At 47.5% G+C, this 258211-nt stretch overlaps 1 protein-coding gene across 10 annotated transcripts; it reads left to right on the top strand.

Annotated features, from left to right (window-relative positions):
• The first annotated feature begins 32466 nt into the window (after positions 1-32466).
• On the top strand, positions 32467-198734 carry stumps (DBB domain-containing protein stumps). Of its 10 annotated transcripts, XM_070524846.1 has the most exons (16): positions 89134-89265; positions 112286-112908; positions 160478-160677; positions 169362-169691; positions 171814-171952; positions 172510-172788; positions 174722-174912; positions 177979-178081; positions 179757-179945; positions 180845-180925; positions 181915-182060; positions 182809-182973; positions 190331-190403; positions 191998-192203; positions 194008-194110; positions 195765-198734. In XM_070524846.1, exons 1-16 carry the CDS (start codon positions 89168-89170, stop codon positions 196055-196057), a joined length of 3219 nt encoding a protein of 1072 aa, XP_070380947.1. In that variant the 5' UTR covers positions 89134-89167; the 3' UTR covers positions 196058-198734. The 10 variants fall into 10 exon arrangements, with proteins under 10 accessions (XP_070380978.1, XP_070380974.1, XP_070380979.1 ...); XM_070524877.1 differs by lacking the exons at positions 89134-89265; positions 112286-112908 and adding an exon at positions 32467-32763; XM_070524873.1 differs by lacking the exons at positions 89134-89265; positions 112286-112908 and adding an exon at positions 77597-77766.
• The last annotated feature ends 59477 nt before the right edge of the window (positions 198735-258211 follow it).

Below are 258211 nucleotides of genomic sequence, written 5' to 3'. Positions count from 1 at the left end.
ACAGCGCGAGTGCATTCAATCCCAAGTCATGGAGCGCAATTAATGTGCGCAAATGAATTCATTAATTCATTTTCTAATTATATATTCTCAAAATTAGCTTTCTGAATGCCCCAGAAAAAGTTATGTGTTCAGATAAAAAAGACAAAGAAGGGTACGTCAGCATACATATGTTACACCAGCCTGCTAAGAACAGTAGCGCTAACGTTAAAATTCAATTTCTTTTTTAGTCGTGCTTCTCTTCACTGATTAAGACCTTGAACGTAAATGTGCAGCCTTGTTGACCTCACGGAACTTAGGACGTACTGACTTCACAACAACGCCTGGCTCGCGCCAACTACCTGCATGGATAAACCAAACAAACTGCAGTTGAACGTTAGTGATAAAATGGATATTGTTTTTCTAGCAAAGAAAAATGAATTCACATGCCCTTCAAACTGTAATACGATGACAGCCCTCTAGAGCCCGTTTCGTCTCAGAAGTTTCTTGCAGCTGTTTTTTATAAGAATGTCAGCTGCAATACACACGTGGTGGCCCTACGCCCATTCATCTCAATATCATCAGGATAAATTTTACAAATATAAAAATTATGCCTGCCCCTAGAGCTTGTAGTAATGTAGTACTGTCCTGTTTGCAATATTACCTCTTTGTGTGACGCTCTATTTCACAGCGGAACCTCCATATATGTATATATATATATATATATATATATATATATATATATATATATATATATATATATATATATATATATATATATACTGCAGAAACCATGAATTAGAAGTACTTATGAGCTGCAACGAACTGGTCACACTATACCTTATTTTGCTAGAGCTAAAATACTGTCTCTAATCGATCTTACGCAGTATAAACTTGCATGAACTGTTCATAAACCAGTTCGTTTTAACCCTGTCGCATTTAACAATCGGGTTGTAAAACAACACGTTTATAACTCAAGAGCATTGCATTTTGTTACTCCTCGTATTAGATCGCAGCATGTATCACGGCTGACACAGTATGCCATCGCAGTGTTTTCGAGCAAGTTATTATTTATTTTTCCCTAGCCCATGATGTCAAGACTGTCCAAATGTTTAAATTTTCTTTGTGATAACGTACTTACTGTTATGTATGCGAACTTTTCTAGTGTAACTTGTTATTATGCTCACATTTTTGTACTTTTGTCTCTGTTTCTGCGTGCATCTTAGCAACAACATGATTTTCTCTTCTATAGCTACGTTATTGCTGTCTATGTCAGTGTTAAGGTATGTCGCTTTGACTGTTATTATGTTCACATTTGTTAGCGCAGCCTTTGCCTGTCTACTTGCATACTCTTAGGAAAAACATATTGTGCAGATGAACGTCACTTTGAGAATTTCTTGCTCGGTATGTCATTCGTGCTGACAGGTGCCCGGGACCACGTGAAGTAGATATGATAATTTTAGTCCCAGGTTCCTGGACAGTAGCTGTGCGAAAAAAAAAGTGCATTAAATTGTATATTGGCACTATTACATCGTTTTACGCGATAAATTCGTCCTATTTTCCAACAGCCATTTTCTAATGCGAAGCTGGTTTCATTAATTCAGTAAGTGCGGTGACAAAGGTAACAAAATTACTTCAATCACACTCTACGCCACCAACACACTCGAATAAAATGCGCTTACGTTTTATATTATTCCTTCTTTTCTTTGATTTGCCCCGTATCTACCTGCAGTCAGTGGTCTGTAACACAGAGAAATTGAGATATCTTTTGTTGTCTGCTTCTGCTGCTACTTGTAAGGCCTGGAAAACATGAGGCAATAATATTTGAAACGTTTAACATTGCTTTGAGTTTTATATACTCACGCAATAAGAAAGGTTGACAGCTGAGTGTTGCAAAGGAGTCGCAAAGCAAAATCACTGGCGCGGCGGCCCTTGAAACCGCGGCCACACGAGAGCGTTTAGTAAGTAAGTAAGTAAGTGGTCCTGATCCCTTTTGACTCAGGGCAGGCGTTTGTCAACGCCACAGGAGATGTTCAGAGGACAAGAAGGAAAGAAAGAAAGGAGGGAAAGAACATAAAACACAGGTTTGTCACTGTCACTGTCTGCGAGTCCGTCTGGCTGGTCCGGTTTGTTGTATTCTAGGCTCCAGTCGCCTCGGATTTCACCAAAGCCACAACAATCCAATCCGCCAGCCATACCGGTTCAAGTCAGTGCGTCCCAGCTGCGTCGCTACCTGGTTGCTACCGGTACCTTGTAGCTGAGGTGGTCGGCATCAGCGGCCACTCGCTGTGACTGGGCGGCTCTAGCCGGGCGATGTCTGTCTGGGGATTTCCTTCACCTATTCGGCTCACCTGCTCAGTCGTTCCCACTGTTCTAGCCGGATCTTCGTAGTCTCGACGCGTGCAGTTCGATCCTCCTCGGTGAGACCAGTCAGCGCCAGGCTCTCAGCCAGGGGGCACGGCCGGGTAACTGCGGGAAGTCTAGGACATTGTTGTAGCACGTTGGTATTGCAACGTGTAACGTGTAGCACGTTGTAGCACGGCTGGTATTTCCTAGATGGCAGCACAGTGCCACTTTGCATAGGCTCGTTAAGTTTGAAGAGCATTCGCAGAGTTCGCAGGATTCTCCCTTCGCTTTCCTACTGATGTTGTTCCTGCAACAAGTATCACACTGAGCTGTCAACACGGGCTCGGAAAGGGGATCAGCGAGGGCGTGTGCCCAGTTTCCAGTGCAGGGTATCAGGGCCCGCCATGAGGTCTGATCCCACTCATATACAGTAAGTTAAGCTGGGGTCTCACAATAACTAAAAAAAAAATGTATGCCATGGTGAAATGAATACGGCTCATGCCCCCACACTCAAAATACACTTCCTGAACCTCTGGCTGTCAAAACGGTGCCGCATACTTCAATATCGACGCGGGCATCACTGATTTCGCTCATTGGGAGTCAGGTGCTCCTCGTACAGTACTAGTGTATGATATACTTACAGTCGTACCTTCTTGCATTTTATTTTAAAATAAGGAAGCGAGAGTCGGGTGCTCTTCTTACAGTAGAAAATCTAGAATAAATCAATTCTTTTTATTCATAGCCAATGCCAGTATTTTGGTTTCTCTGGGTTGCACAAACACGCACACAAACAGAAACACAAACACAGACACACACACACACACACACACACACACACACACACACACACACAAATGCTTTCTAAGCTCTTGTGTCTTGTTTTGTTTATTTGTTTCTTTATGTTTTGTTTTTCAGTGTTTCTCATTAAATTTTCTTCATATATACATGGTCCCGGTCGCAAAGTGTTTACAGCCTTACAAGGCCCTGTGGCTCGTCTGAAGTGGGTGCAAGGTAGCTGCTAACTTTTATAAATCAGACACCATATTCTTGGTGGTAGGCACCCTGTGATATTGTTACGTGGTAGTGACTGTGACGAACAGAGTAGCAAAACTGTAAATAGCTAAACCTTTGTTGGGTGAACTTGTGCCCTCAAAAGCAAGTTAGACTTAAAGCACAATGATAGCGGTGATCACAGTTAGCGATCGTTGGAAATCTTATCAGCGGGTCAAGCGCGTTGGCTTTTATACATCAGTCATCGAAGGTTCCAGAGTAGTCACTCGTGCCCGCGTGTTTTCCAGAAAGTTCTACACCATTCGCGTCGCGCGTACAAGAAATCAGACTACACAAGGTACGGCGACAACAGACAGCGGATAGAACCATCGATAACCATCGAGAAACTTCCGATACATACAGGCGCGTCCTGCGCTGTGCGATAACATTTGTTAGGCGGTGACAAGCGGTCACCCGGAAAAGATAAACAAGCACACGTGTCAATATTGCACCGCGTCACTAAGATCAGGCTATTAGAAACTCCTGAGGGGAAATCTATTGCTTGCATGGCGATTCTCGGCCGCACGACGAGACAGCCATGGCTTGCTTTTCCTTACAGCGTTATCGCTGGGAGCTGGTCGCTCGCTCTCTGCAGCTCAACATCGACATGGCGATTCAGTGCTTTCATAGCCTGCTTTACTGCGCCTGTCGGGGGCTACGTTTTTTACAAGATCACTTTTCAAGAACAAACCGGATCCAAACCGAGTTTAATCAGTTCATTTACGGGAAAATCTAGCGAAATCTGGTCTTATATACGGGAAAATGAAAGGTCCTCATATTTATTGAAACCTTATTGAACTAACGCGGAAGAGCGGCAACGGTCCAGGAGCAGAAAGGCAACTATATTGCTAAGAACGGCTTGTTCTTATACAGAAAACGCTATGACGTCACAGGGTCGTGTGGCGTCACTATATCAGAGCATAGTTAGATATCACAAGACGTCACACACAAAGCTTGCGCTACGACACTTATAGCTCGCGGCATTCTATCCACTGGGAACTGTAAGGCACTAGCAACTGCAAAGTACCGAAAGAGAAAAAAAAATTTTAATTGCACTCCATTGTAGGCGAAAAGTGCGCAAACGAGTACATTGAGGCCCCAGTCTCAAAGTTTGTGGCTCGAGTTTCCTTACTTGGGCCGTCCGTGAGGACCCTTCAGCTATGGAAAAGAAAGAGGCGCATGACGTGACCCTTATTTTCATGGTCGCTATATCAAAGCAGCGACGAAATAAACTGCTACTTGCCTCGGTCTGACTCGGCAACTATATTTACGCTTTTTCTCGCGTAATCGTACGATCGCTGAGTAATACAGCTAATTATGTACGCGAGGAATGTCGCTGCCATACTGCGCTTGGATAGCGCAGCGCGCAGTGAACCGCACAAGTGCCAGTCGTGCAACACTGTTCGCTTCATTATAAAGCGCGAATCGATGAGCACTACGCTCCAAGCGATGCGCTATAGTTTCGTGCGTGTTTTAGCTTCGATCCACAAGCGGAGCACACACACGCACGATACCTACCATTAGTGCCTACACCACTAGCGGTGGTCTTTCCCCGGCTTTGCGCATGAACTGTCAAAATTGTCTGGCATGCCAGCCTCATCTTTCGCGTCACCAAAGGGGTCTTGCGTCATTACTCTGATAGCTAGTACCACAAAACGAAACGAGCGCGGTAGGCTCGACGCCACGCCGCTCGGCAGCGCTGCTGGTTGGCTTGTACGCACTTCCATAAAACGGTCATTCCCTCTCCGATCAATACGCTTCTCTGGCCGAGTGCCTTAATCACCGCGCATCCGAGGGGGAACGGGCGTTACGGCAGCTGTACGAGTGGTATTTATTCAATTAGAGAAGAAGGAAAGAAAAAAAAAAACGAGACGTGGTTTATAAGTTCGTCACCGTTTGCGGAACGGTTAGAGGTTACGGGGGGAGACAACCGGGGTCATTTGGTTCGGTACCAAAGTATTCCTGAAATGCAGTACAATAGGGCCCGACGTTTGCGTCACACTAATCGCAGCCTGACACTGCATTGCGCTCCTTGCGGGGTTGTCATGTTTCCCAGCGTAGCCTCGCTCGTTGCTGCTCCCTGAGCTGTCTTCAACTTCGCACGGGATGGCTGCTGGCATCTGAAGCGGCGCTTAAGGATCATTCTACGCCAACTGCCCCAACCGTGGCGCTCGAACAATATGTGCTTCTCTCAGAAAAATACAAAACGATATTTCACTTATATAAGCATTACTTGCGCAGCATTCTCCCGAACTATCTTGAGCGAAAAAAACGTTTTTGCGCGCGTGAGGGCCATTTGAATTTCACGAAACGCCGGAAAAGCAGGTGCGAAACCGAAATTTTCGAAAAATAGACTATTTCGCGCATTCCTTCAAGCTTTGCGCTCTTGCGTTGGCTGAACATTATGTTTTCATTATGAAACAGTTTGACACAATACCTGTATGTTCGTTAACCCTTAATAAAAATTCGTGAATTATAGCGTTTTGGGGAAATTTTCACAAAATAATGGTCACGGAAGAAAACCTGAAATAATTTCATTGAATTATCCCAAAAACTCAATCTTCAAACATTTTTTTTTCGCCTCCGTGCTGCGCACAACATCTAAACTATTTCTGTGTTATTTTCGCCTATGTTTAGACGTTCGTAACACGCTACAGTGGCCTAAGAAAAAACACGTTAGAAAAGCGGATATTAAGTAATTTGCGTTTTGAGTGAGAAAAAACATTTAATGCGAGTCTCACCATTGCAATATTTTGGTTCGCGCTTCGACTTCACCTCACAGCTTATCGGCGGGAAATACAAACTATGGTGGTGCAGATGGTGGTGTGTGCGGAGAGGAATAAAAGCCATAATCACCAGAAGTTCGTAAAAATTTAAATCCTCAAGGTATGCCTACTTAAGGTAGATCGACATTATGCACTGTCGTGTTACTGGAAGTATACATATGCGGCCGTTTACGCGGGAAGTGGTAGAGCGGGCTACAAATTGCGTTCGTGAGCGTGAACTGGGGAGACAGAGTGAGATAAGTCATAAGGGAAAGGCAGGGAGGTTAACCAGGCAGAACCCGGGGGGCTACCCTGCAGTGGGGAAGCGGGAAGGTGGATTGAAAGAGGAGAAGGAAGAAAGAAGGTCGCAGACTCCACTGTTACACACTCAAGCGTGCACCACTAAGTCAGTCACAGGTGGTCATACAGGCTGATGCATTTCAAGAAATGCGCCAGCGCCTTTGTGGCCCTGCACATTGCAGACGCACGAGGCCATGTGCCCAAGGTTTTGTCCTCCGTGAAAGGACGGTCGTCTAAGTGCTCCAAAGCTGTACGAAGGGCACTGCTCTCGTCTTCGCAAGCAGGGCAATCACACAGGAGATGTTTGGTCGTTTCTTCGACGCCACACCTGCTGCAATTGGGACTGTCCGCCATTCCAATTAGGAATGAGTAGGCTTTTGTGAAAGAAACACCTACTCGCAAGGGGCACAGTAGCGTTTCTTCCCATCGGTTACAACCAGGTAAAAATTGCAATGCCATATGCGGGTCCATGGCATATAGGCGCCGGTTGGTGAACTCCGGTACGTTCCATTTTCTTACAGTAATTATATGGGCAAGACCGGTGAGGTGCCAAGCTGCATCCGTTCTCGACAATGGTATTGAGGTGCTTTCACATACGTCATGTGCGTCACGGGCAGCTTTGTCCGCACTTTTGTTGCCAACAATAAAAGTGCCCGGGTAGCCACTGAAATACAATGTCGTGGCCTGCATCCACCGCTTGATGGTAGACTAATCGTATCTCTGCTACCAATTGTTCATATAGGCAGTGGCGCAGAGATGGTAAGTGTGATTGCAGGGCTACCTTTGAATCACAGACCCAATGATTTGGTGCACGGTTGTTGCTGTACATATAGCACTGCGCTACGGAGGGCGGGAAGTTCGGACCCAGCATCGGGAAGCACTTATCCAGCCACTTGAAAGTTATGCCTGGTGTATGATATTGTGAAAAACAAAGAAGTGAACCGTTACATACAACATACTCATACAGAGTAAGAACACCCAACCATTTGCCTTCCCACTCATTTTGCTACAACATTCAGCACGTTATTCACAATTGCACCACAATTTCAATAAGAAGTGTGTAAAGATGTATGCAACACACTTTAAATATCATTACTTTCATCAGTGCTTCTGCTGTTGATGCACTTTCTTGCTGTACACCGCTGTGTAGACAGCGTCTGAAAGGGTTAAGCACTGTGGAAGGAATACCATCAGCACCACAAGAAAGGGAAGGTTTGAGGCGCTTCATACATTTGAAAACAAGGTCTTCATTGACTGATAGCGTACACACCACGCCAGACTGAGGAAGAAGGTTACTTGAAGCATCTTTTACACAATATACAGAACATAAATGTTCTGCAAAGCAATCAGCAGTGTTCGAGACATCACCATTTTCATCAAGAAGGCGTACATCATTGGCGCTCTCTTTAGAAGAGTGAGAGCGCACGAAGCTCCAGAAATATTTGAAATTACGTGTCGCGCTGGCTTCAATGCATTCAATGTGGTCGTAGTAATGACTGTAATAATAATAATTATTATTAATATTATTGTTGTTGTTGTTGTTGTTGTTGTTGTTGTTGTTGTTGTTGTTGTTGTTGTTGTTGTTGTTGTTGTTGTTGTTGTTGTTGTTGTTGTTGTTGTTGTTGTTGTTGTTGTTGTTGTGCACCACAAGAACAAATACATAGTAGGCGGGCCTGTCGAAGCCTAAATGACTTGTGTGACTAGGCCCGGCAGCGCCGGCAACAGCGGTGAGGTCAGCGTATGTACATACAGGCGTTACCTTAGTGCCGACAAAACATTGCGCAAACAAAAGAAAATTAAATACATATTATTACAGTGTAGCGTGAACATATTTTCACGCTTATATAGAACAAGAACAGAATTAAATGCATGTTATTCCAACGTACCGAAGATTTTTTGTGCTTATATAGAACAAAAAACAAAAATTAAAAACATGTTATGCCAATGTATTGAACTTTTTTTCGTGCTTATATAGATATACAGGTTAGGACAACGAAATTACATCAATAATAATAATAAGAAGAAGAAGAAGAATCTTAGTGGTAACATGGCACTCTAGAGAGCTCGTAAGACTGAAGGAAAGGCTGATGCCTGTACGCTAGAACCATCTAGAGCAGGAATTTTCAGGTTGCAGAAGAAACAACCCCCCCCCCGCCCCACGTTCACAAACACACACACACACGCGCGCATGCGCCCAATTGGTTCAATTGCAGAGCACTGCACACCCGCACGTAGTCGACGGGTGCACGACACGCAGGAGTGCCAGTTCCGTCTGGTCGCAAAGAAGGGGATTCCGAATGGCCGGTGGGGTCCCTCTATATGCCACATGTGAGTATGGAGTAGCGATGTCGGGCTGTACGGGCGCGATGGGGCTCAGGCTGTGCTGACCGCTTGTTCAGAGGGACTGAAGAAAGATGACTGCTGTCCAGAGAGCCACCAAGCAACCTGCGCAATAGACAGACTAGTGCAGCGTGGCGCTGGTATTGTAGGGTGTGCCACTTGAGGGCTTTGAGGCAATCCTCGTGGCTGGCATGAGCTTGCGACGACCGAAAAGACGGGAGTAGAGGGTGCGTGTTGCCCAGCGCTGAACAAAATCAATTTTGTCGCGACGTGAGTTCGGTACAGGGACTATACTGATGAGCAGTACTCAAGCCGTGGCAGAGTTATAGAAGTGTAGAGTGCTCAGAAAACCTCAGGTCCACAGGGAAGGGAGACATGGGACACAAACCCAAGAATGCGAGGATCCTTAGATACAGTGCTGGTGACATATGCAGAAAAGTCGAGAAGGGCTGAATGTTACACCCTGAATGGGAAGGGCCCGAAGAGTCTTTATAGGGCTGCCTCCAAAGAAGTAGGTTGGACACGCATCAGTTTTGTTGTGGCTGATACTTACAGCAGCAATTTTTGCAGTGCTACTACAAAGTATGTTATTGTAGGCCCAGTCATTCACCTTTACGGAATGTATTTATTTCAAGCGTGTATGCTGTACACCGGCTAATGTTGCAGTGGAAGTGTTAACTTGTTAATCAAACACATTCTGCAAAGATGCATAAGGAACTTAGTTTTGAGTTGATATTTTTGCTGACTACAGTTTACAGTATCGTAGCGAGAAACATTTTAGTGGAAGCTGAAGAGATTTGGGCAGTTTAAGCATACCGAGTGCACATGCACTGGTGACACCTTTTCACCTTTCCCGCATTGCACTCACACTATCTGCTCTCTCCATAAACAAAAAAAGGGTTCGAAAGCCAATTACACTTTCATTGACTCAGTATGTGCTGCTTCTCAAGCAGCCATCGAAGCAATCCTGGTATACGCGGCTGCATGCATAGATCTTGCATGATGCAGGTCCTCCTATGCATTGCACACGGTGCACATATTTCAACCAGATCATTTCTTCTTGCAGAGCTCAAGTATAAGGACACACCGACTCAAACATGACTGCGCTGTGTAATGTTTCCTTCAGTTCGTCAGCGTTCTTGAGTGCTGCACGAGCGATTTATCCCCAACTATAGTCCATGCACTTGAAAAAAGTGAGTGAGGGAGTACTGTGAATTTATACCGAACTGGATTCACGTGCCGAATTGAACGACGCACTGTCAACTGCAGCAGACGGCGTGGCTGATGACGTACGTACTTCCCATTGTTCGGCTACAAGTATTTTTCGCTTTCGAAAGTTATCTTTGCAACTGGAAACAGCGCAGAGTTCGCCCGTTAAACCTGAGTCACCTGAGACCACACAAAACACGCCGCGGTTGACCACCCAAAGTTCCACATCGTTCATTCACCACATCACACACCACACGAAGTCAGGAGTGTCATATTTTAGATCGCTGCAGCGCCAAACGAAACTGAAAATTCATTTCCTTCGACAGAGTTTTTCACCTGGGCTCGTCACTCGCCATCAGTTACGAAGCCGATGGACGCGTTAAGCCTACGCGCGACGTAAACAACATCGGCGGTAGGCGAGTGCTGATTATACAGACTGCGGAGTTCGGAAGCATGTTTCCATTCGTTTCGAGCACGAGAAAATATGCCTACACCAAGCACAGACGTTGCGGCAATAGTGATTCGGTTGAATGTTTTAGCAGATGATCGCACTGAGACCGGCGGACCCCAGTGGGCAGGTTGGATTTGTCGGCATCGTTCGAAGTCGATTCGGATTCACGTCGCGCTGCCACAACTCACGGTCGTCGGTCATGTCGTTGTCACGACCACTGCCACGCGCGTCGTGCGTCCAAAGAACTCGGACGATCGTTAGTGTCGGCGTCTTCGCACCCACGGTCATCATAGGCATAGCAGCCGGAGGCCTCGCAGCCTCCGATTGGTAGACGCCGGCCACGCATCCCAGTATCTGGCGCACGCCGGCGAAGCGTCGCCACGCGTCGGCGAACTTCTAGCATCGACAGTCGACAAAACCTCTGCGTGTCGACACGCTTCGCCCAGTTCCCGACCGACGCTTTTGACGCTTTTGACGCATTGGCGCGCGCGCCGAAGCTTGCCGACGCGTGTCAGTGGTTGGGGCATTCCTTACGATCCTGGTATCAACGTTGTGCGCACGCCACTATAAGCACGCTAGCCCTCCTAACTGCTGAGTGCGGAAGCACTGCTCTGGTCGGAACGGTCAGTAAACGTCAAGCTAACGTTATTTGATATGTCACTGGGCCCTGGCTAGCGCCAACGATTTCCCGTCGGTGTCATCACTGGAACCACAGCGGTGCAACGCCTGCAACGCCACATGTCAGCACTCCACGCCAGCGTACCAGAGTTGTTAGACGCTCATGGTAACAGACGTGGCGCTGTTCCCTCTGCACAACAGGAGTAATTTCGCAGTAATATGTTGAATATTAGAAGAAAAAATGAACGTCAAAGCTTCATTTCTTTTTTTAATTTCGCGCGGGAACCCCAGCACCGGTGGGACGTCACGGATTTCAAAGAATGTTTTCGTATTGCGCTCACATTGGCTCAATAAAACTTCCCGAAGCTTGTCATAGTCTATATTTTGCTCCCCCACAGGGGCGTCTGCATCAGCGGGCGTTTGGTGTATTGCGACACCACGTACCCGAGCACACGAAGGTTGGCCCCTCCCGCGTGTAGCCGTGCGCGGCTTAGCCGTGTCTGGGGAAAGGGGGATCCTGGGGGTTGAGCCGATGCTGGGTGTTTGGGCCTTTATGGCCCCCCGGCGGAGGCAACAGACCTCTTTGGCCTCTGCTTCACATAGACGGCCACTCCAGACTGACCCACCTGGCGGAAATCGGCAGTCGCCTTTTCCTGTCTCTCTCTCCTCAAATCTTCGTCTTTCTCTCTCACTTTTCACCTTTCCTGTATTCTTCTCTCTTCCATTTACTTCCTTTCTCCTTGGCGGCAAGGGTTAACCTTGTGTGGGTATCCTACCTTGGGTCCACCATATTTGGTTATAGTGACGGCGTACGACTGGCGTCGTGCAGACTTGCACACAAGCTCTGCCGCGTCCCCGCGTTGGCTCCGTGGTGGGCGGTCGGCGCTGTTGCCGAACATACACATTTTTTTCATGGCAGCGCAAGCCTCTGTTCTTCATGATCGGCGTCTGAAAAGATGCCGCACCGAAGCAATGTTCCAGTTCTCTTTTCGGAGCAACGCTCCATCATTTCCTAAGTTCTATGTGCTGCACAGCGAAAACAACGTACCAGTAAGAAAGCTCTCGCAATTCCTAGTAGCCAAGTGTCTAAAAGAAAAAATCGGACCTACATACAAAGCCTCAAAAATGTCTAGGGGGGACCTCCTCCTAGAATTAAATGACAAGGATCAAGCGCAAAAGCTCTCGGAACTTACCAGTATTGGCAACGCGACAGTAACAATTTCACCACACAGAGCACTAAATACAAGCAGGGGTGTGATATCACAGGAAGACTTTATTGGCTTGAGCGATGAACAACTGCTGGAAGGTTTCCAGGAACAAAATGTTACCAAAGTCCAAAGAATTGTCATCCGCAGGAACGACCAAGAGATCCCAACCAAACATGTTATACTGACTTTCGGAACAAGCGTAATGCCTACTTCGCTCGATGCAGGTTATGTTAAAGTCAATGTGAGACCATATATCCCGAACCCCAGACGATGTTTCAAGTGCCAAAGGTTTGGGCATGCTTCACATGCATGCCGAGGCCAAACAGCCTGTGCTAAATGCAGCTCCAATGATCACCAATCTGTCAACTGCACCTCTTCGCCACATTGTGTTAACTGCAAAGGAGACCATCTGTATCAGTCGGGGTGGCCAGCGACCAAATGCTCTTTATTGCTGAACGTACAGTGCTTTTATAGCCGCAAGGGGTGTGGCAACCAAGGCGCATATCTAATCTAGGCGAGCACGATGAATCGCCGCACCAGGCATGGCACGTGCGTCATTCCCGATACATCTTCCCTCCTGTGGAGAATAGATGCCAAGTACTTGGTTGAAATTGCGGTCGTACCGCAGGCGCTGCGGTGGTCTCCTATCTCTGGTAGATCGGCGCAATGTAAGAGCCTGCGGAGCCGTTGAGCTCACAGTCGGTCCAGTCGTAGTCACGGGCGGCGGCGCCTGCGGAATGTTCTCGGAGCTCACAGGCGAGTCTCCAGTTGCAGCAGGTGCCGTGGGTTGCAGTGCTTCACACGCTCGTTCGCTCTCCCGGTCGTCACATTCGAGGGCTTCTTGCTGGAACAGCTCACCAGTTGGAAGCAGATGCTGTCGGTTGCGACGTAGCACTCTGTTGTCCTCGGTAACTACTCGATAAGACCTCGGTGCAACTGCTTCGGTAACTTGAGCTCGGCGATTCCATGTCTTTTCCTGTACTCTCACGACATCGCCGGTATTGAGAGGTGGTAACGTTCTCCCCCGAGTGTCTGCCTGGGCTCGCTTGAATACTGGTATGCTTGGCTGCTGCCTGAAGTCTGGGAGTAGAGTACGAAGCCTCCTGCCCTGCAAGAGTTCACCATGGGAGCGGCCATCTTCGATCGGAGTGGATCTGTAGTTTAGCAACCCGAGCCAGAAGTCTTGTTTTGTTTCTTCCGTTTTCTTTAGGATTCTTTTCACAATCTGAACCCCCTTCTCAGCGAGTCCATTCGATCGCGGGAACTCGGGGCTCGACGTGACGTGGCTGAAGTCGTACCTGGATGCAAAGAGAGCAAATTCATAAGACGAAAACTGCGGCCCATTGTCCGTGTGGACTTCCATTGGAATGCCGTATCTTGAAAAGATGGCGCTCAACTTCTCAATTACGGCACTGGATGTTGTACGAGTCAGCTTCTCCACTTCCGGGAAGTTCGAATGGGCATCAAAAACGGACAGGTACGAGCTGCCTCCGTACTGAAAAATGTCAACGCCCACGCGGTACCATGCATGGGCCGGTGTAGGTCTGATCATAAAAGGCTCACTTTGCTGTTTGTACGTATATTTGCGGCAAACTGCACAACTCTGCAACAGGTTTTTGATATCAGAGTTCAGCCCCGGCCAGAACACTAGGCCCCTGGCTCTTGCTTGGCACTTGTTCAAGCCCATGTGTCCCTCATGAATACGTTCGAGAACTTCCTTTCGCATTGACTTCGGGACTACAACTTTGCTGCCTTTAAATACAATTCCTTTAATCAATGAGAGCTCGGACGCGAATGGCTTCATTATACCCACAATGTCACCGTGGCCATTAATGTAGCGCATCACTGACTGCAAGTCCTGATCATTCGCCGTTGCTTTGGCCAGACGGGCCAGTGTTCTAGCGCTTACCAAGGTTGACATGACTGCAACCGCGTGGACCTCCACATCTTCCGTGTCGTCGGAGTAGTCCTTTGTCGCTTTCCCTGGAGCCCTTGATAGCATGTCTGCGAGAAAGAATTTCTTTCCTGGTACATACTGCAGTTCAAAATCATAAGCCATTAGCCTCAAGAAAAAACGTTGAAGCCTGGGTGGCATATCACTGATTCCTTTCGCTGCAACAGCAAGCAGTGGACGGTGGTCAGTCTCGATAACAGTTCTACGTCCGTATACGAAGTGATGAAATTTTTCACAGCCGAACGTTATTCCCAATGCTTCCTTTTCAATCTGCGAGTACCTCTGCTCCGAGTTGGCCATTACACGCGAGGCATAAGCGACTGGCCGCCAGTTTTCACCGTGGCGCTGTAAAAGTGCAGCCCCCAAACCATTCTTTGATGCATCTGCCACGATTTTAGTTTCTCTGGCTGGGTTGAAAATAGCTAGGAGAGGCGCACTGCTAAGCATGTCGCAGATCATCCTCCACTCACTAGCGTGGTTTTCGGTCCACTCGAAGACAGAGTCCTTTTTGATGAGGCTGCGAAGAAGCGTAGTACGTTCTGCGAGATTAGGCAAGTACTTGCTGAAATAATTTGCTACTCCTAGTATTCTGTGGACAGCGGCTTTATCCGTTGGGCATGGAGTCTCCCTTAACGACTGCGTCAACGCCGGGTTAGGCTTTATTCCATCGTGGCTAATGATGTCACCCAAGAATTTAATTTCAGTCACTCCAACCTTGCACTTTTCAGCGTTGAAAGTTAAGCCTGCTTTTTCTGCCACTTGCAGCACTTTCCGCAGGCGCGCATCGTGTTCTTCCTTAGACGAGCCCCATATTATAATATCATCAATGTACACTCACACCTTGACAGCCGTCAAATATTTCGCTCAGGATTTTCTGGAAAACTTCCGGGGCTGATGAAATTCCGAACGGGAGCCTCAAAAACCGGTAACGCCCGAACGGAGTACCGAACGTGCATATAGTTGCTGTGGAGTCATCCAAAGGTACCTGATGAAAACCCGCCCTTGCATCGAGGAGCGTGAAGTACTTAGCGCCGGCGAGCTCAGCTTCTATGTCCTCGCGTCTTGGCATCTGATATGCTCTCGCTGTATCCACTCGTTGATACTTCTAGGGTCCATGCAAACCCGTATTTTTCCGTCTTTCTTCCGCACGATAACCAAAGGGCTCACCCAGTCTGTCGGCTTCTGGACCCTCTCAATGATGCCATTTCGCTGCATGCGCTCCAGCTCCTCCCTCAGAGGTTCCCTCAGCGCCAAGGGCACCCGCCGAGCTGGCTGGACAACTGGCGTCGCATCCTTGCGTAGGACCATTTTATACTGGCGACTCACGCAGCCTGTTCCCTGAAAAAGCTGGCGGAATTCGGTTAGAACGTCCTCACTGCCGCCCGCTGTGGTGCTTCCTTCTTTTACAGCATCCACTGCACGTGACACCAGACCAAGCGACTCGCATGCTAGTAGTCCCAGTATAGCTTGGTTGCCCTTTTTGACGACATAGAAGTTAACGTCCTTCGACCGGCCGTTCATGGTCACTGGTAGCCTTGCCATACCGAAATGTCGAATGACACCACCGCTGTATGATCGAAGCACCGAAGAGCTCGGTTTCAAATCTGCTGCCGTCTTGCATCGTCGGTAGATAGAGTAGGGCAGCAAGTTGGCCTGAGATCCCGTGTCCACTTTGAAGTTAACCATCTGGTCAGCCACGTTCACATGTACTACCCAGTCCGCTCTCGCGTCGATGCTCGAGACTGTCACATCGAGAATGTCGAAGCTGTCTTGCTCCTCGCCAACTTCTCGGATTTGCGGGCCCTTGTTGCAGCAAGCTGCGAAATGGTTAACACATCGCCATATGAAACACGTTTTGCCGAACGCAGGGCATCTGCCAGGTATGGCGTGTAAACGATTGCATCTGGTGCATTTCCGAGATTGCTGCATGTCTTGCATCACTTGCTTATCGGGCTGTACCGACGGTTCTTTTTGTACCGCATGCTCCGCTTTGCGAACCTGCCCAGACCGCTTCATGACCAGCGCCACGTGCTTATCGGGCTGCGCCCAGGCATTGTTTTGCAGCGATGCTGCTTCCTCCGCTTTGCAAATCTGCTCAGCCTTAGCAAGTGTCAAGTCTTTTTCTTTGAGGAGCTTTTCACGCAGTCGTGGGCTGCTGGTGCCAAACACTATTTGGTCGCGGATTAAGGAATCAGCTATTTCCGAAAAATTGCAGCTTCTTGCTTGTTTTCTGAGGTCCCGCAAGAAATGCTCGAATGACTCCCCTTCGCCTTGCACTCTGGATCGGAATATGTACCGCTCAGACTTCATTCTGTTGTTCTTGGCAGTATTCCTTGAATTTCTTAACAACGGTAGCATAATCTTGCTTGTTCTCGTCCCCAAGAAAAAGGAAGTTGTTAAATACCTCCAATGCATCGTCTCCGGCAGTGCTGAGCAGCAGTGCTGTTTTGGCGGCCGTGGTTCGGGGCTCTTTTGGCGATTCCGTTGCGTCCAGAAAAAGCTCGAATTTCTGCTGGAACAATTCCCAGTTCTTGGCGACATTCCCAGACAACAGTAGTGGTTCAGGAAGCTTCAGCAGTTGCTCCATTGTGTTTCCATCGACGTGAGCTATCCCACTTCTGACACCATGTATCAGTCGGGGTGGCCAGCGACCAAATGCTCTTTATTGCTGAACGTACAGTGCTTTAGAGCCGCAAGGGGTGTGGCAACCAAGGCGCATATCTAATCTAGGCGAGCACGATGAATCGCCGCACCAGGCATGGCACGTGCGTCATTCCCGATACACCATCCAGCTTACTCGCGGTCTTGCCCTTGCTGGAACAAAGAAAAAGAAATAATTGCACTAACTGTTAAGAAAAAATCTAGTTCTATGAAGCCAGAAAGCGACTATCGTACCTTCCACGAAGAAGTTATGCCGATGTCACGCAGGCAGGGGCAGCGTCACAGAGGCCTCCTGAGTCATCCGAGCCCACGCGCAGTGGTCCCGCAGTGACCCCTCCCGCCCCCGTGGTGGAAGCAGCCGACGCTGTTCCATCCTCTTAGAGGCCCTGCAGACACTGCAGCCCCCAGAGACCTAAGATCAAGCGAACTCCAAGGTCCGAGACACGTGTCTCGGCGGCAAACTCTCGGTCCTCCAGCGCCTCAGAGAGAGCGTTGGAGGTCGACTCAGAAACTCCCCGGTGTCACCGACACCGAAGGACAAGCGCTCTATCAAGCGCGGAAAGAGGGACAAAATCCCAATAACCACTTTAAATAAGAAAGCGATAACCTAAACGTTATCGCTCCTTTGTATCAGTTTTTTTATATCCATGTCACCTAACATCTTTCTCATTTAATTTTTATGCCATTTTTTACCTTTCAATTTAATAATGGCTTTTCTTATTCATTGGAATTGTAGAGGTCTCTTACATAACTTAGGTGACATCAAAGACCTGTTATTTAACTTCGCTCCTGTGGCCTTGCGCTTACCGGAAACAAACTTAGGCGAAAAGCACAAAAACATTTTTAAAGGCTTCACTGTTGTACGGCGCGACCGTACTCACGCGAACCGGCTTTCGGGTGGTGTAGCTATTCTGCAGAGCGCCATTGCAGCTAGAGAAGTTGCCATTATTACTCACTTAGAAGCCGTTGCTGTCACGGTTTTATCACACAAAACCATTACCATTTGTTCAATGTACATTCCACCACATACATATTTTACTGTAAGAGATCTGGAGTTAATTTTAAACCAGCTACCTAAACCTTTTTAATAGCGGGTGATTTTAACGCTCATAACATATTATGGGGTAGCAAAACAACTGACACCAGGGGACCAACACCTGAAGATTTTATCCTGACGAACGAAATATGCCGTTTAAACACCGGTGCGGCAAGCTACTGCTCCCCAAGCACAGGAAGTATGAGCTATCTAGACCTGGCGCTGTGCACTCCATCTCTATTTATCGATTTTAAATGGAGCGTTATTAACAATCCTTATGGTGGTGATCATATGCCCGGCATTATTAAAAGCACATCTCCTCTACCTACAGTACCATTAAGAACATCCCGTTAGAAACTCCATCTAGCAGACTGGCCTCTCTTCAGCGAAAAGGCCAGTCTGGATGACATATCAGAGGATCAAACGATAGACGGAATGAATGAAAGGATTACTGCCTCCATACTTGCTGCAGCAGAACAGACGATTCCGCAATCCTCCGGATTCTTAAGGAAAAAACTAATACCCTGGTGGACGAATGAATGTACACAAACTAAAAAAGCACAAAACAAAGCGTGGGGCATCTTTCGGCGATACCCAACACAAGCTAACCTCCTGCATTTCACAAAAGCAAAGGCGAAAGCCAGGTACACGCGTAGGCAAGTCGAAATACAGTCTTGGCAAACGTATGTATCCTCCATAAATAGCTCACTGACATCCAAAAGAATGTGGGATCAGCTTCGTAAGTTTAGAAGCGACTACGCTCCTTACACGATCCCCATACTATCACCCCCAGGTACGCTAACGAATTTCAAAGAACAAGCAGACATGTTAGGGCAGCATTTCCATAACATATCAAGCTCAATAAACTATTCCACTGCATTTCAAAAATATAAACACTCAGCAGAAAAACAAAAGCTTCCGACAACAGGAGAGAGAGAGAGAGAGAGAGAGAAGAATACAGGAAGGCAGGGATGTTAACCAGTCAATAGTCTGGTTGGCTACCCTACGCTGGGGGAAGGGAGAAGGGGAAGAGAAAGAAGGGAGAAAGAAGGTGTAGGTACGTGTACGGAAAGCACTTCATTTAAAGTCGCTCGAGCAAACCAGAAGTTCTGAGAAAACACAAAAGTGCCTTCACTGCCTTCTGAGCCGATGATCGGTCGGGACGGTGCTCTAATATTGTCTGTTCACTCAGAGGACGATCGTCTAGTTTCCTCAATGTGTCGGACAAATACTGTCTTTGTGCTTGAAATTGAGGACAATGGCACAATATGTGGTCAATGTTCTCCTCGCATGCGCAAACATCACATGCAGGACTATCAGCCATTCCAATTAGTGCTGAGTAGGCATTCGTGAAGGCCACTCCAAGCCATAACCGACACAGAAGAGATGCTTCACGGCGGTGCACACCGGCTGGAGGTCTGAGTTGAAGTGAAGGGTTTAGTCGGTGCAGTCTTGTGCGCCTTGTATGTACGGTATTCCACTCTGCTAAGGAGATAGTGCTTGCCAGAATGCCAAATTGTCTCGCGGCATCGGTCCTTGAGAGCGGAATGGGGACGCAGCGGTCTTCTTGGTTTGACGTCCGAGCTGCCTTATTGGCGTCATCATTACCAAAGATACCGCAATGACCTGGTATCCACTGAAAAGAGATATCATGGCCTTTTTCTCTTAAGTGATGGACAAGTTCCGCGATTTCGCAAGTGAGCTGATCGTGAGTTCCATGTCGGAGAAACGAATGCACACATTGCAAGGCCGGCCTTGAATCGCAGAAGACTGCCCATTTTCTAGGACTTTCAGTATTTATCACTTGAAGCGCGTCGCGCAGAGCCGCGAGCTCTGCAGCTATAGACGTAGTGACATGGGAAGCCCTGAACCGCTTGGTTATTCTCATTGCTGGTATAACTACAGCGCCGCCGGAACTGGTTGATGTAGTTGATCCATCAGTGTACACGTGTGTGCAGTCGCTGTATTTCTCGCACAAGAGAAGTAAAGTTAGTTGCTTGAGCGCTGATGAGGGCAAGTCCGACTTTTTCTGAAGTCCTGGGACTGTAAGGTTCACTTGAGTACGGCGCATACACCATGGAGGAATAGAAGGCCTTGCCGCAGGTGTGTAACCTGACCTGAAAGAGGCACGGTGCACCAAGACAGTCGCACTGAATGTCGTGTTGAGCCTATCTACCGGGAGACTTGCAAGGTGGTTGGTAGGGGTCCGGGCGAAGTGTCTTATGTGCACACGCATTGTTTCAATGCTAATGTGCGTTCTAAAAGAGAAATCTTGAGCGACTGCAATAACTTCAGTCGTTGACGCACTCCGCGGTAGACCGAGACATATCTTGAGTGCTTGGGCTTGGATGCTTTGGATTATGTTCAGGTTAGTTCTGCAGCTGTTGGACATGACAGGTAGGCTGTACCGCAGGAATCCAATAAAGAGGACCCTGTACAGTTGCAGCATAGAGTGTATTGGCACTCCCCAGGTCTTTCCTGCGAGGAACTTAAACATATGGCAAATTCTGTCAGGCGTTTTTTTACATAATTCACATGAGGGGTCCAGGAAAGATTTTTGTCAAGGACCACCCCCAAAAATCTGTGACTCGTGCTGTACGAGATCATGTGTCTGTCGACGGATATCACGTATGGAGACATTGATTTCCTGGTAAATGCCACCGCTGCGCACTTCTCGTATGATATACGAAGTCCTTGTTCTCGAAGGTAGGATGATGTTAAAGTAGCTGACTTTTGAAGCCGCGCGCGAAGCTGCAGTCGCGTCACAGCCGACGTCCAAATGCAAATGTCGCCGGCATAGATGGAGAGCCTAACGGTGCCTGGCAGGATGTCGGTGAGTCCAATGAGTGTTAGACTGAAGAGCGTTGGGCTGAGTACTCCGCCCTGAGGCACCCCACGGTTACTGTAATGCTGGGAGGTCGGGCCATTCTCGGTAAGTACGAAAAAGGATCTCTTATGTAAATAGCTACTTATCCAAAAATATACTTTGCCGCCAAGTCCTACTGCCTCTAACGCGTTGAAAATCGCTTCGTGCGTTACGTTATCGTACGCTCCTTTAACATCCAGAAAAAGGGCAGCAGATAATCTTTTGCAGGACTTATGGTGCTCGACGTACGTCACCAAGTCGATAACGTTGTCTACGGAAGAACGGCCACGCCTGAAACCGACAACAGGAAGTTCCGAGAGATCATATAATGCCCCTTTAACACTTCCGGAAATCAACAGAGCACTCACCACTGGCAAAAGCAGCGCCCGGTCCGGACAGAGTACATTACACAATGCTCGCAGACCTATCCCTAAAAGCAGTTAAGGCCTTGCTCCGCTTTTTCAACATAATCTGGGAAACAGAAAAAATGCCGAATGAGTGAAAAAAAAAGCCATTATAATCCCTTTCTTGAAAGTTGGAAAGCATCCTACAACAGCTGCCAGCTACCGACCATATAGCACTCACAAGCTGTCTTGCCAAGTCCTATGAATCCATTATAAACATAAGATTGGCATACGTCCTTGAAAAGTGAGAACCTACTCGATAATCATCAGTGTGGGTACAAGAAAGGCTGCTCTACAACAGATCATCTAGTTCGGCTAGAACACGAGAAGCGTGCGGCCTTTCTACACAAGCAATACTGTCTCATGGTTTTCTTTGATCTGGAAAACGCGTACGACACAACATGGAGGTTAGGTATTTTAAGGGACTTAGCGGATTTAGGGTACCGCGATAGAATGCTTAAATTTCTAGCTGATTTCATGTCCGATTGAACATAACAAGTGCGTTTAGGAACGGTGTACCTCAGGGATGCGTATTAAGCACAACATTGTGGCGAAAATGAACTCGCTCAATAATGTAATTCTATCCTCTGTAATGCATTCACTATATGTGGGTAATCTACAAATTGCGTGTCGTGCATCGAACCTGGCAACCTGCGAACGACAAATTCAAATTACGTTAAACAAACTCATGCAGTGGGCATCTGAAAACGGCTTTCGCTTCTCAAGTGAAAAAACTATTAGCGTTGTCTCTACACAAAAAAAGAGGCCTACAACCAGATCTAATCCTTAAACTACAGGAAGCCACACTACCGGCAAAACAATAACACAAGTTTCTGAGTGTTCTGTTTCATAAAAAGTTGAACTTTCTCGAGCACATAGATAGTATTAAAATCAAAGCGAACAACGCACTTAACATTCTCAAAATCCTCTCCTGGAAACGCTGGGGTTCTGACCGTCAATGCCTGCTACGCATCTACCGCACTTTGGTGCCTATCATATTAGACTACTTTAGCATCGCATATAGTTCAGCCAGACTATCTTACGTCCGACGACTTGATCCAGTTCGTAATATATAGGACTGCGACTGGCAAGCGGTGCTTACAGGACATCACCTACCCAGAGCTTACATGTTGAATGTAATGAGCCTCCTTTACAGCAGCGCAGAGTGCTACTAACTTTTTCTTATGTACTCAGAATTCAGTCCTCACCACAGCACATATGTTTTAACATTGTCACACAGTGCAACTCACGCTTACACTATACAACCAAACCGAACATGATTAAGCCGCTTCTCCTGTGATATGAGGAATATGTTCGGGATCATGACATGCCTCGCGAAGTACTCCAGGTTGCCTGAAAGCAACAGCGTTTGGCCCCGTGGTACGATTTTGAACCGTTATGTGACTGGACATTGAAACATTTAAAGAAGGAAGACACCCCACACTAACACATTATACAAGAATTCCGCGCTCTTCAGGACAAATACCAAAATTACATGGAATTTTACACCGATGGCTCTAAAACAAAAAATCGCGTGGGTGTGGGGGCCGTAACGGAACATTGGGAAATAAGTATTCGATTCCCACAACATGCCTCTGTCTACACAGCCGAAGTATACGCAGTATGGACTGTAGTTCAAAAGAGCATTATTATTATTATTTGTTTTGAACACATATACACATATACACACGTATTAGGAAAGGGAAAGCGAGGGGCAGGCTGGCAACTGCCACCGGAAGGGGCACAACGCCTGCCTACTCTTCTGAAGGGAGGTGACAGCAACACAGAAAGAGAGGATAGTAAGGAGGGGAGGAAAACGGAAAGAGGAAAGGAGAGCAACAGGACACTGCAACAGGACAAATCTAAAGACTAAAGTAGAACTCAGCATCCGGAATTAAAGTGACGCTGCGTCGAACAGCCTCCACAATTATCAACCACATCCATGGCTAGTTCGCTATGCGGCTAATTGTGTTCTCCACGATGAGACGCCAAGTAAAGTTGCACGTAATCACCGTTTCACCGTTAGTCGGTTCACAATATACACTATAAGGTGTTTGAACCCGCCACCTCCCATCTTCGAAGGAAGAAGCCTCAGAACACAGTACAGATCACACACAGTAGGGCCGGTCACTGAAGGTCACGCTACTACAGAATGTTCAATGTTCATGCTACAAACGTGAACCTAAGTTAGTTACTTCTATAAAGGTTAGTAGGGCGCGATGGGCCTGATCACGTTTAGATGCACAGCCACTGGGGTATAAACATTCCTCGAGTGTCGCACACCGCAGGCCAAGGAGATGATAGTTTCTCACTAGCGACATGCGCTGCGCACTGAAAGCGGGACACTCAAGTATAAGGTGCTGAAGTGTCTCGTAGCAGCCACAAGACGTACACAATGGGCTTTCCGCACGCCCTTGTCTGTATAAACGTTCGTGCACGTTCACGCAACCAACCCTTAGCTTGAGCAGTTGTGCTTTAGCGCGACGAGGCAAGCCTCGACCACGAACACGGGGCGGGAACGTTCCATTTGCGACGCGCTGATCTGGATGCTGCTTGAGTAGGTGGCGACGAATCAGCAGACGAGCGGTCATCAAGCTTGCACAAAATTTCTGGGCAGTCACAGTTGTTATGAACGCAACTTGAAGCGAGCCGATCAGCCTCTTCATTTCCGGTTATTCCTACGTGTGAAGGTATCCATTGAGCAACGAGAGATACCCCACGTGATGTAATTTTGCTCGCAGATTCATTAATACTGCGCACAAGTGGACAATCAAGCTCACTGCGTTGTAACCTGCTAAGGGCAGCACGGGAGTCCGTAAAGATGACGACCTTCGATGTATTTAACTCCTCTAGCACGTATTTCAATGCAACATTAATCGCTGCTAGTTCCGCAGTTGTTGACGAAGTTAGATGAGGTATCTGAAAGATACGTCGTACTTGAGTTGAAGGGCAGTAAAAAGCTGCAGAGGCGCCTTGACCGTCGTTGTGTACAGATGCATCTATGAAAACTTGAAGATGATCTGGAAACTTTTCGAACAAGTGTGATTGAGCCAATTGGAATATTGCCGAAACAGCCATATCAGACTTTTTGTACATGCCAGGGATTGTGAGGAAAATGGGGAATACATGTGTCGTGATACCTTTTGGAGGCGGAGACGTATCTGAAGCAGCATGATCAGAAATGGTAGTGATATCCATAAATAATGCCGCCATTTTTCCCATGCGAGATAATGGGCGGTGAATCAGACGATCAAGGAGCGCTTGACCATTCGATGCGCGGTGCAGACGCTCAATATGATATAGAGCTCTCTGATCTGCTTGCAGCCTCAGGGGTAACTGATGCGCTTCAGTAAGTAATGCAATAGACTGCGCCTCACGAGGTAAGCCAAGCATTAGTCGAAGGGCAACGCGATGATCTCGCTCCAGTTGGGCCATCAAACTAGGTGGTATGTTCAAAAGTGGTAATGCGTACAGTATGCCTGAGAGTACAGATGACTGGTACACCTGAAGAGCCGTTGTTTGGTCGCAACCAGCACCTCGAGCAGTCAATGCGGCCACATACTTAAGAAGGGAGTGCGATTTGCGTCGTACAGATTTAACGGCAGGACGCCAAGAGATGCGATCATCCAGAATTAACCCCAAATAACGGTGTTGTCGCACCCAGTTTATAGGCGTTTCGTCAAGATACAGTCGGCTCATTGTTCGACGAGCGCGTTGTTTAGGGTGATATGCTATTGCAGCCGACTTAGTAGGTGATATGAGCAGGCCAACTTCACCCAAGTACTCCGAAGTAGCGTTGAGAGCTCTTTGCAAGCTTGCACGAAGCCGCGGACCAAGGTGTGAAGGGCCGCTTATCCACAGAGCAATGTCATCTGCGTAGACAGCTATGCTCACAGGGAAGTCAGTGTCTCGAGGCAAACGACTTGGAAGCGCGGCGAGTACCGCGTTAAACAAAAGCGGCGATAATACGCTGCCCTGTGGAACACCGCACTTCACATTTCGGTATTCACTGGTTACTCCTCCGACACGCACTTTCATGCGGCGCTCCGATAGAAAATTATGCACAAACTGGAGTAGACGAGCCGAAATTCCCGCGGTTGCAAGTGCGAAAATAATCGCCTTATGCGGAACTGAATCGAAAGCTTGCTGTATGTCTAGGAAGAGCATGTAGGCGGAATGCTTGTTTTCTTTAGCAAATTCGAGTGCTGAGACAAGGTCTGATATGCTGTCCAGAGCCGAACGGCGGCGACGAAAGCCACTCATGACATCAGGGAAAAAATTCAGCTCCTCTAGCCTGACATCTAAGTGAAACAAGACCATTCGCTCCATTAACTTGACGATGTTTGAAGTTAGGGATATTGGTCGGTAGGACTTGAGGTGTCTTGCCGGACGCCCGGGCTTTAAAATTGGTATTACAACGGACGATTTCCACTCAGCAGGGATTACACCGGTTCTCCATACTTCATTGTACTCGTCCAATATACGGTCATGGAAACTCTTATCAACGTTCCGCAATGCTTGGTACGTCACACCATCTGCGCCTGGAGCAGTGCGGCGTTTGGAGAGGCTCAGCGCGTGTCGCAGCTCCTCAAGAGTGAAATCTGCCTCGTCCATCTGGCAAGCTGGACCATAGGAAGCGGTTACGGTGCTGTGAGTTGTCAAAGAAGGAATATCGCTAATTGTGGTGTCTCTGGATGCAGGAGAGACGAAAATGTCTGCAAATGCCTCTGCTATTACCTTTGGTGACTGGCCAGTCGCTATGCTCAATGTAGCCGTTGGATTCTTGCAGATTTCAGGAGTGCGGAGAGCCTTCAGTATGCGCCATACATTTCCAAAACCACTTCCAGTATGCAACGAACTACACAAAGCTTCCCAGCTCTTGCGACGAAGCTGTTTTGTATGCCGCCGTATGGCTGCATCAAGGCGATTGTATATAGTCCAGTCGGTGCGTCGTTTAGAGCGCTGTGCCCGTCTATAAGCGCGCCGTCGACATGCGCGGAGCCGCAAAAGCTTGAGATCGGGGTTTGGTTTGCCGATATTCCGTCTTCGTTGTGCTGGAGCTTTTTGTAAGCACTCACTCATATATTTAAATAGGCTGTCTTGAGATGGTGCCTCTGAGATGAGCTGTCGGAACTTGTCCCAGTTAGTAACCGTATAAACGACATCCTGGCGACCCGCAGTATGTGTTGGTGTTAACCAAATGGGTAGGTGATCTGAGCCCCACGGGTCGGGTTCACATGACCAGGCTAAGCACACATCTCTCGTTGTTATCGCAAGGTCTATAGTGGAATGCTCCTTTCCTCTACCAATAAATGTAGGTGAACCGTCATTCAGTATTTGGAGATCGTTCTTGATAATGAACTCGTTAATCTCTTCCCCACGATTGTCTTGGGGACGGCTACACCATCGTGGATGGTGGGCATTAAAGTCTCCGCATAAAACAAAGGATGCACCACACCGAGACACTAAGCCCTCAAGTAGCGAGGTATCGGAAGAACGTGTAGGCCTGTTGTATATGCTTGCCAACGTCGTACACACACCTCTGAGGCTCACAGTAACAGCTACACACTCAAACTCATCGTCACAGAGGCCGTCTGTGTCTATAACCGCGAAGTCCAAGTCAGCACGAACGTACACTGATGCTTTTGAAGCATTGCGCGTATGCGCCGCCTCCACACACTGGAAAGAGCCACAAGCTGGTTCCGCGCATCGAGTGTTACTGTGGACACCCACGAAGCCTGGCAATCGATATTCGTCTTTCCTTACGTTAGTTTCCTGAAGCGCTATAACGTCCGGAGGAGTCTTCATAGCGACTAGTCGAAGGGCTAAATCAGCGTGCCGTGGTCGCATCGACCTGACATTCCATTGCAGCACAAAGGGGCGAGGCTGCTGACAACTGTTAGAATTATTTCTGGTAAAACGTCTAGCGAAGGCCGTCGAGGACAGGAACGAGTGCCTCCAAAAGTTGCTCTGCTGCTGACGCTGCTGGTGTCTGGCGACCGGAGATTAGAGATCTGATGACGTTGACAAGCATCTTTAGAAGATTGACAAGCTGTACATCGTCGTTGGCTGATACCGGTTTAGGTACTGTGTTTGCAGTGCTTTCCACTATGGTCGAAGTCTTTGTAGATACTTGTTCCGGCGGTTTCGATGGAAGCGCTGGCCACGATGTGTCTGAGAGGCAAAAGGTCCGCCCCCCTACTTTCTGATGTGTTGTTTCTTTGTCACTCTTTGAACGCGCTGCTTTTCCAGTTGCTGGGGCAGCACTACGGCGACGGGAGCTCTCATCTCCTGCTGCCTTCTTTATGGCTTTCTCTTTTAGTGCCTTTAGTTCATTCTTCAATGATGGACATCCTTTATCCGTTGCCAAATGTTCACCATTACAGTTAGGGCACCGATATGCCTGACTTTCACAGGAATCTACATGGTGATTCCCACCGCATTTGGCACAGACCAGATCTCTGGTGCAAAAGCCCTGAACATGACCAATCTTGAAACATTTATGGCATTGCAAAGGCCGTGGTATGAAAGGTCGAACAGGGTAGCGCACAAGTCCAGCCTTTATATGACTAGGCAGCTTTCCAGAGGCGAAAAGTATCTTCACGCACTTTGACGTGCCCAGCCTTCGGACGCTAATTATTTTGCATGGTGGCGTGCAAACGATCATGTTCTTAAAAACGTCGTCCTTTAGATCCAAGTCCACATCAGATACGACACCAGCCACTATATTTGTACCCTGTGGTATGTAGGGACGCGTGTGGACCCCACAGATTTCAGACAAACCAAGTAGTGTTTGCACCATCTTATCATCAGTCGTGTCAACGGCAATGACATTTTTCCATGGGTTCACGCGAACCTCTTGGATTAGTCCAGGGGCAAGTTTGAAGAAGAAATCATTAAGTTTCTGTCGAGAGATAGCATTCAGGCTTACCATCGCGTCGATGGGAATGAAAGCTACGGTCGTAGTCTTGATGGTGCTGTATATGATAGTCCCTTCACTTGAGGACGACGCCGGATACGTCCGTCGTGGGCGGCGGTGTTTGACAGGTATGAAACCATCCGAATCTTCCGATCTTGAGTCAGAAAGCTCGGAATCAGTAGCGTCGGATCCTACTGCCGAACTGAGCCGCTTCCGAGCCGCAGGCGGTCTATGCTGACCGCCAGACGCGTCCAAGACCATATCTTCCATGGCAAGCTCCGCGGGGAGGATCTCCCAGCAGAGTAGAAGACTTCCGGGTTCAGCACAAACGTCGTTGCCTGCTACTGACGCACGAAAATAATGTGAACAGAGAAAACTGCAGCACCAGAGGAAAACCAGCAACCGAGCACAGTAACTTCGTCGTCGTCTTTCAAAGAGCATCGCTGACAAACACGAAAACACAGAAATATACACTGATTAATTAGGCACACTGAAGGCTCTACACGCGAAACCCGAATGTGAACCCCTGATAGGGGATATTTTAAACATGGTAGCATTAAACAAATACGGCTGGTCAATTAGGTTTTGCTGGGCACCAAGCCATGTTGGTATACCGGGTAATGAAGCAGCGGATAGGTGTGCATCAACGGCAGCGCGCAAATACATAACAAACACGGCGCTTCAATATCGGCATAATATCGAGACACTGTAAACGTTTACGTGGTGACTACGAAGTTCACTGACCACTCATCTCAGGTATTCTAACAGCCCAACTTGTTGCTACGAGTGCAGTCCGTCGTTTTCGAAATCGCAAGACAACAATGAATTTTGGCGCTGAGAACTATTGGCCAGCCGCAAAGTTCATTTTACCAGTCACACCTCAGCTTTTTCAGACACAACTTTACACGTATGACTGGGCCCAATATTGATTACAATGTTCATGCGTAACTACACTTGTATAAAAAACGCAAACATATAAATATCGTCTTCTTTCTCCCCAAACCGCGGCAATTTCGCGCTTCTCAAATTTTTCTGTTACAGCTTCGACGCCAATGATACTTAATTCACTGTAACCACATAAAGCAAACCTTTAGACATGGTAGTCCTTAGCTGCAACCGTAATGGCTGCACCGATTACTTCCGCGGTACATCCCTCAAGGAAGCACGGTACAGTCTTGAACGCTAGCGCTCTGGATAGAGCCGGCCGACAAAGTCACAGAGTTTTCGGGGAAAGTCCGCCTACTCTGACCAAGCACAGAGCAGCATAGGTGACCATCGGGAGACTTCTATTATACCACGGGGGCCGTTTCTGGGAAAGGGCGCGAAGGCAGGGCTCGACACGCGCGCCTTTGTTCGAGTGACGTAAGGTTTAGCACACCTGGGAAGCTAAACATTTTGCCAGAATTTCTCTTTGACTTTCCTCTAATAAATATTGTCTACATATACTGCCAGGTTTATTAAAACCAATGTTTAGGGTCAACTGCGCTGCTTCTTCAGTTGTAAAACAACGGATGGCCATGAAGTGCAGGTTTATAGAACATCTTGATAATGAGAATGAATGGATTCCACTCAGGCTGGTAAGCTTGTTTTCCTGGTATTGTATGCGGACTTGGATAGATAAGAGAGGAGCGGTTAGTGGATGCATGGACTAGGGATTGCAAATCGACGCTAAACACTGAAGCCTATTATAACTGTGCGTCACCTCTTTGTTTTCTCTTGGTCGTGGTGCTTGCGCACCACGACCAAGAGCACACATTTGAAACTCTCCCGAATTTCACCTGTGTGCTGGGCGTGCGGCGAAAATTCGGGAATTGTCACACTTCCTTAATGGAACTGGTAGCTTCGTTCTAAAGATTTTTTTTTTTTTACAGCTAAGCTTTTATGGGCTACTTTCCCCACTAGAGTGTCCGCGTGTAGAAAAAAAATGCCGAAAATAGTGCAATGCCGGGCCGACCCGTGGCGGAAGTGAAGCAGGTGTTAAACACTCCTCATATTTGAGCCGATCCCAAAGGTAGTGCAATGCCGGGCCAACCCGCGGCGGAAGGGCAGTTCGCTATTAAGGGGCCCACACTCACAGCTTCGCTGGTCATCCTTCTTCACAGAGTGGAAGGGCACTGAGAATGTTTTTTTTTTATGGTATATTCGCGTAGAACGGAGAAGGAACTCTTCCGTGCGGAACAGTGAGACAAAGATGTCGATTTAGTCACGAGAAACTGTTACATTACACAAACTTTATTCATCTGTAGTTTTCCCCTTCCCTTTATTTCAGTGATGTAGATAATTTTGGCGCCACTGCAGACGTACTTGGGGACCGATTTCTTTGGTACCGATGGTATGGGTGCAAGGCCGTCTGGACTGTTATGGACTACTTCGTCACCTTAAAAAGGCACAAGCATGCGACATCTTTCCATAACCGTATTAAAGAAACGAAAAGAAAGTCTTATTCTAAGCGCGTTTTGATTCTAAGTGCTATCCCGTAGTTTAGAGTGTAAGGAGGAGAACGGATGCTTAAATTAGTGTCAGCACGTTATAAATTTGCATCGTTAAAGATTGAGAGAGGGAGTGGAATGCAGGTTCGTCACTAAAGAAGTTCTGTTTGAGTCTGCAAGTGTTATCAACTTGCTGTTTCCGCTAAACATTCATCACGCACAAATTCTCCAAAGGAGCAAAAAACAAGCTCGAGCCACGTTTATACAAGAGAGGGTAATGGCCATGCCATTCAGTCGGTGTTCAATTATCCCTAGAATGTCGCGCCTTTCACAGTTCACCATTGAAAGCAGCGCTAGGGATTTCACGATCGAACGACTAACTGTAGGGAAGTGGCTGCATGGGAGAGGCTGAAAATGAACTTGGCGATCAACACACGCACAGCACACCACAGCCAAACACAGGAGATTAGGCTTTTCAAGAAAGACGAAATGAATGAAGACCACGTGCGCCTCGCTTACAAGGACCCTCGTTGCCGACTCTAGCCACCGCGTTCGGGTGCCCCTTGAATGAGGCTACAAGCAACCCAGCGTGTGGCCTCGAATGCGTGAATGGTGCGTGTTCAAGCCAATTTCAAAAAGCGCAAACGTGTTTGACGGGCCACGGACTGAATGTTTACCCGCCCCTCCAGCGACAGAGTAAATGAGAGAGGAACACGGCGGCATGGTCTTGTGCGTTGAAGCTCGGCAGCTTTGATGTCGAGGAACTTTCTTGGGGATACTGTCTTAACAACATAATACGTATAAAATCAGCTGTTTTGGCCTTTTTTCTGCGCTGTGCAAAAGAGCGAGCGAGACCACGTCTCAAATCGTGCGCCGAGTCGGCATTACGCATGATTTGTATAGATTTGCAACTTTATGTCAAGTTATTTGCATGTCTGTAAGCGTATGTAGTATTTTTTTTTTATTCGGACCGATTGGGACAGTTGTCGATTATTTTTTGCTATCTACCTTGTCCTTTCATCGAGTGTTTTCTTTATACATGTGTGTGTAGCTGCGATTTTGGGATAGCCGGATTTTTAATAGACAAGCTCTTCATGCTGCCGCAGTTAATAAACCGCAAAAAAAGAACGTCCGTACGGGAAACTGTGGAACTAAATAAGTACATATTTACTTTCAGTTTTAAAAGCCTCGGCTTTATTCAGCATGAAGCCCTTGTTAGTACAATGGCTTCATGGTTGCAACATGGTTAAACGTGGTTGCAACAGCAAGCACATTCGAGTAGTTTGGACAAGTTTGAGCCTCAGCGGGGAAGTCTTAATAAGGTGTTGCCTTGAGCTGATTGGTTAGGTTCCATTGTGTTCCATACTGAAAGCGGCTCAAAGGGCCCGGACGAGGGAGAATACGAGACAATTGTGGTCGGAGCTTCAGACTTGGCCTTGTCTTTCGAGCTCTGCACTTCCACACCTCAACATAATAATAATAATAATAATAATAATAATAATAATAATAAGAAGAAGAAGAAGAAGAAGAAGAAGAAGAAGAAGAAGAAGAAGAATGTATCCAGGAACAACATGGTGGTCTTGTTACTGGCGCACGTGAGGAATGGTATAACATACGTATACAGAGTTATGCATACATCAACAAACCGCAACAAAAAGTGCGAATTCCTTACAATTGAGGTTTAGAATACATAACATACAAAAAAATTGACGTTTCTGGAAAAAAAGTGGCAGTTTCGCCCGAAAGGCAAAGCATTGATTGCGATAGCAAATTACTGAACAGCTATAGGCACGAGGGTTGCAATGTGGGCTTGTTGGTAATGCATCTTCAAGCGGAGTACGGTAGTGCGATTAAAAGACGGAACAAAAGAAGACACAAAAGGGGCACCGCAAAAGGGGCACCGCACCGCTACGAGCATGGTCACAGGAATGCCTTTCTTCTTGCTGCAGGCTTTTTTGCTGTCGCAAATCTCGCCGATGTTATCCTGCCTTGGCTGCAACGTCACCACCGGCGCAGGAATTTGCGAAGAGCCGGGCTGGAACCAGCGTGAAAACATCGTCCAACCGTCATCGCCTTTTCCAACCCTCGACCGGATCTTCGCCTGGCAACCCCATGCCACTATCTGCGCGGAAGCATTGCCTTGGCTACAAAGGCACCCAACCTTCACGGACCACTTGGGGCACCACACCGCTACGAGCCTGGTCACAGGAATGCCTTTCTTCTTGCTGCAGGTTGGTTATTTGCCGGGCGCATCATGTACTCGCTCTAGCGATCCATGCTTACTTGCGGTGTCGAGCCCCTCAGACACATTCAAACGTTGCCAAGTGTTTTTGTATCGGTGCATGTGTTCTTTCGCCGTCAATGCTTACTTTGACTCCTTGCTTCTTGTTCTGTCAGGCGACATCCAGTTAAATCCTGGTCCTCCCCCGTCCCTTGACTCTATTGCTGAGTGTTTGTCACGCTTAGAACTTGCACAAAATTCCGTTCTGTCTGAACTTGCAATGATTCGCGCTTCCCAGTCGAATTTCCAAAGCTTGGTCAGTAGCCTTTCATCGCGCGTTGATGCTCTGGAAAAAATTGTCGCAACGAGTCAGTGCAATAATGTCAGTCTAACGCCTAATTCAAACTCGGATATTCACAGCCTTTCATCCGAAATTCGAATCCTCAAGGAAAAATGTGACAATTCTGAAAACCGACTTCGGCGAAATAACCTGCTGTTTTTCGGACTGCCCGATGCGGCGGATGTAACATGGGAGCAATCTGAAATGGCCGTAATTTCTTTCTGCTCAGGTAAGTTAAGCATATCAATCGATTCCGCCAACATTGAAAGAGCGCATCGCTTAGGCCGCTTTGAGCAAAGGAAGAAACGGCCAATAATAGTCAAATTCTCGCATTTTAAAGATAAATGAAAAATCCTTTCTGCTGGCCCTAAGCTCAAGGAAACTGACTTTTCAATCCGTGAAGATTTTTCAGCGCGTGTGCGTACAGCTCAAAAGAAACTTCGTGCGTTCGGTAAAGAAAGTGGCTTAAAATACAAAATACGGTATGATAAGTTAACCATGGGTAACAAGCAGTTTGTCTACAATGCTGATACAGATTCCATGCTAGAGCATGGAATCTGTATGGGTCAGAATCTAGAGCATGGGTCATAGCGGTCACTATCTGCTTCAAGGCTCCCCTCCCACCGTCAGCCACTCTTGCCGCCGTTACGCCCACATGTTTGTGAAACTATGGCGTTTGTTTTAGCAAACATTCGTAGCTATCTTCCCAAGAGAGAGTCAGTGGAAACTTTTCTTGATGACAACGGCACCGATATCGCTATATTTACAGAATCGTGGCTCTCCGAAAATATCCTAGACGAGGAACTGCTTGACAACAATAAACCGTTTTTCATCTATAGACGTGATAGGGTTTCGCACAGGGGTGGGGGTGTTTTAGCCTTTATTAAAACCAGCCTTAATTCTTCTCTTCTTACGACTCATTCCTGCCATGAAATTCTTTGTATCAGAATTACCCTTTCCACAACCACATTCATAGTTATTGCATGTTATCACCCTCCTGACAGCGTCAGTTCCTTTACTACTGATATTTACTCGGTTCTGCTCGATCTTAATACTCGTTTTCCTAAAGCCAATAACATCCTCTGCGGTGACTTTAATTTCCCTGACATCGACTGGGGAAACTTGTGCGCATTTTCTCGTCAATCGAAAGATTTCCTTGACGTTGTCATGACATTCAACCTCAGCCAAACAGTAAACTTTCCCACACTTGGCAGTAACACCCTTGATTTAGTCTTTACGTCCAGCTTTGAACTCATCCAATCCATGTCGAGCACTGACGGTTTCAGTCACCACAAAACAGTTATTTTCAACCTATCACTTCCGTTTCCCCAACGGCAGCGCTCTGTTAAGTTCATTCGCGATTATAAAAAGGGAGACTTCGCCCGTATCAACTCACAGCTTGAGAACTTTTTTTTTTCATTTCAGGCTATCCGCATCTAATAGGTCTGTCGAGGAAAACTGGCTAGCTTTCAAAAATAAACTTTCAGAACTGGTCGAAACCTATGTTCCGCTGATAAGCATTCGCGGCGACTCCAACAAGCCCTGGTATTCTAACTCCTTAAGGAGGCTTTCTCAAAAGAAAAAGCGTCTTTTTCGTGAAGCTAAAGGAACTGCGCTGGCTTTTAAATAGAAGAAATATTTTGCGTGCCTACAGGATTACACGCGTCTCCTTAGGTGTACAAAAAGAAAGTTTTTTTTTTCACAATGATCTGTATGGCATTCTACTAACAAACCCAAATAAATTCTGGCGGATGTTATCACCCACATCAAGCAACACTCATTGCATTACCCTTTTATATCCTGATGGTTCACAGGTGCCTCCAGAACTGCGATCTGACGTCATGAACTCTTATTTTACATTAGTCTTCCCACATGAGCCTGCCTGGAATACACCACACCAAACATTTTTTTAACTTTCCTGCGATGGCCCCCTATCAACATCACTACTGCTGGCATTTGTGCTCTAATAGACAAACTAAACATGTCCAGTGCCGCCGGGCCAGACAACATCACTGCGAAGATATTAAAACACACAAAAAATGTATCTTCTCATTTTCTAAGGATAATTTTTGATCAATCTCTTGCGAACAGTTCTATACCTAGTGACTGGAAAATTAACAAAGTTGTTCCTCTATTCAAGGCTGGCAGCCGGAGCGATCCGTCGAACTATCGTCCTATTTCATTAACTTGCATACCATGTAAATTTCTTGAGCATATTATATCTTCGCATATTGCATCCCGCCTGAATTCCAACTCCTTCTTCTTCAAAAATCAGCATGGCTTTCGTCATGGCTAATCATGTGAATCACAGTTATTCGAGTTTACCATGGACCTTCACCTAAACCTTGATTCTTTGTTCCAAACCGATGTCATCTATCTTGATTTTTCCAAAGCATTCGACCGTGTTCCACATCAACGTCTTATGTACAAACTTTCAGGTCTTCACCTTCACCCACTTGTTTTAGACTGGATTCACAACTTTCTCATATCTCGCTCTCAGTTCACCGTAATCGGCGGACTTCCTTCAAGTTCTACTTGTGTCACCTCCGGAGTACCACAGGGGTCTGTGTTGGGCCCACTTCTCTTCTTAATTTTTATTAACGACCTCCCACTCAACATCTCATCCACCATCCGCCTGTTCGCAGATGATTGCGTTATCTACCGGCGTATAAATACTAAAGACGATCAAGCTGCCCTCCAGAACGATCTGAAGCTTATTGAAGATTAGTGCACATCGTGGATGATGGAATTAAACACTAGGAAGTGCAGTTTTATGCAAATTTCGCGGAAACGGTCTAATTTAATTTATCCTTACTCTTTATTTTCTGAGGACCTATTGCAGGTAGAATCTTATCGTTACCTTGACATCACAATCAATAGCAAATTAACTTGGGTTGATCATATCACAAAAATCACGGCCGACGCTTCACGCACACTTGGTTTTATCAGAAGATCACTTCCCACTTCCCCCGCTAACATACGAAAACTGGCATATCAAACTTTTGTCCGCAGTAGGCTTGAATATGCATCCGCGATCTGGAGTCCTCATCAGTCCTACATAATTAACATGCTTGAATCCGTTCATAACCGTGCAGCACGCTTCATATCGTCGACATACGACTTTCATTCCAGCGTAAGCTCCATTAAACTATCACTTGGCCTCACTTCCTTAGCTCTCACACGAAAAGTTGCACGCCTGTGTTTATTGCATAAGTTATATTTCAATTTCCCCTATCTGCGTGGTTCCCTTATATCTCCTCCCATTCGTACATCGCGTCGCCTATTCAATTCAAATAGCGTCCAACGACTTCATGGCTCCACTAATGCTTTTAACAAGTCCTTCTTTCCGACCGCAATTGAAGAATGGAACCTGCTGCCCGATTCAACAACTAATGAGCACGACGCGACAAGGTTTAAGGCGATGTTAAATCATCTGGGTTGACATGTTTCTTTTTGCTCCGATTTGTGTTCATGAAATTTTATCCCTTTTCCTCTATTGAGTTTTTTTTTTCTTCCCTGCATGTAACCATTGTGTACTCGCCCTGCTGCCCTAACCTTTCGCCGACATGTGTGGCGCTTGTGGCTTCAAGGCAATATTGGCAAGCACCGAGTTAACTATTGCGTTCCTTGCTTCTCTTTATGTCCCTGTGTTTATTGTTATGTTTTTTATCTTTGTTCTTTTCTACCTTGTATACGCTCCCCCCTTATGTAATACCCCGACAGGGGCCTTTAAGGGACGAGGTAGTGACGGCGAAGAAAGAAGCAGTACGGTGGAATACAAAACTAGCTTTTATTGGGCGAACCTGTGCCCACAAAACAGGCTACACTTATAGCACAACGAAAGCGGCGAACACAGTCGGCGATCGTCGAAAATCTGATCAGCGGGTCAAGCGCGTCGGCTTTTATACAGCAGTCATCGAATGTTCCAGACTAAACGTTGGGACCCGCATGCCTTCTACAAAGTTCTACACCATTCGCGTCAAGCGATGAAATCAGATAACACAAGGTTCGGCGACAACAGACAGCGGATAGAAGCATCGATAACTTTCCAGAAAGTTCGGATACATGCAAGCGCGTCCCGCGCTGTGCGATAACATTTGTTAGGCGGCTAAACGTGGTCGCCCGATAGAGACAAGTACACGTGTCATTACCCCCCTCTTAAAAAGCATCGACCCGATGCTGCAAACAAACGAAAGTAACAAATAAGCACTCGTAGCAATGAAAACAACAAAATAAGGGAAGTTCGTTAGCGTCCGTAAAACGGTTTAAGACGCACCACGTGGACCACTTCAGGTCGTGCGCGGCGCCGCTGTGAATGCGAGATGCCGTCTGGCACGACCTCATAGTCCAGTGCGCCAACACGTCGAATGACCTTGTAAGGTCCGAAATAGCGGCGCAATAGTTTCTCACTCAGTCCTCGTCGGCGTATCGGGGTCCATACCCAAACACGGTCGCCGGGCTGGTACTCGACGAAGCGTCGTCGGAGGTTGTAGTGTCGGCTGTCCGTACGCTGCTGGTTTTTGATCCGTAGGCGGGCGAGTTGTCGGGCTTCTTCGGCGCGCTGGAGATAGCTAGCGACGGCAACATTCTCTTCGTCGTCTTCGTCGGCGGCGGAGGATCTTCGTCAGTTCGACGAACAGCAACCGCACCTCCATCGGTTGCTGCTTTTAGTTTTCCGGGTATGGGCTCGCAGATCGGCCCCGGGCTGGGCCAGTGTATGGACGGCGCTGCGGCGACAGGTAGCGGCCTGGTGACGGCGAACGGGACGGTCGTCGAGAGTTCCACTGAGTGGCGGCTAGGTAATCGGCAATGTCACGTGGGCGCTCCCCAAGCTGTGGACGCGGCGCGTTGACGGCGAACCCTCTCAGTCCCATGTCGCGGTATGGGCATCGGCGGTACACATGGCCGGCTTCTCCGCAGTGATAACAGAGCGGGCGGTGGTCGGGGGCTCGCCAAATTTCCGTCTTCCTCGTTGTTACGAACTCCCAACCGGTGCCACCAGTGTTACGACATCCAACCGGTGCCAGCAGTGTTACGAACTTTCACCGCTGCACCACGATTACGGCTTTGTGGTCCCGTAGCGCTCGTCACCCGTTTCGTGACAGAGCGTTGGTAGCGAAGACTCCGAGCCTGGCGTCGATGAGAATAACAAAAGGGACTTTATACATTATATACAGGTTATCATACAGGACATGAACGGGTCGGCACTGGGGCCGAGTGCTCACAACAAACGCGACTGTTCTCGCACGACGACGTCCGGCGAAAACGCGTGACACATCTCCCCCCAGTCGGGAGCGACACTCTCTCCCGGTGGGTCGGCGGATCCTGTTTTTCAGGCAGCGCGACGCTGCTTTTATAATCCCCGAGGAACCATTGTCACTCAAACGGCCCAATACAAAGTCAGCACACGACGGTCGTCCGAGGGGTCCAACCAGCGACCGCGCTGGCCACCCGGTTCAAAGTTCGCGCGCGCGGAGACCTCCAGGCAAAGGGAGGTGCGGCGCCGGGCTGTCTGGCACACGCCGACACGTCCAAACATGCGGCTAGCCGAAACTTCTCCCGCAGGACCCCGCTGCCTGACGGCTCAGCATCTTGACTTGTGAAGGGAGAATCAGGGCGCTCGCAGGATAGATTCTGCATCTTGCAGATTCGGAATCCGGGCTTGTGGTAATGGCACAACAGCATCCCCGCCCTCAGATGAGGCGCCGGGAAGACGAGCTGCCTCCACGTGGCTCGGATGCCAGGCGCGCACGTTCGTCAGGCTCGTCCAAGTTCACGTCCAGTGTCGGGACGCCAGGTAACTTCACGTGCCCAGGTCCGACTCGCCAGGACAGGAGCTCTGCTCACCGCGTCGTCGCCAAGGCACCTTGACCAGCTCCGCTCGGGTCGTTCCTAAGACCTTGCTTCTCGCCACTGGTCCCGCTTGGTCGTTCTGCAGCTTGCAAAACCGACCGGCAAAAGGCAACACCTAACACGAACAAGTGCCCTCTGTCTCCCGTCAAACACCAGACAAGGCCATAATTCAAATCAACCTAGCTAAATCGCTATCCCCTTTTGCTCCCGCTGCAACAAGAGGCAGGTGTACGATCTAGCACACAAGGCTCAAACAATCAGTTTTCAAATTAACAACACACCAAAATAGAAACAATTAATAATCAGCAATAATAATGACAAATAGAACGGTCCCCTTGAAATCACTTGGACCGAAAACATACTTCTGAGGAAGCAAATGAGGTCATTCATTTTTCCCGGCGATATTTTCGCGGAATCCGAAGCTGCTTATATTTGCGACCCTGCTTATCCGTGTAGCGGCGGTACAATAAGCCAGATTCCTTGCCAAATGAAACCCCCTTTTTTTTCACTCCCCGTTTGACGCTCTTCCTCAGATCGCCTAGTGAACAATCTTCCTGTTGTTCGCGAATCCGAGTTTCCCTTTCAACTGCAGCCTGCTCCTGCCAGCTGGCGGAAACCGGAGCGAGTGTGGAGCCCGCGTCGCCTAATTGCGGCGTCGCGTCTCTATCGCGGCTAGCACTGCACGCGTCACTCCCACTCACTTCCAGGACCCGCTCGTCTAGGCCTGCGTCCGAGCTCTGCCTCTCCCGTGACTGCTCGCCACTCAAGTTACCTTGATCAGTCCGTGTGCCACACCGCCTTTCGCTCACCGACGCTAAGTCAAGTTCCCTCGGCAGCGGGCGCGCTTTGGATCGCGTGGGGGCCATGTACGCCACGTCGGCAAAGAATGATTTGCCTTGATCCCTCAGCAGCTGCTCCGAGCTATTTGAGAAGAGGTAGGAAAATTGCTCCGGGAGGGCGGCTGACACAGCGGCTTCGGTGTTAAGTTTCCCAAACTCTCCTTCAATGATAACCGTTGCGATCGGTAAACAGACACTCTCCTTCTCGGCCACTTGCCGTATCCTAACGCACTCTCCCGTAAAATCACTCGAGGAGACGAAAGACGGGTGAACAACGTCCATAGTTGCTGCAGAGTCCCGCAGTGCTCGGCACTTCTTGCCGTTTACCTTAATTTCCTGCACATAGGGCTCCAATAGACGTATGTTTTTGTGGGTTTCCTGTATCGTTGCAAAAGCAATTCTCTCTGGGCAGCTTGCAGCGATGTGCCCTTGCTTTTTGCAATTGTAGCAGGTTAACGGTTTCCGTTTTTCAAAAGAACGCGTCATTTCGTTTCGCTGTTTCGGACCATCGTCATCATTCTGAGATGCATTCTGTCCTTCCCTTACAGTTTCTTTGGTAAGGGACTCGTCGTCCCGAAACTCGCGACGCGTGATTTCCTTCCGTTCGTCGGGCTTCCCGTAAAACCCATCTCTTCTATCTGCTTTTTCTACACGCACTGCCTTGCTGTGTAAGCTGCGGCGGGTGTAATACTCTTCCGCTAACTCTGCTGCCTTGTTTAGCTTAACCTCCTTTAGCCTATCTTGCAGCCAGAGCCGGACATCCTCATCAATGCAACGGTAGAACTGCTCCAACGCGATGCATTCGACAATTTTGTCGCGGTCGTCGTAAACCTCTTCACCCTTCAGCCATTCCACCAGGTCGGCTTTTAGACGAAACGCGAAGTCAACATTCGACTCCTTACCCTTTTTTGCATACCGGAACCTCTGCCGGAAAGCTTCGGGCGACAATTTGTACTTCCGCAGTAGCGCTTCCTTCACATCACTGTAGCTCTCAAACGCCTCTTTCGATAAGCAAGTTATTACGTCTGATGCCTCCCCAGGAAGCAAGGCTAACAGATTCTGTGCCCAAAGGGATCGCTCAATGCTATTCCGTTCGCAGACGTGCTCAAATTTCACGAGGTATTTGGCCATATCCTCTCCGACGACAAAGGGTGGAAGTTGATCGCGTATTCTTGGAACGTTAGAAGTGAGACTAGGCGCCGGCGAGTTATTTCGGATCTCCAACTCTTTCATTTTAAGCTCGTGCTCACGTCGCTCCCTCTCTCTCCTTTCCTCCTTTTCCTCCTCGCGAAGTTCCTTTTCTCTCCTTTCCTCCCGACGTTCATTGATATCCGCCCAGGCCTCAGCGGCTTCCTCAGCCGTTACGTCCCCAGTCCTCATGACCTCAAGGATCGCATTCTTTCTTTTGGTCGAGCCCAACTCAATGCCCAACTCCTCACAAATTTCGAGAAGTTCCTTCACCTTGTACTTCTCCATCGTTCACACTGTCCTCCTGCTGTTTACCCTTTTTGAATATACCTGCCGTACGCTACTATAACACTACTAGTAAGACATATGCAAGTATTTCACACACTGCCCTGTTTACCCCCTCAGCATCCCCTGGTTTTCAAAACACTCTTACTAGGCTTGAAACACACAAGGTTATCACAATGCAACACCAAATCCTTCCCTAAGCTACTATAACCTGTGTCAGAGAAAGTCTGGTGTTTGAGGTAAACTTCAGGCACTCACCGCGCCGAGGTAGCTGATGCCGGTCAATCCCACCGCTGCCACCAGTGTTACGAACTCCCAACCGGTGCCACCAGTGTTACGACATCCAACCGGTGCCAGCAGTGTTACGAACTTTCACCGCTGCACCACGATTACGGCTTTGTGGTCCCGTAGCGCTCGTCACCCGTTTCGTGACAGAGCGTTGGTAGCGAAGACTCCGAGCCTGGCGTCGATGAGAATAACAAAAGGGACTTTATACATTATATACAGGTTATCATACAGGACATGAACGGGTCGGCACTGGGGCCGAGTGCTCACAACAAACGCGACTGTTCTCGCACGACGACGTCCGGCGAAAACGCGTGACACATCTCCCCCCAGTCGGGAGCGACACTGTCTCCCGGTGGGTCGGCGGATCCTGTTTTTCAGGCAGCGCGACGCTGCTTTTATAATCCCCGAGGAACCATTGTCACTCAAACGGCCCAATACAAAGTCAGCACACGACGGTCGTCCGAGGGGTCCAACCAGCGACCGCGCTGGCCACCCGGTTCAAAGTTCGCGCGCGCGGAGACCTCCAGGCAAAGGGAGGTGCGGCGCCGGGCTGTCTGGCACACGCCGACACGTCCAAACATGCGGCTAGCCGAAACTTCTCCCGCAGGACCCCGCTGCCTGACGGCTCAGCATCTTGACTTGTGAAGGGAGAATTAGGGCGCTCGCAGGATAGATTCTGCATCTTGCAGATTCGGAATCCGGGCTTGTGGTAATGGCACAACATCGTATAGGTGCGCTGGGCGACGGGTGGGCGCGCTGGCGGCGGCGGCGGTGGACGACGGAATTGCGGTGTTGCAGGACCTTGGCGCGGTCGCGCAGGGGGGCCTTGACGGCGGGCGACGGCGGCGGCGTAGGTCATTGCTTCCGGCTGCGGTGGTTCTGGTTGCATCTCAGGAACTCCAAGGGATCGGTGCACCTCTTCCTTCACGATGTCGGCGATAGAGGCCACTTGAGGCTGAGACGAAGGCAGGACCTTGCGCAGCTCTTCGCGCACAATGGCCCTGATGGTCTCCTGAAGGTCGCCGGAATCCAGTCCTTGGATGGCGTACTGCGGCGTGAGCCCCTGGCGGTTATATTGCCGGGTGCGCATCTCCAGAGTTTTCTCGATGGTCGATGCCTCTGCAGAAAACTCTGCTACGGTCTTCGGCGGGTGACGAATAAGTCCTGCGAAAAGTTCTTGCTTGACGCCCCGCATCAGGAAGCGGACTTTTTTCTCCTCTGACATTTCCGGGTCGGCGTGCCGGAAAAGACGGGCCATCTCCTCCGTGAAGATCGCGATCGTCTCGTTTGGCAGCTGCACTCTGGTTTCTAGTAGAGCTTGGGCTCGCTCTTTTCGCACGACGCTTGTAAACGTGTGCAAGAAGCCGCTTCGGAAAAGGTCCCACGTCGTTAAGGTGGCTTCCCGATTCTCGAACCACGTCATGGCGGCGTCTTCCAATGCGAAATAGACATGCCGCAGCTTGTCGTCGCTGTCCCAACTGTTAAACTTAGCGACCCTCTCATACGTTTCGAGCCAGGTTTCCGGGTCCTCGAATGTTGATCCGCGGAACGTCGGAGGTTCCCTGGGCTGCTGCAGCACGATGGGGGATGCTGGGGCTGCCATTGGGGTTGCCTTGTCCACAATCTTCTTGGTCTTCTCAGGTAGAAGTCCGTGCTCCGGGGGCAGCTGTTGAAGACGGCGGCTTGCTCGATGTTCCGGGACGGCGCTGGTGTTGTCTTTGCGGTCCGGGCTTGTATTACGGCTTGTCGGGGGCGTCCGGTACATGGACGTAAAGCACCTCCACCAGATGTCACGAGGTAGTGACGGCGAAGAAAGAAGCAGTACGGTGGAATACAAAACTAGCTTTTATTGGGCGAACCTGTGCCCACAAAACAGGCTACACTTATAGCACAACGAAAGCGGCGAACACAGTCGGCGATCGTCGAAAATCTGATCAGCGGGTCAAGCGCGTCGGCTTTTATACAGCAGTCATCGAATGTTCCAGACTAAACGTTGGGACCCGCATGCCTTCTGCAAAGTTCTACACCATTCGCGTCAAGCGATGAAATCAGATAACACAAGGTTCGGCGACAACAGACAGCGGATAGAAGCATCGATAACTTTCCAGAAAGTTCGGATACATGCAAGCGCGTCCCGCGCTGTGCGATAACATTTGTTAGGCGGCTAAACGTGGTCGCCCGATAGAGACAAGTACACGTGTCAATACGCTCCCCCCTTATGTAATACCCCGACAGGGGCCTTTAAGGGACAATAAATGATGATGATGATGACATAGGGACACACACAGCGCTAACTTCCAACAATGTTTATGATCGAAAACCAGGTCGTACGTGTACACTCAGCCAACATGAGTCACAGCCACGTGAACAGATTAACAATCAGCGCGATACATTTTGTGATGTATTAAGCCATGCGCAAAAATTTCATTAGACTTATAATAGAAGCTGAGCAGATTGATGCCCTAGGGTATTCATGTATCAGCAAACCACCGTTGGCTCTCTCTGAAAAAGAACTGAAATTTTTGCGCATGGCTTAACATATCACAAAATGTATCGCTCTGATTGTTAATCTGTTCACGTGGTTGTGACTTATGTTGGCTGAGTGTATAAGTACGACTTGGTTTTCGATAATAAACATTGTTGGAAGTTAGCGCTTTGTGTGTCCCTATGTGTCTTCTTTTGTCCCGTCTTTTAATCGCGCTACCGTACTCCCCTAGAAGCTATAGGCAGTAAGGTTAGTAGTTTTATCAGCTGTAAAACTGCTGTGAACATTCGCTTACTAACTTAATTGGCAAGCACGGTGTCAGGCGCGCACAAGCAAACACGAACACATGTCACTCGATGACTGCAGATACTCGCTGTTAGAACGCTGGCGTGATGAAGAGCGGCAGCAGCGGCGAGCGAATTCCCGCTCCTGCAGCTTAGGAAAAGTAAACAGCACATTAATATATGACACACATAATAAAAGTATTCTCATCATGACATAAGTCTGCAGTGGATCTCGGGACACTGCGAAATTATATAGGGAACGCCAATGCTAATAGCATGGCACGTGCGGCGCGCGCCACACAGATGAATTGTCAGATGAGGGTTGTTTCTCGAACAAATTCCCCGCGGTCGATTGTCCAAGGAGACTCGGTTCGCAAATGGCGCAGAAAACTCCCGGTTATATTACATAGACCCCGGCATACAATTCAATATACCGATTAAAACCAGCCGTGCTGTGGAAACTACAATTCGTAGACTTCGGCTAGGCACAGCCTATATTAAAAGTTTCTTGTGTAAGATAAACGAGAGGAGAAGGCGAACTGAAGGGCTCGGTTTTGTTAATCAGGACCACATAATGCTGTTGCCTTTATGTGGTCATGTATAAGATAAGGAAGAACTGACAGCGTTATATGCTCCTGTGAAAAAGCTGAAGAAGGCATAGAGCACCTTCACCTACAATGCAAAAAAATATGACGCTCCCCGTAAGACGCACTTGGCACAGCTGCAGACTTTGGGTAGACGACCACTGTCACTATAGGAAAAGTGTTCGGTCAATGACCATCAGAAAAATTGCAGCAAGTCGCTGCACGTGCAATAGTTCCATTCTTAGAGGAACCAGAACTATCAAAATATTACTAAATCGGATAACGATTCCTTTCATCCGTTCGTTCTTTTTTCTTGATCTTATGGTTGATTTTTTTTTCTCTTGAAAAAAATAATAATAAATTATGGGGTTTTACGTGCCAGAACCACGATCTGATTATGAGGACGAGCTGAAAACAGAACGAAGAGACAGACACAGACCACAGTGCTGTTTCTGTTCGTAAGCACTGTTTTCTGCTCGGAATCATGCACCAACCAGCCCAAACGCGTTCTCTTCTTATTATGATGCACGCCTTAGTGGGTAATACGAAAATTTGGATCACCAGGGCTTCATTAACGTGAACGTTCGCCCCCTTCGAAATACGGCTTCCATAGCCGGGATTCGATGCCGCGACCTCGTGGTTAGCAGCCCGTCACCTTAGCCACTAAGCAACCACAGTGAGTTATTTTCAAGTAGCATACATTTTTGTTTAAAAGTTTAGTCGTATTTTCGTGTTTCTGTGGCTTTTTTGTCCGAGTAGGTTAGTGTTGTGCTACGAACACTGCCCTCGAGGGCGTATAAGTGGGCAAACTCAGACTCAAAGTGGGCCGTGAGTGTGAGTCCAAGTGAGCCCGGCTGAGAAGAATTCTGGTTAATACAAGGGCGAGTGAGCTTTAAAAAGATATTGTGAGTGAGACTTAGTGAGTTCAAATTTTTTTGTGGACCTATGGTCAACTTAAAAAAAAATGTTACCGTTAAAATTGCGGCGATGGCGGTCACGTGAAAAAAAAAAACAATCATCGTGCTAGAAATTTAAAAAAAAAGGTAACCGCACGGCCGCCGCGTTATCGGCAGCCCACCGCTCGGATCTACGCTGCAGGTCACTGCACCTTATCCCCTTCCCTTATGTACACCCCCTGAAGCGTCACTCCGGAGCCGTCGCAGCGCTAGCAACACAAATATCGTCTCCTCTTCGTCTAGACGCATGGCGCCATGTTTCGACTCCCTGTGTCTTTCTGCTTTTTCATCTAAAACTTTGTCCACTCTTCGCGTCTCCGCGGCATGATGGAAGGGGTTGGGAAGGGGAGCCTGAGAAGGCTCACCGGCGTGCCCGAAGGATTGGGTGTCGTGCATGTGAGCGTAGCTTTCGCCTTCGTCCTTGTGGCAAATATCAGACGAGGCCAGGCACTGGTGAAGTTGCGAAAAGCGAGCGATAACAGCGCCGGGCTGCGAGTTTGGTCGGTTCTGTTACCGCTCCTTTTCCGCGCTCGTTCGACTTCCTATGTAATGCTATGTTCACACTACGGTCGTAACGCGCGTAACAGCTCTTTTGGCGTATCGAACGTAACGGCTGTAAAAAACGTTACGGCAGTTAAGCCGGCACCTTTGTTCACATTTACTGCTGCTTAAATTACGGCTTTTACAACAGGCCAATCAAATTTGGAGCTGCAGAATGGACGTCACCAGCGGTCCAATATGGCTCCTGCCAACATGCGAGCGCTGGCCGAGATCGAAGAAATTCACGCTCAAAACAAACTTATAGTCATGTATTGAATCGCCCAAAGACGACGAAGGCGACGCAGAAGGGTTTGGGTGCGGCAAGTATTTCTCGACAGGGCCACGGACGGCGATTTTCACAACCTTTCCGCCAAGCTCCGAGTTGGTGACGCTGCGATGTTTCATAACATCATGCGCATGTCGCCCCAGCAGTTCCGCTTCCTTGAAAACCTAATGAGACCACTCATCGAAGTTCGGAGCACGCATCTGCGGCCATCGATTTCCTCGGCGGATAAACCAGATGAACTGAAAACAGTCTCGCAAGGCGCACTGCAAAAATTTTCACGAACACAGCCAATCGTGCGCACGGAATGGCGGAATGGCACTTCCCGCGCCCGGAGCTGTCTGCAGACGGGAGGACGGAAGTGTCGTCACCGGTTGTTGAAAGCCGAAAGCTTATCGGTCATTGGCTGTGTCGCAACGGTCGTAACATAACAGTCGTAAATGTTGCCGACCCTTCAACACTCTCACCCACGATTTTTGCGAGAATTGTGCACGTTGGTACCTTTACGTTCGCAGTCTGAACTAGACGCATACGCTTGTTGCGCTTCCGCTTACGTATGTTACGAAAAATCGGCGCCTTACGAACGTAGTCTGAACATAGCATAACGCTCGCGCATGCGCCTTAAACTGCGCGTTGGCGCTGTTGTCTTGTGAGATGTGGCGGTGGCGTTCAGCGCGACTGATAGCAAACGTCGATGTCACGACCGTGCACTGGCTGTGCAACGTGAACATCTTGCAATTTTTGTCATGATTGGTACTCCTGTTGCGTCTGCGAAGCAACCGCGGACCTTTGAAATTCTCAGTGTCCGACACTATTTTCTAGATCACTGAGGTTAGACACACTTTCAGCGGTCCTCTCATGTCCTCCTATATCATTTAGAGTGGAAACCTGATAAATGAAACTCGCTTAAAAGGAAATTCCGGATAGAAGAGACAATGATATCAAAGTTGGGTGGCCACCCATAAGCACAATCTTTACAAACTTCGGTTGAACGAAACGTTAACCAAAGCTGCCAGCTATCTCATCGGCGTTTGTAAATGGAAATGTTCGAAAAACATGTAAAACGGTGATGTTATAAATATTAAAGAATATTGTCGCAAAATGACACTCGAAGATGTGCACTGCGTCGGGAGATCGGCTATGAATTGGGCGATGAAAAAATTGTTATGATTTAAAAAAAAATAATTTAAGGTGAAATAAGTATCTTGCAAATGGGATTTAAAGTGTCTAGGGTTACGGATATGAATAATCGGTTATCTAAGTATTACATAAAAGAAAATTATGTGAGCATAATAAGTATTAAGATAAATTCTAGCGTGCACTTCTTTTTGTCTCACACACAAAGATACAGAGGGCTTCACAAACTCTCCTTTGGCTGTAACCCAGTACGGTAGCCACAAAGGAAAGAATTTCAGGAAGAACCAAATTCAAGCCAAACTTTCGGAAGGGTTCTTCTAAAAATCTTTTCTGTTGAATAATGAAACAACGGCATGTCAAAAATAAGTGTTTGATTGTTTGAATGAGATTCACTCTCATTGCATAAAGGACACGAAGATGATATAGCCAGACCAGAACTGTGGCGGTAAAAGGGGACTTGGCACCGTAGTCGCGTAATCGTAATTTCAGTTTTTCAAGTGGACCACCATTTGTTGTTCCAAGGAAAATTCAGATACCGGAAATCAGATGTTGACAACGACGATTGCGCGAAGTTATTTGCAGTAGTATATTTTCTGAATCGCGCCGCAGTGATGAAACCTGACGTAGGTAAAATGGGGATTATATAGGACCTTCGAGGATACTCTCAAGGCGAAAAAGACGACTTCTTGGTCAGCTGCTATTCCTGATTCGCTCTGGTTTTTCAGTTAAATTTGCGCGTACCAACGCCTCCTTAGCGGGTACAGTATCAAAAGCAATGACGGACGTTCCGCCCCCTCTGCCGCCAAGGTTGGGGGCTGCCCTCCAAGCTGCAAGTCGGTCTGCTGCGCTTGACCACCTGAACGTGACCCTGCCAAGTTCATCGAATTGCTCTGACCTGGATGACATGAAATCCAATGGTGGATATACCGAACCCACAAATCTCCGGTTAAAGAGGAAACCTTGTAGGACTTCAAGCGTGAGAGAGCTTAACTATAATAAGCCGCCCTCACAGCAAGCGTACACAATCGCCTACATCCCCGTCTCTGCTACAGGCAACCGCAATTCCCTCAATAGGCAAACTCTCACTGCCTATTTCAAGAATCTGGCTCCAGGGCAAATCAGAGAGGTCCGAATTAATCCCAGAAGAAATAGACTTACTGTTGATGTGACTACACACACCATATCCGACACTTTGAAAGCTGTAACTCAGCTAGGAAATATACTTGCACGCTCATTCATCGTACATGTAGGCAGCACCACCGCTGGTGTGATCTACGATGGGGATACAAATATCGATAATAGCGGTCTACCAATGCTAATCGCCTTAACTGTCCATGTCACAGACATACTGATTTTTGAGGGAGAGTTTACCAACACATGAGAAAGTGGCATATGTGAGGCAACCTATCCGTCCACATGTCCCTGGGCCATTACATTGCCGTAAACGCCAGAAAATCGGGCATGTGAGTGCTGTGCGCGCGAACAAGACGGCATTTTCCCGCTGTGGTGTTGATCATGATGAGTCGACGTGTGCTGGCTCTGACTTGAAGTGGCCCAACTGCAGCCCTAACTCAGGAAGAGGACCTTAGTGTTGAAGATATGAACGACAATTTTATGGGCATCTTTAAGGAGTGTGCAATAGAAGTCGGTGGTAACTCCGTTAGACAGGATACCAGTAAGCTATCGCAGGAGACGAAAGATCTGATCAAGAAACGCCAATGTATGAAAGCCTCTAACCCTACAGCTAGAATAGAACTGGCAGAACTTTCGAAGTTAATCAACAAGCGTAAGACAGTTGACATAAGGAAGTATAATATGGATAGAATTGAACATGCTCTCCGGAAAGGAGGAAGCCTAAAAGCAATGAAGACGAAACTAGGAATTGGCAAGAATCATGTGACAGATTTATGCGTTAAGAGACAAAGCCAGTGATATCATTACTATTATGGATGAGATAGTTCAAGTGGCTGAGGAGTTCTATAGAGATTTATACAGTACCAATGGCACCAACGACGATAATGGAAGAGAGAATAGTCTAGAGGAATTCGAAATCCCACAGGTAACGCCGGAAGAAGTAAAGAAAGCCTTGGGAGCTATGCAAAGGGGGAAGGCAGCTGGGGGGATCAGGTAACAGCAGATTTGGGGAAGGATTGTGGGCAGATTGTTCTGGAGAAACTGGCCACCCTGTATACGCAATGCCTCATGACCTCGAGCGTACCGGAATCTTGGAAGAACGCTAACATAATCCTAATCCATAAGCCAAAGACTTGAAAAAATTATAGACCGATCAGCTTACTGTCCGTTGCCTACAAAGCATTTACTAAGGTAATCGCAAATAGAATCAGGAACACCTTAGACTTCTGTCAAGCAAAGGACCAGGCAGGATTCCGTAAAGGCTACTCAACAATTGACCATATTCACAATATCAATCAGGTGATAGAGAAATGTGTGGAATATAACCAGCAGAGGTAGGAGTGGGTGGTAGGATGTTTCAATGGATACGGAGCTATCTATCCATGCGATCCTTCTTTGTAAGCACCGAGGAAGGCCATACTTCTCTACATTATAACTACCGTGGCGTCCCCCAGGGCGGTGTACTTAGCCCTGTGTTATTCAATCTAACACTAATTGCTCTCTTTGAGGACGTGCCAACCACAGTCAGGCTATCAATGTACGCGGATGACATCTGCATATGGACATCTGCAGTAACACGCCTACAGCTGCGAGCGAGAATTCAGAAAGCCGCGACACAAACTGCTATCTACCTCCGTAATCGAGGCCTGGAAATTTCCTCCGAGAAATGCGCATTAGTGCCATTTACGCGCAAACCCATGGCAAACTACAGTGTAACGATAAATGGCCAAATAATACGACGGGTCCGATCGTACAAGTTTCTAGGTGTCATAATCGACAGGGACTTGTCATGGAGCCCACACATATCTTACGTGAAAAAACGGTTGACAGGCATCTGCCACCTGTTCAAGTTTTTCGCTGGCAAGACCTGGGGAATGTCGCCTAGTGCCATGTTACAACTGTACAGGGTGCTTATTGCTGGGATTTCTGCGATACAGCTTGCCAGCAATAAACAACACAGGCAAAACGAATCTACGCACAATACAAAGTCTTCAGGGTCAAGTGCTCCGGATCTGTCTAGGCCTGCCTCAGAGCGCTTCAACAGTGGCTACGATAGCAATCGCTAGAGACCACCTTGTCAAGACCCACATTGAAATTGAAGTACTCAGGACCCATATAAGGCATCTAGCCAGGACTCCTCGTCACCATTTAGCCTCTCTACCAGCGGACAGGCCACACACATCTTTCAGCCAAACGATAACTGCATATGATGAATCATTGCCAGCTTGTTTCACTCCGGCTGCGAGACCTTCGATCCCTCCATGGTGCCTCGCTCAGCCAAAAATCAACCTCGCAATACCTGGTATCTCGAAAAAAGCTGATCTGTCATCACCAGCCCTTAGACAGCTCACGCTACTACATTTGTACGAGAACTACCTTGACTCTACGCATATTTACACTGATGGATCTGTCCTTCCAAGCAGCTCCACGGCGGCAATCTTCATACCAGCGAAAGCTACAACAATCAAATTTAAGACGACCCACGCGACAACATCGACGGCAGCAGAGCTCGCAGCGCTCTTTACTGCTCTTCATCACATTGGTGATGAACCGCCACACAAATGGACAATATTCTGCGATTCGAAGGCGGCACTGCAGTCTCTACTGTCACCTTTAGGACGCGGACCACACGAACAACTAATATTCCATATTACAGAGACATTACACCATATAAGTGATGCAGGCCACGAAATAGCCTTTCCGTGGCTTCGGGATTGTCGGGAAGTCACTGCGGGATTGTCGGCAATGAACGGGCGGATCACGCTGCCCGCTCAGCCCATACACTCTAAGCCGAAAACGGGGAAAAGGGGACTAACGGCAGCCGTTGGACCTTTGGATCAACGGTTAATCCACCGTGCGTGCCGTGTGCAGAGGCAAAGTGTCGTGCGCAAATTAGTGGGACTAAATGTTCGTCCTTGCAAGGTAACGGTCGACGGTAGGGATCAACGGCACAATTTAGTCCTCTGACTTTAGTCCCTTTAGAGAGGGGGGCTCCGTGTCCCTCTCCTCCCTGCCTGGACGGGGTGGCAGCGAGTCATAAAACACTGTCGCTCTGCTGTCATCCCGCCCACACGAAGGTCAACAGGCTTTCGCCATTGGCTAACATTTTGGCGGGAATCGGGCCCTGCTTGCGTGCACTCCGGGTAAGCGCGCGCAAGTCGGGTCCCGGGGAGACCACATCGGGGCGTCTGAAGGTGCGTACGTGTTCCTCTCTTGCCGGCGGCGGCCCCCTTTGTCCGCCGCCGGCCGATGGCTACTTCGGCTCGTCGGGGTCCCGGCGGGCGCGCGCGCACTCTTCCGTCGTCTCGATGTCCTGAGGCAGCGTCTGCCGATCATGCCCCCGTCTGTTCGTCTGTCATTTCTTTCTCGGCTTTTGTGCTCGATTGCCGCAAGGCGTTCATGCGCCGTCTGGGCCGGCAACCGGATACAAGAGGCCGAGACGAGGCAGAAAAAGCCAACCTATTCGAACGCGCTAGGCCGGAGTCACAAACAAGAAAAAAAACTGCAACATGTGCTGTGAACAAAGAGTACCGAGCGCCGTTGAGTCCCCTGCCCGGACCCATATGGGTGACAACACCCGATAGAAAACAAAATAAATAAATAAAATGACACGTGCAAACGATTTGCCTGCTTCGCATGGAGGGTTTGTCGAGAACAACGAGAGGGAGAGTGCGGCACCGTCGTAGGCATCGCAAATTGGCAGTGCGTGTCGTCTGCTAGGAAAGTGTCGTCTGTTAGGAAAACAAGTTGTGGGGCTCGCGCGACGGCCGCGCGCCGCATTTGGTACGAAATTTCTGTTCTGTCAACAGGCTTTGACGCTGAAATGTCGCACTCACGTACGGTCTCCTCCCAAGAGAATGCACCGCAACGCAACACGGCAGCCCGTTTTAAAGAAGACGAAAGGAGCCTGCCGACGACACTCCTGAACGGCTACAAGCATATTGTGGAATGCAAGAAAACTTACGTCGCGTCATTGACCAAGAAGAATCAGACATGGAAAGAAATAGCAAAATATTTGAATGCCAACCACGGGATTACGCGGCGCGATCACCTGCAACTGAAAAAATGCTGGACCAACCTGAAGCAAAAGCGGAAAGAGGAAGCTGCGGAAGAAAAGGGAAAGCGCCACAAAACTGGTAAGCGCACATGTTCTGCATGACTGACTTATTTGGGCTACTTTTTATTATGTGTAGTCATAGCAGATGAGAAAATACGCTCGCAATCAATCTTTCCGCGACTGCGGGAAGCGCACCAGCATCGGGCGCGGGTGCTTCGCGATGAGCAGAGTCACCTTTCCAACTGCGCGGCACACTGTTGACTGAGGAATGCGGACCGGACCTCCGGTGACTGTTTGAAACGTGCCAGCGCCGTAAAACATCACAGCCATCAGCAACTGCAGCATAGGAGGCACACAGTCGGTCCTCTATTGTCCCAGCTTACCCGGATAGGCAACGTAGCGAGAAGTCGCACGGCGTTCTTCGTGAATCTGTAGCGACCGAAGAATTGTTCGTCGTCGTACAGCTCCATCGAATTCCCTCGGTCACGTAGGGTGGGTCGCGGAATTTTCGGCAAGGGCTGCGCCTCTGAAAATGCTGTATCCATGGCGTAGCAAGCAAACTCGAAAGCAGCTAACCTCCGCGCGACGTCCGTTCGGGAGGCTGCAATGTTGGAATAACACACGAAGTCAGTTTCAAGCTAGCCCGGGAGCAGACTTCAAATTTGAGCGGACTTCGATGCAGCCAAGTCGTTCCCAAGTCGTCGGCAAGATCAAGCACGATTTACGACGCGCGGCGAAGGTGTCTTGAGACTGCCAGAAGTCAAGTTCGAGCCAAGTTAGATCTCTGCATTCGGGGGTTGTAGAGTGCTTCTAACTTATATTTGACTGTGACTGCTCCTGACTTAATTTCATTTTCATGATTTTACTCTGGCTATGACACGTTTCATCTGCTGTATACTTTGGAGTTTTTATTTTGTTTGAACTGCTGCATATTTTCAGTCAATTTTTTTATCTTCTGTATCTATATGTCATTACTGTATACCAAGGACTTGGCATTTGTATGCTAGTATTCCTTTTTTTGTTTTGTTAATTGTGGCTCAAGATGATGGTGGCAATATGTAATCAAAAATAAACATGGGTTACTTGAGTTCGATCATTGTTTTTGCTTGAAAAGCTATTGCAACCTGGAATCATTGGAAAAGTGATTTCGGACTAACTGGGAAGGACTAAAAGTTGCTCCTGTAGTTACTCCCTGTGGACTAACCTTAACAGACTAATTGTTGGTCCTCTAGGGGCTAACTGGGAAGGACTAAAAGTTGCTCCTGCAGTTACTCCCTGTGGACTAACCTTAACAGACTAACCGTTGATCCTCTAGGGACTAACTGGGAGGGTCTAAAAGTTGCCCTCACTTTTAGTCTGCAGTAGTTGCTCCCCCAGTTAGGCCGCTGCATTTGCTCCCGCAGTTAGTCCAAAATTGGTTCAAAATCTGTGGCAGGTCATTTAGTCCCCCAAGAGACTAACAACCATACCCGTTTTAGTCCTTTTTGGCTTAGAGTGTACTGAGGAGCGCCACGTCCCAATTCCTCTTTCTAGAACTGACGCTGCACGGAAGCTCCGCCTACTTGCTCGGCAGTGCACCGCGTCGCAATGGAATGAGCCACATTTAAGAAATCCGCGACTGTATTCACTTGACCCAACATTAAGTCTTCGAGCGCCATCACAGCTTCGCCGTAGAGACGCCACGCTTTTATATCGACTTTGGTTGGGCGTTGCCTTTACTAAAGCCTATGCCTTCCGCATAGGGATGACCGACACCCCAACCTGTGACCACTGCGGCCATGAAGAATCAATTGGCCATATTTTGTGCACCTGCCCGCAGTACAGTCCACAGAGGGCATGCCTCAGCCAGGAACTTGACCAACTGGACGACCAACCGCTATCAGAAAAAAGAATCCTGCAACATCGAAAGGATCTGCCGTCACAGAAGAAGGCCGTGCAAGCGCTTTTGCGCTTCTTGCGATCTACCGGCCTGTGTGAACGACTTTAACTGGAACGCCTTTTGTGTGTGTGTCTCCATGTGTGCGCGTTCGTTTTTTTTTCGTTTTTTTTGCGTTTTCCTCTCTGTCATCTTTCTAACCCCTATCCCCCATTCCCAGTGTAGGGTAGCAAACCGGAGACTCATATCTGGTTAACCTCCCTGCCTTTCCTCTTCATTCTCTCTCTCTCTCTCATAACCAACCCTTATATATAGCTTTCATTGATTACGAGAAAGCGTTTGATTCAGTCGAAACCTCAGCAGTCGTGGAGGCATTACGGAATCACTGTGTAGACGAGCCGTATGTAAAAATACTGAAAGATATCTATAGCGGCTCCACAGCCACCGTAGTCCTCCACAAGGAAAGCAACAAAATCCCAATAAAGAAAGTCGTCAAGCAGGGAGATACGATCTCTCCAATGCTATTCACAGCGTGTTTACTGGAGGTATTGAGAGATCTGGATTGGAAAGAATTGGGGATAAAAGTTAATGGAGAATACCTTAGTAACTTGCGATTCGCTGATGATATCGCCTTGGTTAGTAACTCAGGGGACCAATTGCAATGCATGCTCACTGACCTGGAGAGGCGAAACAGATGGGTGGGTCTAAAATTAATCTGCAGAAAACTAATGTAATGTTTAACAGCCTCGGAAGAGAACAGCAGTTTACGATAGGTAGCGAGGCACTGAAAGTGGTAAGGGAATACATCTACTTAGGACAGGTAGTGACCGCGGATCCGGATCATGAGGCTGAAATACTCAGAAGAATAAGAATGGGCTGGGGTGCGTTTGGCAGGCATTCTCAGATCATGAACAGCAGGTTGCCATTATCCCTCAAGAGAAAAGTGTATAATAGCTGTGTCTTACCAGTACTCACCTACGGGGCAGAAACCTGGAGGCTTACGAAAAGGGTTCTACTTAAATTGAGGACGACGCAACGAGCTATGGAAAGAAGAATGATAAGTTTAATGTTAAGGGAAAAGAAAAGAGCAGATTGGGTGAGGGAACAAACGCGAGTTAATGACATCTTAGTTGAAATCAAGAAAAATAAATGGGCATGGGCAGGACATGTAATGAGGAGGGCAGATAACCGATGCTGGTTACAGACTGAATTCCAAGGGAAGGGAAGCGTAGCAGGGGGTGGCAGAAAGTTAAGCGGGCGGATGAGATTATGAAGTTTGCAGGGACAACATGGCCACAATTAGTACATGACCGGGGTAGTTGGAGAAGTATGGGAGAAGCCTTTGCCCTGCAGTGGGCGCAACCAGGCTGATGATGATGAACTGCAATGGGCCGCAAGAGGCCACGTCGAAGGACTGTCCGAAGTTAAAAACTGAAATGTCAGCCATCGAAACCGACGACCTGTGTGCCGATGCATAGCGTGAGCTGGGCAATGCAGTAGAGGGCAGTTCGCAGGAGTGCGAGTTGCATAGCTCGAGTGAAGACTGCTGCATTGTTCCAGAGTCGGTTGAGCTGTCCGCCAGTCGAGGCAGAGAGAGAGTAGATTTAAATGAAAATCACTCAGACTGTGCGGGTAGAAGAGCGATCCGGGCCGACGAGATGTGTACCGGCCGGCACGAGGCGCGAGAAGGCGGCATGAAATGGTATTCAAAGAGAAGGCGCTGTAGAAAGAACAGCCGTAAAGATCGGAATTTGGTGAATAATGTAGCGCAGCCAAAGACGGCGACAGAGGCAAAAAGGCAGGGCGCGAAGAAAGATGCGGTCGCCGTTGACGACGTGTGTGCATCAAGCACGTTGGAGCCACCGGTGAAAAACAGACCGAGAAGCATGTTCTGCGCGGACAAAGAGCACGGGGCAGTTATGTTCCTCGTCGTTTCGTCGTTCTTTTCGGAATGCAGCATGTAGTGCGAAGGAGCGCAAGGTGGCAAGACGAGAGGAGGTGATAAGGAGTCCCGACGCGGTCAATCGAGTTCGTGATGAAATGCTGGCGCCAGGACGCAACTTGGCCAGAGACTGTAACGTCTTGAAGGAACTGATAGTGTGTCAGCCCTCTTGTTTTTCCTGGGTAGCCAGAATAGCTTTCGAACCGCGACCACCTCGAGTACGGCTCAGAAGTATGAGTCATACGTAAACGGTTGTAACGGGAGGCCAAGACAGCTTCCGTAGAAGTGAAACGTCTTGTGCTGTTTTATTTTAGCATTTGAAAATTGGCGCAATTTCAGACTAGAGCTTTTTTTTTTCAATGTGTAAAGTATGAGCTTTGTATATGTTTTGTTTGGGAAGCTCCGGATTGGAAAGATGTGTTTTAGGTAAAACTTTAGTTTGGTGAGGTGCTAATTAATGAGTGGATTGAGTTTCTTTTTCTTGTGAGTAACCTGAAGTGTCAAGGTTATCGGTGAGATGCCTATGGTAACGCGCATGTGTACTAGATAGAGAGAGTGAACTTTAATAAGCACCAGCAGTTTAGTCCGCTGGGCCTAGGCCTCCCACGATGGGACGTCGAGGTCTTGCCTCTTCGCCGCTTCGTAGGCCTGCTGGGTCGCCCAGAGTTGGTCGTCGAGGTGGGAGCTGCGCAGGGCGGCGTGCCATCTCGACGAGAGGGTCACGGGATTAAGGTCTTGGTATTGGTGTTTGCACTCCCATAGCATGTGGAGGAGTTAACTTTCTTTTTTTATATGTGTTTGAATTTTCTAATGTTAAGCGCGTAGGTTTTCAGTTAGTGCACAATTTGCACGGAAAAGCGTCCTCAGTTCCATTAGCGCGTGTCCTGTGTGGACGGAAGGAAGCAGAAGGTTTATGACTGGGTTTCTCGTGTGTGTTGAAGGCGGCCGCGTTCTGACTTCTCTAGTACGCGTGCGTAGAACTAGTTATTAGAAGACACCTTTGTTTAAGTGTTCTTCGGAGTCCGTAAGTTACGCAAGTTTAGTTGTTCTTTTAAGGTACGTGTCCTGCACGGACTAAAACCCCTCCATCCACGCGCCACCACCGCTTTCTTAAGTAGCGACAACCTTTATTGTGCGCCGCCTTTTCCCCTCACACCAAATCCGGTACCGGCGTTTCCGCTTCCTGGAGTTGCGCTGCGGGAATTTCTGCTTTGACTGCTGTTAGACGATGTTGAGACGCCCGCGCGTGCTTAGCAGAGCTGTGGCAGTCGCCATAAAAAGAATGCAAAGTGGACAAGCTGTTCGCGGTCGATGTTTTCCAAATGCACGAAAAACGGCAGTGGTCTCCAAGCGCCCAGGCACTACATTGCACTGTACGCTGTCTCTCGTGGCACAACCCGTCGCAGGTTGGCGCGAACCAACGAACACGACCAGATCGCTGATTACAATAGGTGGTGGTTCTTGGATGGTATCGCATTCACAGTTTAAACCGCAACTGGTGCAATTAAAGCCTCTCCACAGGAAGCTGCTACTACGTAAGTTCCGCTTGACGCCGGAAGCTAAGGGGATGATGGGGGAAAGGAGCGTGGAGGAGGAGGGTAGGTTGGCGGTACTTAACTTGGGGCGCGATCGGAGATCTTTGTTCGATTCGATAAGCGTTCTGTTCGGTTGCTGCAACGTCACCAAGTGGCAGTATGCAAAATTTCTGAGAACTGGGTGGAGAGAGCAGCCAATCGGCAAGCGGTGAACTCCCCGGAAGTTCACTTCCCTCGTTTGTCGTCTGCTTGTAGATAGTATACTACAAAACGAAACGTTTGTCGTCTTCCAATGAATGAAATCTGTGTCTAAATTTTGTCTTCTCAAGCTTAAACACGTTTTCAAATAATAGTAAGTGTGAATACTACAATTTATAACTATTAGTTTCTCTGCGTCGTCCCTAGGTGGTGTCGCGCACAGCGAGAACAAAGAAAGAAAGAAGAAACGACGGGAGCAGTGGCGCACTTTTCAAGAGGCAGCATCAACATTCCAGTGGCTCTCTGGCACCGATGATGCGGTCAACTTCGCCGTACAATCAACGCATTATTTGTTTCGAGAAACGAAAGCGACGCCGGAATTCGCTTTCTGCCATTTCTTCAAACGCGTTTCGCAATGCCCCCCGCTCTCCTTCCTCCTCGAACAATGCTAGCGCAAACACCGAAGTTCCCAACGCAAGCGCCATTTTTCTCGAATTAAACTATGGATTGGAATCGAACGTGCTAATCAACTGCCAAGCCACCGTTTGTATCCAATCCAATCCAGCAGACGCGCCATGCGAAGCCGGTCTCGTAACGAGCGATGATCGCTCCAAACTTCCAAACTCCCGCCGGGTTCGGCGCCTAGCAGACGAAATGCTCGGTGGGAGGATGATTGACAGGAGCGTGTCGTCATTTTGACGTCACCAAAAACGTGGTCACGCCGTGCGGCTGGCGACGTCGGCGCGGAGTAGGCCAATCGCGCGCACCGAACAACCATCTCCGATCGCACCCCTGGTGGCGGTGGCGCGTGGATGGAGAGGCTTTAGTACGGACTAGAGAAAGAAACGAGAGTAAGCGTGATGAAACGTTTGCGTTCGACGCAAGTACGCGTTCGGAATAGGAACCACAAAGCTAGCGCTATTGTGATTACGTACCTGTGGAGTTGACCAGACTGTTCAGTGGCAACAGTACGTGCGATAAGTACGCCACTGCGATAGGGTAAGAACAGGCTGTTCGTGAAGTTAGGCTGCTTAAGTTATGTTCGGGCATTGGTGGTTGAGAGCCTTCGGTTTAGTTCTGCGTACACCTTTACTTTGGTGCAGCGCGACGGTCAGGTTTGGTTAAGCTCATGGGGAACGTGAACGCTCGCTTTGGCGGCACAAAAGTTAGGGGTCAAAATTTGGGGTTCCCAGTTGAGCGGCTTGCATTGAAATTTTTATAGGAAGCCCGGTGGGTTAACAGCTGATTCCGGGCGTTTGCACGCTGAATGGCATTGTGTTGCCAGGATCGACTCTTCTGTGCCGGTTGTTGTGAGATATTTTAAGGCATTCCAAGGGCGCAGTTGTTGCGGAGAGCTAAGCCGTATTCTTGCTCGCCAGCCATTCTCTTCCTGCCAAGCGGTTGTCAGCACTGGCCAGTCGAGATCTTCCGGGCCATGGAGAAGCTGTTACGATCGGCCTGCAGGGGTACTGCTCTGCAAAGCTATCTCAGCCCCCTGCAGGTGCTTCGATCCACCCGTGGGCGTGGCGTCCTTCAGAGAACCGGCGAAGACAACAGCGCTAACCGACCATGAGCTTCATTCGGAGAACTGGAGACTACGGCAACGTTAATCCACCATGCGCCTTCTTCGGAGAGTCGGCGACGGCAGCAGGGCTGGCCACGTTTGGCGGACCGTGTTTTGTTGGTTGATTTGCCGTGGCCTTCATGGTCTATTTGCAGCAAGAGAGCTTCTCTTACAAAAGGGTGTTTTGCGCTGAGTTTCCTCGGGCCTCAGGATTCGTCATAGTCTGCTGACACTCGTGGCGACTACCGGAGAAAGCCAGCTCTGGAATTAAGAGGCGCCGGCTGGGGCAAGCGTGACCATCTGGCTACGAGGACCCGCTCAACTTGGGTTCTGGGAATCCAAAGTGCGTATGGGGGTGTGTGAGCTCTCCCCCTCAAAGGTGGGTCGACTACGCCCCAATGACTGTGGGCGGTCCAATTGGAAGAATGTTGGGCAACAGTTTTCCCTCCCCTAGGGATCTAGGTATGACAGAGGCTTTTGAAGCAGCAGTTTGTCGGCTGCTAGAGTGTGCTCGTGCTCGACAAGCAGTGTGCTTGGAGCTGTGTGCTGGTGGGCTGTATGCTTCGTCTTGCGTGCTCCATTTGGGACTCACGCTAGGTTGTCGAATGTATCTCTTGTTTTAATGTAAATATGTAAATCAATCCTGTACTCCTAGTTCTCGATGAGAGCAAGTTCCGTCCTACAACCACGTCCCAAGCGTGAGTGAGTTAGACGACGGCATGGGCCCGCTGCCACATAGTTCATGCCCGACTACAAACCTTACAACTGGATGCCAGCGGTGAGATTGTCCTACAACTCCGACACTACCAAGGTACACCGCCGCCAGAGGCGCTCACGTAATCGCAGGAGGAGATCAGCCTCGACAACAGGACAACCTGTACTCCCTGAAAAGTCGTCGCGCGCTCCTGCTATTCCTCAATCGCCAGACTCACCTCTAGCCACGCCTACTCTTTTGAACACCAAGGAACGCCAGCGTGAACGTGCACCGTCATCATCGGATGGGCAAATCAAGGCAATGCTTGCACAGTTGGTTCGTTCCTTGCGAATGCTGCTTGTAGGAGTTAAGACGCCCGTTGTCAAGGCTGCGGTGCAAATTCTCGACCCATTAAAACCGGTGATTGCTGCTATATAAAAAGCTAGCAAACACCATGGAATCAACATAAATATCATTGCTGGAAAGGATCAGCCGTTCCGTAATATTCCAGTGGAACGCACGAGGTCTACGGGGTTGCCTCGGAGATTTTAAACAGATAGTGCTCAAGCATTGATTTCCAGTTATAGTGATTTGCGAGCCCAATATGGCATCGACATTTAGACTCTCTGGATACGAACAATCCGGGCCTGAGACAATGCGGAAATCCTAGCAAAGTTTTACTGTACGTGCGATGTGACCTCACGTATTCTCTAAACCAAGTACCGGTGCACAACAGCAACGAGTATGTTTCTATGACATTCAAGCTAAAGTGCCGAGCAATCTCGATCATCGGTCGCTATATTTCTCCCAGGGGAAAATTTTACTCTGGGCACCTTAAACTTGTCCTTGACTCCAGCCAAGGACCTCATGTTATCGTAGGTGACTTCAACGCGAACCACTATCTTTGGGGTAGCAGGGTCATAAACATTCGCGGAAGACAACTTCTTGACTGCACAAGCAGTAATGGTCTTGATATCCTGAATGATGGCTCCCCAACATTCTTGCGTGGCGCAACGTAGAACAGCTGTCTCGATTTAGCTATCGCTACACGATGCCTTTCTTCTGCTGCCTGGTGCACAGATGCTGAAACGTATGGCAGTGATCACCTACCTACTTATGTACAACTGAGAGGGTTTACAAAACGCCCAAGTTCTCATGCGTGACGCACTGACTGGGATGCTTTTCAAAACAAACTAGAAGAGTCCCGCAACTGTATAATTTCTCCGAAAGAGATTGAAGAGCGTGTTGTAGCAGCAATGCACGCAACACGCGTCATCCCAACATCAAATTCAAGAACATTCGTTGACATTATGTATGAAGAGCTACGGGTAGTCCGACGTCGCGCCGAGAGGAAATACAGGCGAAATAAATTGATATCAGACTTAAGGACGTCACGCCGTGGGCAAAAGAAAACTCAAAGATACTTAGACAAGCTCGACAGGCAACGTTGGGGGGCTTTTTCGCCCAAGAAAACCGTTGTCCACGATATGGCATGTTGTACGAGCCCTACCATTTTCTTCACAACTACGTCGCTTCCAAGCTTTAGCTATCATCCAGACGCGTAGTGAGAAGGAGATCGCGGAAGATTTCTGCATGCACCTCTCCAACTCTGCGACAACACTAGCTTCACTACTCATGTGCGCTCCTCCAACAATGGACGATCCTCTCGACTTCCTATTCGCGCTGCAACAGCTACGTGCAGCGATTTCTCCTTCAAGACACTCAAATGCGCCTGGACCTGATGGCATTGCGTATTCTACCTTGCGCCATATAGGCCCTCGATCGACTGAAGAGCTCCTGGCTTTATACAATCTCCCTTGGCCCTCGGGAACTGTGCCTGCACACTGGAAGACAAGCGAGATCGTGGAATTATTGAAACCAGGCGAGACACCCCATGCTATGCTTTCCAACCGAACGGTAGTGTTTGCCAAGAACATAAGAAAAACCATGGAACGCATGGTTTTGACGCGCCCGGAGTGGTTTTTGTAGAAGCGTAATATATATTCGGACGCGATGACAGGTTTCCGAAAGGGCAGGCTGTCAATCGACAGCATTATTGATGTAGTAACGACTGTTGTACATCAGAAAAGTCGCTGCCGATTGACGGCGGCTGTTTTTCTCGAATAAAGGGTGCTCTTGACAATGTTCTACATGATGCAATTTAAATTCCCTTGAATAGTATGGTATCGGTGGCCGTATGCATCAGTGGATAGCCAGTTATATTCAAGACAGAACGATATTCATGACAACTCTAGACGGTGATACAAGAAACCATCCCCTCTATCGTGGCTGCCTCAAGGCGGTGTACTGAGTCCAACTTTATTTAATGTCGTTCTCGTTGGACTCGTCAAAAAACTCGCAGACACAGTCTCGGTCTCTAGGTACGCAGATGACATCTGCATGAACCACGAGCTTAACGCGCTTGCAACTACAAACGGAGCTACAGCGTGTGGTGTCAATAACGTCGACATACCTAAACATTCGTGGTCTACAGCTCTCACCAACAAAGAGTGTAGTCATGGCATTTACACGGAAGTCAATGGCCTGCTACCCCGTTATGATTGATGGGAAGATTATACCTTCGGTAATCCACTACAAGTTTCTCGGAGTCACATTGACCGTCACTTATCTTGGTCGAAGCACATCTCTGCATTAAGAAAAACGCCGGAAAGCTTTACTCAAGTCATCGACATACGTCTGGAAAATCGTGGGGGCCATCCAAATTAACTATTCTGCAGTTCTACCGGGCACTTTTTTTTTGGCTACTTCCGCTACAGTGCGCCTGTACTTTCGCGGATCAGTACATCTACCGTACGCACACTTTAGAGTGCTCAGGCTGGCGCGCTAAGAATTAGCCTAGGACAACCACGATGTGCTTCTACTTGGGGCACTATTGCAGAGGCACGCGCGTGCCCAGCTCGATGCAACATGAGCCATTGCGAGCGCATCTAAGGCGACTGGCTAGACACAGGAATCATTCACTGACGAACGTCACAAGCATACGGCCTGTCGCCGCCTACTCGGAAGCATGTTGTCACAGCAAGATTTACTGCCGTCGGACTTGGAATCGCATGACATACGGGAAGTTCCACCCTGGACGACGGAAAAGGCAATGGTGAGACTCTCAATTCTTGGAATAACGAAGTCGAAAATGCTGCTTGCTGGGCTCAAGCATTTCGTGTTATCCTACAATGCTTACATGTATGGTTATACCGATCATGTTTTTGCAGATTGTTCTGTAACACAGACCTCTTCCGCGGCAGCTTACACGGTACCTGGAATGGGGACCGCGCGATGGTTCAAGATAGGACACAGAACGTCGTCTACAGCAGCTGAGTTGACCGGTGTCCAAAAAGCAGTCCGCTGCATACTGCAAACAAAGCCTCCATGAATGAGCAGTCAAAACCAGCACAGCAACTCATCAGCAATTATATGAATCACAGAACCACATATATTCATCTGGTTTATGATATCATGTCTCTGCTTGCTGAGGCGTCTCAATCCGGGCTTACCATCGCTCTGCAGTGGATTCCTATCCATTGTGGAATAGTTGGAAATGAACAGGATGACGCGGAGGGAAAAACAAGAAGGCACACACTGACGGGAAGGTTACCAAACTTAATTTTTCCCGATATGACATAACGCATTGCTCCATAACTCCATCAAAACCTCTATGGCGCGACAGTGGGACAACCCTGAACATCGGCAAGAGCGCCTCCTCAGATTTGACGCTGGTTTGCGATTCCAACTTCCACTTCCGTTGCCAAGAGGCCATAAAATGCTCATCCATCGATTACGGCTCGGTGTGGCGTACACTCACCGATACCTTCACAAGATCGGACAAGAACGGGACCGTGACTATAGCGCATGTCACACTCCCGAGACAACAGTTCGCGTACTTTGCGTGTGCCCTCAATATGCGGCCGGGCGAAGAACACTTAAGTCTAGTGGTGACTGCTTGGATTCCCGCCCCTTTTCGGAAGAAAATATTTTAGGCACGTGGAGAAGAGTTGACCATGCCCAACGCACCATAAAGTCACTCTTGAATTTACTACGTGAGACTGGCTTAGACGATCGCTTCTAGAACCTGTGAGACGTGCACACGGTGCGAAATGTTCTTACGCGATAACATTTTGTGTAGACAACATTACTCCTGCGTGTGTTATGTCTACAGCGCGCATCCACGTATTGGACAACGTGTATATAATGCCTCATTGTACTGTAACATGATCACCTGCCACCTACCTTTCCCTGTATCTCCCACTTCCCCTTACCCCAGTGAGGAGTAGCAGATTAGAGACACACTCTCCAGGTCGACCTCTCCTCCTTTCTCTTCATTCAAATCTTCTCCTCCTGCTCTCAAACCTGCGTCCTCAGTCTCAGTCCTGATTGTTTCAGCGCCCGCATCTTGCAGAACGCGCATCCCAGGCGTAACTTCTTTCTTAGTGCTTGCTCGTGATCGACACCCAGTGGCAATATCCAATACATCAGGGAGCTGCGGGAAATGTAATGCAAATTAAGGATGTCGAAGTTCCATTTGTGTTTCCCTCACGAAGACTGCTTCGCTAGGCAAGTAAGTAAGGATCTTTTAGGAGGAAGGGAGCATCACAGAGTAGGCAGAATCTTGGCGTCTGCTTTATGCATACCGCCAGGAATAGGAGACCTCAGACACTGCCCTTGTTAAATGGTCTGAGGAAACAGTTGAAAATATCGGTGAAGTTGGGGTCGATAACATGTCCATGTGTCAGTGCGCGTTATTGTTTTTGACCAGGCAGAAAAAGTTGCAGTTGAAAGTCTGGAGCAGTATTATGAACGCGGCAATTGCGCAGAATTTTGGGGAGTCCTTTCGCACATGATCACAACCTTGCACAAAGAAATCTACAATACTCGAAGCAGGGCGCTGCAAAGACTCATTTTTTTATCACAGTAATATCAAAACACTCGGACGCATTTCGGATAAACAATTGTTTGTGATTTTTGGGTCATTCGCTTAACTGAAGCTTCGGATAAACGGAGAACATTTCTCTATCCCTTCGAGTCTATTGTGAGTATATCGTACATATTGTACCTACTGTGAAGAAGACGCGCCTCGCGGCACAGCCGCATCGCCAACGCGCGGCTCGTCTCGGCTCGCGCTGTTGATTGCTGGCGTCCGTTTGGACAGTGCTTCGGGCTGCTTCGCCGTTCCCGGTTGCTGTGCCGTTACATTAGGAGCCGCCAATAAACCTTTTCTCAATTGGTGGAGGTGCTGGGACTCAAACCCCGTCGCTTGAAACCCTGGAGCTGAGATCACGAACGCTACCGCCCGCCATGACCGACGGCTCCTCGCAAACGGCACCGACGCCACAGTCCGTCACCTGCACCGGCGTTCCACGACATCGGGACCCCAAGGTCTTCAGCGGTGCAGACGACGAAGACGTAGAAGACTGGTTTGCGTCGTATAAACGGGTGAGCGCACACAACAAGTGGGATGATCCCGCAAAGTTAACTCACGTCATCTTTTATCTGGCTGGTGTTGCCCAACTGTGGTTTCACAACCACGAAAGTGACGTGCCCACATGGTCAGTCTTCGAGACTACCTTTACGGAAGTGTTCGGCCGCCCGCTGTTCGCAAGCTGCGTGCCGCACAGCGCTTGCGCGCCCGAGCACAGCAGACGGCGGAAACGTTCACAAGCTACATAGAAGACGTCGTGGACCTTTGTAAACGAGTCAACGCCGCAATGCCCGAAGCTGAGCGAATTCGCCATATACTGAAAGGCATCGATGACGGCGCATTCCAGATGCTCCTCGCCAGGAATCCGCGCACTGTGTCTGAAGTTGTCTGCCTGTGCCAAAGTTACGATGAGTTAAGGAAGCAACGCGCTTCGACTCGGCGTCCTTTGGGAAGCGACGACTTCTTGGCGAGCCTTGACACCATGTACGACCCATCCTCATTCTTTCAGCGGGTCAAGGACTTTGTGCGTGAGGAAGTTGCCCGCCAACTTTCTTTAGTCCCCTTCACTCAGGAGCCCACCTCCCGTCTTCCAAACACGCTCCGCACCCTCATTTCCGAAGAGGTCGCCCAAGTTGTCCCTTCCGCACCACATCAGCCGCCTGCAGCCGTGAATCTCAACTCTACGCGGGCAGTGCAGCCTGTCGCCACGCCTCTCACTTATACGCAGCCAGTCCTGCCTGTGGCCGCGCCTCTTACGTACGCCCAGGCAGTACGCAGGCCTCCACCGGCGTCTTTCACGACCCAGTCCCAACCGCTGCCACCGGAAGCCCATGCTACATCTTGGACCGCACCGCGAGCTAATCCTTGGCGGACACCTGACAATCGACCCATCTGTTATTCTTGCTGCACTCCCGGACACGTCGCCCGATATTGCCGCCGTCGTCCTCAAGCGTTCGGCGACGCCTCGCGGCCCTTCCAGTACGGCAGCCAGCCATTTCGCCAATACGCCGCTCCTTCCCCCCAACCGTATGCTCGTGCTGACATCCCAGAATTTCCTTCGCGTCGCCCGCCATCCCCTCGCCGACGCTCGCTCTCCCCAATGCGTCGGCGACCCGCACCACCTGACCAGGAAAACTGAACGTCGCAGTTCAAGAGGCAAGAACTGCGCCCCATTCGAACTGTCAAAGTCCTCGCGCCTCTCCTGCTAACGTGGTCGAAATTTGTGTAGAAGGTGTTCCTGCATTCGCTCTTGTGGATACCGGCGCAGCCGTTTCTGTGATAGCCGCGAAACTGTGCCGTTCGCTGCGCAAGGTGACCACGCCGCTTTCTGGACTGTCGCTTCGTACGGCAAGCGCGCAGCCCGTCACTCCGCACGCAGCCTGTACTGTACGTGTGCTTATTCACGGCATTGTTTACATCGTCGAGTGTATTGTTCTTCCCACCTGCTCGCATGACGTCATCCTCGGATGGGACTTCTTATCCAGTCATAAAGCCGTGATCGACTGCGCACGCGCCGAAGTTGAATTTTCCCCTTGTGACGCACCCTTGGACGAAGATTGCGACCGCCCTTCTAAACTTACCGTGCGCGAGGACACAGATATTCCACCTGGCTCCTTCGCCCTCGTCCCCGTCTTTTGCGATGCCATCGCTGATGCAACGGTCCTCTTCACGCCGTCCGACGTCTTCATGAGCCGTAAATCTCTCCCACTACCCTTCGCGACGCTTGACATGGCTGGCGGCTGCAGCAATATCTACTTTTACAATCCCCTCTGTGCGCCTATTACGTTGCTCGTTGGTGAATGCCTTGGCTTCGTGGAACTCCTCGCCTCTTCGTCTTTGGTTGACGTCCCTGGAGACTCTTTTGACGTCGACCCCGGCCAAGCATCTTCGATGTCCGCGCTTGAGGAAACGTCCGGGGTTGCGTTCTCGCATGCCATCGCCGATACCCTCACACCTGCCGAACGCGCCGACCTTGTTGATCTCCTGCACAAATTTCGAAGTTCATTCGACGTTTCACAACCTCACCTGGGCCGCACGTCGGAAGTGCAGCACTACATTGACACCGGTTCACATCAGCCGTTACGTCAACGACCATATCGCGTCTCTGCCGAAGAGCGTCGTGTCATTACCACCCAAGTCGAAGATATGCTGCGCCGTGATGTTATTCAACCTTCGCACAGTCCCTGGGCATCTCCTGTCGTTCTCGTTCGCAAGAAGGACGGGTCTATTCGCTTTTGTGTCGACTACCGTCGGTTAAATAAGGTAACGCGCAAAGACGTCTATCCTTTGCCGCGCATCAATGACGCCCTCGACAGTCTTCAGGGCGCAGAATTTTTCTCGTCCCTTGACTTGCGTTCAGGGTACTGGCAGGTCCCCTTGGCTGCGGCCGATCGCCCTAAAACCGCATTCATTACGCCTGACGGTTTATATGAATTTAAGGTGATGCCTTTCGGGCTTTGTAACGCCCCTGCCACCTTTGAACGACTCGTGGACAACACGCTGCGTGGCCTCAAGTGGTCTATATGTCTGTGTTACCTCGACGATGTCGTGGTTTTCTCGCCTGATTTTCCTACTCACCTGCTCCGCCTTAGACAAGTTTTGACCTGTCTAACGAACGCTGGCCTTCAACTCAACCTCAAGAAGTGCCGCTTCGCCGCGCGAGAGCTCACCATTTTAGGCCACGTTGTGTCCAAGCACGGCGTTCTACCCGATCCTGCAAAACTTCGAGCAGTCGCTGAGTTTCCGAAGCCTCAGACCATCAAAGAACTTCGAAGCTTCGTGGGCATATGCTCATATTTCCGGCGCTTTGTTCGAAATTTCGCATCGATCATGGCGCCATTGACTCAGCTTCTACGCGGTGACGCCGCCCTCTCCTGCTGGTCCCCTGCATGTGACTCCGCCTTTGCTACGCTGCGTCGTCTTCTCATCTCCCCACCTATTCTTCGCCATTTCGACCCGTCAGCTGCAACTGAAGTACATACAGATGCCAGCGGGCTCGGTCTCGGCGCCGTACTCGCCCAACGAAAGGCGGGCTACCCCGAATATGTAGTCGCCTATGCGAGTCGCACACTGACGAAGCCTGAGGCCAATTACAGCGTGACCGAAAAAGAGTACTTGGCTTTAGTATGGGCACTTGGCAAGTTCCGACCATATCTGTACGGGCGCCCATTCGACTTGGTCACAGATCACCGTGCGCTTTGTTGGCTCGCCAACTTGACAGATCCCACTGGCCGCCTAGCCCGTTGGGCACTACGGATCCAGGAGTACGATATTCGCGTCGTATACCGCAGTGGACGCACACACTCCGACGCCGATGCCTTGTCTCGTTCACCTTTACCTCCAGACTCGGCCTGCGCAACAACTTCCGCACATTCCGTGTCATCTCTCGACATGGACTCCTTTGCAACCGCACAACGTCGTGACCCGTGGGTCGCTTCTCTTTTCGACTATCTTTCTGGATCGTCGACCATCCCTGTATCCCGAACCCTCCGACGCCGAGCAGTTCATTTTGCCATTCGTGACCAGCTGCTGCACCGACGCAATTACACTCCTGAAGGTCGTCGGTGGCTTCTGGTGGTTCCCCGCAGCTTAAGGTCTCAAATATGTGTCGCTTTCCACAACGATCCGCAGTGTGGCCATGCCGGAGTCTTCAAGACGTACGAACGAATTCGCCACCGCTACTACTGGCGCGGCATGTACAATTTTGCACACAAGTTTGTTCGGTGCTGTCTTGACTGCCAACGCCGCAAATCGCCGCCTTTACGCCCATCTGGTGCCTTGCAGCCGCTCCCGTGCCCTGCCACACCCTTCGATCGCGTCGGCATCGACCTATACGGCCCGCTTCCTATGACACCAGACGGCAATCGGTGGATCGTCGTTGCTATTGATCATTTGACACGCTACGCCGAAACTGCTGCTTTACCAAGTGCTACAGCGCGGGATGTAGCCTCTTTCGTCCTACATCGCTTCGTGCTTCGACACGGCGCACCTCGGGAACTCCTCAGCGATCGAGGTCGCGCCTTCCTCTCCGAAGTCGTCGAAAGTTTGCTTTCGGAATGCCATATTATTCATCGGACAAGCACGGCATACCATCCACAGCCTAACGGGCTCACAGAGCGATTTAACCGCACACTTGGTGATATGCTCTCTATGTACGTGGCATCTGATCATGGTAACTGGGACCGCATCCTTCCATTCATCACGTTCGCGTGCAACACCGCGATCCAGGCCACTACGGGATTTTCACCTTTCTTCCTCCTGTATGGCCGCGAGCCTACGCATACCATCGACACGCTCCTTCCATACCGTCCTGACGCCTCCGAGTGTCTACCTGTTTCCGACGTCGCCCGACAAGCCGAAGAATGCCGCCAGCTAGCGCGCTCCTTTACGGAAGAGCAACAGCAGCGCCAGAAAGAAAACCGCCTCGACACGCATCCAAACACGACCTACGCTCCAGGCGTTCTTGTGTGGTTGTCGGTCCCTTTCCAAACGCCGGGGCTTTCCTCGAAACTCGTCCCAAAATTCGAAGGGCCCTACCGAGTCTTGGAGCAAACATCCCCGGTAAATTTTCTCATTGAGCCCCTGTCACCACCTGAAGACTTGCGCCGGCGTGGACGTGACATTGTCCACGTCTCGCGTCTCAAGCCCTACCACGACCCTCTTCCTCCCGATTCTTAAGGCGCCAGGATGGCTCTTTTTGTCCGGGGGGAGATTGTGAAGAAGAAGACGCGCCTCGCGGCACAGCCGCATCGCCAACGCGCGGCTCGTCTCGGCTCGCGCTGTTGATTGCTGGCGTCCGTTTGGACAGTGCTTCGGGCTGCTTCGCCGTTCCCGGTTGCTGTGCCGTTACATTAGGAGCCGCCAATAAACCTTTTCTCACTACGCTTGATATTTTGCATTCCCTTCACCGCTATTTAATGCCCTAATGGGCCCTTAGTGTACTCAAACCTAAACAAATATCGCAGTTATATTAGATATCATGTTACTTTACGCTTTTATAGCGCTGCTCTTAGGCGCCCGTTCCTGCGGCGAGCGGCGGCGGCGTAGCCGAGCGATTGAGCACAGCGAACGATGAAAGAGGGAACGCAGAGCGGGACATGAAAGACGCGAGCCGCGTACGGCGAAGACCAACGAGAGAGGCCCCTTCAGTGACTTGCGCGCGGATAACTGGTCTCAGCCGGACTGCTCGTTTAGCTGTATCGTTTGCTCGCGTCAGCTGTCGCTGGTTTGGTTTGCTTGGTTTAGTCTCGTTCGCGTTTGTTTCGATTGTCATGGTTTGCGATTGTTTTGTAAGCTGATTGTATGCGCAACACCAAGTGCGTAGTACTTTCTGGAAGGCACGCGGCACCAGCCATTACACTGGAACCTTCGACGGGTCATATATAAAAGCCGACGCGCTTGACCCACAGATCAGATTTTCGACGATCGACGACTCTGCTACATGTCTCGCTCAAATTGTTTGCCTCAATATATAGTGAAATAAGAACATGTATAGAGCTGCACTCAAATTTCGTGTTAGGGAGTATCGTAATTGTAGGTGATTTTTTTTATCGCTCCTTAACGTGTTCTCACGCTTCTTTGTTAACATCCAAGTTTGTGCTCCATATGTTAGTACTTGTAGAATGCATTGATTGTACCTTTTTTTTTCTTTTCAACGAAAGCGGTTAGCTCACGGTCATGAACTGGTAATGCCGGCGGTATGCATTCCGACCCATTTTCATTGTTCTGTAAATTTTCTTCTCGTGATCAGGGTACCCTGTGAGTAAGTGAGCTATATTAACATACTCCTGCGCGGATTCTAGAGGCTGAACAGCGCCCTCAGGCGCCGTACGCCGTGTGTGAAAGTGAAAACGTGCGACGGTGAGCCGACGATGTTGGCTCAGTCTCGCGTGCGCAAGGGGAGGAAGCGCGCCATATTCCGTCGTGCGCATTGCACCATTGCCCCGGGGAAGGGGATGAAGGGGAGGCGTGGTACTTCGGCTGCGCACGGTCGCGCGTGTTTTATCTTGAAAGCGATCGGCTCTGGGGACACAGTCTAGGTGCACCGACGGCTCGTAGCTTTGCGTGCGCTGTGTTCTCATCGTTGAGTTTGCGTTGAAGCGACAGAAGCGCGAAGGTCACTTCGCTCACTGCTGCTGCCGCAGTTCCTCACGCCAGAGTGTCTTTTGACAGCGAGTGTCCGCGGTCAATGTTTACAACGGGGCGTTCTACTCCGGCGGCTGCTGCGTGTGGCGCGGCCGCCCGAGCCCCGTCTTGTATACGATATGTGATGCCGACAGTATAGGCGTCAAGGCGCCCCGAGGGCCGATATAGCGTCGTGTGCGCTATAGCACCCGCGCGCTTGGGCGTGCACCCGCGTCCGCGAAGTGAAACGTCACTGTAACTTTTTTCTTTCTTTGTTGATGAGGCCGCAATCTCACATATACTTCTGTCGTGCCAATGCCAACCAGCTCCTTGAGATGATCGCCGCGTGTGTCACTCAGAGCACATGCGGGCGCGCCAGTGTCCTTGGCTCCAAGAGACCTCGAGAATGAAATGGGCAAATTTATAGAATTTCATTAACCGCTTCACGAAAGCTTCGCTTCAGGTAGATTCCAAGATTCGCGTTGGACCTGCATAATTTTATTTTCTTTAAAAGACCGTGAGCACCCATGCGTTTTACTACCACATGATGCAGTAAAAGGACTTACCAACGAAATGCAATAAGACGGTCGAATAAAAGAAAAATTAATCGTTATCGATCAAGCTCAGAAGCACTCTAATATTTAAGCATTTAAGTAAGTGTTTTATGGCGATGGCAATTATATGGACACTCCATGCGCATTTCTGCCGTCGGCGTCACCTCGAGGTTACGTATAAAGTCCAAGCGCGATAAAATCGTTGCCGCGTGCTGTATGCTGTATATGCGAGTGAAAGCGTGCGAGGGGGAGCCGGCGATCGCGGCTCAATCTCGCGCACGCAACGGAGGAAAGCGGGGACGAAGCGCGTCGCCTTCCGTCGCGCGCAAGGCTTCGGGAGGAAGGAGGGGGGCGCGTTCTACTCGTGGCAACCCGAGCGGCCGCGCGCGGGCCGCTATATCTTGAAAGTGAACTCCTTGAAAGTGAAGTTCGCGTTGATGCAGGCGCCACAGCACGTAGATCAATTCGCTCACTGATGCTGCCACGTTTTCTCGCTGCAGCGTTTTGACAGCGAGTTTCGGCGGTCATCGAGCGAGATGTCTTCATGTTTGCTCGTGCACGCGTGACAGCATGCTTGCTAATTAAGTTAATATGCCTACGTTTACAAGTTTATACTGGCGGTAAAGCTATTATCGTTACTTCGTATAGCTGCCCCCCTAATTTGCTAACGCAATGGATGCTTCGCCTTTCGGGCGAAACAGCTACTTTCTTATTGCGATATCAATTATACGGACATTTCAGACGCATTTTTGGCGTCGCTGTCGTCGTCGCCGTGATGTTCCGCATAAAGTCCAAGAGGAATAACACCGTCGCTGCGCTTCGTATGCTATGTGTGCGAGCGAAACCACGTAAGGGAAGCCGACAATCGCGGCTCAATCTGGCGTGCACGAAAAAAGCAAGTGGAGAACAAGTGCGCATTTAGTGACCGCCCGATGGGGGAACTGACAATCGCGGCTCAATCTCGCGCACCATATACGGAGAAAAGCGGGGAGGCAGCGCTGAGGGATGGGGGAGGGGAGGGGTGATTTCGACTCCGCCAACAAGTGCGCACTTTGCACGGCCGCTCGCGTCTTATCTTGAAAGGGACCTGCAGGCAGCTTATGCCTTTGTGCGTACTGTGTTCTCGCCGCTCTTGCGTTGAAGCGATAGACTGCACGAAGGTCACTTCGCCCGCTGCTGCTGCCGCGCTTGCTCACACCAGCTTTTTGACAGTGAGTGTCCACGCGCTTCGAGTGTGGTGGGTTCACATTTGCTTGTCCGCGCTGACGCAACGCTTAATTCAGTTAATAAGCGAATTTTTCCAGGTTTACATGGCCGTTAAAGCTACTGTCCTTACTTCGTGTAGCTGTGTATTAATTTGCTGTCGCAGTCGATGTATCGCCTTTCGAGCGAAACTTCGACTTTTTTGTTATATACAATAACTTCCGCGGTTGGTTGCGAAGGCCTCCTTAGATCCCAAACGTGTACAGTCGCTTTAAATACGAGGTGCAACACGGTACCCGTGGTCGAAAGGGCTCCAAGGGTACCGTGGTCTAAGGGAAAGGGTACCGCTGCGCCGACATAGGTAAAAATGGAGTAAATACAATTCCAATTGCTGGTATTAAAGCGATTAGCTTTACTTTTTTTCCCCCTCTTTCACCCATTTTAGTGGTTGGCGGCTTGGTGGTCGCACTTGAGATAAGAAGGCCCTGGGGGAAAGGGTACGTGCATTCGCGCAACCTATAGTTGCTGGAAGGGGCTGGAAAATGGGGAGGATGGAGAGGAAAGGCTGTCCCCTTGCTCGCTGGTTCGTTCTTTCAGGGTATTCGCGTACATTGACAATCGTCGTTGGTTCTAAGCTTACCTTTCGTATGTCGGGGCCGCTGCGCAGTCTTGGAGCCCTTTCGACCACGGGCACCATGTTGCAGCCCATATTGAACGTGACTGCACCTTCCTGCACTAAGCTCTGCCCGTGATCTGCGTCATTGTTAATTTTCATCGAGATTTAATGTTTGTTCATAACTGCAGTTGCATTATATTGTTTCGAGAAAAGGTAAACGATAAGCTGACTTGAGGAAACCACATCCGGGAGATTAATTTCCTAGCAAAGGGGGCGTCTGATGATAATACGTGTTTACTTGTGGCACGACGTTGCATTTACTGAATGCAACACGGAAATGGAAAGAGAAAGCGCAGCTGCCGCAAGCTTAACGTTGACGATAATGAAGGGAAGCAGTAATATCACTCGCCGCACTTGCTTAGTGGCTTGGGCACTGCGCTGCTCAGCACGAGGTCGCGGGATGAAAATCCGTGCGGCCGCGGCGGCGGCATTTCAATGGGGCTGAAGTGCAAAAACGCCCGTGTGCCGCGCATTGGGTGCACGTTAAAGAACACCAGGTGGTCAAAAGAATCCGTAGTCCCCCACTACAGCGTGCCTCATAATCACATCGTGGTTTTGGCGCTGTTAAAATCCAGCGTATCCCATCGACGTCACCAATTGTTGCTACGCCGGTTACTTCAGCTTCGACCGGTGTTACAACTGGATAGCATGGCGTTGTCGGCAGGTCGAAGGCGCCCTGGAGACCATCGAGGCCGAGTAGGGGCCAGCCTAGTGCGAAACTTGCACTGTTTATTCCATGGTAACGAAGCAGGAAGGAAAGAAGAGAATACAAAAAAGCTACATTGCGGGGCCGCTTAAATAGGCCCGCTGAAATTGTAGGCAGGATTTTGCTCACGCCAACGTCACATGGTATCTGTTGAGTCCGATCGGTGATTGGCGGCTGCTCGCTGCTTCCTAGGCGATGTTGCACGTTCTTGCCCCTGCTGGCGATAATCTGCATGTCCCTTTTGGGATCGACGAAGAAGGGCCTCCCTTTGACTCGCACAGCTCGCGGTAGGCACCCCCCCCCCCCATCTCCACCTGTGTCCCGACCACACACAGAGGGGCCCGTAATCGCTGCGAGGCGGCCAGTAAGACCAGGAACCACCTTAAACACCCACAGGAATTTGGGATTTACCCTGCGCTTTCCAATTAGGCATGGTTTTTCGATAATCTTATTTGCATTGTGTGCTTCACGCGAATCCCCAGCACGTAAACGGGAGAAATTAATTACTTTCTTGAAAATAATTTTAATCTATTAATTAAGCAGTAACATCCGGACGCTGTAGCACTACACAAACAAGCGAGAATATATCTCCGTTCTTTATTGGGAGGCAGTATATATAGTACGGTCATTCTTACTGTCTTATCAAAGTAAAACGCAGGGAGTCTCAAGAGGTGCACTGTAGTCATTGCATGTCTGGTAAACCACCCCAAGAAATATCTATTAGCTTTACACAGGGTAAAACTTACGGGTTTTATTATAACAAGCTTCGTATGTAGAGGCGGGGGAATATCAACATTTTCGTCGTATACGAATAGCATGCAGCGAATATCGAATCGGATAGACAAGCCCAGACACATATATTTGTAGCAAAAATATTTATTCCGGCATTATTAGGCACCACGCTTTCACTGACTCGTGCAATAAGGACAGCTATCTATCAGGAACAAAGGGTCAGTTTTCAACACATTGACTAATTGTCGTTAAAGCAAACTGCACAAACAGCCTCTCAACAACTTTAAAACCTGGTCGCAAACAGGTTCTCAAACAAAGTGCGGCGGTATGACTAGCTTTGGTCGTTGAAAAAAGATCAGGAAAAAAAAAAGAAAACGAAAGCAGCTGCTGAAGCAATAGTGTGCAGCAGACACATGTAGTAGGGCCCGCTGCAAGGAAAACATCACAAGATGCAGCGTGAAAGATTAAACTGCTACAAGGCTAGACTGCCAAAAATCCTAAATGACAGTCTATAAAGCAAAAACCACCGGTTGTCATGTAGGCTTCCGACGTGAAGCCAAACACAAAGCTTGCAGTACCTACCTGTTTCTACCTTTGCTTCGAAAACTTTTGTCGGTGTCTCACTCCAGGTTATTTGCGATACATTGTTCAGCGGACTAAGAACGTAAGCATCCTTTAGCATTCGGTTGTTGCCGATTATTTGGTTAGTTTCCGATATTCGAAAACGCCAAGTAGTTCCTTTTCGAATACGAATAATTAGTCTATAGCATTCGATACGCGTGGCACGACTCTTTGCTCAAGACAAGAAGAAAAGGATGGTGAAGTGCTATCTTGCTGGTTTTTCTCTGCTATTCCTTTTAATTTTGCTCATCGTCCCAAACAAACACTTTGATGAGGCTCCAGTAATGTTAGGTCGGCGCTAGGACGCAGGTTTTCGGTCTAGGCACCGCTAACGGTCCCTCCTCTGTTAAAGCGACCTCGGGGAAAGAAGGCGATTTAGAAGGCGTGGGTCATCTAACTGACGTCCAGGGGAGCCCATAAAAGGGGTCCAAAGTGCGCGGTCAGAGGACAGAGCCGGCACACGTGATGGCCGCTCGTCGACGTCACTCATCGCGCGGCGCCCCAGCGGCAGCGCGCGCGCCCGTCCCGTCGAGTTGGCGCTAATGGGCGGGCGGTGTAATAATAGCGTACTCGGCGGCGCCGGATCGGTCGTGAGACCACAACGCCCTCTGACTTTTGACGACCTTAACGCGACCGTCGCTTGCCGCGCCGCAGACGCCCTCTAGTTTCCGCCTCGGGCTCTTCCGCCCCAGCTGTCATTTCTGTGTTTTTTGCATCGTTTTTGGCGCATCCGGCGCGGCCGCACGCAGCTGCACGCGCGTCGGCCTGGTGACAGCGGCCGCCGGCGAAGAACAACACCACGCCCGAGGGCCCTCCCCGGCGCCCTTCCCACCCGTGCCGCCGCTAACGGCACACGCGCGCGGGCCATGGCGCCCTAGGTCGGCACCGAGGGACGCCACCGGGTAAGCCACGTGCTTTTGTCACGCTTCTGCCGCGCGCTATTCGTGTCGTGTGTCTCGTGCGGGCCCTGCTCGAAGTAAGGGGTCTCCTAGCAGGGCATACTGTAAATCTGTGCAACGCGCGCTCGACGCGACGCTGACCAATGCTTTCGGTTGCGCGCGCACCTCAGACGGCCCGCCGACAGTCATCGCCTTTCACTCCCGGTATCGTGGCGCGCAATTGTGAGCATCGTTAACAGTGAGTTAGGAGAAAATATGTGGCAGCTTTTGTTCGCTTAGCGTGCCACTAGGAATCGGGGGGCCGTATTCATAAAGTATTTCGTACGAAAGAGGTTTACAAGAAAACGTGTGGGCCAATCGTGATGAAGGACATAAAATTAGTGAAGGTGGCTGGCCGCGCAGGGAAAACCAGTGGTCGCCAACGGAAAGCGTTGTAAATTCGGTCGCGTGGGCCGGAGATATTGTAGGGTCTTTTGTTTTTAAGAAATGGGGTCGCATTTACAGTTTCTTGGTTTGAATTCACAAAGTTTTTCATTCGTCAGTGCTAGTTGTCATTGGCCGGTCGCCTTCGCTAATAATATGACCAGCAACATGATTGACTGAAATTCCTACTTAAGAACGATTTTAGTGTAGGAGGTTTTTGTGAACCCGGACCCTGTTTTTCATAAGCCAACCGCTTTCTCTATTACTATATTCGGTATCACGATTAACCGGAGCTTCCACTTTCCCGTACAAATTGGCTGCCACCTATACTTACTAACCGGCCTATAGGGCACCAAATACTTTGTGAATACGGGCTCTAACGCACGAGCCCGTAGTTACTTGATTTGGTGAGAAGCAGAGACGGATGTGTAGGCATTTTCTTGTTACGCAGGCAACTCTTGATAAAGAAAATAACCAAATTATGAAGTCAATCGCTTACGCCGCCTCTTCCACGGTCGTGTTATTTCAGCTACAGATTAACTTATGGGCTCTGAAACCAAAACTGGTACGACGTTCTCTTCTTTACACGTTCGTGATTCTTGCGGATGCGCCTCTCCGTGATAACATAGAACATGTGGTGTGACCGCAATTGACTCTCCCAGGCGCAGTGCGCTTGCAGTGCGTGACCTGAAAAGGATGAGGGGAAATTCACCGGTGAACATCACGTACAAGGGAACAAGGAATCGCAAGGCGGAGGAGTAGGGAGAAAATTTGTGCGCTGTTATTGCTGGTACTTTATTTTTTTGAGTTCGGTACCAACCGCAAGTAATCAACAAGTAATCGTCGCGGTGACTATAGTTTATCAACCTGACGGTAAAATAACACACTCACTCACTCGCACAGTAATTTTCCGCAGACGAGAAAATAAGGTTGGCGCACAATACATGCAAAGCATGAAACAACATTGTCTATGCTTCGAACACTCTTGATGGCATTGTCGTCGCTAATAGCAGTTCGTACACTTAATTTTCCTAGTTAAGGTTCTGTCACGTATTCCAACCGACGAGAAAAACAGGCACAAGTGCCACGCAAAATACACATTTAAATTTCAACAACAAATGCTCAGTAATACAGAACGTCTCTAGAAAACGAACACGGCGCGCGCGTTACGAACTCGCAAAGAATAGAAGCAAACTACAAGTTCTAACAAGTGTTGTTATTATTATTATTATTATTATTATTATTATTATTATTATTATTATTATTATTATTATTATTTTAAGACTATACAGAATTTTTTTTAATCGCCCGTGTCACCTAGATACTACAATTGCAATTCTGAGCTGTATTGCTTGTGACCTTTTCAAGAGTGATTAGCGCGCATCAAGAGTGCATCTTTTTCACCGGCGGCGAAGCCTTCATCTCCCTTGTGGTGCCTGCGACAGCCTCAAGTGAATTTTGCTATTCTCGGAATCACAAAGAAGGCCAATCATCCATCACTGGCTCTGAAGCAACTGACGCTCCTATTACTGCACCAGACGTATCATGACCGCGTACATATATATACCGATGATTCGACCTCACCTACCACCTCAACTGCTGCATTCGTCGGTCCAGTTATGTAGGTTACAGTTAAATTAAATTGTTACAGATGACTACATCTACGTCGGCAGAACATGCAGCTCTCCATGCCGCTATGACTTACGTCACCGAAGAGCCGACAGAGAAATGGGTTGTATTTTGTGACTCTAAGGCAGCTCTTCACAGCATCAAGTCTGCATTACATCTCAGAACTTACGAGCATATGATAGCCGACATCAGGGAAGTACACCACCATGCTCTGGAAATAGGGCACAACATTATATTTCGATGGATTTTCACTCATTGTGTCATCGTCAGCAACGACTTGGCTGACAAGGCTACCCGGTCTGCCCACGAAGATACCCAGACGCGTCCAATAGCTTTGGCGAGGTCGGACGTTGCCAGGGAACTTCGCCTACATGCACGCAAAAAGTCGCAAGATTTCCGGAGTTCAAGTGCCTTCACTTGCCGATTGCATAAACTAGACCCCGTGCTACGGTTACAACTGCCAACTAGCCTTTCCCGCGACGAAACAACCTTGTTCAGCCGCTTGTGGCTACTAGTGGCGTTCACGAACGCTTACTCTTATCGTATAGGAATGGCCGAGAGACCGATGTGCGAGGAAACCATCGAGCACCTACTGTGTACCTGCCCTCGCTACGACGTACAACGCCTCTCTCTGAGGACAATTATAAACCGACTGGACTCAAGACCGTTCTCCGAGTCAAAGATACTGGGACCGTGGCCACATCCGTCACTGGCACGAAAAGCGATTGGTGCACTGGTAAAATACTTAAAGTGCACCGGCTTAAGAGACCGTTTATAGTGTCCCTGTGCATCCTCCCACGCGCACTTAGTGCTTGCTCTCTCCATCTTTTCCTCCATCTATTTCCCTTTCCCTCACTCCTAGGGTAGGGTAGCAAACCGGGTGATCGTCTTGTTGACCACCTCCTTGCCTTTCCTGTCCTTGCTCTCTCTCTCTCTCCCTCTCTCTCTCTCTCTCTGTAACTGTATTACTTGAAGAGGCAAAGATTACTAGCACGAGAAATCGAAATGCATAATCAACTAACTGCCAAAATGCCACTAATTACTTTTTAACTAATTACTTCACGGCACGTATTGCAGTTTGCGAATTGTAGCCGGTGAGTTCGCAAGGCGTAGCAAGTTGTAACGAATTATTGTGATGACGCCATTTTCGAGATATTGATTCCAAAAGTCTGCTACGAAATACATTGGCGTACCGTAAAACGGCGTTTTTGATAAGGGAGTTGAACGACGGCGCATTTTTTGCCTCAAGTTTGACGGCGGATATCTCGAAACCGGTGCCTCCTGAATATTCGTTCCAAATGTATATGCCTGGCAAAATAACTTAATTGGTGCACTTCGTAAATTGCAATATATGCCGTAATTTATTAGTTGAAACGCAATGAGTGAAATCTTGTTAATTTGTTAATTACACATTTAGATTTGTTCTGCAAGTAATGTCCACCACGTCGAACAATCCAGTTCGAGGATTATAAGTGTTGTTTGCGCCACAGACGATTTTTTTTTAAATTCTGAATTGTCTCAAGAAAGAAAACAAAAACACCTGGTATATACTGTTATTATGTGCCACGGGCAATCTTTAAGGATTCGGTACAGACTCCAGGAAAAGAACACTTCGTTTAGTATACAGTTCCGCTCGTATAGGAAGTCCTGCCCGCTGGGACGTCGGCGCTGGCCTAATTATCGCGGTAGCAGGGCAGCTACCGTGGCACATGACGGCGCGGGGTTGGTAGACGGCCGTAGTCGAAGATGTATTCACTGATCCCAACAATGTATTCATTAGATCCCAACCAACTCGCCCAGCAACAAGTTCTACTCAAGAGGACGAGCTCGGGATTGGCAGCAGGAATGAAGCCGCAAACCGCTACGTGCTGTCGCAGTAATATACGGGGTGATCATGTTTGAGTTTTGCGAAATTAAAAAAAAAATGCCTGTTGCGGATAACATAACTCTAGTGCTTTAGCTGTTTTATTCAGAGAGGCGTACATTACTTGCACGAGTAATGAAAACACATATTCACCTAATTAACAAAAGCCACGAATTAATTTCTTAAATAATTACTTTACGGCACATGTTGCAATTTACTCATTGTAGCCAGCGAGTTTGCGAGGGGTACCCACTTGGAATAAAATTCCGGAGTGACGCCACTTTGAAGATATGCGCCATCAAACTCGCCGTAAAAATGCACTGTTGTTCCACTTTTTTAACAAAATGCTATTTTCTGCATTGAAGCACAAAAGTAACTGGAACGCGCATGTATTTCGTCCCACACTTTGGTAAGTAATATCACGAAAGCAAGTGTCCCCCTTTAAATTCATTTGAAGCGGATGCTTCTTACATAATCACCAGCTACAATTCTTAAATTGAAATTCAAGCCGTAAAGTAATTATCTAAGAAGTAAATTAGTGAACTTTTGTTAATTAGTCGCATATATGCATCGACGTATCTGGCTGGTAATGTCCGCCTCTTCGAATAATGCAGCTCAAGGACAATAATTATGCCATCTACCACAGGCGACCTTTGAAAATTCCGTAAAACTGAGAAATGATCACCCCGCACAGCAGGGGAATAACAGTCCACTGCTCTACCAGTGGGTCGGTAGCTTTTGCTCTTGCATACATAATATAACCTCGTACAGAGAGGCGTGTCAACTTGCATGTTGACAGGAACGCTGCTGACATACTTTAGCCAGAGCATGACTATTATGCCACATGACGGACGACTAGCTTGCCACATGTTCTTCCCCTCGTTTGTCATTCGAGTTGCTGAGAAACTTCCGGACGTAAAATAGAACCAGAATTATCGAAGGAATCTGATAGTACTGACGCTCTCTTTTATTCACGCATGACCTGAATTACGTCTTTCTGAATCAGTTACCTGGACAAAATGGAAGTACTGCTCCATCATCTTCTATCTATCCATCCACCAGCATGTCTTTACAATGGTTGCGCGCCCTTAGATCAACTCCCTTTCTGAACATCTAAGAGAGAGAGAGAGACAAAGAGGAGGAAAGACAGGGAGGTTAGCCAGTGTAAGTACTGGCTGGCTACCCTGTGCTGGGGAAAGGGGTAAAGGGAATAAAAGGAGAAAGAAGAAGAAGAGGAGAAAAAAAATTAAGGAAATTCACGCAGTACCGCGATACTACGCGATACAACACTCAAAGGCGATCGCACAATTCGCAAGTCCTTAGATACTTCAGCAAAGCCTTTAAGGCCTTGATTGCCGAAGCCCGTCTGGACCAGTGTCCTAGAGCCTTCTCCTCTGTAAAGGGGCGATTGTCCAGTTTTTCGAGCGCGGTTACGAGCACTGTTCTTGGCACTTTGTAGCTGGGACAGTCACAAAGGAGGTGCTGAATCGTCTCCTCGCAGTCGCAGGTGCCGCAAGTAGGGCTGTCGGCCATTCCGATGCGGAATGAATAGGAGTTCGTGAAAGCGACGCCGAGCCACAGGCGGCACAGAAGTGTTGCTTCCGCTCGTGGTAACCCTGGTGGTAGCCGGAGTTGCAGACATGGATCCAATCTGTGGAGACGTTCGTTCGTGAACTCACTGGTGTTCCACAGATTCTGCGTAAGCTCGCGGGCGAGGGAGCGAAGACTTGTGGCTGCGTCTGTTCGTGACAGTGGTAGTGGTACAACGCGGGCACCGTCGTGGGCCGATCGGGCGGTATCATCCGCATGATGATTGCCCGCAATTCCGCAATGACCCGGTATCCACTGGTAGATGACGTTGTGCCCTTTGTTTATTGCTTGATGGTGGAGTAGTCGGATGTCTGCCACTAGTTGCATATTTGGTCCGTGGTTGAAAGGGGCCATCAGACACTGGAGAGCTGCCTTCGAGTCACATAAGAGGGACCATGACTGTGACGATTTGTGACAAATAAACTCTAAAGCAGCACGGATAGCTGCGAGTTCTGCAGCCGTCGATGATGTTACGTGAGACGTCTTGAACTGAACATCTAAGCCTCACAATGCCACAGTATACAGCTAAATATTTCGCGACGCCTTCGTGGATTTTTGTAAATTTGTAGTTTCCCTCTATTCCTAGCGTATTTTCGCTTCCTGTAAAGCGTTGGAGCTCTTGTTCACTTGCAGCTTTGTTCTATTTTCCTTTGCCAGACATAGCTTCCAAACCACATGCTTCTTGCTGGGCCATCTGGCTCTCTGCATCCTCTTCGCCTTCCTGCTGCGTTTTCGAGATGTGTGCCTTCTTGAGTGATTAATGTAGCCGTTAGGCTTTTGCCTTGCTCTTGGACTTGAGATTTGTTTTTAATGTGGACATGCTCACGATCTACAGTGAAACATCCGCTCTAATATTTCTTCATACATTAGTAACTATGTCGACGTTATGACTGCTCGTTCTTAGTATTCGTACATTGAAAGTGCTGTGAAGCACCGCCCAACTATACTGCCTTCGTCAAATTTTTTTGAATGGTGGTTTTTCAACATTCTACTTTTCAGAGTATTTCTTTTATTCTTTCGTTCTTTCGCGCGTTTTATTTCCATCTTCCTCTTTCATCCGAGAGGTCCAAATTTCCGTCTGTAGCCGTTGTTTGTTCTGGTCCACGTCTTTCGCGCCACTCTCGCAACTTGCGAACTCCTGGTCCTGGTCGTGCTTTGCTTGTCGCAAAGTTCTGCTCACAGAGCTAGACGCTCATCACCTCTTCGATGAATTGCGGTCAGGGGCTCCCTCTTTCTGCGTGAGATATCCATTCTCTCGTTTTTGAACAGGCGTGCCCTAAGCTCTCTTTCTCCGATGTCCTCGTCGTTTTATCTTGTCCGGACACCATGTTCATTTGCTCTTCCTTCACGGACGATAGCTTCCTTGTAACTTCGTTCTGAACTCTGGTCATGTCAGGTCGACCGATGCTGTGAATCACAGTGTTACTCCATAAACATCCTTTCTTCACCATAGCTCGCAAGGCAATGACTCCTCTTTAGGTGCGTCACGACAGCTATCTTGATTACTCCTTAATTTCCTTTCATAGGCTTTGCAAAGTGCTGTGCATTCTCTCGCATCGTGGACGCGTTTCCTCTCACTATAAGTTTTATGCCCAGCTCATTTATCAGCTTGAGCTCACGAATCGTAGTTATTATTCTGGCCCAATCCATCTCCAGTGCTCAGGAATCCTTGACTGCGCCAGAATAACAACAGAGTCTTCTTAGAGGAAGAGTTACTCTCTTGCTGTACAGGTTATCCCAGAAGAATGAAGCAAGATTGAGGCAAGTCCAAGTTGTGTCTGGCACTGAGACGAGTATATACGGAAACCTTTGCACATGGAAAGCCTTACAGGCACTGCGGACGCAGCGGCAGAGAAGGCGCTCTGTTCCTCTGACTAACAAGCCTTGAAAGACTTCTGGGCACGCAGAAAATAAAGCGAAAAGCGCGATAGTCTGGCGCCTCGTTCCCAGCCGGGACATTCGTTCCTCGTTGACTTCCTCCCGCCCCGGTTCGCCGTTCATAACGCTCCTTCTCCGCACGTCGCCGAGTTTTCCCATCGCGTCTAATTCCGGTCGGTCGAAGCCGCTGGCGCCTATTCTGGCCGCGGCTCCCACGTCAACCGCGCCAGCCATATGACGAGCGGAATTCAGCCGGATCTTGACTATACGACGGCAAGTTAGTATACCGCATCTCGTTTGTGCTGTGCGGCCATTGAGCTCCCGTGTAATCACTGCATATCAGCTTCACGACCTACTGTACCCTGCGATCCCTGCATACTCATCCGACTTTGAAACAGTGAGCCTTGCCTTCAGTCTGTTCACCACTTCAGTTTTCTTCACCTGTGTCTTTGTTTGCCTTTCTTCCTCGCTGATCGCCTTAGGAGCACGCTTTCAGTTCTGGACGTGCTGTGGCATAGCGCACTTTTTCGCTCGAATGTTCAATAATTACTCGACACAATTGTCCGTCACTGCGTGCGCATTGAATGAATTGCTTTCGTATTGCATAGAATGCTGTCACACCCCAAGCACTCGCTTGGTTCTGCCCGAACCCCGTGCGTGCCAAGTAGCTTCCTTTATTGTCCCGCCACAACTACGTTTTTAAGGATGAAAAACTATCTTGTACTCTATCTTGTACTCACTTGTACCCTAAGAGCCCGGTAGGCATTGCATAAGTGGAGTAAAAAAATTAATAAGACAAGATAACACAACTTCTTAGCCATACGCAGCTAAACACGAAAACAAACTAAACAAGTACAGGAAAAAAACTGTATTGCAACGCCACTGCGATGTGTAAAAAAAGATCATGAAAATTCTTACAAGTAATACTAATAACCACCAGTGTATAGATTTAGAGAGCACTTTAAACTGTTTACAAATGCGTCGTGGTACATGTATCGTCAGCCGGGAGCTGATTTTGTTGACGGATTGCAAGGAGGAGCGGTGATAAAAAAGCGCACTTAAAAATAAATGTAGTAAATACCTAGAAAATGCATGCGTTTAGTAGCTTAATATATATTTTACTACCTTCTTACCAGCTCTGTACTAACCAGGAGCTAGTGAAACTATTAAGTGCTGCCGTTACTACTACTAAACTACTAAGAAGCCAGAAAGGCTTCTTAGTCGTTTTTACTGAGTAATCTCCTACGTCTTCTGACCGTGGTATATTATGGTGTGATTGTGACAGTCTCAAAGAAATTTTAAATAAGCTGTAGTTTCGTTCACTATGTTTGCATTAACAGTTATGTGCGACGTCTTAGCACACATATATAGAGACAGTGGGTGATAGAAATTTGTGTACAAAACTTTGATTATTTATCCAATTGCGTAGGTGCTCACCGGTGTAACATGTGCTCCCCCAAACTGGGGTATAAATACTCGTGAAGTTGCTCTTCGTAGGTGCTGCGTAGCACATTTCTCGTTTTTCTGTATGTGTTCTTGTTTATTGTTGCTTGATGTCTTTATGTAGTGCATGTTTATCCAGAGTCATTATGCCGTAACGTCCCTGGTAAGCATTACGTATACCAATAATTTATTAGTAATATATAGCGAAATTTCCAGAACACTGAAAATAGCACGGAGTACTGCCTACAGCAGGTATTACCAAATCCAGACTAGGCGTTTTCCACAGTCGTTGAAAAAAAAGCAGTGTAAAATCATTGCACTCTACCGGTGCTAACACGTGTAGAAACGTGGGAGGTTAACAAAGAAGCTTGAGAACAAGTAAAGGACCGCGCAAACAGCGATGGAACGAAAAGTGTTTGGCTTAACGGTAAGAGACGGGAAGAGAGCAGTTGCAGATCACAGAGAGAGCAAACGCAGATATATCCGATATCGTATAAGTTGACATTAACAGAAAAAAAAAAGAATGTAGCTGGGCAGGTGGTGTAATGCGTAGGGCAGATAACGAGTGGAGCATTAGAGTTACCGAATAGGTGCCAATGGAAGGAAGGTGTAGTTGAGGACGGCAGAAAGCTAGGTTAGGCGATGAAATTAGGAAATTTTGCAGGCGCAAGTTGGAATCAGCTACTGCAAGACAGGGGTAATTTGAGATCCCAGGGAGAGGCTTCGTTCTGCAGTGGACATAAAACTAGGCTGATGATGATTAGCGAAATGATGCGGTTCTCTTATTTCATATGCATTGTTTGACTGTTTTATGTTTTTACAGTACCATCGACATACTATGCCAATGCAAGCGGCACTTATGGCTCCCACTGTATTGTTATTAATTATATCTCAGTTACGTTAATAACTAGACTACAGACGTAGTGAATATGATTAATCATGATTACTGATAATTACTGGTGAATGATTACTAACATACAGTCAGTACTTACAACGACCTTTTTACTAAGAGTTAGCCTTTCAGTTGGTGATATTTTATAGCTTCAGCAGGTTTCGAATAGTGCTATCATTTTACTACCTTCACTTACTAAAAAAGTAGTGCTTTTTGTAACAAGTAACGTGCTAGTATTTAGTTGGTGAACATGACGAACTTTCTTTTTTTTTCGTACGGATAAAGATATAGGTCCTACTGTGAGTTGCTGATCGAGTCACGAGGGCACGATAGGCGGATTTGATGTAACGTATAGCGCGTGGCGCGGAATTGTGGTAAATCTTTTGAAAAAGAACGGATATAAGTGTGATTTGTTGACGTTTCTCTATCAGAGATAAATTAATTGGCGATCTTATTCGCGGTACGCTTGATAGTATAGTGTTGAGTGGTTCATTTATGTGGTAGGCCTGATGTGAGTTCCAAATGAGAGATGTGTACACAATTTTAGAGCGTACTAAGGCGTTGTGAGAAAGAAGTTTAGTGGCGGAGTTAGCCGCTTGCAAATTGCGCCTTAAAAAGGCAAGTGTTTAGATTCCTTGCTAACTACTGTGTCTATGTGAGTATTCCGTGACAGACCAGAATAATGGACACCCAGATCATTCACAGTGCATACTGAAGGTATAGGCACGCGATTTAATGGGTAGTTATACAATACTGTTGTCAGTAAGCCTAATGACTTTTGTTTTGCTGACGTTAACTTACGTTTCCCACTCGTTACACCATTTACTAAATTTATCTAAATCAGCCTTTAAGTAGTTAGTGTCCACAGGGCTGCTAATTTGTCTAGAAATCACGCCGTCATCAGGAAATTGTCTCACCGTAGAACACAGACCACTACTTATATCAATAATATAAGTAACAAAAGCAAAGCTCGCCCATTATTGATAGAACGGTATGTCTGCGTGTGCAATACTTTGAAAACGCGATCATTTTTAGGTGGCTTGTATGTGGTACGGCGATCAGGAAATCATTTTGAACCTGCCCAGCGCAGTCCCCCAAGGCTATAGGGAAACAATATCTTAGTTGTCGTCTTGTTAAATGACGCGTTTACCTTATACTCTCTCGCGCTTTTTTTTTTATCCATGATTGTGAAAGTTCAGTGTCTATGTGTTCGGTCAAGTGCCCTTTCAAGTGCCCTTTCAAATGGCCAGTGCAAGCTGGCAGCCGACTCCCGAAACAGCCATTCCGTTATCATGTGTTCTTTCTTTTTCCTGTTGAACGTGTTCGTCGTCTCCCCCCCCCCCCCCCCCCTTCCCCCGACCCATGGACACGAGACGAGGGTGAAAAAGGGGCGAACTCTGCCTTCCGGTCTACAGCACCATCCGCGTGGACGGACAAACGTGCTGTCAGCATCACCGCTTGATGTCACTTTGCCACTGATTCACTCACACGGTGGTTAATCACTCCGCCGGCCTTCCAATTTCCGGCAGCAGCCTGATAACGCGTTGCGTTCGCCGGCCACACCGCCCACTATTGGCCAGCGACAGGATTGCGTCATTGCGTCGCCTTCCCGCTTTGGTAAACAGATCATTTTGTTCGATAACACGGGACCGCGCTGTCGATTGCATTGTGCAATAGCCATTTGAATGCCAGGTCTGCATCTGTCCTGTGTAAAAATTATTAGGTTTTCCATTCGTCGAATTTTGTTTTCACGAAGTTATCGTGCCTGCGGAGGAAACAAGAGGTAAGGCCTACGTTTTAACAAATATTACTCAATGAAGCCGTGAAAGCCTTCCAATACTTCGCTTCCGGGTGCATAGGTTTAGGCTTTCAAAGTGCTCAGTGTTCTCGCGTGGATGCGTGTAAAAGTCATTGAACGGGATTCAAAGCAACCAAATAAGTGCAGGTATAGATGAAGCAAAGGGGGGAGAAGACCAACCTGAAATTTTATGTATATAATAATTCATGTGTTTCAGCTTTTAAGTAGATGGAGACGTTTGTGTCCTCGCAATCTCTGCTGTTCATGTTTACCTCTTACGTTGGTCTATTTCTACTTTTCCGTAACTTCTTTCAAGAAAGTAGTCAGTTTCGAAAGTTTAATGGAGGTAGGGAGGAGAGAGCTGTGCTTCCGCAAAAAAAAAAGAAAGAAAGCAGATCCGAACGATTTCTGCGTGCAGCGGGCAAAAGCGTTCAACAACGTGCAGGTCGCAAATACCAGTCATTACAGACTGGAAATCCGAGTGCCAGGATGGAGTGAGGGCCCAGGGCACTGAAATGTTCACCTTTTTTACAGATACCGCGCCTCGTAAGCTCTTGACGGCCACAGTGCCGTCATTATGCATCAGAATCACCAACTAGCCTAAGCCTGTTAGTGGAAGTCGTTCTCATCGCACACCTGACTGATGTTTCTTCCAGCTTTTATTGCAATAGCAATTGTATGGACACTCCAGGCGCATTTTTTTCCGTCGCCGTGATTTTCCGTATCTAAAGTCCAAGGGGGCGATAACACCGTCGCCGCGCGTCGTATGCTGTATGTGCGAGTGAAAGCATGGGAGGGGAGCCGACTGCGCGGTTCAATCCGGCACGCGCGAAGGAGGAAAGCGGAGAGCAAATACGCCGTCTTCCGTCGCGCGAAAGGCTGTGGGAAGATGGGAGGGGGGGGGGGGGGGGCGGCGTTGTCCGTAAACTGCGTATTTCGCGACCGGGCGGAAGGGGAACTGACGATCGCGGCTCAGTCTCGCGCGCGATAGGGAAGAACGAGCGGAGGCAGCGCGGGAAGGATGGGGGCGGCTTCGACTCCGCCAACAACTGCGTAGTTGGCACCGCCGCGCGCGGTCGCGCGCGCCTAAGTGATCTGCAGACGGATCATATACCTTTGTGCGCGCTGTGCTCTCGCCATTATTGCGTTGAAGCGATGGGCAGCACGAAGGTGACTTAATTCGCGCGCTGCTGCTGCCGCGCTTGCTCACACCAGCATTTTGACAGCGAGTGTCCGCGCTCAAAGAATGTGATGCGTTCATGCTTGCTTGTGCCCGCTGACACTGTGCTTGTTAATTCAGTTATACTCGCAGACAACTTTCTGTGGCTATGCAGGGAAAGCTACGGAGGAAAAGCGCGCACAAGTGGGAGCGCTTCTGAAAAGACTCCCGCGTTTTCATTCACGTTAGTTTAGGCTGGGGAAGAGAGAACACACAAACCTTATTAGCAACAGTTAAATAGGGCAAAACACACCACTGAATATAAAGGTTTACTTATTTTGCGTCTTTTCCCTTCCGCGTCAGGCCAAACGCGAAACCGTCGCACGTGGAAGCTGCGCCGATTCACCTCTCTTCCGAGCTACCAAAAGCACTGTCAAATGCTGGCAGACTACTTGGCGCGGTAACGCATGTGCAGAAGCTCCGCCCTCGTAGCTTTCCCTTCGTAGCCACAGAAAGTTGTCCGCAATTATACTAAGCGAATGTTTCCAAGTTCCTACGGCCGATAAAACTACTGTCCTTACTTCGTATGTCTACTAATTTGCCATGGCAATCGATGCATCGCCGGCGAAACTGCGACTTTTTTTCATTACGCATCGTGTTTCAGAATATCCGATCTAAAAATAGCGCGAGCACAGAGCGTCGCTCTCCTGCGCGTCCTGCACCGCCCTTGCTCTCTTATCTCCAGTTAAGATATAGCCACATGGGCCATCGTTTTTTCGTTTCCTCGCCCGGTCTTTCTTGGTGCGATAGTGGCACACGTAGCCAGCCAATTTCGCCCGCTGCCCCCCTCCGCAAAACGCTCAGCAAAAGAGCACCACCACCGTCACCGCACGACTTCCACTCCCTTCTTATTTTGCGTATGGAACGATTCGTCCCCATCTGTGCTTGTACCTCCCCGCCCAGACCGCGACTATGCTCCGTTTGACGACGCTCTTTGGTGCTGCCGGCGGACCGAGCGTGGTCGCGAGTGGCCCACGTGGCGCTGTTTAAGAGGGGCGGCACGCGGGAACACTTCCGCTGGCGTGGTGGGCGCACCGGTCGGCCTCGACTGCCTCGTATTTCCTCTAAAGAAAAAAAGTTACATCTCCGCGCCACCCGCGCACTCCTATACCGCATATAGCACCGCCCCAGTGCCGGCACTCGTTCTTGCCCGTCGAACGACGTACGGTATTTCGCAACGTGCGGCAACAACGTGTGGTGGAATCGCAGGATTCGGTTGGCCGATTTGAGACAAACGCCGCACTGGAAAGAAAAAGAAAAACGGTCACTACATTATACGGGACGCTCCGCAGTACTTGACCTTGGTCCCGTCTTGGCCTCACGAAAACCGTGCAGCGCTATGGAAGCTAGAGAGCTTCAAAAACGAGTAGCGCACAAAACACACGGACAAGCAGGGGCGCCAGATGGGGCAGGCGCAACCGGCGCAGTGGAGCGCCCTGTCCCATCCGTTCTGCCTCTTTTTGTCTGTGTGTTTGTTCGCCCTACCCGTTTTAGACGCTGCGTAAGGTAACCCAACCACGCTGTGTAAGCTAGCGCAACCACATGGTGTTACAAAGCTAGAGTTACTGGTTCATAAGATGGTCCGAATCAATTGTTCGAAGCGCGGACATCGCATACCGTTACCTAACTTCACCGATTTTATACAACAGGCACGATCACCCATACACATCGTCTACATGCTTTGAGCCGCAACGTAGCAGAAGTAGACAGACACATTTCGATTGCCGAGCCTGGCGTGAGAGAAGCATGGCGGCGATAAGCTCCGCTGCTCCCTTCTCGGCATCTCCGCTTGACTATGTGTGTCGTCGGCCCGGTATATAAAGTCACGGTTCAGAGCGCGAATGTATCGGTGTTATGAAGGCGTTGTTGCGACAGTTTCCCATCCACAGTCGGTCAACACCACCTATAGATAGCACTGGGCGCCGTACACCGAGACGACCACACAAGCATGCGTCGTCTTCTCGCTCGTCCTCGCTTTCCGTGCTGTTCACGTTGTGGAACCTGTCCAACTCTGGCAAGTCAACACGTTACTTAACATAAGGACCCACCGTATTTGCTTAGTGGCTTTGGCATATAGCGCTGCTAAGCATGAGATCTCGGCATCAAAGCCTGGCCGCGGCAGCCGCCTTTTAATAGGGGCAAAATGCAAAAACGCCCCTGTACCGTGCACTGGCTGCACGTTAAACAACTCCTGGTCGTCAAAATTATTCCGGAGTCCCCCAACACAGCATGCCTCATAATGATATTGTGGTTTTAGCTCGTAAAACCCCAGAATTTAATTTAATGTTAACTTAACATAAGGGCATTGTCGTTTTGGACGTCGCATAGTGCACCCGACCATCCGCAAGCGGGGACGGCGAGTAATGCCACCAACCGCGTTTTCGGTTGGTAATGGATATGCCGGTCTAGTTGCGTGGCGCTGGGGTCCCAAGCGCATGCATGCTGTGTATACAGGTGACGCTCGGTCGGCGCGAGCTTATCAGAGTATCCGGTGGTCCGTTGAACAGACGCATGCAAATGTTACAAATGGGAGAATCGAATCCCAGTTACGATGGTCAGGGGCCCTATAATGTAAAAGTATTCCAATATGGTTTATTCCAATCTCCTGACGTCGAATTTACGTAACCGCTGACGCAAGCATCGGGCGGTCGCCCGCAGGGTTGTCTGAACAGATCAAATGCTCTCCTCGTTCATAGGAGGTCACTTTTGTTTGCTTGAAAAACGAATAACATTGCCTACACTGAGCGGCTTGTCTTATCTAATAAGCTCTCAAGAGGCGAGGAGCACGCTCAGGGGGAGAGGGATTCGGTGGGGCCGAGCCACTGCACTGAAAATCGATAACCGGATGAAAAGGGTTGTACCGGCGTATGCGATTGGTCCGCTTCCCCTTACTTAGCTTGCAGTGTCTCGTCGACAATCGCGGCGTCATGCAATGGAACCTTAAGAATGACACTAAAGCGGATCCCCAGCAAATAAGAGTTGGCAGAACGAGGTCGTAAACGTGCCGACAGTGCTCGAAAACGTTACACTGCCACGCAAGAAGTTTTATTACACGCAAATAAACCCATGCTCTCCGGCAGGTGCGGGTAGCCAGTGCCTGAGCGACCGGCGGCAGCCATCCTTTACTTCTTTCGGAACGGGGCAGCCTGCGCCTATTCAGAAGAAAATTCAGTTTTGTTCGGCATATTAATGCATCTCTAACGCGTACACGTCACTTTGACGCGGTGAGTTTTTGCGGTTTTGTGACGTCGCGTGACAGGCAGGTGAAGAGGGTGCAGCCCGAAAACTTTTTACCAATAGCCGAGGGCTAATGGCGAAGAGGCGTCGAATCAGAAATAACTATTTTTCTTTTGTTCGGTCAAATCACGCATAATCCGTGTGTACACATCATATCAGATGGGGAGCTATCGCGGTTTTCGTGATGTCGCGTGACAGACCGGTGAAGTAGGGGTGTGGTCCAAAATAGTTTTTGACCAATCGCGGAGGGCTGATTGCAGAATTGGAAAAGAAAAGTTTGGAATAGTTTTACGTTATAGCGCCCCAGGTTGAATATACTCGGATAGCATGTCGCACAGCGTGTGATGAAATCGCTTTGTTAGGCCATTGGTTTGGAGGTGGTAGCTAGACGTTGTCTTGTGCACGGTGTTGGACGCTTGCAGAACTTGATTAAGAGTGCTTGAAAGAAATGTGTTGCCTCGGTTGCTCAAAAAACGTGAGGCGTCCCCGCCGTATGTAGATAGCCTGCAAGAAGACGGCCGCTACTTCTGAGGCAGCTCCTGAACGCACTGAGGCTGTTTCAGCGTACCGGGTCAAGCGGTCAACAGCAGTGACGATCCATCTGTTGCCGTCTGGAGTAGGTTGGAGTGGCCCGAAAAGGTCAATGCCGACGACAGAGAAGGGTTCTGCTGGACAAGGAAGTGGTTGTAGCGTCCCGACCGGAGCAGTAGTAGGCCGCTTACGGTGTTGGCAAAGCGTGCACGAGGCAACATATCTAGCTATGCTCGTGGAAAGACCTGGCCAAAAAATCGGCTGAGTATGCGCTCGTGTGTTTTGTGGTAACCCAAGTGGTCTGACGTAGGGTCATCGTGTGAGGCCTGCGGAACTGCAGCGCGAAGAGAGCGCGGTATAACGGGAAACCATCGATGGCTTTCCTGGTGAAAATGTAACGGTAAAGCACGTCGTCTTCGAATTTGAGCAGTTTGAGCTGTTTCCGTAGCCTGGAATTGGGTAGAGATGAAACACCGCTAAGGCAATTGATGATACCATGGCAATAAGAATCGGTGCGCTGGGGAGTGGAAAGCACTGAAGAGCGGTTTGATGGAGTCAAGGAGGAAATCGGTGTAATAGACGATGCATCCTCCGTGCGGCCAATTTGACAAGGTGATGTGATGTGCTCCGATGATGGCGGTAATGGACATCGTGAAAAAGCACGGGCGTCTTGGTGCTTCCTTCCGGACTTGTATATGACATCGAAATCATATGCTTGTAATCGAAGTATCCAGTGGCCAAGGCCTCCAGACAAGTTTTTGATTGTCGACAACAAACATAGAGCATGGTGGTCGGTCACAACCGTGAAATGTCGACCGTGGAGGTATGGACGAAATTTCTGAATGGTCCAGACAATAGCCAAACACTCTTGTTCGGTTATCGAGTACTTCTTTTCCACGAAGTCAGAACGCGGCTTGCATATGCAAAAACGTTTTCGCAAAATTCGTGGTCGTGCTGCAGCAGTACGGCACCAATTACTTGACCACTAGCGTCAGTAGGCAGTAATGTGGGCGCCTTGTCATCAAAATGACAAATAACAGGTGGGGATGTTAGTGCGCGCTTGAGTTCTCGGAACGCGGCTTCACAGTGATCGTCCCAATCGAAGGAACTGGAACTAGCAAGGAGCTTGTGTAGGGGCGAGGCAATGCTGGCGAAGTTCCGGATAAAACGTCGAAAGTATGAGACGAGTCTAAGGAAGCTGCGCAGTTCTTTTGCACGAAGTGGGCGTGGAAAGTTGAGCACTGCGGAAATTTTGTCCGGATCGGGCTGGATGCCGTCATTGCTAACGAGATGACCCAGGACTTTATTCGTTGTGCTAGCGAAACGGCACTTCCTCGTGTTTAGTTGAAGTTCGGCAGTAGAAAGGCATGTGAGCACTTCATCTAAGCGTTGCAGAGGGTCAGTGAAAGTCGAGGAAAACAGGACGATGTCGTTGAGGTAACATATAAAGGTTTCCCACTTGAGACCGTGAAGAACAGTCTCGATCATTCTTTCAAATGTGGCAGGAGCATAGCATAGGCCGAAAGGCATTACGTTAAACTCGTAAAGACCGTCCGGAGTAGAAAAGGCGCTTTTTTCTTTGTCCGCTTCGTGCATTGGAATGAGCCAATATCCTGAGCGAAGATCAAGGCTGGAAAAGTATTGCGCGCCTTGCAAAGAATCAAGGGCGTCATCGATACGGGGCATCGGATATACATCCTTACAGGTGATCTTGTTTAGAGCGCAGTAGTCAACACAATATCGTACTGATCCATCCTTCTTCTGCACTAAAACGACGGGACGTATGATGTTTCTTTTCAGCATATCGGCGACGTTCTCCTCGATGATTTCATGTTCGCCCAAAGAGACTCGCTAGGGACGACGGCCTACAATAGTCAGGCCATCGGTGTCGATACGATGGGAGGCAACGGAGGTCTGTCCGAGGGACGAAGTATTCATATTAAAGGAGGCCTGATGCTTCGTAAACAATTTTAGCAACGCTTCACTCTGAGCAGCAGTAAGGTCAGGACTTATCACGGAAGCAAGGTTAGATGAAGCAGATTTGCTCTGTTGAGGAAGAGCTTTCGAAGCGGCAAGATGAAGCAGGGAGACTGGTTGGGTGTCCACATAACAGGTCACTGCAGAGCCTTGAGGTAGGAAGATTGTGTCAGTGGTGGTGTTTAAATCGGTTATTAATGCAGAGCTTTTTTTGAACCGCGCCAGGCAGGAAGCGAAGACAATCCCACAGGCAAGACAGCGGCCGTAAGGACTTATGAACACGTCGCCATTGGTGATGTTCGTAGAAGAGAGAGTTATGATTTACTCGTGGCCGGGAGGCAGTACAGAATCGGCAGCAGCGAGAAAACGCAGTCGTGGCTCATCGGCACTTCCGCTGCAATGAACTGTCTCGGTCATCTGGACTACACGTTGACGGCAAGAGATTAAAGCGGTTTTCCCTCCAAGAGTTTAAAGCTTTAGTTAAAGTTTAAAGATTAAAATTTTCCCTTCAAAAACTGCACTGGTTAGTTGTCCGGTCGCTGGACATGGAGTTGGGAGACAAGCCGAAGTGGCGGAACAGAACGTCGTTGTGGCGATGGGGAGCGACGTCTCGAGGCACGTGTGTTGTGTGCGGTATTGGAGAAGTCGGCCGGAGATGGAGATCGGCGAACGGGAGGATTATCGTCATAAGTGCGGCAGACTCGAGGAGCTGGCTCATCGCGTTCAAAGGCAGCGTAACCACGACGTTCGTCTTGCTGGCGGCGTCGGCAAAACCGGGAAATATGTCCTCGAAAGCCGCAGTAATAGCAGATAGGCCTCGACGAACGCCAGGCAGAGTAGTAAGGCGGGTTCGGAGCTCGGGGGACTAAAGGTGCCAGGCGATCGGGAACAGGCGCAGGTTGTGTGATTGGAGACGGCGTGGCTGGCATTGCAGCAACCTGGGCGTAAGAAGCCGATTGAGGGCAAGAAGAAGCGTTGGTATGGTGGGCGTTCTGCGGGGAGGCCAATTCCACCTTAATAATGCCGCGCAGGTCAGTAGAAGCAGGTTGAACGTGAACGCTGCTGCAAGGGTTTGAGCCATGCTCTTGCAATTCCTCACGAATTATGGCTCGAATGATAGACCAGAGCACAATACTGTTTGCCAGGGGGTTGTCGGAAAAGTCCGGTTACAAGCGGATTGAACGCAGGGCGTCGAGGCGCTGACATACGGAGACAACGTCTGACACCGTCGAAGGGTTTTGAGCGGCGAGTGCGTTAAAGGCAGTAAATCCTATACCCTTAAGAAGGTGTCGCATGCGGTCAATTTCTGTCGGCATTGTCGACACGGCGGCAAAGCGCGAGGCTGAATGTACGAGGTATACTACTCGCCATAATGCTGGACGCGATCAAACAGCCTCTTTTTCGCAGCTTCCGAATGAACCGTGGGTGTGCCGAAAATCCGCCTTAGTTGCTCCCTGAAAGACGACCAATCACGGAAGTCTCTCTCGTGTTTCAGGAACCATGTCTTGGCTACTTGAGAGACGTAAAATGGTACGTTGTTTAACCTCGATGTCTCATTCCATTTGTTGCACTCGCTGACACGATCGTAGTTGTCGAGCCAGTCTTCAGCGTCCTCATCAGGCAAGCCGGAGAAGATTTCAGGATCGCGATACCGGTTGTTGGCAGGGCTGGGAGTGGTGGCAGGGCTGGTGGCAGGGCTGGCACTTGAACCAAGCAGGTGTAAGCTGCGGGCTGGTCTTGCGACATGGCGGCCTCTTGGCGTAAGCAGCGTCCCGAACGTAGCTCCAGGAGGGATCTTGAAGAGGATTGAGGTCGAAGGGATCTTAAAGCGCCTCCACCACTTGAAATACCATGGTCGAGGCTACGCTTTATTCCAAGAAAGAAAAGTGGCACCGACGCAAAAACGAACACGAGCCGATGATTGCTGCTGACTTTGTAAAGATGAAGATGAAGTTAAATTTCACAGCCCGAGTACTCTCGGTGGTGTAATGTTCCTTCGTCTAATTGCTGCATACTTGGCTATCACTAATAATGCTTCACCTTTCCGGCGAAACTGCAGCCTCTCTTTCTCTTTCCTTTTGTGTGTGTGTGTGTGTGTGTGTGTGTGTGTGTGTGTGTGTGTGTGTGTGTGTGAGAGAGAGAGAGAGAGAAAGAGAGAGAGAGACCGAGTGTAAGCACTGCCGCGCATGACTGCTGTTGATTCTGATTTCGAGTGAATCTGGCTTGGCCTCATTTCGGTTACTGAGTGAATTATACATTGTTCCCCAAATATCATGTACCAAGACTTAACAAAAGAGCGGTTGCGTTACTGGAAGAAAACCTAGTGCATATTGTTTCCAGTACAGTGGAGTAGCCGCGAGTCTTTCGTTATTGAGATTTAATTCAGTAATTGCAATTAATTGTTTAACACGAGAAGTACTATCCTAATTATCAAAGTGTCAATGAGGCATTTGAAGGCACAGCCAAGGGACATCTAAGTGCGGTATTTTCAGCGACGTACTAATTGTGTACTATTTTTTTTCCGACTGACAAATTAAACCCGCGAAATATGGAGAATACCGCGTGACTGCGCTCCCACCCGAATCATAAAGCAGCCAGTTTCGTGCTCGGCTGCTGCTGTGTGCTGGCGCCCCAACCTTGATGATACCGCAGAAATGGAAGACGTGACAGCTAGACTTCGCTGGGAAGCTCATCCATCACTCCTTCAAGGAATTCGTTCACGTAACGCTGTCTAGTCAGTTTGTGATCGAAGAAGATGGGACCGATTATAGCACCGGCGTAAATTCCGAACCACGCATTGAGCGACCACTGTTACTGGTGCCGAGTCTGCTTTACCCAGTGTAGATTAGAGTCCCTCCAACAGCGTGCATTCTGCAAATTTACCTAGGCGTTTCTCTGAAAATTGGCTTCATCTGTGCACATGATGTTGCTCAAAAAAGTCCAGTGACTCATCGGCTTTTGTGGGGACCCAATTCGAGCAATCTAGACGTTTCTACAGGTCCCTATCATTTAAGCATTGGTGCTGGTTAAGGTGGTACGGGTGAAACGCCCGTCATTTAGAATCCTTCAAACTGATAACTAGGATATTGGTACCTGGGCGGACACATCCCGCACGCTAGCATGAGGGTTTGAGGCTATAAATGCTAGAACATCCGTGCGTAGGCTAAGACTCAAAGATGGAGTCCTCCTCCGCTGTTTCTCGAAGCTGCCGGTTTCTCTCGCGTTTTCATAATTTCTGGTGATATTCGATGCGTTTTGTCTATCGCCACACTTCCATGACTGATATATGTGTTTGCGGCCTTCATCTTGTTGCCATTTGCAGCTTCCAAGGCAAGGATCATGTTTAACTTCTACTCATTAGAGAAACACGTGGTGACTGGAACGACCTTTAAACCTTTGCAGTGACGTTGTCAACTCGCTTTTGTGGGGATAGGTTTAAAAAAAAGAACATGCTTGTTTTCAATAAACACCAAACGCGACGTGTTACTTCGGCCGGCGCGCGGCAGATAAGGCTCGAGCGCAATTTTTTTCTTTATTTCTTTTATTTCATTCTGGGTAACTCAGAGGGAGCCTGTTCGAGGGCGCTGCTTTAGATGCGGGTGGGAACGCATATTTTTCATATTTCGCGCAGTTTATTTCTCAGTCGGAAAAAAATTTGTACGCAATTAGTACGTCGCTGAATATAGCGCAGTTAGATGTCCCTTGGTTGTGCTTTCAAATGCCTGATTGACACTTTCGTAATTAGGATAGTACGTCTCGAGTTAGGTAGTTAATTACGATTACGTAATTAAATCTCAGTAACTAAAAAATTACTGGCAGCTCCTCTACTGTACTGTAAACAATATGCACTGGGTTTTCTTCAAGTAACGCATTGCTCTTCTTTTTAAATGTTGGTGCATTATAGTTAACTGGGACACCTTTTATATATTTATGACCTTTGCATGCAACTGACGATGTTTCCATCCCTAATAAAGGCTGTAAATTATTAGAAATTTTATTGTGTGAGTCGTTGGCATTGTTTACTGGAAAGAGAAGCAATACTGAGACACACAACATTCACATGCATTTCACACACCTTAGATAAAAGACTGCTGAAGGGGTCACTGAAGTCTATAGATTTATTTCATGGTCAAAAAAGCACGCAAAGCAATTTGAATCGTGGTGAACATACAGCAACATATTCATTCTCTAGGCATAGGCTATCCATACCTTTAGAAGAAGAACAAGAAGAAGAAGAAACTTTAGTAAAGAATAGTCCGGCAGTTCTTGATGTGGTGGCCTCATACCTTTAGAAATAATTTTTAATTGGCAACCTCCATCTCTTTCAAAAGTGTAATAAACTTTATCCTGTGTGTATATTTAAATATATTGTGTGTGTGCATGCTGATTACAGTGGAAATTTAAAACAATGTTAAAGTGAGAAAATACGCATGAGGCAGCCGCCGCTAATGCTTATAATGTGCGTGTTCTCGTTTTGTCGGGATTTGCGGAAATAAAGCGAAAGTATGAATTAAAAGCCGTGCGCGTTCGCGCCAACAATGGGGTAGTAAGCTATTAACCCCAATAAAACTTCAAGTGAAGAGGTTGAGGAAAGTCAAAAGAAACCTCAAACGATGTGGATGTCAAAGCTCTGGTAATGGCACTTTAGGTGTGTGCGTGCGTGTGTGTGCGTGTGTGTGTGTGTGTGTGTGTGTGTGTGTGTGTGTGTGTGTGTGTGTGTGTGGCGGGGGGGGGGGGTAGGCTTCCACATCGCCCGGGAGGGGGGGAGCTCAGCCCTCCCCCTCCCCCGGAAAACTCAGAAGGGGGCTAGGGCCCCGGAGCACCCCCGTAGTCGGCGCCTATGAGCCCACGTCAATTAAAAATTCCAAGAGGACCCAGAACATTCTGCATTAATGTTCAGGGGTGTATAGATGTGCGCGTCGTATTGTCCGTCCGTCTCACGCGGCGCTTTGCATGATGATACACTGTGTGACATGCCTAAAGAGTTTAGGTTTCTTAAACTCAGCTGAAAGGCGGCTCTGTATAGCGGATCGATTTCCGACATTTCCAACAAGTCAACATGCTTCTCCATTTCCTCCTGGAAAAATATTCCTGCCATGGTTATAGGAATTCTGGTGAGTGAGTGAGTGAGTGAGTGAGTGAGTGAGTGAGTGAGTGAGTGAGTGAGTGAGTGAGTGAGTGAGTGAGTGAGTGAGTGAGTGAGTGAGTGAGTGAGTGAGTGAGTGAGTGAGTGAGTGAGTGAGTGAGTGAGTGAGTGAGTGAGTGAGTGAGTGAGTGAGTGAGTGAGTGAGTGAGTGAGTGAGTGAGTGAGTGAGTGAGTGAGTGAGTGAGTGAGTGAGTGAGTGAGTGAGTGAGTGAGTGAGTGAGTGAGTGAGTGAGTGAGTGAGTGAGTGAGTGAGTGAGTGAGTGAGTGAGTGAGTGAGTGAGTGAGTGAGTGAGTGAAACAACTTTATTTGGTCCACTATAGACGTAAGCAAACTCAACGTCACCTGGCTAGGCCCACTCGGGGACCATCAGGTGAAACCTGACGGAGCCCTCTGGACTGCCAGGATTTGAGAGGTCTGATCCAGGGCCCTAATTAGCTTCATCATTTCCTCTTGGGTGAAAGGGGGACCAGCAGAGTTGCAGCCCCACAGGACATTCTGGTGACAAAATGTTGAGCTTGTACGAGTTACACGATGCACAGAATGGAAAGCTTATTCTCTTTGCTTGCGAGAGCGTTGAAAACCTTTTAGCGCAGTAAACGTGTTGCACTTCACTATATATAGAAAGCAGAATTCCTTGTATACCTCTAACTTTTATTTTATTTTCTCATTGTCTGATAATGTAGAGCTTGTGCTGAGTGATTTGGGATGGACAGTCGCTTTCGCTCTCGTATATAGGTATAGACCGTTTCATCGGGCGAGGAGGATAGGGCGCGCGAAGAGCCTTTCCTCATCTCTGGCTTGGGCGATCCGGCGCGGCGCTGCTTGAAAGTATTGCTGTCGCGTGCCGCGGAACGATTTCGAGATGTTTTAGATGGTACTTTGTGAAATTTGCGCCGTGTCCGTTCATATAAGGTCGTCAGGGAAGCCTTTCGGTGCATCGGTAACTACAGTAGGCGGAAATATCTTTTGGGGGCGCAAAAATGTGACGCGTTTTATCAGCCGCGGTGTACGCACATTATCAGTCGCGGTGTGTGTATGTGTTGTGAACTATTTTGCTTATATCGGTTTTAATTCAACAAAGAAAACCGGTGTCTGTGTATTAGCAGCACGAAAAGGTAAATCTGCTCAATATCTGATCGCTCGGCGTAGGGAGTAAAGCATAAAGCATAAGAGCGCATGCTCGTGCACGGCCAACCTAAGACAACCACGAAACATCTAAGCGGCAGGCGCAATCAGATATTTGTGATGCACCGGCATCGTTCTCGCGCATTTCAAGTCTAGTAGGCTTCAAATTACCATATGTCTACGCTAGCCTTTCTGCATGAGGCCGATGGCGCTGCTCAACACAGCGATCACTGCGGTTGGTGAACCAGCACGGTACATATGCCTTTTTGGCCTGCATACAGCCATAATATATGAGGGATCGCGTAAAAAGAATGCGATGCCTATTTTTGAGGACAAAATTTCCGTAATGCGTGTGAGTACGTCGTAGAGAACGGAACGAACACAACCGAAAAATAAATTCGGTTATCATCCTCTTTCTCGAAAAAGCAAGAGAAAACGGACTAACGCCGCAATAGGGCCTCGCATAGTCACGCCGCACAACGTTTATAAATATATAACCGCTGATACGGTATGTTTGGACCATGCGGTATATAGAACAAAGATATATGTAATCCAGCACCTACCACTGCTTAGGACGCACGCGCAGTTCGTAAACAGTCCCTTTGCTGGACAAGCGTAATTCAGACTGTGAGGTATGCTGCTATCACTTGCCAAAACTATATTATTCAGGGGCGGAAACCTCGTCCATCGAACCAAGTAGTCACGCAATGTAACCTGCAGCGAACAGTTTGAACGCTTGTCAATGTATAACATCACAGCTCCTATCGTAGCAGAATGGTACCCACGCTCACGCTGTTACGATCGTCGCGTATGTTTCATGGCTCCTAAACCACAGCTTAAAAATAGAGGATAATACTGCAATAAGGTCACATTAGTGACAACATTCAGAAATACACAATTCATCTCCTAGGCTGATTGTAGACTCGAATATGCGCGCACACATCGCGCTGCGTGTTCCGTCCACCTCAACGCCAGCAGAAATTCCGGCCATGACGCCTTAAACCACTTCAGCACGTCTCACAGAATCGTTTACCACGTAGAAGACGCACGTCATACTAAACAGACCGCACGACCGCGAAAACAAACCCCAGAACCTGCCGCCGAGCGTATACCTGCCATGCAAAAGACCGCTTTCACCCAAGCCAGTATGGGGCTGCTCATAGGCGGCGCCACTGCGTTCACAATATGGCGGCGCCTACGAAAAAACGGTCTATACCACGGTGACACTTTCGTGCGCTTCATGCAAGATGAATTGCGCATTGCAAGGCCTGTTAAACGCTCCAATGGCTTGTCATTTCGGCGCTGCCGTCTTTGTTATCCTTTGAAGACGAACATGCCAATGAACAAATTGAACTATATTTTCATTTGGATGCTTATTTACAATAAGGTGCCAGTAAATCTATGTCCGCGACATTCTGCTTTACAAATCTGAAGGCTTCGTTTTTCTTTTTTTTCTGAACTTAACTGCGGGGATTGAACACGTTGTCACCAGACAACGTGTTCCTGCTTGTAATCCCTTTAGATAACGGAGTCAATCTCCATTAGCATGAATCGTCCCCTTTTCTTTTCTGTCATCACCTGGAGCTTCCGGCAACTTTTTTTTAGTTAATCATTTATTTCTGTGTACGTAATCTTTAGTAAGTCCGTAAAATGAACACTGCAGATATATGAGGCTGTGCGCGATGCTCTTCTCAACTATTTAGCCTAAAACGGCGAAAGACGGGGACAGAAAAAACACGCATACACACGGGACTTTGTGCATGTGTGTCGTCGTTTTAGCGCTAAAATAACACGAGTCTCGAGCAGCAACTGGTCCAAGCCAAGATGCCGTTGCACCAGTCCCGAGTTTCTCAGTCTTCTCCTTTAACTGCAAATGATGAATCGCATATATAGGTCAGTTCAGCCCAGCAGCTTGTGCAGCCACCGGTCGCAGCGCCCTATAATGCGATGCCGTTTACATGCATGGTGGCGAAGCATCCAGAAAGGCTCCGTGATAGCGGCTCGGCGCCGCATCTAAGCCGCTGAGCTTCTGAGCTTCCTGGGCTCCCAGAAGGAGACCCTGCCGACCGTTAAAGAATTCCTGCTCGCTGCAGTGCAGTGCTGGAGTCGCGTACATAGGCATTTTACCTCTAGCCACAGCAGCGCCTCGACATAAACCGGAAGGCGCAGTGACTGTGCTGCGTGCGTGCGTGCGTGCGTGCGTGCGTGCGTGCGTGCGTGCGTGCGTGCGTGCGTGCGTGCGTGTGCGTGTTAAGAAGCATGATTGTATAAACTCTTTATCAACCAAGAACAGGAAAACACCCAATCCACTTACGGAGCAATGGCAAGTGCCGAAAAGCTCCCGATGTTCTCGTCAGAAACATGCAGAGCCACGGAACGCGGAGCTATTATTATATCCCCTTCTATCACGATGTCTTCGTATACGGAGTGAACTTATTCTTGCTGGTTCCGCACTTTGACGGTAAACAAGATATTTCCCAAATTGTGGAACAAAATACGTGGCCGTTCCAGTTGCTTTTGTGTTTCAATGCATAAAGGAGCGTTTTGTTAGAAGAGTAGAACAGTGCATCTTTACGGCAAATTTGATGGCGCCTATCTGCAAACCGGGCGTCATTCTGGAAACTCATTTCGAGTGGATTCGCCTTGCAAGCTCGCCGGTTACAGTTCGTAAATTGCAATATGTGCCGTAAAGTAATTAATTAAAGTCATAATTAGTGGATGTTCGTTATTTTTAATGTGTTTTTTTATTTCTCGGGCAAGTAATGTCCGCCTCTCTGAATAATACAGCTCAAGGACTACAATTACGTTATCTGCAACAGGCATAATTTTTTTAAATTCCATAAAACCTACAAAATGACCCGCATGTAGAATTGCTGCGCTGCCCTTATTATCAACATGCCCCCGCAACTGCGGATGATGTTCTGCTTTTCTTTGATTGCACATATCTTTTTTCTACCAGTGTCGAGTCTCCTTCTTCACGATTCCACACATTGCCCGTCTGTTACTGCTTCCTCAATTTTTCCAGCGTTGATTTTGGTTATCACTTCCTCTCGTTGAACAATTTTGACAGTTCAGGTAATTCTACCTGGTCGATGTATCTCACCGGCGCACCCGTTTGTAAAGCTTGCAGGTAAAGGGCATCGCCGCATAATTCTTGTTATATTGCTTGTAAGTAATCGATTGGCGTGCGTGAACGTTGTTGTGAAACCGAATTTTCCGGGGTGCATGCGCCGCATCTTTGACGCTTAATTTTTACAGACACCTACATGTTTTACTCACAGATGACGCATACGTGTTTACTGAAGAGAGCCCCAGTCGTATTGCAAACAAGGCGAAACTGAAGACACGAAGAATCGAGGTGGCCGGAAACACCGATAGCACTTTGACTCCGCTCGCCTACGACCGAGCCAAATTTCTGGGAATACTTGGTCGCGCACATAGGTTAAAAGACTGCGCGTTCGCTTTACTTCGTCTTTAAAAAATTCTTCAGTAGGCTTCTTTCTGCGCTGATATTTCTTCTATTTATTAGTTTTTAAGCTTTCGCGTTACTTTTATTATTATTTTGCGCAAAACCTTTCGCGAGAAGAATTGCGAAAACAAGGTGGGCAGTGGGAACCTCGAAACCGAATGTGCGAGGTGTCCAGGGCGAACGGGCTGACTCGTACCGCGCGACCTTCGGCTGGATTGATAGCGTCTTACGCATCTGGTGGGGAAGCGTGAAGAGCTGCGAGGTTGGGGGTGGAATTGGAGAGGTGTCGGAACAACGACAGTCGAACGGGCGGCAAAGTGAGAGCAGCAAGGTCGTCGCCGCCGCTTCCGACGTCGCTGCGCCCACGCCCTCCCGCAGAGACCGTGACCTGAACACGCAATGCCCCGGGGCAAAGTTAGGGGGGGGGGGGGGGGGAGCAAGCGTGTACGAGGCTACTTTGGGAGCGCGGGCTCTGTATTGCGAACGTCTTTTTTCTTTCTTTTTTTTTATTGTGCAAGCCAGAGGGCCGTTTTCACAAAGTAGTTCAGCACGCGAGAGTGTTTCATAACAATGAACGCCATTCAACTGCGGCAGCGAGCACATATGTAATTGTTACCAAAGGCGGCCGACCAATGACAAACAAGTCTTACTAACGAAAGGCTTCGTGAATTCAACCGCTGGTTTGTGGTCGTAGTGAAACAATTCATGAACTCGAGAGGCGCCTTGAAAGTCAGAGGGGAGGGGGGTAGTAATACCTGAAGCATTTTTTTTTTTCATCCAGAAACAATACCACTGACAGAGAGACGCGTGAATTTGTTTTGTTAGGCTCTACCTATAGCGCAACCTCAGTTATAGCGTTCGCACTTTTTAAAGCGAAGCTCTCTTTACGAACACTCCCAGACTTTCCTGAACATGGCTGCTGTGTTGCCGAATATATTTGTGGATATGTATATACAAAAGGTACCAACGAAGTTGCTCATATAAACCTTATATGCTGGCTTCGTGTCTTCAGCTCTGTTCTACGCAACAAAACAATAACTTTCTACCTAAAACCTGTACATATAATATTGGCTTACAAGCATCTCTAAAGCACTCCAAACGTTTAATGGAATGGCGAATTATATTTAACGGATTCTTTTATTTATTTTATATTCTTTGATTTAACCACTCACTGGGTTTTCGGCCACTCCTCGCGAATAGTTATGTTCCACTGAGTGCGATTCCTACATAAACCATCGAGACGTAATGTCGATTCACATCTATCTCTAAAGGACACCGATCTGTCAGCGGAATGGTTAAGTATTTTTCACGAATCATTTTATTTACTTTACTTTTTCTTATTTACCAATTCGGTACGCACTCCGATTTGTTAATGGAATGGCAAAGTATTTAGCGGATTCTCCAATCCTCCGTATATAATGGGTGTGCCCCGCGGGCTGTGACACAATAAGTACAGAATCCCTAAGAGCAGCCGTCAGCCACCTGCTCGACTGCTCGAGACAAGTCTGATTCCGACTGTACAAGTAGCATTTAGAAACAAATCGCATTCGTTCTTAGTCGAGCCATTTTGTGCCGCTCTAAAGTTGTGCGTACGTAGGCATTAAATTTCTTTGTCCTTTTATCGGGCCCAGCATCTCTTCCTTTCTTACGCGCGTGCATGTGTCAAGCGCCACTTGTTGCATGCGCTGTACCAGCCGCGAAATGGGCGGCGATTGTGCGGCTGCGATCACCCCCGGTCCCACTTGAGACGTCGTTAGGCGAAATTGAAAAGGAGGGCGCAAAGACCGCTGCGCCCAATTTAATGCGCGGGAGGTTGCTAACCTTTATGTCGCCCCCATATGGGAGCACCAGGGAAAGTGCACGAAGCATTCTCTATGTTCATCCGCATCGTTCATGATGAAGGATCTTGGCCTGCAGTGCAGGGGCGGTCATGCATACCAGCTCGCGAGCTCATTTTTTTCTCCTTGTTTTTCTTTTTTTCCTATTTGAATCTTTATTGGCCCTTTTCGCGGAGCAGTTTCTTCCAGAGAAACGAGATGGCGCTTTCGGCGGCGCGCCGCGCGTGGCCTCAGCGACAGCGCACGAATACTAAACCATTACCACCTTGCTTCTGTGCGATCAGCTGTCGGAAACGCAACTGTGTTTTCGCTAACGCACTGTGCTATAATCATGCTGGATTGAATCGTGTGGATTGAAGACTTGTACAGTAGTTGGCTGCAAAGGGACTGGTATATCAAGAACTTGAATGAATCTGTGTGGCCAAGTACGCGGATCGCTGCTGCAACTGTCCGTACGCCTTTCCTCGAGGATACAGAAATTTGCTCATCCGCCACCGCTGTATCGCTAACCTTCAAAGAAAGGCCTTCAACACTGGAACGTCGGCAAGAGTGAGTACCGCTCGTTAAACAATGACAAAACGAGTAGCGCCGCTTCCTGTCGTAGTAAGTTTCGCGCACAGTATCTCCGCACGTCTGCCCCCACTGGCGCGGAAGCCCGCTCTTTCGCCAACGTGTCAAGAAGTGAACGGGCGCACACTTGAATATATACGCAGAGTAAATGACGGACTGCACCGGCGCAGCGCACAAATGGTCGAGCTGATGTTTCGTGACGGTCCACAAGAGTCAGTAGCGATAATACATATATGCTACGCGGTATTGCAATGTACAAGATAGCTACGTTTAAAGCCTTTAATTGTGCGTAGCAAGAACAAATATATCGCAACTAAGCACACCGGTGAGTGATTATGCAGAAAATAATCGGATAGTGACCGCACCGAGGAACTTTACTGAGTCAGAAACGTGACAAGCTGCTGCTTCAGAATACTTGCCAAAAAGAAAAAAAGAACGAAGAGCAAAACACACTAATCCTGATTCAATTCATGACCGCAAAGTTTGGATAGCTTGGAATACATATTTAGCCCCGCTTTTTGAACAATGATTATATACGCTGCGCACGCTGTTTGGAGATATTTTGATCAGATCCCAAAGCTCCTTTGCATGTTCTCTGAAAGTGTGCCCATAGCTTTGTGTCCTCCACGCAGTTACCGTCTACGATAGGTCCCGACACAGAGGTTTGCTAAGCCGCGCCGGCGTCATGATATACACATCCATCGTAAACGCGGAGGCAACGGAGGCAGTTGAGGCAAGCAATGAACGCGTCACCACGGGATCAAACATGTCAGAGCCCCCGGGATTGCTGCGAAAAAGTCAATAGCGGTGAGCGAAGTTATCTTTACCGTTGAATCGCACGCTGCCCACCTCACTTATTTCGTATAAAAACGGCGCATTAACAACTATGGTTTACTTTCCTGGCTGACATAGTTTGGATGGTAATGAGGGAGCAACTAAAGAGTTTTCACTTTTGGTCATGATCGCATTCCACGTGCAAAACGACGATGTTTTTCGTGATGCGTTTGCGCTGACGATGCAAAATTATTGTACGTTAGCTTGGCATCTATGGCGCGCGACAGCGCTGCGGCACTGGATTGTGTATAGAGTAGTTCCTATAAAACCCTTCAGACGCTGCTGGTAGAACATAAAGTGCGCCAAGGACCCTAGGACTGCTGCGTCAGCGTGGGGGACCTTGGTGCTCGTATAGATTATTTCCCCTCGAGCAACAAAGCGTTCACGTCTTTTCCAATGGGAAGCTGGATGCATAAACAACGCCGACAGGTTTTGTTGTTTCAGCCAGATTCTCAGTGAAAGCACCGTATGTCTAAGTGCAATACGGGGTATTCTTGTGTCTCGTTGTTGTTGACAGTCGCCCGCCTTGTCCTGTCTGTTTTTCTTCTTGTGTGCTGTCACTTTTTGGCGCTTATTCTATAGAAAGCTATGCACCAACTAGCCCCACAACGTGTTTTACTGCAGTGCCCTTACTGAACCACCGGCAAAAATAAAAATAAAAATCTTCGATGTAGGAAGAAAAACCAAGAGGAAGAAGTGGAAAGCCCTTCGCACTAGCCATGTCTGAAATCGTACAATGAATGAATAAGCCTTTATTATTAGAGAGTGCTGGCCTGTGGCCTAATTGGGGAGCGGTGTTCATAGGCGGGGGGGGGGGGGGGGGGGGAGCAGGATTGAGGTTTCCCTTAGATTCTTTTTATGACGCCGGAAATCGTGCAAGAAAGACCTCTGAAGTATTATAAAGGAGGAGGAAAGAAAATAAAGGTAGGAAGGTCAATCAGATGTGCGTCCGGTTTGCTACCCTACGCAGGGTTTTAAGAAATGAAAAGAAGGAAAGGAGAGGAAAGGAGGTAGGAGCTAGCACTACGAACTTGAGCGGCGGTCCATCACACCTACAACATCGGTCACTGAGGCCGGTTGATTTCATATCAACCGGCCTCAGAGGCCGGTTGATATGAAAGAGGTACGTGGGCCCTTAGGTATTTTCAAGTGGTGTTACTACCGCTTTTCGCCTAAGGGACTCCCAACTGTCGTTGGAAATAAAGATTGATTGATTGATTGATTGATTGATTGATTGATTGATTGATTGATTGATTGATTGATTGATTGATTGATTGATTGATTGATTGATTGATTTAGTGAAATAACACCTCCATTGCTTTATAAGCCGGCGACGCGTGAGACCACGTGGTCCAAGAATGTTTGTCACTGAATATGGTCTACCATTCAGCTTGTCTGACACGGTTTGAAAAACGTCACGTTCGACTGTCATAACGACGACAAAAACATAATACGTGTTCTCTTCGTAGTTGTATGATCGAGTCACTCATGGGTGTGTCTGACATTTCAAAACGGAATGAGTAGGCTTTCGTAAACGCCAACCCTAACCAGTGGCACCACTGTAAACCTGCATCAGAGCGGGAAAAGTGATATCGCATTTGCAGCTTCAGCGAAGTCAGGTCTGTGGAAAAGATAGATCGAGACACTCGGTGGGAAAAGGCGCTTGGTGAACGAAGATCAACTGATAAAAATACTAGGGTTCAAACGCTTCTCGCACAGCAAGCCCCACGGAAGTGCTGGCCAGCACCGGACTGAAGTGCTTCCTCCCCTTGAACGTAATCCCCAAGAACTTTCGTTCTCAACGGTACTGCGGTGGCTTGGGTGTTAAGCGTAGATAAGAGGTGCATATAGGCCAAGAAAAGAAACAGCTCGAGTGGACGATTTTAGGCATTCATATATACACATCTGGGAAATACGACGCGTTTGCGAAAGCGGTGCGCGCGCGTAGTCTATACATTATGCAGTATGTACTGCTTCAATATTAATACTAAAACGTTGAGTACTAGCGATAAGAAGTGGTGCGTTAATTTCAACATGTTTTCTGAATACTCTTACAAGCCACGCAGATTCCCCTCGCTAGTTGCACAGATCTGGAAATGTTATTTCAAATATATCCGTCTATACTTTTCCTTTTAAAATCACACCCTGTGGGGTTCATCTTATCCAACAACAATAATCGTCATCTCTCTTGCACTCCTTTGTTTAACGCGCAGCGTTAAATAAGAAGGGCAACTGTCAGGAAGGCCAACTGCGTGTCAAATAATGGAAGCCTCACGCAAGATTGAGGACGAATGCGATACACCGTAAGTGTTCTTGTATTTGTCTGTCTGTCTGTCTGTCTGTCTGTCTGTCTGTCTGTCTGTCTGTCTGTCTGTTTATCTGTTTCTCTCTCTCCCTCTCTCTGCCTGCGCGCGCGCGCGTGTGTGTGTGTGTGTGGGGGGGGGGAGCTCTAACTTCCATGGAAAAAATTGTAATAATTGAAAGCACTACAGCCAATAAACGAGTAATCGTGACCCACGAATTGGACTCCTTGCTGCTAACTTTATGGCGCCTGTCCAGAGGCGTTGTATTACTGAGAAAATTGGTCACGCTTCTAGGTTGAACGCTTCGTTTGTCTCCTACCCTTGGTGATTAAGAAGTTCGCTATGGAATTACGCCAAGTTTCAGCATTTTAACTTTGCAGCTCTTTACACATGCTTAAATTAGTTTCCGCCTCGAAAAATGAACGACGACCTTGATGCGTGTAATACCGGATGAGCACTGTGCAAGCGAAGGAGCCTACTCAATGCCATAGTTTCCACGTGGCTTGTACAAAGAGCTACGTTATCAAACAATTGCTCCAGCCCTCAAGTGGCTGTGTGAGTTTATTTGCGACTGGAAAACAATTAGAGAGGGGGGCTAAATGTCGCTGATCTGTGCGGTCCACGTCTTTGCACGTAGCCACGCGTAATAAACGCTGCCCGCTGCTTATCAGCGACCCATAATTGGGACTGACCGGAAACGCCGTCGTCGCCTGATTTGCATTCCGTCCAGCGTTCGCTGAGATATTGTTTTGTAGCGTAGCGCGCGCCTTTGGGAAGAGGCGACGCCGCCGAGTCGCGACAACTCGGACGCCCCTGGTCGGAGCCGAGGAGCGACACGACGACGGCTGCGGAGGCCGCGGAAGGGGTTCTCAAAGACTCGTGGCTGAGTCACCCCGGGGGCTTTTCCCGCCCATCGTCGCATCCCGAGAGCGCCGGCGAGAGATGACGACAGCAGACGACGCTGTCCGATCCGGCGGCAGCGGCGGGCGTTGCGATCCGATGCATCCGGCGAGCATCGCGGCCGCCTGGCTTGCTCAGCTCGCCGATCGATGTCGCGAGCTGAGGCACTGCGCGCGGACGCTCCTCGTTCTGCCGCCGTGTTTCGACTGCTACGCCCGGAGTCCCGACGTGTGCGCGAAGTTCGCCCGAGGTTCGGCGCCGGCGGACCTATCTTCGCCCGGTCGGGAGCAAAGTTGCGTAGCCGATAGTGTCGGCTCCTGGACCGCGTTGGAGTCGCCGGCGTCAGCGCTGGCGGGCGAAGTTCAGGGCTCACGACAAGCTGTCATCGTCGAGCCCGTGGCCGGCCTTCGACGTTGCTCCGCGAGTCGTGAGACACAGACAGCGCTGGGAACGGTGTGCACCTCTTGCAAGGCCCGCAGTGAGTATATAACGACGTGACTGACGTTTGGTCGACGTTCCTTTCTGCGCGAGTGAGTGCGTGCTTCCTACTGCATGCTCTTCTGGCTGCCATCGGATCAAGGAGCAGTTGTGACACAAGTGTCTGTTTTTCTCCTGAGGCGAGATGATGTCCTTATTCTTTTTGTTGCCATTCATTTGTTCTTATCCCTCGTCGCGCTAAATGGTCGCTGCGTGCCAATAACGGCTGCTAGTGATGGCTAGATTGATCTCTTGGCACGAACGGGAGTTGTCTAATATCTAAGACTCGCGTTCTTTCTCCACACTATCTATGAGGCTGGTTTTCTATTGCGCATTGTGTTAAAGGGGTATAGTAAGGTGAGGCTACCTCATTTGTTCTCTTTTCTGTTTTTTTTTGTTGTTGTTGTTTTGCTCCACCTGGGATCTTGCGTCGTTTCAATTTGATTTTGTTTTTTTTTCAATTGCGGGAAAAATAATCGACATGGAGAAACATTTCGCAAGTTTCTCCATGATTGTGCCCCTTGCATTAGTAATATTTTACACATTTTAACTCTTCCGCATTGTTGTAAATATAGGAAAATTATGCACCAGTTAAACAAAATATTTTCTTCATTCCGAATGAGCGGTGCAGACAGCTTCAACTCTGTGTAACGAACTTTCAAGCAATCTACGTACACTTGTAAACGAAAGTATGAACTTTAATAATGTCTTACAGAGAGATCTGGCACGGCTGCGGATTATTGCATGATGATCGCCTGTTATCCAGTGTACAACAAACTCCGGGGTATGTTCACCAGTAATAGACGTAGAGGCGTCGTACATTAATTTTTGTTTTGTTTTTTTTTTTAGGAGAGAGAAAGTTACGATACCTATGCGCACTCTGTTCTTATACAGTTAAACGCGGTGACGAGCGCAGGGACACATAGGAACAGTGGAAGCGTAAGTGGACGCGTTTTGGTACGATTTTTTTTTCTTTTTTGCCTGATTCGACACTTCACATTTGAAGCTCGTCAATACGCAAAGCTGCGTGACTACGTGGTCACTTCTTTCTTTCTTTTCTTTATTTTTCTTTTTCCGCGCCCAGCGTGTGCCTCGATATGCACGGAGCCTCCAAGTTTCGATTCGGATGCATGTGTCATATCAGCCCGAGCAAGCGCTGCCTCGCCCCCCGCCCCTGACGGAAGAGGGTTGGTTGCATTTGCTCGGCATTATACCGAAATGATGCAACCAAGCGCGACGCGACCTCCGACGTAGCGTATATAGAAGCGCTGCAAGCTGCATGCTAATCACCGGCGCGCGATAACGCATGACGGCGTGTTGAAACTGATGGTTGTTTACCTGCCGTGCTCGAGAAGAAAACGCAGAGGAATGGATATCACTGGTCGTAATCAAAGAACGCGGCTCCGGTCATTGCGTTTCAGTGACCGAATTCGCAGAAACTTTCGTTCGTGACAGCTGTTTGCTTATGGCCAACCGCCTGAGATAACACAGCCAACGTCACACGATTGGCTGCACCGCCTGCTCTTACGAACAATTCTATCGTGAGGTACTAAATGAGATATTGTGCTTAATGCATGCCGAAGCAATGCCTCATTCCAAAAATTTAAGGAGACCGCTGCTTCTTCAATATCTGCACAATTTCTGTCGAGACAGCAGGTCGGGCAAGTCGGGACGGATTCATTATAACTGATGCGCAGAAGAAACGAGGACAAAATCAAGCACTGCGTCCTTGTCGTTTCTTTACTTGCGTCCTCGTTCCTTTAGCGCATCGTTTAAGATGTTTCTGTGGAGAGTCACCTGCATATAAAATAACATTTTGGCAAGGGAGCTCCTGCGCGAAACCGGCAACTGGCGTCTTGGTCGATATCTGCGCAAAGTGCATCGGGCTTCACGGAACGAAGCGTCTGACGGTATGTGCGCAGGTATCGTCCAGAAGCGCGGCTTGTGGCTTAGGAAGTGCGACCAGCGTTCCTCTTCCTGCTTGATTCGCTGAGATGGCTTATAATTTGATAGAGGAGGAAAGCCTTCGTACATGCGAGGGTCAACCTTGCCAGTTATACACCGCGTTTCTGAGATGGCTGTCTCGGATTATTGCTAAGCTTATTGGATTCGAGAGCACATTAGAATTTTTTGCTGACTAAACTTCATAGCTAGCTACGACGGACATTAATATTTCTGCGATGATGGTCAGTGCGATTAGTAATCAAATTTGACTAAGTAACTTTCTAATCAATGACATTGCGTGTTATAATTGCAGAATTGAAGCCCACCAGTACTGAAAATCGTAAGCTTCAGCGAGAAAGTTGGTGTCTTGCACCAGTTTCAAGGAATAAGCACTCGAAATGTCCAGTGAAATGCATTCCTGTCTGAGTTAATATATTTCCACACTGTGAAAAAACATGTGTACGAAAGAAATGTTAACTGCAACAGCAATGTATTTCATGGCACATTCTGTGTCCGTATTCCTGGAAGCAGCTGACACAAGGTTTCCAGCGAAAGGTATATACATACATGCACTTTGAGTGCTGGCCAACTTCAGTTATTCAGTTACAACTTGTCACCTTGAGTCAATTATAAAAAAAGTTAATCAGTGAAAACTTTTTAAATTCATAATTGTTTTTGTGATTACAGCGCCAATTTCGATCTTTTTAATTGCCCATGGCAAATTATCTACCGCGGGAGCACATACAGTCAATGTCGATCTAACTAAATTTGTGGTGTAACGAAGTTCCTTTTACAGCGAAGTTTTTAGCCTCTAGGTGGTCGACATTATTTGTGTTCATCCATAAACAAAAATTGTCATCATCAGGAATGGCTCATACCTCCCTAAGCAAGCAAAAAGGCAATGGCTCATACCCCTCGTAATGCAGAGGCTACAAGCACTGAGCGAAGTGAAGCGAACAGTGCATACATTCATTGGAATCACGCATACAACGTGCAGAACAGCGTGCGTTTAAATAAAAAACAAGCTCAGAACAAGCATCTATCATCATCAGCGATGGCTCTTAACCCCGTAAGCAATCAAAAATGCAACCCCCGGAAGCTATGGCTCATACCCCCGCAAGCAAACAAGTAATGCAATGGCTCATATCCTCGTAAAGTAGATGCTACAAGTGCTCATCGAAGTGAAGCGAACAGTGCACACATTCATTGAAATAACGCATAACACACAGAACAGCATACGTTTCAATAAAGAACAAGTTCAAAACAACCATCCGAATCATCAATGAAGCATTGCCTACCCCCCTCAGCAGTTGTAGTGATGGTTTTGCAACAGCTTCACTGGACATCCACTTTGCAGAGCCAGGATGGCGAGTCAATTTTTTAAAGCTTTTTTTTTAATGTGATCGAGGTATTCTTTTCCGAGTCAAACCAGTTTCTGTGGTGTATCTTGCGATTATATCCCAGCGCATTCGTGGGCCGATGCCGGAAATAGAGCTGTCTAAAATTATGTACCTCTGGGTATGTGCCCCTGGGGCCATCTCGGACCACGTCGCGGTCTCGCGTACTTGTTTGGAGCTCAGTTTAAGTGTATATGTCGAGACGCAGTATAATGTAAGGTGTAACCTGTCCTCGGCCTTTTATACCTGTATGTGCAGTGTGTCCAGGAGTATAAGCGTACTTCAGTTAACTTCTGCTTTACATGTTTTTAACTCGTGATGTTTCTTCTTACAATAATTTTTCACGATATATTTTACTGTTACGTGAAAGGGAGTAGCCGTCACCGTTATAGGTCTATAAATATATTTGCTTAATGTATTACTGTATTAATGTTAATGTATTAATGCATGTCGTTCATTTTCGCTTCAACAAGGAAAGCAGTTGGAAGAAAAAGCTTCGGGAACTAGGCCCCGGTTTGTGCACCGAGTCGATCGCTTCTCTGCGCGTCAGCCAATTCAATCGACCGGCGTTTGTCTACAGACAAAATGCTGGAACACCCACTCCGCCGTTCATCGGTGCACAATGCTTTGCTCTCAGCGCTGTGCAGAGCGTGCAGAACGCACATTGACACCGATGGATCGGTCTCCTCAGCCATCTCTACGTGTGCCACTGTTATGCCGGTCATACATGTCGCACTAAAGTTGCACGTTCGGCTTGTTGGTATATCATGATGGAGGCAAAAGCCGTAGCGCATCAGAAACAGGACATAAGAAGGACACACACGACACGCCAACCGTGCGCCAATTGTGTGTGTCGTCTGTTTTGCCCTGCTTCCGATGCGCTACGGCTTTTGCCTCCATGCATGTCACAATCAAGTTCGATAGGTCCCATATGACGATGTCTACGCAAACAGCGCTTGCCTCTCGGCCTGCTGCTGTTAATTACAGTCTGCAAGCACAACCTCGAAAATGGGTCGTGTTTTGTGACTGCAAAGCAGCATTAATTGAGCCACTTCAGAGTCAGCGCCACAGTGCAGGAATCGTGCGCAATTGCTATCCGAGATAAATAGCCATCCGGTTATAGAGATATAGATATAGATAGCCAGCCGGTACTTACATTGCTAATCTCCCTGTCTTTCCTCCCCTTTTATCGCTCTCTCTCTCTCTCTCTTGGAAACTTCTCCGAACGTCCCGAGTGTCTCGAACTGTCGTCTCCGCCTTTCCCGCTGCGATTAACTTGACCGCGCCACCTCTGGCTAGGGGCGGCTGTTATGAAAGCTTACTTGCAGAGGGCCAAAGTGACGACAGTTGCTGAACAATGCCACAGTGGTGTTCAAGCGAAGGCCAAGCTTGAGTATTGCTTGTGTAAACAGTATAGGGGTGTGCGAATATTCGAAGTTTTGAATAAGGAATTGAATAGTGTCCTATTTGATTCGAATACCGAATCGAATAGTCACCACGCATTTGTATATACGAATATTTTTCGAACGCTTTCCGAATGTTTCCAAAAGTCAACTGTGCACAATTAAACATAACATTGCATCCCCGCGTGCGAGGTAGACAGGAATAAAACATGAGAACTCGCGCTGTGGAGCAGGTCACGTCGCTCAGGAAGCCGTACATTGCAGGCTACATACACAGTGATCATCCGCGCTCTCCGAAGAGTTCTGTGCATACGAACAATCCTGCTTAGTTGTTGTTAATGCTGTATGTGTGATTTTAACAAAAAATGCTTCGTAACGGGCAATGTAATGACTCAAACTTGCTTGCGTTATAAATACTAGGATGTGAACATCGCTTTAGAAGAATTATGAACACAATGGTTCATTATTCGAAAACTACTCGAAAAGTATTCGATTCGACTCGATTCCGGCACTGCTTGATGTCTATTAGAGTTGGTCTCAAAAATCACTATTGGTGCACCCCTAGTAAACAATGTGCGATTGATCGCATGACTGAGGTTGCGAGGTCATTCCAGGGAGGACATGACATCGGAGTTGCTTATAGCGCAGTCATTGGCTCGCTTCTACTTCGTTTTTGTCCTCGTTACGGCGCTAAGCGCGGAATCTTCTTCGGAGTGTATCAAACCGGCTGCATCTATACCACGGTAGAAGACAATGGGAGCGTCGTTGCAACCAGGCCCACAAAGCAACGCAGGCACTCCTGCAGTTGCCGAAATCGAGTGTCCTCAGCACCCGATTGCATGCTGGTGTAACGAGGAGCACCGCGGAGCTGCACATGCTCGTTCCTCTTCTGCCGTTTTCTTTTGCTCGCCTCAGCATCCTTACCCTTGAAGAGGAACCTATATATCCTTTCTTTCTTTTCTATTGTTAGTATTATTACTTATGGCTTCCCTGCGGTGCGGTGCGCCCACATTTCTGCCGAAAATGATTGTCACGGCATTTTGTACACAATGCGCGGGTTTATACGGGACGTGTGTTATTGATAGGGATGGTTAGCGCGTCACCCTTTAGCAGTCGGACTTTGCCTATGTTCTAGTGGCGCAGTTGAAAAAACATGAAATAGCGCACACGACACAACGCTGCGGCCTGTCCGCTTTTTCATGTCTCAGTAGCTCGTGCCTATTTTATTTATTTTCGATAAAGTCTTGCTGACTTACTCACTCTTGCCCTGTTATTCAAACGCGAAGGCGTATACGAACTCAAGCTCAAGTTCAGACTCTACGGAGGGTTCCATGGTGTATCCCACTGACAAATCCGCGCGGTGCATCAGGGGCCGAACTCGCAAAACTTTTCGTTCGTACGGGATTTATGCTACTGGTTAGCCTCCTTTGTGAATAATATGTTCACCATCCGGATTTATTGGAATTTGCTCTCACGAACAAATCTAGCGTAAGAGATTTTTGTGAATATGGTTCCATGGGGCCGAATCCACGAATTGACCGATGTTTTTGTTCGTAAGTGCTGCTGGACATTGGCCATCGACCTTCGCTAATACAGTCGGCTACCGTTAATTCGACCCTTGCGGAACCGCAAGATTTGGTAGAATTAACACACGGCAGCAAAATGGATTAACAAGTGGCAGAAAAATGAACTAATTCATCTTTTTATTGCTTGAAGTAGCCTGTAACGTCTTCCTGTTTCTTGCTCTTGAAGCGTCACTGAATCAGTGTGAGGTGAAGAGCTGCGATAAAACACACTCAGCGTGACACGACACAAATTAAGTGGCAAGGGATTGCTTCACGGGTGCAAGGAGCGTCGGCCACTAAAAGATAAAAATAAATTTACATAAAACACCTTCACGCCTATGGATTCAGCAGCATCGTCTGCTGAATTTCTTGCGTTTTCAAGCTTGTAGTGAACGCTGCACGCCTGAGGGGTGCCATTGCGGGTTGGTGGGGATCGAATGAACCTAAGCAGCGCGCTTTCGAGTTCGGCGCTAAACGAGTTTTCCTCTCATAGCAATGTATAGCTTCTCGCCGGGACTCTTCATTGCTTTCAAGTTAAGCGAAGTCGAATTAACGGCAGTCGACTATAGCTGTCATATACCCGGCATCAAGATTGGCCAGCATTTGCTCTTACGGACAACGCTGTTGCAAGAGCTTTTTTGTGAGTGCCGGCCGAGGAACGATGCATGCTTAAATGTGTTGATTTAGGTCGCGAATTCAACGCGAGATCACGTTCGCAGAGCACAAGTAAACATAACTCGGGAGTGTCACTATCGTAAAACAGGTTCGCCTCATGCGTAGCCGTCTGACTGCGTTCATATGTAAGAAAGTACCTGCATTTTTCTTTGTAAGTGGAAGTTTTTAGTTATTTGATTAATAAGACGTAGGGGAGAGGACGAAATGGAATAGAGGGAGGGGAGACAGCGTGATAAAAGTGTTTTCCTTTGAAGCATTATTATATATTAAAAAAGAAATTCAGAAGGCACGTCCTTGTACGCATAATTCTGTTTGCGGGCACAACATTCCGCTGGCCATTACCTTGTTTTATCACGAGCGATGACGTTGAGCTTTCTTTATTTTTTATCTGTTTCTTGTAACAATTTTGCTTCTTTGTAGCGATGTGGGAGAGTTGGTTGATATTTATTTCTAACGTGGAAGTCAGCGCAAGCAGACAAGGACAGGCAGAAAAAAACTGCGACAAAGCGCGTTGCGTTATCGTTTTTTTCTACTTTAATCTTCGCTTATTCGCGATGTTTTCCGCCTTCCTTCTCCAGCACTGTCGTCGACGTAGTAATGTGACACTGAACTCAAAAAGTGTGTCCACGTTGCGTTCGCTAAATGTTACGCTGGCTGCTGAACGCGAGCGAGCTGCACGGACTGGTCTAACTGGGTGGCAGCAACGCTTCAAACACTGGTCTGGGCCTCCGGCAAGGGGCACGGGCGCGGAAGGCATCGGTGCAGCTGTGCAGTTGCGTAAAAGCGCGAGCCAACGGGATGATACAGGTGGCAGGGGTCGGGAGCAGATCGTTGCCCAAAAGCAGCCCCGCTGCACAATATGTGGTTGACCACGTGGTCGATTGCCGATCCTGCGTTTTGTTTTGCACGACCGCTCGCTCGTGCGCGCGTGACGGCGAGACAAATAATAACAGTAGTAATAAAAAAAATTTTTTTAAAGAAAGACAGCCCGATACAGTTCGTGTTTTGACCTGGCCCTCGTCTTGCCTGCATCGATGTGACGTGGGCGTCTGATAAGTGCATCGCTGGCTGGGCCAACAACTCGAGGCGGGGGAAACGCCCCGGGTTTCCGCCGCGACGCTCATCTGCAGTCGGAGCAGATCGACCGAGTCGATCGCGCCCCGCGACACCCCCGGCCATCACTCTCTCTCGTTTCCTTTGGCTGGTCGCGTGCGCAGGAAAAAGAGAAACGATGCGTTTCCTTCGGTGCCGGGGCGTGTGTGCAAGGCTACAACGTAGTCGGGAGTGCCTGTTTGCGGGCGCTTGTTTTTCTGCGGGTGGGTGGGAGGGGTGGGTGCCTGGCCGTTATTATTTTTATAGCGCGCGGAACGAGGGATTTGCACGCGCGCATTCGGAGATCTATGGGGGCGCGTACCGATCACACCGACGGAAAGGTGGCTAATGCCCTCGCTTTTAGTTTTTTTTTTGTTTGTGTTTTTTTTTTTGTTTCGAGAATCGTATTCCAGCGCGACGTTTGCTTCGAGTTAAATGCTAGTCAACAGGCGCTAACTCGCCGGAGTCGATTCCCAATGCGATCAGGACGGTCAATAAACCTGCGCATCGTCCAACTATCGAAACCGATTTCCCCTTAGTGGCAGGCATCAAGTTAGCTTTACGGATGTGGTAGTTGTATCTTGCAATCTAGCTTCTGATTAACCCAGTGAAGGCAAAGGAGCCGTTTTTCTGGGTGAAATATATGTCGTAGTCGTAACCGAACGTTATTGAATTTCTAGTACAGTCTTTTTAGCGTCGACGTAACAACGTAGCTAGTTCAGGTCAGGCATGGCTCCCTTTCATTCAGCCGCCACTTGCAAATGCTCGGCACATGAGTTAAACTGAAGGATACCTTACTTGATCTTGCGAGACGAAAACTTGTGACCACTTAGAAGACTTCTTTGTAAAGCATTTATATGGTCAACTTCATCTTAATATGTTGATCGCCAAGTAATGCTGTCCCTAAATGCGACGAGTGCATTTTCCTCGGGAACTATGAATAAATATATATGTATATATATAGGTATCCCATGCTCTCAACGAACCGGGCCCCGGGAATGGCTATATTTTGTCCATAGTTGGCAGCTTCCTCCAAGCAGTATTTCGGAAGCCTTTTTGTTTGTTTTTTCGTCACTCTTAAAGGAGTACTGACACAAAAACCTACCTTCTTCTTGTTGTTTTTTTCTCCTTCGATCAGTAGCTATTGACCAGGCAATCATGGCAATAAATCTGTCCTCTTCCTGCGCACAACGAACAAATAACTGCATCGTCATTTTGTGTGACCAGTTTCGGTTTCCGAGAACGCCGTGACGTCGGCCGCTGACACGCACGGTACGCGTCCACAATGGAACCATGAATATGCATATTAAAGGTTTGTTTGATTCAGAAAAGGTGCATGGCATCACAAACGAAAATGTGCAGGTGGTGCAGATTGCGATGCGCCGGCCTGCGCCCACTCGCTGCAAAGTTCACTGGTGCAGTGCACTTACTGCACCTCGGCTTGCACTCCGTGCAATCGAGAACGTGGGTGCAAGGAAGCGCCGCTCTACCTCGGGGAATCGAGGGCCTATAGGTGCAGCGCACCGGGAATATCTGCTGAAAGTGCAGGAGGAAGGAAGCACACTTTATTGCATATCATGTCTCTTTATAGTACGAGTCATCCAGCTTGGGGAGATGGAGCTCAGCGGTGGAGAAACTTAGTCAGTATCTAGTGACTCCTAAGCTTCTCCAGTCAGTAGAAAACCCAAGTTTTCAGAGTAGCGCAAAGGTGCCCCTTCAACTATCAACGGGGAGCGGCGGCTTCCATAGGGCTTCCAAGCCGCCGCTGCCGCCTCTGTGGTTTATCGCCACTTCTTTTTCGCTCGTTCTTTGCAATACTATGTCATCGTGCCAACAAGTCCGGCTAATCACTAATCACTATATTTAATCTCTTTTGGCAATTTAGTCCGTGCGGGTGGCTCGCAGTTTTCGAAGTTCCCAAACGCGCCAAGTGAACCATCAGTATATAGGACTATGTTGAGTTGCTCCATGGCACAAGTAAGCTAGCGAGTCGCTGTCCGAACTTGGTGACTATTTGTCCGACGTTCTATGTATCAAGAGCTTGGCAAACAACGCGCTAGTGAAAACGAATGAATATAAAACGTTAATTTGCCACTACATCTAAATTGGCTTATAACCACGTGAAGACATGACTGCCGCATGTACATCTGAAACTCTTGCCATGGTCGAGCACTGGTAATGAATTTGTTGCCACCCGCCGCGTTGGCTTAGCCGCGGTGGCATAGCGGCTATGCTGCCGCCCTTCTAAGTACAAGGTCTTGGGTTCTAATCCGGGCCGCGGTAGCCGCATTTCGATTTCGGCGAAATACAAAAAACGCCCGTGTCCCGTGCATTGAGGGCATGTGAAATATTCCCTGGTGGTCGAAATTTATCCGGAGTCCCCTACTACGGCGTGCCTCATAATCAAGTCGTGGTTTTGGCACGTTAAACCCCATGACCGAATTCAATCCAATCCAATTTGTTGCCGAAGTTTCACTATATACTAAACGAGTGCGATGTCGCAAGTTTGATTCTCAGCCCCTGCGGCGGTCCGATTGCAATGCGGACTGACATTGTGGAATAACGCCTGTGCGCTGCATCACAGTATACCTGCCAAGCTGTGAACTCTACAGCGCGTATAAATATCCTGCGAACACAACATTTCGCGTTGCGGAACGGAGGGGAGCCAGTGATTGCAGTGCACTTTACCTTCACCCCATAGATCATTGCATCACACACGCTTCAGTAAAGCATATTTACCTTTCGACGCTCCACACAAGCAGCAGTAAACTTGGAACAGCACAAATTGATAACATATTGTTTTTAGATCACAGTGAGCTTTTTTCAGCGATTTTGCTGTTGGCGATGTTTCCTGCTTCAGGGACCTGAAGAAACTTGCTGGGAGCAAGTGCCTTTCTAGTATATGGCATTTTGAGTATCACAATTTATTTTTTATGCAATCCTGCGTCGCCTCATTTTGTAATATCTTTAAAACACATTCACGAACAGAATGTTCTTTTTTTGTAAAACTTGATGCAACATGTAAAATTGCAGAATGAGCCAAAGTTTTGTAAGCTTTACGACAATCTTGAGATTGGAGGTGGAGGGGGGGAGGAGGGGGGGGGAGGCGGTTGAGTGGCCGTGTATGTCAGAGGAAATAAACTAATGGTTATTCTCCACTTAGTTTAGGTCATTGTCTGCCAGTGTCGACTAGATCACAAAGAACTATACCACACGTCACGTTTTTAAGTGCTTTGGCGCAGGGTCACTTAGTTAACGTGATTTCTTTTAAACCGTCCAGTCACTTCAATTAGCCTATTGCTGCGTCTACCACTTTTCACAGCTTCGACACCGCTGTCATGCAGCCTTTTTTTTTTATATATTAGCACGCATGAAGACGACGTTCGACGGCATTCCCAAGTAGTTGCGAAGCCAAGCGCGCCTTTCCGAGCGCGCGCCCCGCGGCAATTTTGCCCACAGCCTATTAAGAGTGCGTTGCGCAAACATCACCTAAACAGTTCAGGCTAAACCTAGCCAAGGAAGCAGCAAACGGCAACAAAAAGTTTACCTCTCTCGCGTGTGGGTGTTTCGAGTTGGGGACGAAGTTCTTTTGCCGAAATCAATGGAGCCACAAGTAAGGCACGATTACCGTGTCCGGTAATCTTTCCCTGCCGCGATGCAAAAATAGAAAGAAAAAGATTGTTTTTCTGGTTTCGGTCAGGTGGCTGCAGCCGCCGGGCATGAATACAGGGAGGCCTAAACAATGGGAGTTGCATCCAATGGTCGAGTAAGCTCGCCAACAAAACAACGAACACGGCATTCGCGCCCCCACAGCATGCACTGCAGCGCCTGCGCACCGGCGCTTGCTATGCCGGTGACAAGCCATGTGTTTGGCGCGAGCCATTGGGAGGGCAGGCAGCGCCGAGAAAAGGAATGCGGTACTCTGAAACTTGTTTTTCTATAGTGACTCTAGAGAAACTTGGTTGAATCGAATAGACCTACAGAGGCGCTTATGTTCGCAAAGCCATGGCTTGTATCTCCAAACTAGTTCTCCACCCCACCCTCCTTTCCCCCACCCCGAAAATACATAGACACACACACACACACACACACCTTCCGCTTCACTGAAGTTCTTTCTCAGAAATTCTACACTTAGCCCTAAAAAATCGAAATTCTACAAAGAAATCCACGTTCAAAGTGACATGGCAGATTCAGCATAAAGGCTTACATTGAGGCCTGTTGGATGAGGGAGCAAATGTATTGTTCCGGTATTACGGGGTGGGCGTGAAGGGGCTCACGCCAGCCATTCTGCGTCCCATGCTTCAGCGTGCATTCGCTGAACGTAAACAAAAGCGCCTTGGTGTCTATGTTGTCGTGTGGTTAGAAGCCATCAGGCCGCATGTTCTAAACATTGCTCGCCATTAATACTACGCCAAGCGTGTCCACGTGTGCAAGTCAATTTCAATTTCGAAATATTGTGTCAGCACTTCTTTTGGTGTTTGTTTATAGGTTAAGGATCACCCGCTTCTGTGGCTCAGTGCATGACTATGCGATTGCGCTGCAGGTCACAAGGTTGCGAGTTCGATTGCCGCCCGCATTCTAATGAAGGCGGAATGCAAAAACGTTCGTGTACCGTGTTTTGGGTTCGCGTTAAAGAACTCCAGGTGGGGAAAAATTAATCCAGATCCCCCCACTACGCGTCCCTCGGCCATCACCGACTGAGCAGTTTTTGGACAGTAAACACCACAACCTTAAGGTTTAAGTATTTTACTCAGCGCATAAAAGCTTCGTGAGCTCTCTTTAAACTAAGCATGTTCTGCCTCTAGTTTCCGTATTACAAAACAGATGGGGTCAATGCACGGGCGCAGAGACAAGGCTGACGCCTGCAAAGTTCGTCTTGAGCGTAAACAGCTGTCGCTCACTCACTTGTATCCGGGCGAACGTGTCCACTGGTGTCATTCTTATGATGTATTTCACCTCGGACGGAGAGACGACGCTGCACTGCTGAACTTTGCAAGATGCCTCGGCAACAGCGCACAAATGCAGCCGACCTGAACTTGACAGTGAAGAAGGCGGCAAGCACTCCGCTGGCACACTTCGCTTACGCATCCGACGAAGTCGCCTTCGTCAGCCGCCAAGTCCAGCTATTCGTAGGAATTGCTTACAAGTTGCTCGCTTGGCGTCCCTCCCCGAAGTCCTGCCTCGGTGTTGCCGCAGCACGTGCTACCTTTGTTTACGTCTCCCGCTTTCCCACACTTATCTTTTTGTTTGTCTCGCTTTCTTGCTTTCTTTTTGTTCCCTTCCTTCGCGCGGCTCTGGAGCTAAAAATACGTTCGAGGGACCGGAGCGCGCAGCCCGCGGTTTTGAGCGAGCGCCACCGCGCGTGCACATTAGTCCGAGGCCCGCTAGCGAGGCTCCCATAGTCTACAGACGGCCGAGTGTGCACGACTCGCCGCCCGGCGTCGCCCGTGCGTGGAGAAGGCATGATCGGCGAGTGAGTCGGCTCGCAACATGGCACCCACGCCGCTGACGCACCCGGCAGACTCGGCGGAAAGCGGAGCTCACCATGCGCCGAACCACGGTACGCTGGTCACCCTCCCCACCCCCCTCGAGCATGTGCAGATTTCGACGCGCGCCCTCCATATTTCGCAATGGCTGCTGTCTCGCGTGCACGCACATCACCATAGATTTGTTTGCCTTTGCCCGCGACGTCACAGCGTGTGCGCTTTAGGTGCTGCTTGGCTTTCCCGTTCCGGGGTTTAACTATGGGGTAGCTGGCATCAAAGGGAGGTGCAGTGAAGACGGCGGCAAACGCTGCGGGCCACATGCACGCGGTCCGCGATGCTTGTCGTGTCGTGGCACGAACGCATGCAGTGCCACGCGCGTAAGGTGCGACGCCAGATTGCTCGTGATTGTGACATAGCCTCGAGAACTTCGCGCACTGCTTGCGTCTGTCAAAACAAGCCCGTGCATTGGAGCTCCGAATACGCCTAATATTTCAGGTTCTCTCGTTTTGACGCTTAATTATGCAGCCTCTGAGCAAGAAACAACACTGGACGTTGATCATGTTACCATGGCTACGCTTAGTCCAATTCAAGATTTTGCCCTCGATGTCTTCTTACCTTGTGTATACGTTCGGCTGTTTGTCAACGCCTCCCCCGAGCCGATTTTTCTTTCTATTTTTTTTTCGGTGCCCGTCATCTCATTTTTTGTAACAAGAAAAAAAGGAATTGTGCGGTTTCACGTGCCTACGCCATTATCTAGTTATTAGTCTAGGGGGCTCCGGATTGATTCTGACCCCCTGGGGTTCTGTAACGTGCACCCAGTGCACGGTACACGAGCGTTTTTGCATTCCATCCCCAGCGGCCGTTATCGAACCCTCGAGTTCAGCAGTGCGATGCCATAGCTACTGGGCTGCCGCGGCGGGCTATTCATAATAACAGTCGTCCATAAACAGTGTTGACACGTTACGACGAAACATGTAGTACTGGTAAAAACGAAACGTCTACCTGCACGTATATCGCTTCTGGGCTGTCGGAGAAGAACTTGAAGTCCCGCGTACAGGCACGGTAGAGGAACCTGATCGCATAAAGTGCACGTTAATTTCTCTATTTCGTGGTCCGAGCGTCTTGAGAGATTTTCTTAGTGTGTGAAATGCATCTGTTCAGTCCTGCCTGCGCATTTTCAATAGCGGGCAAGTTGAGGCTTTTGCACCGTTCTTGTGTCGTGGGTGGATGCAGGGCAGGGTCCTTCAATACTTTTCATCTGGTCGTGAAACGTTGTTCCGCGTAATGCTACTGGAGGGCTTCATGCTGCGCCCACCGCTGACGCACCGCGGCGCTGGCGAAAGTCGAAGGCGGACTGGAGCGCCCGCCGAACGAACGCCACGGGCGGTCTCTGCATACGCTCGCTATTGCGCAAGGGCCGGCGTGGGAATATTGACGAGGTGCGCATTGCTGCCATGTTTCTGCACAGTGTCCAGAAGCGCGAACAATTTCGAAACAACTGCGACGCCTTGTTTCATTTCCAGATTTAAACTGCGTTCGCAACAGCGGCTTAATTCGTAAATCAGAATGTACACTGGGACTACTACATCGTTAGAAACCGACTACAGAGCAAGGTGAAATCGCCCTTTTATGTAATTGCGCGTAAAAAAGCCTGCGTATCAAACTAGCAAAGCTAGCTAACTGATTAACTAACCAAATAAATAGGCAATTACTAAACTGACAAAAATAACCACCTGAATTTAAACTGATTACTAAACTAATTGCCAACTGATTACTAATTACCGACCAATTACTAAACTAATAAAGCTAACCAACCGATTAACCAACCAAACGAATGGGTAAATACTAAAGTAATTATCAAACTAGTAACTAATCTAACACATTACTATCTAAACTAACACATAAGTAACGTAACAAACTATAATAACAAGACCAATTCAACCAATAAACTAATTACATAGTAATAACTAAGTAATACGTCAACTAAACTAACTAAATAAATAAGGTAACTAACAAATCTAACCAACTGATCAACTAAGTTATCGAACTGAAATAACAAAATCATTCACTAATAACCTATCTAACTATAATAACGAAGCAAATACGATTGACTTACTAACTAATCAACTAATAACTAACACGCTAAAATATCTAACCAAGTATAACTGACTTGCCCAACTAACTAGACAAAGTGCAAATAGAGACAGGCGAACGAAACAGTTGGTCCAAGGAAGGCTACTAGGCGGGAGTGGGGCGAGGTCAGTCATAAAGCGGTGACGGTGTATAATTGAAACACAGACGCACCGCACATGAAAAATTATTTTGCCAAAAGTTCTCGTTGCATGTGGACTCTACAAACATGCTGAAATAAATGTGGAAGAGGCGCCGTTCCTCGCGAAAGATTTCCATGATCGCGCAGCCCGGCCATCTGGCGCGACAGATTGTTCACATGATGATGATTATGATTATGATGATGATTTAATGGCATTCCCTTTGAAACAGGGTGGTGACACATAGTCACCTAGCCTGCTTGATTTAATGAAGTATGCTATACACGTTTTTTTTATATATCTAGCCTTTTTGTATACATCTTCTTAATCATTTCTTTTTTACTACAATATATACCTTGTACCGCTAGTTATGGTTGTAAGAGACCCGGTCGTCTCTTCACTGCTCTTCCCTGCTTTTTTTTCCACCAATACTCTAAACGTCTCCTGCTTATCTCGACTGCCAACTGGCTGACGCTTCCGTCCACTTTAAACCCAAGCGCTTCTGGAAGGTGTATGTTACCTGGGTCTCACTGGATGAATCCCTTCCCATTGCACTAGGACGTGCTGAGTGGTCTTTAGATTTTTGCTGCAGCATACGCATGCTTCATCTAGTTCTGGATATTTGCACCGGTGTGTTTTTGTCCTTAGGCAACCGGCTCAAACCTCAAATAGCAAGGCACTGCCCTTTGTGTTATCGTACAAATTTTTCTTATTAATTTCTTTCTTCTCATTCTTGTAAATCTCCGTGGCCCTTTTTGATTCCATTCTTTGCATCCAATTAACCGTCTCTGTCTCTCTCACTTTCTTTCTGATGACTCCTGGTTGTCTACCTACAGTTTCAAATATCCTGTACTTGGTTACCAACTTTCCTTACTTCTTCGTCCATTCTGTGTCTACGCTTTTTAGTTAGATATTTGTGCACTTTAGCGCCCCATTTATTTTCATCCATGTTCCTGAGTCATCATTCAACACCAACTTTGCTCTGTGCTTCTCTGACTTCAAAAGGGGCCCAAACCATGTCACGCTGCACCGCCTCTTTTGTGCGTTTACAGTGGGCTCCCAAAGCCAGCCAGCGTAGCGATCTTTGGTTAGCTTCCAACCCCGACAAGATATACGACTTTAAGCATAGAATGACATTTGCGAACGTTAGCGTTGGTATACCATTACTCATTTTCAGGTTCCACGCACCACCTCATACTTATTGTGGCGCCACAGCGCTTTGTGTTTCATAATTGCAGCATTCCGCTTCCATTTATTCTCATATTCCCTTGGTGGGTGCTTCAGTAAGTATTTCCCTTCGTTTATGTACGTATACGCCGAGGTACTTCTATTGCTTGACTGTGGGTATGCTGTTGAATTGACACCACGTAATTACTTCTCTTCATTGAACGTCATAATTCCCGATTTCTCTGTGCTAAATTTGAGGCCTAGATTTGTCGTTGCGTTGCCACAGATATTCGCAAGTATCTGTAAATCTCTTTTATAGTTCGCTAGTATACACTATGTCGTCTGCATACATCAGTCCATGGAGCTTCTTTTGCGCCAATGAAGACAGAGGACATCCTTGCTTCAGTCATTGGTGAATTCCCGCCATTTAATTACCTTTTCGACCTTTCCATACAACCTGTACTAGTTTGTCTCTATATATCTCCCTCAGCATCTCCACGAAATCGCCCTCTATGCCTTCGTGCCTAAGAATACTCCATAATGATTCCCTGTCTACGTTGTCATAGACTCCTATAATATCTAGGAATACTGCCGATAAAAGTCCATTCTGAGCTACTGAAATCTCCACGCACTAAGTTAATGCAGACATATTATCCTTTAAGCGTCTGCCTGGCCTAAACCCCATTCTGCGATTCCCCCGTTACATCATTTTTCTCCACCCACTTCGACAGTTCCAATTTTATGGCTTGCATGCCATTCTATATATCACCGACGTTACTGTAACTGGCCTGTACGAGCCCGTCTTATCCTTATCACTTGGTCCGTCTTGCTTTCCCGCCATCCAACCGGAATTTTCTTCGTTCTAATCACTTGCTCTACGGCATTAGTCACCAGGGATTTGCTCTTTGCACCCAGCTATTTGTTTAGTTGTATTGGGATTTCATCGGGTACGGTGGGCGTGTTATTAGGGACATCATCTTCTGCTTTCTTCCAATGAAAGTTTTCTATGCTAAATTTTGATCTCTCAGGCTTCTATGTTGTTGCAGGATCGGTTTGATTCTGAACTACGCTTTCTTTCGTGCCAATGTTATCCCTAATAACCTCTGTAATGTACCGCAGCGCATTGTCTACTTCGGAGATGTTACCATCTTCATCCCTTACAGCCGTTTGTGAATTTTGTGTTGTAGCTCCGAATACTCTTATATGTTTCCAGGATCTTTTTGTGGTGCCTTTGTCTCTTTTGCGAATGTTGCGCACCCAACGTTCACTTGCGCATCTAATGTTCTCTTGCACGAGCTCACTCGCCACCTTTTTCTCGGTATTTGTTCCATCTAAGGAACATCTCTTCTTCGTGTAATCCAAACTTTTTTCTTCTCGATGATCCCTAGACGCCTGCTTACACTCTTCTATAGCTTACTTAATTTCCTTGTTCCCCCACTTACGTGATTTTCTCTTTCAAATCCAACAATTCTTGTGCCGTGTCTGTCTTATTTCCTGCTGCATAGCGTCTACCAGTTCCTTATATTCCCAGACTGCTGTAGGAAATTCTCCCATTTTCTTCTCTATGTTATTTTTTGCGATCTCTTCTATTTGCTCTTCATTCATTTTTAGATGTGCTGATGCTATTAGTTCGTGTTTTGCGTTAGTATCTCTCTCAATCATTAAAATGACCATGATCGCTACTCAGGCTGTTTTTTTCCATGTTCGTCTATTATCATTTGGTATAGTTGTTCGTAGACCATTTTCGAGACTAAGGCGTAGTTGGTACATGACTGCCTGTTTCCGCATTGCCACGTTACCTGTCCATGACACTTATTCTACCTGTTTACTACTATAAGGTCCGATTCATCACACTAGATCCAGCACTAGAGAACCGTTGTAATCAATATATCCGTCTAAATCACCCACGTGCGCGTTCACTTGTCCCACTAATTTCATCTAGCTGGCCCGATTTCTGGAACTCGTTAATGTCGCTTCTAATGCAATCAATCAATTCCTTATTTTTATCTCTGCTATCGCTACCTTTCCATACGTAAGCTACTCCCAGCCACGGCTTTCTGCCTTAAGTGCGCTAACCTGGACTCGTTCGCCTGCACCAACCCTTCTGTTATCGCCGGTTTTACTTTACGCATGTTGGAATCCCCAACAATGACAACTCGACGATTTTCCTCCTCCTCGCCGCCGAAACCTGCACCTGATGCAGCGATGCCCTCCCCTCCTGTCCTTCTCTTGCCCTTTGCCTTGTTGTCTTCTTCCGCGGCCGGCACGTCAGTAGTGACCCCTCGGTGACTTCCACTGTCGTTTCCGCCACTGCTTTCCGGCATGGTGGTTTCGGCTTGCTTAGCTGTTTTCACTTCGGAGCCATCACCATTCGCGCTGCTCGCATTGAGGCGTTCACCATTGCTTAGCGGAATGGTGGCCCTCAGCTTCACTTCTACGTTGACTAGCTTTTCTTCTACTTCCTTCCTCTTCTACTTACGCCAGCGCCTCTGGTGCCACCTTCTGTTCCTATATGAGACTTTCGGGGAAGTTTCATGACCAGATGAAAAGTATTGACGGAACATCTAGGGAAGGCGGAAGGGAGAGAGAGCTCATCGAAACAAATATTAAACGACAAAGGGGGGGGAAGGTGTTTGTACTTTTGCCGTCTGAGCCAAAAGAAAGAAAGCTCATGCTTTTTATGCGAAGCATATTACGAGGGCTCAACCCAGCTCCTCAGGCGCGGCGGTGACCATGAAATCACGTGACACCGTGACGTCACGACAGAGGAGAAGTGGCTTTGGCTCAACTCTTGCAAGACGGGCTGGGTGGGAATCGAACCAGGGTCTCCGGAGTGTGGGACGGAGACGCTACCACTGAGCCACGAGTACAACGCTTCAAAGCGGTACAAAAGCGCCTCTAGTGAATGCGGTGTTGCCTTAGAAACGCGCTGTTTCTAAGGCGTGCGTCTCTTGCTCAGGCGCACATTTCGTTGCCGCGCCGAACGCTGCTTTGCTCGACGCTCACCGCGTCCAATGCGGGGCGCGTAGTCGCTGCCCTGTAGCCCATTGTCTTACACCCCTTGGCGGGTCGACGGGAACGCTGTCGCGTTCCACTCTTGAAGGCGAAGAAGTAATGCATGAGTTGTTTCTTCGTCTAGCCGAACCAAATATAGCCAAGCAACAGCAGTTCACCAGGCTAAACAGTGGTTCAACAACTAAAATAAAGGCTAGTATGCTTCGCATCCTGGGCTTAACCTTACCTAAGCCACAGCCATTTTTTTTTTACCAAGAGAGCTTGTATAGCTCATTGTGTCGCGGCCGCCCTGGCATTTTGTCTTTTGTGCGCTCCAAGATAAATCTCGTTGACACAGACCACCTGTCTTCAAAGGTTTTGTATCCAACTTTGCTCACCATCGCTCTTTCTCAGAAACCAGACTGTAGACGTTTACTATTTTTTCTACATCCTCCTCCTTTTCTCTTACGTACATACAAGCATTAATTAAGGTACAATCAATGGTTTAACTACGGCTTTATAATTCCTATAAATGCTTATTTTGGAGGTTAGTACCTAAGAGTTAGGCTTATTTTGGTCACTGGAGCCAAAACAGCATGTACGTACCTATTAAGGATATTATCACTGCTCGTTTTTCATTCAGCACTTTGGGACGTAAGCAAATAGCCGCCATGTTACGATGTTACCAGCTATTTGCACCAACTGCCTTATGCAATCTCGCCACATTTTTCACAACAGAAATCAGTATTCTGTCAACACGTTCGCTCACATATAGGTTGCGCACTTTTCGGCTTAAAATTATCGCCATTTCTTGCAACATTTGTAGCGTGTATTTTCGCTCTTTCACCGCCTAAAAGGCTGCTTCAGATGCTCCGTCTGTGGTGCCTAAAACGCCTGCTGGTGCTTGGAGGGCTGGTTTCTGGTCACAAGAATATGAAGTCGTGTTAAACATTATTTGGATTCTGGGCTTGGGGTGTCTCTCTAGGTGTAAAAATGATTAAATAAACCGACAACCGGCCAGAATGTGTTGACATGTTGATGGAAATGGAATGAACATGATTTAAAGTGATAGACTCCATCGCGCTGTTCGTATTTTAAGTAGGAATTATAATTTTAAATTGTCAAAGAAAGTCTCAAAAACCAGTTAGTAGCGACACCTGGCGGTGAAATCTTGGTACTTAGGATGTATTCTATGCGATTACTGTACGTAAGTCGACTGTTATAAAGTGCAGCATAATTATTGCTTAAAATGTCAGTTGGTATATTATTAGACACTCGCGCATTATTCCATGCCTCGGAAATCAAAAACGCACGCGTGGCTACGGCAGCACGCTGAACTCCGTATCACGTGTAAATGCGTCGTTTCGTTTCGATCCGATTGGTTTCGTTTTGACTGGTTAAACACCAAAGCAGTTGGGCAGTAAACCACGAAAACATGTAGCTGTTATCGCAGAAATCATTTAACAATTCGAAATGCATGAATCGCAGGAAAACGGATTTGATAAACAAAACTATACTTTGTTACAGCACGGCCACACTTGTCGTCTGCCTCCCACTAATGCCGGCGTATAATCGCTATCGCTCTTACCTACCACCGTTTTCAGCGGGAGACGGTTTTCGGCGCACACTTGAGGTCGAGAGAGGTGGTGGAGCGGGGAGCAAAATAAAGTAAAAATAAAGAAAAAGAAACTACCACAATCTTACGTCGAAACATCGCGGCAACTCGGTCGACGCGTATTAGAAGCTTCGTCGGCATCGTTGAACTTCGTTTTTTCAATTGATCGAGCACGTAGTGCTGGCTCTGTGTGTTCCATATGACTTTACCGTCGCTACGGTAGCCCATTTTCGTGTGTGCGTACTCCTAAACAGTGGATACAAATGTTCGTAGTGTACAGACAGACGTTTCCTATCGTGCAGTGGTGCTGCTTGTGCAAAGCCTGCTCATGCTACCGACTCCAGTGAACATCTCGTTAGGACATTCTTATTTGCGCGGTTTACCATGTTAATGAAGCGATAAAGTGTATCCGGTGTTCCGTGTTCTAAGTCAGTGTGTCTGAACCATGCCTACTTTTCTGCGGTCCTTCTTGATTTCCCGTTTTTGCGCCTACATGTTCTTACTGATATATGACGATACAGATTAATAATTCGCAGCCGAGTAACATTAGGAGCCTGCTGCTTCTAGTTATTCTGTTATGTTAGTATTTTCGTCCAAGAATTGCCTGGTTATGCAGAACAACATTGAAACTACTTCAGCTACCATTTCTAGATTAATGGAATTTTTCTTGTTACATATAGCATCTAAGAACTGCAGACTGCATAATTATATTAGTACTTGCCGCAAAAATCAAATGCAATTGCTCTGCTTGCTTTATGTAAATCTTGACATGCTCGGCACTTATCGAGAAGTCTGGCCGAAAGCATTTCTACGATTTTGATGTGCATTCTGGCTATACAACTTTGTTTTTTTCCTAATTGGAGCTCTGCTTTATTTTTGGTAAATGTATAGCTACATCCCAGTCACCATTAGTGCTTGTCTGTGCATGGGAGATACACGACAACAGCCTGCTTCTGTCACAACTTAAATATAATTTTGTTTTACATACTTAATCATCATTTAATCGTTGCAGCCATTACACAAACACAGTACATAGTTCGGCTTTTTAAATTGCACAAATCGGTTTTAAACACCAGAAGAACTGTATCGTTTTATTAACATGATTGCCTGCGCGAATAAGAAAGTCCTAACGACATGTTCACTATACTCAGAAGCACGAGCAGTCTTTGCACCAGGAGCATCACTGCATGAAGTTAGCTTCGCCACAGTACAAGTTGTGATGCGGTGAAGCGTATTAAAAATGGGAAGGCTCAATTATAAAAAAAAAAGATATCTGTGACAGACGGAGCTGTACACTCAACCAAACCAGCTAAACCATTTGCTCCAGCTAATACAATAGCAACCAGAACAGCTAACACTCAACGCTCTTGGTTCTCCAGCCAACCATGTGCAACGTCAAATCTGCAGAGCATGAGTGCGTGGACTTCGATGCAAAGCGGCTTCTCAAGAAGCGAATTGATGTCATGGTTGCTAATGCAGTTATACGCAAGCGAGTTCGTGAGGTAATACTCTGAGTTCTATGGTCTCTATGTGACATATAAAATGACATCGACTGACGTATATGGGTGCCGGCATGACATGATTAGCTTAGCTAACCTGGCTCGATCGCGATCGAAAGTGCGCCGTGTGGCACCGTGTAAGACTCTTGCCCTTAGTTGTACTCATTTTTTTTTCAATATGTGTCGACACATTAGACACGTTGATTAACGCAAAGTCTCGCTCAAATCAATGGAGAGTGTCCTCAAATCCAGGTATCCTATCCACTGTCCATTATATATATATATATATATATATATATATATATATATATATATATATATATATATATATATATATATATATATATAATATAACACACACACACATATATATATATATATATATGTGTGTGTGTGTGTGTGTGTGTGTGTGTGTGTGTGTGTGTGTGTGTGTGTGTGTGTGTGTAAACGACACTCCGTGCGCACGACTATCCATGTCAGTGACTCAGTTTCAACTCACCGAATTCGTCGGTAGAGAGAGAGAGAGAATGAAGAGGAAAGGCAGGGAGGTTAACCAGATTTGAGTCTCCGGTTTGCTACCCTACACTGGGGATGGGGGATAGGGGTAGAAAGATGACAGTGAGGAAAACGCAAAAAAAAAAGAAAAAGGAACGCGCACACATGGAGACACACACACCTACCGGCCTGTGTGAACGACTTTAATTCATCGGTAGGATGAGGAAAGAGAAAAGAAGAAGGCAGGGAGGTTAACCAGAATGACGTCCGGTTGGCTACCCTACACCGGGGGAATGGGAAAGGGGAAAGCAAAGATCACAGGGAGACAGAGGAGGGAAGGAAAGAATGAAATTGCGGCAATTCATCGGTAGAATTTACGTACCTGATATGGGGTGGAGTACGCATAAAAGCATGAAGATGGACGCTCGAAAAGTGGACCGCCAAAGGGTAGTCGACCTCTGCCGAGAGCGAATCTGTGTAGAATGTGCTAAAATCGGGCTCGGCCTCTCTCTTATCTGGTTAATCTTTCCCGAACGCTTCCTTCCGAGCGTCCGAAGCTAGCAACATCGCCATAGACTGTGCGCTAATTTCACGACGGACAATGAGCTTTTGCTAACGGAACAAGTAAGAGGTCAGAACAGTTCACAATGCATTCAATGAATTAAAAGGTGCAAAAGCGATATATGTGCCGTTGTAAATTAACTTTCACATTATAAGCTGAAATAAAAATCCTCGTTTTCTGTCCAAACTATAGAGATGGATGACCTGCAATGAACTCACTCCGGGCAGACCTTTCCTACTCTTTATTTTGCAATCTCACTGACAAAGCCATTGAGATACTGTCATGGCGCCATGTAAACACAACACTGATGTAACCGAATGCATCTACAGTAACGGCTTCCCTGCCCATCTGTGTTGCCTCTCTACGCTAAGGGCAATCCGTTCTGTGCTACACTGAGCCACCGGGGTCGGGTAATGAAAAATGTAGCGCGTAAACTGTGGCGATCTGTTTGCACCTGTATAGACAGTTTCACAAGAAATAGCTCCGCATTTGTCGTTTGCGTTCCTTTGTCGTACGACTTTGTTTCTTTCCGTTGCAGAATGGGCGGCTTTTCTTTAAACCGCTCCCAGTCTTCGTAGTACTCCACTTCTGCTTTTCATTGAACTACCGTACGAGAACAAAAAAAAAAAAGAGTCATCTAAAAGAGAGCGCGACAGCAAGTCTCCAGCGGCATCACTGGCTCGGTATCCGTTTTTTCGTTTTCGTTCGCTGTTGTGTTGCTTTATTTCACAAGGGAGGGGCTTCTTTTCCCTTTTTCCCATTATCTTTTTTCTCTCTTCGTCGTTCTTGAACTTCTCCTGCCTCGCTTTTTCTCTGGGCGCCCGCGCGCGCTTCTGCGTGCCGGACGACGGCCCTCCGCCCCGGTGTCAACAACGAGCAGGCCCCGCGCGACACGGTCCCGCTTCTTTGCGCAGGCTCGGATGCGCTGCCGAAGCCCAGGGGCGGTGTCCGCCGCGCGAAAGAACCTCCTGGGAGGGGGGAGGGAGTATAGCTGAGCAGAGGCGTTCGCCCAGAGGGGGCCGCCAAAAGAGGGGGAGGTTGGGGGGCTCGGTCTGGGGCTCTCGGCGGCAGCGGATATGGGACCACTTCCGAACGCCCCCTCCTCGCCGCTTCCGGTGCTCGCAATGAAGCGGCGCATCTGGAAGACGGCCTCCTCCTCTCCCCAGTGAGGACGGGAGGCCTCGAAGAGAGAGAAAGCAGCAGCCCTTTCGAATCTCGGTGGCGCCGCGAGACGAACGCCTCCAGCCGAGCTCGCCAGTGACCAGCTGGAGTCTCGGGCACCGTCCTCTCGATAGCCGCGACACTCCAACTGCGCGCACGTGGCGCCCGAGAAGCCGCGCGACGCCGCACGAGCGCGTCCTGTCGCCGACTCGCCTGGCATGTGTGTGCTCCACGGGGGCCGCATTCAGCATCGCCATGCGGGAGCCTCGTAGAATGACCTGGTCGCAGTTCAAAGGATGGGCCGCCTGTCTCCGAAAAGGTCTGTGCAAAAACGTTTGCTTTCGAGAACTAGGCTTCGGCGCAATAACCGCGCCGAAACAAAGCTGGCGAAGCTATTTCGAATTGCTGACACGCGCAGGAGGAGGCTGACTGCAATGCCCCGATTGCTGCCATACGCGTGCATGCTCGCGCAGTGTCGCAGAGAACTCGCGGATGTGCACTACGCGTCAGATAAGACTTGATCGCTCGTGGGGGACTTGGTCGCTCTTCAGCCGTGAGGTAGCACGTAAATTTGTCCATTGTGAGCTTCGAATGGTGCTGGCGTATGTAGGCTGTACGAGGCTGACGATTGCGATGGGCGCTCAGGAGTCGGACGGGCAGCCTTGGTAAAGCCATGTTTCAGGCTCACCGAGTGTACACCCGCGACCCGCTCATTTCTGGTCGCCTATCTGTGACCCGAGGGAGGAAAAAAATCGCGCATTATTTCCCTCCATTCTGTTCCAGAAGAGACCGCGCTGTCTGCAAAGTTCAAATATGTCCCTGCACGTGATTTTCAAGAGCGCTTCTGTTAACTGATGATACTTTGATGCCAAATACGGAAACTCACTCATGAGTCGATTAGTTCCGGCTCAGTTAGATAGACCCGTGAGTGAGTTTCAGTGAGTCTGGCTGAATAGAATTTTGGTGAGTCTGAGTCCGAGTGAGTCCGACTCAACAAAATTTGGTCAGTGTGAGTCCGAGCGATCCCTAAGCAAAAAAATGCATTTTGTGAGTGAGTGCGAGTGAATTCTGTGTATCTTGCTGACCTATGCTGTCAGTCGTTTGTGCAGTCAAGAACATTACAGTGAGGGTGCTTTGCTTACTGGAAGTTCTTGTGGTGTGAAGTACTGTGGTGGTGTGAATTGTGGCGTGAAGTACTGTGTCGTTCAAAGGTTGTCAATCAGCGGCGCACAAACTCCATCAAAATCTTATGTTTGACCGCCACTGTAACTAAGTGGGTGCCCTTGCACGAAGTCTGCGCGTATAATGAGGCACTCATCATCCAATATTTTTTCAGGCTAGTCTGGAAATTCACGACACTAATTTATCGCTGAGAGGGAGGTTGGTTCACTATCTGTGGCTCGCCTCAGTGTCTTTCCTTACCTCCTTTACCACGCAATCTCTGTAATTCATCATCTCGTATCAGGCCTCGGTACAGCTTAGGTGGCTTTAGGTTTGATCAGGCTCTCAAAAATGATAACGCCAAATATTTCGTAAAAGGATTGAGTAAGTTATTCAGCGAGGTGCAAAAAAAAAAATATGATAGCTTCACTTGATGGCAGAAACATCATGTGGGGGATAGAAAAATGATCAGGTTGTGGTATACGAAAACAGAAGAGACAAAAAAATATGTTAAGGAAACAAATCGTAAGTGAAGAAAAGCAATTTGCAAAGCGAGCATCCCCATTGAAACGGGTTGTGACGCATGCCACTGAGGTCGCTATATATATATAGTTGCCAAGTGGCAAGATGTATAGAATTTGAGCATAGGGAATACTCGTAAAAGGGGTGTTTGTGTGGCGATGCCCTACTCACGCTGCATAAACAATAACCAAGATCGGAGCTGTGTCATACTTGACTGATTATGGTGCATTTGTTCTATGATATTCAGGCAACCTTAAGTGTGCCTAAGCAGGCGCGAAAGTTTGTGTCCGTGCTCTCGCGAGATGGAGTTTTCAGTGAACGCGCTCTTACGGAGGTACACGCAACCTCCCAAGTCGTTTCACTTGGGCTGACTCGAATGTTGAGTTGAAATATTACCCGCAGGCCAAGCTCATTAGTTGCACTAATGAGCTTGGCATGCGAACGATTAGAAAAATACATTATTCTACGAAAGTTCGTGCACCTGTCGGGGCGGTGCGCGCGAGGCGGCGAAAGTGCGGGCTGACTCTGTACGCCCTTTATACCGTGTCACGTGCAGCAATAAATGCTCAAGTTTCGCTGACGTTGAAGCTAGCGGTGCCGTCGCAGCCGATCTCACCACGTGGCTTAATCTCCTGGATTAGGAAGTTGAGAAGACGTCGCAACTCCTCGCGAGGCCAGAACGTCCGCGGCCCGGGCGACAGCGCGTCGCAGCGGTGGCCAATTGGTGCCAATCGCGGCAGATTCCGCGCTACTTTTTCGGCAGCCCTGGCACCGTTTGCTGCTCGTTCGGTCCATTCGTGGCTGACTCTATTGGCCGTGTGGTTGGCGCGGGAATCTTTGCTGGCGACCTCCTTGCGCGTTTAGGGCTCCTTTATTACGCTGGCGGTCGGCCCAACACGCTTCAATGGGCGTCAAAGAGGCGGGCCTCGGTGTGCACGCGACCGCTCAGCGGACTGTTCTATTGTGCATCACGACTTGTCTGCATGGCGTCGTGGCATAGGACGCTCTCGGTGACCGGAGCCATTCACCAGCCACTGAAAATTTAATTTTGGGGAAGCTCTGAAACTATCGCCATGGGCATAAGCCCGGTGTTTCAGCTCAAGTCTGTACCCCTAAAAGCGACATTAAAAAAGTAAGAGAGATGAAAAAACAACTGACAACTACAAAACCTTCCGTCTGATTTATTTATTTATGTATTTATTTATCAAACAGATGCCCACTTTATGTTCGCGATATGAGGCTGCGATTCCTGAAACACGCAACAAATCATAAACTAGACTATCTTTCGATACAGCGAATTTAAAACGCACATTCAAAGGCGCATCCAGAAGACGTAGCGCGGCTTCGGGAGTGTTGGACGGGGCTTCTGCACTCGTCACGAAAAACGCAGGTGCTTGTCACGTGGTATCATTGTCGCGCGGGTCGGTCAGTCATCCCGGTAGGGTGGATAGAGCGATCCCGGCTTGCAGTGGTCGCAAGGGGCACTCTCCGAAAGCTAAACGTGGGGAGAGAAAGGCCGCCACATTCCGCGAAAAGCGACAGCAGGGGACGGCGTTCATCCAACACCCTCTAGAGAACTTAAGGCCTTCTGGCTGACCCTCTCCCCTTGAGCGACGTCACGCACAAGAGGCCAACATAGAAGTTCCGTGCAGCGTGCTACGAAGCTACGAGCGGCGCACCAGTTTTGAAAATGAAGCGCGGAAGATATACAATGGTTAATCCCGCCTATTCGGAGAAGACCGAGGGGACGAAAGCGGCGACAACAATTCAATTAGTTCCAGGAGCCCTGCCACTCCTTGAATAGCTTCGGGGTTAAACAAGTCCCGGCATGCTCGGCCATGCTATTGCATGCTTCCGAACGCACATTTTTTTCTAGACGTGACCAGTGAATGTAGTCTCAACACTTGTGCTGTGCTTGCGATTGTGTGTACCGCGAGTCTTCATTGCCCCGGAATGTGGAGTGCCATGCCAAGATATGCCTATTAAGTGCTGCGTGCCCAATTGCCGGAGCAATTACATGTACAAATCAAGGCAGAAAAATAATTTCTTCAAGTTTCCGCAATATGAAGAAGCCCAGAGTGCCTGGATTAGGGTGGTACCACGTGCAGACTTCATTGTATTAGCGCACTCCAGGGTAAGATGTTCAGAACTTCTTTAAATAGTTACCTTTGAAAAATACGGAAAGTTAATAGCTCAATTACAGCAAGTGCATTTACAGAAAGTGATGATTCCTCAGAGTTCGACGCCTGCGAGGATAGACATAAATCTGAATTTGTGTTAAGGCACCTTTTGTGGTGTAGGGCGAATATTTTATTGAAAACTACTGCTGCAAGATGAATGACAAAATATTGGATGCCAATGTTAAGGCAAGGAAGAGAAAAGCTGAAACTCTGCGCAATAGGGCAGCTGTTTTCGTGTAAATAGCTGGACAAATGTTTTATATCCCATTTCTAAACTCATTTGAGTTGTTGTAAATTAGTGGACTGCGGTAATTAGTGCGTCGAAAGCAAGATTATTCGTTTGACGATAATCTAGATTGTAATAAATACATGTGTCCCCAATAGGATTGTTCATACGCAATTGTGAAGCTAATCGAGTGCATTACATTCGTCATTGCCGTGCCGTAAAAACCACAAGTACAAAATACGGAAGGAGAGGTTTTTATGGATTCAATTTACTTGAAGTAATAGGTATGAAGTATGGGGTATAATAAATAATAATTCACAAAAAACGTACATTACAAAGACGACAAAGCGCGATGCTACAAAAGCTTCTGGCATCAATACATGCACAAGCTTTACAAAGCTGCTTTGTATCTGTGCCTCTAAATAAATGGTTTGTTAGGTGCCTGCTGCTCATCCCGCAGTTTCGACTGAAGAAAACGTGTGGAGTGGTCAATAAAAGCATACGGCTGCTAGGTGAACCAAGCCGCGATCCCTTCACTGAACCCGTATCCCCGAGCGTACCGATGGCCTCTTGCCCGTGACGTCACTCGCCGAGCACTCCGGCCTTCTAGTCTAGGAGGTGTTGGTTCATCCCGTGTCCAGAAAGCGCTCCGTGAAGGAGAGTGAGTGAGTGAGTGTCAACTTTATTATTAGAAGGGGTAAGGGATAAGGGAGGCTAAGCTACGTAGGCTTCCAGGTTGTGCTTCACGATGGAGTCTTCAGCTCGTGCCAGGACCCGTGTTTGGATGTCTCGGTCGGTGCTGGAGAGAAGAGCCTCCCATTGTTCGTCGGTGGGGGGTGGCGAGACGAGGTCGGCGGGCGGGGGATCTTCCGGGCAGCCCCAGAGGATGTGGTTCAAGGAGGCAACGTCGCCGCACAGGCAGCAGCGTGGATCAATGACACCAGGGTGGATGTGCGAATACACTAGGGGGCACGGAAAGGTGCGGGTCTGGAGGCGACGCCAGGCGATCTCGGACCGCTTGGGAAGACTGCCATGTGGAGGTGGGTAGGCGTACCGTTCGAGGCGATAGTGCTGGGTAATGTCGTGGTAGGTGACCAGGGGCTCCGGCACCGGGGCGTCCAACGCGGAGGGGCCCACCGCTCGGTCGACGAATCCTCGAGCGTGTTGGTGAGCCGACTCGTTGCCAGGGTGACCCGAGTGGGCGGGGACCCAGACCAGTTCAATGTGACACGGCTCGTCCTCCAGTAGAAGTGGGCGAAGGAGCCGTAAGGTGGAAGGCGAGACGAGACCTCGGGCGAAATTGGAGATGGCGTGCTTGGAGTCGGAGAGTATGACGCTGGCGTTGGTCGAGGTGGCGGCTAAAGCGATGGCTGCCTCCTCAGCCTCGACGACGTAGGGCGTTCGAACGGTGGCGGCCGTGATTGTCGGCCCCGAGGGTGCCGAGGGTACCGAGGAGGGCGAGATGGAGACGACTGCGAAGGCGTCCCCGGGCGAGGCGTATCTGGCCGCATCCACGTAGGCGATGGCCGGGTGGTCGGCGTACTTGGCGTGAAGCATGGCCGCACGGGCTTGGCGACGGGCGTCGTGGTGTCCCGGGAGCATATTCTTGGGTAGCGGCTTGATAGAAAAGGCTGCCCGAAGAGCATGCGGTAGTGAGACCAGGTCTGGCGGGTGAGAAGAGGTGTCATGACCGATGGAAGAGAGGATGTAGCGACCGGTCGGCGAACGATGAAGGCGTTGCACCTGAGCGGTGCGGTGAGCTTCGATCAGTTCGTCGAGCGTGTTGTGGACTCCCAGGCGGAGGAGACGTGCCGTGGACGCGTTGGGGGGAAGGCCGAGAGCAGTCTTGTATGCACGGCGGATGAGGACGTCGACCTTGTCGCGTTCCGATTTGAGAAGACGAGTATAAGGAAGGCCGTACGTGAGACGGGAAACGACGAAAGTGTCCACTAGGCGGAGGAGATCGTGTTCGCGCATGCCCATGCGCCGCGCTCGGACACGAGCAAGCATGCGCGCGGTTTGCTGAACCGAAAGCGAGAGCTGGTCGATGGTGTGAGCATTATGGCGGTTTGACTGTACTATCAGCCCGAGCACCCGGAGATGCGAGACGACGGGAACGGGAGTGGAATTGGCGTGAATCGTGATGGTGGGGTGAGGCGTCTTGTGGCGACGCCGGTCGGGGGGCCGCATGAGGAGGAGGGCCGATTTGGCCGCCGAGCAAGCGAGACCGGCCGCGTGCACGTGACTTGTGACGACGTCAGTTGCGCGTTGCAACGTCTGCTCAATGTGCCCGTCGGAGCCAGACGTGACCCAAAGAGTTACGTCGTCCGCGTACAGGGTGTGTTTCAGATCGGGGATACGGTCGAGCCTGTCGGGAAGTGAGCGAAGGGCGAGATTAAAAAGGAAAGGCGACAAGACAGCGCCCTGAGGGGTGCCACGAGATCCAAGCGCATACGTGGGAGACGAGAGATCTCCCACGATGATTTCGGCCGTGCGGGCCGTGAGGAAGGAGCGAATGTAGTGGTAGGTGCGAGAGCCGGGGTTGATGGTGGCGAGTTCGGTAAGAATAGCCGAATGGGAGACGTTGTCGAACGCCTTGTGAAGGTCGAGGCTAAGGAGAGCCTTAGTGTCCGAGAAGGTGGGCGGATCGAGAAGGTCGTGGTGGAGTTGCAAGAGGACGTCTTGTGTGGAGAGGTGGGGGCGGAAACCAATCATGGTGTGGGGAAGGAGGTGGTGAGCGTCGGTGTACGTTTGCAAGCGAGCTAGGACGACGTGCTCCATGAGCTTGCCGACGCACGATGTGAGTGAGATGGGCCGGAGGTTCTCGATTGTGAGTTTCTTGCCCGGCTTCGGGATGAAAGCCACGCGAGCGTGTTTCCACGACTGGGGGAGGTTGCCGGAGCGCCAGCACTCATTCAGGAACGAAGTGAGGGCAAGGACCGAAGGGGCATCAAGATTTCGGAGTAGTTTGTTGGGAATGCGATCTGGACCGGGGGCAGAGGTGGTGCGGAGCTTGTGTAGCGCCGCGTAGACTTCAGCTTCCGTGATATCGGCATCTAGTTCGGGGTTGGGGGCCCCGGAGTAGGACGCGAGAGGGGGAGAAGAGGTGCCAGGGGGTGTCAGCTGGAGGTATTTGGCGGCCAGGTCTGCTATCAGCGACGGTGTGTCGCCGGGGTAGGCCCGGACAATGCGTTGTAATTGTTGCCGAGCGACTGACTTGGCGGAAGCAGGGTCGAGGAGGTGGCGGAGGAGATGCCACGATTGCTTGCAGCCCAACTGACCGGAGATCCCTGAGCAAAGCTGCTCCCACTGTTGGCGGGCGAGCACAGTTGTGTGATGCTCGATCTCGCGATCGAGGTATGCGATGCGGCGGCGCAGGCGACGGTTGTGACGTTGCTTATGCCAACGGTTGGTGAGGCTCGTGCGAGCGGCTAAGAGGTGGGCGAGGCGGCCGTGAAGGAGAGAAGAATGGCCGCCGCGACGCGCGCCCACCTTTCGGAGGTGGCTGTTTCAGTGGTTTGCAGTAACACGTGACCACCACCTCCCATCTTCGGGACATGTGAAGGAGCCGTGCTCGACCATGGAGGAAAAAAACACCATACGCTAGCGTTGCTACCTACGCCATGAGGCCACGCTACGTTTGGCGCGCGTTTTTAACGCGAAACTTCTAAACCGAAGCTTTTTTTGCCTCTTCCTTCGACTTTTGCGCTGCTGCTGCTGTTTCCTTGCACGCCGTGTCGGGGGTTGTTCAGAGCGTGTACATACATGGCAGGAGCGTGGAAGACAGGAAATTCGACGCGAGCAACTCGTTTTGATCTGTCCATCGCTTGGCATGTGCACAATGCCCTCTGCAGCTCCCTGGTATCGCCACATTAGACTCTTGACAGCTATATTATCCATGAACCCCATCGAAAGCATTGCAGAAACTGCAGCACTTACCTTTCTATAACGTGCAAGTCCAGAGGGGACGTGGATAGAACTGTAGAGAGAAAGGGGAAAGGAGGCAGGGAATGGGTAGAACTGACGCACTCGCGAAACAAGTGAACAAGCCTTGCCACTCACGCAGCTCCCGTACAGGGAAAGAGAGCGGGAGAGGGAGGGAGAGGGAAAAGATGACGTGATAAGAGAAGGAAACAGCGGTTGCGGACAAACTGAAGGTATGGTAAGTTACGCTTCTGCTACGTCGTAAAAATAAACGCCATGCAAATATGTCAATTGGGCAACTGACGCAATGCGTGCGCACTCAAAGCCGCATTAAAACACTGCAGGGTTCAGGCGACACTGCGGAAGCGGTTGCACGTCAAATCGACACTTGTGTGCGCGGTGCGGTAGCTTGATCGATATGGCATTGCTCGAGGTTGCGGGTACAATCGCGACATTGGCAGCGAAAAACAAAAACACTGGTGCACTTAGATTTTCGCGCACGTTAAAAAACGCCAAGGTCTCAAAATTAATCCGGGGTCCGCCACTATGGCGTGCCTCATAATCCGATCGTCGTTTTGGCACGTACAACCCCATAATGCATCTAAAGTTTAACCCTTCTGCCACGATGTGATGTGCCATGTGACGCAATGGTAATGCTCAACACGCTCAGAGATCATGAACAATGGCGCACAAGAACGCATCAAGCGAACACGTCTCCCAGGGCGTTTTGTGTACTGCACAAACAAACAGCATTGGTGCACGCGATGTATCGTTTAACATCAACTCACCACTCTCGTATAGGACTAAACGCTTAAAAAATTATACATTCACAGTCAACACCACCTCTAATCATCGTCAATCAAAACAAACAGCATAGAAAGCTTCACCTGCATAGATTCCCACAGTGCGTGGGATCGTCTGGTTTTTTTTTTCTTTTTTTTTGAAACTGTTCTGAAAGCGTAAGTCACATGAGGATCGCATTGATGAGCAAAATATCAATTTCTTACGGCAGCAGGGAATAATACATTCATCCGTATCTTGTCGCTTGTTTCCACGTGCTTCTATAAGAAAGAGCAAGCAGCCAGAATCCCTAAAAAATATGCCCGCATTTCAAACCAGCCTGTTCTCTTTTTTTTTTTCTGTCGCCCTCACTGTCCGACAGTGACGGCGTATTAGCTGTTGACGCCACCAGTTACAAAGCAAACGACACAAAACCTGATTGTAGCAGATAGCGGCAACAAGGCTGCTGTTCATATATTTTATAGCCGTTAGTTACATTTTATCACCGACAAAAACTCTGGTGACTTTTGACCGTGTAAATGTGGTGGCTGTCTTGCGCATCTCTGCGCTTCCTGTAGCGCGTGAAGTAGTTCAGCGTGCTAAAGAACGCAGGAATAATTATTTCAATAAGCAAAATCACCGTAACTGGATGTTTCTATTTACGTCAGATGTCACGTTAGTTAAAATAAAAATAAAATTATTGTGTTTTATGCACCAAAACCGTAATCTAATTGACTAAGTGGATGACTCCGGAATAATTTTGACAACTTTGGGTTCTTTGTGCGTGCACCTAAATACACATGAGCGTTTTTGTATTCTACCCCCATGAAAATGCGGTCGAATGAACCAGCGACCTCGAGCTTAGCAGCGCAAAGCCATAGTCGCTTAGCTATCGAGGTGGGTAGTTGCGACGTTAGAGCAGGTGAGCACAGCGAACAATGGCTTTAGTAGCGACATCTTGAGGCACTGTGTGCAACTGCAACGAACTGTAAACGGTCTTTTAAGGACAAAAACTGTTACGAAGGTTATGTTGCGGCCGAAACCATTGTGGAAGCAGATAAGTTGCACACAGTCACTCTTGGCAACAAGAGTTCTGGGCCTATAGATGATGTAACGAATCTATTCCAATGCTACATTGTAAAAATATTTGAGTGAAAAAAAAGTAAAAAAAAGAACTGAGTTCGGCAATTTTAGTCACGTACGCTTTCTGTTTTCTTCGGTTTTCTGTTGCTTAGTTTTTCTGTAGTTTTCCTGAAATTTTCTGTGGCTGGCTGCTTCGCTGACTCATATCAGATCTGTCTGTGTACACGTACGTGGGCGATGAAGCTGCACGCATATATTAATTCAGGATTATAAAGAAACGAACAAAAGTTGCTGCGCTCAAGCTATTTATGACAGAAATTTGTATTTACCCTATTGGGACCAATTCTGTTAATATCAAGGAAAATTATGTCTTTCACGGTTAATAGAAAAAAATTCCGTCGTTTAAGTGACAGAATCTTTGTGGTTTCCATTCAAATAAATTTTCAGTTTATTTAATGTCTGTTTCGCGTTATTTCCTACAGGTATTCCATTTCGCGCTTGTTCAGTGGTCTGAGCGGCACTCCGTCAATGTCATCTTCGAGATGAACGGTTGATGACAAAACAAGGATATAATCGAGTGAAAGGAATCCTTACGTTATACAGGCCGTGCACACGTTGTTTAAAAGACAGCTTCAGGGGCCAGAGAGAGAGAGAGAGAGAGAAAGACGAAGAAAAGACAGGGAGGTTAACCAGAGATTAACTCCGGTTGGCTACCCTGTTGGCTACCCTGTACTGGGGGAGGGGCAAAGGGATGTGATAAATGAGAGAGAAAAAAGGATTAGGAAAACGAAGAATTCAGGGGCCAGCGGTGCTGCAACGATAGGCTACTTCGATGCTTACGTCACGAACGGCATGCTGAGGGTGGCTAGACACCAGTCATTGTCGCTGCCTCTCTGACTTCATTGAATGCGCGAGGATTAAAGCCGATTCACTCCTCGTGATGAGCAGTTATTAGCACGCAGGCGTTCGTGGTCTGTTGCACCGTCGCTGCCGAAAATGCCTCGCCTTTTTTGAATCGTGCCGAAGCCTGTCGCGTTCGGAGCAGATGTTGGCGGCGTGTACTATTTTTGGGTCCGGCGTGAGTGGTGCGCACGGCCAGGGACCTTGATCTCGGCAGCCTTGCGCGAACGCGTTTCCCGTAGGAAGGGAGCGTATTCGAGGAACGCCGAGCGCTCACTTCGGCTGCCTTCGCTGCTAACTAGAGTTACTGTATATGTTACCAAAGGTAGCCTTTGGTAGCATATGCACTAACTATACTGCTAACCTCCTCGTAACGCTTGCTCCACCAATGCACCGTGCAAGCGCCGTTATCCACGGCGATATTTGATGCTCCTTGATTATAGGAATATTTTGGCTGCTTGCGCGGCTGGCTTGGTTCTATTAACTTGGAAGCACTTCAGATGCTTTCTTGACGTTCACAAAAGCTTGAAATGCGGAAGGTGAGCTTGAAAAATCGGAAAATGAGCGCTTTACTCCAAATTCTATTGACATTTTGTGAGAGAAGCTAATTAAAGAAAAGTTTCACTTCGTGGGCGCCATGCTGCGTCGGCTGAAACCGTGTTTCAGCCTGGTGAAAGATCTCATCTGGCTGAAATAGTTGACTGAACTTTTGGCAGGCGTCTGCGGTTAAAGCGCGGTCGCCAGGTCGTTCAAGAGGCTTGGACCGAGCGCGCAGGTTCGCGTTGTAACAAAAGGACCGGAGTCCTTTGGTTACAGCGTATAGACCGTTTCATCGGGCGAGGAGGATAGGGCGCGCGGAGAGCCTTTCCTCCTCTCTGGCTTGGGCGATCCGGCGCGGCGCTGCTTGAAAGTATTGCTGTCGCGTGCTGCGGAACGAGTTCGAAATGTTTTAGATGGTACTTTGTCAAATTTAAGCCATGTTCGTTCATATGAGGTCGTCAAGGAAGCCCTTCGGTGCATCAGTAATTATACTGTAGGCAGAAATATGTCTTGGGGGCGCAATAATGTGACGCGCATAATCAGCCGCGGTGTACGCACATTATCAGTCGCGGTGCGTGTATGTGTTGTTTACTATTTTGCTTATATCGATTTTAATTCAACAAAGAAAACCGGCGTCTCTGCATTACCAGCATTAAATGCTAAATCAGCTCACTGTCTGATCGATTGGCGTACGGAGTAAAACGTAAAACATAAGAGCGCATCCTCGTGCATGGCCAACCTAAGGCAACCATGAAACATCTGAGCGACAGGCGCTATCAAATATTTGTGATACACTGGCATAGGTCTCGCGCATTGCAAGTCTAGTATGCATGAAATTACCATATGTCTACACTAGCCTTGCTGTATGAGGCCCATGGCGCTGCTCAACCCAGCGATCACATGCGGTTGGTGAGCCAGCACGATACACATGTAAGCTGTGTGCTTCGGCATTACCTTTTTGCCCTGTATACAGTCATAATATATGAGAGGGTTCGCATAAAAAGAATGCGATGACAATTTTTCAGCGCAATATTTCTGTAATACGTGTGATTGCGTCGTAGAGAAATGAATGAACACAACCGAAAAAGAAATCGGTTATCATCCTCTTACTCTAAAAAGCAAGAGGAAACTGGCTAACGCCGCACAACGTTTATAAATATGTAACCGCTGATGCCGTATGCTTGGACCATGCGGTATATAGAACAAAGATATCTGTAATCCAGCACCTACTACTGCTTAGGACGCTCGCACAGTTCGTAAACGATCGCTTTGCTGCACAAGCTTAATTCAGACTGTAAGGTATGCTGCTATTACTAGCCGAAACTATTTTATCCATGGTTGGAAAGCTCATCCATCCAACCAAGTAGTCACGCAATGTAACCTGCAGCGAACAGTTTGAACGCTTGTCAAAGTATAACAGCATAGCTCCTATCGTAGCAGAACTCTACCCACGCTGTTACGATCGTCGCGCATGTTTAATGGCTCATAAACCGCAGCTTAGAAACAGAGGATAATACTGCAATAAGGTCACACTAGTGATTGGAACATTCAGAAATACACAACTGATCTGCGACGCTCATTGTAGGCTCAAATATGCGCGCACACATCGCGCTGCGTGTTCCGTCCACCTCAACGCCAGCAGAAATTCCGGCCATGACGCCTTAAACCACTTCAGCACGTCTCACAGAACCGTTTACCACGTGGAAGACGCACGTCATACTAAACAGACCGCACGACCGCGAAAACAAACGCGAGAACCTAACTCCGAGCGTATACCTGCCATGCAAAAGACCGCTTTCACCCAAGCCAGTATGGCGCTGCCCATAGGCGGCGCCACTGCGTTCGCAATATGGCGGCGCCTACGAAAAAACGGTCTATAGCAACGTGCGACTTCTGGCCACCGACACGCACCGAGGAAAGGCGAAACGCGAGATCGCGCGAGAACAGGATACGACGCTCTTCCCTGTCGTGTCTGGAAGGCCGCGGCGCCCGTTGGACTGTCGAATGTTGCACGGCGTTCTGCGCAGCGGGGGACTGCAGGCAGGAGCAGCGCCACAACGCCCAGGTGCGTTACGTTCTCCCAAGAGAGCTAAGCTTCGGCGTGTTGTGACTCCTTCGCGTGGCGAGTAGGCTGCGCAACATCGTTTCACGCCCGGTGCGGTATTGATACTTGCGAGAGCGCGGCGCGTCCGGTGCAGCGTTATGGCGTATCGTAGTAGTACTCTCGCCAAGGTTTGCGGCTCTCTTTTCGGAACTATCGAGAAGTAATGCTGGGCAGGTCCTCTCCCACGACATTGGGATATGATCAGAACTGAAAACGACGGACCATGCTGAAACGCATTCGCGGCGTTACTGTGTAACGGAGAACATGCTACACATGCGTGCTCACAGTAATGCAATGTGCCAAAACTTACAGCCTTCTCCCGCCCCAATTTCCACTCGTGACGCATGCGATTAGCCGTGCAGCTAAAATTCTATTTTGTAATAGAGGGGCAGAGAGAGAGAGAAAGAGATGAAGGAGTGGTTGCTATGTTAACAAAGGACGTGCCCGGTTAACGACCCTACACTTGAGAAGGGAGAAATGGGAAAAATAGATGAGAAAGAAAGAGAAGAAAAATAACGAAGAGTCAGTCATTGGTGAACAATATTCGCAGAGGAATGTCCGCTGTCACAAGCGTTCGTATACAGTCCACTCACCTTCAAGAATGCAGAAGGGCTTTTGTGGCCTTGTGGATGCAAGAATGCATCGGATCTGCGTGGTGCCAGGATCTTTTCCTCCGAGAGCTGAGAGCATATCGTTGAGCGTCAAAGGATGGGCAGTGGCACAAGAGGCGCTGTAGTGTCTCATCACGCCTGCACAAATTGCACGCCACACTGTTGGCCATTTCTATTAGAAAGGAATAGGCATTTGTAGATGCAACGCCCAACCATGCGCATGCGACACAGTTAAGTTGTTTCGCGGCAGGAGAGTCCGGGGTGCAGGCGAAGGGCCGCAAGTTAGGGTCGAGAGAGTGCAAGTGTGAGTTACTGAAACTCGGTTAATTGCATCGTAGAAGTGTGAAGTGGCGAGCAAGTGATTTAAGTTGCCACGCAGCACCCGTTCCCGACAGTACTACATGCACCCTCTGATGTTTTGATGATCCGAGCGCGCCGCTTCATCTGCGCTGTCGTTGCCGAGAATTCCGCAGTGCCTCGGCGCCCATTGAAATACAACGCGGTGTCCTTTCTCGTGCACTTGGTGATGAGCGTGCCTTACTTTGAACGCGAGCTGCTCGTGTAACCAATGACGTAGGGTTAACTGCAGAGGTTGTAGGGCTGCTTTCGTATCGCAGAAAATGGACGAACGATTAGATAGCTGCCGGAGCACGTAATTGAGTGCAACTTGAAGAGCTTCAAGTTCTGCTGCTGTCGACGTGGTATTGTGAGAATATTTAAACCGCAAGGAAACGGCGTCCGATGGGACAACTACTGCTCCGGTAGAGCTGTTGGCATTGGTGAGACCGTCCATGCAAATGTGTATGTGGTCAAAATAGGACACTTTAGGAGAAGAAGACAACTGCTTCAGGGCTAGCGGTGGCAAGTGTGCCTTCTTAACAATGCCAGGAACTGATAGGCGCATGTGAGATTGCCGGAGACACCACAGCGGCGATGTAGGGCGTTTCGCAGGCTGCAGCCAAATGTTATCGAGTCATGATGTCTCGTCATGTCTCGAAGCCTGTAGTCTTCGTGCTGGCAAACCGGCTAAGTAGCGAGATGGTAGCCGTGAAAAGTGTCGAATATGCACTGTTAGCGTCTCAACGATGAAGTGAAAGTAATTGTTATTTATAAAGGTGGTCGTAAAAACGTACCCAGCAATTACAGGCAAATGTCGATCCATCTGATCTTTTCCAAAGGGCTGGAGGAGATATTTTTTATTCACCTCAATTGGTTTTTTCCAAAAGTACAATGTTATATGAACTAAACAGTTCGGCTTTAAAGAAAGCTTATCAACAGAAATAGCGCTACTTAAAGAGAAGGAACTAATATCAAATAACATTGAACGCAGAGTACTTACCCTTGTTGTATTTGTAGACTTCTCGAAAGCCTTCGACCGGATACATCACATAACTCTGATTAAGAAACTCAATATATGGTATCTGTGATGTAACGCTTAATCTACTTTCCAGCTACTTGACTGATCGCACTGAATCGGTTCACCTAGGAAAGTTTCGCTCACCGTGGAAATCAATTAGCCACGGGGTCCCACAGGGAAGCATACTGGTGCCCTTACGGTTTAATATCTACATAAATGATTTGGTGCAAATAGGTAATGAGGTTGATTATATATATATATATATATATATATATATATATATATATATATATATATATATATATATATATATATATATATATATATATATATATATATATATATATATATATATATATATATATATATATATATATTTGCTGAAGACACAAGCATATTTTTTTCAGGAACGAATCCAGATTATTTAATACGTGGGGGAAATGATGTACTCGCAAAACTTCACGCGTGATCCAGAAGAAATGCTTTGGCAATTAACACAGACAAGTCTAAAACAGTTATACTAAGGCCGAAAAATGTGCACTTTATTACCGACCTCTGCTTAACCCTTGGTGAAAACACTGTAGCAATGGTGACTACTGTGAAAACACTAGGTGTTTACTTTAATGAATTCATGTTCTGGAACAATCATGGTGATATGATAACCACCAAACTAGCTCGAGTTGTAGGACTAATAAGAAAATTTCAATACACATTACCAACTAAAGCTAATATGTTAATATATCACGCTCTTTTCGCATCGCATATCAAATTCTGCTATTTAGTGTGGGGAAGCACTACCATTACTTGGAGAAATAAACCTCTAATATTGCAGAAAGCTGCGATGAGAGCTATAATGAACGTTCCTTTTACACCACAGGTTAGTTTCCCTTTCTCAAAATACCATGTCATGGAAGTAGAAAAAATATGAATTTCGCATTCTTAAGTCCTATAAAATTCAGGTAAAACAAAACAATACGCTGCTTAGAGACATCGCAAACTTACATAAACATCCCGCAAATTACCCAACACGATTCCATGAACACTGGCACGTTCCACGCCCGCACACAAATTATGGATTTCAAACACTTAGTTACGCGTTACCATATATTTTTAATAAGTTTAAAATCTTTCTTTTAAAAGCATACAACTTTTTTCTCTGATGCAATATTGCTTGAGAGAGTGCCGTTTTAGCAGAGCTAAAGTGTACCAATAATAAATGCCTCGTATTGTTGTATTATCACTTTTGTTATCGCACTGTACTGCTTATTGCTATTTTTGCTGACGTCACTGTAATTATCTGTTTTCGAATCCGCCTGCACTGCCAAGTACAAAAGGGATGTGGGAGCTTTGTCAAGCTGCTTTTAAGCGGCTTTTACTCCCATATGCCTCAAACATGTATGTATACATGCTTGTTCAAAATAAGTTCAAATTAAAAAAAATCAATTCAATAAGTGGTGATCGGGTACTTCTGTGCAATGACAATCGTTGCGGCTGTAAAAAAAAATAAATGTCGGGAGGCGAGGACATGTCTGAAGCAGTTGGATTTGTACGCTCTACATAGTGAGATCACATGGCGCACATGGATGGTCCCCACGATTTTCCAGCTACAAACATAAACAAATTTATTTATTTATTTACAAATACTTTTTTACAAATTCTCGAAAGATGCGACTTTTTCCTTCAGGTAGAAGACATGGGGAGTCCAGGTGAAATTACGATACACAATCACGCCTAATAATGTCTGAGTTTTCTTATACGCAACTGACTGACCCTCGATGCGCACCGGGTAGGAAGACGTGGGTTTTCGCATAAATGCAACTGGCGCACATTTTTCCTGCTGATATCGTCAGACTTTGTCGGCGAAGGTATGCCACTGTCAGGGTTGAAGCTTTTGGTATTCTTGCGCGCACTTGTGCCCGCTGGAATAAGTAATTACCATAAATTTAATATAACCCTTGCGTGCCGTTATTTCTGACTCTTCAATTCACACAAATATATGGTTCAAGGCTTTGATGTTTGTGTCTTGCGACCCTATGGCACACCTGACGCTATGAAACATTCCATATGTCGCCCTTTAGCTAGCTGTAGGGGCGGCCATTGGAGTCTCGTGTTGACAAAAATCTTACCTGTGGTTACAAAAATAGATTCAAGACCAACAATCTCTCACGTTTCTTTTTTCTTTTTTTTTCATGTCGAAATAAGAGCTCATCTCGGCATTACTCATTCTGGTAGAGTTGAGGATCGACAGCCCGTATTACTCCAGGACATTCCGGACAACGGTATACAACGTGTCGCATATACGTTTTACAGCCAAAAGGACATAGAAGGGGGGGAGCCGAAATGTCATTCCATCTTTCCTTTTTTTGGTCGGTGCCATCTAATTTTTGTCACAGCCAAAGGAATATACGACATTATGTTGCAAGTAAGAATGTTTTAGAGTTCACGAAAATGTGCTGTTTTTCTTCGCGATACACCCAACTCCTGTGCAATGTGTGCCACGTTTACACACGCACACACACAGACACGCGCGCGCGTGTGGAAGTGTGTGTGTGTGTGTGTGTGTGTGTGTGTGTGTGTGTGTGTGTGTGTGTGTGTGTGTGTGTGTGTGTGTGTGTGTGTGTGTGTGTGTGTGTGTGTGTGTGTGTGTGTGTGTGTGTTTAGTGGGGTTGGAAGGGTGAGCTTGATGTGGAGTACGATGTGTGATAAAAAAAGTGGATCAAATGTTAAAATCCTAGAGGAATCGGGTGGAATAGCTGGTATTGTGAGAATATTTGTGAAACCGTGAAACCGTCCGTGTAGATTTGTATGCGGTCAAAATGGGACTTTTTAGGAGAAGCATGCAGACCACTGCGCTTAAGGGCCAGCGGAGACAAGTCTGCCTTCTTAACGATGCCAGGAACTGAGATCAGTCACCTCTCCTGGATCGACGCTTGCGTTGTGCAGCTTGTCGAGCTCGGTAGCACACGTAGTCCTCTAGAACCTAAGCGAGTACTGTGTAGCCTCAGCAGGCACGGTCCATGTTGCTGCGAACTGGGAGCCTTCGGGAGTAGCGAAACTCCGTGCTTGCGGAACCGTGGTTATCTTCACGGCACCCCTGGTGCGCCGACAGTGGCCGAGAACAGGAAGGCGAATCGTGCCAACCGTGTCTCATCGAGGGCGCAATGCTTGGGGTTCCCTGACGCAATCACATCTCGTGCCAAGAGCCCCGCTCCAGGCACCGGAAACTGCGAGCGGCGCCGTTGGAAACTGCTCTCAGCTCGGGCTTTCATTCCGGCCACAGTGCACGCTAAGATGTGGTCGTGACGAACGGTTCGCGCTCCTCGCCGATATACCGCCGCATCGCTCACTGTGCGCCGCAGCAACATGATCGGATGCGGTACGTGCTTGATCCCCGGTTTTGTGGTGAGCGCTTTTGTTGTGCATGCGGAACGTGGCGTTTCCTCACTTACTCTGCACGCTGCTCGCAGATAGAAACGCGAAAGACGGAAGCTGTGGAACGAGATGCAAGCTCCGGTTTCGGAATTCATAGTTTAGAAATCATTGCTCTTCCGTCTGCGTTGCCTTCGGTGTCGGGGTAATGCTGCAGGCAGGTTACCGCTATGAAAGCGAAGAAACAAAAAGCCTAACGCGCACTGAATGGACGTGAAAATCGCAGCAAGACAGCAACGTTCTCGGCGTGTTAAAAATGCTGAACTGTTTGCGGAATGCGAATGCAGTTGTATATGACTGACGTTATAGCATTAAGAGAGCACGGAAGCTTTGCAATGCTATACAACATGACTTGGATTACTAGTGATGTTATATTGATAGCGTCGGTACTTTTAACAGCGTTTGCATCCGACCTCCGCACAACACTAAACTGTTACACGATGATATTTAAAAAGCGATTTCTAAAGCAGAACCTAGCTATAACAATATCTAAATCGGAAAAGCGGTTGTTATAAGTTTTTGCCCTTATGTATGGGTCGATATGAATATTGACAATCTGGAAGTATTTTGCATATGGTCGGCTTTTTTTTTTTTTGCTATTATGGCAGAGCACATTTGGGAGTGATTTACAAGTATTGCTATCTGCTCAAATACATATTCCACTCTTGAAGAAACCACATTGTGGAAATTCAACTGTGAAATATGACATACTGCTATTGGGCGTTTTAACAAAGACTGAATGAAATTATGTGTAACACTTGACGTAATAAGGCACCACAGTAGCCAACATACGATGGAAACCTTACCCTACATTAATTATTCGCTAACTAGTGCGTTTAAGTCTTCTGTTTATTTGAGTGTGCAATTTTATTCTCGTTACCAAATTCCATTTTCTTTTGGCCTTTTCTGTTCTTTTTTTTTTACTTCAAATTGTAAGTTTCGTATCGATTAACGATGAGACAGCCTTCTCTTCGGTAGACCATTTTCCCCTGTTTTTATGACCTTCAAACATTGATGTTTAGAGGAAGGTAGCTGTGACATTTCCTGTTTATATGCCCACATGTGTGCCCTCTTGAACTCATTTGTAATTGTAACCCATAACTCATTCCCTTAACGAAATAACCATTACGTCCTATAACCCCCTTATCAAATAATCATATATAGAGAATCCGCAGAATATGGGAAGATATGCGGATGCAGTAGGTATGAGGCCTATGGTTTTTTTTCCCCGCTTTAGACGCAAATGTATTGCCGAATAGAGCTCGCTTACCCACTCATGCTGGCCTCCATATTTGCGTTTCCATTATTCTCTGTCATGCATGTTGTCTGATGGGCAGAGATAAGTAAACTGTACGTGGGAAAGCCTGCTACTGATGTTCTCAAGCGCGTCGTGTATGTTGAAGTTCAACAGTGGGGAGATAGCCTTTGCTGCAAGGATGTTTGTTTCTCATCGTCTTGAGAAGGCGCTATGTTTGGTCACTGTGCTAAGCGCAACTGATAAAGCAGAAAAAGCAAATCCATGAATTTGGACGCGAAACCGATAATCCCACCCGCTTACGTTTTTTTTTTTTTTTTTTCTATCCAAGCTGCTGTCGCCTGAAGAGAGAGAGAAATCACTTTATTTGCACCCGTCAGGGAGTAGGGGGGATCTGGGTGAGATGCAGCCCCCCACCCCTTTCACCGTCTACCACCCCCCTAGACATCGGCCGGAATTAGTGGGCTTCCGGCGGCGACCTGGGCTTGACCGATGACTTGTTTTTGGGCTTGTTCCTTCTGGCTACGAAGGGAGGATTCCCATGACTCTTTGTTCTCATGTAGACCGTTTAGCGCTGGGCAAGCCCAGAGCATGTGATTTAGGGTCGCTATGCCTTCACAGCTTTTGCATTTGGGAGAGTGTACTTCAGGATGCCAGTTGCGTAGGATATACGGGTTTGGGAAGGTACCGGTCTGCAGTTTTCGCCAGATTACTTCTTCCTTCTTTGTGAGAGATCTATGGGAGGAGGGGGGTGGGGTCCTCCTGCCCATTCTATAGTGTTCTAGAATTTCTCCGTATGTGGTTAAGTCTCTCTTTGTGGAGAGGGAGTAGTCTGCCTGCGCTGGGGCCCGGTGTGAGTCCTCGGGTGACCTCGTTGGCGATCTCGTTCCCTGTGAGTCCACTATGCGTGGGTGCCCATATTATTCTAATTAGGTCGTTGGGTACATTCTCTTTGCCTGCCTGCAGAATTTTGCCGGCCTTTTTGGACACCTTGCCATAGGCTTTGATTGCAGTTTTATAATCGGTGATAATTATTCTGGTTGATGGGTTTGTGATTGCCAGGGCGATCGCCGCCATCTCTGCTTCCTCTGGTGAAGAGTGTCTCACGCTACAGCTCTAGATTAGCTCGCCTTTGTGGCTCACTACTACTGCAGCGTAGGGCCCTTCTGGGTACTCTGCCGCATCGGTGTACACTACCCCTTGTTTTTGGAGGAGGGAGCTTTGGAGTCTTTAAACTGTGCTTCTCCTGCGTTCCTCGTTGTGTATGGGGTGCATGTTTCTTGGGAGGGGGGGTCATCTTAACCTGTTGGTAATTTCTTTGGGGCTGGCGGTTGTCCCCTCTCGCGATTCTGGGCTCTGGTAGCCCTGTTTCCTAAGGATGGATCTGCCCGTTTTGCTTCCAGTTAGTCTGACATATTGCGCCGTGAGTTTCGCCTCACACATTTCCTCTAGGGTGTTTGACACTCCTAGGTTTAGGATCGTTTCGGTTGATGTGCATGGTGGTAAACCTAGGGCTGTTTTGACACCTTTCCTGATGAGGATGTCTACCTTGTCTCTCTGCTTTAGTTGTCTTTAAGTACGGGATAGCGTAGGTGATTCGGCTAATGATGAAAGAATGAACAAGCTTAAGTGGGTTCGTTCTCTCATCATTAGCCTGAAAAAAATGGTGGTGCGATCACTGTGCTCGCTGAATTTTTTTTTTTAGTAGAATCATATTTTTTTCGAGCATTTAGTTACTGCTCCCGGTCGCCACTCACGTGGGAAGACTTTACATTTTGTAGTACCGATTTACTAATAAACTTTCGCGCCCGAAGCTGCATCTGCGCTGTGCGGCACGCGTAGCGGAGAGCTACGCAGTAGTTCTGAATTTCTTTTTGCCTTTTTTCTTTCTTCTTTTTATTTTCTTCTTTTTTTCTCATCTGAGCTGAAACATCGGGACCCGGGCACTTTCGCATTCCGCGCCCATAGAAAGTGACCGCAGCTTAGCCACGAACCATCGACCGCGTGAGTTACAGCAGAAGGTATCATGCCTGGAGCAGCGCGACTAAAGACAAGAACTAAGAAATCGCGTTGTTGCAGCCACGAACCAAGCTGCCCAATTATCAGTCCTCCTGAGCAGTTTCTTTCTGTCAAGCCGTTGCGGTCTGTATAGCGTCGTGTCCGTGCATCGCAGGGCCCGCAGACGGCCCCCTGCAGCTGCGCCTGGGCATGGCGGCCGACGTGAGCACGCTGTTCTGCAGCGACGGCCGTGAGTGGGGCAGCTACCTGACCGACTGCTTCCGGCAACAGGCGCTCACCGTCACCCAGGAGGCGCTGGACGCCATCTCTCTGCCCTTGCCTCAGGATAGGGCCAAGGCTTTGGGCGCTGCTAAGGTAAGCGTGCTGTTGGGCTCACTGCGACAGCTGTGTGTAACAGTTCGCCGCCTCATTAAACGCGTGCAGTGTTCTGGAACTTGAAGCCGCGGTGCCAGCCAGACACCCGATTCAGTGTGGTACCCCAACGGTATGATTACGGCCACAGAATAAGGAATGTTACTGCTGCTCGTGACTGGCCCGCTGCGTAGTTATTGCAACTGGCTAGCGAACAAGTGCTGGCCACCCACACGCGGGTTTCGCGTACTTGCGTATATAAAAGAGGACGAATTCACGAAGCTTTTTGCTCGTAAGTCCTCTTTACCATTGGTCGGCTGCCTTCTCCAGTGACATGTCCAACGTCACCATTGGCTGGCATCCTCTCTTACGCACAAATCTAGCGTAAGAATCTTTTTGTGAAAATGGGCCTAGGTTTTTTAACACTTTTGCTTTTGCGATTTCTCTGAACCATTGGCCAAACTCTTTCGCTAATAATATGCCCAGATTTCGGATTTTCGCTTACTAATAATTCTAGCGTGTGTGTGTGTGTGTGTGTGTGTGTGTGTGTGTGTGTGTGTGTGTGTGTGTGTGTGTGTGTGTGTGTGTGTGTGTGTGTGTGTGTGTGTGTGTGTGTGTGTGTGTGTGTGTGAATACGGGGCATAGGGTCGAATTCACAAAGCTTTTCGTTCGTAAGTTCTGTTTTTCATTGACTGACCGCCTTCGCTAATAATATGTACTGCATCACTATTGGCTGACACGAACGCATTTAGCGTAAGAACGTTTTGTGAATACGGGACCATGGTCTGGAACTCGCAAACCATGAAATATCTCTAATTAGTCAGCTATGCATTCCCTAATAATATGTACCGTATCACATTTGGCCGGCGCCTGTTCCTGCGAACCGATGCGACCTACGAACTACATTGTCAATTCACGCCCTCTATGGAGCCGCACTCACAGGCTTTCCGTTTGTAATAATTGTTTGTTATTGCATGTCGTTTGGTGAATGGCTCTGGGGGCCGAATTCACCAAGTTTTTCTTCCATGAAAGAGGTGTTTATGATTGACTGGTCGCCTTCGCATATAATATGCTTCTCATTAACATTGCTGGGCGCCTGTGTTTTACGAACCGTTATGACGTACGAAGTGCTTCATGATTATAAGTATACCGTGGGCTGAGTTCACGAAGAATTTTGTTCGTAAGAGTTGTTTGCCACTTTCCGGCCGCCTTCTTTAATGATGCGCCAGTCATCAAGACTGGCAAGAACCTAGTCTTACGAACAATTTCGGCGTAAGAACTTTTTTCTGTGTGTCTGTGTGTGAATTCGGTGCCTGGTTCGCCGACGTCTATACTAACTCCTATAACGCCCGCCGCTCACAGATTTAGTGAGACCTAGTAAGCTGAGGTGGCGAGTCGCTCTGACGCATGAATTAGCTGCGGTACAGAGGAGCGTATGTGAGGATTGATCCCGAAGCACTTTTCTGCCAGTTTTGCATTTGAGTACGTTTGCCTCGTATATTTTCGAAGGCCGGTATCCATTAAAAAAAAAAAAACTCTTACGCTAGAACTATTCGCAACACCGAATGCCAGGCAATGCGATTTCGGACATACCGAAGACGGTCGGCCAATGGCAAGCAGCACTTACGAACCGAAAACGGGGAATTTGGCCCGAGGGGCTCACTCGGTTCAATTTAATGCTGAGACTTGCGTCCGCCATTTTTTCTATTCCCTTATGTTTCCGCAGTGCATTTTTAACTTCGACAACGAATTTCCTGTCTGCGAAAAATTATACGAGGGAGCCCACCGTGATGAATAAAGGGCTAGCCTTCCTTTATATTATGTTATGGCGAACATAAAGGTGCAGCCATTTTTTATAACCATGGTACGTGTTCATAAAAGCCTCTTGTGCTAGGATTGGTCGTAAGAGAAAATTCGACCCACTCCTGATGCTGGACAAATCAGCGAAGGCGGCCGGCCAATTGGCAAAGGGCACTCGCGAATGAAAGCGTTGTAAATACGAGGCATATACCTTCTCGTGCCTGAGCAGTAGAGAGAGAAAGAAATAGTCAAGTATGTGAACCGTGGCCGCGCCCAGTTGGCTACCCTACACTTGGGAAAAGGGGTTGAAAGAGGGTAAGAAAAAGGAAGGAGAGTCCGTGTGCCCACGCCCGCTGATGCATGTTCAATCTCGTATAGTCACAAGCACTCGTATAGTAAAACTGTTGAAGTCCGCTCGGGTGCTGGTCGGTTGTCTACAGCAGTGGTTCTCATATATCTAGCTGCCGCTGAAAATAGTTTGGTCGCCTTCTTCAGCACCGTTTTCTTCTCTCACCCTCTCGTACACAAAAACTCATACAGAGGAGTCCAATCTGGGGTCACTGCTACTATGTTATTGTATGTCAGGCTGCGGGCATTATTGTTTAGCTGATGTATATTTAGCAGTCTATTTCAGATGCAAGGAAAACGTTACTGCACGCAAAAAATCTGGGTGCCTACATCATGCTTTATTGAACGCAGTGATCGAGATCTGAACTCCAGTCCAACATTAACCCTGCTACTTGCTTATAATTTAACATTTATAAACTTGGAGAACTGGATAAAGGTGCAGTTCTGAGGTATTTTTAGAACGGTCGCCGTGGGCCCCCCTTGAACCTTGTCAAGTACCCTTGCGGTCGGCGGACCACAGTTTCAGAAACGCTGGTCTAGGTAGCCTCCGAGCGCTTACGAGGCGCTCCCAGTCCCGAGGGACCATCCACCGGTGGAACTGGCGCGCGCCTCCCATCGCAGCTATATACTCCTTTCTTATCTTTGTAAAGTCCATGTGCTTAAACGATAACCTCCTTTATCTGAGCCATTCGAGGATCATCGAAGTTAGGCACGTTTCTTCACAGCGCCTCTCTGTTTCGGAAATAAGCAAATTACACAGTAAATAAAAAAAAACAAAGAAACAAAGGGTTGCTAAAGATCGAGCATTACGCTTATTGTGCTTTCTTTTTTTTCCTTTCTTTTTCTCCTTTTTTCCCCTTTTTTATGCTCTCATGGGCGCAAAGCTCGCAAGCGAAATTGCCAAGATTTTCAGTCAACTTGAGATTCTCGTGTAACGTGGTCAGTCCTGTAGGTGCGTAGGGTAGCTTTTGTGCAACGTAAGCAGTGCGGTGTGGTGAGCTGGTTTTCCCGAGTAGTTATTTGCGCGCCCTTCACATAATCATCGCCGCAAAATTGAATCACGCTGGCCAACTAAAAAGAGATCAATAAATTAAGAATCGTCTAATGTTTAACGGTGGTTTACTGGCCAGTGGGCCGCTCCTATAAGCTCACGTAGTGTATGTGACACGTCTGCGGTTGACAAGGATGTTGCGTATCGCCGTGCACGGTCCACCGGCGCCGTGGCCGTCAATGACGATGCTTAACGCTGAGGGACAGATCTTGTACGCGTACGCGAATCGCCAGTAAAGTGGAAGAAGCCGTCACGGCAACACAACTGGGCGGAGCATCGCGCACGCATTGGGTGCTAGATGCAGACTCGGCTCCCACCGGCTACACGTCGTCTTTCCGGCCACTTTCAGTTGTCTATTCCACAGCGTTTCTACATTGCAATTGAAAAAGATCAGTTTGCAATCAATTAAAACAGATCATCAAAAAGAATACTTTTCTTGGCTTCATCCAGCATACTATAGAATATGTACACACTGTCAGGATTGGGGGCTCAATCCCATCGTCCGTGGTCCTTTGCCGAGATTGGAGTACGGCATGAATTCGAAGGTAGCTGGCCCATGCCGTCGTCCAACTTATTTACGCTGAGATCGTTGATGAAGTGAAGAACTGTTTCTCATCGAGAACGAGGAAAAAGGTTTATTTACAGAAATTAAATCAGTCTAACATGACTGCTCGAGAAAAAGAGTATCAGTCCAACATGACTGCATGAGAGAAGTGAATCAGTCTAACATGACTGCTCAAGAGAAGTGTGTTCAGCATTCGCACAACCACAGTTTTTATACACTCGATCCGCCGGCCATACGAGGCGGCGACTGTTCGTTTACTCATCACCAACTCGCCGCTGCTCTGCAGATCAGTTTACAGACACAAAGACACACACATTCCGAAGCCTGAAAGACGGCGTTGGAGGGGTGCCGTTCCGGAAACTATCGGCGCCGATCGAGGGTCGCTCGTTGTTTTGCGTCATGCCGAAGCGTGAGAAGCCCCAAAATACGGCTTTCCCACAGCAGCTTGTCCATGCGTGTCAAATCAGGTCCACGTTGGGGAACTCCGAAACCATTGTTCACACACCGAACTCGTCCCGTCACAATGTCGATGGGGCGGGTGGAAGGCGGCGGATTCCAGCACAAAGGCCGCTTCTTCGAACGCCTCCCAGCTGCAGCGACGGTGAGGGGGAGATGCGCGTCGTGTCGCCCTGTCGTAACTGTGTGGCAATCTTGTTTTGCAGTCCGCCATTCTTAACAACACTTATTTTTATTTATTTACTCTTCGCGGTAATCCCCATCCAACTGAGTCATGAACCGTAACGTATGCGCGTTTAAAGAACTCTTCGAGCGTCCAGCTTAATAATTTATTCCATTGTGGCCTTCTGGCCCCTTGCCCGAGGGCACCCGGTTAGTGTTTGTTTGCTGTGAGCGAAAAAAAAAAGAAAAGATAAAGTACAGTTTGCATTCGGGGAGGTTATCGGCGCCTCCATGTTACAAGTGGAGTGTGGGTGCCCGAGGAATGCGGGCATCTTGAGAGTCGGCGCTCTCTGTGAATGACAGCGGCGGCGGGCGTCGTCGCGTTTACGGTCACCTGCGCCCACGGAATGCCCGAGGGGCGCCACTCGCTCCGTGACTCAGTTTTCATTCGCCCCGTGCGCTGCCACGCTTGCGCGCAGTGAGGCACGGAGCAGTGTTCCGAGATCTTGGTGCATGTCGGAGGAGTTTCGCTATGCGCATATATTATCTTCACTGCTGATCTTACCCGACAACGCTGCGTTGGGGAAGCACTTTCGCGAACGCATTTATCCATTTTATGGCAGAGCGAATGCGATCGTTACTGAGAATATTGAAAATGCATGCGTTCCAACTGACTAAACCTAATTGGGCACTCGACACGCTGTTATTGGGAACGTGCAAGATATTACAATTATTTATTGATTTGTTTATTTATTGTTTGTTTGTTTCTTTCTTTGTTTGTCAAGTAAGCACTACATTCTATCGCCATTAAGTTATACTTTCTGACACTACACGGGGGTTCGATTGTAAGATGCTGGAAGGATCCACAATAGCAAAAAGATGTTTTTATAGGGCCCGCTAATCTTGCTTCGAACACTGGAGCCCTCCCCCTTGAATTAGCATCAAGGTTTGGCCTTCGGATTTCATTTTTTGCTGCTTCGTGTAGTTCCACGCCCGGCTTCCTTTACATGGCTTTACATGGCTTTACATGTAACATGTAAGCCACCATGGCGCATATCGCAAGTGGGCTACCTCGCGGCTGCATTCGTATATCGCCGGCGCGCAAAGAGGAAGCGCGGAAACATGCACGCTTGCAGTATCGGAGGGACGCGCATGCATGCAGGCGTCGGTCTCGACACCAGCAGGGGTTCACCGCTAGAAGGGGAGGAGGGTCGCTTTGCCACGCGCTCGCACATCCCGCAAACTTTTGCTGTTGACTGTACATAGTGTTTACAGTGGAAACTTAAAACAATGTTGAAGTGAGAAAATACGATGAAGCAGCCGCTGTTAGTGCTTCCAATGCGCTTGCCCTCCTATTTTCAGGATTTACAAAAGTAAAGCGAAAGTATGAATTGAGAAAGCCGCGCACGTAGTCATGCTGTAAGATATTAGCCCTAATAAAATTTCAACTGAGAGGGTCGAGGCAAGTCAAAAGAAACCTCAAATGATGTGGGTGACACTCTGGTAATGACACTTTAGATGTGTGTCGGGGGGGGGGGGGGGCTCCCCCCCCCCCTTGGTAAACGCTGCAGGGGGCTCGGGCCCCGGAGCCCCCAGAGTCGGCGCCTATGCCTCCGTCTTTCGGCCTCTTAACGTTGCCACTATCATTTCCTGTTCCATCGCTCGTTGCGGGGCTCATACCTTCTTCTTTCGAGTTTTTTTTTTTCTTTTTTGTAACAGCGAACGCCAGTCGCGACGAGCAGTTCGTTTCCATCAGCTAGAGCGTACTCCAGCCTCCCCTCTCACGCCGTGTCTCGTGTTCCAGAATGTTCCAGAATGTCTCGTGCGCCGCCATCTCGGATTCCGAGATGGCGGCGCCATCTTTGAGAGTTTCGGTGAACTGAATCAGTTTCACGCGCCGAAATCGTTTGACAGGACGAAAGAAAAGGCAAGGGTGGGAATTTTGTGGTGCTGGAGTTACGCATCGTGTAAATAATTAGCTGAGGCAATATGGCGTATTCTTTTTTTCCTCGAATATCCGTTACACGAGAACACCAGCATAATAGACCATGTCTACTACTAGGAACTATACTGCTAGACGAACCCTACGTACGGAAGAGTTTTGTTCTGCAGGAGAGACAAGGTTGAACTCTCTTAAATGAACATCATTGCCAGATGTTATTTAGTTCCTTAATCATGAATGGAATCGTGTCCCTGTTTTCCCACAGAACCGAATTAAACACTCTAGCGTCCGTTCTCACGGGTAATCTCGTTTGTCTGGCTGCTAGATATGCATATACGTATATACCAGAGATCTGGGCCCATTGCTTTTCTTCTGTTGATCTCAACAATCCCTCCCCCTCTCTCTCTCTCTCTCTCTCTCTCTCTCTCTCTCTCTCTCTGATTTTTTGAATTATTTTCATTTGAAAAGCGGCTGTCAGGATTTAACGCTTTATGCATGTTGCTCTTTGTATGCCCCTGCTGGGCTGTTTTATTGCGGGCACTCCAGCAGGGGCCTCAACCTGAAGTTAAACACCAGGCCACATTCACGACGCGCTGCTCCCAGTGGTCTGCACCGTGAGCGTTTCTGTATAGGGAGGCACTTGTGTGAGGTTTGGACAGCATGGGGAAGACAGTTAGGGAGGGGGTGGAGGGATTTAAGTAATGGCCACGTAAACGTACAATTCGCTTGTTTAAGACCTCTGTGTTACAAAGTATTTGAGGACCCGGCCTTTACTGAGTTGGAGCCGAATTCACAAAGATTTCTGCTCGTAGTAGTAGTAGTAGTAGTAGTAGTAGTAGTAGTAGTAGTAGTAGTAGTAGTAGTAGTAGTAGTAGTTGTAAAAAAACGCCTTTATTGAGGGGATGGGGTAAAAATATCGCCACGCTCATCTGTCACAAAAGAGGAGTGTGTGACACGAAGCGCCGTTTTTCATTGGCCGTCCGCCTTCACTAATATGTCAACCTTCAGGATTGGCTGGAATTTTCTCTTACGAACAATTCTAATTTAAGAGCTCTCTGTGAATACTACCAGTGTTGTTCCTTAATTCGTTGTCCTCCGTTTGCCTACTGCCTTCTGCTATCTACCCAAATTCTTTTGGTTCACTTTGCCGGCGGCATAGTTTAGTACCTCAGTGGACGCGCCAAAGAAGAACGAGAAGAAAGTGTCAGCTGTATCTTCCAGCTGCAGTTTCGCACTCGCGGTGCGAAGTATCAGCAGCTGATGTCTGGCTGAGGCGGCAACAGTAAAGAGGTATAGAGTCGCAGTGGCTATACTAAAAACACTTGAGGGTTTCGATGCACGCGATACAATCATATTTCCGCTACGTGATTATGATGTGACGACGACGCAGCATACTGTTTAGTTTTCGAAATGTCGGGAAAGTATCGAAGTCGGCTGGCACCTTTGCAGTGGCTCGCAGACGGTGTTTTCGGGCTGTTTCTCTTTTACTGCGTTGTCTAAATCCCGCTTGGTTTCGATCTCGCCTTTAGGAAGGCGTCCTTCTTGTTGACAGCATGAAATGAACTTTAAAGTTAAATTTACAGTTGTTTTCTTATCCTGTAGAGAGAGAATTAAATCATACTTTATTTAAATAGCAACCTTAATAAGCGCTTCTACGATGAGTGCAAATACTTGTCGTCCATATTTTTCGACTGCTGGTCCTACAACATCCAAAGCTGTGATATTAATTTGATTAGTCCTCATAACGACAGTGGTGAATTCCACAGCGTCTTCACACTGCAAGTTTCCGTTGTCAAGCCTAGGAGCGTTAACCTGTCACTGTTGAGGTTGCCTTGCGCTGATCGTGAGCTGCTTGTCTGTCGCGTGGCGATCGCTGCCTACGCAATGACCTGGCGGTAGCCGAGTCGGGCAGGGAGCGGAGCCAGTTCCATCGGATCACTTCTGGGACCTCTACGCAGGCGCGTCATCACGCGGCACTTTTCCTATTTCGCGCGATACGAGTAAAGCCCGTCAAAAAAAATTAATAAAGAAGTCAAGTCTGTCAAACGTGGTCACATAGCGTGTCTAACGGTTTCCCAGAGTCAATCAAGCGGCGCAGAAGCATAGTTAAACGGCGCGCCATCTGCGTGGTGGTGGTGGTGGTGAAAAACTTTTATTGATCAGAAGGCCAAAAGTAAAAACAAATTAAAAAATTAAAAAGCAGCGTTGTGGGCGGCCTTCAGGCTGCCGGTTGTGGCATCCAGGCCATGCCTAGTCGCGACGTCCTCCGACCATTTCACCAGCCGGAGTTGGATATCCGGCTCGGTGCTGGACAAAGCAGCCTCCCATCTGCGTGCACTCATCCCGATGTCTGGCTACTGCAGGTCTCTCTGCTGATCGTGTCTCCGGACCTGCTGGAGCTGCTGGAGCGGCGTGGCGCCGAGCTCTTCTCAGTGGGCCGACTGCTGGAAGCGGACCGGGGCTTGGCCATGCTGTGCGGCGTTGAGCCGCACGAGCTGGGTTCGTCACTCCGCGCCGCTTTCCCCAATTTCTCGTCGTGGCCGCTGCTGGAGGCGCGCAACCAGGACCGCGAGTTCGTCATACGGCTCGTCGAGACGGCCCGCGAAATTGTGGAGCGTGCCGATCACAGCATGGGGCGGGGCGCGGGAGCTGGAACGCCCCAGTTTCGCCTCTGTCCGCGGAAAGTGCACCAGGTGAGATTCGCGACCGCGGCTCGTTGTTCTCAGAGCAGGCAGTCAGCGTCTCTTAGCTCTCCCTGCGACTATTGTAAAGCCTCCTGTGCATCTCTAATGGCGGCATTTTATGTGCACTTTTTTTTTCGCGTGAATTCATTTTTCCTGCGCTATTGTCACTCTGCTATGAGTGGCATGCTGCATTCTGCTCTATGTATAGCCAATATTCGTGTTCTCGCGCACGCGCGACCTAAGGTATACTTTACGAACTTACGTGGTGTCATTTTAATTTTGGTTGACGCTTACGTTTTGAAGAATATAGGCGCTACGACGCTTTCTGTACTCCTTTAACGACTCCTTCAATTATGCTGCTCTTTGGCTTCGGGCATGCCGCAAGTTGAGTACCGTGCATTGATGTCGTGTCGTAGCTGCGTTGTAGGGATGGTGTTCGTTCACAGAAGGAATTGTGCAAAAAAGGCTCTTTGCTCCGTTTTCTTTCTTTTTTTTCTACTTTGGCGCCACCGGCCAGCGCCGGCGGATCCTCCGAGCGAGAGCTAGCACCTACGTCATAATCCGGAGACAGCATGCCTTGCGGCTCACATGTAGAAATTTGGTCATCACATAGTATGTATACACGATGGGAAAAGCCTGATCACCTCGGCTTCATGTGAGCCGTATAAGTTATCTGCGTGTTTGATCTTTCCGATTGAAAAGGTCAAACGATGCAGCCACTTCCACGCAGTTGAAGACAAACAAATGCGTCTCGTTAGCCGTGGCGACTTCGATCTCTGCGAGTTGATTCACTATTAGGAGTGTTCAACGTCTGTGTCCCCCTTCACTGGTCAATCTGGCAATAAAGATGGCACACGGGCACTGAAGAAATATACAGAACACAGGTGCGTGAGTACACCATCATCTCGCGAAAGCTAAGTTCTGATCGAGGTCAAATAGCGGCCAAGTTTTATTTGGCGCTTTGCATAAGACTAAGCTTTAGCTCGCGTACACTTGCGGGTCTAGTGACCGGAACTGATGCTCATGAACGAAAAAAAAAGATACTGCGCCCACAGGAGTAACTGAAGCTCAGGCATGCTTTGCGGGCGCTATTTTTTACCTGCTAGAACCCGGGAGTAAGCCTTACGACACATCCTTCATGTCATTCAATTATTCAAGTCTTTAGAACATTGGTCGCCTGGAAGTAATTCTAAGCACTGGATCGGGTCATGCGTAGTCCTAGCGATAAGCGTAAAATTAATACAGTGAACTATCATTATTAATTGAGCTCCTGCGCCACTTTTCCTGTGCAGAATTAGAAGACTTTCTGGATAAATCAGTACGAACCTAGCCTTCGTACCCAGTAAACGAGGACATCAAAGAAACATCTGCACAACTAAATAATGGCGACGAACGTCGTTAAGAACCATCTTTATCCGAGCATTTATTACTGTTTCGGTGTACTGTTTGTGAATATGACGAAGTGATTTCCCCCTGATACTCGCACATTCTTTCACGCTGACATAGGAGCTCACCTACAGTAGTTATAATTACCATTAACTGCTGTAATAATTATGTTGTCGGCATACTAATAATTGCCGAATTCTTGTGGATGCTGAACCACTATAATGTAACAGTTCCTTTTACTCGATTCTATTCCTACCTTATAATCCACCGCTCAAGACCAGCCGATCCTGGGGATGGCGAAAGCGGAGCGCCTTTCGGACCACGCACTTACGGAGCGGCAAAAGGAAAATAAGAGGAATAGCATCGTTTCATTATCCCAGATCTGATCCCCGTTCGCCAAAAAGTCCAATATTTGCTGCTGATTTGTCTGAAATTGTATAAATTGCAACAAGGTTGTTGGGGACTGAAAATTAGCAGAGTATAGCCGTTTAGCTGTGATCAACTTCTTCAGAAAACCCGCTGCGCGGAGTTTATGCCAAAGTGAGGAAGTTCTCGCGTGGGGAACCATGTTTCACATAGTTATGCCAGCTAGTAGAGTTGTTCGCATTTGCGTTTCCTTTGTGTTGAATAAACGCATCTGAGCCTATAGCCACTGCTCCGGCAGCGAGAATGTGTTGACATTTTTCATATGAAGAAGCTTATTTATGAACGCGGTCTGAAACTAAAGGGTGTCGTTCATATGCAGGGAAACACAAAAGTATTTGCCATGCTGAACGAGCCAGTGGAACAAACTCAGAAGTTCCAGGTGCTATTCGAGTGTTCGGGAATGCATGAGCTACCCGTAAAATGGAGGAATCCCTACGTTCTGCAGTTTACAGTTCCAGGTGAGCCTGTACCCTGATATCGAACGAGTATTGTATATGTCTGTACTGTTGGTTCGAAAATGTACCATTTCTCCTTCCTAGTTGTAATCATGTTGCTAAAGTTTGTAAAAATTTCGTAAAGTATTTCGTTCGCGAGAATGACTCATGAGAACCGTCGTGGACTAATGCCGAACGATTCCTATATGAATGAAAATATTTGTGAACCTGGTAGCATATTAGTTGTATTATAAAGATAGTTCCCATCGTGTTCGTACCTAACCTTCGTTTAATAAATTGGTAAGGATGAGTCAACGTGCAAAGCTTGTTTCACACGCTCTCTATCTCTCTCCGTGGGTAATGCCGGGACCGAATGCGTTAGACGTTAGACAGAACTGTTAGACATTGGTCGACTTTATTCGCTAGTGACATACGTGCATCTATTCCGTGTCGCGATTGGGCGGTGCCATTTTTTTACGAACTGCCCTCGCATGCAATCCGCCCTGAACTGGAGAGTGCATTGTCATATATTAAATGGCAAAGCTACAAAGCTGACAGGCTGCCGCCGCGCCTTGGCGCAGAGACCTTCCTGCAGGTCTCGAAAGTGGTCAACGTGCAGCTACGCTGCGATGGCGCGCTGCTGGGTGTGCGCCAGCTCAAGTGCGAGTCGCAGATGTCGCAGCTGCACGTTCTGCTCCAGTCGGCCACGTCGCCGTACGAGATGCTCAGCCTCACGCTCGGCCTGGCCACGCTGCACGACGTGGACACGGCGCTGGCGACCAACCTGCACCGCAACCTGCCCGCGCGGGGCTTCCACCTGCTCGCGCCGCAGCAACAGGTCGCCCCGGAAAAGAAGCGCAGTCAGTCTCTCTCCTTCTTCGTCTTTCGGGTGCAGCTGCGCACGGTGTTCCGGAAGTGAATTGGTTGTTTAGTCTCTAAAGTATGCTTAGTATGCCGCTGGGTTATTACCAGAGTTGCGTGCTACGCTGTACGTTTGGATAGGAAGCGCAATTTCACGACATAATTAAGCGCGTATTTGAGGAGGTGCCATGACATAATAAAGGGTGCGCACACGCTCGATAATCGGATTGCCTATCTGAGCGTTACACAAGCAGCACTGACTGCGCAGCGTGCTTATCACAACAGCGGGCGTCCTTCCGAGAAAACACGAGGTGTGACCTACCAGCAAGGTAGGCCTTTTCCCGTAGTCTGCACCACTTGTCAAGCTATCAGTTGCCGGCTGGCTGAGCCTGCTTATCTTGATTTCGTTGGAGCACCGCCATGCTGGTCTGATCTGGATTGGTGCTGCGCAGCCGTAGGTTGCAAAGAAGCGTGTGTGAGGGGATAAACGCGTACTTCATGAATGGTTGGCGAAGACTGCCGAATTTAGCTTTTGCTAAAGCACAAGCTCAATTGCGTATATGTCAGCAACCCCCCCCCCCCCCTTTTTCTCCTGCCATACGTTTTAGAAAGTGCGGCAGCCGGACTCATAGGGTGGCAGCAGGCAAAAAATATTACCTACTCTAAAGTAACAGATGCACAGTGTTGCTGCCTGTTCTAGCTAGGAGCAGCAGCGGTGACGTATGCGCTGGCATCGTGGTGGCCATATGTAAGAAGGGGCACGCTCTGAAGGCTGACGCTGTCGCTGAAAATCAGGCTTTGGTAAAGGCTCATTCACACTAGGGCCGACACGACACCGATGGCGTTCTGCCGACTGTCGGCGACAGCGTTTTTTCCTTCGTGTCGGCGCCTCTGTCCCACTGTACCGACGCCGAGCTCCCCGCCGACCTTCGGCAGATTGCCGGCGTCAGTACAGTGGGACAGAGGCGCCGACACGAAGGAAAAAACGCTGTCGCCGACAGTCGGCAGAACGCCATCGGTGTCGTGTCGGCCCTAGTGTGAAAAGCACTATTTATAGTAATGGCAGAACAAGATGGATTAGATTCGTGCTAAAGTTGCGGCACATGTCTTTTTACGAGTGGAACAACCGACAGCGCCAAATCTAGCTGTTTCCTCTTAACCCAATATATGTGATTTCCATCTGATAAGATGAATGATGCGTAATAAACGATCTGAAATTATTTGACAATAGGTACGTTCACGAGGCTCCTGTCAGAATGAAACTCCATGGATCCTAACAATATAAGGCGTAGATTAAAGACATTAAAGCTTAATCAAACAGTAAGAGTTACGCGAAAATTGATTAATCATATCCGTAAACGTGCGTCATAATAAAGAATTTGGAAGCGAGGGGCAGCACAAAGGCTTTTGGTTAAAACAATTGTTGACTGGAGCAAACTTAATTCCGAGGTTTTTGAAAATGTTGACTCTGTGGTTTCCTTTTAAAGAAATTTAGAAATGTTGTTTTACTAATCGTTAGTGTATACATGCCTTAATTGTACCTATATATGCCTTGTATATAATTACTGATTAATCATTTTTGCGCATGCCACTGTTATAAGATTGTATTTCCCACCATGTAACAGCCCGAAAAGGGCTCACAGTATGGACAAATAAAAAAATAAAAAATAAAAAGAAAAGGGCTATGACTTAACGTAGCCGTCAAGGATAGTAGGCTCATTGATTCTAATGATCTCTATTTTTTCTCGACATGCCCTTGCGGTGACTGAGCGTACTCTCTATATACGCCCTCGAAAGTAGAAGTTTTCCTTGTTGTCGGAGCTCACAACACATTTTATCCCTTAGAAGTGCGCGAAGACCTTTTTGTATCTCTCCTTAAAATGTGCACGTGGCTCACTCACCCCCCGGTGGCTCACTCGCGCCCTGGTGCAGGTGAAGAACTCTTGCCAACCCTGCTTCACTTTGCTGCCCACTACGGACTTCACGAACTCAGCTTGGCACTCCTGCAGTGCCCAGGTGCCAGCGCTTGCTGTCAGATGCTGAATTGCAAAGGTCACTCGCCCGCTCAGCTGGCATCAAATGCGGGACACCATCGGCTTGCTACCACCATCAACGAATTCCAAGTAAGCTAAAAAGGAGCCGCGTGCTTGCACAAGTCGCGTCGTAGTCTCTACAGGCACCGCTTAAGGCTTTGTGCAGCGCGAAACGTACCGTGAGGAGCGTATCGATGGCTCGACATCATTGCATGCGACAGTTCACTGTGTTTTGGCACACGACTGTACGCATGGCGAACGTTACCGATTCTGAGCTCGCTGTGCCAGTGTCTTCTTTAATTTAATATATATCAGTTGTTAAGGGGTAGGAGACATCTTCCACCCGAAGCTGTCTCACTCAAGGTGACACTTATTCCGGAACACTTATTCCGCACAACAAGGGTAGACCTCACAACTCGGTGGTCACCAGAGCATCGCCATACCGAATCCCGAATGCCTACCAAGCACAACGCCGTTTAGCTTCGGTGGTATTTATCTATTTAAACTGCCCTTACAAACCTCCTATGAGGCATTTGGTAAGGGGGGCGTTACAGAAGGATTAAAAGAGTTTATAGGGCATATAACAAAACATAATAGAGATAGATTATTAATAGACAGTGGAAAAATGTATACACATGTTATATAAGCATTAAAGCATTGCACAAAAATAACAGGGTCGGTAATGTACATATTAGAAAAAAGACAAACGATACAGTTCTTTCGTTAAACAATATAAAAAAATGTAGCCACACCAGTACAAATACTAAACAATACTAAAAAATGCAATATTAAGCGAAATAATGAGCTCATAAACAAGAAAGCACATAACTGGAAAACAGAAGAAAATGCATCATGCACTTTATTGAAGTTAGGCGTGTCAGGATTGGGGGCTCAATCCTGTCGCTCGTGATCCGTTGTCAAGATTGGAGTCCGGCATGAATTAGAAGGTAGCTGGCCCATGCCGTCGTCCAACTTATCCACGCTGAGGACGTTGATGAAGGGAAGGACTGCTTCTCATCGTTAACGAGGAATATGGGTTTATTTACAATATTTATATCAGTCTAACATGACTGTTTGAGAAAGTACATCAGTCTAACATGACTGCTTGAGAGTGAGTGTCAGTCCAACATGACTGCTCAAGAGAAGTGTGTCGAGCATCCGCACAACAGCAGTTTTTAAACACTCGGTCCACCGGCGATACAAGGCGGCGAACGTTCGTTTTGTCATCGCAAAACTAGCCGCCTCCCGCAGGACGGCCTACGCACACAAAGGCACACACGTTCCAATGTCCGGAGCCGACGTCAGAGGGGCCCCGTAGAACTCGGAGCCGTTCCGGGTAGCGCGTTGGGGAGTTTGGGAACAATAGTTGGCCCGCCGAACTCATTCCGTCACAAAGTCGATTTAGTCACGCTGTGGCTAGAAGTTGGCGGCGAAGCTCCCGGTATGTTGCCCTCATAGTCGTAAGCGGGTGGCAATCTTGCAGTGCAGCTGACCATTCTTAACAGCGCCGGGAGGTTGCCTTCATAGTCGTAAGCGGGTGGCAATCCTGCACTGCAGGTGGCCATTCTTAACAGGCGGTGGAAAATGGACTGATGAGCTGGCTGAATTTATCGGGATTATATTCGGAGACGATGTAATCACGAAGAGCGTTCCACAATCGAATGGCACGAGAACTGGCCCATATGACGAGAACCGGACCATGTCATGCTGAAGAGGACATTTCTCGTCAGTTCATTAAAGCTAATTAGCGTAACCTTCAACTTTCGGATGTTGCCGTTTGACGACATTGATTTTACGAAATAATGACATAAGAGTACACACACACACACACAAACACACACACACACACACACACACACATATATATATATATATATATATATATATATATACACACACACACACACACACACACACTCGGAGGCCCCCTACGTTGGACGAACCGAAAAAATTCCGCACACCACGTAATGCCCTCTTTGAAAAGTCTGGAGTAGGTCACGGTCCAAGAATAGTCGCTAAGGGTAGCAGAACCTCTCATGGTCATAAACTTGAAGCACAATTCTCGCTTCTGCGGATCATAAAGCGGACATGTTAGCGTCAGAAGTGAGATGTAATCACATCTATAGTTCGCCAGGCGCACATAATGCTAATTCTGAAGTTTACTTTTTATTGCGATAGCAATTATGTGAACACTGCAGGCGAATTTTCGCCGTCGTCGGCATTGCCGTGAGGCTCCGCCTCTATTTACGTATGCTATATGCTTAACCATGCCGTAAATGCACGTTATATTGCTACACTATTCAATCACTAAAGTTGTTCATACCAGATCAGACGTTCTTTACTAAATTATTCCTCAGAATTTTGAGAATGACAGCCCGCAAACAAATGTCGTGAAATATAACATTCACAGCGCATGCTTTTTATCTTATATTTTCTCAAATTATTAAATATTAAAAGTGCAAATCAATATTAGTGCTCAAACCGGAAAGTGATCTAATTCTTCCAGCGCAGCTCTTTACGGGCAGCGTGGTGGTGACTGTGTGATGTCATTACAGGCCCTATACGGCGTGTTAAAGCTTCTAAATGTACCAGAAATTTCGCCGCACACGCGTATGTCAAGTCCGCTTTAGTCTAACCCGCGTGTAGTTAGACAACCGTCAAAGAAGTTCAAGCGCAACGATAAACCTGGCTATCACAGTCAGATGCAGCAGCAGGAAGTTCATGCTTCCAACCTCTCCACCTAATTACCAAGCTAAATCTGAGCATACACGCAATGCTTAGACGCCAAAACGTGTGAAAGCTCTTTAGTAAAAAAAGTTGCGTCGTTTCACAGATTGACTGCGCAGAGAAATAGACGTGAAAGAGCGACATATAAGAAAAGAGGGAATATGGGGGATATTAGCCAGAAAAGCGTCTGGTTGGTTACCCTAAATAAATTTCCCAGGTAGGATGTTTCAAATAGCTTTGCAGCGACAACGTCTGACGTTCCACCGTCTGCCGTTGTTTTTTCTGAAAAGTCTCGCCATCCCGACTTTGAGACCCAAGAGCACCATGTTCATGTGCAACTCGTGTTCCTCCTCCTATTTCGTTCTTTCGCGTTATGACTTGCGGAAGTGTAACATGGGTCAATGTTAACTGAAACAAAAAAACCTGCAGTTAAGAGCGTCTACACCTGCGGTGGAAGAGGACGCTCCTGTTCTCCCTCCAGCGCGAGTCCAATCCAACCCGGGCAGAGGCAGTCCGCCTCGGATGCACTACGGTAAGCAAGAAGTCGCATTAAAATCCAAAGGCGGAAACCTTTTTCATTTTGTTTTTTTATTTTACGAGTCGGTGATTCATCGATTATAAACTTGAACTTAACGAATGAACGCTTTTGTTGAGGCCAATTTTTAAGCCGATTAACCGGTAGAAGAAAAGTGCGGCAAATGAGCCGGTGTGGGGCCGCGTGAAGTGCTGCGCGCACTTTTCTGTACACAGTTCCTGCTTTTTATTGCATCACGATATCAAGTTCACTTACCTTTGTTTGCTGACCGCACTCTTGGAGAATGTAGGCTGACGATGGAAACTACTGCGCCGAAATTTTAGTAAACGAAGGGCCAATAAGACGGTAGCCACTTTTTGAACGCCATACTTTCCGTAATGTCGATTTCAACTTTACGTGCAAAATGTGAGGTTTGTTTCGTCTCCTTTCTTTCCCCTCCGTAAATTTATGCGTGTAGATGAATGCGCAACCAATTATTGGATCAAGTAATGGCTGGGGATTGGTCGTGCCTATATCGGCCCGCCCCGTTTGACATAGATTTACCAGTCTTTCAATAATTACTTTTTTCTTTAGCTTGACCGTGAACGGCATTGACGTTTGCGGTAAACCGGTTTACCGGAGAGGTGTATGGCAGCGACAACGGTGGCAGCTACTTCTTGTGATGCAGAGTTTAGGCCGAGAGCATAAAAAGCTACTATACAACTGTGACCGATACCATACTGCTTAACTGCTGGTGTACAGCGCCGGTAGCGACATGATCCTTAACGTTCAGTCGTTTTTATCATTTTCCGTCGACAAAAACACTTACACAACGCAGAAAATTCTACCGACGATTACGATTCCCCCTAATGCGAAATTATAGTGCAGCTCTGTGTTTTCATTTTGCGATATATTGGCTGGCGCGGACATTCTGTCTGGTGCTGCACGTTGCAAACGGAGCGAAGTGTGGCACGACATGCCTCGCTAATCGTGAGATCGCCAGAGGCAGTGTGTGGGTGACGCGTGGGCGCGATTCACAGCAGCCGCCGCAGACAGACCTCCGCTCATGCAGCGCTTTGTTTCCATATATGGTTCCCGTGCATTGGGGATGCGTTAAGGATCCCCTGGTGGTCAAAATTAATCCGGAGTCCCCCAATACGGCGTGCCTCGTGGTTTTTGCACGTAAAACCCCAGAATTCCATTTATGATATCGGTGGTGTCATCGGTGAACATACGACGCGCGCGACTCAGGGGCCATCTCGTAGCCGTCGTCGCTGCAGAGCCACCAGTCTAGGTGGTGTTGGCATAGCCCGTCTCGTGCGCCACTACGCTTTTCTTCTCACGCTTTCGCCATACCCTCCTCCTCCGCTTTCCTGCTCGCGCTCTCTTCGCTATCGCGGTCTTTCGTCCCCGCTGCGCTCCGCGTTCGCTCTTTCATAATTGGCTGTGCTCGCTCACTCGGTTACCAGGGGCGCCGACGTTCGCCGAAGAAACGGTCGCCTAAGGGCTGCGCTCTAAAACATTCCAAACGCATTGTAGTTGGACAAGCGTCACAAAGTGTCGCTACCAGCTTTGCTACTGCCACGCACACCCACTGGCAGCCCGTTAATCCGTAAACGGGAAGAAATTTGCCGCTCAGCTAAATCTCTAAAATATATACGTATCTGAAACGCGGCGGCGCTTTCTCGCGCAGAGAACGTGACCGTGGGCGGCGGCCACTACGCAAGTCCCGGCGCCGCGCGAGGCGCCCCCGTGTGCAACCCGTCGTACGGACTTGCACCGCCACTGCCTCCGCCACCGGCCCCGGAGCCGCCGTCCGCTGACGACGACCAGGAGGCCGAGTACCTGAGCATGCTGCCGCAGGTCGAGGCGCCGCCCAAAGGTGCGACCGCCACTGCCAGTGCACAGTGATTGATTGATTCATCTATTTTTGGACTTGGGAAGATGATTTTTCAGTTATGGAGAAAGCTGAACACAGGCAACGTGAGCAGCAATTATTGTTATTTGTTTTCAAGACATATATATATATATATACACACTAGACAGGAAAGGGAAGGCGACGAGCAGGCTGGCAAAAGAGGAGCAAATAGAAAGCGTGCATCACTCATGAGGCAAGCTTTTTCTTTATTTAACAGAAATCGGTAAAAAATAAGCAAACCGAATTACAAATCGAGCTTTCATAAAGTGCCACGATATGTCATTTGCTTATGGATGATAGAAATGAACGAACTGCAACCGAAAATATTACGCATTCATATTTATGAACAAACGAGATTGAAGCAATTTGGAAATATATAAGGAAGAAAATAATGCGTATCAAATAGAGGCACGAAGAAAATGTGAGAAAGCATTGATTTGTGACCGTTTCTCGTTCAATGTTGTGTCTTACCTGAATAAAATAAAGAGGACTGCACTGCCTTTTCCTGGTTTTCGCTTTCGCCCTGAATGGGATGTAGGAGGACTTGACTAGTTAACTTTGCTTCTGCGATAGGTGATTGCTCGCTGTGTTAATTATTTTTGTTCGTGCATAACGCTCAAACGTGTGCTCATTAAAAAGGTGCGCCTGCGAGATAATTTAGCTGCAAAAGTAAACTACTTTTCGCATTGACCACCCTGAATCTTCCTATAGATGCGTGCCGTACGTGAGGCTACCACGAAATTAAGCGTCCTGTTGGTTGGCTTCACAATCGGGCATTAAATTTTAAGAAGCCCTGTTTTATTGAATTAAGTAGGTTAGCCATATTGACTTAGGGTTTTCTTTCCGTTCGTCGTGGCAATTAGGACAAAGCTCGGCAACAAACCAAGGTGATCCAGACGAAGAAAAAAAAGAAACGAGTTCCACAAGTGGACAAACTGACCAAGGTATTTTCTTTTATGCTAATCATATATTGACTAAATAAATGCATGTCTGCTACTCACGTTGCTACCACCACTACCTATATTAAGTTGCGATATGCTTGTCTGTTATGTTCGCTTATAAAGCACAATATAATCAGTTCGGACGTATTTAATTATAATATTAATGCCTGCTGCGTTCCTTAAACTATATAGCACTGCAGGCATATTCTTCGCTCCTGGGACATGTTGACAATAACCACGATTTGTGAACTTCCCGCAAGTAACTTTCTAGCTCGTAGCGATGGTCTAAATATGAATGACTTTTGGTACTAAATATTGTGAAGTTATGAATGAACTAATTAAAAGTTGGGAGATCATGACCTGGTGCAAAGGGGTCTAACAGATTCTTTGAATGTTTGAGAATAAAACGTAACAAAATGTATGAAGATAGTAGAATCATGAAGCAGCGAGGGCGCCTGTAATGATGGAACCGGGTTCGATGCTACAGGAATGTCATGTGTGTTTTCTGAACTATGTAAACCATGCCATTCGAGCAAAAATATTTTAGTTTTATCAGAGGTATAATATTAGGTAACTATTATTTCGAATTATTTACAGACTTGCAGGCTGAATTTTACTTGAACGTTTGGTGCTTTGTTGTCGCCTTAGAATAGACGATATGCCATACCTGCAAGTGCGCTTCTCCACGCACCTTGCTTAAGCTAACCAATATGGCGGACCTTGAGTTAGAATCGTAGTTAAAAGGGTCAGCATGCGGACTGGTTACGCCATTTCTGCGCTCTCCGTTCACCGCACCGTCAAAGTTTTCAAAACGCGTGTCTTATCGACAGTGCTACTAGCGGGAACACGGCCGTCATGGTTTAGGGCAAGTGAAATGTTTGTGGGAAAGCCTGCTTACGGAATTTTGCGTATAGTCCACGGTTTTGGCGTAGACACGAGCAAGTTATTGAGAAATGCCTTAAACTGGGTACCTTCTGTTTCATTTTATCCAGGTACACCGGACATGGTCTTCTCAAATACGCAGGAGGACCTAGTTCGCATAATAGAAATGTACAAGAAGGGCGTGCCCTTCTCGCAGATTGAGAAGCTGTTTGATGACTGGAAGAAGAACAATGAAAATGCCAAGAACATTGATGATGTAAGTGTGCAGACCCAGCTTTGTGTTCCATTTGTTTTCCAGCTGCTTTAGGAGGTAGACCTTTTCGAGAAGTGAACAAAGGTTCAAGTCCCAATTACTGGCGCGCCTCTGCTTCCACGCATCGCGTCGCGTCCGACTTTGGAAGAGGGCACTCATCCAGAGAAAGCGCGTGCTGCTGTGCGCTCGTCGGCGGTAGCTCTCTGTGATGCATTAGAGAAAGTCCCTAGAATCGTAGCTAGCACGCACGGCCGGACTGGCCTCGCACCAAACTGCGTGAAAACCAGTTCCGGTAGCCCTGTGAGTCGCAACCTCCAATTGGTTCGCGCCGGCAAACTATTTCCTCCGCGTCTCTGAACGCCTCACGTGGACGCATCTCTGCACGTCGCAAGCGTCTCCCTGTGCCCGTCCGCCTCCGACAGACGCAGTAGACGCTTGCGTGTCTGGGGCCTTATTCATCATCAGGACAATGATTTCAAAGCAAAAGTGAGCTCTTAACTGTCCGGGCCACGTTGTTCGTGGACAGTCGTGAAAGCTGCGTAATATTTACATATAACTCAACGCATACCTTCCATAGCTACTGGGACAATGTTAGCCGGAAAGTCAGTTTTTCCGCAATCGTAGTATGTGTACACTCCCGGGCTCACGGTGTCACGTTACCTCGTCGTTTATTGTCATAAACGTGCGTGCATTTTTCTCTGTGCAACCTCACATCCATTGATTCAGCTGTCTCTTACTTCCTTTTCCACAGAGCAATCTACAGGCGCTTCGTGAGCTTTACAAGCAGAAGCAACGTGCAGTGCAAGCAGCCAAGCAGTCATTCAGTCTCAGTGACCTCAGGCAAATTATCACCGGCAAGGGAAACAGGCGCGGAAGCCGGAGCCGTGACATCCAGCACACGACACTCCCCAACATGGCAAGTCAACTTCCCATGCATTTTTATAAAATTACCCCTATACATATGACACAGCCGGCCCTGCTGATGTGGCAGCTCTTCATCAGTCCTGATTATGTTATTCTTTCTGAGGTTTTATTTCTGCAACTCCCTCTTGTTTTCTTTTTTTCGCCTTAGTGACACTAAGCATTTTGCGCACAGGTGTTCATTCTTACAACAGGATCGCCAAGCAGCAAAGCATACCAAAACAAGCTGTGAATGGTCTTCTAGTGTATTTGTGTTCACGCCACAGTCTTGTCGTGAGAAAACAAAACGTAGGGTGCCAAACAAAATGTGTGGTTTACATTAAGACGTTCCAGCTTCCATCCGGAAATCTTGCTCATTAACGGTTTGAAAACTATTAATACTATACCATTAGACGCCAAGTGCAACGAAATTTCATCTTCGCTATATTGGTTATGAATGAGTTGTACTATATACTGTTTGAACCGCACCGATGGCACCGGCTGTTGGAACCTCAGTGCTGACGCCCGTTATTGCAACTGGGTCGCAAGCCCCAAGGGTAGCGTAGGCCTGGCGGCCTGGGGCACACTGGAAGCATCCGAAGGTCCCAGCAAAGCATGAGGCGACTGCTAACAGAACAACTTGTTTATTCTAGCATCGCAAAGAGCGGGCGGTCAGGTCGACCGAAGTAGAGAGACGGGAGAGCACGTTACTCAACAGCAGAAATCGGAGCCCCTCTCCTGGCGTCCGGGGGCAGCTGCTCTTATACTCTCGGAGTTGAGAGCAAGAGGGAAGGTCATGGGACGACACCACGTGACAGCGGCGACGGACGGACTGATAGACACGTTGGGACAAGGAGGTGACGCATCAGCCGGGCCGGCGCCGGACAGACCTCCTCGCTTCACACTGGGGGAGCTCCTCTCCCCGGCTGCCGCGCTTTGACAAGCGTGGGCACACACACACACACGCACACACAAAGACACGTGGCACTGAACATGCCGGGACGCGCTCGGCGGGGATGCGTCGCGGCCGCTCCGAACGGGCCAAAATGTCCGCCGCTTTGAACGAAGCCCCGGCGTCCGTTGAATCCGCGCCGGCTACAGCGCGCGTCATAGGCGAAACGTAACAGACCGCCCCGCCGGGGGAAGGAGATCCCGATGGTCAGGGGACTGCATCCGCTGTCCGGAGGGATGTCGCTCGATGATGCTCATTACCGAAGTCGGTCGTCCCTCGGCGTTTCTTGAGCGCAGCGCACCGAGAAGGCCTCGTTCTCACGTTCAGGTTCACAGAGGACACTGCAAAGTGACTTCGGGAGAGTTCTCATTTTTCTCTCATTCCCAGCAAGCGTTAGAACTACGCCGAAACTCAGCCGCTCAGTCAGCAAGCACGGCACAATCCTCACTAAGCCATGCCAGGCTCTTTCCCCATTTATACTACTGCCTAGTTCCTTACAGTAGTCTAGCAGCACTCAGAACGCGTCCACAAATTGGAAAATTGCACTAGAAAGCACATCATCACTTTGAAACACTACACAAAAGCAATATGTTAAAAATCCTGCCTCAGGAAGAAAAACATCAATAACAAACAATTTTGAGGCTGATTCCCACGTTAGGGGCTTCGACTTAAGCCATCGGCGTTACCGTTGAGACTCCCCTTTTTGTAACGCACCTCAAAGGAATATTGTTGCAAAGCGAGGCTCCAGCGCAGGAGGCGGCCATTTGTGGAACAGATGGTCTGCAGCCATTGGAGAGGGCAGTGATCCGTTTCGAAGCATGCGAAGCGGAGATCGCAGCGAGCGACCGTACACTAGCTCACCTGGCGAAAACCCTGTAGCCGCATGCGGCGCGGTCCTCAATGCAAACATCACCCCAGGCAGAAACAGCTCCCAGTCTGTTTGTTGTTCAAACCACAATGCTCTCCACACGCGCTTCATGACGGAGTGGAGCTTCTCAACGGAATTCGACTGGGGGTGGTTCACTGAGCTGTGTAACAGCTCTACCCCGCACCTTTCGAGAAAGGCTGTCGTCAAAGCGCTAGTAAACACTGTGCCCTGATCTGATTGGATTTCCGCAGGAAAACCAACTCGCGCAAATATGGACAGCAGTGCATTGACTATCTCAACTGAGCTGAGTTCTTTAAGCGGCACTGCTTCAGGGAACTTTGTCGCTGGGCAGATCACAGTCAAAATGTGTCTGTACCCCGTGGCTGTTACCGGCAGAGGTCCCACTGTATCAATAACGAGCCGTCTAAAAGGCTCCGTAATGATAGGTACCAACTTCAACGGCGCCCTCGATTTGTCCCCTGGTTTGCCCACCCGCTGACAGGTGTCGCATGTCTTCACAAAGTGGTCTGCGTCCCGAAAACACCCTGGCCAATAGTACTCTTGCAAGAGACGGTCCTTAGTTTTCTTAACTCCTAGGTGTCCGGACCACGAACCCCCATGCGACAAGCGCAACAGATCCTGACGGTAGCACTGAGGCACGATCAGCTGATCGAACTCCACTCCCCTGCGGTCTATATACTTCCGGTACAGGACCCCACCTCTTTCCACAAAGCGAGCATTTTTCTTGGCGACACCTTCCTTGACAATGCAGCGTATGTTTTCTAGGCTGCCATCCTTCTTTTGCTCGGCTATCAAAGCCGACCGGCTGACTTTTAGCAACCTATTAAGTCCGTCTGACGTAGGCGCGATGAGCAAATCTGCAGATAGCTCTTCTAACTTTCCCGCGTCGGGAATTTCCTCTCCAGTATCTGGTGCCTTTAACGCTACAGGCTCAATTTTATTCAGTTCGGGCGTGCTCTGAATATCACCTTGCTGCGCCTCTGACCCTTTCTCATCGTTCGACAACGTCGGCCCCGCAACCACCGCCTTTGCAGCGAGCTCCCGAACCTTCGATCTGGTTAAGGCCTGAACGCTAGCCTCACCAAACAAAAGCCCCTTCTCGCGCAGGAGGTGATCGGACCTGTTCGAAAATAGGTACGGGTACTGGGGGGGCAGCATAGATGACACTGCCGCCTCCGTCTCAAGTGCTCCGAAAGGACCTTCAATGAGCACTTTTGCTACGGGCAGACACACGCTGTGAGCTTCCACGGCTTGCTTGATCCATGCGCACTCGCCCGTGAACATATCGGGTTCTACGTAAGAGGGGTGAACCACATCCATCGTAGCTGCGGAATCGCGAAGCACTCGGCACTCTTTCCCGTTCACGAGGAGGTCTCGCATGTAAGGCTCGAGAAGCTTCATGTTCTCGTCAGTGCTGCATAATGACAAAAACACGACTTTTGTTTTTGTTTCTGGACACTGCGCCGAAAAATGACCCGGCTTCTGACACGTATAACAAACGCGTGCTTGCCTCGTCTCGAACCGCTTTCTGCGTTCGGCTTCGGCTGCCGCCGTCTCCTTACGTTCAGTCGGACTGCTTTCACTCGCGTCCGCACTACGTGTGTCCCCCTTTGCTCTCATGGGCGTGAACTTCGGCCTCTCAAACTTGGAGCCAAATTCACCCTTTTGACCGTCCTTAGCTCCGCGAGCCCGACGCGTCACAAACTCTTCGGCTAGCTCAGCGGCTCTAGCCACCGTACTAACGTCTGGCCTATCCAAGACCCAGTACCGCACGTTCTCAGGTAACCGACTATAAAACTGCTCTAGCCCGAAACACTGCAGAACTTTCTCGTGGTCACCAAACGCTTTCTCTTCTTTGAGCCACTCCTGCATGTTTGACATAAGCCTGTAGGCAAACTCTGTATACGACTCACTTTTGCCTTTCTCATTTTCTCGAAACTTCCGACGGAACGCCTCCGCCGACAGCCTGTACTTTTTTAGCAGACTCGATTTCACTTTGTCGAAATCCTCTGCCTCCTCTCTCTCCAAGCGAGCGACTACGTCGGCCGCCTCGCCGGGTAACAAAGTGAGCAAGCGCTGTGGCCACGTTTCCCGAGAGAACCCCTGCTTCTCGCACGTTCGCTCAAAGTTAACCAGGAACAAACCAATGTCCTCTCCAAGCTTAAACGGCCGCATCAGGTCAGTCATTTTAAACAATACTCGTTCTCCTGCACCGTGTGCCTGACTTCCATTACGAGCGCGTTCCATCTCCACCTCGAGACGCTTCATTTCCAAAGCGTGATCGCGCTCTTCTTTTTCTTTCTCTTTTCGTTCTTTTCGTTCAAGCTCCTGTCTTTTTGCCGTCTCCCTCTCCTCAATGGTCTCAAGGCATTCCGACATCTCGTCATCCTCAGCTCCTAACTCAAGAATAACCCTTAGCAGTTCTGGTTTTCTGAGTTTGTCTGAGACATCCAGACCCAACTCTCTTGCAAGCTCCAACAATTTCGGTTTGCGCAACGACTTCAAATCCATGGCTGCTCTGAATGCTGCTTTCTCTACTGCCTACTATTGTCTTGCCGCAAATAACCCGGCAGCAACGACAACCACAATTACCAGCTCTGTTTCTAACACTAACAAAAGCCTGGCAAAACTCAGAAGAAGAAAGTCCCGCACTCACCAAACCTCGCAGCCAAGATTTCAGCGCAGTCGTTCCGCTGCAGGCAACCAGTCATCACACAGGGCTCGTTGCACTGCTCCCGGATGGTCGTTGTGCTGCTCAGCATACAGTCAACCGCATTTCTTCGCTGCTGGCCTCCGTTGTCGCGATCCCACCGCTGGCAACCAGCTGTTTGATCCGCACCGATGGCACCGGCTGTTGGAACCTCAGTGCTGACGCCCGTTATTGCAACTGGGTCGCAAGCCCCAAGGGTAGCGTAGGCCTGGCGGCCTGGGGCACACTGGAAGCATCCGAAGGTCCCAGCAAAGCATGAGGCGACTGCTAACAGAACAACTTGTTTATTCTAGCATCGCAAAGAGCGGGCGGTCAGGTCGACCGAAGTAGAGAGACGGGAGAGCACGTTACTCAACAGCAGAAATCGGAGCCCCTCTCCTGGCGTCCGGGGGCAGCTGCTCTTATACTCTCGGAGTTGAGAGCAAGAGGGAAGGTCATGGGACGACACCACGTGACAGCGGCGACGGACGGACTGATAGACACGTTGGGACAAGGAGGTGACGCATCAGCCGGGCCGGCGCCGGACAGACCTCCTCGCTTCACACTGGGGGAGCTCCTCTCCCCGGCTGCCGCGCTTTGACAAGCGTGGGCACACACACACACACGCACACACAAAGACACGTGGCACTGAACATGCCGGGACGCGCTCGGCGGGGATGCGTCGCGGCCGCTCCGAACGGGCCAAAATGTCCGCCGCTTTGAACGAAGCCCCGGCGTCCGTTGAATCCGCGCCGGCTACAGCGCGCGTCATAGGCGAAACGTAACAATACTATTGAAGCAATCTTGGCAAAGCTGCACGGCTAACAAGTGCGTCGTTTTCTTGTTAATAGCCTAACCAGACGTTGCGTGTACTTGATACTTAGCGGATATGACGCCGCAGGCGCTATTGCGGAAGCGTTCTTTCAGAGTACAATTTAATACTCCTCTTTTGCGTCGCTTTAATGCGAAAAATGGATCACATAACGGCGCCCAAAGTCCTCCAGTGTTGCATGTGTGTGACTCCTCTATTCGTCAACAAAGAACTAAACGAATCGGCATTTCCGCCTTTCCAACTGCTGAAAATATCAGCAGCTACAGCTGTATGAGCTGTTGGCAAGCTGTTATCCTTTTGTTCTCAGTTGGCTGCTATCTCGCGACAGGAAAGCGGCGCAATTCGTAATATATGTATATGCCGTGTCGTTATTTTCATCATTCTAGTGTCCATATTGGAATACTCCAGATAAGGAGTAATTTGCATAGCTATCTGCGTACATGAAGAAATTACGTTAATTAGTTCTTTAATTATTTATCATAAGTGGCTATGCCAAGTTAGCAGTTCGAAGTTGGTCCTAGATATTATCGAGCTGCGCTTAAAAAAATCTTCAAGCAAATTTCTGTAAGAGCTACACAAACAAATATTTTACGTAGGCTTACGTTAGCTGGTACACCCTGTATATACTGAATATCCGAAAAGCAACTGTACAGTGGAAACGGTGGTCTTAAAATTTGAAGTTTTACTTGAGGCAGTGCAGTGATCAAGGAGACGATGAGAAACGTCCACCTGGTGGACGTGTTTGCAGACGACGTTGCATATTGTTAGCCACTCGGTGGATGGCTGCTGTAGTACACCCGTCCTTTGAGTGCACCCCGCAGCCTTTATCAGGTGAACTACACGTTTTGCGCTATCGTATCCCACTGCGATATCTGCGCAATCAACTGCGCTATCATTCACGATTGTCGTCATGGGTTTGTTTATTTTTCTCACAGCACAATTACCTTTCGGACGTTCAGTGCATGAGCCACGTGCTTAATATGGGGTTTTCTGTCACCTACGAGAGACACCGCAGTGAGGAGGGGGGAGCTCTGAGTTGATTTTGACCGCATTAACGTCTACCTGAAGCACTGCACACTATACCCACCTCTTGTATTCTACCCTCTCACAACGCTGCCGCTGCGGCCTGGTCGAGCACGCTACTTCGTGCTCAAAGTATAGAACGCCTTACATCCACTGATCCAACGCGACAGGCAACAATGTTTAGCGATTTGCGTCTTCTTCATGCGGGCCATTGAAAGGCGGCGAAAACTTGCGTGTCTCGCAAAGACGCCACTGGTTCCGATACAAGAATGCGCTTCGCATTTCTTGGGCTCGTCGTGTGCAGTTGCAAGGAGAGCTGCCGTTGCCACACGGCGATTCCTTTATGCCGTTGCGCGGGATTTCGTCCGCAAAAGAATACGAAAGCAACGGGGTGGCAGCGCGTCACAAGTCTCTGAGTTAATCTAAACGATGTGTTACTTTTTAAATCCGTGCTGCTGGCTACGTGCTATAGTATAACACTTATCCTTGCGCACCGACTGTTACAAGATCACGCCTTGGTTGGTGCCCTATAGTGCCGGGTTATTTATTACGGCAGGGCGAGTTATAACATCGATACTATCCTTAGTTTCTGCTTTCACAGTTCTTTTTCGTGTGCACTTCGCATTGTATTGAGCTGCTTAGATTCAGGCTACGTTAATCGTGTCTGTGTATTTTTTCAAATTCTAAACAGAAGTTGTTTTAGCACCGACCCTGACTGCGACACTCGTCGTAGACAAGTAAGCACGCTGTCGGAAGCCGAGGGCCAGTCTCCTGAGAGCATCCAGATGCTAAAGAGGCCTTGTAACACTCGCATGAGCTGTAATGTGCAGTGTCGTGAACGATGGCGAAGCGGCTACGTCGCTCAGTATACGTTCAGGTTCTGTGTGAGCTCGCGAACCAGTTCACGGGAGTAGCTCCTGGCACGTGCATACAGGCGCATATTGTCTTCCATTAGCTCATGTTCGACGTTCCGTTCCATTTCTTACAGAAGCAAGACGACTCCACTGACGGCTGCCGACGTGTCAGCACCCTTAGTGCCGTCTCAACATCCAGCAGTGGCAGTAAGTCAAGCACCGAGATATTCAACCATTACTTCAATGCACTCTTCCTTGTTCGCCATAAATCCTGCTTCTTTTGCATTCTTGTATGCTGCGAGCCAAACTATACATGGGTACTATCTGTAGTAGCATCCAGTAATAGATATAGTACCCACTCTTCGTTTATGCAAAAGTGTGCTGTACAATAAGCATATCGATCCGACATCTGCTGCTCCTTTTCCCTTTCACTACACAAAGATACAGCAGCAGAAAGACAATAGCACCTTGCACATAATGAACGGGAAACGATACACTTATGGCATGTTCGAGTGGGCGTTTCAGAGCATTCTGGCAGCTTTACGAGACTCTTGAAAGACAGCTTGCGTTATCTCAAACGTGCCCTTGGGGCAAGGGAACGACAAAACAGCAGTGTAAACAATCAAAAGGGCATTTATTGCGCCTTTTATGCACCAATCTAGCCAGCCAACTTAAAATCAGTAAAACATGCCGATGAGCGGTAACGAATCGAGAAAGTCCGACTCACCGCGACAGGATATCGAGCGAATATGTTCGCCTTATGCCAGACACGAACACCTAATTGTTCGCGCACCCACCGTGGTTGCTTAGTGGCTTTGGTGTTGCGCTGCTAAGCACGAGGTCGCGGGTTCAAATCCAGGCCATGGCGTCCGTATTTCGATGAGGCTGAAAAGCAAAAACACCCGTGTACTGAGATTTAGGTGCATGTTAAAGAACCCCAGCTGGTCAAAATTAATCCGCAGTCTCCCACTACGGCGTGCCTCATAATCAGATCGCGGTTTTGGCACGTAAAATCCGCATTTTTTTTAATAGTTCGCGCCAAAAGTCACGCGAACGGCGGCGCGTTTGGACGATCGTGTTCGTCCATCCCGGTGCCCCTCTCCGAAGCATCACGCGAGACGGTCCAGCAGACAGGCGCGCGACAAGTCCGCGCGCAGTGTGACCGCAAGCCAAAAAGGAAGAGCCATTTTGCGCCCGAGTAAGCCCACCATTAGGAGACGTTAGCAGCACAACACCTCGTGTCATCTCTCGTACTTTGCTGCAACTACACCGACCGCCGGCGGCTTTTAGCCGGATTACAGGGGATGCGAGAGCCGTGCGCAGAAAACGACACAAGGGGCGCAATAGAGTCGAGTGTCCCCACAAGCTTTTAAGCGGTATTACAGGAACAATGATGCTTTGTAGCGATAATCTGCCGTCATTATTATCATTGGGAACTGCTTATGCCCGGAGTAAGCCTTAGTTGTCTTACGCAGCATTTGCGATGTTTCCAGAGTGTTCTGAAACGAGCAGTCGAATGTGCCATTATACTATTCTCATTAAAGCTTATTGTTATTATTATCATTAGTAGGTCGTAATAGTAGCAGTTGCAGTAGTTGCAGATAAGCCCTTGTTTAGTATCAAAGGAAAGATTTCTGTTTAGGAAAGCGCGAAAGGGACAGATACAAGTGAAGAACACAGGATGAGCGCTTTCCCGAGCGTGACCCCTGAGCAACTCGCTCAGTTCGCCATTTCTGCGACGACCGTTCGGCTGAAGGCGGAAAGCAGCCGGCCCGCGGCTCATTCCCTTCTCTCTGCGCAGGCTCCACTTCGAGCGACCGACTGAGCACCCTGAGCTCCATGAGCGCGTACGACAGCGGGGCGCACTCGGACTCGTGCGAGGAAGGACGGCCGCCGCCGCGGCCCCCGCGGCTGCCGGCGCCGCGCAACCCCAAGGCGGCGACGCACCAGTACTACGCCTTTGCGCCGGGCAGCGCCGACCGGAGCGCGCCTCACCACCACTCGCCGGTGAGGAAGCCACACGTGTCCACGCTTCGTCAATTAAGTCACCCGATTGGACGGCAGGGAATCGTGTTTCCCCGGGAAGGCCTTCTGCTCAGAGCAGCCGAATGTGTCCGTCATGCCGCACCAGAGCCAATGGCAGAATACCAATTCTCGTTACCAGCTTTTAAACAGCGCCTAAGCAGACGGCGCGTGCACCTGGTGGTTGTCGCTACGACGTAAATCCCGGCACGCTGCATCCGAGATTTTTCGGCGCAACTTGGGCAGCCGTGGGTGTCGCCTTATCTCGCAGGTCGTGCGTCACTGCCGGCGAGCTGCAATGGCGCCGTTTTTTTTTCTCACTTTCCGTATCAAGAACGACTGTTTTTTGCGAGCTTTTCTTGACGCTTCCGCTCGTATCTCAAACGTCAATTTTGCATGGAGGCCCTCCTCAATATCTACACCATCTCAAACTAGGCTTTTTGCGCGGTCAAACATTTTGTCGCAGTTAGTCGAGGAAGCGGTGAGCGGATATAGGGAGAATGTGTGTGTCCCGTCTTGCTGCGCACACATTTTCAGAAGCGATGTTGCTCGCCCTATAGTCTCGCTCGGGGCTACTGCTGTCTGTTGTGCGCTGCAGGCGCTGCGCGTGTTACGCGCAAGTGCCGCGCGTATCTCTGCCTAAATGTGCCTCCGTGTGATTTAACCTTTCAGCTCGCGAAGCCCGCCAAAAAGCCAAAAGGGCCCGATCACTGTGAACAAACAGCCTTTTCATAGCACTCCCTGGGGCTGCGTAGTTATTGAACTTGGGCTAGTAGGCTGCAGGTTATTTTGATTCATTATAATAATTCGCCGACGCGAATGATGCACCGCACATGAAGGGTGTTCACGCGACAAGCGTTGGACCTCCAACAACTCTTTACTACAGAAACTGGAATCTTTAGTAAAGATTAGTCGAACTCTGGAATTTGTTTCTGGCGAATCGTCCTGGTGCTCTGTCAGATTTTAACGACGGTAAATCATAAAGGACAAGAATGCATGATTACTCGCAAGATGCGCGTTAAACTGTATACCGTCTCACAGAGCGATTTTATTGAATCGCCTCCTGTCAGTTTGAAAGCAGAAGAGAGGTCGATACCGAGCGTTGAGAACCACAGAAAAAGAAAAGAACCAGTAAATATCTGCTCGCAAGCCATTTGAAGAGCAGCCATTGAGACTGGACATGTCATGCCAGTCAGCTCTCAAATGAGAATATATAGAAGCTCTGGCTGACATGGTCGTTTCAGCAAAAAGCTTCTCGCAGAAAGCTTTTTGTGGGAAATCTACCCTGGTACATACTTGCGCAAGTGGGGGGCGACAGATAACATTGCACAAGAAACGCTTATCTCGTTGATTACCTGATGGCTGATGAATAATAACAAAGTAATATATTGGCCGTGCTATTTTGTAAATTAAAGGGGCAGGTTTTATGTTCCCCAGGTTCGAACGTTTTGCACTCATAGATGCATTGGATCCCAAGTATACTTCCGGACTGCACATACATTTTCCCGTCTGGCATGATAAGAAACATACTGTGAACTTTGGGCGGTCTAGATTAACTTCATTGCTTTTCATTTCACTGCGTGCGATACTTCACCGGGGACCTATTGAAAGTTTAGCACCAAATTACAACCGCCGCGACGAAGGCAGGAAAAACCGCTCCGCGAAACATTTCGCGGTTCTTTTGGGGTATTGATAAAAAAATAATACCTTCACTGTCAGCACCTTGATAGAATCTGTTGAGAAATATTTGCAGTTCAAAAACAATAAATAACTGACCAATTTCTTGCAGGCTTCCCCACAGGCCGGAAACGTTACAACATCCACTGCCTCAGAAGTCAGGGCGAACAGCATACCGTCAAGCATCTCGCTGCATGGCAATATGAGCACATCAGGTAGGTTCGCGGTTGAAAAAATTACGAACACTGTGAGAGGCTCTCGCACACTTTCGCATGCCGATTAGCAAATTCCTCAGCACACTGTCGTATCCCTAAATATAACTGGTGGTATCATGTGATCTGTTTACTCCAGTCTTTAGCGGGGAGAATCCAACTGGTTCGTTTCGCTGTCCAGCAGTGCATACACCTCGCAAGACTCAGCTTGGCACCTTTGAGGCGTTTATATTAAGGTGCAGAGGCTCGTTATTTCCCACGCCACAAGCGGCTAATAAAAACCGCCGTTTGCACTCCTATACAAGTTATGTTGTTCTCATGGCAATCAGTATCATCAGCCTTCCCCATGCCAGGGTACCGCATTACTACATGACTGTTTTAGCATAACATCGCGAGCTATAGGACATTCAACGACAAGGAACGATGCAAGACTACAGTGACCGTATCGCGTCATTCCTTATCAACTGTATCTCTCCGGTTGTTTTCCTTGCTTCTATATAATTAATGGCCCGCTCACCTTCAAGTTCTGTTTGCAGAGCTTTGGTAGAAACATCCGCTCACTTCCTTTCGTAGCAAAAGTATGAGCTAGGCATTTGAGGGCGCTTGCGTTATGCTAAGTTATGCTACCAGAATAAGCAACAGCAATTCGTACTTCATCGTTATTATGTCTGTTTAGTTAAACTATACTTGCTGCTTCTGGAACCTACGCGTCTTCTGTAGGGAAAGCACCATTTTTGTTTATCATGTATGCTCATCTAATGAACCTAAGGCGCTGTTGCAGTGCGGTACAACTTGGTCGACATCTTATACAAACAAGTTGTCGTTGTTGGCCCTGTCACACCGCCTTGTGCTTTGCCACCAAACGCCCGCGATTCGCACATTTGGTGCTAAACATTTAGGGAACTTGCCGATGTCACCGACGTGGCTCCGCAATGTCCCAAAATTGTGATGGCGCTGCAACTACCCTCCGCCACCGTACAGTTCAGGTGTGGGCCTTGGGTGAGTCGGTTACAGCGACCGCGAGGGGATTACCTTCCAATGCCCAAGATTTTTTGGGCATTAAGGCTTGTGGTACATCGACTGCCAGCGCCACCTGTCGGTAGCGGGCGCGGCGCAATCGTGTCACACAATGGGGAACGTTCTTCAAAAATAAAAATACTCATAAAAGGCGAGTTTTGGAGATAGTGTCGCAAAAATTCCTGGCTATACACCTCAGCAGCCACTTCCTCATTCTTGTGCAACCAGAAGTCTTGCGAGGCGGATGTGTTGCTCTGCATAGCACACTTTGCTTTAGTTGATATCAGCATTATTATCGGCGCGACACACAACTGGATTGTCATCAAGCTACTATCTGAGGATCACCAAAGTTTTCATCCATGCATGTTCGTTGAATTTCTTGGTAGCGTGCTTACCAGTGGGTCCCATCTACGCCACTCGGCTATGGAGGGCATGAATCGGGCATTCCCCGTCTTCCTCCACACCCTTATTTATTTTATTTTATTTTATTTCTTGGGGCGGAAAGGGGGGTGCAGGAGAGGGAGGTTCTCGATATATCTATGTATATATCTGTACATACCGTAGCTTAGACTAAAAGGACAGACAGGCGTGAACAGACCTGAAAACGCCCGCGTGCTCAAACTCTCTTGGTTTCCCGCAGCCAAGCCAGCAGTGGCGAACCCATCGGCGGGCGTGTACTACGACATTCCGCAAGTGCCGCGGCCCGTCATCGACCATCGGCACAACCCGCTGCTCGACTACGACTTCCCGATGGCCGCGCTCCGGCGAGTCGCGCCGCCTCCCTGCCCCCCGGAGCCCGACGACGGCCGGCACTACTACGACATCCCAAAGTGGGGCGCAGGCGGCGCCCCGCTTCCCGCGACCCCGTCCAGCAAGCAGCAGGTGCGGCTCAGCATCCCCGACATACCCGCACCTCCCGTGCCCGACGACTGAGCGTCCTGCTGGTCAGGAGCGCGCTTCGGGCCACCGCTGGGGACGCAGGCTGCAGCTCAGATGAGCAGCTTGAATGGGGGAACGCCACGAATGTCACGAAGTTCTGCGCCACATCTGCGATGCTGTGTTTGACTGTCGCCGGTGACGCTGGGAAACGAGCAGGAGCCATGGCATTGAGTGTTTAGCTGTCGGTGGTTTGCTGCCACATTTCGGGCGGTTTCACCAGATTAGGCAAGCTTCCGAGCAGATTGGAAAGTCTGTGCATGTTCCTTGCTTGAGCTTGTATGTGAAAAAAAGAAATTTACCTTCACGATACTCATTCATATATATATGAGAATTTTCAAAGAAAGAAAAGGTGAGAAAAAAATCGAGCCTGTCAATTGGCTTGCAACAATTTTTTTTATTTCCTAAAAGCCATTCACTTGCAAGAAAGGTGGATGTACCCTGAAGTCACTGTGCTTTCCCTATCACGCAGCTCGGTTATGCACGGCGTCTCGGATTAATGGCGCCCGTTCGTGTGTTAAAGCATACGTCACGAAAGTGCATGTTCTCTCTTCGAGGAAGAGATTGTATTGTATGAGTCAGTCAGTGTTGTTTCTTTTTCTTGGGGGGGGATCGCCGCCAATCGCTGATCTTTCTTCTTTTGTTTAAAGAAGGAAGCCATGGCTTGTTTGCTATAATTTGCTTTCTGCCCTCGTACCTTTGTGCCATTTTCGCACCTGTTAATAGGCAGCACTGTCACAATTCTGTCCACTTCGGTTGACTGCTTGTCTGATGCTCGACATGATCGTTGACGTCAACTGGAAATACCCACTCGTCAACCTGTGTCTTTGTTCCCGAGTTCCTGTTGCCTTCAGCGCTGGACTCCACCTGTACCTAAAAGCAAACGAGCTAACGAAGTGTGCGTACTCTTATTAAGTGAACAAACTAAAACTTTTTCGCTGTGTACAACGCAGATTACCTGCCTTTTTCGATACAGTGTTTAGTGAAACGACTGGACAGCGTGCCATATAGCCAGAACGCCGCTACAAGTGAAAAAAACGGCTTTGTAATTATTTTTATACGTTGTTTGTTTGAAGTTGAGTGGAATTGCGATCGTTAGTTTAACCCGAACTTTTCCGACTGAACACTTTGCATAAGGACCCACTGCGGTCTGAAATCGGATCACTGCTCTTGTTACGTTCTGCACAGGGAATGTTCCAAATCAATTTATGCACCACATTGTCCAGGCACATTCATCTGTCGGGTAGGTTTCTGCGAAGATAGTGAATACTATACTCCATAATATTCATATGTGCGCTTACTCGAAAGTAAGTTACAAAACACTAGGTAGCAGTCTATCCCATAGTAGTCTTTGTCGTTATTATTATTAATGCGTGTGAGCCGACCGATGACGTGACCTTGAAGTTGTATTCTTTCTAGTTACGTCTGTTTAAAATATATATATATTGTAACCCACTTGTACTACGTGTCCACGAAATTAGTCGGATATCTGATCACAGCTGCGCAGCCTTCGCTTTACCGTTTGAGTGCGATAAATGCATCTTCATAAACAGCCGTCGGCAGAAAGGCGCAGTTATTTTCCTGGTACCAGCGTCATTGTTGTTGAATCTGTGCAACGCGCATGTTACCTCGGATGTTTCTTGTCAGCGGTCTTCCTTACCGCTTTGCCGGGATGTAATACCTCGATAAACATCTAGTCCACAGAGAAACCAAAACGCTGAGAATCGTGTGCGCTGTTAAAGTGATTGAATGGCTGCGAGCGGAAGTAAGTTATTGTGATGTCCATTTCGTGTGTATGTTTTTTTTTTCACCTTATTCAAATTTTTTAAATTTGGGCCAGCAAGCTTCGATTTGCACTTGCAGTCTGTCACAACAGTCATATTTTGGGATGGATGCGACCTTTTGCTCACACTTTGTTAGTGGGCTTGGAGCGTGCGAATCTTCTTTAGCGGCTGTTACAGTTTGTGCGAGTTGCCGCATGCATGCGGAAAAAGGCTGAACGTAGTGTCAGCACCTTCAACAGCTCGAGAGTAGCCAAGTGGCTCTATTAACCAAACACTTTGCCACGGTAACAGTCACCAAGAATATCCCTTGAAATCTAGTTCTGCTTTCCGTTCAGGAAGCAACAAGCTCCTGCCAAAGAAAACTGCAACCTCGTGTGAAGTTAACGAAGCTGCGCTGCAAATCGATATGTTTTTGTAGCTGTGCAAGCTAGAGTTGCGTTACCTCTGCCTCAATGCTCCATAGCAATCGAAATGCCGCGCGCTATGTGCCTTTTTTGCAACTCGGCTGCAAATGCAACATTGTTGTCCCCGCCTCTGTGAGTGCTTCACGCGCGCGCTTTTGGCATCCACCGCGTGCTTTACACGCGTAAGCGAGACAAAACGTGCGCTGTAGCCTTGCCTACGTGATTCACGAGCGCAGTGAATATATATATATATATATATATATATATATAAGTAAGCAGCTGGTGCACGTTTACGCAGGCTTTCATTGCGACGTGTACACTAGTTGTCTGCGCCGTATAGTCTTTCTTGTTTTGTCGCGCGACTTTATGGGCATTGTGCACCACAATTTACAATTTTTTACAGCTGCGCGTGATCAAGTCTCTTGCAAGTGCAGAATATAAATATGTCTGATGAAGTTTCTCTAGCTCTTGAATAAATATATTAATACCCAGTCATTGCTTCTGTGTTTTTCACTACTGTTGGAATCCCACCGATGGCACCGGCTGTTGGAACCTCAGTGCTGACACCCGTTATTGCAATCGGACCGCTGGCGCCCGTTGTTGCAAATGGGTCGCAAGCCCCAAGGGTAGCGTTGGCCTGGCGGCCTGGGGCACACTGAAAGCATCCGAAGGTCCCGGCAAAGCATGAGTCGACTGCTAACAGAACAACTTGTTTATTCTAGCATCGCAAAGAGCGGGCGGTCAGGTCGACCGAAGTGGAGAGACGGGAGAGCACGTTACTCAACAGAAGAAATCGGAGCCTCTCTCTTGGCGTCCGGGGGCAGCTGCTTTTACACTCTTGGCGTCGCGGGCAAGAAGGAAGGTCACGGGACGACACCACGTGATAGCGAGGCACGGACGAGCTGAGAGACATGTTGAGACGAGTGTAGTGACGCATCAGCCGGGCCGGCGCCGGTCAGACCTCCTCGCTTCACACTTGGGGAGCTCCTCTCCCCGGCTGCCGCGCTTTGACAAGCGTGGGCACACACACACACACGCACGCACACACAAAGACACGTGGCACTGAACATGCCGGGACGCGCTTGGCGGGGATGCGTTGCGGCCGCTCCGAACGGGCCAAAATGTCCGCCGCTTTGAACGAAGCGCCGGCGTCCGTTGCATCCGCGCCGGCTATACCGCGCGTCGTAGGCGAAACGTAACACTACACTACGGATATGCAGTAGTGTATATATCTACAAATGCGCGTAAATCCACTTGGCGCATATAGAAGTCTGTATTTACTCTAGGTTGTGTGCGTTCTAAACTCGAAAAAGGTTTAGTTTATTTAACGCGCAACTAAGTACAGTTGAACCAGGCTCGTATGCAATTTAAATGCTCTACTCAAAATACGCTATCCTAAATGTTTTCCAAAGTAACTTGGTATCCTTCATATTATGGTATTATGGATACCAAATTGAGAGGGTAAATTGACTACAGCATAAGTTTTGCATGCTTACGAAGTACGCTTTCACGAAGTATGACTGACAGCAGACGGCTAAAAGGTAATTTATCTAAATTTTCGAATTCTAGAAATGAAAACTGCATACTCTCCCGTCTCCTGACTCGTCGCGATAGCCATCACGAAACCGTCGCTGTTGAGAGCAAAATAGTGTGGCGTAACGACTCTGGTGGCGACGAATGTTCAGAGTGGCTGCACGTGTGTAAATCGAAACGCGGCCGGCAGACGCCAGTGTGCGGCTCCCGTCCTGCGTCGACGAACGTGGGCGCATGTGAAAAATTGAGCAGACGACGGATGAGTTCGTTGTCGTCAACGCATTGGTGGTTCATGCACGTGAACTCCGTGACCTCGGGTGCTCATTATTTAGGTATCTAACGTTATCCACCCCTTCTGGTGAAAATTTTGAAAGGAAATCGTTTTATATTAAATTGATGGGGACACGATCGCGCATATTTTGACCGTTAATATAGTCCCATAGATGGCTGTGTATTACCCAATAGTAAAAAAAAAAAGCATCACCCGAGAATCTGGTATCTACTCTCCTTTAAATAATTTGGCAACTCAGTATTTTTTCTACGACTTCAATACTTTTCAGAGTATCTTGTGCTCAGTACTTGAGATACGCCCTTCGTCACTGTCAGGTGCGGTATCGGCGCGCAGCGAGCTCGTCGCGGCTGACGCGCAGTGCGCACATGGCCGGTCCCGCCCGTTTCGTCTGTCGCACATACACTGTCCGGGGCGGCGGGCTTACCGAGTTAAACATTAACAAGAAAGAAAGCATGCTTCCATGGCTGACGGTTCACGCATACGTATGGTGAACGGTATATGGTTACTGCTAGGTACCTTAGAAGTAACGAAATACTTTTTTGAGTATTTCTCTATCTCAAATACATTTTTGAATTTTAAAAAATATAAATCATGGAGTTTTACGTGCCAAAACCACGACCTGATCATGAGGCACGCCGTAGTGGGGGACTCGGGAAATTTTGACCACCTGGGGTTCTTTAACGTCCACCTAAATCTAAGAACCACGGGTGTTTTCGCATTTCTCCCGTATTGAAATGCGGCTGCCGTGGCCGGAATTCGATCCCGCGACCTCGTGCTTAGCAACCAAACACCATAGCCACTAAGCGACCGCACAAGGTATTTCCGAGTTCGGTATATAATACTCTACCTATTTTTTTTTTCGCGTGGTCTTTAGTAACTCCTTTTAAATGAATTTCTTCAGTATCTTATAAAACCCTAAGCTCAACTTCGAAACAGCGAACACAGATATATGTGAGCGTGTTCGCCCCTAAAAGATGCCAAGTGTGTTACAATGACCTTGAAACACGTAACTTGAGCTCTGGAAAATTGTTTTAAGTTCAGGCAGTTTTAGAAGTACCAAAGTTTGAACGTCGTGGAAGGTGGGTATTCAAGTGTTACTTTTCTTTTTACATTATGTCTTTTATTGTACTCAACTAAAGACGTTGATGTTAACGCCTGTCCCCAGCAATTGGCTGTACTCACTCGTCACCCGTGTTAGATATGGAGCTGTTTCCTGCGATTACTTCGAGTTCCCCAAACCACTTCGAGTCGCAGCACAGCTAATTGAGGAATGCCGAAGCAGGAAAGCACATTCCAGAGGAGCGGCCGAGCAAACAAGTTTAAGGCAACAAGTTCACGTGCCAACAAGGTCGTGCGCCGCCGGGATTAGCAGGTGGGCCTCCGACAATGGAGCATGAGCAGCCCTCCCCTTCTCCTCGTTCGAAGTGCATTGCCAGTCTGCGAGGCAAGACCACAGAGAGCCGCCAGGTGTGACACCGCGACACGGGCGCCTACCATTGGCTGAAAGTGGCGTCATCGGAGCGGACTCTCCTATTGGTCGAACATGACGTGACTTACAGTGCTCGAAGGGTTTATAAGAAGCCTTCCAGAGAGACCTGAGCATTCTGGGACATGCCCTGATTCCCTGATTCACCTCTCTCGAACTTCTTGCCGCGGGCCGCAGCGTCCGAGTTGCTGCCGGCCCGTAATGACTGTACGAATGTTCATTGACGTCTCACCTTCCTGTACATAATATGTAAATAAACCCTCCCAAGTTTGGGTTTTCATCCCGAAGTCCGTCCTCCAACCCCTACATCTGGTGGCAGTGGTGGGATCGCCTCCGAATGCATCAGCTGGTGGCAGCGCTACGGATAAACCTTCGTCGAGAGAGATCCTAAGGAACCAGGAAGAGCGAAGAAGAGAGAGCCTTCGTCGAAAGAGGTCCGAAGAAACTGGGAGTAGCGAAGAAGGAGTGAGCCTTCGACCCAGGGAGTCCGGAGGAACCGGGAACAGCGGACGAATGAACCGGATGGCAGGGTGCTGCAACCGTAAGTGAGCGCGTGGTTTTTTTCCTTATGATTCGCCAGACTCAAAGGTTGTGTGTTCAATTTTGATAGTTCTGGGAATCGGGAATTTGTTGCATTGTGTGTTTGCACAAATTAATTAAGGAAAACAGTTTTAACCACCTGTCGGGGCAGCTGCCATGGATCTTAGAAGGTTGACGAGGTTAGACTTGTTGTTGGTGTGCGACGATTTGGGAGTTGAGGCGGACGAACGGATGGAAACGCCAGCTATCATAAAGGCGATTCAAGATAGTGGCAATGATGACAAAAGCATTGAGCTTGCTTGGGAGGTGATACAGGAGCCACGGGAGCGCGAGCGTCGTGTACGTTTGCGAGAGCGTCGTGAACTTAGGAGTGAGCGTATGCGTGAAGAACGCGAGAATGAACGGAAGCATGACCTTCAAGAACTTACTCTTAGGTATGAGCGTCACGAACGTGAGAATGAACGCAAACGTGAGTATCAGGAACGGAAGCATGAGCGTGAGCAAAAATATGAGAGAGAGAAGGCAGCACTGATCAAAGAGATACAGTATTGTGATCAGTTAATGGCACAGAGACAACGGCTGTCTGAGAATTCTGTAGGAAGTACAGAGCGAAAGAATGAGGAAGCATCTAGCAGATTTTCGCCAGAAGCCGACGAAAAGAGTAGTGGCTGTGAGATTGGCTGCAGATTCATCGGAAAAGGGAAAAGGCTAGCTGCTAACGATGCCTTAGTGGCAACAGAGGCCGTTAAAGGCCGCAGTGAGAGCGACGAGGTGCTGTGCCAACAGATGACTGTGGAGACAGCTAGGCCAGCTGCGAACAAATTGGCACAGTTACCGCGTGTGTGCGTCGCTGGTAATGTTAGCGAGGTTGCTAGCGAAGAAAAGGGTACTGCTGACCAGACAGAAGCGAGCACCCATGTAGAGCCAGATGTGCGTGCAGAAATGAAGTGCGAGCTGGACGATGCAGTTGAGAATAGTTCTCGGGGTGGCGAGCTCCGTAGCTCACGAGAAAACAACTGCATTGTTCAGGGATCGGTGCGGCTCTCCGCCAGTCTAGATGGCCTAGATAGGGATGATTCAGTTAATCATTCGGACTGTGCGCGTGAGACAGCGATCGATACCGACGGGCTGTGTGCCGATGCACAGCGTGAGCTGGGCAATGTAGTAGAGGGCAGTTCGCAAGAGTGCGAGTTGTCTTACTCGAGTAAAGCCTGCTGCATTGTGCCAGAGTCGGTTGAGCTGTCCGCCAGTCGAGGCAGAGAGAGAGTAGATTTAAATGTAAATCACTCAGACTGTGCGGGTAAGAGACCGATCCGGGCCGACGAAATGTGTACCGGCCAGCACGAGGCACGTGAAGGCGACATGAAAGCAAGTGCAAAGAGAAAGCGCCGTAAAAAGAAGCGCGGTAAAGACCGAAAGTCGGTAATTAATGTAGCGCCGCCAAAGATGGCGAGAACCCCAAATGGGCAGGGCGCGAGGAGAAGAAAGGTGCGGTCGTCTAGGACGATGTTGCCGCATCCTAAACGTTCGAGCCACAGGTCGAAGGGGGACCGCGAAGAATGTTCTGCACGGACGCGGACAAAGGGCACGAGGCAGTTAATCTCCTCGTCGTTCCGTAGTTCTTTTCACAGCTCAGCGTGCAGTTCGAAGAAACGCAAGGTGGCAGGACGAGACCAGGTGGGGAGTAGCGACGCGGTCAATCGAGTTTGTGTTGAAAGCGGGGCGCGAGGACGCAAATTGGCAGGAGACCGTAACGTCTTGGGGGAGCTGATAGTTAGTCAGCCCTTTTGTTGTCTCTCGGCAGCCAGAGTAGCTTTCAAGCCGCGACCACCGCGAGGACGGCTCAGAGTATGAGTCAGACATAAGCGTTTGGAAAGGGAGGCCAAGAGAGCGTCCGTAGAAGTAAAACGTGTTATTTTGTTTTATTTTTGAGCATCGGAAAATTTCGCGATTTGAGACTAGAGTTTCTTTCAATATGTAAGGTATGAGCTCTGTTTGTGTTTTGTTAGAAAAGCTCCGAGATTTGAAAGACGCGTTAATGTAAACATGTAGTGTCGCGAGATGCTCATTAATAAGTACATAGGCTTTCTTTTTTTTGTGTGTGAGTAACCTGAAGGTCAAGGTTATCGTTGAGAGGCCTATCGTAACGCGCGTGTGTTTTATTTAACCTTCTTTCTTTTTAAGTGTTGAATTTTCTAAGGTTAAGCGCGTAGATTTTCAGTGAGTGCATGATTTGCACGGAGAAGCGTTCTTAGTTCCATTAGCGCGTGTCCTGTGTGGACGGAAGGAAGCAGACTTTATGACTGGGTTGCTAGTGTGTGTTGAGGGCAGCCGTATTCTGACTTCTTTAGTGAGCGTGCGTGGAAAGATTTAGTAGAAGACGCATCATTTTAAGGATTCTGCGGAGTGTGTAAGTCCCGCAAGTTTAATTGTTTGTTTAAGTCACGTGTCCTGTAGGACTTTCAGGGAAGAAACGTGAGTAAGCGTAAATGAAAAGTTTGCCTACAACGCAAGTACGCGTTTTGTTTAGTGACCACAAGGCTAGTGCGCTTGTGATTACGTACTTGTAAGGTTGACCAGATTGTTCAGTGGCACCAATACATGCGATAAGTACGCCACTGCGATAGATTGGAAACATGCTGTTCGTGTAGTTAGGCCACTTGAGTTATGTACGGCTGTTTTCATTTGTTGTTTGCATCGTCAACGACCCTTTTGTTTTGCAACAACAATAGTAGTCTGGTCTTGTCGGCAATCGAGGAGAAATGGATAGCTGTTTGGAAGGGTGGTTGGAACTGCTTTGTCAAAATTGGGGAACTAAAAGATCAGGGTTGATTTTGACTCAGTAATAGCCTGGCGAGTCAGGGGTGAAGAGCCTGCGCTTACGCGTGGTGCAGCGCTGTGTTGTTTGGTTTGTTTGACGTATGTTCTCCAGGGCCCAGGATCCCGAGGGTTGTCAAACGAGGCTCGACCCCAGTACCCTGCAGCTTCTTTCAGCGTTCCTCATGGCCAGCGAATTGAGTTCACCGGCCATTCAGAACAACCGGGGCGAGGACGAGCTGTTAGATATGGAGCTGTTTCCTGCGATTACTTCGAGTTCCCCAAACCACTTCGAGTCGCAGCACAGCTAATTGAGGAATGCCGAAGCAGGAAAGCACATTCCAGAGGAGCGGCCGAGCAAACAAGTTTAAGGCAACAAGTTCACGTGCCAACAAGGTCGTGCGCCGCCGGGATTAGCAGGTGGGCCTCCGACAATGGAGCATGAGCAGCCCTCCCCTTCTCCTCGTTCGAAGTGCATTGCCAGTCTGCGAGGCAAGACCACAGAGAGCCGCCAGGTGTGACACCGCGACACGGGCGCCTACCATTGGCTGAAAGTGGCGTCATCGGAGCGGACTCTCCCATTGGTCAAACATGACGTGACTTACAGTGCTCGAAGGGTTTATAAGAAGCCTTCCAGAGAGACCTGAGCATTCTGGGACATGCCCTGATTCCCTGATTCACCTCTCTCGAACTTCTTGCCGCGGGCCGCAGCGTCCGAGTTGCTGCCGGCCCGTAATGACTGTACGAATGTTCATTGACGTCTCACCTCCCTGTACATAATATGTAAATAAACCCTCCCAAGTTTGGGTTTTCATCCCGAAGTCCGTCCTCCAACCCCTACACCCGGAAGAACGTCACCAGGGAACGTCACCAGGGAACGGAAGAAACTGGTACATAAGAAGCCGATCAATGAGTTAGCAGTAAGAGGGAAAATAGATTAATTCCAGATCGAGCTACAGAACAGGTATTCGGCTTTAACTCGGGAAGAGGACCTTAGCGTTGAAGGTATGAACGACAATCTTATGGGCATCATTAAGGAGTGTGCAATAGAAGTCGGTGGTAACTCCGTTAGACGGGATGCCAGTAAGCTATCGCAGGAGACGAAAGATCTGGTCAAGAAACGCCAATGTATCAAAGCCTCTAACCCTACAGCTAGAATAGAACTGGCAGAACTTTCCAAACTAATCAACAAGCGTAAGACAGCTGACATAAGGAAGTATAATACGGAGAGAATTCAACATGCCCTCAGGAACGGAGGAAGCCTAAAAGCAGTGAAGAAGAAACTAGGAATAGGCAAGAATCAGGTGTATGCGTTAAGAGACAAAGCCGGCAATATCATCGCTTGTATTAACTGATCCTGGCCCCCTTGAAATTTCCCTGCTCACTGTTGGAGAGTAGCGTTTGTTTCGGTTCTTGTGATAGAGGGGCCCGAAAGACTTCGTAGGATGTTCGAAGTTTTTTTCATGCCTAATGTACCTCTTAAGGAGTCATAGAATGTGCGCCAAATGTTGTGGTAGAGTTCTTTCGCGTATGCGTTCGCTTCCTCTGTGATTTCCGCTATTCGACGTCTGAATTTTCCGTTTGGCGAGACCCTGATGATTTCCCAAAGGTGTGTCAAGTGGTTGTCAATGGCGGGGCCGGATGTCTGCCATAGTCTGATATGTTTTAGTGTTTTCGTCATAGAGGCCCTTGATGTAGGGAGTCTATTCCGCTATGGTTTCCGGTTTGGGCCTATTCCCAACATTTTGTTGCTCTGGGTATTTAGTCCAGTTAGTGAGTTTGGCTTTTCCGAGCGGGCGTCGTAGTTGGGCTGTTTCATAGGTTACTTCCACTATACAGGGTGTTTTTTTTAGCTGCAGCAATTTTTTAATATTATTTATTTATTTATTTATTTATTTATTTATTTATTTATTTATTTATTTATTTATTTATTTATTTATTTATTTGAACATACTGCTAGCCTCACATATGAGGCTGTTGCAGGAAAGGGGTAAGATACATCTTCAAGAGAACACAGTTCAAGTATAGGCGCAGACATAGATAAGTTTGGGTGTACAAGGCAGTACATATGCACTCTATAATTATTACACAATTTTTATAACAGGAGCGGGGAAAAATGGTAGTTAACGCCATGATGGAAGGTTTAGCACACAGAAGAACAAGGAAAGAAAATAATTTTTTTTTTGATGTGCAATGCGCAAAAGACAAGATTCGGCAGTGTTTATGTCCCGGCAGAATACAAGACACTGCTAAGTGAATTAGAATGCCATTGCACGACGCAGCGCACCTGTGTGCAGGTCGTAGCTACAGAACATAGTTTGATAACTTGGCGATAAAAGTTTCGAGTGATGTACAGGTGACAACGTCATCGGGCAACATATTCCATTCACGGATTGCATGTGGAAAAAATGAGTACCTAAATATGTCATTGTAAAATCTGTATTCTGTTAAGTGCTTGGTGTGTTTTGTTCGAGAACTACGTGTATCTGTCTGTAGCAAGTAGTCACTCGTATTGACTTTCGTGCTACCATTAAGGAGAAGGAAAAGAAACTTAAGACGAAGTAGTCGAGCTCGATTTTGTATAGTGGGAAGTTCAGCTCGCCTTAATAGTTCTGTGGGGGAGTCAAGACGGCGATACTTATTAAAAATAAATCTAATCGCTTTCCTTTGTACGCTCTCCAATTTTGCTATGCACTGCTTACGGAAGGGAAACCAACAGACTATTTCATATTCCAGTATAGAGCGAACTAGTGACACGTATGCTAAGCGTTTAGTATCTATTGATGCGGATCTGAGCGAGCGTTTTAAAGAGTATAGAACTGCCAGTGATTTATTAACAATATATGTTACCTGCTTGTCCCATTTAAGATCTGATGAAATTATAACGCCTAAATATTTATACTCTTCTACTTTCTTTAACATCTGTCCTTGTAAATAATACGGGTAGTTCATGGGCGCTCTTTTATTCGTTACAGTCATACAAACTGTTTTCTCTGTGTTTATCACCATCTGCCACGTTTGGCACCATTGTGTTATATTTTCAAGTGCACTGTTTAAGGTTATCTGATCATCACGACAGGTTATTTCCTTGTAGATAACACAGTCATCTGCAAACATTCTTACTGTGGCGTTAGTATTAATGTGTAAATAATTGATAAAAAGAAGAAAGAGGATAGGAGCTAAAACGGCTCCTTGTGGGACGCCAGATAGCACATCGCCGAAATCCGAAGAGTAGTTCTTGAAACATACATATTGACGTCGACCTGTAAGATAACTTTTTATCCACTTGGTGATGTTGTTGTCACCGAGGTAGTGGATAAGTTTTTGAAGCAACTTTGGATGGGAAACTCGATCGAATGCTTTAGATAGATCTAGGAATATCATGTCGGTTTGACTGCATTTGTCCAATGTAATCGCTAAGTCGTGGATTGTCTCAATCAATTGAGTAGTCGTAGATAATCCTTTTCTAAAACCATGCTGATTAGGGAGAATTAAATTATTTTTTTCTATGAATGACATTATGTGCTTTAGGATTATCTGTGGTATTATCTGTATTATCTGTATATTGGTATTATCTGTGGCAGATAGCATAATCCTAGCCGTTGATCTAAATTACTCCATGAGGCAGCCATTACTTCTACGAGAAATCAAAATGCTTAACTGAATCATTAATATAGTTACGCCAATCAACATCGCAATTTCTAATTTTACGGCACATATTTTAATCTACGAATTGCAACTCGTGAGTTCGCAAGGCGTATCTACTTGGAACGAATTCTCAGAACTGCACGAGTTTCAAGATATAGCTATATTTTCAAAGTGTCCCATGAAATGCATTGGTGTTCCAATTACTTTTGTGCGTCAATGCATCAATCGGTGTTTTCTTTTAAAAAGTAAGGGAAACGCCAATGCATTTCGTCGGACACTGTGAAAATTAATACCTCGAAAATGGTGCGGTCCTAAGAATTCGTTGTAAGTGGATATGCCTTGCGAACTCATCGTATATTACTTAGTGGCTATAGGGTTGGGCTGCTAAGCACGAGGTGACGGGATCGAATCCCGGCCACGGTGGCCGCATTTGGATGGGGGCGAAATGCGAAAACACCCGTCTACTTGGATTTAGGTGCACGTTAAGGAGCCCCAGGTGGTCCAAATTTCCAGAGTCACAATTTCCGGAGTCCCCCACTATAGCGTGCCTCACTATCAGATCGTGGTTCTGGCACGTAAAACCTCATAAAGAAATTAATTCTAAGATAGAAATATGTGCCGTAATGTAATTATTTACACAGTTAATAAGCGTAAGTATGTTAATTATTCATCAGGCACTTTGATTTCACATAGAAGTAATGACCGAATCATCAAATAATTTAGATCAGGGGTTATAACTGTGCTATTTGGCACAGGCATTTTTTTTTTAATTTAGTGCAACTAAAAAAAACGACCTATATATTACGATCGCTCCCCAGAATGTTGTCCAACACGCTCCAGCGCACGTTTGTGGCATTCTTGGTGGTGGTAAGGTCGGGTGTGGTGCCCCAGTGTTTACGCTGTATCCCATACGAGTAGACCTGCCCGGTGTCTTGAGGAGTACGTATATAGTCATATTGCTGTATCGCCTCTGGGAGTCTCATACCTTCGGGTCTGTCTTTAGCGTAGCCCCATATCATGCGTTGAAGTCCCCTGTGATGATTAGGCGGTTGTGTGGTTGAAGCGTGGTGTTCATATGTTGGGAGATGTGGTCAAAGTCCGCTTTCCGGTCTTGCGGGGGACTATGTACGTTGCATATTACCTGCTTCGGTCGTCCCTTTTTGGTTGGCCAGATCGTGACGATGTGGTGTGGAGTGTCTTCGTGCGGTACCGTTGTGAGTGTCGCTACTAATTCCTTCCAGACGAGTGTGGCCACCTTCGGGTGGTTTGCCTCTATGTGCAATCTGTAACCCGTAATCACCTTGCGACCTGGTACCCACTTCTTACAGGCGGATTACGTCAAGAGGTATCAGCGCCGATTGCATGCATAGTGTGAGTGTCGCGTGCTTGTCGCGCAAGGAACGACAGTTACAGGACCATAGTGTGAGATTATCTTGTGTTCTTGGCCGCCTATCTGCCATGATACGAGGTAGTGGTTGTGCTTTCAGCGTCCGAGGTTAGACTTCTTTTGTCATCGGACTCCTGGGATCGCTGTTTGTTAAGCTTATTTCTACGCTTCGATTCATTTTTTGAGGGTTTCATGAACGTATCACTTTAGTTCCTGAAATTCTGACAAGAACATCTGCATTTGTATTTTCGTTTGCTGCTGTATTTGTTGTTGCATTAGTTGCAGTTGTTTGCTTCTGGTAGTTGTATCCCTCTGCGAACTACAGGATATCGTGGTCGTGTCGTTTGAGGTTATGTGTGCCAGTTCTCTTGTGGTTTTCGTTTAGGCTGCTTATACGTTACTGTGTGGCCTGTACTCTGGGTCTTATGGTTTCCATAAGTTGGGCCAGCTGATTCTTGAGCCATGCTATTTTTCCCTGATATCTCTGTAGCATTGTTTGAACGAGAAGAAAAGGGGGTTAGCCGAGGGGCCCGATTTTCATCATACCATGAGAAGCCAACAAGACACCAAGGACAACATAGAGGAAATTATTTGTACTTACTAATTGAATTAAAGAAATAATAAATTAATGCAAATGAAAATGGATGAAAAACAACCTGCCACAGTTGGGGAACGACCCCACGTCTTCGCATTACGCGTGCGGTGCTCGTACCACTTGAGCTACCGCGGCGCCGTTTTCCCATCCACTTTCTGGGGTATTTATGTTTTACTCCTAGAACTAACCTTAGCCAGCGCCACCACTCACAAACCACTCCACCGCCAAGGTTTGGAAGTGGTGGCGCTGGCTAACACTCCGGGTTAGTTTTATTTGAAAACTAAATTAGATCAACAGTGCATTTTTATGGCAAGTTTGATGGCGCACATGTCCAAACTTTCATCATTCTGAAAATTCATTTCAAGTGGATACGCCTTGCCAACTCACCGGCTACAATTCTTAAATTGCAATATGTGTAGTAAGGTAATAAAGAATGTAATTAGTGAATTTTTATTCAGTCGAATATGTTTCGATTGCTCGTGCAAGTAATGTGCCCTTGTCTGAATAGTCCAGCTCAAGCACTATAATTGTGTTATCTGCAAGAAACGATCTTTAAGTATTCCAGTAATCTTTAAAATAAAAAATTAAATTATGGGGTTTTACGTGCCAAAACCACTTTCTGATTATGACGCACGCCGTAGTGGAGGACTCCGGAAATTTCGACCAGCTGGGGTAACGTGCACCTAAATCTAAGTACACGGGTGTTTTCGCCCCCATCGAAAGGCGGCCGCCGTGGCTGGGATTCGATCGCGCGTCCTCGTGCTCAGCAGCCCAACACCATAGCCACTGAGCAACCACGGCGGGTTTAAAAATTGTCACCCGTATAATTCAATATACAGACTTTTTTTTTGCACCAAGTTATTGGAATTAGCCTGTGGAACATAGCTCAAGTATAACCCTTGATATAAATTGCTCCATGAGTGCGGCTATTACTTCCTCGAGAAACAAAATTCATAATTGAATAAACAGCATAATTACGCTAATTAACTTTTAATTAATCATTTTACGGCACGAATTGCAGTGGATGAGCATGCAAGGCATATCGACACAGAACGAATTCTCAGGACTACACCAGTTTCGATATATTAACTTTCAAAGTGTGCGACGAAATGCATTGGCGTTTCCGTTACCTCCATGCTCCAATGCATAAAACAGCGTTTTCATAAAAAGGTAAGTGGAAAAATAGTGCACGTTTACTGCAAGTCTGACGGCGCATATCTTGAAACCCGTTCCATCCTCAGAATCTGTACGAAGTCGATATGCCTTGCATACTCACTAGCTGCAATTCGTAGATTGAAATATGTGCCGTAATGTAGTTAAGTAAAAATAAGTAAAGTAGTTATGTTATTTATTTAATTAAACACTTTGGTTCTGGTAGAAGTAATGGCTGCGTCATGGAGTAATTCAGATCAAGGGTTAAAATTGCGCTATCTGCCAAAGGTAATTTTTAAAAACTTGGTGCAGCTAAAGAAAAATGCAGCCTCTCCGGTAATCGAGAATAGATGTAAGCATGAAATGGCAACCGGCAAAGCAGATTTGTTGCAGATGACACTAGCCGCAATCTTAAAATGGGTGCAGTGGATGTTGCGCAACGGCACGGCACACCCCACCATGGCACCACGCCGTACTGTACACCAGGGGCGTAGCCAGGTGGGGGGGGGGGGGGGGGGAAGGGCTTATGGGCCTTCACCCCCCCCCCCGAAATCGTTTCGTGTTATCATGCATCGCCGACCAAAACAACCCCCAGCGTTAGAAATCATTCTGGATTTTGTCTAGAATGTATTTTTCACGCTCGAAAAGGCATTCCAACGCGAACATTTCAAACTAGGGCTGGATTTCGCGGCAACGCCCATGCATGCACCGGAAGTCACATAACGCAAAGAGCCCGTCCGAGCACACAGGTTCAAGGGCGTTTCGATGACGAGCGGGCTCGTCGCGGCATCTAGCGGAGGCCGCGTAATCTACGGAGCGCATGGATTTCAATTCCGAAACTTTATGGGTATAAAGTGTTCATAAACTATTCATGTGAAAGGGGCATTGACATTTTCAAAGTCGTGCTTGAGATTTTCAATTCCTGAACTCTTTGGGTTTAATGTTGTTGTAAACATTTGACGCCAAAGGAGCATTAACTTTCGAAGAAGAAGCCGTACGTCAGACCATACAACGAGACATGGCAAATCAACACACTCTCAGACAAGTTGACAAAGCACGCAGCGAGGTCCGATGAGACGAAGCGTTGTGGTGGTTCATTTGTGCCGTCATGTCACAGAAAAGAGTATCAACATCTTTTTCATCTGCGCATAAGCATCCATGTCAAGACACTAAAGCCAGCAAAAGTAACTACGTTCTTATTTATTTTTCTAATTTGACTTTCATTCGCGAGGACACATTGAGCATCTTCAATTATCTTGTTCTCGCTACCCGCGGGCTGCCGGAACCATCCAGAGCGCATGCGTTTTTCTCGTGTTGCCCCGACCACAGCGCGGCGCAATTCGGTGCGCGTTCGTTTTTCTCTGGCCGAATGGCTTTTCGCGTGGCAGAGTTTTAGACGCTTTCTGGTTAGCAGACGAGTAAAAGAAACAATGGTTGCTTGCCACCATCACTGTGGGGACTCAACGGATTGCAACGCGTTCGCTTGAGCGCAACATCTCTGGAAAGTCTTGTCTCGATAGTGTAGGACACCGAGCAGTATGCGTATGGTTCTGTGGGCCAAGCGTCTTACGTTTTCTTCGATATTCCTTCGGTAGCCTCATTAGTTGCCCAAAGTAGGCATTCGATTGTGGTCAACATGCTTTCCTCTGCGTTTTTTTTTTTTTCTCGGTGCTCCGGCCCCACAAAAAAAAAAGACAATGTTACGGCGCAGCGAATTGCCGCATGGTGAAAGTTCGATTTCGTTACTTCATTTGCGGAAAGTAAAAGCCTACGGGACGCTTCAGTTGCCGGATACTCTTATTATAAAAACAGCGCAAAAGAACCAAATTCGTGTCCGACGATGGCGTGAATGAATCAATTACAGACCTTTTGAAGCAGCAACCCAACGAGCTTTATGAGACGGGAATCACGCGACTCTTTAGTCAGTAGGACAAATGTCTGAATGCTCATGGAGACTACTTTTCAGTAAAGTAGCCCGCTTGTCATATATTCGCATTGGCTCACTTTTATTTGACTCGCCCTAGTATATTTTGCAGAACTCCTGCTTTTTATATGTGCTCTCTGTTGGGACTACAATTTCGGTGCAATTACAATGCACGACCGGTGACAACTGCTCCTGCGCAATACATTGGAACAAAGGACAGCGTCATTGTGATTTTTGCCAGGCCGTTGCATATGTAAAAAACGTAAACGAGGTTCTTGAATGGACAAAGTTTCATTAAAATATTTGTCCTCAACTTGTTCATTTCACGGCCTTTACTTATTTCATATACGCGGCATGCACTGCTTTGCTGGTTTCGAACTGATATAGTTCTAAAGTATATAGTTCTTGCTACGAACAGGTGGATGTCTGATTTTCCCTTTATTCATTACTTCTCTCCACCTTGCGGGTTTCCGCAGAACTACTACGTCAGTTCTAAAGTTCGTGTGATATTTTCTGTACTTACTAAATAGAGAAAAAACACGGAAACATTGATATCAGTTATTTCGGGCGCAATTTTTGGGACATACGAATATATTTTTTTAATAAAAAAAAACATATTTTACTTGTCTTGACAGTGCTTAGCGTTCAAAAATTTGTTTGCAGCATGTTTGGCAATTGCAATGCAGTTATCATTCATGTATTTGATCCCTCGACAAATGTTATAAGGAGGAGGCCGAGCTGCACCGTGACTGGCGATGAAGAAACGGCAGGGCGTTCTTTATCTCGTCGGCAGCGCTCGGCCAGCATCATGCATTTTCGCAGTCATGCGACGGGAGCCGAACTTGTTCATCGAACGCACGCTTGAGAGCAGCGCGATGCCACTGCGCAAGCGCTATGTCACGTGGCTTTCTTCGTATTTCGCGGGCTTTCTTTGCAACCCGAAAAAAAAAAGGACTACGTGAGACGTATCGTAAAGGAAACAAGTCGATCGGTGGTTTCTGAAGTTGCTCTACAAATCTGCGTATCATGCTTAGGGTCCTCAGCCAATAATTAAAAATTTGAGTAATTAAGCTTCATCAGTGAGTTATGGGGAAAACAAAAATTGTCTGAGTTACCATAATAGTAATATTTGGGGTTTTACGTGCCAAAAACACTTTCTGATTATGAGGCACGCCGTAGTGGAGGACTCCGGAAATTTTGACCACCTGGGGTTCTTTAACGTGCACCTAAATCTAAGCACGCTGGTGTTTTCGCCTCCATCGAAATGCGGCCGCCGTGGCCGGGATTCGATCCCGCGACCTCGTGCTCAGCAGCCCAACACCATAGCCACTGAGCAACCACGGCGGGTTGAGTTACCATAGGTTATTGCGAATAGTATGCGTTCGGCTCAATTCACTTCCAATGCGCCTTTCATTTCTTTAATTCTTGGCTCAAGTTATGTGGCACATCCTGTATATATTTATACACACATGCAAGACCGAGAAAACGATATCGAGGGGGAGGGATTGTCACTGCTGTGGTTACTCTCCCCCCGAATTTCTGGCTACGCCACTGCTGGTTTATTGTGATTGCGCTTGTGCTGTTGCTGAGCATGAGCATCTTTGGGCAACAAGACGTACGACGTCGATCTCAAAGAGGATATTGTTCGGGTAGCTTGGTCGATTTCAAGCGTCGCTTTCTTTCTTTGCTTCGGCATCGCAATTGTGGAAGATTGCACGCGCTCTCCATCAGCCAGTGGTCCGATTGAGGCCACTTCAGACTTGAGCTTTGCCTCGTGAATTTTGCGAGCCAGAGATGGCTGAAGAATTCTGTGGTTTGATCACGCGAACCGGAGCAGCCTCCCAAACTAGCGAATACCAGGCGTCAGCACAGTCGGCTTCACTGGACTTTGCCAATACATCTTTGTTGTCTTTATCTGCTCTGGAAGGCAATTTCTCACCCGAATAGTTTCAATGTGTACTGCGGTCAGTGAAGAAAAAATAAGTGCACTATAGTCCAGATGGAGTGGGTTTATTACGCCACACTTGTGAATTTATGAAGAAATGCAGATGGGCCTTGCTGGACATTTGCAACACATGTTGACAATAGGAAAGGTCCCGGAAAGTTGGAAAATGTACAAGGTAGCTCCCTTGCCCAAATCAGGCAAGAACTCGACGAGTTTGGAGCCTTACCGATTAGAAAGCCTGACCAGCTGTTTGTGTCTCAGAAGTAATAGAAAAAAATTGCAGGTCCCATGCGATGTGGGAATCGGTGCAAGCGAAGTTTATGAGCTGACGAAACAAAACGGCGCATAATGATAAGAAACGCGCAGTTAATTTCGGCGACGAACACGTCCTGTACACTGCCCGTACTGGCCATCAGCCGCGGTGGCGCCCCTTACAGAGCCAATAATCAATTTTGCTGTGAGCTTCCCTCACTTCTCCAGCCCGTATCATCCTGCACAGCTTCATTTGTAGTCTCCCCGTGAGCGCCCAATTGGTTGCCATCGAGTCCTGATTGTACCCCTGATTTCAAGCAAACAACCGCATTTCCAAAAGTAAGTCCTGGAACCATTACACCTTTCCACATACCTCGGAGCCCCTCGTACCTATTGTATCCCCACAGCGTTCTGTGCATCATTATGGCTGCATTTCTCTTCCCCTTTACTGTTATTGTTTTTTCCTGTGTTTCCATATATCTATTGTCTTCGTTTATCCATATACCGAGATATTTATGATCTTTTACCCGAGGTATTTCTTGGCCTTGTATTTTCACTGCCTGTTCACTGTTTTCATTTAATACCATAACACCTGATTTTCTAACGCTAAATTTCAAACCTATATTCTCACCTTCCTGTCCACAGATATTAGCCATACATTGCAAATCATTTTGCTGGTTGTCCACATAAAATAAACCTGGAAACTGCTGATCTAGTACTGTACCCGCCTGTTTGTGTGAGAGATTAAACCCGATATTACTTCCTTCCAGCGACCTCTCCATCCTCACCATGTACATCATAAACATCAGTGGGGATAAAGGACAGCACTAACTCAGTCCCTTGTTGATATCAACTTTCTCTTCGCTTCTCATCTCTTCCCATTCAACCCAAACGGTATATTCTAGGTAAATATCTCTCAAAAGCTGTACACAAATGTCACCTAAGCCTTCCCCTTCCAGAATATCCTACAAGATGTTGCGGTCTACGTTGTCATACGCTGCTGTAATGTCTAAAAATGGCACAAATAATGGACTGCTTTCGACTCTTGATATTTCAATACACTGAGTAAGAACAAATAAGTTATCATCCAAACGCCTACCTATTCTGAAGCCATTCTGAAGTTCTCCCAAAACGCCATTATTCTCTTCCCACGCTTGCAGCATTAATTTGATTGCCTGCATTGTTAGCCACTGTATTACGGATGTAATGGTCAACGGTCTATACGAGTGAATTCTATCTCCCCCCCCCCTAACCTTTATATATTAAATTCATTCTACTTTGTCGCCAACTGTCTGGTATTCGTCTATTTTTTTAAGTTTATTCCACTGCTTTCACCAGAGCTTCCTTACTTTCTGGTCCTAGTTCATTATTCAGCCTAATGGGAACCTCGTCTAGCCCTGTGGCTGTGCGCTTAGAAATTTTCTATTCAGCTTTCTTGCAGTTGAAATTTGTCAGCACCAGCTCCTTTTCCACTTGGGTCTCTTTCATGCTCTTTTTTCTTCGAATACAACCTCGTCATTGCCTTGGAAAGATTCGGTTGTTATTTTTCGGTTGTAATTTAATGCCGCTTACCCTCCCAGTGTGTTTTCATTTTCGTCTAGGATATGTTGTTGTATTGTTGTTGACTTCCTGGCTAATAATTTTATGTGGTTCCAAAATATTCTAGGTGCGGCCTTCTCTTTCTCACGTATCTCTGACAACTACCGTCCACCATGCAATATTCAGGTTAGCGGGCGAGTCGGTTCACTTGTACTTGTTATGAATAAACCTAACGGCCTTCCTTTGTACCCGTTCAATTTTGACCAAATTAGTGACAGTATGCGGAAACCATACAATGTTAGCATACTCCAAGATTGGGCGCACGAATGTTGCGTAGGTTAAGCACTTAGTACGTGTCGGTGCGAATGGTAGGCACCTTCGAAAGAGAAACAGTTTACGCGCAGCCGCTACTGTGACGCTGTTAATATGCTTGGCCCATCTGAGATACGTGATGCGCGGGGGGCAACGCCATCTGTTGTTTGTGCAGGCAACCGGGCTTTGCATCACGTGATTTAACTATCCCCTCTCATTAGTGGAGCACGCGCGGCAACGCGACACGAACCGTTCTTGTAGATAGAGCAACAACAGCTTCTACTCGCATAGACAACCAGCGACGACCACGACGACGACACGTCAAATAGTGAAGTAGTTCAAAAGAAAGCCTTGCACTAAAAGTTATTCATTACCAACTTTATTGCGGCAATATAGGAATGATGTATTACCGGAAAGTATCGCCGGCTTCAGACGGGGACGATGCACAGTGGACTATGTTTTGATTTCGTCACCACTGTAGAGGACCAAACAAAGCGCGGCAACTTCACTCTCGCTATATTATTATTATTATTATTATTATTAGCAGTAGTAGTAGTAGTAGTAGTAGTAGCAGTAGTCACAATATTGCCAGTCTCTTACGAGACGAATGTACAAGGGCATCAGCACTACAATTCGATGAACACTACGTAGGTATATTTTTACAGGTGGCATGATAAACAGTACCTATTTTGAAACAGAAAATAACAACGCTAGCTACAGTCAAACAGGACAGGGGACCAATTTATGCATCATGAAAGATACGCACACCTAGAAAGCAGCCAACAGGCTCTTTGCTACGGCAGAGAACACTGAAAAAAAAAGGAAACCGAAGAGTAGTTAATAATAATAATAATAATAATAATAATAATAATAATGAGGAGAAGTTAGTGAATCATACTTTCAATTTTCGAGATGAAATCCTGCAAGGATTCTGTGTTAGTAAGTCTAAATTATTACATTCAGCGATTGTCAGGGGAAAAAAATTATGTTCGATTGTTGTTGTAAGCGTATTCTCTTAGAGTGTATGCATGTTTGTTTCTTACTGTTCGAGATTCTGCAAGTGAGATGTATTTGCAATCATTGATCTGGCTGTGCTTATGCAGGAGTTGGTGCGGAAACCTCAGACGTGCCAGTTTTGCTCTTGTCTCGAGCGCAGGTAGTCCGGAGGATGCTAGAAGATTATTGGGCGAGTCGGTTCACTTGTACTTGTTATGAATAAACGTAACGGCCTTCCTTTGTACCAGTTCAATTTTGACCAAATTAGTGACAGTATGCGGAAACCATACAGTGTTAGCATACTCTATGATTGGGCGCACGAATGTTGCGTAGGTTAAGAGCTTAACACGTGTCGGTGCGAATGGTAGAGGCCTTCGAGGGAGAAGCAGTTTACGCACAGCCGCTGCTGTGACGCTGTTAATATGCTTGTCCCATCTCAGATCCGAGGTCAAGGTGACACCGAGATATTTCAGCTGCGTAACTCTTTCCAATGGTGTGTTGTTAATTATGCAAGTAAATTCGGATGGTTCCTTTTTACTTGTTATCGTCATACACAATATTTTGATATGTTGATAGACATCTGCCACTGCTCGCGCCAGTGAGCTAGCTTGTCTAGCGAAATATTTAATGCCGAGTGATCATCACAATTGTTAATTTACCTGTAGATGATGCAATCGTCAGCGAAAAGTTTAATTTTGTAGTATATGTCGTCCGTGATGTCATTTATAAACATAAGGAATAATAATGGCCCCAGGACGGATCTTTGCGGGACGCCTGAGTTAACTGAAGCTGTCCTTTATGATGCGCCTGAACTATCCTGAAGTATATCCCAGAAGAACAACGAGCGCATGATACTGTCAAGTCATATCGACGTTTTAAGGAGAAAGATGATTCGTTGGGTTGCCGCGGCTTCCTGCAAAACAGTCGTACTTTTTTTTTTTCGTGCTCACGCAAGTTGGTTCGAGATCAGAACAGGTTTTAGTGCGAAATCATGACTTGGCTCATTGGGCATTTTGCCAGTGTCCGGCGGTGGTGGTACATTTAATGGTACGAATGCTAAAATGCAAGTATACTATGTACGAGGTCGATGTAGAGTATAGAAAAAGGTCATAATGGTATGGGAAGTAGTTATATAGACATATCCAGGTATAATAAACTAAGAGATTTGAAAATTCGGAATGTATTTGCCCGTAGGCGGATTCGAACCCACGCCACCCCGAGGAAGCTTTGTACAGGTGTCATTAGCGAGACGAAGCAGCGCCTAGTTCATGCAGCGCTCCTAGCGGTTCGTGACGTCACGGGAAAGGGGGGTGCTCGGTGCACCTGTGGCACGGCGGGCGCCACCTGTAGATCAAAGAACGCGCGCATTGGCTTGTCTCTATTGCATGTTGCAAAAATTGGGGAGCCCGCAACACTTTCGGGGGCTACTGCGAAAGCACTAAAGGGGGACGACATGGGGGACTACTTTGGGAAACTGCATTAGGCATCAAAAGGGAATCATAATAGTTTCCCAATGTAGTCCCCCATGTAGGCCCCAATGTATTCCCTTTAGTCGTTTTTTAATCAAGAAGTTCTACAAGATAGCGTACAACCACAGATGAAGCCATGACGCAGCTTCCGTATATAGCACCTTCCACCGAACATCAGGCGTTAAGCATATGCAGCTTATATTTGCATATTGTCAAGCGCAGCGCAACTCGGTACTTGAGTGATATAGCAGTCGCGGGCTCTTCAAAGGAGCTTTATTGGGGCGAACTTGTGCCCTGTGCCAGGTAAAGAGGAAACTTGACTCGTAGCCTATAAGTAACGTTTTTGATTCACTGGGGCGACGTTTCAATTGCGGATAGCTCAGGAAAGGAATTACTAAGCTTTTACTCGAATAACTTTTTACAAACGTAGATGGCTAGAAATAAACGTGAGCAAATTGTACTCGTTTTTTTTTTTTTGACGTAGATTAGTGCACGGACCCGGACGTTACAGGGTTAAAACCATATTTGATGCTGCAGCATCACACTTCTCTCGATCAAAAAACAACACTACGTGCATGTGGCTACGTGCTATTTTCTTCATTCATTGTTGCGCCAGCTAACTGCAAGCAGTCGTTTCCTCCTCAGTTGACTGCACTTCCGGTTGCGAACGGCATTACATGTTTTTATCAAATAACTTAAACAAGCCTCATTTTTTTATTAGCAGAACTCCATACAAACTACATTTCACTTTGTTTAGAAGTGAGAAAATACTCGATATTCGAAGACTATTTTTCTCGAATTCGTATTCGATTCGATTCGGAAATTTCACTTTTCAGGCACCTGTATCATTTATTTATTTCCATTTTTAGTGTTTTGCTTTGATAATTCTTTTTCATGGCATTGTTTCCTTGCATTCTTTTATAGAGGTAAAAATGTTCTCATTAGTCCTCATTAACCCTCACCGCATCCCAATCTAACCAAAGAAGAGACAGTCGCTCTGCGGCGTCTCCAAACAAATACCTATGTACACAGCATTATAATGAATAAGATGCATCCAACCCATGCATTCCCATAACTTTGCAGGTCCTGCGGGGCACCGGACACCCTTCGCTACATGGTGAGACCTAGGTGTCCTAACCTTTCAGAACCCAACAATCAAGAAAATGAAGACGGAAAAAGAAGAACCGAAGACAGAAGCACATAAGAGGACCGTGAAGGATCGTCGGCGGCCATGCACGTGGCCCCGGACTTGGAGGGCCAGCGCAAGCTGGTGAACCAGGCCAGGGAAGCAACAAATTCTGATGGTTGTTCCTGGACTGAGGAGGCCACCCGCCTTGGGTGAAGAAAGAAGCATTCTTTCTCACTGGTTCAGATCACTGAACGTTTACTCTCTCTCTCTCTCTCTTCCGTAAATCTACAATTCTGACGCAGAGAGGCACTCTAGTCGCAGATTGTTTCCAGCGCTCGTCTTCAGCCATGATACCAACAGGTTATTTGCAGCTGACTCTCGACCATGACTGTCTAAAAGTCAATGCGATGCAAAGGACTAGGCTCGTTGCTGCTATTGTGATCATGCGCTGGCCCCACTGTACTAGTCACTGACTCACGTTACGGGGCTCGAATATGCAGCCCCTTTGTTAGCCGAAGTTGGTATCGTGGTCATGTAGAAGCTGCTGATTGAACGGAAGGGTTATAAGACGAGACGGTCACTTTGTTGAAAGAACGGCAGCTTGAACTCGAACGGAACTTCTTATCGTCATTTCTATGTTCTTGTAAATAATGTAAAAATAAACGTCTTTTAAAACGTCCTGGTTGTCGGGCCAATGCCTACGATCCTTACTTCACCACGGTGCATGAACTTCCCACGTCTACGAAACCCTGGTCGCAACACTGCGAATACAGTCATCGACTATGGGACCTCCTTCTCTATATTATTGTTCTTTATAACCTATAATCTATTCAATTCAAATAAATCAATTCAATTCAGTTCAATACAAGCACTGCCATTGCAGTATACCGAAAACTTGGCATCGGATATCACGGCCGCATTCTTCAAGTTTATTCAAATTTGCACATCCAAAGTTTTGTTGCAGTTGGAAAGCACTTTCGTTGCTGTTGGAAAGCACTTAATAAAAACATACATATCCGTTCCTGACCTGTTTGACCATCATGTGCGAGCCACAGCGCAACACACAGTTTATTTCTTTATACTGCGTTCCATCAGCTTTCATTACTTACCACCAACTACGCCCACACTTTTATAATATTAGTGAATATTAGGCTCGAAAATGTGCGTCAAAGCCCTAAGTTAAACTATAATTTCCATAGCTTTAAGTTTTTCCTAGCATTCACATGAAGTTGTCAGCTGCTTGAAACTCAGGTAAGTCTTTTTTTTTATAAGTGTCATTGTTTATAGGTGTCATTTTATAAGTGTCCGCTATCATACCAACTACAAATGCAATCGATACTGCAAATCTCATTACACCGTTCATTAGACACGTTTTACAGTTGTTAGCACCAGTTTATGCTGGAAACGCAAGCTTCCACAGCGTACGTGCGTGCACATCAACAAAGTGATAGCTATATCGGTACTGTACAAAATATTTACTAAACGAATATGCCAGGTGGAAATGCGATTTGAAGCAGCGGGCGCCGGCAGTAAGTCTGCTGAGATAATAGTGCCCAAAACTTTAACAACCTGAAGAAGAACAGCAATTCTAAAAGCAAAAAACACTTGAGCACGGTGCCTCGATGCGCTGATACAAAGGCACGCAGAACGCCACGCCCAAGGAGGCTTTTAAAGAAAATATTTTTAAATCTCCTTGGCCACAACGGCCACGCCACCGCACCTGAAAGCAGCTGAAAACCTCAGAACCATCGACGGGAAGTGATGTGTTCCCTGCAATCACAAGCTATTCAGTTTCATTGCAAGGCTCGAACACTACGCAAATTTTCACTGTCAACTGTTGTCACTTTTACCAGAGTCCTTTAACCCGCTTGCATCGTGTTCGGTGAGCTAAAATCGTAGGCTGGTAGCGGAGGGGCAACAGATATAAGCGAGGCGCCACCATAGCATTCGGTAAAACAGAGAGGTACCGCTTACAGCGCCGCATCATGTCTCACTAAAACTTTTTAGGCCAAATATTCACTCGATTGCTGCACGGTTGCTGCACCATTGTTGGGTTAGGACTGCTCTCGCGCATAATGCGGTCAGTTATTCTTGAAAGTGGCAGAACGCGACTACAGCGTCACTTTTTGTAATAAATGAAAGCACTTGAACAAACGTTAAATTCTAATAAAATGCACTAGGTCCAGGAGCGCTGGGATCGCTTAAAGGAAGTTGTTGCTCCATCTGTACGAATGCTCGCAGGTGACGTGGGTTACGACCGTTACGACCGAACGCAGCTAAAAGCGATTAAAAAGCCACATTTTGTAACAAACGAAATAATTTGTGACGATAAAGATAAAGATTTTTTTATGAATGAATAAAGCGCTGGCATCAATCTTTTGAAATTTTTACCATGCTTGATCACCAGTTCGAGTTTGCGAAAAGACTCGCGGGAAATGAGCGCGGCGCTAGCGTAGTATTCGGGCCACTTGAGCCGCGACTGCAGCGCCAAAACAAATCCTAGTGAAGAAAATGAAAACTAAAAATGTGTTCACTTTATACACTCAAACTGTTCCGTTGTTACACTAGGAGCGTTCTTGCACTGAGTGTGATCAGTTAGCACTGGAAGTGCCCAATCTTCAGCGTGGCCACCACTATTTCTAATAAATGACTGCACTCATGAGAACGGGAACCCATTAGAATGCACTGGTGCTTAAGCGCTGCAATCGCTTTAGGTAAATATTTGCTCTGTTCTCTAGCAAAAGTGCAAGAGGCTCACTAGAGCTGATTTTATTACTTTAATAGATTGCACGCGCACCTATTTTACAACAAGCGTCATGAATGTACGATTATAAACTTCCTTACCTGTCACTAACTGTTTACTTTCCCGCACCTGGAAGAGTTGCGAAGACCGCGTAAGTAGAGATGTATCAGAAGTAAGACGTTAGAATTATAAAATGTTCAAACCGAATACGCATATTCAATAAATACGCGTTTCGAATACAGAACCTCACACAGAACATATTTCCGCTTTTAAACGTTGAAAACATGGAGCAAAAATTGTTGTCAATTTCTTACTTAGAGTATACATAATGCTACCTAGACGTACGTTTAACTGACCGGCTTGTAAATGAGGTAGAAGTGAGAGGTCACCACAGTTATCTTGACAACGAGCATCTGGATCGGCCAGCAGACCGCATGCATGGGCCTCTGTCCATGGTAGCAAGGCCCAAACAAACGCAAGAACATTTTAAGACCATATATCCCGCCATAGTCAAATACTCCAGGAAATCAAACACCGAGTTGTCGTACCGAATACTTCATTCGGAAAAGAAGTATTCAATTCGTATTGAAACATTCAAGCAGTCGCACGCCCTTATTAAATCGTTATCGCTTAGCATACAGAACATATTAATGTTTTCATTGCTACTAAAATTATCTTTACCATCATCGTATCTTTATCCAAATCTGCCTTTGTGGTCTAACACAGGAGGACCTGTTTATGGCCCAGTATAGGTTCTAGCAGTAAATCGGTGCCAGTGCTTTGAGCATTACAGTCGAAAGATTTCAATTATGCGAAATTCTCTTAGCAAGCTACGATTTTATGGTAAAACATGCTCACAATTACCATAGTATAACGTATCTGTACCTCCCTGCATTATCGCGCACGTTAGAAATAACCCATTCGACAGACATTACAAGTAGGCTTCCACGTTTCCAAACATGCGAAACGTTTCCTAATATCTTCAACGAAAAGTGAAGCCGAAACATGCGAGTAAGCATTTATGACCATCTACATCACAACGAAAGTTACGTTAGAAATAATAGAGTCCGATACAAAAGTACAAGCTACTCCAAACCCTGCACCATTATTCTGGCGTTACTTGTGTTACATACGTATCCTAAAAGAACGAAAAAGACGTATTTGAGCAAAATACAAAAGTATAACGCACGAATGCCTTGTGCTCGATTCGATTCCGTTAGCCGTACAGGTGGAGCGCCGCTCGAACGATTTGCGAAGCACAAAAACAGTTCCGGCCCAACCCCACGCGTGCTCCTTAGAGCAGAGTACTATCGGAACACACTTAAAAGCGCGTCATATCACGCTGGCTTTTTGCGCATACACGCATGTGATGCTGTTTGGGCATGGGTCACGTTGAGTGTCATCTTTTCAGACGAAGACGGATGAAAACACACAAAATATTTTCAACGCCAATCATATATACATTTAATAATTGCTACAGCACTAAAGACGAAGGGGAGACACGAAAGGATAGGACTATGCGCTGTTTTGTCTCCCTCCTCCTTTTGCGCTGTAGCAATTATGGATCAATACTAACCCAATTCACCTTTCTGTACTTACCTACTCACCCTCCGTTTGCTGCAAATCGTAGTACGTCCTCTTGTTGCAGAAGTCAGACATTGCACTGTTTGAGTGTAGAAATCTTTTATTGGTATTCTTAGACGTGTCATACACCCGTTACTTACCATAGCGCTTACCTTTACTTCAGCTGGAAGAAAAATTATTTGAGTATGTCCACTTTGACGATCGAATGTCTCCATTCTTCCCACTCACGCACAATGTCGTTAAATGCAGACGATTAAATAAAGGGAGTGCTCACTTTCAATTAACGCACATCTAGACCCACTGCTCGCAGGTCACTAGTAATTCAACCGCCGCGAATCAGCCACACAAATCTCTTCTGCACCTTCCACAGATGCCACTGCACCACAGCGCAACCACCGCATGAACTACCGCACTCCCAGCTTGGTCTCCCCCACACACCACACCTACCGCAGACTTCACGGCAACTCGCTTTCACTTGCACTTTTCACAGCTGACCTGCGCCAAGCTCAGCTCAGCTCAAAAGCTGCACATCACATCACGAGCGCACGTTGATTTCCATTCACGTTCACCATCACATCTTGTCGATTTGCATACGACGCATCGCCATATTATGCACTACAGACACACGCGAGCACCACAGCCGCACTTCTCACTGCACGTTTGATCAGTTTTGCGTTAATCTCATTTTATCACAGTGCACGTGTTGGATACGTATAACACGCATACTTGCAACATTTAAAACACAACGTGGACGCTGACGGAGCACACGCTGACGGAGCACACGCTTCACAGCCCTTAATATGAACCTACCGCACACAGGTGCACTCACTTATTGTAAGCCACTCACCACCGATGGTGCAAGCACGACTCAGGCGTACTTCTGGGCGGATTGGATTGCACGGCAAAAACCACGCACTGTGCAACACAACACGACACAACTTGGCAAGAAGGCATCCTCAGTAAGGAGCTTCACGCCGCTGACTGAAGCGACACCTCACGCCCACACACTTTTTACTGGAACTTGTATCACTTCAAGTAGGCCGGCGCACAAATCGCACTTCGCCTAGCCTTGCACATACCTTGAACAGGCAACAAAGCACGACAGCGGCGCTGACGACGAGCAAGGGCGCCTCCACCACTTCACTAATTACCTACGGTAGTAGAAACTTCTTCCCAACTATCAGCAGTACTTCGGGGAGATTGCACTACGCACTGCAATTTTCCCATCACTGCACTACACACAAAGTACGCACAGAATACGTCGAGGGCCGAACACTGGAATTCTTATGCTCCAGCAGGTGAAAAATAGCAGATCGGAGCACACCACGCATTTCTCGTGAAACACAGGCACGCAATAGACAGCGTGGATTTAGTTTCACAGGCGACGTAAGCAGTACGATGCTTCCTCTTTACGTCCTTTGGCGTTCCACGTCGCAAACTTTTGTCACCGGCTACTATATCGACGAGCACAACTAATTCACCGCACCTACGCATCACACCGCATCACGCACACCCTCTCAAACACAGTTGCGCAACCACTTCACATCACAACGATTCACTTCACTTTGCTATTTGCCTGGAGGCACGCAGCAGAAATAAATCACCACACCGCTGCACACAATTAGCACGGCTAGAACACTCCCCACTTCACATCATTGGAGTTTTGCGCCACGGCGACACTGATTCACCACACCATCACGCTCCCTTTCACAGCGCTTTCTCAACCACGTAACAGCACGAAATCACCACACTGGTTCACATCACAGAGCTTTCTCACCACGTGACAGCTCGAAATCACCACACAGATTCACATCCACCTGACGTTTTATCTGAAGCCACTCGATACAGCTGACGCACCACACCGACGCACATCAATTCACAGCGCTTTTTTAGCTACGTGACAGTGCGAAATCACCACGCTGATTCACATCACCTGACTCCTTACCTGAAGCCACTCGATACAGCTGACGCACCACACTGACGCACATCACAGCACTTTCTCAGCCACGTGACAGCGCGAAATCACCACGCTGATTCACATCACCTGACTTTTTTACCTGATGCCACTCGATACAGCTGACGCGCCACACCGACGCACATCACAGAGCTTTCTCAATCACGTGACAGCGCGAAATCACCACAGAGATTCCCTGACGTTTGATCTGAAGCCACTCGACACAGCTGACGCACCACACCGACGCACATCTCTTCACGGCGCTTTCTCGGTCACGTGACAGCGCGAAATCACCCCGCTGATGCACATCACCTGAATTTTTTACCTGAAGCCACTCGATACAGCTGATGCACCACACCGACGCACATCACAGTGCTTTCTCAGCCACGTGACAGCGCGAAATCACCACGCTGGTTCACATCACCTGACTTCTTACCTGGAGCCACTCGATACAGCTGACGCACCACACCGACGCACATCACAGCGCTTTCTAAGCCACACGAAAGCGCGAAATCACCACACTGATTCACATCACCTGACTTTTTACCTGAAGCCACTAGACACCACCGATTCACTACACGAACGCACGTTATATTATGACGACTTCAGAGCTTTTCAAAGGCACCAGACACAGCTTACGACAGTCTCACTTGGCCTGGCCTTTCGCCATAACTATGACACACACTACACGATGCTCTTCTGGGAGCCACACAGCACATATACACTTCGCCGAAGCTCCTACACAAACACCCTAACACCCTTATTTTTCGATGATTAAAACGCGCACTCCCGTTGATCTATTATTTGTGACGCACCACTGCTGACACCGATTCCGCAAAGTTGCAGACCGACGGCCTTCATCAACAAAGTCAGCTGCTTGATACTCATCTTCTGTCCACTGCTGCGCTCTAGAGGTGTGGAGGCTCGTTCTTCGGGAAGGCCGCATTTTCTAAGTGGGTGGTCACTATCCGTCCGCCTACAGGTGATTAGGTCGAGAAATTCTAGCACGTTCATTTACTTTGGTAGTGCGAACGTAAAACCGGTTGAAAAGTGACGTCGGCGAATTTGACTCACTTTTTTACACAAGCCGTGCATACTGAACTATCTAAACATTTAAGAGCACAGTAACAAAAATAATGTTTCGCTTTTTCGTCACTCCGAAGACGTCCCCCTCACTCCCCAAAGCCCGCTTCAACACTTCTTAAACAACTTAGACCACCGACTGGCACGGTGGAGCACCTGAAACAAAGAAATAATGAAATTACCGTCACCGCATCCTGAATGCTCTTTTAGCACAATATTGACAGCTTAAACATTCTGAACTTGGCTTATATTATTGTTACAAGCATACGTTTAAAATTCACTTGATTCACAACTTTTAACTTCAATAAGAATTTCCAAAATAATTTGTCGAAATTTTAAATTTTGGCAAAGAAACCTCAAAATGCAACAATAAAAATGCTAAACCTTCCATCGCCAGCAGTTATGAAAGGTTGTTTGTAATTTCCTCTTCTGGAACTAAATTTTTTGCTGAAGACCTAACCTGACCTCCACCACAAGCACGCCGAAACAACATATTACCGTAATAGTCGCTCTCAGTAGCGATAAAAAGGCGCTAATGAGCCCGTGTGAAAGCGCTCACATACACAAAGCAGTAGAGACCAACAAATATGGCTGTGCGTCATCAAGATCCGCTTATCTCCAGCAGCACGATGGAAGCAGTGAATAGGACAATATGTGGTGTACGTGGCATCATGTGTATAAGACGGCGATTTTTTTTTTCAGGTTCATCTAAGGGGATCATCAAACTAAATAACATAAATGACTTCGGCAGTATCCTAATACTGTTTTTCTTTCTTTTTTTTATTTCTAGAAAGGAGCGGAAGTCACGTCAACGCCACTGACGGCATGGCGCCAATTACGCTTCTAAGCCTAACCACCCACTACACCAAGACGTCAGCCCTATTATTGCCAAGTGGAATGTATTTACCCACTCCAAAAGAGCCATCCGCCCCGCGTCTCTGTCAGCAACAAGCGCCGCGTTTCGACATATAGCACTAAACACGTACACGCAGTCGCGAACGCTCCACTAGAGGCGGTTAACCTCGGGCTATCATAACAATCACACGCCATTTTTTTTATGTTGAGCAGAACAAGTAGTTGCACCCTCCACATCCCCCCCCCTTTTTTTTTTAAATATACAACCTACTTTCACATTTCATTCAGGCAGCACGGACATTTGCTCCATATACCACAAAACTTTAAAAGAAAACTTGAATTGAGGTGCACAAAGTTGAATGACACTGCTTCTGCGAATTCCGTCCTTGTCGACCGAGAGGAGGCGACGCCATTTTGAGCTCCTATATGCACCGGGCAACAAACGAAATCCTACCGCACGACGGTAAAGCTTATTGGCAGGCGTTCATTCCCCACTCAGTTATCACATCGTGGCGAGTCTGAAGTTCCAATGCAGACAAATTCTGCATGCCAAAGAAAAAGCAAGAACTACGGCAGCAGAAGCACTGACGAGACAACTTACCGTCGTCTCGGCCTCCCGACGTCGCAGCGAATGGCGCAATGGCGCCGTTTACAACGGCTTTCATACCTCGGATGTCCCCATACTCTACCCAAACTCCATAAAACTCCCTGTCCTGTTCAGATCTCCCTGGTTGTCCTAGCCTCCTCAGATCAGGCGTCAAAGTGTAAACGATAGATAGCAGTCACTGCTTTTCAATAACGTAATTATGTTATCTAGATAAAGTCCCTTTTCTGTATTTAATGTAGTTATGCACTACAGGTTGGTGAGTATATATGAGACTCACTGCGCAGAGTAGACTCACCCATTCTTCCCTATATCGTAGGCGCTGCCAGTGGTAGGGAACTTCGTAAAGGTATTTTTTCTTTAAATGTATTACGACTGTGCCAACCGAGATCGTGTTATTGTTACAGTGCACGTATTCGATTCATTTAGCTTTAGGCATAAACAACACTCTTTTACGGAAGCATCTTTGCGGTAGCAAAAAATGCGGCAGATGTAGCCTAGGGCACTTTCCATTCGTTTTCTTCCCCAGAAACGTTAAACGTTGCTGCCTATGCGTGTTTTTAGGTTTTCTTTTCTTTTTTCGCTTTGTATCAACTAGAACTTCGAGGAGTAGATTACAAGCGGTTGTACTTTCACCTTACTGTTAATACTGCGTTGTTGAATATGTTCGAAGTGCGTGTTTGAAGTGTGTCTTACTGAAAGACGGCACTGAGTAGGAAAACAGTGCGATCCAAGCTGCTGCGTCGATCCTGTGCATGTGCCCAGCGCAGTGGTGCGTACGCTTCCACGAACTACTGTGTGAGGGTAGAGTGGCGTAGTGGTGGAGGTGGGGGAAAGAGAGAGAACTAAGGTGCGGTCACGCACGAGACACGGACGGGTCGCGTTGTTGGTCGCGTGCGCTGTTAAGATGCACTGTGTAAGGCCTGCACATAGGGTGCATGAATGCGCTCCCTCTCTCTCCCCTCTCCCCCGTACCTGCAAAGCGGGAGGAGAAACCACAGTTAACTCTACAGTCTTGGCGTCCGAAATAGCGACGTACGGGATCACGAAGGCCAAGCTGCCATGCTCTAAACAATTTTCTAGAAGTACTTCAAATTATCATTGGGGCTGTAGCCATCACCAAAACCAGGCTGCGAAGGTGGTGCCAAAGATAAATCCACACATCATTTTACCATCTACATACATTCGTCGACATTCGACTCGCACGCTCAGTCGGGACGTTGCTGAACTTATGCAATCGGCCTATGTTTCGAATATGGCAAAATGTGCCTATGATGAAAGGGATCACCTCAGAAGCCTGCCGCTTCACCAAGACAGCTTCCTGCGAATCGCTGGGCCCCGTAGTAAGGCAAAAAATTCCAGGGCTACTTCCTCGTCAGCAAGACACATTATATCATCGGCTTCACCTGAACGTAGCATTCATGCGTTCGAACAGTTATCTGTGTTGCGAGGCTTACCACCGATTCCTACTGCGAAAACTGTGGCAGTTTATAATTAGGGGCAATGGAACACAAATTACTTAACGTTTAGAAAAATTTAGGCGTGCAGACACATACAATCGAAACGCCCTTTGTTTTTTTGTTTTCTACCCCGAATCCCTGCCTAAACTTTCTGTCGTTCTAAACATATCACTTGAATGACCCGCGTGTACCGCGACGAGAGATATTGTCTTAAGGGCCAAATGGACATCATTTGTCACGCTCTGCTAACGTTACGTGGCATCTTAGGTCCTATGTAGTGGTGTAACCAAGGGGAGGCGCACCAAATACGTACCTCCCTCCACAATTTATGTATACCAGCGATATTCGGCATGAAACGACAAGCGACAGCATCCGCCCGGCCCACCGCCCTCCCCCGAAATAATTTCCTCGCTACGCCGCTGGTCCTACGCCCTGCCTTTCAATATAGCGGCGGGACTTGGATTAATTCTTCCGATAGCTCTTAGAAAATGGTCTACTCAGAAAGCTTTACTAAGGCTCACTTCATGACACAGAAAGGCCTGATTTTTTCGCCATCGTCTCACCTTTAAATATCATTATCAAGTTTACTCGCACATTTTCTTTTATGTTTTCTTTTTCTTTTTACACTCCCCTCTAGAATTATTCAAATCCTCTTCCTATACACAGTCGCATGTCAGTGGTCATATGCACGCGGACAAAAAAATATCTGCCTTCCACTAAAGAGATTCCCTCTCTCCAAACAATGAATACAGACGTTTCCAAAGTATTGTTCAATGCGTCGTTGTCATCGATGTCCTCCGTCATCGGTGTTCTGTGTCCTTACTGCTGCTCAGCACGAGGTGGCAGGCTCGATCCGCGGCCGTGGCTGCCGCATTCCGATGGAAGCGATCAGGACAATGATTTAAATTAAATTTGTTGCACTTAAGAGAAACATTTTAACTTTTGTGAGCAACAAAATCGAAATTTTAGTTTGAGCTGCCAAGGCGTGTTCTTTTTTTGTTTAGGAATATTGTAAAATTGCAAGAAATGAAGGATCAGGTTGAGAACTTCGTGACTGCGCAACAAAAAGTGATGTCATTTTGCAAACTACACGTGTGCAAGATCTTAAGTGGGTAATATCAACGTATAACAGGTGAATCTATAAAACAAACCATTATTTTGTAAACGGAAGTGTAGAAAACGCCACGTGAGATGCAGACGAAAAGTTGAAAATGTCGTGACAGTACTTTTAAAACGCTAATTGCGTGCATTAAGCAACTGCCTGCAATCATCTACATTTAAATATATAGTAAGCAGACAGGGGTATACATGGAAAGTATCAACAGCACGCAGAGCGCATATTACAGATCCTTTGCTGTTATTGTGGTTAAACCGGTTTTTCTTGTAACTGACAAACTGAAAGGGTGAATTCACCAGCCCGTTTCCTTTCCTTATTACATTCTTAGCACTTCAATTGTGCTTCGTGCATTACAACATTACATGCATTCCATATCTAGCCTACAGCGACGTATACGAACATCGAGAGCTACAGGAATATTTGTGCCACAACAATAATCGTCATCTGCCTTGCTTGCGTTTCCTTTCTTGAAAATTCGGCGCTCGCTACTCTCCTGTCGAGAATGCTGTGTCACGCTGATAACGCGCAAGCCGTTCCTGACTTGGAAGTACCGGGCTCGCAGCGTTAAAGAAAGAAAATGCGGTCAAGATGGATGACGATTATGGTTGTGGGGCAAGATAAGCCCCAAAGAGCGTAAATTTTTTAAGAGTGACATATAACGCAAATTTATTCCATTATGTCTTCATATTGGTATTTGTTGTGCGCAAACAAACAGGGACGAAGAATAGGGGCAACACAAGGACGAGCGCTTTCTAACAACTGGTTTTATTTTTGAAGAACTACTTACTTAAATACCCACAGAACTGCGCGATCTAGTTAACAGAGCACCCTACAGCGCATATGATACCCGCTGATCTGCGCCATCAAGTCAAAAGAGCAACGTCAATAATACGTATAACACTTGTGATAAAAAAGACGTGGACAAAAGCCACCCGGTCATACTAAAAACAGCAAAGTGCATAAAAACAACCACTTACAATAAAATGCGTTAAAGATGTGATGATAGAAGCGAATTTTCTTTATCTAACAATGAAACAGAAGGATGGCTGATGCAGACAAGGGTGCTTTCAGAAATAGGGTTGTAGAAGCCTTCAATTCTCTGGGAAAGGGCTTAACATTTACTTCGGAAGTACCGGTAGATAAGAGGCTACAGTTTCTTGATGTCAAGTTAACATTCCTACCGGAACATGTGTGTTGGTCTTTCTCACCCCGAGCTGGAAAACCGCTAATGAACTATGCCTCAAACCATTCCAGGCTTGTGAAGAATGGAATAGTCATTTCGTGTTTCCGGTCAGCGTTGTTGAAGTCATGCCACCACACTGTAAGGATTGCATTCTTTGAGCAAGTTGACAGGTTGAGAAAGGCTGGGTACCCGCTCGCTGTGATGCTGACGACGTGTGCTAGACTAATGAAAGGACTTAACAAGGATAAAGGACAATGCACAAAGAATCAAAGGCAGAAGGATGGAGGTTCCAATGTTTCAGTGATTCCGTATGTGCATGGCCTTTCACACAGACTTAAAAAAGTGGCTGGTAGTTATGAAGTAAAAGTAGTATTTTCGGCAAGAAACAAAATAGGTAGTGTGTGTTCCAAGGTTAAAAAGAAGTTTGAAAGTAAGGTGATGTACAGAAAGAATGCACTGTTAAACATCCGCGCAAGAACCAATTTGTTGCTTGCGCGAAGAACGTTGTTTACCAGATTCCTATGACGTGTGGTCATGTGTACATAGGGCAGACTGGGAGATGCATTAACACTAGGTTAAGGGAGCACTTGTCTAGCCTTAAAGGTCGCCCTAGTACGCATTTGGCAATGCATTGCCAAGAACATGGTTGCTCCCCTTGTCTTACTAGCACAGACATTTTGTACAGGCATAAGAATCAAACCGCTAGGGAAATCGTGGAAGCATACTGGATTGAAAAACAAAAAGAAAAATGCATCAGCCATCCTTCTGTTTCATTGTTAGATAAAGAAAATTCGCTTCTATCATCACATCTTTAACGCATATTATTGTAAGTGGTTGTTTATATGCACTTGTATGCACGACCTTTGCTGTTTTTAGTATGACCGGGTGGCTTTTGTCCACGTCTTTTTTGTCACAAGTGTTATACGTATTATTGACGTTGCTCTTTTGACTTGATGGCGCAGATCAGCGGGTATCATATGCGCTGTAGGGTGCTCTGTTAACTAGATCGCGCAGTTCTGTGGGTATTTAAGTAAGTAGTTCTTCAAAAATAAAACCAGTTGTTAGAAAGCGCTCGTCCTTGTGTTGCCCCTATTCTTCGTCCCTGTTTGTTTGCGCACAACAAATATCAATATGAATATGTTCCAACTAGGCCGACTCGCAGTTATTATGTCTTCATTTCAATCTCCTGACGACAAATTTACGTAACCGCCGACGCAAGCACGGGCGATGACCCGCAGTGTTGTTTCAACCGCCCAATTAAACACTCTCCTATTTCGAATTTCGAGCGACTTTCAAGTTTTCAAAAAAAGTGAGGTCATGTTAAAATGCCACTGCTTCCAAGTTTGCCATTTAAGAAACTGGCCCTGAGGCACTAATAAACACTTTAATTAATGGAAATGTGTTATTAGGGCGAAAGCCTTAAGTGCCTCATCAAACGGTGGCCTTGAAAACGCTGCGTGCGGTACAGAAAGTTAAGTGAACTCGCCAGAAAGTCATGTGAGCTCGCGTGTTCATTGTCGTCTTCTTCCACACCTGGCTGCGATGCCGCTCATCATGACCCCCAACCCCCAAAACAATTTCGTTAAGATAGAGTTAATTCAGGCACTCGAAAGCACGACCTTCGGTGGGAGTCGAACCCCCGAGCTAATGTGGGAGTTGAAACCGCGACATTTGGTGCTAAGGCGGAAGTTAATTAAGGCACTCGAACCCTCAACCTTTGGTGCGAGTCGCAACCTCGACCTTTGGTAGGAGTCAAACCCACGACCTTTGGTGTTAATCAGGGCGAAGTTCATTAATGCAGTTAAAGTAGTGTCATTGAAGGCACGCGAACCCACGACCTTTGGTAGGAGAAGATAAGTAATAAGAACTAACAACGCATTCGAATGAGAATGTCAAGAAATGCAATGAATGTCTCTTGAGCGCGCACGCTTTCGCCTTCACCTTCTTTGGCGTATGCTAGTGACTGCCAATTTTTAGTTTTTATCATCCCGAAGCTCACGTAATCGGCGGCAAAATGTGACCATATCGCCTAGGAACCCCTTTGCAAAGGCGCCACGTTCTCTGCGCTTGTAGCCTTCTTTAAAATAAAATAAAGATATGTATATGGTCTAAAAAAGAACACCTTGCATAAAGTATATCGCTAACGTTACTGTAACTGGCCTGTACGAGCTTCTCATATCATTATCACCTTTGCCTTTGTAGATGAGGTTGACCTTGCTTTCCCGCCATCCAACCGGAATCGTCTTCGTTTTAATCACTTGCTCTATGGTATTCGCCACCAGTGATTTGCTCTTTGCACCCAGCTATTTGTTTAGCTCTATTGGGATTTCATCGGATACGGCGGGCGTGTTATTAGGGCAGTTTTCTTCTGCTTTTTTCCGGTACAAGTTTTCTGTGCTAAATTTTTACCTCTCAGGCTTATCTGTTGTTGCTGGATCTCTTTAAATCTGAACTACGCTTTTTGTCCTACCGAAGTTATCCCTAATAACGTCTGTGATGTACCGCAGCGCATCGTCTCCTTCGAAGATGTTACCGTCTCCATCCCTTATAGCCGTTGGTGAATTTTTAGTTGGAGCTCTGAATGCTCTTACATTATTCCAGGATCTTTTCGGTGCACCTTTGTCTCTTTTGAGGATGTTATGCATCGAACGTTCACATGTGAATTCAATTTTCTTTTGCGCCAGCTCACATGCCACCCCCCCCCCCCTTTTTTTTCGGTACTTTTTCCATCTAGAGAGCACCTCTTCTTAGTGTAATCCATAATTTTTGGCTTCTCGATTATACCAAGACGCCTACTTACGCTCTTCTATAGCTTGCTCTAGTAATGCGAAAGCATTATGTCTCATGAGGCAGAAAAGCCGGCGTTGCCCGCAACGAGTGGTGCCAAAAATCAATGTGACGTCATCAGCGTCTTGTATGACGTCAGATACAGATAACATAATGTTATCTCTTCGTCCCCATTCACTTCCCTTTCTTCGTTCCTTTCTACGTTTCAGTTCCAACCACAGCAGCTGAGTTCATCTACGCTTTGCTTGGCTTCATCGTACGTCAGCTTTGTATAGTCGTGATTAGCAGATTCGAGACCCTCATTGGCCCTTCTTCTCGTGCACACACACGCACACACACACACACACACACACACACGCACACACACACACACACACACATATATATATATATATATATATATATATATATATATATATATATATATATATATATATATATATATATATATATATATGAGTGTGCCTGCCGGACCCTGACACTGCTCGCCGCCCTACATGAGCTGCCCCCCCCCCTCCATTGAAGGGAGACTAAGCCCTGCAGCCCACCTAGTGCCACCAGCTGGCGACAAGAATTTCTAAATCGTGCACACAGGCAACGATCCCGTAACTGAACATGCGCAGAACCGGTATACCGCATGTTGCGTCCTAAAACGTAGTTGTTCCAAGTTGTATGCACTTTTTGAAGTACGTAAGCATTATATATATATATATATATATATATATATATATATATATATATATATATATATATATATATATATATGAGTGTGCCTGCCGGACCCTGACACTGCTCGCCGCCCTACGTGAGCTGCCCCCCCCCCCCCCTCCATTGAAGAGAGACTAAGCCCTGCAGCCCACCTAGTGCCACCAGCTGGCGACAAGAATTTATATATATATATATATATATATATATATATATATATATATATATATATATGAGTGTGCCTGCCGGACCCTGACACTGCTCGCCGCCCTACATGAGCTGCCCCCCCCCCCCCCCTCCATTGACGGGAGACTAAGCCCTGCAGCCCACCTAGTGCCACCAGCTGGCGACAAGAATTTCTAAATCGTGCACACAGGCAACGATCCCGTAACTGCACATGCGCAGAACCGGTATACCGCTTGTTGCGTCCTAAAACGTAGTTGTTCCAAGTTGTATGCACTTTTCGAAGTACGTAAGCATTATATATATATATATATATATATATATATATATATATATATATATATATATATATATATATATATATATATATATATATATATATATATATATATATATATATATATATATGAGTGTGCCTGCCGGACCTTGACACTGCTCGCTCGCCCCCCACTAACCTGTGATCACTGCACTTTACTCTTGCTATCACTTCTACATCTTGCACTATGCTGGGATCGGCAGAAAGTATGAATTCAATTTTATTTCTTGTTTCACCATTAGGGCGTTTCCAGGTCCACTTTCTGTTGCTGCGCTTCCTGAAAAAGTTGTTCATTATTCGAAGCCAATTCCTTTCTGCAAATTCTACTAGCATCTCTCTAGCATTCCTAGAATCGACGCCGTAGTTGCCAATTGCTTGTTCACCAGCCTGCTTTTCCGCCACTTTTGCATTGAAGTCGCCCATTACTACACTATACTGAGTTTGCACTTTCCTCCACAGAGGTTTCCTATAAAAATTACTAGAGGGAACTCTGGCGCTGCATTCGTTGTCCGACCATGGGAATGATGGAAACTACATGGATTTGTCTGATCTTCGTGCTTGTGGATTCAAACGTTCTTGTGGCTTTGTATATTACGCTATATCAATCTTATTGTCCTATATTTCAGCGCAATCTATATTCTTCGAAGTGCAGAAGACGCCGGGAACGCGTACAATTGCTATTAATTGCAACGATTGAGCTTGTCCAGGCGGCCAAATCGAAACGCACCAGCGTCTCAAGGCACTGGCATGCCCGCAATAAATTCATAAGGGCGTTTCATTCGCTTGTCGATACATGCGTCCGTGGCTTAATGGTTTCAATATCAGGCTTCTGTGCTAGAGTCCCTGTGTTCGAATCCTGCCGTCGGGCAATTTTCAATAACATTTATTGAATTATTTATTACGCAATACACTGTTGAAAATGACGAGTTTACAAAGTCACAAAGCCGTTTGAAGCCAAAAAGACGAAGTTTAGGCAAATTCATGTACTTCCCGTAATTCCCATGCTGGGACAATCGCTCCCATTGCAGCTACCGTAGACACTAGCGCCAGAGTTCCCTCTAGTAATTTTCGTAGGAAACTCCATGCTTTCCTCATCGCTAATTCAAGATCACACGCACATATATATATATATATGAAGGAATGAAGCGCAAATGAGACATCCACCCGTTCGTAGCAATTGCTACAAAGGAAACCCATACGGGTTCCTCGAAAGAAAAGCCTCCATAGTTGAAGAAAAATTCGTCCTGGTCCGGGACTCGAACCCGGGACCACCGCCTTTCCGGGGCAGCCGCTCCACCATCTGGGCTAACCAGGCGGCTAGCAGATATGGCAGGGCGAAGTCGAATTTGTCGACAACACGAAGCAAAGGCAAGAGTTTGACGTAGTAGTTCTGCGGAAACCCGCAAGGTGGACAGAAGTGAGGAATGAAGGAATATATATATATATATATATATATATATATATATATATATACGAGAAGAAAGGGGTTTAACCGAGGGGACCGATTTTTATTAATCATATCATAAGATGCCAACAAACATTGGCAACACAAGGACAACATAACCTATGTTGTCCTTGGTGTCAATGTTTGTTGGCTTCTTATGATATGAACAATATATACACACACACACACACACACACACACACACATATATATATATATATATATATATATATATGTGTGTATGTATATATCGTAGGCCAAATTATAAGGCATTTTCAACGCAGAAATCGAAACCGATTAAAGGAACTGTGGTGTAAATTGGAATGTCTTGAGGATTTTTAAAGATCGTAGAACCGGTTTTGGCGAAATTAGCTTGTAACAGTGAGTCTAGAAACGGCCAAAATGTTCTGAAATAGCCGTTAATTATCATGACGCAGTCGCAAAATCGGGCATAAACGTACACATATATAAACCTACTCGTGAGTTGAGATCGTTTCGCTATGGACAAGCGGTTAGGTAACGTGAGTGCGAGTTCCCCGATTTGATTCTGGCGCGTTTCTCTCTTTTTTTTTTTCGCAATGCATTAAAGTCTCTTGAGTTGCACAATTTACTATTTTACTAGCGGCTGGGTCAAAAACCTGCACGTCAAGAAACGGCTCCAGGAAGGAAGAGTGCTTCTCCTTGCCTGGCACAAAAACTGTGTTTACCGCTTTTTTCTTTTTTTCATTTCTAGGTAGCTCTCGACTGCCCCCCCCCCCCCTTCTCCTCCAATTTGGTACTGAGCCTCGATTTCTCGCGATCGCCACAAATATTCAATTACATTAACTTTTAAACCAGTAATCCGTTCAAAACACCCGCGTCAAGCGCAGCGCGGCTTCGCACGTGAAAACGCAGATTCAGTATGTCACCAAAAGCGGAGGTTGGATGGATGTATGGATGGCGGCTATACCCTTTGTAACGGGCGGCGGTTGGCGCCATCTAGCCTTTTGCTCCCCCTCCTATTTTATTATTTTTTCCCTTTCTTTATATCCTCTTTTCCTTAACCTAGTTTTCACTCCCCTCCTCCCCCCCCCCCCAAATTACTATCTAAAAAGTAGAGGAAACATTATCTCCCCGATTTAAGGTATTATCTCTCCCTTGACTTCCTCCACCAATCCTCTAGCCTTCCCTTCGTTACTGCCACTCTTTTCTCGTCTATTTGCCCTCGTTCCCCGGGAAATCCCAATGCCCCTTCCATATCTGCCACTGTTCCCTCTGCCAGAGTCGGGCGAACGTCTGTGCATCTCAGCACTATATGCTCAGTGGTCTCCATTTCGGCTCCGCAAGCTGTGCACCAAAGGTCCACGTCTTCAAATTTAGCCCTGTATGTTTTCGTTCTCCAAACCCCCGTCCTAGCTTCGAATAATAGTGAGCTGCCCCGCGAGTTATCAAATAAGAGCTCTCTCTTAATCTCCTGTTTTTGTGACCTATACAGATAGCGCTGGCTTTTCGAGCATTCTTTCTTCCCACATTTTTCTCTCCGTCTCCTTCACCTCCTTTCCCACACTAGAACCATGTTGGACCCACTCCCTCGGCTGTAGGTATCTATTCCTCAGCTTCCTCATTCTGAGTGTCCACTTCGTGTTCAAACTTTTCATGTATAGAGGTGGCGTGCGTACGCTCAGTGTTGGTACCGCGAGACCGCCGCAACAGGTTTTAATGACGCGATGAGTCTAATTTTTCACGTCCGAAACCGCGATGCTCTTGGAGCACGTTTTAATATGGTCTCATAAAAAGGTAACGTAATCAATTTGCTAATTTGCGTAATTTGCTGCGCTCTCAGGAAATTCATCACCATCATCAGCCTGGTTACGCCGACTGCAGGGCAAAGGCCTCTCCCAAACTTCTCCAACTACCCCGTTCATGTAATAATTGCGGCCATCTTGTCCCTGCAAACTTCTTAATGTCATCCGCCCACCTAACTTTCTACCGCCCTCTGCTACGCTTCCCGTCCCTTGGAATCCAGTCCGTAACCCTTAATGACCATCGGTTATCTTCCCTCCTCATTACATGTCTTGCCCATGCCCATTTCTTGTTCTTGATTTCAACTAAGATGTCATTAACACGCGTTTGTTCCCTCACCCAATCTGCTCTTTTCTTATCCCTTAACGTTACACCCATCATTCTTCTTTCCATAGTTCGTTGGGTCGTCCTCAATTTAAGTAGAACCCTTTTCGTAAGCCTCCAGGTTTCTGCCCCGTACGTGAGTACCGGTAAGACACAGCTGTTAAACACTTTTCTCTTGAGGGATAATGGCAAACTGCTGTTCATGATCTGAGAATGGCTGCCAAACGCACCCCAGCCCATTCTTATTCTTCTGATTATTTCAGTCTCATGATTCGGATCCGCGGTCACTACCTGTCCTAAGTACAGGCACGTACCCAAGGGGGGGGGGGGCGGCCCCCCCCCCCCGAAATCAAGTGGCATACCCCCCCCCCCCCTCAACACCCACGCCACCACTCCTCACACATTCCTAAAGCGCCGCCAGATCAATGTTGAGACTTGGCAGCTGTTCATCGGTCAGCATTATGCTGCCTTTTTCACTCCTTTTAGATGGTGGTAGTTATTGGCATCTCTTGTAATGTGAAGGACAGTTTTCTCATAGATTCTGCGCCGGCGCGATTACCTTGAGATGCGTTCAGTTGTCACCATCTATTCAACCGTCACGCGCATAGCTGTTGCTTTTGTTAGTTCAACCTTCTTTGTCTAGGCTGATCCTGGGACCAGGAGAGGGATGCGGCTGTTACTCAGCTGGTCTGTACTCTCATGGAACGACTTGCGGCCGGAGAAAACGCCAATTCCGTTTAACTTATCCCTTTGCTTCATTGTTTCCTTGAGTTACGGCTCGCCGCGACGCTGGCAGATGCCCGGAATCATATACACGTGATATGGGTTAGATAAGGTGGGAAATAAAATAATGTGAAAGAGTGTCTATCATGAAACCCTGCAATAACCCTTAAACCCATAAGCAAGATGGCTGTCGCCCGTTACCTCGTCTGTCTTTCCCTAATTGTATAGCACTTTTCGTGCAAAATTGGCAACTGGAAACAAAAATCGCAAGGAGTTGAGAAATTAAGCGATCTACTAAGGGAGAGAGCCAAGGCAACAACCAAACTGCAAGCAAAAGCGAATAATAAAATTTAACCGTTGTTTATGAGAATATTTATGTATCAACATCTTTTTATTTAAAAAGGAAGTAGGGAAAACGCCGCCGGAAGTGGAGAACAATTACATGTTTTGATGGACGCTTCTACAGTTATCGGCGGAACCGCCTCACGTATCCACTTCTCTGCTGTGCTTATGTGGGTGTTTTTCTAACCTTTCGCGGTGAGCGCAGTACATCTAGAATCTCAGAGTCCTGCGCTCTACGCAGTTGTATGGGACTGGCGGCCGCACAGCGTTACGCTATTCGGGGAACTGTCAAAATTGATCAACAACGCGAAAATAACTGATATTCGAAACTATATCATGAGAAAGACTGAAGAAGCCGTAAGAAATGAACGCAGCCTGAAATCAGTAGAAAAGAAACCTGGCATAGGACAAACCATGATGTATGCACTAAAAGATAAGAAGGATAATATCATCAGCAATCTCGAAGATATAGTAAAAGCAGGGGAAAAATTCTAAGCGGACCTGTATACAGTACCCAGAGGAGTCACGATACCTCACTTAGAAACAGTAGTGAACAGGATACAGAAACTCTCCTATAACTAGCGATGAGGTCAGAAGGGCCCTGCAAGACATGAAACGATGAAGAGCGGGAGGAGAAGGTGGAATAACAGTTGATTTAATCAAAGATGGAGAAAACATAATGCTTGGAAAACTGGCGGATTTTATACGAAGTGTCTGTCGACTGCAAAGGTCCCAGGAAACTGGAAGAATGCAGACATTATACTAATCCACAAAAGAGGAGACGTCAAAGAACTGAAAAATTATGGGACCATTAGCTTGCTCCCAGTATTTTATAAAATATTTACCAAAATAATATCCAATAGAATAATGGCAACACTAGATTTTGACAACCAAGGGAACAGGCTGGCTTCAGGAAGAGATACTTTACAATGGATCACATCCATGTCATCAATCAGGTTATCGCGAAATCTGCAGAGTACAATAAGCCTCTCTATGTGGCTTATATAGATTACGAAAAGGCATTTGATTCAGTAGAGATACCAGCAATCATAGAGGCACTACGTAATCAAGGAGTACAGAACACTTACGTAAAATGCTTGGAAAATATTGCTACATGCGTGTGGTATTTGTTTTTTTTTTTTTTTTTGAACGAGGCGCGTAGGCGCCATCGCTCCAGAAAAGAGGAGGAAGAATGAACTGGGCTCGCGCTGTGAATCTAACCGGTCAGCGCTGCAACCGTTGTTGTAAATATATTCTGTAAATAGTTTCTCGTCTTACTGACTCGTCCTTCGCGTAAGAATATCTACAGAGGTTCTACAGCTACCTTAATTCTATACAAGAAAAGCAGGGAGATAGCTATAGAGAAAGGGGTCAGACAGGGAGACACAATTTCTCCAAAGCTATTCACTGCGTGCTTAGAAGAATTCAAGCTATTAAACTGGAAAGGCTTAGGAGTAAAGATCGACGGCAGATATCTCAGCAACCTTCGGTTTGCCGATGGCATTGTTCTATTCAACAACAATGCAGACGAGTTACAACAAATGATTGGAGACCTAACAGAGAGAGTGTAAGAGTGGGGTTGAATATTAGTATGCAGAAGATGAAGTTAATGATAAATAGCCGGGCAAAGAAACAAGAGATCAGGATCGCCAGTCGGCCACTAGAGACTGTGAAGGAATACGTTTACCTAGGTCAATTAATCACAGGGAACCCTGATCATGAGAAGGAAATTCACAGAAGAATAAAAATAGGTTGGATCGCATACGGCAGACATTGCCAGCTCCTGACTGGAAACTTACCATTATTATTGAAAAGTAAGGTGTGCAATCAGTGCATTCTGCCAGTGCTGACATATGGGGCAGAGACTTGAGAGCAAGTTAAGGACCGCGCAATGAGCGATCGAACGAAGATTCCTAGGCATAACGTTAAGAGAGAGAAAGAGCGGTTTGGATCAGAGAGCGAACGGGTATAGACGATATTCTTATTGACATCAAGAGGAAAAAATGTAGCTGGGCAGGTCATGTAATGCGCTGGTTAGATAACCGTTGGACCATTAGGGTTACAGAATGGGTACCAAGAGAAGGGAAACGCAATCGAGGACGACAAAACATTAGGTGGAGCGATGAAATTAGGAAATTCGTGGGCGCTAGTTGGAATCGGTTGGCGCAGGACAGGGGTAATTGGAAATCGCAGGGAGAGGCCTTCGTCCTGCAGTGGACATAAAACGGGATGATGATGATGATGATGCTGATGATGATGGAGGTGGTGGGCCCCCCCCCCCCGAAAAAAAATCCTGGGTACGTGCCTGCCTAAGTAGATGTATTCCCTTACCACTTCCAGTGCCTCGCTACCTATCGTAAACTGCTGTTATCTTCCGAGACTGTTAAACATTACTTTAGTTTTCTGCAGATTAATTTTTAGATCCACCCTTCTGCTTTGCCTCTTCAGGTCAGTGAGCATGCATTGCAATTGGTCCCCTGAGTTACCAAGCAAGGCAATATCATCAGCGAATCTCAAGTTACTAAGGTATCTCCTATCCCCAATTCTTCTCAATCCAGGTCTCTGAATACCTCCTGTAAGCACTCTGTGAATAGCATTGGAGAGATCGTATCTCCCTACCTGACGCCTTTCTTTATTGGGATTTTGTTGCTTTCGTTATGGAGGACTACGGTGGCTGTGGAGCCGCTATATATACCTTTCAGTATTTTTACATACGGCTCTTCTACACCCTGATTCCGCAATGCCTCCACGACTGCTGAGGTTACGACTGAATCAAACGCTTTCTCGTCATCAATGTAAAGCTAAATGACGGGATTTTACGCGCCAAAACCACTTTCTGATTATGAGGCACGCCGTAGTGGGGGACTCCGGAAATTTCGACCACCTGGGGTTCTTTAACGTGCACCTAAATTTAAGTCCACGGGTGTTTTCGCATTTCGCCCCCATCGAAATTCGGCCACCGTGGCCGGGATACGATCCCGCGACCTCGTGCTCAAATCAATGAACGCTATATATAAGGGTTGGTTATATTCCGCACATTTCTCTATCACCTGACTGATAGTGTGAATATGGTCTATTGTTGAGTAGACGCGGGCAGGTGCCGCGGCGGCCGCGTTGTGTGAAAGGTGGAAAGGTGACAGTAGATGCGTCGGCAGAGGCGCGTTAGAAGATTTTATATTTTCCGTTTTCTTTTGCCATTTATTTTATGGCCCGATCCGGTATTGCCCGTCGATCTCCCGATTCCAAGGCATGTGGCCGCAGACATCATCATCACCACCACCCCTTCCTCCCCAATTCTGTTAGTATGCGGCCTACCCAACCTATTTAATTTTGCCCCTCACCCTCCGCGATCAAGTGCGTTGTGTCACTGCCCCCCCTCCCCCCAAGTCGCAGTAGCAGTAGGGAGGAGGGGAGAGGGAGGGCCCATCCTCTTCTTCCTCAGGCGGCGGCCAGGCCTTGCGCTCTGGCCGCGTCTTAAGCCACCTGGACGTCGCGGAGTTCGACATTCAGTTCTGAGCTGAGCAGTGCAGTCTAGCACTGCTCTAGGGTGGTGTTGAGAAGGGGAAGTAATAAGCTGGCGCGTTTTTTTCTTTTTTTACTTACCAGGGAGCACACCCACATGATGTGGTGAAGCTTGGCTCCACCTGCACATAATTTAGAGGTGACTGTACGTCAATGGGTTTGGGAAAGTGTGAGTCGGTAAGAGGCGCCAGGTTACAGATTGCTTTTCACTTAAGTTTTTGTGAACGGCGAGGTAATGCCCTCTGCCTTGCAGCAGAATTTCCTTGTAGGATGCCATCTGGCCCCTGCCTGAATGGCGGAAGAATTCAAACTTGTTATCACAATTGAGTTTTTCGTGCAGCCGCGGATGGCCAGTGAGCAGCCAGTGAGCGACTGGGAGCAGCTTCGTTTCCCGGAAGACCGGAGTGCGCCGGTGCCCAAACAAGTTGCGTTTATCTGCACCTGGTTTCGGGTATCTTGGCCAGAATTTTGAGAGCTTTGCGTGAAATGTGCCCTTTCATGAAATTTCGTATGGCTGTCTTTGAGTCGCTACGAATATGGCTGCGGCAGAGACGTACGGCAAGGCGATTTGAACTTCCTCCCCGACCTCCGGCGAGGTTGTAATGACTGAGCTTGCAGCAATAATTTGATTTTGTTGATCTAGTACAGCTGCTGTCATGGTGTCTCGATCACGATACTTAGCCGCGTCTACATAGGCCACGCCTTTGCAAAGCGTTTTTGTAAGGATTTGGCACTTTCCTGCCTGCGCTCTTGGTTGTGCGGAGGGTGGGTGTTCTTACGTAATGGTGGGACGTGTATGTGTTTTTAACTCTGTGGGAATGTCCAGCTTTGGTCCGAATTGTGTGCTTAATCCCAAGTGATTGGAAAGTGTGTTGCCCCGTCGTGGACTGGGAGAGTCGCTCCAGATGGGTAATTATTTGGGCTTCTATGAGCTCATCAAGAGTACTGTGTATATCTAGAGCCTCAAACTTTTCCTTTGCGGTCATAATTGGGAGGTGTAGAGCCTGCTTGTAGGCTCTCTTGATCATAAGGTTAATTTTGGTGCGTTCATCGCTTTTTAGTTGCAGAATGAGGTATAGCATATGCTATTCTGCTTATGATAAAAGCCTGTACCAACCTTAGATTAATTTCATTTATTCCATTGTGTCTGTTGGCGGTGGCCGAAATGAGTCTTGTCATTTGATGCACGTGTAAGTCTAGTGCCTTTATCACTTAGTTGTTGTGTTATTGGCCTGTATTCTGAGTCCAAGGATCCTGATACTCGGTACTATTGGGAGTCCTGTCCGTTAGCTCTGAGCGTGATTTAAGGGGGTGATGAAAGTTTCCTCCCTCTGCAGGTGGGTCTACACAGTAGTACCTCTGATTTTTGCGGAAAGCAAGAAATCCTTTAGGTGTTACATATTCAGTGGCTACTACGTTGCACTTTGCAAAGTTTCTTGGATTTCTCTGTCACTTCCTCTGGTTACCCAGAGTGTTACGTCTTCTGTATATGAGCTATGCTGTAGTTTAGGGATTTTGGTTATAGCTTGCTTGGCAATCCTAGCGTGGCCACGTTGAAGAGGTTGGGAGACAGGACCGAGCCCTGGGGCGTCCCTCTATTCCCGAGTTAAATGCTCTCCGAGGTTACCCCACTAGCAGTGATTGTGGCTGTCCTGTCTATAAGAAAGTCTGATGTAATTGTATGCTCTGGAGTCAACTGCTAATTTGTTTAGCTGGGTTAGTATGTCTTTGTGATGAATACTGTCGGAGGCTTTGTTTAGTTCGAGGCCGAGAATGGCCCGGGTATTAAGTTCAAACAAATTTTTGAGGGGTAGGCCAGTGACTGTTTCCGTTATGAAAATGGTATGTTACACATGTGCAGTCAGATGCAGCGTGTGTTTTCTAAGAGTAATTAATGTGCTGCCCAGGCAAACAAAGCCTCGACACCAGCCATTATGTGGCGAACTAATAATGAGCAAAGTGCCCTTGAGGCCTATCAAGCTAATGAGAGAGCTAAGCATGAACAGTTCACGAGCCACAGGTCTGGATGGCGTCGAAGCACCACATACCGATTTGTTGGAGCAACACCAAGCACCCTTGTTTCATGCATCTGTTGTGGGGAGTGAGTGGCAGAACTTAAGTGCCCCTACTTGCTTCATGATGCTACCAATTTCAGCGCTGCCACCAGATGCTTAATTGTAGTTAACAGCATAATGCAACTGCAAAGATGCAGTGTGGATTACTGCAATTTCATTGTCTGGGCACCATATCTGCTTTATGATGAGTGAATAAGGCAGTGCACTGAGTTCTGCAACATGTGTTCCATCGCAAGGGAGTTCTTTGTCAAGGCAATTCTAGTAGAGATCTTTAGGAGATACTTTATGTGACAGCAGAACAATGCAGAAGAAATATATACTGCCTTTGCAATGGGCACAGAATTGGTTCCATTCTTCTTGTGTTAAACTGTTTAGATGATTCAGCCATTGCAGATGTTGTCTTTGAAAGGTGAAGATGTTCCTTCATCTGTACTCTGGGGTACAAACAATATGGCATCATGGACATGTGCCAAAGAGAGTTTCTACTCATAGCTTCAGTGCTGCGGCCGTCCACCATGGTCCTCAACAGCAGAGCTTGATGACCAAGCTTGTCACCTGCAGCTCCATTGTATGCTATAGAAGCCTATGAGGAAGCACCAGGTGCTCAACTAGCCTCGTCTTGTGCTACATGGACCACACACCGTCAGCAACGAAATGCCACAGGATGCTCACCACATTATAATTTTTAAATGCTAGTCATTGTAAATTGGTTACTTACGGTGTTGTTCAGATTGACTTTTGCTTGTAGCTGTAGATCAATGTCTTGTAACCTTTCATTTGCATATGTTGCAGGATACTCACTGTGTTATCATATTTAAATACCAGTCATTGCAAACTGGATTCTTGTTTTCTTTCAGGTTGACTTTTGCATGAAGCTGTTCATTTGTGTTTCGTAATCTTTAGTAATTTCTCTTTTTATTTACTTATAAATGCCCCTTGTTCATCACTGCTGTCCTCTCCTTCATCTTTCCACTGTACACCAGAGTCTCAGACAGTGTCAATTTTTAAGGCTTCAAAACTCTGCTCAAATAATCTCTGGTGTGATTACTGTATATATACTCATGTAAGGGCCACACCCCCACTTTGGACAGCAAAATTTTGGGAAAATAATCAAAACGCCCCGCCGGAAAGCAAAGTTAGTTCTATTGCGGCTTTTCCATCGGCACCACTTAGGCCAGCGCTGTCGTTCCATTATTTCTTTGTCTGGCGCGTTGTGTCGGCTGTGTTAGCAGTGTTTCCAGTCAGATCAGTGGCATTTCGCCTCTATAGAAGGGAGCCCTGTTTGGGTCAACGCTGGTCAGGGACGATGGGCTGGCATCCGAGGTCGTTTACTGTAGCATTATGTCATTTGCGCCTCTCTTACCCTCTGCTACAGTTGCAAAAACAGTAAAAACCTTTATCGGGCCGTCATCAGCCTGATTCGTGTAAGGGCCGCACCCAGCCAAGATTCTAGAAGAAAGTGCGACTCTACACTAGTATATACGGTAAGTAGCATAACATAGCAAGACACAGTGCTCATCAGATTTACCAGCACAAACACTTGTGTGGTTTGTGTTGTCTACTTTGCCAAGAGCCTATGCAAGGGCGAACTTGTATAAGCAAACCATTCACGGTTACTGTGAACATAAGATAAGACAATTCACTGTAACAAGCGAATTTCCTGCTGAGCAGTCTGCATACCACGGATACTACCTGGTTGCTTTCAACAATGTAGTTTATTTTGGGACATAATGTTCTGGATGACAGAAAAAGTTCATTATGTAAAAACACTAATTGGACAACAAGATTTACTGTTCAGTTATTTGATAAGACATGTCACATTAGGGAAGAAGGCAAAATGGGGCTAAGCAGTGCTTGGCTGCTTAACAAAAGGAAGAGTTGCTATTCAAACAGCATCTTTTCACTTACTGTACTTATTCGAATATAGGTAGACCTTTTTATGTTCGAAAATGTTACCCAAAAATGCGCTATTGACCTGTATTTATGACCAAAGAACCTCAACATATACTCGTGAACAAAGTTAGCAAAAGGAAGGAGCTAACAGACATTTGCTGTTGCGCCTGCTATAAAGCCAGTCTGGAGGCAATTCACACAGGCTTTAAAAAAAGCTGCACATCCAACGCAGTCGACTGCACCAAGGATATGTATTCATGGTGCCAAGGGTACCTGTCAAACTTTTTCGTTTTTCTTAAAAGAAATGGGTATATCTATATTTGAATTATTTTTAAAAATGTTTCTGCAAGTTTAATATATAGGGGTTGATCCATATTCAAGTTAATATGGTAACTTATTTAATCGTTTTGGTAGAAACCCTTAGAATTGAAAAAGAAATTTGCAACCCTTAATGTATGCATCGTGAGACAATGTTTCTACACCCTAGTCTGGTGTGCTACCATTCATTCATAAAACAAGCCAATTACAAGTAGAGACTGGAACTTTAGGCAAAATGCCTATTTTTTCCTTACATTATTATGGGGCCTATTTGACATATAAGCATAAACTATGGCTCTAGAAATACTTTAGTGGCACTTTTAATGTGCCTATAAATATCTATTTCAATGTTGTTGCCTATATTTGATTTTCAAATTTTTTTTCTTTGTGATTTTATCACCCACTGGGAAACTTGGCTGAAGGTCATTATTACCACAAACATTTTGCTGGTGTAAAGGCCGTTATTAACAGCTTTGCAGGAGATGAGAGCATTGCTAAGAAGGACTCAAACTGCACTACGTGAGAAAACAGTTAAATGTGACTTAGCATACTTGTGCGCTCAACTCACATTTTTAGCTGACATCATTGAGAAACTTGGATGCTCGGCTGCAACTCTGACATGGAATGTGGGGTTCACTTTGGATGTTCTGGTAAGATTCACCACCATCCATAACGGACCTGTTTCTGATAGCCATAGTTCAAAACTTCGATCTGTCTCAGAAAAAATATAGTTTTTGGTACTGAATGAATTGTCAAAGGTTCTGATTGGTGAATATTCTGGAATTCCAGAGGGTGTTGGATCATTAAATGTCTCGAAGTACAAATACGTGCCCCTAACTTCAGTGGATGTAGCGCATTCCTTTTCTGCATACAAGCAGAAAACTAACTCAGCGAAAAAAAGCACAACATGAAACCAAAAAACGTTTACAATAAAAAACAAACTTGAGAGTGCTTATTTGCTACTGCTTTCAAAACATTTCTCGCGGCATCTAGTCACACTAAATTTCAGATAAATCTTGTAACTTATGCAGCTTGCCTCATCCCATTGCAGTTTATTGAGAAGCTATAAAGTCAATTTCATAAAACAGGGGGTTAGTGGGTGTTTCTTAGCAAATCATAATTTATTCTCAGACACACAGAAGAAATTATTTGAACCTATACATACCTAAAGGATAGTATTTGGCGTGTAAAAAAAAATTATGGGGTTTTACGTGCCAAAACCATGATCTGATTATGAGGCATGCCATAGGGTGGGACTTCAGAAATTCGGACCACCTGGGGTTCTGTAAAATGTACCTAAATCTAAGTACACAGGTGTTTTAACATTTCACTCCCATCAAAATGTGGCCGCCGTGGCCAGGATTCGATCCCATGACCTCCCCCCATGCTTCGCAGCCCAACACCATAGTCACTAAGCAACCACAGCGGGGCTATTTGGCACCTATATATGCCTTAAATGACAACTTTAGTGCCTGTTATAGGCATCTTAAACAGCATTTTTTGTGCCTACACATTCATTCCGTAACTATAAGTAGTAAAATTATTACTAGAATAGAATCTGGGGCTGTCTAGTTATTACTCAAGAGGCAACATGCTTAAGTAATAACACTGATTGTACTTGTACCGTTGCAACTACTAGCAAAAGCAAAAATAGTATTTCATTGTATATGAAGATACAAAACATCAACAGCCATGTGGAGCTACTGTGACTGAATGCATTCTGAGTGGCTATGCCACTCAGTGTGTGACCACAGTCAGCTTCAAGCAGTGCAGTTACAAAAAGTAATGAAGCAGCCTTCACACAAAGTGAGTTAATACAAAACTGTCAAGTGTTCAATGCAACCAAGCCTCTAAATGCTAAAAAAAATTATGCAGGTACTATGACAGTGACTTGTAAAATGAGTTATCCTTGTGCCATCACTTATAATCATCAGGAATGTCAGTTCTAAATAGCCCTCGGTGCATTTTCATGGGTACTCTTTGTTCCAGTGCCATGTCCAAAGTAGATACCACACATCCACTCTAGACACTGGAGAAGAGAACATTGCACATAATCAAGGATTTAACATCTAAAGTGTTCAAATACGGCTATGCCACTCAGAGTGTAATCACAGTCAGCTTCATGCAGTGCAGTTATCCATCATTAACATAAGCGACCTAAGCTTCGACGGGAAATCGAGCTCCCATGCACACCCCACTGACTTTGGTTGCATATCCACTATGGTCATGCAATGGCTATGGTATTCTGCTGCTGGGCATGAGGTGATAGGTGCAGCTGGCTATGGCGACTATATCGCTTGGGAAGAATACAAAAACACCAGTGCATTGAATGTGTCTGTTAGGTAATCTCAGGTAGCAAAATTGATATGTAACCTTTCACTACTGTATTCTTCATGGCCCAGGTGCAGTTAAAAGGCCACCTTTAGGAATGCAATTGAGCCCCACAATGTGCCTCAGCAACATCTCTGACTACACACACAGTTGCCCGACAACCTTAACAGAAGGCTGTCACTATAGCTTCCTTTTTGTTCTGCAACAATTGATGGGCAAAAATGTGAGAGCACAGCAGACAGTGACAATTTTATCCAGCAGTGTTAAATTGCCTCCAGGTCAACAGGCAACATATCAATGGAGAAAGTAGAATTTAGGATGACAAACTTATTTCTGGTTAGGCCAATAACCCTTTCAACATGGATGCGTACAGCGGCTAATTTTCTTGTGCTCGCCACCTTGTTGGCTGAAAACTGTTCTTTGTCTTTGGTGCAAGCTGGAATGTGGAGTCTTGCACATCAAAATCCAACACTTTTTGGTGTGGGCTCCTACTCAACAAAACCAAGGTCTCTGGCTTACAAAATTTGCAAAAAAGCTCCCAACCAGGCTTCTTTTCTACCATGCATGTGGCTTTCGCCTTCAGTTTCCAGTGGGGGCTGACCTTCCACTACGTTGCCGCTCGCAGTGCCAATCGACTTCGTAGCTGCTGCCACCAAATCAGCCTCAAACTTATTTTTCTCCATACGTCGTCTTTTCACACACTTGTAGTGCACAGGGTCTTCCAGACAGATGCTGTATCCCAGAAGAAGTGTTGGTGCCCAATCTGGATTTGTCTCCTCCTACAGCTTAGATGGCCCACCTACGAATTCAAACTGTTCTGTTCTCATGCTTTGTCTCAGCATTTCCATCAGCAAAAAAAAAAAAAAAGGTTTTCAAGCTCACCTGACACAAATTGGGCTCTGCGCAAGTGGATATCAGCACTGTCGAGGTTGAGCTCGGTGTGCCTTATGCGTGGCAACCACAAACTGTGACACTTCGCGCAAAGCATTTCTGTGCACTCACAGTGATTGTTTACAGCCATTGACAGGTGGAAGAGGTTTGTGTTTGCCGACTGCCTTCTCATCGTCATTCTGCTGCAGTTTGAGCATTCAACAAATGCACAGAGAACCATGGCTAACGAGAGTGACAGTGGAAGCATACTAACACTTGTTCACTGCCAAGCCAGTAGAGCTACATGTGGACCTCTGTAGTGACAGTCCAGTATATCAGGATTTTGGCCATGGGAGGCTACAGCGGGTATCAGCCAATCAGGAGTGCAATCGTATGAAAGCAGTGTGTTCCTCCATCGTGAAGCTTCGTTTGCTCTTGAAAACACGCAGTGTGGCATGAAACTGCTCCCCTGACACAGACTGTACCCTTGTCTCAATCGATCCAATGCAAGGTAGCCGAAAAGATACCTTTGCTTCCAGTCAATAACACTTTGCATCAAATTTTCGAGTCATCAGTCATGTCAGTGCTATGTAAATCTTTGCCACATCAGACAGCAACGCAGACATACTTTTCTATTTACCACAGCTAACATTATGAAATAATTTGCTTCGCAGTTTTCATAACAAACTTAATTGCCATGGCAGCACTAGCATTTTATTAAAGCGAAGCTCGGTTGCGTTGTCGACTCTCACAGCTGATACCTACAGTGGTTTGCTGCTTTCACCCAATTAGACAGCTTGGTTTTCTGTGCGATTGTTCTGCTTATTGCAATGAACGACAAAAATGCTGCCTCGTGTAAAAATACACTCGTAGCTTGCACTGCAACTTACAGCGACTGAAAATCTACATATTGTCCTCTTCCGAGGCGCTGTAGTATCCGATTCTGTGCTGTCCTCTGAACATGCTATAATCATACTTTTTGTCCCTGTCAAGCATATCATCAATGACGTGGTATATTTTTCCCAGCTTGGCTTTTTCTTTGGTTAAAATGCAAACACAATGTGCCCACTGCTCAACAGTTACCCAACTTAAGACGTATCTTCAACAAGGTATTCAACTATGCCGTCTTGAAGGTGGTGTTATATGTTACCTCATTTCAAGTCGGCTGCAAATGATACTAGGTGAATGCGTGGTGGAAGGGTAGGGCAACACGTAATATCCAAGTTCCCCAGCTTCCGGCAGTCCTAGTACCCGATAAAGCTTCAAGTTGAATCAACAAACGTCGTCAAAGAGCAATAACTGCTTGTATGCTAGGCATATAGCAGACAACAAATTTGTAGCACAACCTAGAATCACTCCACAGAGCTGTAAATGAGTGAGTACATTAGGCTAATATATTACTAAGTTACAAGGCGTAAAAAGCCTTTGTAGTAGAACTACCATAAGTTAACCAATAAAAGCAGTGCTAGCGTACATCTGGGGAGAGCTGTGGTAGTATGGGGTGCTCGTGTCACTGCCATCTGCTATACGTTTCAGTGCAGCTATTGGTAGCGCTCACTCTCTGGATATAGGTACATGCTACCGTTTCTTCTTTTCATTATTATTATTATTTTTATACTTTCTAATTAGTGAATACCCCATGGTAGATGTCAACCAACGTTACTAAATTACTTTTAGTTGTCAAACTCCGCCACGGCACCTGGCCCCTTTCTGTCGCCCCCGCGGGGTGGCGCGCGCGACACTGTCGGCCCGAAGTAGGGTGGTGCGAACAACGTTTGTGCGGGTGGACAGAGACGCCGATGCGTGCAGAAGCGTGCCACGTTTTGCTCGTGTTTCTTATTTGTGTGCGAGGAAAATGCTGCTCGCCTTGTGAGCAAACATACCTGCAATGGAACAATGAAACGGCAATGAAACAAGAAAAAACACGAGAAAGAGACAAAGTGATAGCCAGGGAGGGTGCAGCACTCTTCCTATCACTTTGTCTGTTCTCACTCCTGTTTTTTTTGTGTTATTAAATATTTGCGAGCATTCTACGTCAAAATAGTGTACAAGACCACCGCCTTTGAACTTCGTGCGCATTTCCTAAGGGATATAAAATTGTTACACTAATCATGTCAGGTCATCAAAGATTTTTCGGAACTGCTGAACTTGACAAAACAGAATGCAATTCAGAAGAACCTGAAGCTTTTTGCATCACAACAAACGACAAAGTCGCTGCGAGTAACTCTGATGTCGACTTTAGACATTGTCGATGATCTGCCCCGTCCAGGTGTGCTCTATGTTTCGACAGCCAAGTTACATCAAGATCCACTGGAGGTAAGGCACACTGTTCACATTTGTTGTGACTACATTCACATTGCACTGTTTGCTAGAAAATTCCCTCTCATGTTTTTTTCAGCAATACATTAGACTAGTGCGTTCCTTCGGTTTAGATGAGTCCCATCCTACTATAACCAACTTCACGCAGATATTCCGCCTTCTAAGCCTGTATACACCTGTTAAAACAGCGCTACGTGGTAGTGTGGACGGTGTGCCAGGACCTGTGCTCATCGGCATCAACGACACATTCAAGCAGATGAGAGAATCCTGCAAGTAAAAAAACGTAGTCTACGCAATGCCATTGAGGCGACGTTGATAAGTTGCCTGGAGCGAAGCAGCTCACCAGAATGTGCCTGCAATGAGCATAGCAATGAGCAATGAACATAGGGGACAATGTTGTTTATTATCTGTGTGGATACGTTATTCGTAAAGTCACAAAGGGCGCCCCATGTGATCTATGCATAACGGACATAAGCTTTGAAACCCCAGCAGTTGGCTGTGACAGCTACTTGAGTGCAGAAGTCTCAAGCAAGGTTCCTTAAAGCACCCGACGCCAAAGATGCTGTGCTTTATGAAGACTGCTAACAAAAGTGTGTCGGCTTCCCTGGATGAGGCAGGCCTTTGCGGAGAGATATTTTGGAAGGTTTTAAATTATCTAGAGGGGTGCTGCCTCCCTCTTCTTGGTTGTGCAGCGCATATGTTCACGTTCACGTGCGAAGTACTGAATTTCTTCATTGTTATGCAGATGCAGTATACAAACTGTCAACTAGAAAGCAGTCACAAGGTAGCTGTAGCATCCAAGAAAGCGCGTCTTTTGTGAATATCAATTCATCAATCCGGCGTTGTACTGGTCCTATTCTTTTTTTCATGTGTACATAAAACATGCCACTAACGAAAAGCCTCACTGTCCTCTTCATTCGCCTATTAGCTGCTTTTTACAGAGTGCACAATGTAGAAAGGCTATTCTTTGAATATTTAGCGCCACGTAGTGCAGCAAACAAAAAAAATTGTGGCATTGAGTCGGCGGCGCGCTGCTGCTTTGGGAAGCTCCCGCAGCCAACCGGGCCAACCATGGCGGCAGCGCCACCTCGCGAGAGGAGACGGCAGAGGGTCACCTTCTCGCGCCGCTCCCAGGCAGAGTTTTACAACTGAAAAGTATCTAGTAGCGATGGATGTCAACTGCATTGACCTTCCATGCTATTTCTGCTACTGCATCTTGAGTAGTAGTTATTTAGTACTGTTTCCACACATTGAGTTTCTTGTGTGTAGAAGCTTTAGGTTATGGTGCCATATATAGATACTACAAAGTACAAGTAAACATTCGAGATCTAGAGCCTCGAAGAACTGACAGTGCCCATTGCTTACAGCACATGCGTGCTGCAACATCATGGAGGCCCTGTACAAATGGTGCAGCATCTTTCGTTAAGTCTAAGCGTTGAGAACCCGAGAACATACTTCGAAAATTGTGCAGAATGTTCTCAAATATTTGGCTGCCAAAGCATTATGACAGAAATTTAAAGCAAATACAAGCATCAGTCTGGATCGAGCAAATGGGCCCAATAGTGCAGGACGGCATCAAAACGTTTTAGCGTGCAGCCCCAAATGGCGTGCTGAGGCTCGTAGCCTTGGTTGTGCTGCCAATACATTGGGGGCGAGCTCCACCACGTGGCATGAGGGATCACGTGGACACAGCGGCCGCGTCGGCTGCTTCGGAAGCGCCCAAGCGAGCTGAAAACGAAAGATTAAAGTTCCACCTGTGCCGCTGTTCTGATTAAGTGGTCAGGCTTTACCACCTTGGGTGTCTGCTTGACAACGTTTGAAAGTACTATAATAGGAGTGGCTGCCTCTGGAGGCACGCAGCATGGTAGGCTACTGCTCGGTGCCGCATTGCCGGACGTATGCAACGGAGCCCGGTGTCAGCCTTATTCACACATGGCCGCAGGGCAAGGAGCTGCGTGAAGCTTGGCTGGCGAAACTTAGAACTGGCAGACAGCCATCTGCTACAACTCGGGTATGCAGCAAGCACAGACGCAAGGAAGATTTCTGCTACGGCGCCAGGACTGCGTGATGTTCGGTGAGTAGCACAAAACGCGCACTGAGACGTTCGCCCACACCCGCTGCCCGGCTAATGTCATGACGGTTTGGTCTATGAACTTGTTGATGCTAGATACTGGCAAGTTCACTGGAACAGAAAGGGAACGGTAAGACGCACATTTAAAAAAGGCATGACACCTGGTCATGTTTGTGTTAGGAATTAATACACTGGATTACAAAAAAGAAGCAGAGGGAAATCGCACGCTAAGAAGACCGATAAACATACAGGGTGACGCAACTTGAGAAATAATATTGAAATGTCCGAGAATTTAGAAGACAGAAAGATTGAATTGTTGCAACGGCACATCACAGTCACTGTAGGCGTCGAAGTCTCTA

Source organism: Dermacentor albipictus, chromosome 1, assembly GCF_038994185.2.
Source record: "Dermacentor albipictus isolate Rhodes 1998 colony chromosome 1, USDA_Dalb.pri_finalv2, whole genome shotgun sequence".
Classification (NCBI taxonomy): Eukaryota; Metazoa; Arthropoda; class Arachnida; order Ixodida; family Ixodidae; genus Dermacentor; species Dermacentor albipictus.
This window is presented reverse-complemented; position numbering and strand designations above follow the sequence as displayed.

Excerpts from the sequence above, each read along its gene's own strand:
- stumps (XM_070524846.1), top strand. The coding sequence starts at position 89,168 with ATGCCAGGTCTGCATCTGTCCTGTGTAAAAATTATTAGGTTTTCCATT. Across the intron at positions 112,909-160,477 it reads CACCTCTTGCAAGGCCCGCA|GGCCCGCAGACGGCCCCCTG; the intron begins GTGAGTATATAA and ends CGTGCATCGCAG. Across the intron at positions 160,678-169,361 it reads AGGCTTTGGGCGCTGCTAAG|GTCTCTCTGCTGATCGTGTC; the intron begins GTAAGCGTGCTG and ends TGGCTACTGCAG.